Genomic DNA, 203,430 nt, shown 5'->3' on the forward strand with positions numbered 1-203,430 from the left:
CTGGTGTGACATTTTTAGATACAAGTTTACTTGTCATTCATTAGCCACACAAAATGAACAAAAGAAGCGTTCAGTGTATCCATAATTAATGCATTAAAGTACTTTCAGTCTAGGCAGTGAAGAGACTGGTGATTTTTTTGATGTTCAAATAGGAATAAGTGCAATAAAAACCTATTAATCCAAAAATTCTGCAAGAAAAAAAAATCAAAATACAGATGTACCACAGTTACAATCTCATGTACAGGTACTCAGCTGCACTAGTTTAGGATTAATTTTTCTTTAGCTAACTCAAGACATTTAGTTGGAACCTATTGCAAATAAGTAGATTACATTCGAACAATTTTGTGTAACATGCTTTAGACTAAAAACATCTTGAACAAATTAATCAAAAGAGTTTTGATGGTCACTTGTTAATGTGTTTTAACAGTCACATAACCAAGAAACGTAACTACCAATTGTTGATTTTGGGTAACCATACACAATTATGTTGTGTTAAATTGGCAAGACAGTAAAAGAGAAAGTTTACTGTGTCTCTGCAAGTCCTCTTATGGGCTTCTACATTATGTCATACAGGAACCTGGGCTCCATGAGCCAGATCCTTAAAGGTACTAAAACTGCAGATAGGTGCCTAATAGTATTTACAAAGCATCAGGGTGAGTCATGATTGCAGTAGCAGTTAAGCACATAAGCAGTTTTGAAAATCCCACTAGGCACCTATCTGCAACTTTAGGTGCCTAAATACCTTTAAAAATCTTGCCCCGAATGACTACTATGCTAGCTTAGTGACCAAATTCAGTACTTTTAAAAATCCAAATCACTATATTAATGCAACATTATGGGTAAGATTTTACATGCACAAAGCCAAGAATATTCAAAATGATGAGCCCAAAATCGCTGAGTTTGGCTGAGTTGTACTGAGGTTAGGACCTGAGATATGGCAAAAGTAGTAGTTCTAACTTATACTAGCTGGCAGTGGTCCCCAAGGGACTCAAGGATATGAACTGGGGGAATGGGTTATATGTTGCAAGATTGCTTTTGTGTATGGCAATTTCCTCTGCCCCACCCATGAGGAATTCCCACACAATTACAATTACACACACACAATTCAGTTCCTCCCATGCAAGATATTACTATGGCTGCTAGAGCAATGATGTACAATCATGAATTGGAGTGTGATTGGGAGGGGAGATGGTTCATGAGATGCTCTCTTTATTACCACTTAACTCATGCTATAGAAAGGTTTGAGAATCCCTGCTGTAGATCCTTCTCCAATTGAAGTCAGTGAAAACACTTTAACTTAAATGGACTCAGGATTGTATCCTCAGTCCAGAGTTGGTTCCTATCAATTGCAGTGGAAGTTTTGCCTGGCTAAGAATTGGGGCTATGCCCTATGAAGTTGAGAGTGACCTCAACTTCCATTAAAGTGAATATGAGTTAAGTATGCTCAGAACCTCAAAGGGTCTGGGTTCTTGTCTTTTAATATGATTATTACTGTTGATGAAGGAAACATAATGTAGAATTTCCTGACAGCAGAAAATTTGGCCCAGTGATTAGGGGCAGAGGAAATACCAAAAAGAATATCCCCTGCTCTTAAGATGGCATCCAGGGGGCACAATAGTCCCAGCAACCTTTCTGCAAGGCCAGGATGCTTGTGCTTTCAAATTTCCCATGCCTTGTAATATGCCATGCACTCTGAAGTATGAAATGTAAATCTACAGCCCAGGGTCCCAAGACAAAGGCTCCCAGACCTGCTGGATGCTTTGTAGTGTCATCTGAAAGGCGTGTGTGTTGTGGGAGGGGAGGTACTCAGGGAAGAGATGGCTTGCTAGCATGCTAGAAGCTTTATAAAGGTGTTTAAAAATGGGTTGAAAATGTTACATCCTTTAAAAATTAAACCTCTGTTAAACCACATCAAAGGTTTTTTCAAAATAGTTTTCCCTCCACATTCCGTTTGTACGTGCACTGCCATCATAGCGTATGTCAAATCTTGAAAAATATTCCACTGGTGTCTGACTGAGTCTAGCTTTTTCACATCCCAGTACTGGGTCAAGTGTTTGATGCAATATGAAAATGGATTTTTTAAACACCTCCACTGGTATCCTTGTGAACATGAAGCATCTTCCTATGGGAAACAGCGGGAGAAATCATAGAAATCAGAACTATTGGTGTGAGTAATTCAAGCAGATTTGGGTCCAGCATCAATCTATCACATTGTCCAACACAACACGGTATCAGCAGAACATTTCTCCTTCTCTCACAGCGTAGAAAAAGATCCATCTCACACAGTAGACCATATCTTCATAGATTAATATATTTTAAAGCCAGAAGAGCTGACCTCTTGCATAACACTAGCCACAAAATTCCCCCCTATAACTAGGCTTGGCAGAATTTAATGTTTTATATAATTTTGACAGATATCAATTTTTTAAGCTTTTTTTGTTTTTATCCATTTACATTTTCACAGTTGTGGGAAATTATGAGAGGGACAGACAGTAATTATTGAACAACAGTAGGCATTGAGGTTCAAAAATCTAAAGTTTTAGAACACTTAAATCAAATTGTCGACATCACAAGTAAAAATATACAAAGTAAATATCCTTAAATCAAACTCTAGTAAATTCTTCAACAGCATTTTTCTTACTTTGTCTATCTATACATTTTGATTATTTATCAGTGAAGATATTTTTTCATTGGGGGTGTGCGCATGCATGCCTTGTGGAATTGACTTTCCTGACATTTACCAATAAAAATCTAATCTTTCCAAGCCTTTATTCAACTATGCAGTTTTGAAGGGAAGTGTATATATTTTTTTCTGCTTCCCTAACTAAAACTTCCCTAACTAAAACTTCCCACAAGAGATTCCTCCCTGTTTCCAAATGCATAGAAAAGTCAGTTCAGAAGGAGGTCTTTTGGAGAAAGTTATGAGATTTTGAAAACAGGGGTTTAGTGCTGACATTGAGCTGTAACTTTAAGCACACCTTTGGCTACTTCGTAAGCCATAATACAATATTAACATATTTTTTTGGCCATTCAATTAAAAGTGACTTGGTCAATTTAAGCTATTTTTGGACCAACAAAATCTTATTTTTGGTCTGAAACTTGTCTACCATATTACAGCCAATGGGCCATTAAAATTGATGAGTTATAAATGACGAAAACCAAGATTTATAAGGAAATGGCAACTGACCCTTCATTAGCCTCATATAGTGCTACAAGCAGCAACAATAATGGCATAAATGGATGGCTAATCAGCTTTCTGTCTGGGAGTGACAAAATCATGTCAAATGAGGCATTAAACCCCCTAGTTTTGAAAACTCTGATAAATACTGGCTAATTTACTGACATAAAAAACATAAGGTCAAATATTTAGTTTTGCATTAAATCTATATCCAACATTAGAGCATTTCCTCTTGATTAAAAAGGCTAAAATGTAGACATTATTTTATGCTCCAGTTCCCACATCTACTGCTCAACATTCAGAGCCATTTCTGACATTACAAATGTATCAGCAAACATGCAAAAATAAGGGGGAGGGGACAGGAGCAAGATCTATATGCTTAATTCATATTTCTCCATTTGCAGTGGCTGCTAATATGTTATTGCAGAGACTATTTGCAGACACTTACACTGCCAGTGAACAGTTAACTTCCCTGATTGCTTAGATAAATAGTCTTCTAGAGCTACAGTTAGGCATTGTAAGAAAGCACATCAGCAATTTAATTTATCAGTAAGAGTTAAAAGGGGATATACTAATAGAATCACAGCCGATATTGGCAGGAGCATCATCTGACATGGTTGTTAAATAGCTTAATAATTGTAAGTAGTCATATGAAAAAGATTCATTTTTAAAGTTATCCATTACGGAATAAGATCTTTACCTAATAAGTGAGGAGGTTATGCTGAGATATTACAACGTATTTTTCTAGGTGTTCCCAGCACTATATATTGATTTTCATAGGTGTGAGGAAATTGCACTTTTAGCATTAACAGAATGGTGGAGTGGGTAGTTTCTGATTCTGATTACTCATTTAGAAACAGAGTGCGAGATAAATCCCTGGGAATATCACCAAAGAATCCTTTTCTTAAAGGATACAGAAAAATGCATATGTTTATTGTATGCTGGGAAAAGCAGAGATCCCAGGATTTTTGGTCCTTGAGTTCTCAGCCTTCTCTAGCTCTCACTCTCCATCCCCTCCCCTTCTTTTTTCACTGAGTTGGAGGAAAGGGGAGGATAATGGCTATTTCTATAGCTGCTGTTTTTTCACATTGCTAGCCCAGTATGAAAATCATTGTGACTAGTGTACGTGCATCAGTCTTAAAGGACACTGAGCCTTCTCACTAAAACTGGTGTGATGCTGACTTCAGTTGAGTTATTCCTGAATTACATCAGTGTAAGTGAGAAAAGAATCCGACCCACTGAACTGAGTTTTCCATGCTACCAATGCGGCATGATTGGCAAGCCTGGTCCCAAGTGCAATTTCCAATCATGTCACCACAATTTTGCATGCCTTTGGGCACCCCAAATTGCAGTACTGCAATGTGCTCCCTATGAGCTACTTCTGAAGCTCCATCAAGCCCAGAATGCAGCTGTCCAGTTACTTAGCAAAGCCAGACATACAGAGCATATCATAGCTGTCTCTGAAGTATATGGTATCTTTTTATTTAAGTACAATACAAGGTGCAGGTCATTTGGATTATGTCTATCTAAGGGCCCTATCCTTCAAGGTCCTATGTGCCCTTTCCTCCCTCTTTGGGAGCCAATGACTTCTGAATTGTGTTCAACATCTCACAGGATTGGGCCGAAAGTGACCATTTCCCCCCTGTGTGTTACCATGATGGCTGAGAAATTCTTCTAATAGTTCTAAAATCTGAACTCCTGGCCCCATGACTCTGGAATTCAACTTCCAAATGGCTATTAGCCAAGATGGTCAGGAACGCAACCCTATTGTCTGTGTATCCCTAAACCTCTGATTGCTACAAGGTGGGACTGGACCACAGGGGATGGATCACTGGATAAATTGTCCTGTTCTGTTCAATCCCTCTGAAGCATCTGGCACCAGCCACTGTAAGAAGACAGGATACTGGGCTAGACAGACCATTGGTCTGACCCAGTATGGCCATTCTTATGTTCTTAGTTAATCTAACAGAACCCATATTTGCTAACTCCCAGGCCATGGAATATTAAAACCACTCACCACTCACCAAACAAAGGATCAGCTTCATCGTTCAGAATCTCTACATACTAAGAGGAGGGAATTATTTAATACCCAAAGAAAGAAACTACGGATAAGGTCACAAATGACTAGCATTATGGTAATAAAATCATAAGGGAGGATTTAAAAACAATCTGAGTTTGGAAAATAATTTACCCTACGCAAGAAGCAGATAGGGAAAATCCAATTAGGTAGAGAGAGCATTTTCTAGTGGCTGAAGAACGCCATACTCTTGGAACAAGAAAGCCCTCACACCTGTTATGGAAGGGAAACCTGAATTTGCCTCATACTTTGGAGAGATTCTTCAAAAACGCTTCATCTTTATGTCAAGGGAAACTTTTGATACTGAGCTCTATGTCATCTTCATCCCATAAAATTGCAAGCTGACATCACTGCATGTCCCTATGCAAAATTAATTTACAGATCTGACATTTTTAGAAAGTTTTCTAAACTGGTGTGCCTTGTTATCGGTTAAAGACCAGCTGAACTCAAAAGGTGAGATGTTCAAAGGAGTTACCTGACCAATTCCAATTGAATTTCAAGTTGGATCTGGGGTCTCAGATTACTTTGAAAATCCCAACCAAAACACTTGGAGCCTGATTCTGCTCACACCAATTTTATGCTAGTGTAACTCCATGGAAGTGAGTGGAGCTACTCCTGATTTACATTCGTGATATCAGGTCCCTGATATCTTTGAGTTCTCAAAATACTCCTGGCTAATCTGGTAACCCAGCTTGCCGAGCTCTGAAAACATACCGTTTAGATGTTGGCTCCAACTACTTACCCAAAAATGGCTCTCTGAAGCTATCCAAGGTGTTGATTTTCTGTCAGCATTGAACATGACTGTAACCGCACGAAGCGGGGAGAAACATATAACATTGGTGGAAGAAAAGGTCCATTTTCTCCTGCTTTGAAGCAGCTGCCTCTGTCAGCACATATAATTACTTTGCATGTTTCCAAAAAATTATCTATTGCAGCCTTACGTTTCTTTAATGCTACTCGCCTTAACTACCTTGTTTGGCAGCCTGTTCTTCCCACGGCTAGCCCATGGTGAGAAAAAAACACTTCCTAATCTATCTATCCTTTCATTGAATTCATGATCTCGTGATGTGCCTTTACGCTAAGCAGCGAACAAGTCTTTAGGTAGATCCGTTCACGAGGACATCAAACCACGTTCAGATCACATGGCGATTGCTTCTCTAAGGATAAGCAAATTCAGCTAAAATACCATCACTGGAAGAGGGGGGAAACTCATTTCCACACATAGACCGAGTACCCAGCCCCTGTACTCTCTCTAATAACTGAATGCTTTTTACAGGAAACGTTAAAAGAAAACAGGCTGGGTGCTCAGTAGGTTTTGAATCAGGGTAGGAGCCAGGAACTCCTGAGTTCTAAACGAGGCTCCGATATTAACCTGTTAAGTAAATCAAAGTCTGAGGTAGGTGTTGTATATGGTCTTGCACCGGTTACTCCCTACTTAATGAAACCTCATGTTGTATTAGGCTTCCTTGCCATCCGAGATTTCTGTTACCCTGGGGATCACTACTGCCCTGCACCTTCATACTGTCACACGTTGTTATTATAGGTCTCGGGCTCTTTTTTGTCTCCTCCATTTTGGGTACCAAAGCTGCATGAATTGATTTTTATTCTTCCAAAGCAACAGATATATTCTGTACTGTATCGTTGGCAGTTGTTGTTTAGCTATGTATTTGAAACAACTCCACCATATTTTCTGCTTACATTTATTGCAAGGGAAAAAATGCAGAAAATAGTAACTTTCCCCCCACCCAGTTTTTAGTACTATATACAGGGTTTCAGAGTAGCAGCCTGTTAGTCTGTATTCGAAAAAGAACCGGAGTACTTGTGGCATCTTAGAGACTGACCAGTTTATTTGAGCATGAGCTTTCCTGAGCTACAGCATCCGATGAAGTGAGCTGTAGCTCAGAAAAGCTTATGCTCAAATAAATTGGTTAGTCACTAAGGTGCCACCAGTCCTCCTTTTCTTTCTACTTTATACACTAATTGTGCATATATAATCAAGTGCTAAAATTAAAAGATACATAAACTCAATAGTTGAAATTTCATAGCACTTTTGTCTTTAAATACCTGATATCTCTCACACAGAGAAAGCTAATTCGGATGCTAAAAATATCATTGTTTACACTTGTTAATCACCATTAGCAAGATGATTTTCCTAATGCCTTAGGCAATATAGTAACAAGGTGCAGTTGCTTCAGTCAGAATGGTATGTTAGTGATTTTTAAGGACTTAATGAGATCAAGTAATTGACTAGTGAAGCTAAAAATTTTACCTTCAATTAAACAATCAACAGCTCCGTACATCAACATAATCGTTTTACCCCCTCCACCTACCTACTATCAGATCAATATGTGGGCAGCTGTTGTCTAAGAAACCACTTCCACTGGGCTTCTAAACCAGCACTCAGGATCCATTTTTAAAGCATTTATTCAATTAGTCTGGTGTAATTTGCAAATAATGGAAAGTATGCAGTAATGCAGATGCCATAAGCAACTAAGGAAAAATAAAACCTTGCTTCGCTACGTTTAACATCACTATTTATCCTATAATTGCATTTGTCTTGGCGCAATTGACATACAATTTTAAAAAAACACTTTACATTTTAAAATATGTTTGGGTTTGCGGTGCTAGAAATATTGATTACATGTATAGGAAATAAGATCAGTCTAATGAATCATGCAATTTATAAAGGGTCTGTACAGCGGAAGACAAAATACTATTCAAATAAATTGCAGAAAAGCAGTGTAGTTAGTCAACAACCAATTTAAATTAGTCTACCTTATTATGTAGCAATCTCACTTTGGAGGGTGCAGTGGTGATGTAAAGCATCCATTTGTTGAAGCAATGGGAGCTATTACTATTTCTAAATAAACTTGTAGCTAAACATTTCTATATTGATATATACTAAATTCAAAAGAGTTCTAACCTCATCGCAGAAGGAGGTGTTAGGTGCATGAATCCCCTATGTATCAAGGGAAATTGTTTCCAAAGTCTGTAGGTGAAGAAAATTGGTGGCCTTTTTTTTTTTTTTTTTTTTAGTAAATTAGCCAGTTTGTGTTAAAAGAACATTGCAAATTTGCAAACACAGTAAAAGTAAGAATAGAAACCAGTTCCCTCACCCATAGATCTGTTGCCTGTGCAGGGGAAACAGGTGTAAAGAATAATAGAAATCTAAGTATCACCCAAGTAACCACACATGAGTGCTGAGAGCACTGCCTATCAGGCTGACCAGTATTTTGATTGTTTCCTTGTGGCTCCATGTTATACATCATTTGCAAAACTGGCTACAATCTAGGGTTCCCTTAGCTCTGCAGACAGGGTTTGAGAGAAAGCGATTTGACTTGTAAGATAAGATCCATTGAGAAGAGTTGCCAGAGCTACTGTGATTCCTGATATGAGAGCATAGGCCTTGCTGCTGGGGCGGTGTTACATTCCCGGGTTAGATTTCGCCACCACCTTTACTGACAGCAGGCAATCCCCTACCTCGCAGATAGTCCCATTGGTTTCAGGGGGGGCATTGGTAAAGGAAGGTACCAGTGTTGGTAAGAGTGGCAGAACCTGACACTGTGTCTTTCCTTCTGCTCTTGCGGTGTTTGGGTTGTGCCTGTGTGTTGTCTTTTATGGTATGGGAGGGAGGGAGCTGTGAACAATGTACTGGGAATTTGTAGGTTTCAGAGTAGCAGCCCTGTTAGTCTGTATCCGCAAAAAGAAAAGGAGGACTTGGGGCACCTTAGAGACTAACCCATTTATTTCCTTTTCTCTGTGTATATAATAAAATCCCCCTACTGTATTTTCCGCTGCATGCATCCCATGCAGTGAGCTGTAGCTCAGGAAAGCTTATGCTCAAATAAATGTGTTAGTCTCTAAGGTGCCACAAGACCTCCTTTTCTTTTTGGGTATTTGTAGGAATTGTGACCTTGATAACGCATTTGACCCAAGTGACTAGTGATCTGAGGTGCCTCAATTCTTTGATACCCAGCTAGATTAACCATCATGAGACTGACTTTCAGAAAGTGCTGTCCAACCACCCACCCCCATTAAACAGACTTCAGTAAGATGTCCGGACCTGCGCAGCCTAAAATGTAAGCACCAATCTAGGGGGAATGTAGGCTGAATCGTTCTTAAAGACTTCGATGAAGTCTGACGATCAGAACTTCTTAGCGCGGAAAACAGCTTCCTTCTCATTTCACAGCGCCGGAGTCTGCCACCCTTTCTCCCGGTGAGTAATCTTGTCTTCAGGGGGATGGCTCCCAGGCTAGCGAAAGGTGCTACTCAGTAAGGGTGGTCAGATCAGGCCCCAAGAGAGCAGCTGTCCCCTGGCTCCAAGGTGATATTATAAAGTGTCTTTCACTCCTGGTAGAACATTGATACGGTTTCTTTCTGTTGATGTTTGTCCGGACAGAGGAGTCCTTCCCATACCTATTATTTGCTGCGGTGCGCGACTTGGGCCAATGCCGACTAACCGAGCTGGGCTCAGAAGTGCTCTGCTGGGGGTAGCACCCTCCCCCCCAGCACAAGGAGCCCGCAAAGCGGCTGCTCACTGGTGCGGCTTCAGTTTCAGCTTCCTTGGGAACCGATGCAGTCTACCTGCTGGGTGTGGCTTCGGCCAGTAGAGTAACGCGTTCACTGTTCTTCCTCCAGATCGTCCTAACGGTGCTTTGGATGAAGCCCAGTTCACTTCCGCCCTACAGCCAGCAAGGCTTGTGGAGACCCCTACACAACCTCCCTGCATCATGCCTCAAGCCCTGTGCACAGGAGAGTAGCGCTTCTCCGTTGCCTGTCAGGCTTTCAATATCCAGGAGAAAGACGGGACTTGCCAGTGCTTTGTCTGACCTTATTAATTTTTCCCTCAGAGACCTGGTAATAAAGACGATTGCTAATCACACCTGTCTCAACTGCTTCTGGTCGGAGACCTGTGCTAAATTTGGAGCCCTGTTGGCTGGGCTAGAAGCCTTGCACCTCTTGCATAAAAAAGGAAGTGGCAGACTGGCCTAGGCAAAGGGGAAGAGGTGGGTCGTGAGGGAAGAGGACAACCTATTGTCCTCAGCCGAGTGACTACACAAAGTTTTTCTGATCGTTTGGAATACTGTCATGTGGTGTAGGGCAAAATCCTGATCTGTTCTGAAGCGCTTGTAATCAAGTGTGGATGTTCCTCAGGGGGAGAACTCGAACAGAATGTCTAGAATGGGATAAAGGGTGGGTTTTAGAAAGGTGTTAACTAACCAGGGTTCACTAGCACATTTTAAAATCCTGTGTCACTAGCACAAGTTGTATTCTAAAAAATCTTAGCTAACAGATATCAGCTAACTCCCTGAAAAATCCAGTTATCCTCGTCTAGACAAACCCTAACGCCTAACCTTTTAAATTGGCGCTCATGGAAGGTGCTGAAGTGACATCCCGAGACAATTATAAAATACAAACAGCGGTAGGAGCTTCTCCCCATTGGCTTAACAATGTTCTTAATGCCAGACCTGTAGGGAAAACCTCTACAGCCCTGTCTAGACTAGGGGGAAAGGTCCTTTTTCCAAAGGTGTTCAATAAGAGAAGGAGGAACCATGAAGGTCTCCTCAGCCATCTCTGGACTAAGAAGGGATGTAATGAATGTTTAAGAGAGACCTTAATTATGTGCATTTAGGGGGGAAATCTGCCCAGACAGCTGCAGGACAAAGGCATTTCTAATATAAAACATAACTTACTACATCAGCTGAAAAATAAAGATGCCCCACTTGCCATTATTTATACAGCTGGTGTTTATTCATTAAGGATTTGACTCTACACCAGTTTTTAAATCGGGAGTAACTCCATCCAAATTAGTGGATTACACCAGAGTAAAACTGGTGTGAGTAATACCAGAATCACTAGCTAATGTACATCCAGGAAACACATACCAGGGGGAATTCCTGACATCCTGCCCAAAGCTTGAAGACATCCATAGACTTCCAAAAAGCTGCTGCTATTGCCAGACACGAACTCTTCCTTAGATACTGTAGTAATTCAAAACCAGGTTCTGCATACCTGGACTAAAAAGAGGCTTAGGTGAAGTGGTACCTCGTTACTCCTGGTGAGGATGGGAGAACCGGACCTATGAGCTGTACTTTGCTTCCTTGTTCAGTTTTGTTATAAAACTGCTATTAGAAGTGATTAATTGTTCCTACGTTTGCTGTCTTGCCAACTCATAAAATCAATGCATACAGGCACAGAACAAACCGGTTGGTTGTTAGGGAATGTGCACGTTCCAAAAACAGAGTAAAACTGTGGTTCAAGAAAATAAAACCGAGTGTCCAGAATAACAGGCCTGGGGAGCAAGTAAAGCTGCCGGCCAGGAGGACCCCGTTAGAGTTCTGCACTCCCAGAGCTGTAGAGTGTTTTCCCTTCCATAGGTTAAGAGGGGGTGCGCGGTGTCTGAACAGAATCTGGTGTCCTTATGCTGAAAGCTGGACAGATTTGTCACTCCTTTGAAAGTGCATGATCGTATTTTCACCACGAGGGACGCCTGTTGCTGAGAGATCATGCAGTCTCCATAATACCACCTTCTCGCCAAGTGAAATAATGAAAAATCCCCAAAACTTCCTTATCAGGTACGGTAGTTGGGTTGGACTGGCTGGGAATACTCTACAGCGTTTGCAATCTTTAAAAATGAGTGTTGTTTAAGGAGTCAAAGTACACTATCCAGCAAGATCAATACTCTATTAGGCTAGAAAGTGTTCTGAATATCAAAGGACAACGAACCTAATGACTAAAAATATAAGTACCTGACCGAGAGGATTAATCACACACTGTCATGGTGAAATTGGTGCAATTCTTCCAATCATTAACGTTTTGCTTACAAAAATGTGCTTTTGTTTGTTTTCCTGCTAAATGATAACCGTTTTCAAGTTGAATCTCCTGATAAAAGAGTCGAAAACAAGACGAGAGTTGTGTTGTAAAGGTCATACGTGCTGATTCAACATGAAATAGCCAACATGCAAACAAATAAAAAAAAATAGTGTGGACAGTAAGGGACTCAGACAGTCACAAAAGATGTAAGGCGTTTTTACCCAAAGAGAAATGACTGAATATAGATCAGATTGCTCAAATAACGCAGTATGTTAACAAATGTAATTCCTGTTGCTAATCTGCAGTTTAGAAGGTTATGTTAGACAAATCTGCCGTGAAGTGTCTGGATATAAGCTTAGGAAACTGTCTTTTAAATGTAGGGAGGCAGGTGGGTGAAGAAATATCTTTTATTGGACCAACTTCTGTTGCTCTGAAAGCGACACGCTTTCGAGCTACACAGCTCTGCGTGTGGAAACTGTTGCCCTCGTGAGAAGCATTTTAACTCATTTTAATTGCCCTTGACATTTTAGCAGAATGTTCTTGTCTCCTGGCATTTGTAAACCATCTATTTGTAACGTTATTTTAACTCCCACCCTTCCAAAATATTGAATGGCACACGGGGGGTCTAAGCAGGGCATATTTAGATCTAAGGTCGGGTAATACCTATATTGCCCCTTGCTCAGAAATGTCTGACCTATCCGTACATGACTGACCACCTTCGGGTCATAACTAGCAGCTCTGCTTTGGCTCAATAGCTTGTGTGAAACAGCAGGTCTGTGTGGCATCCGATTTCACGATTATCGTTTAGAAAATGTCTTTAACGCAATGTATCTCCTCACCTGCCTCAGGGCTGATATTCACCGCGTCCGGTTTTCTGTTATAAAAACGTACCTGTCTGTTGAGAACAATGAGACACAGCCTTGTGCAAACCACTGTTACAGCCCGGGGACCCCCGGCCGTATGCATTCGCACACACGGGCGGGCTGCGTGACACCATCTAGCAGTGTCAATCTGCGCCGGGTTTTCCAGCACCAAGCCCGCTCCAGGTTGGTGTAACTCACTCAGGGCTTGCTGCTTTTTCGAGAGACAGGTCGTTTGAAAAGCCCACACCCCTGCAGCCTTTACTGGCATCGAGATTCTGTCTTTATGGGCTGCAAGATCGGGCCCCTTGGACACCGCGGCAAAACACACTAACGCAATTAATGTGCTTAATACATGAAGCCAGACTCCGTGCTTCGCTGTGATGTGTTCTCGACTGAGACAAGCCATCCAAAATAAGTCTTGCCCAGAGTCCTTATGTCCGAATAGCCTGGCCACTGCTTCAGCTGTAGCATTACAAATGGATCGGCCTCTCGTTTGTTTCCATGTCTCTAGTCAAAACGGGGGCTGTATTTACATCTGATGCAGAGGCAAGAAGGGGAACGTGAAGGCGCTATTTCCCCCTGCTTGGATGAATTCCGACTATATAACGGAAACCTGTATATTTTGTATTCGCTCGCTGCTAGAAGGATAAAGTGGAGCTTCTGCTTACAGTGCACTCTGAATATGTCTCCGAGACACGCGTTAGATGGCTAAAGGCAGAGTCAGGGACAGTTGTCACTAAAAGGCGATCACATATGCCACCGGAGGATTTCACATCTCAGTACCCTGTTTTCTTTGCTGCATTAAACTATCGGAAAAGTGCTTAACTTTTCCGTTGCAATGTGTATTCCGGGATTTTAATATTCACCTCCACTTGGCAGCACTGCAGCTACGTTGTATTTTGTCTTTTTATGTTCTTAAAAACCAGCAGAAACCAAGTGCAAATATAGGTGCATTTAGCTCATTGCTGGAAGGAAGGAAGGAAGGAAGGAAGGAAGGAAGGAAGGAAGGAAGGAAGGAGAAAACTATCTATCTTTTTGGATAAATAGAAAAATATTTATGTTTTAAAATTAATTCCCTGCTGTAGTTTCCGAGGATGTAGAAATAGCTGCTATAGGCACTTGCATATTTCTTTAACGATTGACACTAAAACCTCCTTATTCAGATTCCATTGGATGAACAACTTTAAAAAATCAGAAACAAGGGCAAGTAAATTTAAGCAGACAAATGAATCCGTTTTGCTGAAAGGATTAATCTGTTTAGACGTCATGTACAGATCGGTGTCTGATAAATCTGCTGCACGGGTTTATGCTCTCTCCAGTAAAACGACAACCTATCTCTGGAACAGTCTTTGCCTCGCATCAAGAGCCTCTATGCCAGAGAGCTCCTAACTGAGCAGGAAGGAGTGTGGCGCTAATAGGGTGGCTTATTGTAGAGAGAAAATGTGGGCTCCGCGCTAATCGCCCAAAGGCTGGAGCGTGCTCAAAATCTTGATGCGTTTGGGATAAGCCGCTGCATCGGCTGCTCTCCGTTCTGGCTTGTGTTTTGTAGCCTTTAGCAGCCTTGCTCCCTCGCTGCCAAGCTCCTGGGGTAAGTAGCTGATTTCTGGGTGTTAACGGATTTGGTTTCTGTACGGAGGAAATACACTGGATTCGGCTGTGCAATCTGGATACAGATCTCAACCACCAAAGGATCTTGTAGAAATGTAATCCCCCACGCGTGTCACATCACAGCTTAGCCGTGCGTGAAGGCTTACGGGAGGTATTACACAGACGAAATAAATGGAAACCTCTGTTTGTCTCCAGAGCCAACCACTATTGCCTTAGCAAAGCTCTGTTACTACACTTAGCGCTGTTTGGTGATGTATGCTGTGCACACGCACCGGGAATAAAAAGGGCGAAAGGTGTGTAATGTGCCTGTTTTAGACTCTTGGTATAATCAGGTTACAACGATGACATTCATTCAGGGGGGGCTTTCGAAAGGTGGCATAAATTACGCAGCATACGCTGGCATTCAGTAGGTGAGGAAAACAGGAGCACCCTACAAGCAGAGGCGAATGTAGCAAACCACTGAATTTCACCCAGATACGTCCATCGATTTCCACCCACTAACACCAGGCCTGAAGTTTGCCCACTAAAATTCTGCTCTCAGTTATGTGCAGCCCTAATGAATTCAGTGGGGACGGTGTGAAGGTTTTCTGGTGCAGAGCAGAATTTGGCCCACTGAGGACACCAAAAGAACGTAGTAACGGCTGTAAAGGAACTGTGCATTTCAATCGTAAAATAAATCAAAGTGCCGCGTTCAAGACCTACCTCTTGGATGAATTCCCCTGAACCCTAGCAAAGCAGAGCAGGCGCTTATAATAATCTAATCTGTCCCATTCTTTCTGTTTTACAATAATAGATTCTCTGGTTGTCCCGGTGCTACATGCAGCTGTACTGGAATCAAGCCGCTGTCTGTTGTCCGTTACCCTGGTGTAAATCAATATGGAGTTACACCGGATTTACACCAGCATAAGTGGCATCCCACACAGCAGCTGTTACTGAAGAGAGAAATATTTGGACACCTTTGCTTAGAAGCTACGGTGATGGTCAAGAGAGAAAAACCTAATATAAGGTAGGACTGCCTTGTCTTTATGTCTAGAGGCACAGTCTGCCCACGGTGAAGACTAACAGCATCTGGAATTAGCTCCTGGGCATTCTAGTCCCTCAGTACTTTACTTGGGGAAAGTCCCATTGACTTCTGTGGGCTTCTCGCCCGAGTAAGGCTAGAGCGATCCAGCCGCTGGAGTCTGCAGGGGACACACAGAGAGAAGTCCTTTCTCCCAGCCGCAGCCCCTGCCCTATCACTGCCTTGTGCTAACGGAAGAAAAGGACAAATCTGCAGCCTGCAACAACCCTGTATTCTCTTAATCCAAATTACTTCTGAGAAAGGCTTTTGTTTTCAGAGGTAATTTCCTTTCTGGTGTTGCACAGCTGTAAAGAAAACAATCCCTCCCACGTACACTCTCGCACGCATGCACCCCGCACGGAAAATGTCTGATTCCAACCCTCGCCCCTAATTGTACTGTGGGGCTGCCAAGGTAAAAGAATGTTTACTAGGCAGCCTCCACGTAATTGCAGAAGGGAGGAAAACTGCCCAGGACATGTCCCAACACACATATAAACAGGGCTGAAGTGTTAACCGAAGGTAACTGGGAGTTCCCAGGAGCGGAGATGTATATAGCAGGCTCTCTGAAAACAGGCGAGATGCCGCACCGGAGCGTGTTTATATTCACTGCAAAGTATTGCACCCGCATACCCGCGCACCCAGAACGGCCCACTGAAGTAAATAAAGCAGGAACGGGCCCCTTTCTGATGAGACTTTAGGGAACTAAGAAACCCAGGGCAGCCAGAAGGCACAGCCAGAGCTTCATCCTGTTCCCATCTTTCTCAGGCCACACGGCACTTTCCACTTTCTTATACCGGAGAAGGAGGTCTCTCCAATAGTGGCCCTTTCGGCAATTTCCCTTCTCACCACAAGAAGGTAACTAGTGCAAAGGGCCAGATTCTGCCGTCTGTAGTCCGACAACTGGGAGACTCCCTGGAGCACACAGTTGTTTGCATAGTAAGAGTCTTAACTGAGCCCGAAAAGGCCTTCGCAGCTGCCATTTCTTCCTCAGCTCTCTGCCTTTGCCTCTGGCAGTAGCCCTGTGTCTCTGCCGACGCATTCTGAATCCTGTCTGGAGAAACCACCTTCAGGCTGTGGTCCCTGCAACATTTCACCCCCCGACACCTCCCACCACAAACCCATGAACCCCTGCAGTGACCCGCATTCGCAGCCAATTTGGCTGTGTCCGCCAGCCACCCACGCCTGCTAACTAGGGCTCCGTGGGCTTGAGGAGCCAGCAAGATGCTCAGTCGTTAGTAACCCTTCTTCACAGACCTGTTTGAGGAGCTGTGTCTCAGGGCCCCGTTTCCACGAGTCCTTTTGGCTCCTCCTGCTCAGGGTTGCTAAGGAGAAACCCCCCAGGCCTGACTCAGGGGCTTACCGCAGACTTTGGTCTGGAGGGCAGGGGTAGAGATCGATCCTACTCCAGATCCTCGGAATAGAATGGAGATAATAATAGGAGCAATAACACATCCCTTAATATAGAGGAGGCACAAAGCTGCAGAGTCTGGTATAAGAGAGACAACGGCTGGGGAATGCGCGGCGCTCTCAAATGTGGCAGGCATTATCATATTATATTGACGTTTACCATTATTGTCCTTGAGCCCAACCCTCTCCCATCCCCGTTTCCTCCCAGCAGTTTACTCTCTTCGCTCTCCTTTATTCCCTGGGGCTCCTGTTCCCAGAAGACTCGCCTGATTTCGGAGAATGGCGGCTAAGATAAATAACCATTATTGACTCAGGTAGGTCAATGGCAGCCAGAGCTGGGCAGCGCCAGGGAAATCAATATCCCCCTCCCCAGGGAGCCACAAAGGTTTTCATTTTTAATCCACCCCACGTTCACTTTGATTTAAGTTTCCCTTTTTCTTCCTCTCTCCAAATACTTGGATCACTTAAGAGCTCCCTGTAAACCTTTACAACAGACTGACACACTTGAAACCCCCCCCCCCTTCTCTCGGTGGTTAATGTTCCACCTCGCTCTGTATTCCGGTGGGCAGGGGGCATGGTATTTTTTACTGTCTGTATAAAACACAAGGGCGGAGCTGCAGGCTGTAATAGAAAAGTAATCCCAAATTCAACGGAGAAGTTCTGAGCATGGAGCTGCTCAGAATCCTCTAAAGCCAGGAAGTCAATTTCCCGACCCATCCCACCAATAAACTCGGAAGGAAACTTGCTTTCCCCCCAACCCCCTCAGTTGTATGAGAGGCTGGAAATGGAGTTGGTTAAAGGCTTTTTGGAAAAGTAACATAAATTCTATTGCAAACATGCCTGTTTCAAAGAAGTGACTGTCCAATATCTGGGGTGGTCCAGAGTTCAGTTTTATTTCACAGACAAGTTCTTAAACAAAAATTTAAATACCAGTTTGTGGCTTTTTTAAAACAATAAACAAATATGTACAAAATATGAACAATGTGAGGTATAAAACCGCAAGACTTGTAAAGCAAAGGAATATATACAGAGATAGATATGTATACAGTAGGCATTAACTTCCCACTGCTAATGTATGCCTACCTTACTATCCAGCAGCTGACGTCAGTTTTTCTCCAGCAGTGGGGCCCTATCATTTGTCACATTTTCTTGTGAAACAGAGGAAGTAAACTATAAATCAGGCAAAACCAGCTTGATAGATTTTAATCAAAAATATTTCTCCTACAAATAGAATCAGCCAGATTTCAAGGCAACATCTCCAGGGATCCCAGATTCAAAAGGGCACTGTATATATGTATTGTGTGTAATATAAAAGTAAAAATCAGCTTTTACAAACGACCTGTAGCATAAATAGAATAATGTCTTGAAGAAAAGCACCATATGTGTCATGAGAGGGAAGGTATAAGGCACTTGATGAGAATTATCAAATCCCTCTCCATTTCATTAAATATATTCCTCTGATAGGAAAGGAGACTTTTAAAAGACCATCTATTCTTTTAAGCTACATTTTGTGTATACATACAAAGGTCCTTAGCCCTGCAGTTCACACTCACTTCCCAGTTAAAGTTGAAATAAATGGGAGTTCTGCCTGACTGCATAAAGAGAGCTGGATCAGACCCAAGTCAGTAAAGACAGGACATAGTATTATTATATTTCAGTTAGAACATTAATCAATGTACAAGTATATCTTACAAATTAAATACAAAACATGAATCTGTTCCTTTATCCAAAATAAAGATCTGCCCATGAATCAACTATCTGCACAAAATAGTTTGGTTTTAGATTTACAAAACTAAGTGGTTGTCTCTGAGAAATGGTGAAAGTTTTTCTTTTGTAGCAAAACATTCTTTACAAGCCAGCTCCTATTAAAGTGCAAGCTGAATTAGGGTCCATTCTTAAAAGTGGAGCCACTAGTGGGTAGAATTATAATAGCCTTTATCACCTTCAATGTCCACTTCTTGATCTGAATCATCTGAGATTTCTGACTCAAGGTCCTCCTGAGAGACTGGTGAAGGGGTGTACTGAGACCCATCAAGAGAGACTTCTTTATTCTTCTGCTCAGGGGTCAGACAGCTCTCTTGCCTTTTATCACAGTGGCTGTCCACACTTTCAGTTTCTTCTTTTTTGCTGCCTTGAGGGTTCTCCTAAAATTAATCAGTAAACAACCAGCTTGACACCGAAATATAGCCAACACAATCAGAACACCCGTGAGTCAAGACAATGTTGTGAGGCAAAGTGAATTGTTTGAGGGGGTTCCTTCTAAGCCTACAATTCTGAGGCATTTTCAGGCGGTCTGGGCTGTTTCGATTCAATGCGCTGGTCTGCTTGTTAAATGCTTATGGAAATGCATGTGTTCGGCTGTGAGCACTTCTTCCTTATAAAAGTGTCCCACTGAGCAGATGGGATTAAAGGATCATAAAAGAAAGAGGAACTGTGCTGGTACCAAAATGAGATGGGACAGCACAGCTAAGAGGCATCACAAACATAAGGGATCCATATGGCCTTGTTCCTGCTCCCACTGAAGTCACTGGCAGTTTTGTCATGGGCTCAGTAACACCAGGCTCCCAGGCAATATCATCATCATCATCATCATCATCTCAAATAGCTCCCAGCGAGAACCTTGATCCAAGAGCATTTTGAAAGTGATTTTGTTCTCAGAAAATGTTTCTTAAAATTGGCCAGCTGCTTCTTTCTGGACCAGATTATCCTTTCATTGAAACCAATGGCAAAACTGCCTTTGGCTTCAATGGGAGGTGGAACCAAGGCCCTTCATGTCATAGGAAAGAAATGAGAAAATTACCAACCATAATAATCCTAAACCTAAAACCAGACATTAAAAACGCTAATTTCAAAATGATTCAGGAGGCATGAAGCTTTCTAGAGCAAAGAGAAAGAATAGGTGGAAATGGACCTCGGATAGGGATCTGACTGACTAAAAAGGAGGCAGTGACTTAAAATGTCCCAGGTAACCAGATGTCTCCGGATATTTTAGAGCAGGAGTCAGCCCATTTTATGTTTCTCAGGGAAAATGACTTCCTTGAAAGTAATTATTTCTATAGCAATAAGTACAGCTCTACATAACCCTAGAGTGATTAATAAAAGTAGATTGAGGAACCGGTGAAACCCCAAAATATTCATATAGTAAACATAGCCAACAACTTCACACTGCAGTTAATCTTTGTTTTTCATTAACATATTAACCCCCCCACCCCAATTACTAGTGAAAAATAGTACGATTTAAAACAAATCCTCACTCTGTGTTTATTGGAGGATTAAACTGAACACGGATGTTGTAATTTTTCATCTTTTTCTTTTCTACATAATTTTTAAAGCCCTTTATCAGATACCTCGATGGAAGCTTAACCCTATAAAAAACTGCAGGATCAGATATATAATGATTTACTGATATGACTACACTTTATTTGATGGGAGGGAAAGTATTATAATTTCCAGTCTAATAGGCTGTAAGTGACCGACCTAAACTAAATGAACTCAAAAGCTAATTATTTTTTCCTAGGGCTCAAAACAATAAACAGGCTTTTGTATATTTATTTTCCAGCCTTTATATAATAAATCTGCCTGTACTTGCTATAAATGTGTAATTAAAAGGACTAGTAAATATTCTCCCAAAGACAACTGCCTAAGCAATTTACTTATCTTCTCTGCGTTAATTAGATAAACAACATATGGGTTTACAAAACAATTAGTGTGGAGTTTTAATAGCAGTGTGTGAAAACCCAGGCATAATTGATATAGGAACTACATTAGAGCTTTTAACATTAGTGCTGGCTGAACGAGCCATCCTGGATTCCAGCATGACTATTTGCCTTTTTAATCAAGGTGAAGAGGTTAAACAGCCTTTCAAATGACTTTTGCATACAAGCTGGAATAGGCGATCACGTTCTAAGATAAGATTATTAAAATACTTATTTCTATAGAAACAGAAACATCCCAGTACCTGCTTTAGGCGCCTCCATTTAGCTCTGCGATTCTGAAACCAAGTTTTGACCTAAAAACAACAGAAAAAGGCACAACGTTGTCCCACATTCGGTATATCCCAGGCTCAGCTTAAAACAAAGTCCATTTGCTCGGGTGAGGGCGAAAAAAGAGGAAAAAGAAAAACCAAGCAGCAAAAAGCGGGCTGCTCAGCGACCCCAGCCTAAATGCAGAAAACGTCTGAGTCACTCCTGATTTCAACCCATGCCACTGCGAGCCGAATTTAGCCCCAGGAGAAGTAACTCAAACCTGCGGAACACGCAGGGATTTACACGGCCCTGTCTGGTTGAAAGAGCGGTAAAGAGGAGCGCTCACTGAGGAGTTAGGGCCTTGGCTCCCAAAGGCGCAGGGCCCCCCATGTGTATCCTGTGGGGCCTACGGGAGGCAGCCCCGTACTGTGCTCCCACGTGCGGGGGGGATTTGCTTGGCCTCACCTGCCTCTCGCTGAGCTGGAGCATCTTGGCCAGTCGTTTTCTTTCCGGCGGCGAGAGATACTTTTGGGTCTCAAACTTCTTCTCCAGCTCGATGGTCTGGTCATTGGAGAAGCGAACTTGCCCCCCTTTCCTCTTGTGCAGCGGCCGCTGGATGAAGGGACTCCAGAGCAAGGGCTTCCCTTCAAAAGAGACACAATCCCTGCACGTTAGTGGCAGACAGTAGCTGGGGCTTGTCTCTCCCGCGGCTTGGGGCTGGGCTCCAGTCCCGGGGCTTATGCCCGCCCTGCAGAGAAACATGGCCCTCGGAGGGTCCCAGGGTAGCAGAGGGGGAGGCGTTCGCTGTGGGTGCCGCATACACACTGCTGCGTCTGTTTCTGATACCCCGGGGCCCTTTTCTGTAATAGAAACACTCGCTTCCCAAATGGGAAGCCGGTGCGTTTCCCCACTGGTCAGAGCTTACTGCACAGCAGACCGGCTTTGCCCGCTGTGTACCCCCCTCGCCAGGAGGGCTACAAGTGCTGGGCGCAGTGTGGCTCTGAGGCGCTTCGCTTTCAGTGCACGCGGACTCTTCAGCCTTAGTTTGATCTTTCGCCTCTGATTTTTACATCAGTCGAGCAGAGGAGACCAGTTAAAGCCACCCAAAGGGCCATGGCAACATTTCCGTCAATGTGTTTCCTGTTGGTCTATCTCGCAAAGAAAAGAGAGAGAGAAAAAACTTTGCTTCCTTCTGCTCTTTCACTGTAATAACCCAAAGAAACTACCTTGCCTTCTCTGTGCAAATGTTTGCCCGCATGCTGAGTGTCCTCACTATCTCGAGTCTGTCAATGGTTTGTGCTAGAAAGTACTGTCATTATCTGTCTACTTCACCTTCCACACGGGTTAGCAGCATTTCTGTGGAGATACCTAACGTGGACTCTATCATTTTATCTGTATTTTGTATATCCTTATTAATCACACAAACGATGCTGTAGCTAAACACCAAACGCTAGTTGTTGGAGACCCCCCAAGGGGCATAGGCAATTGGGGGTTAATTACTTTACATTAGCAATCGAAATGTAGCTCTTGGGTCTGATGGCAATGTATATGGAAGGAGGTGCAGCAATCCACACTTAATTACATCAACCCAAATAAAACAAGTTGCAGTGCCCCCTGGTCCCAGTAACTCTCCAGTTAGAGCCTTTGAGTCACTGTTTGCCTTTCTGTCTGTACCCTTTGAAATGCAGCATTGTTTTTCGAGATTTTGCTTGCGTCAGGCTTTAGTAATTCTGGTGCAAAACAGACTCAAAAAATAGGAAGCAACTGGTTATTTTAGCTGTCATAAAGTCACATCCCACACAGAGGAAATGAACAATATCAGAAAAACGGATCCCGGCTATCAGAAGTCGAGTGTTTCCTGAATTTGTCTGTATTGAGGATGTCGATAAAATAATCAGCAGTGTGCACGACTCCCGGGGAAGAGCCTGCTTCAGGCAGCCAGGAAAACACTTAACAGCTTCTGAAACCAGATTTACTCCTATCGAGAGCTCAAGATTTCCTGTATGAACGGAAAGGGTCAGCCTCTTTCACTGCACAAATTTGGTGAGTCAGGTCCAGTTTTGCAATCAGTAAGAATAAGTGCTGCAGCTATCAATACGCCGGCTGAGGCTGGGCTCAGCCCCCAAGGGATTGAAGATCTCAGCCTTGCTGAGCGGAGTAGAGAAGGGACCGTCCTGGGGGTTGCAATAGAAGAGTGACCGGAGGCCTGATTCTGATCTGACTTATTGAGGGGATGCACGGGTGCGCCTGAGTTACTCGGGTCCCAGTGAGATCAGAATCAGCAGCCAAACGTTTTAAGTCATGTGCAGGCAAAGTCTCAGATCTGAAATACGATTTTTCACTACAATTAAAACTCTCCACTAAAACCACACACGACATTACTAAGGACACTCAGAGTCACTTGGTTGAAGGAAAACAAATCTGAGTCACCAGCGGGCGGGCGCTGCGGTCTGGCTCCAAACGCGAGAGCTCAGCGCTTCTCAGTTTACTGTAAATCAGACTGAGGCCAGGGAGAGTTTCAATGACTTTCAATTGCAGCCCCCAGCAACAGAAATGCAGAAGCGCCGACGGCCCTGCTGGGACCCAACCGCGCGGGGACCCAGTGCAGGGCGCAGCGAGGGGACAGGAGGGGAGAGAAGCCCGAGGAGGAGGGAGAGAGCAGAGGCGCTGCTTACCCAGGGGGTCATGCCTGATCAGAGCGTGGGTGTAGTCGTTCACGGTCCGGGGGAAAGGATACAGGGGGCCGGCGTAGGTGCTGCCGCCGTAGGTAGCAGCCAGGGCAGGATGGTGGGAGAAGGCCGGGTGGATCGGGGTCGGCTCGTAGATGGGGGTCCTGTAGGTGGACACCAGGCTGGTGAAGGAGGAGTTGGGAGACGGCAGAGTCGGCGGCGCCGGCGAGGGCAGGGGGTGCGGCGCGGGGGGCGCGCCGGCCCCTCTGCCCAGGATGTCCTCGATGTAGAAGGGCGTGGGGTGCACGGGCTGCAGCAGCGGGGTGGGCGCGTAGAGCGGCACGCTCACCCCCATGGCCGCGGCGGCCGGGGACGAGGCCGGGTGCTGGTACTGCATGGCTCCGCCGCGCTCGGCGCTCCCCTCCCTTCCCCCTCAGGCCGCGCTGCCTGGCCGGGCACAGAGACACGCGCCCCCCAGCACCCCGCCCGACAGCAGCCCCAGCCTCGGGGTTGATGCCTGCACCGCAGCAGCGAATTTCTCCGGGCTCAGATTACCCTTCAATAGGTTTCTATTGGCGCTGGGCGGGGCCGCCCGGTCTCTGTCCCCTTCCTGCCAGTGCTGTGTCTAGCCAATGAGCCTGTCCAGGCAGGGGAAAGCCAGCCCCCCCCATCGGCAAACACTCCCCCTGAGCAAACTCCCCACGGCGCCAATCAACAAGCGCTGGAGCCCAATGTTCGCTGGAGCAAGTGGGAGCAGAAAGCGGAGCGGAATCCCTCCCAAAGTATAACCGGGTTTAAAAAAAGAATTAGCTGAGATCAGGGAGGGTAGGTCCTTCAGTGGCTATTAGCCAAGATGGGCTGGGAGGCAACCCCGGGCTCTGGGTGTCCCTAAACGTCTGGCTGCCAGAAGCTGGGACTGGGGCACCGGGCCGGATCACTCAATAATTGCCCTGTTCTGTCCGTTCCCTTGGAAGCATCTGCCATGGGCACTGTGGGCAGGATGCTGAGCTAAATGGGTCATTGGTCTGACCCAGGATTGCTGCTCTGGCCCTCCCCCATGGTACTATCGGGGGGCATTTATTGCCTCGCTGCACACAAGTTCCCCGGGTCCTAGTGACCGACAGGCTCCCGCTCCTTTCTTTGGATGTGGATGGCGTTTTTGTCTCTGACTGATGCAGTGACCATCCTGGCTGTGCAGGAGCAGCTGCGAGCTATACCAGGACAGGACATAGCCCTGGCCGAGCACAGCTCCAGCCACAGTTGCGGGGGGGAGGGGGGTCGGCTACTAGCTCTGCAGCCCGCTCGGGGTGATCAAAGGTAGGGTTTCCGCTGGGCAACCATCCCTGGTAGCAGAGCTGTACGGCAGGAGCCACCCCAACCCCTCCCTGTCGGATTTTCCAGGAGCCACGCCACTCCTGCCACTGTTGTGTCCTTCGCCCTGAAGGGGTCCGGACTCGCCACCTCCGTGTAGGTGTCACTGGCTGCTTGGCTAGGACAGGTGATTGGGGCCGCCTGTAGCAGGAGGTGAGCGCCGGAGGTGAGCACCCAGTCCTGACACGCCCTCGTGGCTTGCTGTAGGGCCGAGCCGCGCTGCGCCGGTCTGGCTCTCCCGGGAGTAGTGAGAACACAGCTCCAGCGTGGCTTGTTTGACACGTATTGATTGAATCGCCAACCCGCGAGCCCACAGTGTATCCGAAGGAGCTGCTGATGTATTTAAAGAGCGGCTACGGAGACTCCTTAATCTTCCATATCTCCAGCTGCTCAGTTTATCAGGACAGCTCCCCGGGCCCTAACTGAGCTGTTGACAGGCCCTGGGCACCCCCAGGACCGGGCTGGGTCCCGGACAGGGAATTAGGTATGCAGGCATTATTTCCTGCTGCACTTCTCGTCACCTCGTCAGACATGGAATCCTCAGGCACCAAGCTTCCAGCTAGCGGCGACCCGACAGTAAACAAAGGGGATGGCTGGTGTCCTGCAGCTGGACTGAGCCGCCGAAGGCCAGGCGCCAGACGCACCGGATCAGAAGGGGATTTCAGGCGCTGGGATCCAACTTCCTCCACACTATCAGCAGAGAACAAGCACAGCTGCCTGCCTAGCAGTACCGCAGCCTCCTTTTCCTCTTTAATAGCGCCACCTGGATCCCATCGATTTCATATTTAAAACTGTGTGTATAGTTTGCTGATCGGTCCCCAGTTTTGTGTATTCAGGACGTGGAGGAAAGCAAATGCTCGAGCCCAGGGACTACGCTCGCCTTCCTTGCTGAAGCAGGCCCGCTACTCCCTCTCTAGTTAGTAATTACGTGCTAGAAGGAATACTCCTCCAAGCCCGCTTCCCCTACAGAAAACTGTTCACAAAATGTTCTCCAATGAAATGCCTTTCTTTGAAAGTGAACTTATTCCTGACGAGACAGTGAGGAGTTTTTTTCCTATTTGAATAACACTTGGAAAATAGACTGATTAATGCATGTCTGTCTGGGAGAATTTTCGATTGATCGATTTTCCTGGCTCTACACACACACACAATTCGCAAATGGTGACACCGAACACAGATGACTAAAATGGTTAAGGAATAACAGGTGCTGTTAAAGAAAAAATGGTCTCTGGTTGAAACCCACAAAGATCTTAATAACTAAGGCTCAGAACAGGAGGAAGGGGTGTTGGTGAAATGGAAATATATTTTTTAATCATACAGGGTTTTTACATTGTTAGCAAATGCCAAAACTCACCTTTAACGTGTATGCCTGTGTCTTGTAAATTTCAGGTACCCGTAAAATAAACTGACAATTTTGATTATTTTTTCTCTGTATTACGTCTCCCAGGCATTGCTTTTTCCATGGGATTTAGCTAATATTTTCATGTGGAAGTGTTGGATTTGCAGCTTGATTTCTTTAATAAATGTACAATAAACTGATGACCTTTAGAATAATGATGTGCACGATATGAAGCAACAGTATATTGGGCCCCACAATATTTTACAAGCTGTCGATTCAAAACCCTGAGAACAAGTTTAAGCCGAGAAACCTCTATGTTTTGCTGTATTATTGGAAAACAAATAGAGGAAGAGATTACTCTTTTCTGACTTTTATACAAGCAATAGGCCTTGTTAAAAGGAAGTTTTAATGACACAGTTATTACATTCCACTACCACTGCATAATCCCTAACAAGAAAAATGAAGCAGTTAATGTTGCACTTCTACAACACCGCCCCTTTCAAATCCAATTGTTAGACCTTTGCCTTCTCTTTTCTGTCGGTTGAAAACTATTAAATCCACATTCATGAAATGTCACATTTATTGAACTACATAATTTTTTAATATCACTAGTGTAGGTTTTATAGCTGATTTTATTGTTTTTATAGCCATTCGGGGCTCTAAACCCCAGGTTTTTTCAATGTTGTCCTTATAATTTTTTTCACACAGTCAGAACTAATAAAATAGAACAGTTGTGACTTTTTAATGCAAGGGGTCTCGGAGTTTCAATATTTTCACTCTGCTGGATACTAAAACCAATAAAAATACATGAGATTTTAATTTATTTTCTGGATTAAATAAGACTTTTCCCCCTTTTCTTTTTTTCTTTTGGAGCATATATTTTGTTTGTCGTTTCTGTGAAAGAGGTACTTCTTAACCTACAAGTTTCTAATGCAGCATGAGATTTTTAAAAATTAAGGGTATAGAATGTTATTACTAATACTATTGCTATGAACGTACATTCTGGTTCGAATTTACAGACCAAAAAGCATTTAAAATAAGGGAATGTAACGGTATTCTAGACGCTACAAGATCAAGACAAGCAAAATAGCTCTTTGAAGCTTGTAGCATTGTTCTATATTCTTACTGCAATTCACCTTATTTCATCTGAAAGAGCACTGGGGGAAATAATGTTCTATGCGTCAGCCCAAGCAAAGTTAGTTCATAGTTAACCTTTCGTATTAGCTCATAACTGGTTTGACTAGCGAGCTTTGAAATATATACAATATATTTTAAACGCCACCAAGTTTACTTGCTGAGCTAAAGGTTCTTATTTGTCCTTAGTTATGTGTCTCTCACGTGCACCAGTATAAAGTCACCCCAAAGGGCACATGATCGACTGTGAAACTCATTATTTTGTTTAATAATTTTAAGGCCATATCCTCCCACCTAATTTTTCTAAAATTGCCCTTATCTTTGAGGAGTTCTGCATAAAAAAATGGGGATTATGTGCTCCTTACTTTAAGGATATCAGCAATTTAGGTACTGACTGGATGATAGAGCATAAGAGGACCCAGGTCTCATCCAACTCTACAGTCCCTGGGTGAAATCAGCTGTTACTCATAAGAACATAAGAATAGCCATACTGGGTCAGACCAAAGGTCCATCTAGCTCAGCATCCTGTCTTCTGACAGTGGCCAATGCCAGGTGCCCCAGAGGGAATGAACAGAACAGATAATCATCAAGTGATCCATCCCCTCACCCATTCCCAGCTTCTGGCAAACAGAGGCTAGGAACACCATCCCTGCCCATCCTGCCTAATAGCCATTGATGGACCTATCCTCCATGAACTTATCTAGTTCTTTTTTTAATCCTGTTATAGTCTTGGCCTTCACAACATCCTCTGGCAAGGAGTTCCACAGGTTGACTATGTGCTGTGTGAAAAAATACTTCCTTTTGTTTGTTTTAAGCCTGATGCCTATTAATTTCATTTGGGGACCCATAGTTCTTGTGTTATGAGAAGGAGTAAATAACACTTCTTTATTTACTTTCTCCACACCAGTTATGTTTCTATAGACCTCTATCATATCCCCCCTTAGTCATCTCTTTTCCAAGATGAAAAGTCCCAGTCTTATTAATCACTCCTCATATGGAAGCTGTTCCATACCCCTAATTATTTTTGTTGCCCTTTTCTGAACCTTTTCCAATTCCAAAATATATTTTTTTGAGATGGGGCGATGACCTCTGCACACAGTCTTCAAGATATGGGCGTACTATGGATTTATATAGAGGCAATATGATATTTTCTGTCTTTTTGTCAATCCCTTTCTTAATGATTCCCAACATTCTGTTCACTTTTTTGACAGCCACTGCACATTGAATGGATGTTTTCAGGGAACTATCCACAATGACTCCAAGATCGCTTTCTTGAATGGTAACAGCTAATTTAGACCCCATTATTTTATATGTATAGTTGGGATTATGTTTTCCAATGCATTAATCAACATTGAATTTCATCCGCCATTTTGTTGCCTTCACCCAGTTTTGTGAGATTCTTTTGTAGCTTTTCACAGTCTGCTTTGGATTTAATTATCTTGAGTAGTTTTGTATCATCTGCAAATTTTGCCACCTCACTGCCCCTTTTTCCAGATCATTTATGAATATGTTGAATAGAACTGGTCCCAGAACAGACCCCTGGGGGACACCACTATTTAAGTCTCTCCATTCTGAAAACTGACCATTTATTTCTACCCGTTGATTCCTGTCTTTTAGCCAGTTATGAATCCATGAGGGGACCTTCCCTCTTACCCCATGACAGCTTACAAGCCTTTGGTGAGGGACCTTGTCAAAAGCATTCTGAAAATCTAAGTACACTGGATCCACTGGATCCCCCTTGTCCACATGCTTGTTGACCCCCTCAAGAAATTCAAGTAGATTGGTGAGGCATGATTTCCCTTTACAAAAACCATGTTAACTGTTTCCCAACAAATTATCTTTATCTATGTGTCTGACAATTTTGTTCTTTACTATATTTTCAATCAGTTTGCCTGCTACTGAAGTCAGGCTTACCAACCTGTAATTGCCAGGATCACCTCTGGAGCCCTTTTTAAAAACTGGTATCACATTAGCTATCCTCCAGTAATTTGGTACAGAAGCTGATTTAAATGACAGGTTACACACAACAGTTAGTACTGCAATCTCACATTTGAGTTCCTTCAGAACTCTTGGGTGAATACCATCTGATCCTGGTCTATCAATTTGTTCCCAAACCTCCTCTAATGACACCTGCTTCCTCATATTGGCACCATTCAGAAGATAATTGGGGGTGGGCAAGAGGCATAGGCTGCAGAGAAGACAGGTATCCACGCAGTGCTTTGGGGGTGTAGGATACTGAGAGCTGGTTTTCGATGAAAGCTGCAACGCGGAGGTTGCATACCTGGGGTGCGTCTTGAAAAGCAGTTGTGGCTTTTCAGCTGAACTTGGTGTCGAAATGATGTAGATGTACCAGCAGGCAAATGGCACAAAGGAGGAGAAGGCCACTGATGCACCCAGAAGGGGATTGAACAGCTCTGGCGTTCACATGCTGCCCGTTAGAGGATCTCTCCATGTAACTGCTAAGTGTTTGTGGGTGTTAGCCTGGCACAAGGGAGGGCAGTTTATTCGATACACTGTAATAGCCTGTCTTCTACAGACACTCATTCTGGTCGATCTAGCAATGAGCATCATACACCTTAAAAAGAAAAGGAGTACTTGTGGCACCTAACCTTAAAGACACTTTTTCATGTTTTCGACGAAACTTCTGTCTTTATGCGGCTCTTTACTTGCATATTTGTAACGTGCCTCATTCTGGCTTTTAAAACCGAATGCACTTTCTGTGATTTTGGCAATAATCCTGGCCACAGTTTTATGATTACAGTAGCACCCAGAGGTCTCTACCGAGAATGGTCCTCACTGTGCTAGGCGCTGGACAAACCGTTTGTGGGTAGCATTATTTTAAGAGCGAACTAACCTATTTCCCCCAATACCTTACCTGTTAGGAGCCCAAACTAAACACACCGCACCTGCCCTATATTTATCGCGATAGTCTCTGTTGTCATTCTGACGTGTTCGCTCACCCAGCGGGCTCCATCCTGCATTTGTCTGAAACGTTGGCGCTTACTACCATGTGCAGGGAGGGGCAAAGATCCCAGTTGAAGACATGACCCTGCACCTGGGACTGGATAGATAAAATCCGATCTACAAGTAAGGACCTGGGGGTGGGAGGGGCAATATAGGGCAGTGGGGAGTCTTCAGAGAACAAAGAAGATGCATATTTCCCCTGCTCATAGCCCATTTTGCATTAGCCATGGACCCTACCAGTGGCTGGGAGAAGAGGCGAGCACATAAATAGGGAGAGGGCTATATTTTCCGGCTTTACCCAGGAGGAAAGGATCTTTGCCAGAAAGGAAAAAAGGGTCAGAAATTCATTTGTAATAAGATCGCATGACATTTTTCATTCCTCTATCTTTTCTCTCAGGTGAATCCCAGCAGCATGGATTTCTTGGCTAGGATATATTTACTTTTTTAATGGCGACTCTAATGCAGCTTACGCAGCAAGGTGACACAAATTTCACCTTTCAAACTAACAATGTGGAATTGTCAAGTTTCTTCCAAATCCAGATTTGATATCTTTAAAATTCAGCTTTCATGTTTGTGCTGTTTCTCTTATATCTGGGGCACTTATGAGTAAGTTATATAACTTTTACACCAATAGGAGTACTGAAACTCAAGCCGTGGTAGGTTAACATAACCATATAAAAACAGAATATCTAACCATACGTTCTAAATGAAAGCAAGATTGCTCTCTATCGCCACCTAGTGACGATGAGAGGTACACATTGTGACTATGCTTCCAGATCTTCAACAATAACTCCTACACTAGCCTTTGATAAACATCCAATTCATTACTGTAAAGTAGGTGCACAACTGGTTGAAAGACTTAATTCAAAGAGTAGTTATCAATGGTTGGCTGTCAAGCTGGGAGGGCGTATTGAGTAGGTTCCCACAGGGGTCTGTCCTGGGTCCACGACTATTCAATATTTTCATTAATTACACTGATAGTGGGGTGAAGAGCGTGCTTATACAATTTGAAGAGGACACCAAGATGGGAGGGGTTGTAAGCACTTTGGAGAACAGGATTAGAATTAAAAAAATACCTTGACAAATTGGAGAATTATTCTGAAATCAACTAGATGAAATTCAATTAAGACAAGTGCAAAGTATTTCAGGTAGGAAGGAAAAATCAAACCCACAAATACAAAATGGGGAATAACTGACGAGGTGGTAGTACTGCAGAAAGGGATCTGGGGTTTACAGTGGATTACAAATTACATATGAGCCTGTAATGTGATGCAGGTTGTGAAAAAGACCAATACCCTGGGGTGTACTAACAGGTGTGTCCTATCTAAGATATGGCAGGTAATTGTCCCACTCTACTAAGCTCTGGTGAGGCCTCAGCTAGAGTACTGTGTCCAGTTCTGGGCATCACACTTTAAGAAGAACAAATTGGAGAGTCCAGAGGAGAGAACCAAAAATGAGAAAAGGCTTAGAAAACCTGTACTATAAGGAAAGGTTAAAAAAATAAGTATGTTTAGTCTGGAGAAGAAAAGACTGAGAGGGGACCTGATGGCAGTCTTCAAATATGTCAAGGGCTATTACAAAAGGACGGTGATCAATTATTCTTCATGTCCATGGAAGGTAAGACAAGAAGTACTGGGCTTAATCTGCAGCAAGGGAGATTTAGATTTGATATTAGGAAAAGATGCCAAACTATAAGGATACATAGGAAGTTGTGGAAGTGGAATCCCCATCTTTGGAGGTTTTTAAGAACAGATTAGACAAACATCTGTCTGGGATGGTCCAGGTATACATGTCCTGCCTCAGTACAGTGGGGTGGAGTCTGTGACTTCTCAAGGTCTCTTCCAGCCCTACATTTCTATGATACTATTATAAGAGGACCTGAAAGAGAACTGTTCAACAGCATATCAGAGTCACCAGAGGAATGTAACAGTTATAGATTAAATTAAAATATCTTTGTTATAAAATGGTTGAAAACTTAAAGTTGTGTTAATGTTAACATTAAAAATCAGAAAGTTTGTAGTTAAACTTCCAATACAACCTTATCCCTGATCCAGTATTCCCACCACACATACCCTTATTAACTGTGTGATAAATGAGTCATATAAGAAGGGTGCTAACATGTGGGGTAGATATTTTGGAGTGTGGATGAGTTATATCAGGCTCTCCAATTTATTAGTGAATTTGTGGAAGAGGTGTGGGGCATACACATGAAACTCCCACTGATAAATCTATCGAAGGTATTTCTAAGGTGCCAGTCGTGCAAGTATCTATGCCCTCCCATTGGTGTAAATGGGAGTTATAGAAGCAGATCAAAGGCACTATATGACACAACCCAATGACAATATAGTTATGTTTCATCTTTGATTATTTTGACTATGACAGAGTGACTGATTTGTTGGACTGAAAAATAATGAATAAATAATACGGCAGTTTCACAAAATACTCATATTTATTATTGGCTGAAACTTCAAACATGTAACTCCCATGTCCAAACCAATTCTCTGAACACTATGATATGTAAAAAGAACAAGAGAGTCATGTTTGAACAGATACATACATATTTCAGTTTTAATTACACTTTTGAAAAGACTGTCCCATAAAACAATTTTTCAAACTATCTGCTACTAACCAACACTATGTACCCTGATGTGCTATCTCGTACATATGCATTGAAGTCAATGGGAGGCACAACGATCATAAGGCTGGACACAGTGAAGGCCTATATTTAAAAAGTTGAAACTGTCCATGTATTTCTTCTATCTGTGAGGTATTCCAGCCTCTGATCTTCCTGAACTAACAGTTGTGAACTAGCACATACAGGTATGGGAGTTTTGAGTACACATGGATCACAGTACCAATAGTTAATATTAATACCTAGTGTAACTCTATTAACTTCAAAAGAGCTACACCAGAGATGAGCGGCTCCTAGCTGAAATCAATGGAGTTACATCAGTGGTGAACTTGGCCCTAGGAGATTTATGGGAGGTGGAGTGAACTTCCATCTTGTAACACCAGGAATAGGTTAGCAGCAAAAATTACCTCTTAATTGATTCCTGAAGTATGTGTAGCTTTCCAAGATGCTCTATAATGTCTGCAGCCATTTCACTTCTTCCCACTGCCGGAAAGATCTCCAAACTCTTCCAAAAGAGGTGACCCTGCAAGCCCTGAAAATCCTCCAAGGAGGAAACAGTACAGGATGGAACATTTCATTTTCCTAACACCCCAGAAACCAAACTGTGCTGCAATCAGTGGCATTATGTATTACAGAAAATGAAGTCACACAACACTGTGGTGTTCCAGATATCTTGGCTGTTAGGCACTTTCCTCTAAAAATCATCCTCCCCACCACTTTGATGCAATTTAAATGAACTACAAACAGAATACATGGAAAACTCTCATTTCCATACAATTCTAAATTGGTACATGTAATATAACACAGAACATGATGAATCTTTGCTTAGAAAAAAACTGAAATTAATTAATTAATTAGTTGTTGTTCCAGGCAGAGCTGGCAGTGACCCATAAGGTTGCTTATCATTTTCCGACACAAGATTTTACATTCAACTGCTTTTAGTTTTACTCAACTTAAACCATTCAGGCTGAAATTTTGCATGCTAGAGGTCTGCCTCAGGCTAAATATTTCTGGAAAGTTTAAACAAAAATGGTTCAGTGGTTTCCAAGAAGGTTAGGGGAAATACATTGTTCTGCCAACCTTGTACTCATCTTTCAATCATTGTATTGAGAAGCTCTAGTGCTCCTTAAATGAGAAAACGTGTGGGAGGGAAACAGAGACCACTGCAAAATCTGTAAAGTTCTCTTCTTGCATGTTCCTTTGTATTCTCTCCTCCTGGGGGAGTGGTCTGTAGTCAGACAGAATAGAGGCCTAGCCTGTAAACTCCACAAATCCAAAGATCTGCAGGGAGAATAGAGCACAAATCCTGGGCCATCCTTGGGGTCGGCCTGACGCTCCATTATGAATAGAAAGCACCTTCTTCTATGGCACTAGGTTACCATGCTGTAGGAACCAGGCTGCTATTGGCTGAATGCCCATTAGCTGTGTACTGTCTCCAGCTCTGATAAAATAGAAGCTGCAGAGGGGAGTTAATGCTGCTTTTAGAACTGATTTTAGAATTATCATAGCAGATATTTATTAGCTTCCCAAAAGAAAACACTGCTGGGGTTTGGCTGCTTCCTGCCTCCACCTCTTCTAACTCCCAACATTCTCATCATTAACTCCCATTCTGGGACATCTTGACACTGTGGAGTACCTGCAAAGTTCGTCCCTGAAGTTCCAGGGAATGGGATGGGAGCATTTCTGTCCATTTTTGCTCTTCTTGATAAAGGAAAGGAAACATAGGTCCCAATATTAGAACTAAAGCTTGATCCAGCCTTTTATTCTAGATTGTCATGATGCTGAAAAGTGCACAGAGTCCAAATGGTTATTATGGTACTAGCTTCTCTCACTAAGATTCTGAAGTTGATTTATCTAAAGATTCACATAATTCATTGGAGTTTCTCTCTGAACCTCAAAGAGGGCATCTCCTAGATTATTTTGTGATTTAATGTGTTTCAGAATATTTATTCTTTTCTATTCCTCCCATGTCTTAAATTGTTTCTTATCTGACCTCTACATTTATGAGAATATGGTGAACAATGTTAAAAAAACAAAACTAATTTAGCTTTTCAGAAAAAACTATTTATGTTATTACTTCCTGTTTGATATTTCTTATATATCTCCTACCACATAAGGTGGGCTAACACAGATCCTTGGTATATGGGGAACTGACAATTTCTTGGCTAATTTTTATTTACTATGAAAGAGTGACTGCAACATGTTCAAACTTCTATCTTTATGTAAAGGCTACATTCATAAAAGTTACACCCCAAAAATGCTTATAAATCTCCACGACCAGATTCTTCTTTGCTCTATACCTTGCACAAAGCAATAGAGAATCTGTCCCCCAAACTACAGCAATGACAAAATACTTCTTTATATGTAGTGTAGTCAAAATTCAAAATACTATGAATTTCAAAGTGGACTTGCACAGCAAGAGTTTCATTGTTAACAGTTCAGTTGGTTCCAAAGTACACAGATCTAATTTGATGTCAATAGAAATTTCACATCAGGCATGAATTGAAAATGTAACTCAGTTATATTTTGTTAATGTTTTCCAGAGCCTTGAATGTTCCCCTTACATATTTTAACATGTTTGATCATTTTGGTATCAGAAAATCAATTCCTAGGTGTGCTCATTTTTATTTTGGGTCGATATGAACATACAGTAGCTGTTAATCGTCAAATACATAAGATTAAAATAACAATCAAGCCAAGTACCAAAGGTGTTCAACAATGGAGTCACAAGGGGAATTAGATATTAGTCATTGTGTGAGAAATATAGGGTTAGCTATAAGGCCCAGATACACAAAGGTATTTAGGCTCCTTACTTCCATTAATTTAGGAACCTAAATACCGTTGTAGACCTGGGCCAATAAGACTAATTAAGGCTTCAGGAATGGATGCTTAGAGACAAATTCAGAAACTGAGTAAAAGGCTGCAGTTCCAGTGATGTCAATGGTTTCCTAGGGGAAAGGGAGTTTTGCTTGTGTCAGAACTGCAGATTGGGCCTGGAGTGTATGTTTTGAAATATCTTGTAAGGTAAAATTTTAGGTGGCTGAAGTAAAGAAAGTATCAGTTTTCCCTAAGGCCAATAGTACCTCTATCTCTTTCTCCTGCCCACAATCACAATCCCCCTAATGAATGAGAACTGCATTTCAGGGCCTACCGTATGAATCACGTTACCATTAGTAATAGCACACAACAGGAAAATACCAAATAATAGAGAGAAGGGTCATTTTTGTATTTGATATTTTTGTATTTACATGTAATAAACAACAAAGAAATACCTTAGAAACAGTGCTTTTAAAGACCAATCACTGGAAGAGAATTTTCCTTTATGAAGACAACAGAATTCCTTTCAAATGGATGTGTTCAAGGAAAAGACAGTCTGACAGAGATGCTATCATTAAAGAGAAAATGGCATCTTGTCAAATGCTTCTGTTGCCGATGATTCAACATGGGCCTTTGACTCTGAACACTTTTTAATTTTTATTATGATTATTATTATTTTTTGCTATTGGGGAGTGGGAGGAGAGAGAGAAGAGAGGTCACATGAGGGCAATGGACAGTGGATTCACATAGAGACAGATTCCTCAGCTCAGTCCCTACATTCTCCAGCCCAATCTTAGCTGGGCAGGTTCACGCAGAAAGGCACTGCAGAACTGAGTTCTGTAGTACAAGGTGGGGTTTGTACTGGACTCCTAAATCCTGTTCCCACATCTCCACCCCCTTCAAAAGACCCACGTAGTTCAGTAGGATCTAGGGGTCTCCATGGCCCTGAGTTGGGGGGTAGGATTTGCGCCTTGGTGTTGTCATCCATATGATGCACAATGCATGAAAGGCAGATAGATACCTGTTCACTGGTGAGGGCTTAATTTGTTCATTATGTGTCAAGAATAACAAGTATGTAAACCAGCAGGGAACACTGTGAAGCTGTCATCATTGCTTTTTATTTTGCCCTTTTGTACGATGCTAAACAATTCCTCTTACTCTTTAGTGTTTACACACTTAAACAGAAAAGAAGTACTTGTGGCACCTTAGAGACTAACCAATTTATTTGAGCATAAGCTTTCGTGAGCTACAGCTCACTTCATCGGATGCACTTAAACAGTTGACAGTTATGGCCTGTTACTTCCTAAGCATTGTTTAGACAACCTATACACATTTATTTCTTTAAATCTTTCCCCAACAGTCAGTCCCTCCAACCTCTTTAGTCACATTTTTTGCTCCCCTCCAGTTTGTCTTTTTGGTAATGGGGCACCCAGCCCTGATTGTAATATTCAGAGCCCTGGTCTACACTAGGACTTTAGGTCAAATTTAGCAGCGTTAAATTGATGTAAACCTGCACCCGTCCACACAATGAAGACCTTTTCTTGGACTTAAAGGGCTCTTAAAATCGATTTCCTTACTCCACCCCTGACAAGTGGATTAGCGCTTAAATCGGCCTTGCCAGGTCGAATTTGGGGTACTGTGGACACAGTTCGACGGTATTGGCCTCCAGGAGCTATCCCAGAGTGCTCTATTGTGACTGCTCTGGACAGCACTCTCAGCTCAGATGCACTGGCCAGGTAGACAGGAAAAGAACCACGAACTTTTGAATCTCATTTCCGGAGACTGCGGGAACTGTGGGATAGCTACCCACAGTGCAACACTCCGGAAGTCGACACTTGCCTCGGTACCATGGAAGCACTCCGCCGAGTTAATGCTCTTAATGCACTTAGAGCATTTTCTGTGGGGACACACACACTCGAATATATAAAACCGATTTCTAAAAAAACGACTTCTATAAATTCAACCTAATTCCGTAGTGTAGACATACCCAGAAAGTCTCACTAGAGTTGTAAGAAGAGAGGCTGCTCCCTCCTCACTCAGTGATGTGATGTGGCTACACATGCAGCCCAAACTTGCATTGGCCTTTTCCACTACCACATCACCTAGCAGACTTCTTTGTAATTTTCTGTTACCTGTCTCCTCAAGGTCTCTTTCAGGGTTATTGTGCTTCGGGTTTTCCCCTCCCATCCAATGTATATTTCTGAACATTTCACTCCAAATTCCAGGGCTTATATTTTTCCAAGTTAAATCTATTTTTGTTGTTTCACATCCATATTTCTATCCTCTCTATGTCCCTTTTATTACTGTTCTGTCCTCTCGGGCATCTGTAATGCTTTCCAGTGTAGTACCATTACAGAATTTAATTAATGTGCTATTTACTCCTTGCTAGGTCATTAATGAAGATATTCAATAAGACCCAAATGTCTACTTGTAGCACCTGTTATACATCTCTCCTGCTGGAGAGGTATCTATGTATTGTTACCTAATTTTGCTTTTCCAGTCCATTTTATAGATAGGCAACAATGCTCATACCCAGGCCAATCTGAATTAATTATAATTAGGAGTTTGTCAGATTACTTGTTACTTTACATAAAATAATGATGGTGGCTGCACTATTGTGTGAGCCATCAAGCTGACGTGGAATGGACATCAGACCCCTTTCCCAGGAATGGTGCCAAATCTGTAATCAGTGGACGGGTTAATTCAGTGTGAGATAACCTGATAGCTAAGAAAGATCTCATCTATGATGGTTTTTTTGCACTGGTACAGCTACACCAGTGCAGACCCTTAGGGTAGACACATTGCACTGGTGTAAATTATGACTTTGAGCACCGTGAGCCACACCGGTGCAAGTCACAGTTTACACTGGTACAACAGGGCGTCTGGTCTGCTTCATGACTTACAGCTATAGTTCAGGTGCAGTTACACCAAAGCAAAAAACAAAAAAACCCCACCCAGTACAGACCAGACCCAAGATAGCTGAAAATGCTAGTTTCTGTCTGGGTTGGTGCAGTATTAGGCACGTCCTTTCCTCTTCCCCAGCAGTACTACACAATTCCTGAAGCTGCTTTTCTTGAAACATTACTGTTCTCCTAGCTAGTTTAGACCATATTCCAGATCTTCTCACTAAGAAGTTAAATTATGGCATGGAAGAGTACTGTAGGGAGTACTACTATACCCGTAGTCAGAATAAAAACAAACCAGATTTTTAGTTACCCACAGTGAGGCTGCTACATTATTGATCTATTTAGTTATTTTTTTGCAGCTTAAGATGGAGATACCAAAGTCAGTGGCTGTTGTGCAGTTCAAATTTTTAAAATGAACATTGACTCCAGTCTCTCTGAATTAGTCATTGGACACATTTATCATATCTGATCCAGCTGGTAGCCAGAAGATGGTTTACAGCAAAATCTATTCCTGTATGCAGTTATTTCAAGGCTGCAGGTTTGCCCACTTTATTGGTCAAGCTGTCAGTTTGCCCTCTCTAATAGAGTACGTTGGATCAGCTTGGGTGGGGGCTGATGTCAAAAGGACACCCTTATCTGTGCTGTGAATGGTATATCTGCTCTGGGGATCTCTTCCCCTCTCTGCTATTGAACAAACGCACCCACATGACTGGGTGATGCCATCTCATTTATCAGCCTCTCTCCTAAACATCTCAATCTGCCTTAAATAAAAAACAAAACAAAATGTGCATGTGCACAAACACACTCAGAAATAAAAAGATCACAGGATGATGAGATGAGGCGATAGAACCCGTTGCTTGATCTGAGCGCAGGTCCTATTTGTTCCACCTTTATTCAGGTTGATCACCTTATGCCATAAATTGTACTGCTCAGCCTGCATAGGGAAGGAAAATAGGGCCCTTAATCTTGGCGTCTTTCTTATTCCTTTTATCCACTTATTCTGTCAGTTTGTCTGTGATTATAAGAAAATGCATTGAATGATCTTATTTGCATTTCCAGTTATGTTTGAGTTTCTTTTTAAATCATCTAGAACAACAGAATCTTTCACTGTTTTGTTTGCTCTTATTATTCCAACATTATCATGGACCATGCGCTAAATGCTTTATTTAATGTAGGTGAATTCATTCAGAAAGTCGTAACAAATGAGAACAGCAGGTGCTGCATTTTTAGTGTGCAAAGAATATTGTGTGATTTTATCTACCCTGTATTGCAATACACAGGGTTAAATGCCAGTGAACAATCTGTATGTTGGCAAAGGGCCCACCTCACTGGAAAGTTAAGAAATGTGATAAGAGGCTGAAAACTCAACTTCTCAGAAGAAAGGAATGAAAAGAACTGACTAAAAAAAAAAAAAAAAAATACTGATTAAATGTTCCTGGGCAGCCAAAAAACCCAGAGAAAAGGGTATTTCCCAGAAATCCAATGACTGTTAAGATCATCTAGCTGCTGGAAAGACCAGGCCCACTGAGTCATCTATCTGCCGCCCTGACCGGGAAAACCGAGAAGTCTGCTGCTTGCCAGGGGCTAAGATTCGTGATGTGACGGAGAGACTGCCGAGACTCATCAAGCCCTCGGATCGCTACCCCTTCCTGCTTCTCCACGTGGGCACCAATGATACTGCCAAGAATGACCTTGAGCGGATCACTGCGGACTATGTGGCTCTAGGAAGAAGAATAAAGGAGTTGGAGGCGCAAGTGGTGTTCTCGTCCATCCTCCCCGTGGAAGGAAAAGGCCTAGGTAGGGAGCGTCGAATCGTGGAAGTCAACGAATGGCTACGCAGATGGTGTCGGAGAGAAGGCTTTGGTTTCTTTGACCATGGGATGGTGTTCCATGAAGGAGGAGTGCTGGGTAGAGACGGGCTCCATCTTACGAAGAGAGGGAAGAGCATCTTTGCCAGCAGGCTGGCTAACCTAGTGAGGAGGGCTTTAAACTAGGTTCACCGGGGGAAGGAGACCAAAGCCCTGAGGTAAGTGGGAAAGCGGGATACCGGGAGGAAGCACAGGCAGGAATGTCTGTGAGGGGAGGGCTCCTGCCTCATACTGGCAATGAGGGGCGATCAACAGGTTATCTCAAGTGCTTATATACAAATGCACAAAGCCTTGGAAACAAGCAGGGAGAACTGGAGGTCCTGGTGATGTCAAGGAACTATGACGTGATCGGAATAACAGAGACTTGGTGGGATAACTCATATGACTGGAGTACTGTCATGGATGGTTATAAACTGTTCAGGAAGGACAGGCAGGGCAGAAAAGGTGGGGGAGTAGCACTGTATGTAAGGGAGCAGTATGACTGCTCAGAGCTCCGGTACGAAACTGCAGAAAAACCTGAGTGTCTCTGGATTAAGTTTAGAAGTGTGTGCAACAAGAGTGATGTAGTGGTGGGAGTCTGCTATAGACCACCGGACCAGGGGGATGAGGTGGATGAGGCTTTCTTCCGGCAGCTCACGGAAGCTACTAGATCGCATGCCCTGATTCTCATGGGTGACTTTAATTTTCCTGATATCTGCTGGGAGAGCAATACAGCGGTGCATAGACAATCCAGGAAGTTTTTGGAAAGCGTAGGGGACAATTTCCTGGCGCAAGTGCTAGAGGAGCCAACTAGGGGGGGTGCTTTTCTTGACCTGCTGCTCACAAACCGGGTAGAATTAGTGGGGGAAGCAAAAGTGGATGGGAATCTGGGAGGCAGTGACCATGAGTTGGTTGAGTTCAGGATCCTGACGCAGGGAACAAAGGTAAGCAGCAGGATACGGACCCTGGACTTCAGGAAAGCAGACTTCGACTCCCTCAGGGAACGGATGGCCAGGATCCCCTGGGGGACTAACTTGAAGGGGAAAGGAGTCCAGGAGAGCTGGCTGTATTTCAAGGAATCCCTGTTGAGGTTACAGGGACAAACCATCCCGATGAGTCGAAAGAATAGTAAATATGGCAGGCGACCAACTTGGCTTAATGGTGAAATCCTAGCGGATCTTAAACATAAAAAAGAAGCTTACAAGAAGTGGAAGGTTGGACATATGACCAGGGAAGAGTATAAAAATATTGCTCGGGCATGTAGGAATGTTATCAGGAGGGCCAAATCGCACCTGGAGCTGCAGCTAGCCAGAGATGTCAAGAGTAACAAGAAGGGTTTCTTCAGGTATGTTGGCAACAAGAAGAAAGCCAAGGAATGTGTGGGCCCCTTACTGAATGAGGGAGGCAACCTAGTGACAGAGGATGTGGAAAAAGCTAATGTACTCAATGCTTTTTTTGCCTCTGTTTTCACTAACAAGGTCAGCTCCCAGACTGCTGCGCTGGGCATCACAAAATGCGGAAGAGATGGCCAGCCCTCTGTGGAGATAGAGGCGGTTAGGGACTATTTAGAAAAGCTGGACGTGCACAAGTCCATGGGGCCGGACGAGTTGCATCCGAGAGTGCTGAAGGAATTGGCGGCTGTGATTGCAGAGCCACTGGCCATTATCTTTGAAAACTCGTGGCGAACCGGGGAAGTCCCGGATGACTGGAAAAAGGCTAATGTAGTGCCAATCTTTAAAAAAGGGAAGAAGGAAGATCCTGGGAACTACAGGCCAGTCAGCCTCACCTCAGTCCCTGGAAAAATCATGGAGCAGGTCCTCAAAGAATCAATCCTGAAGCACTTGCATGAGAGGAAAGTGATCAGGAACAGCCAGCATGGATTCACCAAGGGAAGGTCATGCCTGACTAATCTAATCGCCTTTTATGATGAGATTACTGGTTCTGTGGATGAAGGGAAAGCAGTGGATGTATTGTTTCTTGACTTTAGCAAAGCTTTTGACACGGTCTCCCATAGTATTCTTGTCAGCAAGTTAAGGAAGTATGGGCTGGATGAATGCACCATAAGGTGGGTAGAAAGCTGGCTAAATTGTCGGGCTCAACGGGTAGTGATCAATGGCTCCATGTCTAGTTGGCAGCCGGTATCAAGTGGAGTGCCCCAGGGGTTGGTCCTGGGGCCGGTTTTATTCAATATCTTCATAAATGATCTGGAGGATGGTGTGGATTGCACTCTCAGCAAATTTGCGGATGATACTAAACTGGGAGGAGTGGTAGATACGCTGGAGGGGAGGGATAGGATACAGAAGGACCTAGACCAATTGGAAGATTGGGCCAAAAGGAATCTGATGAGGTTCAATAAGGATAAGTGCAGGGTCCTGCACTTAGGACGGAAGAACCCAATGCACAGCTACAGACTAGGGACCGAATGGCTAGGCAGCAGTTCTGCAGAAAAGGACCTAGGGGTGACAGTGGACGAGAAGCTGGATATGAGTCAGCAGTGTGCCCTTGTTGCCAAGAAGGCCAATGGCATTTTGGGATGTATAAGTAGGGGCATAGCGAGCAGATCGAGGGACGTGATCGTTCCCCTCTATTCGACATTGGTGAGGCCTCATCTGGAGTACTGTGTCCAGTTTTGGGCCCCACACTTCAAGAAGGATGTGGATAAATTGGAGAGAGTCCAGCGAAGGGCAACAAAAATGATTAGGGGACTGGAACACATGAGTTATGAGGAGAGGCTGAGGGAGCTGGGATTGTTTAGCCTGCAGAAGAGAAGAATGAGGGGGGATTTGATAGCTGCTTTCAACTACCTGAAAGGGGGTTCCAAAGAGGATGGCTCTAGACTGTTCTCAATGGTAGCAGATGACAGAACGAGGAGTAATGGTCTCAAGTTGCAGTGGGGGAGGTTTAGATTGGATATTAGGAAAAACTTTTTCACTAAGAGGGTGGTGAAACACTGGAATGCGTTACCTAGGGAGGTGGTAGAATCTCCTTCCTTAGAGGTTTTTAAGGTCAGGCTTGACAAAGCCCTGGCTGGGATGATTTAACTGGGAATTGGTCCTGCTTTGAGCAGGGGGTTGGACTAGATGACCTTCTGGGGTCCCTTCCAACCCTGATATTCTATGATTCTATGATTGCCTTTGCACAGGATGGCTGTATCAGCTAGCTGTCTCATACAATGTGATTAGCATACTAGCCCCATCATGCAGTACACTGGAAACTGGCTCTTAAAATTAATACTATAAACATATTTTTTCTATAGTCTTGTCTTCTATTATGGTAGCCTCTGTTAGAGGAGAACCTCCATAAAAACCAAAAACAACCAGTAGCTAGGGATGCAGGAGTACATGAGAGGGTCCTGTCTATTCCCTATTCTCCCATTTGCACACCTACATGGACACACCCTGCTAGAAGAGAGAATATCTATCCAAAGAGAAAAATCCAGACAGTTAACACAGCACGGTTTTATTGTCAGACAAAGGAAGGAGCGATGATGTCTTGGAGAGGCAGCATTGTCCAATGGCACTGAACTAGTTCTGTTCCAAGCTTTGCCACTGTTGTGTGAGGTAAGACAAGCCACGTCTTCGCTCCGTGCCTCAGTTTCCCCTTGCACCTTTGTCTGTCTTGCCTATTCAGATTATAAACTCTTCAAAGCAGGGACTATCTGTAAGTGACCTGCACAATGGTTGGTTGAGGCCTCTATGTGCTACCATAATATAAATAATAATGATGATGATGATGCAGAAGCTGTTACCCAAGCTTTCAAGTCATAGTTCCAAGTGGGGATATCTAAGGCTATGTTGATTATTTCCTTGAGCTAATTAGGACGGGAAGTGATTTTAGGAAGCCCCATTAATAGCTGATTAGTCTTTCTCTTGAAGCTCAGTTATCATCAGATTGGCTCGCAATTTTTCCAGTGCCACTAATGCCTTTGGGTCTTTAGAATACAGTTTACCGTGCAAAGCTTTCCCTAAAAATAATCAGCTGAAACAAAACATCCAGCTGAGACCCAGAGGCTGCAAGACTAGTCCTGGACACTGGGCAAGATAATGAGAGAATAACTAACATAGATAATCGGCAAATCATTGAAATGAATTGATTCAACTCTGGCTGGCGTCCTTATTTCTGCCTAAAAGCTTCTGTGAAATCTGAATAAGTGGCCAGTTATCTGACTGTCTCTTCCTGTTATCTGGCTCTAATGACAGAAGTGGGAGAGAGGGAAATGATGTCTTTGAACAGGATCATGGCCTTTCGTTTAAAGTAAATAGCAAATAAAAATGGAATAATAATATCTGGAGAAGGAGTCTGGCCTGGGTTGGTCCTGCACAGATTAAGTAAGCCATTAAAGCCATCAGACAATATAAGGTTGTTGCAGTAGGTGCGGCACTTCTAGTCCACATACACCCCAGGGAGAATCAGAAAGTGATTGTTTGTAATGGTCTAAACATTCTAAAAATGCAGCACAATGTTGCTGTTAAAAGAGACAAAACACAGCCAAGACATCTCACACCTCAGGGAATATTTGTTATATATGCTTTTTTACATGACTGAACTGCAAAGTCCAGGAGATTCAAAGTAAGGGCTTGTTCTCCATCATTAACTCACTGCTGTGAGTTGTACTAACAGGAGGGCGATACAAGCTCCACTCATAGACCAACACCTAGGCACAAGGAGATTTGTTAAGAATAGACTGATCCTCTTGGCTCCAGATTGCTTTACTCTTCTCGCTGTAACTCAGACTATGGGCTGTGTTATGATAGATTTTCATGTCTGTTACGTTACAAATCCTGAAAAAAATCCTTTGGCATGTATTTATTTACATCGCTGTAGTCTGTGAGACCCAGATCCTCAAAAGGTATTTAAGTGCCTGACTCTGATTGATTTCAATGGGAATGACCATGCCTAAATACCAAACACCAACATTAGACTCTTATTTGTGTCATAGTCTGACAACTGGTAATATGAACTCCATGATAAACTATCTTCTTTTTTCAAGACTAAATATGCCCAGTTTTTAAAACCTTTCCTCATAGGTCAGATTTTCTAAACCTTTGATAATTTTTATTGCTCTCCTCTGGACTGTTTTCAGTTGTCCATGTCTTTCTTAAAGTGTGATGCCCAGAACTGGACACACCGGTGCTGAGTGGAGTGGATCAGTTACCACCTGTGTCTTACACACAACAGTCCTTTAATACACTCCAGAATGATATCAGCCTCTCTTGCACCTGCATCACATTGTTCACTCAATTCATGATACATGATAATCCATAGATCATTTCAGCAGTACCAGTGTCTAGCTAGTTATTCCCCATTTTGTATTCGTGCATTTGATTTTTCCTTACTAGGTGTAATACTTTGCACTCATCTTCACTGAATTTTATCCTGTTTATTTCAGACCAATTCTCCAATTTGTCAAGGTTATTTGGAATTCTAATCCTCTCATTGCAACATCTCCCAGCTTGGTGGCATCTGCAAATTTTATATTTTATAATTTTATTTACTAACATTTATTAGCTGTAATTTTCCATTCTTTCCAAAGAGCCTCTACAGTTGTACTCACAGTATTAAAGCTTTACAGGTAGAGAGAGATGTAAAATAGGACCAGTACAACTTCCAAAAAATCTAAAACATGTTTCTCCCTCAAAGTAATCGGTCCCTCATTTTCACAAGCATTAAACTCACTTACTTTAAAACAAACCAACTGACACTCCAAGGCCTAGTCCATATTGTAGACGAAGTGTCTGCAAAAAATATAGTATTTTGAAAAACTAAGTTACAATACTGAGATCACAGAGAAATCTCTATTGGATAGTGCATTTTTTTAAATGTTTTTTTATTTTAGTCCTATAATTTAGAAAAATGCCCATCTGATTTTGTTTTATTAGAGAGAAAAAATCCAGAAACTAGGCTTCATCCTAAAATAAGTTTTAATAGCCTAGACATAAACTCTGCAAAACAGGGTTCAGCATAGAAATACTCAAAAACTATTAAATGTAATGGACAAGAAAGCAGCTACCAGTTACTGAATTTCCACAGTTAAAGCAGTTTTATGCCTGCTATTCACAGGTACTACTCACATTTATGATAGCAACCTTTACAAAGTCAATTTAATTATCTTTATCTTATTACAAATAATAAATTTAGTTGCCCTACAATGAAAATCAATTGTCAACATAAGCTATGGATAACATCTAATAAAATTGCCCTTTGTAAATCTATGATTAATAAGACTGGTTTCTGCATTAACTAACAGACATCATAAAATTTTGTTTCTGGCATTGAATCCACCTATGCAAGGAAATTCAATCTGACATGATGAACCTAAAACAAACTGCCAGAGCATATGAGCAAAAGTTTGGCGCCAATCGTTATTATATTGTGACCATTTGAATATGTATATCTATAAGACAGATTGGTTTTGAAATGAAGGTAGTGTGTATTGCTTTAATTAAGTCATACAATACACTGGATATAACAAGTGATAAATGATCCACTTTTCCTTTATTTCCAGAGCACACTGATAAAGCTTTAGCCATGCAGCTATGTAAGGTTCTGTCAGTAGTAGCAGAAGTTATATGAAAGTTGAGCAATCATTTTCCCAACATAATTTTTACACAGAACAGTGGTTATTTCAGTCATTACACAGAATGAGATTCCCCTTATGATAAAGATGTCAAGGGGTTTCCATTTATCACAACGAAAGCTATGATACTCGAGATACTTGAAGTTATGTTCCTGAAGTTAGTTTGTCTAGTGCATGAATTACTGTGTGATCTTATTGTAGACTTGGGAGTTTATTCTTTCTTTGATGCAAAAAGGATCCATGCTGATTACTCCCAAAGACACTTATTTAATTGTATTTTTGTTAAAGGCCCATTGAAGTCAATGAGAGTCTTTGAAATTATTTCAATGGGCCTTTAACAAAAGTACAATAAAATAAAGATATTTATCTTGAAGGATCCCAAAGGCACTTTACACACTTCAGGACAGGAATACCACTGAAAGCAGTCGCCTCTGGAGTGAAGGGTGGCAGCAAAAGAGTACATTACACAGCAGTGGGGGGAAAAAGAGGAAATATCAGCCAAGAACACTAAGACAAGTCCTCCTAAGTGCCATAGGATCTTTATTGTCCATATAGAACAGACAGGATCCTAGTTTCTTTAAGTTCCTTACAGTGGAATAAAACATAAGTGTGACATTTGTAAAACACTTTGAAGAAATGTGGCCTAATCTTCCAATCTATTACCTTGGTATGAGTCAATTGACTTCAGTAGAATCATCCCAGCATAAAACCAGAGTAATAACACAGTGGGGAAGTCAGCCCTATGAAGTGCTACTTATTATTATGATGAGTGGAAACTGAGGTGTCATAGTAATTTCTATAGCATAAGCTTTTATTTTTATTATTATTTGTGATAAACTCCTAGAAATCTGAACAGAATATTTCCTTTCCTAATTTTATTTTCCATTTTGCAAAATTGCAGATTTTTTCTTGTGTAGAATTGAGCTGAAAAACCAATTTTTTTGTTTTAAATTGAACTACTGTAACTAAAAGTACAATTCTGACCATATAAATACAATTTTTTTTAAATATACCAGTATCACCTATGCTACAGGGACATGGCCAGGTTAAAATTAAATAACTATTTGCATGTGTTACTGAAACATCTTAAACAATTAAATCTGTAAGGATTTTAAAAATCTAATTTATTTTTTTACCATGTATGATATTTAATTTACACATTTCTCTCGGTTTGGACAATGAATTAACCATTGGAATTATTTATCAAGGGTCTTGGTGGATTCTCCATAACTGACAATTTTAAAATCAAGATTGGATGTATTTCAAAGATATGTTCTAAGAATTATTTTGTGGAATTTCTATGGTCTGTGTTATACAGGTCAGACTAGATGATAACAATGGTCCCTTCTGGCCTCAGAATCTATGAATCAGTGAAAAGAGACTAGATAATTTCTATTTGTTTCTAGTCATTTTCTCTTTCAGGTTCTCATGAACTAACACAATTTTGCAATGTTTGGGTTGTAAACAGGATAGGAGAATTCTTAGCTGCTTAAAAAATGTTTTCATTGAAATTAAAGAAAACAAGGAAACAAAAACTTAATTTACAAATTACGCTGATGGTCTCCTGTTAAAGAGCTTCGGAAATCATGTTTCCTTGTTAGCATCTGGTGCAGAGCCAGCACAAAAAGCACAAGACATTTTTGTGGACCCCACCAAAAAAGGCAATTTATTTCTAACTTAATCTGCTATGGCAGGGTAGTTTGTGGATTAAAGATTTTCTCCATTGTAACCATCCTAAGTAGGGTTGCCAACTTTCTAATTCAAGAAAACCGAACACCCTTGCCCGCACACTGCTCTGAACCCTTCCCTGAGGCCCTGCCCCTGCTCACTCCATCCTCTCTAGCTGCAAGATACTTCTCATGCCTGCAGGCCCCTTGCCCAGGGGGCTGCAGTGCTGTCGTGCCCAACGTGAAGGTTGGGCCCCAGAGGAAAGGAGCAGGAGGCTGGCCACCTGGCACTGAGGGGGCTCTGCTCTGCCTGGGCTCTGGGCTGCTGGCTGAGTTTTATTGTCTGGTTTTATTGCCATTTTATTTTCTGTCTCTGATTATGATGGTGTCCAGGAGAACTCCACTCTTCCAGGGGCTGCCTAAATCACCCAGCTTGGAAGAGAGGAGGGTGGACTGGAGGGGAAAAGATGCAGAGGGGGTGGAGGAGAGAGGATGGGGAGGGAAAGAGGCCAAGGATGAGAGCAGGGTGGAGTTGAGAGGAGGCAGTGAAGGAGAGAGGAGGAGGTATGTTGGGGTGGATGGGGATGCAGGGGGAGGCAGAAGGCTACAGGTGCATGAGGATGTGGGGGGCACAGGGGTGTATAGGGACATAATGGGAGTGCAGCAGTGTATGGAAGTGACATGGGGTGTAGCGCTGTCGGGGGTGAGGGACATGGGGTGGTGGTTCTGTGAGGTGGAGAGGATGTATGAGAGAGTGCTTTAAGGGGTACAGGGCTGGGATGGGTAGGTGTGGGGGACAGGGTGAGAGGGGGGGTTGGGACAGTGAGATGCAGTGAGAGGGATGGGGAGGGGTTCAGTGATGGGGGTGCAGGGCTGGGGGAGGGGGAGAAGTTGCCCAGAGTGCCAGGCTCCTGGGGCCAGTGGTGGACTCAGGAGGACGATCCCAGGCTGGGGGGGGGATCGTGCTGCCGGGGCAGAGGTGGTGCTGGGGCGGTGCTGCCAGGCCCGCCCCTGCCTCCCTGAGGTGGCCGGGCAGTGCTGGGTGCTGGGTTCATCTCGTTCTCCTCCCCTCTCCTCCAGCAGCCCCATTCCCAGCACTCTGAGACGGGGATACATACCTCGAACTCCTGGGTGCTGGAGATAGGGCAACAGACCATGGGGTCACCGCAAGAGCACACACCACAGCTCAAGCCCAGCCACAGGAGGAGCCTGAGGAGGAGAAGAGGGCCAGTAGCAGCAGGAGAGGCGTGTGCCATGACCCCTCAACAGCTGCCTGCTGAGCGTTTGCGAGTTGTGCCAGTTTGTCCCCTGCCCTGACCCAGCCAATGGGAGCTGCAGCTGCCCTGGCCACCCCTAAGCCTAGGAACCGGCCATGCCAGCTGCTTCCCAGGAGCCGTGTGGTGCTGACCAGAGCCGCCAGGATCCCCTTTTGACAGGGTGTTCTGGTAGAAAACTAGACACCTGGTCACCTTAAAATGAAATTATGGACTTCCACTGCTTGACAGGGAATTTTTAAATTATATTGTGCCCTACTTTTTGTGGCCAACCTCTTTATCAAGACATACTGGAATGAGGTGCATTCCAGAATTGTTAGAGATTTAAACATTGACCTCAGCTGCATCTGGGTACATGCTGACCAGAGGCCTTTTGAACCTTGTAGGATTTAGTGTACGTGGAGTTTGAGCTTGAGTTTAACCAACAAGCACATCGTACTACTTTGCTGGCTGATCCACATCTCATTTATAATACTGTAACGTGTAATTGACTAATGCACAGCTATAAAATAACTATGGGGGTGGACAGTTTATACAACAGACCCTTTCACCATGAAAAACAGTTTCTAATAAGAGAAGAAAAAAAATAGTTGGAAAAAGGTTGTATGTACCTTTGTCCAACTGCTCCAAGTATATTTTTTGTTAATCTTTTCCTACCTTGTGTCTTTATTTTTAAGGTGCCCTGGACCATTTGTACTCCTTTTCCCATGTCTTTTTGAGGGAAAAGTCATTTTAATGTTTTAAATTGCCACTTTTCCTCCATCTTCTGCTCTTCACCTGCCCCCATCATTATAGGCTTCCTCTCATTTCCCCCTACCCATTTAAAATAAAAGCACTGGATGGCACCCAGCATAACTGGGAAAGCTGCGGTTGGCAGATAGTTGTCTTCCCCCACCCCCAGTCATAATTTCTGATCTGTCAGATAAAATCAAACACCAATTGAAGACTCTTTCTTTTCCCCCAATGAATAAACCTTGCTTCAATAGCTGCTCTGCTGCAACTCCCACCACTTCAAAACATAAGCAAGTAGCCTCTCCCACCTGGAAAAAAAAAACAGACTCCAGCTGCTCTGCTCCCTATCTCCTCCTGGGTTAGCCACCAATTTACACAAACAACTCACAAAACCTGCAGCTCCCATTTCACCACATCAGGTCCCAGACACCTATCTGTCGCCTCCTTGAAATCGTAAGCTGGCCAGTTCCTCCGACCTTCCAATTTGGATTCCTTCATGTTGCTCTTGTAGTAGGGTAGTGGAGCTCTCACTGGCAATGGGAATCTGAGGCTATTTTGATTCAGAGGACTGGAAAGAGTCTACAAACATGCTGACACCTCATTGCTCTATATTTTCAACAAAGAATGGAGTTAGAAGCTTCTAGCCCCACCATCCTAAGTGCACTTTATGATGCTGCTGCTGTACTAGATACAACCAGCCCCTTGCAGCATTCTCTAGTGCATTGCTGGAGAGAAGTGGGGAAGTCATCTACCACAAAGGGTTTTTGTTTAAAGAAAAAAACAGGAGAGCAGATTTAATTGGTGGAGCATGGCCCTCCTTATCCCCTCATTACCAGCCACCAGTGGGTGTAGGAATTCATTTTAATCATAGATAAGATCCCAGCTGTTGGTGTATGGATGTAACATCATTAGAGACCAAATTGGTCAACCAGAGCATGTCTTTTTAAAACATCCCCAGCTCCACTGATCTTCTCTATCATGCCCCATAGGACTCCTCCAGACAGGGCTACTAGCTTGCTGTTATTTTATTGGAAAAGACTATACTCCCCTTCTTGTTAGTCCCATCATGAACCCAACGGATGTTGCCTATATATCGCTTCCCATCTTGACATATTCCCCATTAGAGTAAGAGTACTCTTTCCTTTTATTGATATATTACCTTGCATCATGTACAGACAAATAGCACTGTTCATTTTTATTGTTGGGAATGTACATATAGTAGGGGAAAGAGGTCAGGATTTTTTTTATTTGTTTTTTTAAATAAAGTTTTCTAGTGCCACTTCAGCAGAGCCAAAGAAGATAATCAGTGTTGCTTTCTTGAGTGGTGGGCTCTTTTAAACCACCTCTGCCCCTTACACTAGTTTGAATATGGAAATAGCCTCACTAAAGTATCATTTTGATACTAAAGCTTTTTAAAATTTCAGCTATTGCTAGTGAAAAGCTATAATGCCTGTTTTTTAAGTATTGTTTTCTCTCTTCTACATTCAACCTCTGTAAAGTGTTTTTATGCCGATGTTAACACAAACAAGCATTACCATCATTTAAGTCAGGGGTGGGCAAACTTTTTGGCCCAAGGGCCACATCAGGGTTGCAAAACTATATGGAGGACCGGGTAGGGAAGGCTGTGACTCCCCAAACAGCCTGGCCCCTGCCCCTATCCACTCCCTCCCACTTCCCACCCCCCTCAGAACCTCTGCCCCACCCAACCCCCCCTGCTCCTTGTCCCCTGACTGCCCCCTCCCGGTACCCCCCACCACTAACCACCCCCTCCCAGGACCCCAACCCCTATCCAACTGCCCCTTTCTCCCTGTCCTGCCTATTCCGTTCCCTAGCTACACCCCCACCCCCTGACAGACCCCCTGGGACTCCCAAGCCTATCCAACCCCCCCCGCCCCATTCCCCATCCCGACTGCTGCCGCCCCCCCCCCCCCAGAACCTCTGCCCCATCCAACCTCTCCCTGCTCCCTGTCCCCTGACTGCCCCCCAGGACCCTCCGCTCCCCGCCCCCTTACCATGCCGGAGCCAGCCGCTGCGCTGCCAGACAGGAGAGGCAGGCCAGGGGAGGGGCCAGGAGCTAGCCTCCCCTGCTGGGAGCTCAGGGGCCGGGCAGGATGGTTCCACAGGCCAGATGTGGCCTGTGGGCTGTAGTTTGCCCACCTCTGATTTAAGTCCTTGTTTGTGTACCAGCAACAACCTCAGTAAAGGCAGAAGTAGCCATCACAAGCATGTGAATGAATACTTGTGCTGCAGCACAGGCATGAGAAAGCAGTGTATATGTAAACCCCCACAAAATTAAGTGTGGCTATTTAAGAGAATCTCTAGGGTCAAGTTCCACATGATTGGTGATCAAATTCAGTCCCCAAAACTGAGTTTCTCGTTATGCAATCACTGAAAGCACCTAGAATGGAGTCCAAATCCAGAAGTTATATTGACATACATGATCAACGCTAAGACTGGTGCTCCAGCCTAAAAGCTTTGGTGTAGTTAATGGAAACAGCAGCTCCATCCCTTCCTTTCCACTAGATAAGTAGTGGAAGACATCTAGTAGAAGGAAATACAATTACATAAAGACCAAAATAGCCAGGGCCCACTAGTCCATGGCCATGGAATTTGTTGTAAGATCCATTCTATGCTTCCAGCTCTCATAGCTGAGGAAACCTTGGAAATATGGCCCAAGTGTAAGTCAGGGCAGCGTCTTCCGAAGTCTGTGGATAGCTTAAAGCAATAGCTTTGAGGTGTGTACCGACTCATTCTTAATTCTGAGATTAAGATGGACTTGAAAATTATTCCTGGTTTTCAAAGCCGTGACATCCAGCTAGTGTGCTTATTGCAAACTACACCTCAGGCGTCTCCAGGTCCCAAGAACACCAGCTATCTCCTCCACTGCCACAGGCCCTTCAGTTTCCACTCCAACTTCTATGATACTGCTCTGCATTGTCAATACAAGAGACTGTGGCATAATGACAATTGCTAATTATGGAACAAGCTGAATATAGAAAGGGGGACTACAGTATTGGTTTTACATTTAAGTCATTAAAATCATGTTTACATGTAAATTAAGTTACTGCATAATTTTCACTCTGCTTTACCAGAGTTCTGCAGAATCCAGGGACCTTATCACAAGTTCCAGTTTGCCTCAGTACACAGCACCTTGTTTCTACACCTTTTAGCAGATATCTTCTGACAGTCACTGTGTAGCTTTGGCAGTTGGGCACAAATACCATCTCTACAGACAATTCTCTCTCCAAATCCCTCTCAGACAAGAAAAGGGTCAAGTAAAACTTTGGCAGAGAGGCAAATCTGTTTCAAACAGGAATCCTGGCCCTTAGAACATGTGTCAGCCTGTTACCCACTAGCGCCTAATCTAGCACACATGGATCATTTCCCTCATATGGATACCTGAGATTTGGGGGATGGGCCATGGTTTACATGGGTGAAAAGCCAAGAAGAGAGTACCCTGGAAATCACCCTCCATTTATAAGCACCCTTCAACCAATCAGAGCAACAGAGCAGCCCACTTTCACGATTCCATTCCTCACTCCCCATCCATTCCTATACATCCTTCACTTGTCTCATGCTTAGCAGCACATGAACGTCCTCCACTAACTGGAGAACACACCGAGCCCCCAAAACATCAATGGGTACTACTCCCAAGAGTCAAAAAATGGTGGTTGTAACATTAGGGGGCCAGGCTGCAGCAGGAAAAGCAGGTATAGCTCAGGAGAGTTTGGATATTTGACTTTGGCACAGTATTGTCTGAACATTCATTATACCTTTCAGTTAGTGTTGTTGACCATAAAAACTAATAAGCCATGCCCAGTCCACTGCACCATTTTGCTTCATATTAAAGGATGAACAATCCTGCATGAGCAGAAGATCTCTTATAGTGTGATTTCTAGTACTTTGGCTAGACTAGTGTATTTGTTTTGGCTTTTTGATTTGGTAATCTTTTAAATTTTACAAGTTTGTTAATATGGGGAATGCTTATTTGTAGCAGTGCTGCAGATTCTGATGGGCTTCTTTGAAGTATCCACTTATATAATAAAGACAGTACTTTGACACCAGTCTACTACATAGCAACAGGAGACAGACTGAGGCAGGTATAAAAGCAGAATGCCAATATTTACAGTCAATTAAAATAAAAATAAAAAAAATGTAGAAGTGACCTATTTGGAAAGCTTGTCCCCATCTGCCCATGTTGTTTTAAATCTGTTGGTTGTATTGGTTTGTAAGAAAGAGAAAATGGCTAGAGAAAGGCTCATTAGCATTATAAGCTTTAGATTTTAAAAGTCTTTATTTAACATACAGAGCCATAATTTGAAGTTTTAAAAGTCTGTAAATGCCATATAACTAAATTATAGCATATGCTATGTAACTAAGTTACAGTGTATAAAAACAATTCAGACAAAAAGGCAGGACAACTTCCTAGAAAATTTGATTTTGCAACAATATATCACTATATACAGCACCTGAAAATGGTTGAGAAAACAGACTGAACAGAAGATCAGAGGTAAGTTTTACAAATGCAATGGTCTGCATTAAATATCTTAGTTCAGTGCTTTTAAAGGAAGCTTAGACTTGGGAAGAGATTGTTCTGTTGTCTCCTCCATCTTGGACCTCTCCAAGATGCTTGTAGATTTGTTCTCTTTATCCTTTTTTACACTCTTTTTGTGCTGCAGGGTTTAAAAAAGTACCCAGTTAGTATTACACCTTTACACACAATGCTAAAGAATGCAACATTACCCTCCATTTTCTGGTTGCCACATAATTCTGCACACAATACTCAAAGCATAAAAAATTATACAGGACAATTTTCTGAAGACATCTGTTAAGATTTATTCTTGAGGACACAAGAGAGTCTTACGAGCCTAAGGCATTAAGATTTTCTCTTAAGATCAAAAAGAAGATACCTCAAGGAATTCCTGTATGTGCCTAAGAACTGATTTGTTGGAAGTCATTTCTTTAAAGATAGTTCTTACCGTAATTAATGAGAGGGCACCCTTAGCTATAGTGAGACAAGTTTATAAACAGCACACTTTTATTGCTAATGAAAGCAAACCAACAATTACTATTCCATCAAAAAGAAAAGTCTAAAAGGTTGTGCAGTTAGATTTAAATCTGATTCTTGTATGCAAGTTTAGATGTACCCTTTAGGCTTCTGATAAGTTACCAGTTATTCCCGAGGGAATTCTGTGTCACTGTGTACGCACAGAATTCATGTCCCCCGCAAAAAATATGTTCTGCCGCAGAGGCACTAAAGTTACGCTGTTTGTCCACCAGGGGCTGCTGTGGTGCCAGAACAGAGAGCAGCAGGCCATAGCATCTAGCAGCAGATAGGGAGGAGGAGAGGCTGCATTACTCACAGCGCCCTCCCTGTGGGGCCAGGTGAGGAGATATGGGGGGGGGGGGGGGGGGGGGAGTGAAGCAGCACAGACAGAGCAGGGCACACAGGGCTGCATGGGAGTGAGGGTGCAGTGCCACATGGGGATGGGGGGACTGAGTGGGGGTGCAAGGTCTCCTGGGGATGAGGAGGGGGGGTGCAGGGACACAAGGGGACAGAGACAGATATGCCCGACTGAATGGGAGAGGCTAGGAGTCAGTCTGGATCTGCATTGGAAAGGCTCCCCAACTCCCTGATCCCCCCCCACAGAACACACTTCTTCCACCCATACCCAACAACCCTCTAGGTTCACTCCCAGACTCCTTCCCACCAATTACTTCCCTCCCCCTCAGCTCCTCCATTACCCCAGACTCCCCTAAGCTTTTGCATGGCTTCTGAGGGATGCAGGAAATATGTTTCTGTATTGCAGTTTAAATGAATTATTCAAAGGTTCTGTATTAATATGCCCAGTAAGGATCTATTTGTCAAAAAACATTTACTGAATCTTTTTTGTTGTCTGGATTGTTACAGACATACTTGCTGAGAAGTATTTTGAAATAAATTACCAAAATAATTGAAAGTAGTGTGTTTAATTTGTGTTATTTTGACAAATAAAATACGCAGAATTTTAAAGTATCATGTGCAGAATTTTTACATTTTTGGTGCAGAATTCCTCAAGGAATAACCAGTTTAACCCTTTGTGTTTCATATAGGCCCAAACAAGGTGAAGCAAACATGTACTATCAGGTGTTTAAGGATACACTAAACAAATCCTCAGAACATTTGATCTCCCTCACTGAAACAAATATTGATATAGCAGTCCACATGGACAGCCTAGAAGATTGCCTGTTTAGTTTCCAAGTCATATTGGAGAGGTTATGTTCAGCAGGACAAGTATTTAATCCCTGGAGTGCTGCAGTAATTCATGACCAGATACTTCTTTTGCTAGAGTCAGTTAAGAGGTTTTTGCAACTCTCAAACCGCACCCTCCTCCAAGGACCTCAACATCTTAAAAGAGATCCTATAACTAGACAGTACAAAGCCTTTGAAAGCAGTCCGCCCTTTAACTATCCAAAACAGGGCTTTGGAGTGGAGCCCGGAGCTGGAGCAGCAGGTTTTTGCCTGGAGCTGGAGCAGAGCCGGAGCACAGCTCCAAAGCCCTGATCCAAAAGGGATTATGGGTGAAATTAGAGCAGCTCTGAATACTTTACCAAGAAGAGCCTACCAGGCTAACACTAGTCAATAAATAAAAAGAAACAAAACAAAGTTTACCAGTTCCCTCCCCAGTGGAGTTGGGAGTACTAATCTGTTGCAAAGCCATTATGGTAGATGTTCTATATCTAATCTAATGCTGCGCTGTCTCATGTTGTAAGTACATGAGTTGATGTTCCCCTGTGCCAGCTTCAGTTTTAAGAAAAACTTACTTTCAGCTGAGTTTGATGAAAAAACTCAATTTAAGGGGGGAATTTATTGGATGCTTCTTTAAATTAAGATATATTAAGTCTCAAGTTGATATTCTGAAGGACTAAGTCTAGTCACAAACCTACACTGACAATGTTACACAAGTGCTATTAAAAGGCATGTCATTTAACTACTTCTGACCCTATTATAGAAGGGGCACCATGCTTCCTGGTCAAATCCAAATCTGTCTGCAACATTTGTGGAAATTACCTGGAAAAAGGGAATACCACTATTTTTTTGACAGCACACACTTGTGTCCAGGGAAGATTTATCACTGAAGATACTTTCGTTAAATTCCTGCACCACCTCTTCTTCCTCCAATGAGTCCTAAAAATAGAAATGGCCAGTTTATATGAATGGCTAAATTCATAAGGGATTTACAATCATTTGATTACGTCCCTAAAATATATGGTACAATCTTTTGAGATATTTATAGATCTTTACATGCACAACTATCAAGCAAAAAAGACCGTTTAAACATAAGACTTGGTTTAATCTCATCCTGTGCATTTCCTGAGCTTTGCATGAACACTCACATTGTACCTGACGAGTGCAATGCAGAATGTAAAAGCTTCCAGAACTCTGTGTTAACAGAGTTGAAATGAAACACCTTTAAAGTGTTGCACTAACTGTTCAATCCCATATCTTCTGAATGAGTGGTTACAAAATGGAGCCTTATATTTATACCATCTCACGTTTACCTGATCCACATGCTCTACCACCTTTGCTGCACTATTTAATGTAGCCATGAGTTCTGGTTGCTGTCGTCTCAATTGCTCAAGCAGCAGGTCACGAGGTTCTGTTCTCACAAGAGTCACTGGATACAAGTAGTCTTTTCTCTGTGGAGTTGTCCCTTTAATGAAGTTGATGTAAAAATGAATGGAATTATTAAACACTTCCATCTTCCACTTCAGTTACATCTCAGATTTCATATTAAATGAAATATAAGAAGCATTCTTTGAAGACACTCTTGTCCATATTAAAAAAATCCAAGACTATCAATCACTTCATGTTCCCATTAGTTTTAGCTTATGAATTCTGTACTCAAGTAGCTTGCTGTGAGATCATTCCCCTTCCCATCCCCCACTGTGAATACCTGTTGGGATATCCACTTTAAGTTCCTCCTGCAGGAAGGCATTAACCTGAGTCAATCCATACTGTGCTTCCTCATGGAGTATCAGTTTCTGCTCCAGGAACATCTCCTTATCATTTTGAATCTGGTCAAGGAGGCTATTCAGTGACCTCTCTTCAGCAGTTTTCTGTCTGTTAATCTGGTCTGTGACTTCAGCAACCGATGCATTACAGCTTTCATTTGCATTCTGAAAGACAGAATACCAAATTAACAATAAAATTAAGGCTAAGGTTTCTTGCCTAACTGGTGGAGCAAAATCAGTTACATTTCAGGTTGTGTCACTAAACTTAAATGCGACCTCAAATTGAAGAGTTTGGCCATGCTAATTTATATTCATTTTGAGAGCAGTATTTAGAATAGTCCATTGCTTGGAACGTACATGCTATCCTTTGGGAACAGATGCCAATAGCTAGTCATAGGAACACAGACATTGCCATGCTGGATCAGACCACTGGTTTTTCAGATTCAGGATCAAGTCTTGAAAAGTAAATAGTACTAAATGCTTCAAAGAAAGATGCAAATAATTGCATATTGGACAATTGTAGGATAAAACACCTGCAAAGGGCTAGGAAGAAAGTTTACATTTTAGAAAGCATTTTTAGCCCTTAAGGTTGTAAAGAAAGTCTTCCAGACATGAAGACACCTGGTATGCATAGACAGTGTTTTCTTCCTGAGTCTTCAGACAGCCTGAAACATTTAGCTGTGAATTTACTCATTGGGGTGTTAATTCTGAAGTCTAGTGACACTTTAAAAGTCAGTATTAAACTAGCTCACTATTTATTTTACCAGAGGCATGGGAAAGGATTGGGAGTGAAATCCATGGATGGGAGAGTTGTTACAGGGAAGGAAAAAACAGATGGGGAAAAGAAGAATGGGGAAGGAAGAAAAATAAAGGACCAGAAATAGCAGTAACCCTGAAGGGGAACATTTTCCCCACTGACTGATGCCAAATCTAACAACGATAATTAAAAGGTTAGCTACCACTTGAAAGCCATATTCTATACTTGATCACTATGCAAACCCTCCCACTGGCAGGTCCAGGGTTTGGGGAGAAGCATCTCTCCCTGTCACTGCCCTGAGCACTGCTTAGTAAGCAGCTGCATGACTGCGCAGCTTAGAGGGAACTTAGGTGGTTAATATCACGTATCAAAAGATTGGGTACATGATGTTACAGGAAACGAGAGGCAAGCCAACCTCTATCCTGATCAGGAGGCCTGTAGTGTAACAATAGTACTGTAGAATGATATACAGATGACTTTGGATTTGTATCTACACATATTCTACTTTCTGGTCCTCTCCACTGAGAACTTTTCATTACACTATGAAGTTATCAGTTACCCTCTGCAAACATTGAAGTTGTTCCAGCTCACTGCTGAAGGAGGATATCTGTTGATCAGTAAGGCAGTCAATCTTAGTGTTTGCAGATTCAACCCATTCATCTGTCTCCTGACACACTGTGGTGAGAGTTCTGCGAAGTTGTTCACAGCATTCAGTGGACTCCTTCAGCAACTTTTTGTCTTCCCTGTTTAGCTTCCTGATCTCTCGTGAGAACTTATCCAAAGATGCAATGTATTTGTTGTGGTGGGAAGTTGTACAACTGACTAGGTCTGTAGTTTGCCTGCATGAACAACAGATTCATAATATAGATCAGAGGATTTGGAAATGCAGATTTAAAAACATTATGCATTTAATATGATTTGACGACAGCAGCAGTGACAGTCTAATTTCAAAGTAAACCAGATCCAATCTTATTATAATAAGATGACACTGGAATGCTTTCTATTTAACCTATTTATGCAGTAAAGTTTTCCCTAACCACAATCTAGTGCAGTGGTCACCAACCGGTCAGTCCTAGAGGATCTCCCAGTCAATTGTGATCTCTGGTGGTGCAGTGGGGCTGCCGCTAAGGCAGGCTCCCTGCCTGCCCTGGCCCCACGCCACTCCTGAAGTGGCCAGTGCAGCCCTATGGTCTCCCTCCATCCGCTGCTGCTGCCTGCAAGCACCGCCCCCGCAGCTCTCATTGGCCAGGAACGGGGAGTTGTGGCCAAAGGGAGCTGCGGGGTGGTGCTTGCAGAGAGGGGCAGTGCGCAGAACTACGTGCCCCCGCCCCCTCCCAGGAGCCACAGGGGCTCGTTGGCCCCTTCTGGGAGCAGCGTGGGGCCGGGGTAGGCAGGGAGCCTGCCTTAGTGGCAACCACATTGTGCTGCCGACCGGTAGCTGCTGGAGGTAAGAGCAGCCTGGCGGGAGGCTGCACCCCATATCCCCTCCTGCATGCCAAGCCCCAGCCCTGAGCCCCCTCCCAGAGCCAGCATTCCATACCTCCTTGTGCACCCCAAGCCCCAGCCCTGAACCCCCCTGCACCCAAACACTCTGCCCCAGCACTGAGCCCCCTCCCAGAGCTTGCACCCCTCACCCCCTCCTGCACCCCAACCCCCTGCCCCAGGCTCAGCCCAGAGCCCTCTCCCGCACTGCGCACCCCTCAGCCCCAGCCCAGAGCCCGCACCCAACCTGTGAAAGTGAGTGAGGGTGTAGGAGAGTGAGCGATGGGGCAGGGGGGAATGGAGTGAGTGGGACGGGCCCTTGGGGAAGGGGCGAGGTAGATCCTGGACGTGAAAAGGTTGGAGACCACTGATCTAGTATTACTGCGGGATTTAATAAGTTATTACATTCATTTTGGCCAAGATTTTCCAAAGTGACTAAGGACTGTGGGTGTCCACTTGACAAGTCTTATAAGGACCTCAGTTTTCAGAAGGTACCAAGCACTCTCCCTAGGAAAATCAGATCTTTTCCAAGGGTCTCAAGTTGGGCCCCTATAAGTCACTAGCCACTAGTTCATTCGGTGAGCTCATTTTTCAAGTGATAGATTAATTTACTACTCATATAAACTAATTTGCCTGCAGAACTGAGTGTAAGCATGCAGCAGTAATCAGGGAGCCATGCCCAGACATATCTGATGACCACTCACAAATGTATAGTTCCTGAAAAAAATGGAACCTCTTGATTGCAAGATGCATAAAAGTCTCAACTTTGAGCAGAAGTTAGGTCCAAATATCCTCATATGTTGGGGAAATCTGAATCAGGATCTGAATTTTGTGGCAGGACCCACCTCTAACAGGTGGGACTTGTCCAAAAGAATTTACTGCACGGTAATCTACATTTGTGGTAATCTATGTAAGACAATGTTGTAAGTATATGAAAAACAATATATTTCTTACAGATGGACATTTTCCTGGGCAACAGCAATAGTGGTCTTCAAGTTTCCACCCTTTTTAGATACACCACTTAAATTCTGCTGAGTTTCCTGAACCAACAAATTCAGCTGGCTTTGAAAAGAAGCCATGAGTTGGGTTGTGCCCTATTAAGAAAAATGCAGAGTTATACACCAGACGGGGTGTTACCTGCCTCAAAGCCATTAGCACTTTCAACATTAATAAATTAAATGTAATAGACTCCTTATGGAAGGTATTATATAGCACACCAAAAAGTAGAATATATTTTAAAGCCATAACCACCAGTTGTGCTCAGGAAAGATGTAAGCAATGGATTCACTTAGATTTTGGAGTGTGTTGTGAGCAACAGTTTAGCAACAGCTATAGGTCACTCCAGGAGCAGACGTGATATTTCCACTTCCCCCCACAAAGCTAGAGAAAGCATCACAACTGAGGCTGATTAACAGAAATAGGACAAGCAAATTAAATGAATGGGAAACAATGGTCCTAGTACTGACTGATGAACCAGGTATGAAGATCTACTACGGATGAGTTTAAGTCAAGCCAGGTGAAAAACACTAGGTACAAAATGCTTAATTCCATCTTCTTGTTCAAAGAAAAGGGTGATACCTCTGTAAGTGCCAGCTTTGCCAGCTCTGCTTCTTCCTTTAAACTCTCACAGTCATTCTGAAGTTGAGCCAGAACACTGGCTATATCTTCCTGTAATTTATTCAGAGCGAGACAGTGTTTTGTAAAGAAGGTGTTTGTTTCCTCTTTATGTCCTTCCATCTTTAGAGGGAAATAAATTACATGAAGGTTAGATAAGGAAGCCATGAATTATGGTAGTTAAAGTGGAAGTTTTCATAAACCCAGTGCCATGACCATACACTGGTTATACCTATACAGAATCTCTATACCCTGAAGAGCTTGCAGTTTAAAGGCACTACTGAATAAAGTATGGTGGACAACCGTATGACAGTTGTTGCAGGTAGGCTTTGCAGAAGTTTGAAATTAAAGAAGGGAGGTTGGTATATTAGGCAAGAGGCTGTTCTAAACATAAGGAATGGTGTGAAACAGAGCACAGTAGAATGAGGACAAAAGAGGAGATGCTTGGGCAGGACAACAGCAAAATGCACTAGAATTCTTCAAAAGTTAGAACATAAGCTACACACTGAGGAAGATAGCAAGCCAGTATAGATGCTCTAGACAGGGGAGATGCGGTCAGAACAAATGAAGAAGAGCATTTTGGATAAACTGCAGGCAAAATAAATGAGAGGGGGAGGTTTAAGCAGTGGTCCTTTCTTTTATCTAAAACCTTGAGGAGCCAAACTTTGACATTTGGACAATTGAGATTGTACTGATGAGGGGAATACATGAGCACACAAATGAAGAGGTCACTAATGGAAAAGAAGATCTGGAAGTCAGAGAGGTAACAGATGAACCCATGGGGCGGAGTATGCAGATGGGCAAGGCCAGATCAAAGATGGAGACTGAGATGAGAACCCTGGAGGAGTTATTGAGAAAGTGGTCAGTAAGCTAAGTGAACTAGAAGAGCACAGCAAGAAGTCTGTGTGAAAGTAAAATATCCATGCATTTACCTTTTCTGCCACAGCTGAGTACGTCTTGATGTTATTCTGAAACTGGCTGTTTACTCCCAATACAAATTCTACCATAGGTACCAGACTACTTAACGCTCTTTCCATTCCAGATTTATGCTCTTCCTAGAAAGGATGGTGGGGAAAAAAAAATTAAATACCAGACAGCTCCTCAGTTCAAGTCTGCAAGAGATTATTCAGACTCATTTGAATATATTCAGGGCCCTGTGTGTTCTGCAATTGCAAAATTTGCTCCAGAATCTCCCTTGCTGTAGAATTGTGCTCCAGAATCTCAACGATCATTAGAAAAAAAAAGTTTCCAGACCTTCTGTTTGGGAAGATAGCCTTGAACATGTGAACAGAATATAAGCCAATACCAACCTACTTCTAAAAAGCCTGCAACAATGACCCAGGTGTGACTGCCCCCCATCATCTTACTTCAAGCTTTATAGATTCAGTAACCATGCACCTGAGGGCTCAGACAGCTACTGAATTGAAAGTTATTTTTATTAAATTGACTAGACCAAGTTTATGGAGGCCCTTTAAGAGTAGGAAAGATCCATATCCCCAAAGTAACGCAAGAGCATCTAGATTAACTAACCATCAATCTCTTCAACTCAGCTTTATTTTTTACTGATTGAGTCTCCTGTTCTAGTATTTTTTCAGAAACCCAAGAAGTTTCAGCAGACAGCATTTCCACAACAGAGGCAAAAGATGAAGATACAGCTGATGCAATAACATTAGTGGTTGAAGAGCTGGCAGACAGAAGGTCACCTACAAAGGTAAACAGAACATTACAAACTTTGTAAAGTTTCCCCAAGAGTCCTACACCATCAGAGGATAAGGGTTCATGTTAGGATACGCTAATAATGTGGTACTAGGACGACCCATCACTCTCACAGATCTTGGGAGACAGGCCAGTCCTTGCTTACAGACAGCCCCCCAACCTGAAGCAAATACTCACCAGCAACCACACACCACACAACAAAACCAAAAAGAATAGGAGTACTTGTGGTACCTTAGAGACTAACAAATTTATTTGAGCATGCTCAGGGGTCGAATAATAAATTTGTTAGTCTCTAAGGTTCCACAAGTACTCTTTCTTTTTGTGGACACAGACTAACATGGCTGCTACTCTGAAACAACAAAAACACTAACCCAGGAACCTATCCTTGCAACAAAGCTCGTTGCCAACTGTGTCCACATATCTATTCAAGGGACACCATCATAGGGCCTAATCACATCAGCCACAATATCAGAGGCTCGTTCACCTGCACATTTACCAATGTGATCATGTGCCATCATGTGCCAGCAATGTCCCTCTGCCATGTACATTGGCCAAATCGGACAGTCTCTACGTAAAAGAATAAATGGACACAAATCAGACGTCAAGAATTATAACATTAAAAAACCAGTTGCAGAACACTTCATCTCTCTGGTCACTTGATTACAGACCTAAAAGTGGCAATTCTTCAAGAAAAAAACTTCAAAAACAGACTCCGACGAGAGACTGCTGAATTGGAATTAATTTGCAAACTGGACACCATTACATTCAGCTTGAATAAAGACTGGGAGTGGATGTGTCATTACACAAAGTAAAACTATTTCCCCATGTTTATTCCCCCCGCCACTGTTCCTCACACGTTCTTGTCAACTGCTGGAAATGGCCCACCTTGATCATCACTACAAAAGGTTTTTTTTTTCTCTCTCCTGCTGGTAAGAGCTCACCCTACCTGATCACTCTCATTACAGTGTGTATGGTAACACCCATTGTTTCATGTTCTCTGTGTATATACAATCTCCCCACCCTATTTTCCACTGCATGCATCCGATGAAGTGAGCTGTAGCTCACGAAAGCTTATGCTCAAATAAATTGGTTAGTCTCTAAGGTGCCACAAGTACTCCTTTTCTTTTTGCGAATACAGACTAACATGGCTGCTACTCTGAAACCTAGGATAAGAACAGTTTGCCCTGGCCAAAAACAGTACCTCTCATCAGTCACAAGTGTTGCCCACAACACAGCAAACTGAAGTGGACGTTTGGGCATAACCTTTACTATACGGGTATGACTGCTCAACTTGGACTACCATTGGTGTGACAAAATTCAGCTCTAGTATTTTAGGTAAAGCCTGGTCCTTATGTCATGCCATATCAATTTTAGGAAAATCTTTGGTATTTCTGCTGCACAGAGTTCATGTTAGCAGTCAGAAGATAGACTGATATAAATTTGTTACACTTACCAACTAAATTAGTGTAAGATTCTATCATTTGTTGCTGTTTCAAACTGTTCTCATTAACAGAATCTTGTATTTTGCTAAACAGAGCATTCATGTGTCCTGCAAATCTCTCCTGGACTTCTGCATTGTGTTGATCAACTACTTTTTTACGATCTAGTTTTGCATGGAGACCAGACACATCTTTTGTTGTTTCTTCAACCGTACTAAGCAACTAAAAAAAAAAGTTACAATGTCAATCTTCAGATGAACCACCTTCAGCTTCAAAACATAACCGAAGGGTGTACTATAGTCTTTGTTTAACTTAGATGACGAAAACTTAAACATATTGTTTAAAGTAGGAGTTGCATCCCTAGAGAAGGGAAGCCAAGAGTTTACATTAACATGCTTAGTATATCACTACAGTTAATTTCTTAATCCTTGTATAAATTATGATCAGGTGCTCAGGCATTCAGAAAATTGCACACAAGATATTGTTTACTCTTACCAACTTCGAGAAGAGACACACCAAGGCGTTAACATCCCAGCAACCAATGTCCCCAAAATAGGACAATAGGAAGTGAAGGAGCATGGTGGCATCCCCTCTCTGAAGTGTAAATACATGGATGACTAGGACTCTGACATTTAGGTGGTTTCCCACTACTTTTGCAGTGAATAATATAGAATTTGACAATGTATTTTGCCTGCCAATTACTCCTGAGGGCATTCTGCGCCAAAAACGTAAAAATTCTGCACCAAAAAACCCCCAAAATTCTGCGCACAATATTTTAAAATTCTGCAAATTTTATTTGTCAGATAAATGTGGAGGCTCCACCACGGCATCGGGGAGCACAGGCCACTGGCTGCACAGAGGTGGGAGATCACTGTGCAGCTTCCCCCTCCCGGACATGAACTCAGCGGTGAGGCTGCACCCAACCCTGACACAGAGCAAGGACCAGACCTGCCCCAGAAACACCCCAGGGCCCTGCCTCTCTGTGCCAGGTGCAGCAAGTGTGGGCAGGCAGGCTCAGCAAGGCAGGATCCAAGTGTAGAGGAGCATAGTGTGGGGGGATCCAGGTGTGGGTTGAGAGGGCTCTGTGTGTGGCAATCTGGATGCGAGCAACTCAATTGGGGATCTGGATGCACAGGGACTTGGGGGGTTCTGGGTGTAATGGTAATGAGACTCAGCAGGGGGGTCCAAGTGAAGGTGGTTGGGGATCAGGGTGGGGTCTAGATGCTGTGGGAGTGGGGCTCGGTGGGGATACAGGTGCAGCTGGTTGAGGCTCGGTGGGGGGGGATCCAAATGCGGGTGGCTCATCAGGGTGGTCCAGGTGCAGGGGGAGTGGGGCTCATCGGGACGGGGTGGGGGTGAGGCTCAGCAGGAGGGTCTGAGTATGTGGGCGTCTGGATGCATGGCGGTTGGGCTGATGGGGGAGCAGCTCCCTGTACAGGGATCCCTCCCTCTGAAGCGGAGGTGCGATGGGTGCAGGAAGTTGCCATGTAGAATAAGCATTTGCTGGTTCACTGCATCTGGGGTGATGCAGACTGGACGACACCGGAGCTCAGAGCTTTTAGGGCAGGATGACTTTGAGGAAGGCAGCATGCTGGTTAGTGAATAGTCAACCATCAAACGGTCACAAACAAACTTGTCATCTCAAGTGATGTCCCCTCCCCATCACTGTGGAGTGGGTCAGTTCATAAGTCTGTTCCAGTTTTCAGTTTTAAGATCAGCTTGCAAGATACTGTACCAGTACAGTTTTCACAAGTCATTCCCTTAAAAATTAGGCACATTATCGATAGAATTGCTTAGAGAGTATGGGAAGTTACACTTGCAATTAGTTATCAGAAATGCAATAACCTTGCTAGCTGTGCCATGAAGCTTTTCTTCAGTGTTCTCCAAAGCTGAAGCCACATATTCTTCCTCCTCAAGATGAACCTTGGTTTCTTGCAAGTTTTTCTGAGTGTCTTCCAGTTCTCTTGCCGTGATCTGCAGATCCGTTTTGCATTGTTCAAGTTCATTTTTATTAGCCATGAACAGCTCAGTGACCTAAAGTGCAATTGAAATAATGCAGTTAATGAGGAGATACTGCTTTTCAGAAATCTGAAGAGCAATTTAGTCATACTTCCAAATCATATATTCATTAGGAAGAATATCTTCTCCCCCAACAATGTGACTTATGCCAAATTATCAGATGACTGGTCAATTACAAATGCAGCCTCAGTTCTAAGCAGTATGTTTGATATTTGAGACCTTGTACACTAAACTTGAATATGTCTCAAAACAAGTACCAATGACTTTTCTCCAGAACAAGAAAACATGATTAATCACAAGGAAAAGTTCTGCAGAATAATTACATCCACTTAGGGTTCTCCCATTAAAATCAGCCTAACCAAATACCTGGAGGAAAAAGATTCAATTAATATTACTTAATTTAGCTAAAGGCAAGACTTGTAAAATCAACATTTGATAGCTTTGTAGTTCCAAATCTTGGAAAATAATGTTTCTTATTCTCAGATTTAGCCTATTGTACATGTGCAATGAAAAGTCACCTTTTCTCACACAAATGCTGAAAAGTAAATGCTAATCCATCCAGAAAAGAACATTTTAAGAGTCCAATTTTTTGTTGAAAGTCCATCAGAGCAATTTTAAGCTAAGGCAAGCTTAAGAACCAAGTGTAATATTGCATTATGCTGTTATAAGTTACCAAAGTGAAAAGCCACTCTTATTAAGGAGTTAGGCATTGGGTTTCCCTTTCAAACAATTATTTTTGATTAGGAGGTTTGAAGTTTAGCTTCAGCTTCACAAACTGACTAAGCACACTCTGACTAAGCTCCCTAAAGAACCATTGGTATACAAACAGCCTTTGTTTAGAGCTGGTCACAAAATGCCAGTTTGCTGGAACCAAAGTGTATTGCAAAATTGAGACTGGTTAGACGAACTTTTGTTGAATCTCAGACAGTGCTCCATCAGAACCCTGTTGGCCAGGCAGGTTTTCTTTAGGAAACTTGTCTGGTTCCCTTCCAACTCACCTGGGCTTCAAGGGACCACAGCTATAGGGCAACCCCACCTTGCCAGGGCTTCCAGAATCTAGGATCCCAGCTACACACCAGGGAGCCATAAGAAATCTGACTTGACTGGGGTTCTCAGAACTTCCAGGCTACAAAACATTCAGTCAGGAGCCTGGAGGTCCTGGGATAGGCTGCCAGGATATGTGCTCCAGAGCAGCCCTGGGAGCTCCTTGGCAGTGGCAAAACTGACAAGAATGTCAATTTCATTCAGCAGCTACTAGGCTATTCTGTTTCAGAAACACCATGCATTTGCTTTTGAAATAATTTTCCCTCCGGTTTGTCAAAATTATAGAAAAAAACTGGTTTAGGTCCAAATTGGAAACCAGGTTTTGAAATCTCAATTTCTTGCAAACAAGAAATCCTGAGCTTCAGACAACTCTACCTTTGTTCTTTTCTGATTGAACATATTCAATTATGCAAGAACTACAATCATCATCAGAAAAATTTAGATTTACAAGATGTAAACTCACAGTGATAGGTTTGGAGTTTCTAAAAATATCACAACATCAAGCTCCTCCCTTTGATCTAGTTGTCCCCCCGAACTTCTTGTTTGCAGACGAGTATTGTTAAAAGACTTCACTTACTCTTTTCACTTCTTCCTCCATGGCACTAATTTTATCAATATACTCTGCAATTTGTTCCTCTTGAACTGTCACTTTTCCATTAAGAGCTCTAAAACAATAAGTGTAACATGATTGATTTAATAGTTACCTAATGCTTCTCATGCTGCATGGTTATTTTAATGGTACTTTTATCCTAGTTTCCATATAAACTTTAGAATCATACCACTGGAAGGGACCTCGAGAGGGCATCTAGTCCAGTCCCCTGCACTCATGGCAGGGCTAAGTATTAAGACCATCCATGACAGCTGTTTGTCTAATCTGCTTTTAAAAATCTCCAATGATAGAGATTACACAAATGTTCCTAGGGGATTTATTCTAGTGCTTAACCACTCTGATAGTTAGGAAGTTTTTCCTAACGTCCCACCTAAACTGCCCTTGCTGCAGTTTAAGCCCATTGCTTCTTGTCCTCTCCTTAGATGTTAAGGAAAATAATTTTTCGCCCTCTTCCTCAACTTTTATGTACTTGAAAACTGTTATGTCCCCTCTCAGTCTTCTCTTCTCCAGACTAAATAAAACCAATTTTTTCAATCTTTCCTGATAGGTCGTATTTTCTAGACCTTTAATAATTTTTGTTGTTCTTCTCTGGACTTTCTCCAGTTTGTCCACATCTTTCCTCAAATGTGGCACCCAGAACTGGACACAATGCTCCAGCTGAGGCCTAATCAGTGTGGAGTAGAGTGGAAGAATTACTTCTCATGTCTTGCTTACAACAGTCCTGCTAATACATCCATAATAAGTATTATTCATTCAAATGCAACAAAGATTGATGCCAGTTTGATTTAGACAGTATAATGTACATGAAGAACCTTGTGTTTCTTCCTTCAGATGCATTATTTATTGACCAATGCACTCACAGGTATTCTGAGGCAGATAAGAGTTTAGAGCAGAAGTCCCCAAACTGTGAGGCATGCCCCCAGTAGGTGGGCGCAGAGAAACGTTTGAGGGTCTGGGCCAGCCTCTATGGGGGGTGAGGAGGAAGCACCACCCAGCCCCAGCCCTGGCTCCTGGCCCCACCACCCATCTCCACACCTGCCCCCAGCCACAGCTCCGCACCTGCCCCCAGCCACAGCTCCATTCCTGAAGCCGAGGCTGGGAGCAGAGCCACATCCGGCCATGGGCCCGGCTGCTAGCCTCCACTGTGGCCCAGCTGCGGCTCTGCTCTGCTCCTGGCCCCAGCCTTGGCTGCGCTCCCAACCCCACCCCCACCCTCGGGGCACAGACAGGGGTAAGCGGGGGTGGGGTTGCAACCCTGAAAAGTTTGGGAGACTACTGGTTTAGAGAGACTGACTTTGTACTAGCTGCAGTTCTTACAGGTACAAATGCTCCTATAAATTATGTTACATTTGAGGATGTGGTTGCTATGCTTGACACACCAGGTTTTGCAATAGTCAAGGACTCACTCATAGTTTTCAGCAGAAATGTAGATTCCATTTTTCTCTCGTGCAACAGCAAGATCTCGTTTCAGGCGTTCAATCTCCTCTGTATATTCCTGTAACAAAAATGATCTGTAAAAGACCGAAGATTCCAGTTTGATAAATTACATCTCTACTTTGATTTTGAGGTAGCAGGTGACTGTAACGCTGTAAGATGTTACACATGCCCTTAAGAAAAATTTTATAAGAAAGGTAAAATAATGTTTTAAGCGTTAGTACTTTTAGTTTCACATCTTGAAAGCAGTTACAGCATTGCAGAACTTCTCATTAAATACATTTGATTAGGTGTAAAGCGACAGTGCTCAACAGTAAAATTTAACTAGGCAGTGTCTAACATCTTAAAATAATCACCTATAAAGTTCCCTTACTAAGGGTCAGTTTTATCTGACATGCTGTTGTTTGTCAAACCTTACTGGCTTATCTACCATATGAGACACTGGGATGCTTGTGTCTGAGTTGAGGCACCTATTGTGTTAATATTTTGCCAGATTTTAGTTGCTACCACCTGATAGTTCAGCTGTCTAAGCCTCCTTGTGAACAGGTATCCACATCAAAAGCTGTAACCAGTACTCTGATTGGCAATTTCAGCAAAAGGGCCAAAAACTGAATCAGTAGGGAGATTCAATCCTTGAGACTGAACACCCCACTCATCATTAAAGAGGTGCCTACAGGACAGGATGAAATGGTAACCATGCGAATTCTCAGCAATTTGGCTGACCTGACAGAAATAAATTTAAATAGCCTTCAATTTGTGAAAGCATACTGGACAGTTACCTTAATGAGAGCTCTTTTTGTCAGCTTCTGGTTTACTTCAGGCTTATTCAGGATATTCTTTGCTCTATGTGCATATTCTAGAGTGCTCAAAGTTTCCTGTATAAAAGTACAAAGACAGACACATGACCTCTAGATGAAGGTTCAAGATTTTAGTACTTCATCTGAACTTTTGTATAATTTACAGACTGCTGGAATAAGTGTCCCACTAATGACAATGTAGGATGGATCAGCTTGCAAGTCTTTACCTCAAGATTTACAGATGCAGGAGAAACTGTGGCAATTATAGATGTTTTCGTACGTCCTCCAAGAGAATCTTGCAGGATTCTAGTGAGTTTAGATTCCCTGTATGGAATATGCGGAGCTCTTTCTACAAGAGCAGTAATAACTCTCCCCAGAGTAAGCAGAGACTGATTGATATTTCCAGCTTCACGAGCTCTTTTGTCAACTGCTCCAGAACGACCAATGTTTTCACTTCCTGCAAGATCAACCTGAAAGGAGAAAAAAAATGAAAACTGTAACTTACTGCCATGAGAGTGCAAAAGGCAGACAACTCCTATCTTATAAAGCTGAAGATAAAGAATGATTCCCAAAATATTAATATGCCACCATGCACACAAACCTAGCTTTCCTAAGACTTAGGAGTGTTTATTGTATATTCTGCTCAATGGCTTCATAAAAACATAACAGCTGCCATACTGGGTCAGACCAATGGTCCATCTTTCTCCACCAGTGGCCTGTACCAGGCCTTTAGGGTGGCAATTATGAATAGGGAATTTATGGAGTGATCCACCCCATTTCCCACTCCTGACTTCTGATAATCACAGATTTAGGATCACCCCAAGTATGGGTTTGTGTCCCGACCATCTTAGCTAATAGCCCTTGTTGGACCCATCCTCCAAAAAAGAACTGGATCATTCATGAACCCAGTTACACTTTTGGCAACCACAACATCCCACAGCAGTGAGTTTCACAGGTTAACTGTACATTGTATTAAAAACAAAAAACAAACAAACAAACCCCCCCAAAACAAAACAAAAACTTCCTCTTGTTTGTATTGTAAATTTGTATTATAAATTTTGCCTATAAATTTAATCACGTAACCTGTTTTTTTAATTCTATGAAATACACCTCAATCTGTTGCTTGGTTACAGGCCCATGCAATCCAATCTGGTAAACCTGGTTCCCCTAGGCTACAGACAGCAGAGCTGTCCTATAGTGCTTCCATTTGAATAGAAGACCATCCAGATTAATGACTCCAGATTGCTCTATTGTTAGTCCTCTGCTGGGTGCAAGTATTTCTCCTGACACGTCCTGGAATACCAGTCCAAGATGAAGGCACAGATATTTACAGTCAAAATAGCATTCACAAAACAAACTGAATTTGGTATTGCTACATACAGACATATACTAATCAGTCACACCCACCAATTATTTATGCAGGACACAAAAATGCATGGTCTAACTGCATAGGGCCAGATTTTTAAGAAGGTACAGACACACCTAGTAGGATGTTCAAAAGCATTTAAGGCTATGTCTAGACTGCATACCTTGCAGTGGAACAGCTGTGTTACTACAGCAGTGCTGCTATAAGGTACGCAGTGTAGCTTCTCTTTGCAGGCAGGAGAGAGCTATCCTGCCAGCAAAATAAAACCACCCTCAACAAGGGGCAGTAGACCATTTCCCACTGAAAGCACTATCCACATTGGCGCTTTTTGTCATTAAAACTTTTGTCGGTCAGGGGTTGTTTCGCGCCTCTCCTCACCTCTGACCGACAAAAGTATTAACAACAAAAGTGCAGCGTAGACATAGCCTAAGCGCCTCTCCTGTGAATTAATGTCAGCTGTTCAGTTGAGACAATGAGGCAAAACTTTTTCTTCTTCTAGTTTGTTATTCTAGGATTGTCACCTTCATAGAACTCTGGAGTTTAATGCAGATACTTACCAAGTTTAGTTTCCCAATTTTAACAAGCTCTTCTCCATCTATTGTAGTTTCTTTCATGTGTATGGTGACTGAAAACACAGAGTGTGAACGACTGCAAAATAAGTCAGTCAGTTTAAAACAGACATCCCAATAAAACCAACTGTTCTTTTTGCAAGACAATCACTGATAAAGTGCTACTGTCGTCAGTGGACTTGTACCAGGGATAAGTTTGGCCCACTGATTTTTTTTTTAAAATAGATGGGCACTTTTCTAATACATCATCTTATTTTACTAAGCACGCTTCTAAATAGGCACTTTACAAATAAGATCCTCTGAAAAGCACTCATATACTAAAACATAGAAGGGGCAGTGTCAGAAAATTCAGCCCAATGTTTAGGTTTCAGGAAAAAAATTTATGAAGACATTAGAGCAATAAACTCTACAAATATTTTTACACACTCAACTTATGGAAACTTTAAAAAAAGAAAATGAACTTGCCCTGTTGTGTTTGTAACCAATGCACTAGGTACACACAGGTACAGTACAGGAGAATCTGAAAAGTATTTTTATTGTCCAAGCTATGTAAATACAAGCAAGCAGTATTCAGGAATAAAAATTTAAAATTCAGTTTTTATCTAAGACATTAGTAGAGCTTAGGACTTATTTTTAGCTTGACAAAAAGAAAAGGAGTACTTGTGGCACCTTAGAGACTAACAAATTTATTTGAGCAGAAACTTTCATGAGTTACAGCTCACTTTAGCTTGACAGTATCCCATTTACAAGTCTCACCACCAGTGTGACATTGGTAAGGGATATGCAATAAACACTGGATGCACCACAAATATGCAGATGCTTCTGACTGAGAACATGTAGATTTCATAATGCATAGAAACACACAAGCAGAACAAAAGTTCTACTCCTACAAACCAATTGGAACTATGGGAAATTTAGATATAAAGTAATGATCCTGATGCCCTTCGATTTAGAGCAGATTGATATTCTTACAAAGTAGCAGCAGCCAAACAAGATCAGAATATCTTGCATCTCTGGACATCATGAGTGAGTGAGGAGGCCTCGTCTAGAAACAGCCCCTCAAAAAGAGCTGCTTCTAGGCATATGACCCCGCAGGCATTTTGTCTGCCTGTGTCTACCAAAAGCAGAATGCTTCCAGGTGTGCCTGTGTTGTGCTGTACTCTCCAAATTTTGCAGGATGATAGAGGCGTGACTTACAAAGCCACAGTAGAGCCCTAATCTTGAGAGCCTAAACTAATATGGGGACCACAAGCTCAAGCAGGGTTCAGTGTAATTTCAAAATCTTTGACTGTTTTGGTCACACCAGGTTTGTTACATCAAAAATATTAAATCTTATAAGAGGAAAGTTTTGTACCTAGAGTATGCATTCATGTAAGTAGCTGCAGTTGTTCTTTTCGCTGCTCCTCTTTCCAAAATCTGATACACTTCATCCTTGTTGTGCACAGTTATTTCTTCCAATCCTTTGATAATCACACCCCTCTGTCAAGACGGGATTTTATGTTACACATCTTTATTTAGTCATTCCAAGAGCCCCACTTAAGTTTTAGAATTCAGATTTGTACCTTGTTACGGGGATCATCAAACATTTGCAGTCTCTCCCCTACATCAGGGGACGGATTCAAAAGATCAAAAAGCTCCTCGTTGTAGATTTCCAACAGGGAGACTTTCACAGAAAATTCCGTACCATTGTCTGAAAGTTTTTCAAATATTTGATGCAGTGTACGGGGGATTATACCAGCAAGTGGATCCTATAATTAAAGCACAGATGAGTTTATTAAATACCAGTGCCAAGAAAAGACCAAAGGGACGGTGGGAATAAAGAGGAGAATTAAGTTTAGGGAAATCAACATAACTTGTTTTAAAGATTAGAGTCTGACACAAATAGACCATTTTTCATAGGATAATTTTCAGAGCTTGCAGATAGGTTTGAAACAAAATCAGGTTTATCGAAGAGAATATTTATAATTTAAAAAAAAGATGGTTAATGGTAAACTCTTAATGTTAGAGTAGGTGAGTGTGAAATGAGAGCTTTAGAGTACTTGCAAAAGACCAATTCCAACCAAATTTTCATTAGCTACAGCTAAGTCTTCTACAATATACTTGCATTGAATTACAATTCAGCTAACGAGGTTTTAATAGGAGGTCAGATTTACCTCTTCCCATGTATATTCTTCATTAGGTGATCTCTCCCCTTCCATTGTGAAGGTTTTTCCTGTACCAGTTTGGCCATAACTGTGTGGCAGAATTTGAAGATTAAAAGTATATACTTGAAACTGAAGTTACATGTTAAGAAAGTAGTTTGGGGCACTTACGCAAACACGGTACAGTTGTATCCCATAATAACTTCATCCAAAATAGGACAGACAACATTCCGGTACACCTCAATTTGTTTTGCTTGAGCTCCGAAGACCTGTTGAGGCAAAGTCAGTAGATCACATTTAGCTACACTCTGATGTGTTTCACCAGCTGAGGTTAGCACATATTTCAATTCCATGACTGATTATTTAGAAATCTAGAAATCAGTGACTCAAAGAACAGTTACCATATCAAACGTGTAAGTCTTCCTTGCTGTTTTATCAGTTACTCCTCCAGTACGGACGCTAACTTCCTTTCTTGCATGGTCACAATCTACAACAGCATGGGAGTTTGCTTTGCGCTCCGACACATTAAAGGGCCTAAAAGACAAGATTTAAGAATACATTTCTCTCATCGGCAAGGATATGAATCAGGTTTGGCTAAGTGGTGCTTGTATTTTGGTTTAAAAATCCAAAAGCAGCATAGTGCTTATGCAGTATAAACCACAAAATGTATTTGCTTAATCTAGGGGAAGTTTCCTCCATTTATCTTCAAACCACTAAAGAGTGCATTTGATGGATATTTGGCATGTTTGCAGCTATTCTGCTGTTTGTGCATGCATTTTCAACAAGTTTATTGCCTCTAGAACACAGGAGACACACATACAACAACGAATGTGAACTAAAAAGTGCAGTTTTATTTAGACTTGTCAGTTTATCTAACAATATGCCAAATTATGTTTCACTAAGGGTTAAATATACTGCATAATTCTTATTGTAAACACCTTTATAAGAAAATCCTGAATGTAGCGTGATCCACCATGGATCCCTAGCAATACATCTAGTCAGTCATTGTGACTTCTCAACAGTGGCCATCATCCAGAGTTTGAAGAAAAAGCCCAACCTCCTACAAAGCACGTGCCCAAATGTATAGTGTTCTGACATGGAGCTGTGAGGGAAAGGATTTCTTCTTTAACAGGTTATACCCTAAAGTACGCATTTTTATTAACCTTGTGAACAGCCCTTCACCGAGAGCAAAGACCAGGAAATAATTAGGTTAGCTAAAAAGGCAATGGAAGAAGCTGTCCAACATGGTTATACAGTAGCTAAACTTCTACTAAAGTTGGTTTGATATGGGGGATGGATTAAGTTTCTCATTGGACTGATTGCTTGCATACAATTGAGAAAAGAGGGACTCAACTTCATCCCACGTTGATGGCCTTTGAGGCAAAGAATATCTTACCCAATTTAAGGCACCATGTAAATTTACAATGCTTATAGAATAGAGCAGTAGATATCACCAGAACCATTTTAATGCTGATACATTATTTCCATTATGAAGACCTACTCACAAGCACTTAACTCTGTGTGTGTGTGTATGTTGTTTTTAAAGCAAAAGAGCTTTCCAGATATTAAAGGGCAGGGTGGAGAGAAGAAGTTTAAGGGATTTTGGGGAAGTTTGATAGAAATAGGATTTGTCATTTAATGAGTTGCTGTCTTCAAAGGACAGAAGCTACTAGAGAGTCCTGGAATGGAGTTCAGTCCAAGGGACTAGTTTGTTACAGGGATGTCCAGAACTGTGGGAATACCCTGATACTATACTTATGGAGTCCAGGTAACGCATATTTGCAACTAAAATATATACTGATGTTTAGCGAGAAGAAGGCAGAACAGAATTTTTGTCTGTTTGTTGTGTGAGTGCTTGCTGTGTGCCTGCTTATTTGAAGTTTACAGTGTGGTCTCTTTTGGGGGCTGAGTGCTGAGCCAAGCAGCCTGCTAGCTAGACTGAGAGTTTACTAATGAGGTTCTAGCCTCCTATCCTTGGATCCCTAGTCCCTTGACAAGGGGGCATGGCTAATTCAGGGAGAACAGTAGTTTAAAAACCAGCTCCTAAGCAACCAGAGAAGCTAACGAACAGCAGCAGCAAACATGGTAGTTTTGAGTGGGAGCATGAGAGACAGCATGAGAGCCATGTACACCTAACAGACAGACTCTGACTTTAGGCCAATAATGCCCCCCAAAAACAATTAACAAAACCAAACCCCTGCAAGAGTAAAAATAATGCAGGCAGAAGTCCAGCAGCAGAGTGGGGGCTATCCAGTTTTTGCACTGAATGCAGCATGTAAGATTAGCTGTCTTGTGGGCAGGTGGCATATGTATTCCTTTGGAGCAAGAAACTCATGCCCCTCAGAGACAGAGTACGGGCTCTTGAGACCAGAATAGCTGAACTGGAGGAGCTAAGGGAGCTAGAGGTACATAGATGAGACTTTCAGGGACACAGTAGAGCAGTCCCACCCCTGGTGTGAAAGCCTTGGTGCTGTTGGAGAATGAACATCTCAGGGAAGTCAAACATCAAGCTGGAGCAAAGGGAAACAATCCCATAGTTGGGACCTTCCTTCCAGATGTCATGGTATCCTCTTGCAGTGACGAGAGGGAACCCCATTTATTAGGAAGAGACCGGCAATAGTAATGGAGGATTAAATTATTAGAAACATAAATAGCTGGGTTTGTGAAGACCAAAAAAAACACATGGTGAATTGCTAGTCAGGTGCAAAGGTTGGAAACCTCTCAAGACATCTAGATAGATGTATGTGCAATGCTGGGGAGGAGCCAGTGGTCATGGTACATGTAGGTACCAGAGACATAGCAAATGGTGGGAGAGAGGTCTGAGTGGCCAAATTTAAGATGCTAGTTAAAAGGTTGAGGTCCACGGCCTCCATGGGAACATTCTCTGAAATGCTTCCACTTCTGTATGCAGGGCCAGTTAAGACAGGCAGAACTGCAGGGTCTCAACACATGGGAGAGATAATGGTTTGGGAGGAGGGATATAGGTGATTAGGAACTAGAGAACTTTTTGGGAAAGGAGGAGCTCCATCTAAACCAAAATGTTGGCAGACTGTTGGCATGTAAAAATAAAGAGGTCAGAGGAATTTTTAAACTGAGGGATGGGGAAAGCAGAGAGGTGCAGAGGAACACAGTTCAGACTGAGACATCCCTTAGTGGAGGATTTATTAAAAGGGATACTCTATTTCCCAAGAGAAGAGGATAGAAGGTGATAAAGTGCCACTGGGAACTGAAAAAGAAACAGTCAAACGAAAGAGTCCCATTCAGTCACCACAAAGACAAAACTAAATACTGAGAATTTTTACAATCATTTGTACACAAATTCGAGAAATCTAAATGTTAAGATGGGCAACCTGGAGTGCCTGGTCTTAAATGAGAATATAGATATAATAGGCATCACAGAAACTTGGTGGAATAACAATAATCAATGGGACACAGTAATACCAGGGTACGAAAGACATAGAAATAACAGAGTAGGCTGTACTAAGAACATAAGAATACACAAGAACAGGGGTTGGCAACCATTGAGAAGTGGCGTGCTAAGTCTTTATTAATTTAAGGTTTCATGTGCCAGTAATAAATTTTACATTTACAAGCCCACCCTCCACCCCCAACAGAACCCCAGATTAGCAGTAGGCTGAGCGGTCCTGGCCGCCACCCCGCTCATCCCACTGTGGGCTGGATGGATGGAACCCCGAGCCGGTGGCCAGGACCCTGACTGGTAGCAGAATGCCACTAAAAATCAGCTTGTGTGCTGCAGGTTACTGACCCCTACATAAGAATGGCCATACTGGGTCAGACCAAAGGTTCACCCAGCCCAGTATCCTGTCTGCCAACAGTGGCCAATGCCAGGTGCATTGAGGAGAAGGAAGGAGGAAATCTGCAGGGGAAATGAATTCTGTGCACGTGCAGAATTCCCCCAGGAGTAGTTACTAGACTATTGACAACAGAGCAATTATTAGACAAGATCTGAGTTATATACTGACCTGGCTATGTGGCTGATCTCTTGAGATCAGAAGGACCCTTTGTTCGATTAAATTGGTTTTCAATAACCACTCATCATAAAGCCTAGTGTCTGCATGAGGAAATAAGTGCTGGAATGCCTAAGGAAACTGCATCTTTGACATCATGTGAATCAGTGTAGTGAGACGTGCAGAATGAACTTTGTCTCACATTACCTCCATATTGCTGCACATAACAAAATTCATGTGGGGGGGTGGGGCTGAGGGGTTCGCAGTGTGGGAGGGGGCTAAGGTCTGGGGAGAGGGTTGGGGTGCAGGCTCCGGGGTGGAGCTGGGGAGCTCAGGGCTGAGGCAGAGAGTTAGGGTGCCAGGAGGGAGGGGGGACACTCCGGATGGGGATGCAGGCTCTGAGGTGGGGCCGGGGATAAGGGGTTTGGGCAGGCTGCCCTGGGGCTATGATGGGGAGAGAGGACACCCCCAAGCTCTCTCACAGCAGGACTGGGGCTAGGGGAGAGGAATCTCTCCCGCTGCAGCCCTGAGCGCCTGCATGGTGCTTAATAGGCTGCTGAGCGGTTGCACAGCTTAGAGAGAACTTAGGACAGAACTTAACTTTTGTTACTGGCTTGGTATAGCCAATGGTAGAATAACCACCAGTTTGGGGTGAGCCTGCGCTATTTTTCAGCACTTTGTCCTGCATCTGGTATTCTCAGCTGTGACCCACAGAGGCACGGGGACACTACTCAAGAAAGAGATCTTGGAGTTATCTTGGATAGTTCTGTGAAGACATCCACTCAATGTGCAGCGGCAGTCAAAAAAGCTAACAGAATGTTAGGAACCATTAGGAAAGGGATAGATGATGATAATCATAATAATAAAAAAATATCAATGCCACTACATAAATCCATGGTATGCCCAGACCTTGAATACTGCATGCATTTCTGGTGGCCCAATCTCAAAAAAGATATACTAGAATTGGAGAAGGGCAACAAAAATTAATAGGGGTATGGAACAGCTTCCGTATGAGGAGAGGTTAAAGAGACTGACTGTTCAGCTTGGAAAAGATATGACTGAGGGGGATGACAATAGAGACTATAAAATCATGAATGGTGTGGAGAAAGTGAAGTGTTTTTTACCTCTTCACATAACACAAGAACCAGGGTCACCCAATGAAATTAATAGGCAGCAGGTGTAAAACAAACCTAAGGAAATACTTCTTCACACAATGCACAACCTGTGGAACTTGTTGCCAGGTGACGTCATGAAGTCCAAAAGAGTAAATGGGTTAAAAAAAAAATTACACCCAGGGAGTGGGGTCCAGCTGTCCCCGCTTCTTGGGCACCCCCTACCTGCTCCTTGCTGGGAGCCAGGCAGCTGTGTCAATTTCCCAGCTCCAGAGCTGGGAAATTGACAAGACACCCACCATTCCCAGCCCAGAGCACTGGTGGAAGACAACCAGGCCTCTAGACCTGGTTCCCAGTGGAGTTGACAGCTAACCACCAATGTAACACAGGGTCTACAGACATTGCGTCAGCCTAACTATACTGACATAAACCCTACACCTCTTGTTGAGGTGGTTTTATTATGTCGGCATAGCAAGGTAGTTACACCATGTGGAGGAGCATTTCAGTGTGTACACCTCCACAGTTTTGTTGACAAAAGCGGACATTTGTTGACAAAACTGTGTAGTGTAGATAAGGCTTAAGACATATTCCAAATCTGGAGAGCAGTCACAAACTGGTTCTCCAGAGACAAAAGGCTAGCAAATGGGCCATCACCTGGTTAAGTGGCCATTCTTTGGCAGGAAAGAGGTTAAGGGCGGAAAAATCTACATCTTGACAATGAAACAGGGTGGGGTTCCCATCCACAAAGACTTTCTGTCTCCTGAACCCCTCCTGGAGAGGGCTCTCAAAGAAGAGAGGAAAACTACAAGAAAGGAGAGTTTAAAAAAAACTGTACTACAATGCTGTCATATAAGGGAACTAACTGTTAGGCTAATGTTAAGTTGTCCAATTAGTCTTACTTTAACATAGTTCAGGCATTTATTTTCTTTGAAGGGAGAAACATAATTTGGTAAGTTTCAGAGTAGCAGCCCTGTTAGTCTGTATTCCCAAAAGAAAAGGAGGACTCGTGGCACCTTAGAGACTAACAAATTTATTTGAGTATAAGCTTCCATGAAGTGAGCTGTAGCCCTGGAAAGCTTATGCTCAAATAAATTTATTAGCCTCTAAGTTGCCACAAGTCCTCCTTTTCTTTTTGATAATTTGGTAAGATATGCATTTGCAAGTCTGATGCTCACCATGCTTTGCAAACATATCACGCCTGGGCCAAGGAGATGTCCCAGATTTGAACTTCTGAGAAAGTACTTAAATATAGGGGCTTTAGTTAAAATGTCCCCATAGCTATAACTACCTCACCATTAAATCGTCCCTTCTAATGCTTTACACAGTTCTGACCACAGGAATCTTTGGCAGCCTCCTCACCAGGCCCGTCTGGATGCCGTCCAGCACTCGTCATTTGCCCGTGGCTGTAACAGAGAAGCACCCACCGCCCAGGAGGAGCGGTCACGGGGCCACCGGACCCGCTTACCTGCATCTCAGAACCACCTGGATATTCTTGCCTTTCTCCTCTTTCTTAGCGCCGCCCTGGGAGCTCACGGCCGCCGTCGCCATGGTCTCTGGGCGCGGGGAGCCTGCGGAGGAGAAGGAAGCGGTGAGTACAGACTGGCTGCTCCCCGGTGCGCGGACGGGACAACAGACAGCGCCCCAGCCCGCCCCTGCCAGGCCCCCGAGCGCTCTACAGCCCTGCCCCGACAGCCCGGGCGGGGGAGCATCATCCCCCCCCGCGGGCACCGAGCGGCGCCGTGTCCCGCTCACACAGGGGACCCGGCGCTGAGCACAGCGGCAGCCGGCCCCGGAGAGGGAGCATCGCTCAGCAAAGGAGCCCCGAGCTCAGGAGGGGTTTCTGGGAAAGGGGGAACCGGCCGGCCCGGAGCCCCCCCACCCGCGATTAGCGCGCAGGCACTCACCCTGGCCCACCGTCGCCACCCGCCGAGCTGCTCCGGCCGCTTCCCGTCACTACGCGCCTAGCCAAGGGCGCCCCTTCCCCTCGACAACTTTGAACCGCGCGCCAGCGCCTCCGCAGCCAATCAACGGACAGCCGCGCGGCTCGTGGTGCAGCATGGGACTTATTTTAAATTTCGGGAACTCGGGGGCAGGGTGATACTTTAATTGACGTCACATAGGCGCGCAGACGGCGCACGCGTCGGCCGTGAGCGTTCCGGAGTCGAACACCAGGTCGCTTACGTCCCACGAAGCAAGGGGTGCTGGGAATGGTGGTCCCCCTCCCCGAAGCACTGCATGCTGGGAGTGGTAGTGTCTGCCTGCAAGCGGTCACTTGGTTCCGAGAAGTGACGTGTTGCGCTGCGTGCTACGGCGAATCTAGCCCTCTGCAGTCGGATCGGACACTGCGCGCTCTGCACTGTCGCCTCGCGGCAATTGTATAAGTGTTGTCGGGGGAGGGCTTGTGGGCATTACTGCACCTGTATTCGGTGGTTGTAAAGGTACTTGAGTCACAGGAAGCCCATGCAATGTTCCTTTCCTTACGGCCAGACCACTGAACAGACGCTCCTGTCATTCAGTGTCTACTCCCTCCCTACTCCTTGTTGTACCGCAGGAAGCGGAACAAGGAGGCTTTTCTACCTTTTAACAAACCATGTTTTTAGATCTATTACAGTATAAGGGTCTACTTTCCACACAATATAGTGGGAGCAGCTGTCTCTCACTGACTTGCTTTCAGACAGCAGTTTCATTACTAAAAGGAATAGGTATAGCATAAGAGCCTGCATAAACTAGAACTACACAATGAGGAGCGTTGCTAGAATCCTGAAGAGCTGGAGCGAGGGGCAACGAGGTGCAGTCTCTGGATCAGAGGTCCTTCACGGAGGACACAGACAAGAGAGAATGGATTGGAATTTTGCAAGGGTGCATTTTTATTTGGCAAATGGTGACATGACAAAGTAAATAAGGAAGTGCTATTTACTCCTCATAAAACAAGAACAAGGGGCCACCAAATGAAATAAATAGGTAGCAGGTTTAAAACAAACACAAAGTATTTTTTCATGCAATGCACTGTCAACCTCTGGAACTCCTTGCTCGAGGGTGTTGTGAAGGCCAATACTATAATGGGGTTCAAAAGGGAGTTAGATAGATTCATGGAAGATAGGTCCATCAATAGCTATTAGTCAGGGTGGGCAGGAATGGTGTCCCTAGCCTATGTTTGCCAGAAGTTGGGCTTGGGTGACAGGGCATTGATCACTTGATGATAACCTATCTGTTCATTCCCTTTGGGGCACCTACCATTGGCCAGTGTCAGAGGACAGGATACTTGGCTTCATGGACCTTTGGTCTGACCCAGTATGGCCGTTCTTGTGAAACAGCTTCATCGCTACCTGCTCCCACTCCTCTTAAGAGTTAAAACAATGTCTGCAAAAACCAAAGATATTGCAGTCTCATGCAAAGGCACTAAGAACAAGGCATAGGAATCATGCATATATGATATCTTCATATATAAAAGGCCATTACTGTTGAGCTACTAGTCCAATCCTAAACAAAAGGTCCTGGCTCATTCTAAAAATAGGCTGAGGACCGCAAAGACCAATAGAGACTTTACACTAATTCATACAAGTTTAATTTGCAGCATTTCTGAGGCAGCATTACCTATTGGCTTCCACATAACACTTGAGTGTAAGGGTGTCACTAAAATGAGATACAATCTGTTTATACATTACATATAAAAATACTACATTAAAAGAAAATTTGCGTGCAAGTCAAAAGTTAGTAATGCCAGATTCACTTACCCTTGCAATCTTAATTCTTCCCCTTTGTCCATCAAACCTCTGTACTGAATGAGGCAGGGATCATGTAGAAAAAGCATGTAATCATGTCATTAAAAACTGTATCATAAAGGGTATATGCATAAGGTGTCAAATTAGGCTGTACAGGAGATGCTAGCGCTGGCATTTCCTAACTTCCTAGTTTTGCAAACCAAACTTTGCAACCAAAATAACTTTCTTTTAATGTAGGTTTTTGGTGTGTAATTTCCTAGGCATGGTGTATTTTCTTTAATTTTTTAAGGAAAACTAAAATCACAGAAACAAATTCTGGCTGGTTTATGGAAAGAGGCATCCAAATGGGAAAACTAATAGATACAAAAGCAACACTGATTGCAACTATATTCTGATTGAGTCCATCCTTATTCACAGCCACCTTATTCATTCTGTACCTGCTAAGCGTAAAAATAATTTGCATAGGGAAGTGTATCAGGGCTATGGCCTGATCGAGGTAGCAACAAGTATATGTACATAAACCTGTAGATTATATGCCATCACCTACACTTTATAACAATCCCTTTGCAATATTCACTGTGGAGGAAAATTAACTTCTACCTTCTGCTCCAACTTCTCGCTGCAGTTTCTTCTTTGGTATGTAAGTATGTACAGCTGCGATGGAATGTCAGAATTTGGCTTATAATATAAAATAAGACAATTACTAGAAAAATACATGTTCTGTAAACAGGTTAGAGACCATTCAAACTCCCAATTAAACCACAGGAATCTATTTTAATGGGAATTGGATCAGGCCTTTCTGTATTTAGTTCTTGTCTCTGCTAGGAAAAATGATACTTTAGTCAATCAAGCTAACTCAACATGATTGAAAAACCCAATTTAATACAAGTGTAGACCCAGGTTAACACCTTTACCTCTATTTAATAGGTCAGTTTATAACGTAAGCAGAACCTTTTTTCCTAGTCTAGGCAAGACAGAAGACACAAGCTGACCCTAAAAAATGTATGTCAATTATAGCAAACATGTTTCATTTATTAAAAAAATAGAAGTTACATAGAAAAATTAAAGATCAAAAATACAAAAATATCAAAATAAAGTTATTCAGACTAATTTAAATAATATATTGTTTTCTGTGGTGATGAACATAAACATTTGTTGAGCAAACAGATAAATACTGACTGAACATCAGAATGGCCATATTAGTCAGATCAATGGTCCATCTAGCCCATTACCCAGTCTACTGACAGTGGCCAGTGCCTGATGCCTCGGAATGAATGAACAGAACAGGGCAATTACTGAGTTTTCCATCCCCTGTTATCCAGCTTCAGCATTTGGCAGTCAGAGGTTTAGGGGCATCCAGAGCATGGGGTTGCATCCTTACCATTTTGGCTAATAGCCACTAATGGACCTATTCTCCATTAACTTATCTAATTCTTTTTTGAACCCAGTTATACTTTTGGCCTTCACAACATCCCATGGCAATGAGTGCCACAGGTTGACTGTGCATTGTGTGAAGAAGTACTTCCTTTTGTTGATTTAACTATTAATTTCATCGTGTGACCCCTGGTTCTTGTGTTATATGAAGAGGTAAATAACACTTCCTTATTCACTTTCTCTACATCATTCATGATTTTACAGACCTCTGTCATAATCCCCCTTTGTTTTTTCAAAGATGAACCGTCCCAGTCTTTTTAATCTCCTCTCATATGGAAGCTGTTCCATACCCCTAATTCATTTTCGTAGTCCTTCTGTATCTTTTCCTTTTCTAATATATCTTTTCTGAGGTGGGGCTACCAGTACTGCATGCAGTATTCAAGGTGTGGGCATACCACGGATTTATATAGTGGCATTATGATATTTATTGTTTTATTATCTATTTCTTTCCTAATGGTTCCTAACATTCTGTTGGCTTTTTTGACTGTTGCTACACACTGAGCGGATGTTTTCAGAGAACTATCCACAGTGACTCCGCAATCTCTTTCTTGAATGGTAACAGGTAATTTAGACCACATAATTTTGTATGTCTAATTGGGATTATGCTTTCCAATGTGCATTACTCTGCATTTATCAACACTGAATTTCATCTGCCATTTTGTTGCCCAGTCACCCAGTTTTGTGAGATCCCTGTGTAATTCTTTGCAGTCTGCTTTGGACTTAACTATCTTGAAGAGATGCCTTCATCAGTAGAACTTCACCTAAATGAGAAGCCAGATGGCGTAGGCAGCACTGCTACCAGGTTGATGTAATATACTTAGACTTCTGTCAGGTATTTGACTTGGTACTACACAACAATTTGATTAACAAACTAAAATGATATAAAATCAACATGATACACATTAAATTGATTAAAACTGCTTAACCAATAGGTCTCAAAATGTAATGGTAAATAGGGAACTGTCATCAAGTGGGTGTGTTTCTAGTGGAGTCCCAAACAAAGCAAATTCTGGCCATATGCTATTTAACATTGAGCTTGAAGAAAACACAAAATAATTACCGATAAAACTTGTAGATGACACAAAGACTGGAGGCATGACAAATAATGAAGTTCACTGATAGAGCAATCTGGGTCACTTGCCAAGCTGGGTGCAGGCTAAAAATATATGTTTCAATAAAGCCAAATGTAAAATTATATATCTAGGAAAAAAGAATGTAGGCCATACTTACAGAAAGGGGGACTCTCTCCTGGGAAATAGTGACTCGGAAGAAGATTTGTGAGTTATTATGGATAATCAGCTGAATATGATTACAATACTATTACGCTCCAGCCAAAAGGGCTAATGCAATACTTGGATGTATAAACAGGAAATATCAAGAGCAGGAGTAGAAAGATTATATTACATTACCTCTGTATTTGGCACTTGTGCAACCACTACTGCAATACCTTGTCCAGTCTGGAATCCAAAATTTAAGAAGGATGTTGAAAAATTCGAGATGGTTTGGAGAAGAGTTAAGAGAATGATTAAAGAATTGGAAAAAAAAGGAGCTCAATCTATTTAGCTCACCAAAACGGTTAAGGGGTGATTTGATCACAGTGTATAAGTACCTACCTAGAGCAAAATTTGATAATAGAGGGCTATTTAATCTACCAGACAAAGGCATAACACGATCCAATGGCTGGAAGTTGAAGCTAGACAAATTCAGATTAGAAAGAAGCATAACAGTGGTTAATTAACCACTGAAACAACTTACCAAGGCCTATGGTGAATTCTCCATCACTGGAAATTTTTGAATCAAGATTGGATGTTTTTCTAAGAAACCCACTCTAATTCAAACAGGAATTAATTCAGGGAAGTCCGAGGGCAGGGGCGGGCAAACTTTTTGGCCTGAGGGCCGCATTGGATTTCTGAAATTGTATTGAGGGTTGGTTAGGGAAGGCTGTGCCCCCGCCTCCTATCCACCCACCCCCCCCGGCTTCTTGCCCCCTGATGGCCCCCCGGCGACCCCTGCCCCATCTACCCCACCGCTCTCTGTCCCCTGACCAACCCCGGGCCCCCTGCCCCATCCAACCTCCCCTCTCCTTTCTGACTGCTCCCCAGGACCCCTGCCCCATCCTACCACCCCTTCTCCCTGACTGCCCCCCAACCCCCCCGCCCCTAACTACCTACTGCCGCCCCATCCAACCCCCTTCTCCTTCCTGACTGCCCCGGGACCCCTGCCCCATCCACACATCCCCGCTACCTGTCCCCTGACCGCCCCCGGAACCCCCTCCCCTGACTGCCCCCCACTGCCGCATCCAACCCTGCCTCTCCTTCCTGACTGCCCTCCTGGGACCCCTGCTCCCTGACCACCCTGAACCCTATCCACACCCCCGACCCCTGATCACGCCCCAAACTCCCCTGCCCTCTAGCCAACGCTCCCCCCCGCCCCTTTACCGTGCTGCCTGGAGCACCGGTGGCTGGTGGCGCAGCTGCCCCAGGACAGGCAGCCACACCACGCAGCACAGAGCACCGGGTCAGGCCTTGGCTCTGAAGCTGTGCTGCCCCAGGAGCTCGTAGCCCAGAGCATTGCACTGGCGGTGCAGTGAGCTGAGGCTGCGAGAGAGGGGCAACAGTAGGGGAGGGGCCGGGGGCGAGCCTCCCAGGCCAGGAACTCAGGGGCCGGGGAGGAAGGTCCCACGGGCTGTAGTTTGCCCACCTCTGTCCTAGGGCCTGTGTTATACAGTAGGTCACACCAGAGGATCACAGTGGGCGCTTCTGGCCCTATAAACTATGAATGGGAATAAAAGTAATTGTTTATTTTTCAATTAACACTGTAATGGGGTTGAATCTACAAATAAAAAAAAAAGTATTAATGATCTCAAACAAAACAATCGGTACACAAGATCTGACAATACAATGTAGCTGTCTGCAACTTGAGGTCACGGGAAACTATTTCTAGCTTCTGAGGAGAGAAATCCAAATGGGCAGCATTGTTCCAAACTACAAGTATTGTTGACCTAGCTGAAAAAGTAATACAGAGGGCAGTTCTACACTGGAAGTGCTACATTGGCAGAACTGCACTGAAGCAGCTGTGCCACTGTAGTGCGTCTGGTGAAGATGCTCTATGCCGACGGGCGATGAAAACTATTTTATCAAGAAAAGGTGCTCTTTAATGAAGTGTAAGTAAGCATATTATAGCAGGAAAAAAGAATTTGATTCAAATCTTCAAGGCTGAAACTGGTTAGGTTCTCTGTAAGCAGAATTAGCATCCCCCATGAAGTGTGTCAAGCACAATGTTATACCTACACACAGTTATATACTGGTATAGTTAGCTCAGGTGGGGGTGTGGTTTTTTACCAGTATTGCTGTAATCAATACAACTCCTAATGTGGATGCAGTTATGCTGGTGTAAAAGTGCCTTATATAGTTTATTCCCCTTCCTGTATGGGAACATCTATACCACCATATGAAATCTTTACACCTGTATGGCCACACTAGAGGAGATCATATCACTTTAACTACACCATAACAAATAACGTGGTACAACTTGTGTGTGTAGACCAGGCTTTAGAGAAAGAGAAAAGCAAAGATGTTTCTGTAGCAAGAACAGAAGTAAAATATTTTCCCTACATTTAGCCTACTTTCTGATAGTATACAACTGTTCAGCGAATCTAATTTGTACTAAGACTATTGTTTAACACCTTCTGTTTTCTATATGGCTGTATAGTCTAGAAGCTAGTCTACGCTTAAAATTTGGATTGACATAGCAACAGCACTCAGGGGTGAGTAGTAAGGTACTACTTGATCCCTAGCTGCAGTTAGAGAATCATATTATAGTAATTCATAGATTCATAGATATTTAGGTCAGAAGGGACCATTATGATCATCTAGTCTGACCTCCTGCACAACGTAGGACACAGAATTTCACCCACCACTAGGAATGCTTTTCTTCACCTGCTCCTGCCCAAGACATTGCTACCATTTCTCTTGGCTGTGAACCTGATAAGGATTTGATTCATGCCTTTGTCACCTTAACACTGAATTACTGTAATGTGCTTTATATTGCACCACACTTTAATCCTGAAACTTGAGTTGATGCAGAAGGTATTAGAAAGTGTCATGTTACTGGGATCATGTGACCACTGTGTTCTACACTGGTTGTCTATTGCTTTTTCAAGTGGAATTTAAGGTATTGGTTTTAGCCTGTAAAATCCTAAATGACTTGAAACCTGCCTCCTTAAGGGATCACTTCTCCAGTGCCATACTGCTGCAGTTATGGTCAGCAAAGGTGATACAGTGGGAGTCTCCGTCAGTTAACAGACAGCTGGTGGTACACCGTTCTCTATAAAGGGCACTAATTTTTGAATAAGGTTCCACAGTTGGTCTGAAATAATTCAGAATTCTTGATGTTTAGGGCATACTGCAAAGCCAGTCTTTTTACCCAGGGATTTGAAGAAGGTGGTAGGGCCATTTTTTGTGAGGGATGAGAGTTTTAGTAGGAAAAGTCCTGCCTGCTAAGCTATATTAGGAGAGGATTTTTGCTGGAATTTCCCCCTCAAACTTCGCTCCTGATTTTATATTGACTGCATTTTTTAATAGTGTCAAAGGTGCCTAGAATAGTAGATGAGAGCCGTTTTATATCATTATAAATTAAAATAAATAAGATCTACATTGTGAGATAATGATCTACCCTGAATAAGTGTCAATGCCTTGTTGCACTGCACCAGCAGAAGCCTGGAATGGAGATTGTGACTTAGTTCCAGGTTTCTTAACTGACCTTCTTTTTCTTTCTGACCTTCCCTGCCCCCAGTGCTATAAAAACTCCATGGCCCACCAGTGTCACAATTACTGGTTTTCTATGTATAAAAGCCAGCGTTGGCGTGAGGGGGTAGCAAGTAGGGCAGTTGTCTGGGGCCCCATGCCATAGGGGCTCCCGCAAAGCTACATTGCTCAGCTTTTGGCTTCAGCCCCAGGTGGCGGGGCTCAGGGCCCCTGGGCTTCAGCCCCATACAGTTGGGCTTCAGCTTTCTGCCCTGGGGCCCCAGTGAGTGTAATGCTGGCCCTGCTTGGGCACTGACTTAGTTCACATCAACACTCCAGAATTCTGCTGCACTGGTCACGGATGTGAAGAGGTGGGATCCTTGACTGACACAGCCGTGCTGGCCAAAGGCCCTAGCATATATGCAGTTATACTTTTGCCAGTATAGCTTATTTTGCTCAGTGTGTGTGTGTACAGAATAAACTACCAGCAAAAGGACAGGTTTGCTCGTATATGCATTGGCGCTGAGTTTCTAATCTGCTCCCCCTGGCCACGCCCTCACTCCACCCCTTCCCCCAATGCCCCAACCGTGCCCTGCTTCTTCCCACCCTGACTCCGCCTCCATCCTGCCTCTTCCCCACCCAGTTCCGCCCCCTCCCTTGAGCGCGCTTCACCCTCGCTTCTTCTCACCTCCCCCCAGCACCTCCTGATGCTGCGAAACAGCTGTTTGCAGCTTTAAGTAGGGCCATCGATTAATTGCAGTTAACTCATGCAGCAGGTGGTAGGCGCTGGGAGGGAGAGTGAGGCGCTGATTGGTGGGGCCCACCGGGGGGGCAGGAGGCGTTGTGGGGAGGGAGAGGCATTGATGGGGGGCCTATGAGTTGGCGCCTATGAGTATATGCTGTGCCTACAATAGGAGTGCTTTGACAGTATAATATAATATTGCCAGTATACCTATATCGTCAGAATGTTCCTAGTGTAGGCATGGCATAAGACAAGAGCGTGACTCTAGGGCCTGGTTTACATTAAAAATTCAGACTGATATAGCTACAGCACTCAGGGTTGTGAAAAATTCTTGCCCCTGAGCACCACAGCTATGCCAATCTAACCTCTGGTTAGAAACACAGCTAGGTTGATGGAAGAATGCTTCTGTTGACCTAGCTACCACTGCTCGGGGAGGTGGAGTTCATACAGAGCTAGAAAATCGCTCTCTCTCATAGGCGCCGACTCCGTAGGTGCTCCAGGGCTGGAGCACCCACAGGGAAAAATTAGAGGGTGCTCTGCACCCACTGGCAGCCAAGCTCCCTGCCCCGTATCCCTCCACACCTCCTCCTCTGCCTCCTCCCAGCCCATCCCGTCTCCGCTCCTCCCTCCCTCCCAGTGCTTGCTGCTGCCAAACAGCTGTAGCAAGCTCTGGGAGGGAGCGGGGAGGAGTGGGAATGTGGCGCACTTAGGGAAGAAGGCGGGGATCTGGGGAATGAGTCGAATAGGGGCAGGGAGGGGGTGGAGACTTTGGGGAAGGGGTTGGAATGGAGGCGGGAGGGGGCAGGGCAGGGGTGGAGTCGGGGTGGGGCCGGGAGCAGAGGGTGGTTGAATACTCACCGGTGCCAGAAGAAGTTGGCACCTATGCTTTCTGTCACCGTAGAATGCACCTATGCTATAGGGTTACAGTGGTATAACTGCAGCACTGCCGCTTTAGCCACTACAGTGTAGATAAACCCTGGGTCACAATCTCACTTCTTGTTCTCCTGCTGCTTCAAGGAGGGAGTAAACTGCACCAGATCTATATCCACCACTATGCTGCTTTGAGCACTGAGAACAGGGATTGAGCTGAGACTCTACATTCGACCTTCTGTCTTGATCCCTCCCAACCACCTGGGTCTTGTCTACACTAGGAAAAATAAGGTGTGTTCTTAACTCAAGGAAGTTAACTCAAAGTAAAGTCCCCAAGACAAGGCAGTTTGTAGGTTTTACATGAGTTAGCAGCAAGTCAGTCTGAAGTCTAAGCTTCCCCACAGGAGCAGCATAGCAGATTCACAGGGCTATGATGTAACCGTGGTGGCGCACAGAATGGACTTCCATTTTGAAAAGTCCCTCGCAAGTCGTCTTCTTTCAGCCAAAGTCAGCATGAGAGGATTTAGCTTTCCTAAATCCCTCAAAAATGCATCTTCTAGCCTACTTTGATGTTGGCCTTGTGCTCTACTTCCTTCAATCTCAGCTCTATAAACCTTTTGTATAGTGTACCTTCTTCTGCACATTGCACATGACCCCACCATTGCAGCCATCTTGCTTTCAACTAGTGCAAGACTGCAACTTGCCAGGATTGTCTAAGTATCTCTTTGTTTGTGAGAAAAATCATACAATGGATATTAAGAATATGCCTGAACTTTTAACACTAATAGGGTTTAGTTTCCTCTCTTCAACTTTTTAACAGCTATGTTTCTGTTCCATATAGCTGAGTTGTCATCACTACCACACTGAACATTCATATCTTCATTGGCCTTTGAAGATGCTGAATGCCACTGATACAAGACTGAACCAACACATGACTTCTTCAGTTACAGAACCTCCTGCTGTCAGTCAACTACCCAGATAGATAAAACTATTCATCCATTCAATATCATGCAGCATTAGCAGATCATTTGTTTCCATTTTGTAGGAGGCATGAATAGTTTTGGTTTTATCACTATTGATCTTAAGTCCCATAAATTCTGCAGTTTTTGCAGCTCTTCCAGCATTAGCTGCAGTAGAATCATAGAATCATAGAATATCAGGGTTGGAAGGGACCCCAGAAGGTCATCTAGTCCAACCCCCTGCTCAAAGCAGGACCAATTCCCAGTAGATCAGTAGTCTCTCCAAGTAAGGCAATATCATCCTCATATTCAAGATCTTCTAAAGACAAATCTTTAAATTTCGCACCTCCTACTTTGGTCTCTATCACTTTGTCTATTAAAACATTAAATAACATAGGTGAGAGAATGCATCCGTAGCATACTCCTCATTCTACTGAAAACCTGTCTATAATGCAACCTTTGACCTTCACACAGCTAAATGCATCACGATACAGTTCCCCAGCTAGGCACATAAAGTCCTCTGGCAACCCGTACTGGCATAGGAGTATTACCAGTGCTGATCGATGCAGTGAGTTAAAAGCTGCTGCAAAGTCTATAAACATGATATTAACTTCCTTTTGTCATTCTAGTCATTTTTCAGTAAGTCTGAAAAGCATATATAGCATGGATTATAGCTTGACCTGTATGGAAACTACACTGATTGTCTCTCATTTTGGGATTGAGACAATATTCCTGTTGGTTTACTAAGTAAATACCTTCCCTGGGAGTGACAGCAGTGTTATTCCCCTATAATTTGAGCAAACTGATCAGTTTCCTTGTTTGAAAAAAGAAATGATATAGCCCCCTTTCCAATCTTCTGGAACGTGACAGGTGTCACAAACTTTAAGTAGGGCCGTCGATTAATTGCAGTTAACTCATGTGATTAACTCAAAAAAATTAATTGTGATTAAAAAAATTAATTGAGATTAATCACAGTTTTCATTGCACTGTTAAACAGTAGAATATTGATTGAAATGAATTAAATATTTTTGGATGTTTTTCTATATATATGGATTTCAATTACAACACAATACAAAGTGTATACTGCTCACTTTATATTATTTTTATTACAAATATTTGCACTGTAAAATGATAAACAAAAACAGTATTTTTCAATTCACCTCATACATGTACTGTAGTGCAATCTCTTTATTGTGAAAGTGAAACTTACAAGTGTAGTTGTTTTTTTTTAACATAACTGCACTCAAAAACAAATCAATGCAAAACTTTAGAGCCTACAAGTCCACTCAGTCCTACTTCTCATTCAGGCAATCGCTAAGACAAACAAGTTTGTTTACATTTACGGGAGATCATGTTGCCCACTTCTTATTTACACTGTCACCAGGAAGTGAGAACAGGCATTCGCAAGGGACTTTTGTATCCTGCATTGCAAGGTATTTACGTGCCACATATGTTAAACATTTGTATGCCCTTTCATGCTTCCACCGCCATTCCAGAGGACATGCTTCCATACTGATGATGATGCTCGTTAAAAAAATAATGTGTAAATTAAATTTGTGACTAAACTCCTTGGGGGAGAATTGTATGTCTCTGGCCATATATTTCATGGTATAGTAGTCTCAGATGATGACTCAGCACATGTTAATTTTAAGAACATTTTCCTTTCAGATTTGACAAAACACAAAGAAGGTACCAATGGGAGATTTCTAAAAATAGCTACAGCACTCGACCCAAGGTTTAAGAATCTGAAGTGCCTTCCAAAATCTGAGAGGAATGAGGTGTGGAGCATGCGTTCAGAAGTCTTAAAAGAGCAACACTCTGGTGCGGAAACTACAGAACCCAAATCACCAAAAATCAACCTTCTGCTGGTGGCATCTGATTCAGAAGATGAAAATGCACATGCATTGTTCCGCACTGCTTTGGATTGTTATAGAACAGAACACATTGTTAGCATGGATGTCAGTCCTCTGAATGGCAGTTGAAGCATGAAGCGACATATAAATCTTTAGCGCATCTGGCATGTAAATATCTTGTGACACCAGCTACAACAGTGCCATGCAAACACCTGTTCTCACTTTCAGGTGACATTGTGAACAAGAAGCAGGCAGCATTATCTCCTGCAAATGTAAGCAAACTTGTTTGTCTGAGTGATTGGCTGAAGAAGAAATAGGACTGAGTGGACTTGTAGGCTCTGAAGTTTTATATTGTTTTATTTGTGAATGCAGTTTTTTTTGGTACACAATTCTACATTTGTAAGTTCAACTTTCATGATAAAGAGATTGCAGTACAATACTCGTATTAGGTGAATTCAAAAATAGTTTTTCTTTTGTTTTTTTACAGTGAAAATATTGGTAATAAAAATAAATATAAAGTGAGCACTGTACACTTTATATTCTGTGTTATAACTGAAATTAATATATTTGAAAATATAGATATTATCCAAAAATATTTAAATAAATGGTAATCTATTATTAACAGTGCGATTAATCGCATGAGTAATCACGATTAATTTTTTAATTGGTTGACAGCCCTACTTTTAAGACAACTCTATGAAACCATGAACTTTAGGAGTTCTGATGAAATATTGTCAAGACCAGTTGCTTTATCATTCCATAACTGTTTGACTGCAAGCATCAATTCCTTTAATGTCACCAGCCTGTTTTTTGCTGGGTTCATTTTTGGAGAAGTTGTAGTTCACATCTTGGTGGGGATCTGTTAATTAATTCACAAAAACACCCATGCCAATTGTTAAGTTGTTCATTAATTCCTGGCACTATTTTCCATGTTTGTCCTTAACTAGCAGATGCCACAAGAATGGACATCCAATTATGTCCTTCAAAATCTCAAATACCCTCTCTCTCCACTCCCCTCCTCTAGGACACTAGTGGGGTAGTTAATACCCCATGGATGTTAGATGGGGTGGGATCTGAGTTACTACAGAGAATTCTTTCCTGGGTATCTGGCTGGTGAATCTTGCTCACATACTCACGGTTCAGCTGATGGCCATATTTCGGGTCAGGAAGGAATTTTCCTCCAGGGCAGATTGGAAGAGGCCCTGGGGGTTTTTCGCCTTCCTCTGTAGCATGGGGCACGGGTCACTTGCTGGAGGATTCTCTGTACCTTGAAGTCTTTAAACCATGATTTGAGGACTTCAATAGCTCAGACATAGGTGAGAGGTTTATTGCAGGAGTGGGTGGGTGAGATTCTGTGGCCTGCATTGTGCAGGAGGTCAGACTAGATGATCATAATGGTCCCTTCTGACCTTAATATCTGAGTCTATGAGTTCAGGGGCAAGAAACGGTGCCCTGCAACCCCTCCCCCCCCAAAGAAGAGAGAGTGCGAGACCCATCATAGTAGTGCCAGCAATTTGCCACACTGCTTATTCATTTCTTTTCCTCTATTGCCCATTTCCTCCTCTCCTCAGTGACTCTGACTCAGTGCAACCATTCTGCACTGCACCTCTTTTCTGTCTCACAATTTGATGGTATCATCTGTATCCAATGTCACTTTTGCATTCGCCTTAGTCCAAGTTGTTCTCCAGCAATCTCTGTGGTAGAATCCAAAGTAAAGTCCACTCTTCCTTCATGGTAGACAGCTGGTTATCCAATATAGTGTATTTATTGGAAATTAATACCTTGTAATGCTTAGCAGCTGCTTCATCACAAAGCTTATCAACACTGAAGCATCTCGATGCAACAGATACCGACGTATGCAATATCACTGTTGCTATTAGAAGTTGACAATCAGACTCTAGAGCACTCCTAAATACACATACATCCTGGATAAGTTTAATCACAGGCTTCGGAACTAGACTGTGATCCAAGGTTGCACTGTTGCCCCAAGTATATCAAAATGTACACGTATGGCAATACTTGTGCTGAAACCAGGTAGCTATTAAGAAATAGTTCATGTGTGGCAGCAAATTCTAATAGACACACCATTACCTGATCTCTCCTCTGTTAAACTGTGTCATCCCAATACCAGTTCTATTATGGCCAGTTCTTGTGTTCATATCTCCTAAAATGACAATGTGAAGTTGGGGTGACTTACTAGATACAATGTCATCTAACATGCCATAAAAAGCCTCTTTGTCAACATCAGACCTTGCATCATGTGGCGCATATGTACTAATAACTACTGCACGTCCTATCTTCAGACAGAAAATGGCAGCAATCAAATATGGAGAACAAGCTTGTCAAGTCAGTAGTGTAGGTTGCACCCTTGTGTGGCCAGAATCAGAGCAACACTGGTATGCCTATCAGATGTATCCCAGACATGCAACAACTGAAAGATCCGACCACTATGAGTCAGAGCTGTGCTCTCAGTGTTCAAATTCCACAATGTTCCCTGTATAACATGTATATCAACATTAAACCTTCCAATTTTTAAGCCAGGAGAGTTGTTTTTCTGCCGACTCTTAATGATCAAACATTCCACGATCCTGTCCTCCGTGCAGAACAGGACATACCCTCTTTATATCCAATGCTTTCCCCAATTTCTGATTTATGGAAAACCCACCAACATATGGTCCAAACCCTCTGCATGTAGTAGAAGATTTAGATGAATCCTGATGCTTGGCTCTATTGTGAGTAGCAGATGAAACTGCCAAACTTTTATGTCCTTTTCTTGTGTGTCAAATGTGGGAAGGTTTTATGGGGATGGCTTGCCAGGCCATCACCCCACCCTCACACTTTATCTGGGCTTGGGACTAGCACTAGGAACAGGGAACTTAGTGTTGTGGTTCATCCTTCCCTACCCTAGCAGATGAAGTTAAAGACTAACGTGTGTGAAACCACAAACTGCCTTGTCTTCGCTAAAATTTCACCTGGTGTTAATTAACTTGAGTTAGGTAACTTTTTTCCTAGAGAAAACACAGTCCTGCACTGGGAAGGAGGAGTGGCTCTATGGAGTCCACTTCTACTCCTGTACTGCTACCTGTGAGGTAGGTAGAGCAGGGGCATAAGGGGGTGTTTTGCTAGACCACAATTTGGTACTACATAAATATATACAGAGATTTTTTACCTATGTAGTTTTTTTGCTTTAATATTTTCTTTGAGGTTTAGAGAAATAAAAGAGACAGGGACATACGATACTCGAAAGAAACCAAACTTATAGAATGCCATAAAGACACATTTTTGATTCAAAACATATTAACATTGAACATTAGAAGCCTTATGTACACTTAGGAATTATTTAGTAAAATTCTCTAACACTAACACTGGATCAGCTGCCTTTAACAGGAACTGAGGATGCTTAGCATCTTTCAAATTGGGTCTTGATCTTCTAACTTTCCCAACAAAGGAGAGCAAGCAGGTAAAGTTACATCTTAAGAGATTTTTTTCCTCCAGAAAGTTATGAGCCAGTGAAAAGGAGGGGTTATAATGAAATCCCTCTTATACTCCAAAAACTATACTAGAGCTTATAAAAAGACCATGAATCTGAAAACGCACAGACCTGCTGCTCCAAAACTCGTATATAAGAGGACTGGAAAAAACAGACTCCTTAATGAGAGCTCGTTGCGTTTAACGTCGCTCCCTGAGGTGGGGGCGGAGGACGAGGGGAGATGTTGCCATCTGTTTCATTAACATTTGAAATCAGTTATACAAAATGTCACGGCAGCTGATGAAATAAAATTATAAATAATCGCTTGCACTGACTTTTACCAGCAAGAAAACAAAGACATCGCCAGAAAACGTTGTGAAATCTGTGAACTGGCAGGCACAGAGAAGGAGGATCGCGCACTCAGTACCGGTGATACATGCAGTGAGTGTGGGACACAGCAGAAGTGAGCACACGAGTGTCACACATACAGTGAAGGCGCGATAGTTACCCACAAACAGTGAACGTGAGAATCCGTCGCCCTCATAGCGCGTTGCCGTTACACACACAGCGTCTGGTGCGCGCACACACACACACACACCGACAGTCACATGCCTGGCGCGTGCGAGAGCGGGACTGCGGCTCCGCCACACAGCGTGAGTGTTACACACCCGCAGCGTGAGTGGCCGTGCTCCGCGCTGCAGCAGCGCTTCCCGGACTCCGCGCAGCAATAAGTGCTTCCCCGGCTCGCCGCCCGGCTGCGCAGCCAGCTCCTCCTCCTCCTCTTCCCCTCGCCGCCCCGCTTCGCAGCAGCAGCGGTACCCCCAGCCGTGTCAGGTAGAGCCCCGGAGCGCGGCCTTGGTGGTAGGCCCGGCCGGAGCCAGGGCAGGAGCGGCGGCTCAGCGGCGAGGAGAGCAGCCAGCGGGCGCTGGGGAGGGATTGGCCAGCAGGCGGGAAGATGGCGCCTCCGCCGGCCGAGGGCTGAGGGGCAGCTTCCCCTGAAAGGGGCGGGCGGAGGGAAGGAAGCGAGCAGAGGCTGGTCTCTGGTAGTGGGGCCGGGATATGCGGCAGCGGCTGATCCCTCTTCTCAGTAGGACTCTGACCTCCTTGGTGAGCCTCGGTGCCTCCCGGCCGCCTCTTCTGCAGCAGTGGCTCCGCCTGGCCGGGTATGGTTGTCGTGTGTGGGGCTGTGGTGGGAAGCCCTCGTCCCGTTCGGGGGTGGGGTTGTGGGCCCTCTTCTGTTGTGTAAGAGGCTACCGGGTGGCAGGAGATGTGTTGTTGCCCCCCGTTGTTGTGTATGTGTAACAGGCTGCTTGTGATCTGGGAACTCATGAATCAGCATTAATGTGTCCGCCTGCTACTAAAAGGGATGGAGGCCCAGGGGGAATAGAGTCTCCTAGAGATGGGGATTAGGGTGGTAACATCCTCCCCGAAATGTGTCTGCAGACTGGGTGGGATTTATCAAGCTCCGAGGGAAGAGGAGAGTTGGAAGGTCCTGAGAGAAGAGTAGTTTGGGGAGTGCTGGGAAAGGGTAGCCAACTAGCTAAATGCGGGACCGGATCACCTTTCTGCTCTCCTCTTGTGTGTATTGTGCTGGGGTAGACTCTGTGTGCTTTAAGGAAGCTGGTAACATACCTTGTATTGTTGAACTGGTCATTAAGGCCTTAATACTGCACCACAGCATGTTGTAAAACATATGTAAATGCATTTATTGCTTCTTGATTATTTTATTCCAAATAGGTCAACATTTAGAAACAATGACATTCAGTAGAGTTGGGAGTCTTATTTCTTATACTGAGAACTGTGCTCTTATTTTAAAAATCAGGGTTCAGGGCACACTGGACTATTGTGGTATAATGTTATTTTCCCCATATGAATTGTGTTTTGCCAAATTGTAATATTTAATGTTGCATAACTTGTTACATTTATCTACAGAATAAACAGGATATATGTTTCAACAGAAACTAGTTGTTCTGTTGTCAATGTTAGTATTTATGGGACTGTTGATGGGAAGGGCTTCTTCACTACATAACAAGATAATTGCTGGCTAGCATGGCATGGAATTAATTTTAATACTTCTGTGTGAGTTCTGTAGTTTAGATAGCCCAGTTCCTGATCTTTTCTCTCAATAAAGATGTTTGAAGTTTGCTATCTGGAAAGTAGACTGTCTAAAGCAGCTGTTTTCTTTTAAACAATGTTGAGTGGCTGCTGTCAATGTGTCAAATTTTAGGTGTGATGTTATCATTCATAGTTATTTATAAAGCACCATAAGTGCGTAGAGTACTTTATAAAGCACAGAAAAGGATATTCTCTTTCCACAGAAGAACTTACATTTGTACACAAATGAGAAAACATGGAGCAACTGTTCAAGTGCAATGTAAAAAAGATTCATAGAGGAAGTGAGCCTTAAAGAGGGATTTAAAGGAAGGGGGAGAGGGCATTTGGCTAATGAGAAGTGGAAGATTGTTTCAAGAGAAGGTGGAGACCCAAGAGTGGGAGAAGTAGGGGGAAATGAGAACAGATGCAGTCTGGGGCAAGATTGTGCAAGTAAAGGCGAGGAGCTTGAAGTTGATATGGTAGAAAACAGGAAGCCAAAGAATATTTAGAGAGAGTTTAGCATGTGAAATGGTTGGCAGATCTTTAAAAATCCACTTGCCCACAGTGAGTAGGAAACACTTCTGGGCAAGTATCATCCACTTTTACAGAATGTAAGGTTTCACTTGTGGTGGAAAAAAATTCTATTCATCATAATTACAAAGATAACCTACCAAATATAAGCTAGTTCAGTGCTTTTCTGAGTGTGTTTTTTATTTTTTTAAGACCAATAACTCCAGTGTTTCTCCTGTTACTGATTCATCTGCTAACCTACCCTAGAGTTAAAACTTACCAGAACTTGTCACTTTTCACTCCTTGTGTTGGGAGCCAGTGGGCAGCAGTGAAAGGGACAAGAACCAGGTCAGTTTCTTCTTTTGAAAGCTGAAAACAGTCACCCAAGCCTTTCACTGGAGGAGAGGGATCCAAAACAGAATGGAGGGTAGATCAGCAGTGACTCTTCTCTATGCTACCAGCCTTACAGCAGGAGATGGTAGGATGGGGGAAAACAGAGAGAGTGCTCTCCAGCAGCCAAAAAGTGCTTCCAACTTCAGACACCTACTAGCTGGAGACTACAAAAGATGGAGCTCACAGATAGGACCCAGGGACAACACCCTAGAAAAAAATCCCAGCACCTTTCCCTTTCCCAGGGTCAAGGATGGGGATTAGGAAGGAGACTCGAATTCTCACTTTAAACCCCTTAGTCATCCTTACCTCTTTGTCATCTGTCTACTACTTGTTTTTCAAGATTTGTGTATGAACAGTTGGGTGGATAGGCTAAGGGAGTTTGGAATGGGGTGGATGAATGGGTGTGGGTTTGCTGATGGATGTGACGGAAAAGGAGAAGTTGATCAGAGATTTGAGAAATTGGAGAGAAAATATGGGGGAGGAGATAAAGAGAGGGTAGGACAGATGGAGGGAAAGAGAAAACATGACAGTGAAACAGAAGAAAAGGTATATTATGATCTATTACAGGAAGAGAAAGTATGTAAGTTCAAGAAACTAGCTGTAGCAAATTACTAATGATCTTTTAGGTCCCAGTCTTGCATGCATGCATGTGTTCAACTTTATGTATGCGAGAAATGCTGCTGACTTTAGAAGGGCTCCTGGCTGGACAGAGATCTGCCTGTGTAGTGTCAGTTATAGAATCAGGGCCTATATAGATAATAGACCAAAAATGAGAGCATGAATAACACTTTCACATTAAATCTTTTCTCCGCTCATCTTCCATTTAAAAAAACAAACCATCTTCTTCTTATGCATACCACATTCCCACCTCCAAGCCTTGTCCAGATTCTCACTAACTTTCCATCTTTCTCTCCCAATTGTCCTCTAATCCTAAACCTAACCCTTTTATATATAGTTATTCTCTATCCCATTAATCCCTCCATTAGACCTCCTAACCACCTCCTTCTTACCTTGTTCCCAGCACTGAAATCCTCTCTCTTAGGGCAAATAAAATCCTCTCTCACTTAGTGGTACTGATATCAAGGCATCTGCAGGAACAGGGCTACTTTTCTCTATTGGTCATGTCTCTCTGGCGTATAGGGGCTTCATCCTGGGTAGGACTCAACAGTACATGAGGTGGGGTGTCACTTTGGGCCTAGTGCCATAAGTAGCCCCCGGGTCTGTGCGGGGTCCAGGAGGGGAAAGTGCAAAAGAAAGGCTGTTCACTCTGTGTTACCAGCAGTGTAACTCCTGTTGCACTGAGCTGGAAATAAATCAGGGTCATTTCAGGTTATTGTCTAAGTCACCGACTATAAATACTTTCAGAGCACTTGGGCTATCACATTCTGGGATGATATTTGTTTCTAATTTCTTTTTGATAGCATTGCATTAGATATAATGAATGTGTGTATTTTTATTTTGAGGTGTTAATGTTTTAATAAAATAGAAAGTTTCATGAAAAATATTTTAAATTCAACTGGGGCTAGACAGAGATTGGTTTAATGGTTACTATATCTGGAAATGTATGGCATGCTGCTGCTAATGGACAGGTTTGTGCTCTCAGCCTCTATTCATCTAGAGCCTGCCATAGGCTGTGGGCTTTTGTATGCTAATATGACAACACTTTGTATTCGTAATACGATATATTTTGTGTTCAACTTGTTTAAAAGTTGATTCAGATGGTTTCAAATTTAAAATAAAATTAACACAATTTGTTTCTGAGTTATATTGAATCATAATTATAATTACCTACATTAGCAATGCCAAAAAACCTGTAGCTTTAATACTGAAAATGCTTTACTTAAAATGTTGGTTTTGCTAATAATAAAGTATGTTTGTAATTCTGCAAGATAGCACATAATAAGTAAATTATATTTTATGTAATTTTTGCTGGAGCTCATGAGCATTTTTTTTTTTTTTTTTAATGCATGGCTAACTTTTGTAAATTGCTGAGTCTTGTAGATATGTTGGGTTTGTCAAAGATCTAATGTTACAGGCAGTTGTTTTAGGAGGATTACGCTGAATAATAAGAGTTCTCCTTTAGAATCTAACTAAAGAAGAAAATTCAGGACAATTCTTTCCATTACCCCTCTCCCCCTTTCCCTTCTGAAGGCTCTCAAATTCTTCATCTTGGTATACTTGGGTCAGATTCTCTCACCAATTCTCAGCCTTTTTTGTACTTGAATTGCTTTTTACATTTTAACCAAAATGTTTGTTGATAGCAAATAGTTCATACTGAATATACTTTATCTGATTTGTGAAGTCCATCTATAGCAGTTTGCACATTTAAGAGCTTCTATTAATAACCATCTAATCAACGTAACTTAGGCCTGGTTAGAAGCCACACTGTTCCTCACCTACTGCTTCCTCTAAAACTGGCCATAATCTTTTGACAGTTATTTTCATTGTGATTTTTTTCCTGGGACTGATGATGAGTTTATACCTCTGTTCAAGATTGGTGCAACTATTACCTTTTAGCCAGTCATCTGGAACCTCCTCTTGCTCCCATACCTTTTTATATATATTTTCCTAGTGTTTTGATAACACTTGTCCAGTCAACGTTAGCATCTCAAATGTTTCGTTGTCTATTTCTGCCCACTTCCAACTGCTTTCCCATTTTCAACTGCTTCACTACTCTTTTTGTTTCTTCTTCTGTGAGTGGTTCAAGTGCTGACATCTGTTCTGCCTTGCAAGGTGTCCTGTTCATCTAGCATGTCTAGAATGTTTGCATTTGGATGAATTAAAGGGTTCAGCAGTTTGTCAAGATGCTAACAACATAAAAATGGCCATACTGGGTCAGACCAATGGTTTATCTAGCCCGGTGTCCTGTCTTCCAACAGTGGCCAATGCCAGATGCTTCAGAGGGAATGAACAGAATAGGGCATTTATCAAGTGATTCATCTCTTCGTACAGTCCCAGCTTCTAGCAGTCTAAGATTTGGGGACGCACACAGCATAGGATTGTGTCCATGATCATCTTGACTACTAGCCGTTGATGGACCAATCCTCCATGAGCTTATCTAATTCTTCTTTGAACCCAGTTATAGTTTTGGCCTTCACAACATCTCCTGGCAGTGAGTTGCACTGGTGGAATATGCATTGCATGAAGAAGTACTTCCTTATGTTTGTTTTAAACCTGCTGCTTATTAGTTTCATTGGGTGACCCCCTGGTTCTTGGGTTATGTGAAGGGGTAAATAAAACTCCCTTCACTTTCTCCACACAATACTTGATTTTATAAACTTTTTTTTTTTTTTTAACCAGTCACCCAGTTTTGTGAGATCCCTTTGTAACTTTTCGGAGTCAGCTTTGGACTTAACTATCTTGACTAATTTTGTATCATCTGCAAATTTTGCCACCTCACAGTTCACTCCCTTTTTTTCAGATAATTTATGAATATGTTGAACAGCACAGATCCTTGAGGGACCTTGCTATTTGTCTGACCACTTATTCCTACCCTTTGTTTCCTATCTTTTAACCAGTTACTGATCCATGAGAGGACCTTCCCTCTTATCTCGTGACAGCTTACTTTGCTAAAGAACCTTTGTGGGATCTTCTCAAAGGCTTTCTGAAAGTTCAAGTACACAATATCCATTTGATCACCCGTGTCCACATGCCTGTTGACTCCCTCAAAGAATTTTAATAGATTGGTGAAGCATGGTTTTACCTTTACATGTTTTACCTTTACCCTACGATTTCATGTTCATCTATGTGTCTGATTATTCTTTTCATTGGTATAATTTCAACCAATTTGCTTGGTACTGAAGTTAGGCTTACTGGCCTGTAATTGTCAGGATCTCTTCTGGAGCCTTTTAAAAATGTTGTTATATTGACTATCCTTCAGTCATCTGGTATAGAGGCTGATTTAAGCAGTAGGTTACATACCGCAGTTACTAGTAATTCTGCTATTTCATCTTTGAGTTCCTTTAGAATTCTTGAGTGAATACAATCTGGTCCTGGTGATTTATTACTGTTTACCATTTCCCCCAAAAATCTCCTCTATAGACACCTCAATCTGGGACAGTTCCTCAGGTTTGTCACCTAAGAAGAATGGCTCAGGTGTGGGAATCTCCTTCACATCATCTGTGGTGAAGACTGATGCAAAGAATTCATTTAGCTTCTCTGCAACAGCCTTGTCTTCCTTGAGTGATCCTTTAGCACCTTAATTGTCCAGTGGCCACACTGATTGTTTGGCAGACTTCATACTTCTGATGTACTTAAGTTTTTTGCGTCTTTTGCTAGTTGCTTTTCAAATTCTTTTTTGGCCTCCCTAATTATACTTTTACAATTGACTTGCCAGAGTTGATGCTCCTTTCTATTTTCCTCAGTAGGATTTGACTTCAATTTTTAAAGGATATCTTTTTACCTCTGTCTCTCTTTTAATCTGTTAAGCCATGGTGGCAGTTTTTGCTTCCCTTACTGTTTCGTTTTTTATTTTATTTTTTTAAATTTGGGGTCTGTATTTTGTTTGAGCCTCTATTTATGGTGTTTTTAAGTGGTTTCCCTGCAGCTATATTCATGTCTTGGACCAGATCCTGTGTGTCACTTAGAACTAAATCAAGAATTGCCTCTCCCCTTGTTGGTTCCAGGATTAGTTGCTCCAAGAAACAGTCATTAATGGTGTCTAGAAATTTTATCTCTGAATCCTGTCCTGAGGTGATGTGTCCAGTCAATATGGGGATAGTTGAAGTCCCTCATTATTACTATGTTTTTTATTTTTGTAGCTTCTCTTATCTCCCTGAGCATTTCACAATCACTGTGACCATCCTGGACAGGTGGTCAGTATTATGTTCCCACTGCTATAATGCTCCTTCTATACATTCAGCATGTCTTTGGCATTTATTGTCAGTTCACTGGTTGCCTTTCTTACTGTTACAATCAGGCCAACGATGCATTTCCATACAACTTAATCTTTTGTATATTGTTTTCATATCTTGTTTTCTTGCTGACTCCTGTAGTTGTTGAGCCTTTTACTTATCTAGTCTGTGATTTCTATACCACTTTGCACGATGCTTTTATTACTTCCATTATCCCAGCATTCTTGATTTGTTTACATTTTCCTGTAGTATTCTTGTTTTGTTGCTTGTCCAGCTTTTCCTTGTTTGCTTATGCCTTCCAATAACCTTCTGTGCTGTATTTTGTATTGCTGCATTGCATGAAACAGACATCAGAAGGCTGGAAGCAGTAGAGATGAGAGCTCTTCAGAAAATGGTAGGTGTAAAGTGGAATGATTTTAAGAGAAATGAAGTTAGAAGTGATGTGAAGTCCGGGTATGGGATTGGATGTAATAGAAAAGATTATGATGGTGGGGACACTGGAGAAGACACAGATGATAGAATGCTAAGGAAAATAATGCAAATATAATCAAGGTCAGTCAGACCTAGAAGCTGACCACAGACTAGATAGTGAATCGTTTATGTGGACGTGACCGGGATGGACTTAATGGAGGAATAACCCAGGGACAGGAATGAATGGTGAAACTGTACTACTCTCCATGACTGTAAAGATGCTTTGGGATGGTAAACAAGAAAATAAGCAACTGTTTGTTTTTAATTTTTAGACAACCTTGAAAATGGTCATTGGTGTCCCACTTTCAAGTGCCTCTTCATAATTTATTCCATTTAATTTCCAGCACTGTTGTAAAAGGTGCAATGAGATATATTTGGAGATTACATTAAAAATATTGGGAAAAGACTAGTTTCACGTTTGCCACTTTTGATTGCCTGTAGTTTTAAGGTGAACTTGGATAAAGTTTATTTACTTACATTTGAGTGTGTGCTTAAGATACTCAGTTTGGTGCAGTTTTAAAAACAGATGTGAAAACTAGATTAGGGTGGTAAGTAATTTGTTTAGTTGTTTTGTTGCCTCCTGTGTCTGTCAAATCTGAAATTAAATTGTGTAAATTCTTTAGGGACTGATGGTAAAAGTGATGAGAGTTTTTTGGTTAAATTCCCTGGTGTAGACATTGCCCTTTACTTCTCTGGAAAATTATGTGGCGTCAATGGGAGGTTTGCCTACTGCAGACTCTCTCACTGAGAAGTAAATTTTGAATTGTGGCAAGAGGGGAACTTCCTCAAAATGCACCAGATCAGCACTAATTTCAAGGTAATGATCATCCCCAAATTTAGCTTTTTGAAACAGTAGAGTACATTGACTTCTGGGTTAGATATATTCTCAAGAATAAAATTAGAATAAACATTCTGATTTTGTAAAACCAGAGTTTTCAGTTTATAATTTTTTTTTTTAGTGGAGTTGATGAATTATACTTACTAATTATTGCAGAACTTTTTGTGAGGGGTGTTTGCCAAATGATATCAAATTTTATGATGAATTCCTGCTAATTCCTGTGGGCAGAAGAGTCTAATATATGTTCAAAATTTTGAACAGTTTGCATAACAGACAATTGATAACAGACAATATTAGTTATTTAACTTGAGCTTAGCGTGATATTGGGGAGTTAGGTAAATTCTTTGACCTCTGAATTTAGGTAAGAGAGCTATTGAAGCTATGGAAGTGTAATATCTTAAAGAATCCTAATTCCCAAATTTGCAAGAAAGAAGTAGAAAATCATATGTTAACCAGGGAATAAGGGGAGCCTAATAGCTTTAGTGTACATTTGAACTAGTGATATAAGAAATAAGGGTAAAATATTCTGCAGCATCCTTTATAATAATGTTCTGTTATGTTAGTTTGCTTTTATGTGTGGAAAAGTACTCCAATTTTGTTCCAATTTGTTATTAGAATTTTATTTTTCTGTGATGTCAGAATTTTGATAAAACATTTGATTGTTAGTTTAAGAAAATACTTAATTATTAACTCATTTTAACCAATCCCATTATAGCATGCAAATGAATTGAGGGAAGGTGAAGAGAGGAGGCTGATTATTGGATGACATACCTCTAGTGTCACTATTGCATTGGTAAGGATGTCACAATCCTTCCATCTGGTGATGATCTGTTCCAAGAGCACTAGTGGATGTGTGAGGTAAAGGGGCAGGAGAAAAGACACACAAGAGAATGGGGATCTATTCTAATATCGCAGCCCCACCAGAATATAATGAGTTTTTCAACAAATTCTCCAGAGCATTCAATTCAGCACTATCTTCTCTGTAAAAGAGGTGAGAAACAAATTCACCATGATCCCCACTGGCTGGGAGACCTGCTGCTCAGAGCCTTCTACTGAAAACACCGAGCTCCTGAGAGTGTCACGCCAGGCACTGTTGGCAGAAAATGTAAACGTAGGTGGATTAATGAAAATGCAGCGAGTATAGACTAACGATGGAGATCTAGATAAATTAAGAACATGGGCAGGTATTGGCTCATCATAAACTTCAATCCATGGCAACTACTGGGTAATGAGATCTGGAATAAAAACATAATGTGCATATATAAGGACTACAAACACAGTTTGCAGAATTTGGAACAGATGAAAAATTTGGAATTGATAGTAGATCACAATCGTGATCTTTATATAATGCCAAGGACACTTTTGGAGCTCAAATAATAATTGTAGTGCATTCAGTGTAGTATAGTGGTGTACTCAAAAAGGGTTATGAAACATGAGCTGAAAAAGCAGTAACAAAAATTGTGCTGTTTGTTCATCAGTTGATATAGACATGGTTTGAGTATGGTTCAGCACACCGGAGAGATGCATTTATAGTAAAACTGATTGTCTGAAGGTCTCAGGGAAACCCAAAACCTGCAGATAACTGGAGGAGCTCACTGAGCACAGACTTCAAAATCTGAAGAGCTGGCATCCCAACTATAGCCATTCAGCTTGATTCTCTAGAGCTGATGATTGTTTATAGATGTTCATCTGCCTCAGCAAGACTTGTGGGCTAATGTGTAGGGCTCTACCAAATTCACGGTCCATTTTGGTCAATTTCACAGTCATAGGATTTTAAAAATCGTAAATTTCATGGTTTCATATATTTAAATCTGAAATTTCATGGTGTTGTAACTGTAGAGGTCCTGACCCAAAAGACAGTTGTGGGAGAGTCACAAGGTTATTATAGGAGGGTTGCAGTATTGCCACCCTTACTTCTGTGCTGCTGCCTTCAGACGTGGGTAGCCAGAGAGTGATGGTTTCTGGCCGTTGGCCCACCTCTGAACGCGAGTGTAGAAGTAAGTTTGGGAAACACTGGTCTCCCCAATGAACTCTGTATAGTATAGGATAAAAGTACACAAAAGACCAGATTTCACAGTCCATGACGTGTTTTTCACAGCTGTGAATTTTGATAGGTCCTTACTAATATGGCTTAAACATATACATCCTGTTGATCCAGCAGATCTTGAAGAAAATTTTGAAGCCAGTGCTCAGCAAGCCATTACTCTTGGCTATGCACCAAAATTTTTGCATTGTTGTCAAATGCTTCTGGTAACTGGGTTTCAAATACTGTAAATGAGGTTTGACTATACTGGCTAATGTGCCAACTGTATTTTCATTTAAAAATTGTTTTCTAAAATAACTATAGATTGACATAGGTATCACATGCAGTTTAAAAATTAAAACCCCGGTCCTGGAATAAGTTTTTCACAGGTGGACCTCAGCAGTCTCTCAGAGCCCCATTGAAATCAGTGAGGCTCTGTGGGGATGCAGAGGTCCACCTGCATGGATCTCATTGCAGAAAAAGCACCTTAAAGTATACCACTTGCTTTTACTTACTTGTAAAATAGAAATCAACAGGTATTTTTCCTCAGCACCTGATCTATTATACTGAAGAGGGCATTTTGGTGAGAGGGGGACATGAGTACTTTCTGTATCCCCATCATTGAATGTGAGCCTGCTTTCCGCTCAGCCCGTTCTTTGCATTCACCTGTTATACTGCCCTCTGTTTAGGTCTTCTCCTCACTTGCACTTTTTGAGCAAGCACCACAATTCCCAAAATGCTGTACAAAGGAAAATTTCTTGCTGCTGCCTGTATTTTGTTGGGCCACTTGATGCTGGTATGGTTTTGTGGCAATACTATGAAAGTATCTTAATTTAAAAAATATTATTTTAAATTATTTAGAATGAGTCTTCTCTAAATAGCTAAGACATTTTGTGGGTCATATCGTTGCTGCTCAACTTAGTGGTGGTCATACCAGCAACAGAGATATTAGCTTAATACTAGCATCTTAAGAGAGGAATCAGCACTTTGGAATTGGGCAACTTACCCAAAAGTACAAGTGAGGGGAAAGAGGCAAGCAAGTTTTAGAAGGGCAGACAGGAAACCTGTCTTCTAGAAGGAAGCGTAGGTTTGATCTGAAAGTTTAGCTTGTAAAATGCTTTGGGATCTTTGGGTGAAAAGCACTGGAGAAGTACCTGGTAGTATTATACCCAGAAACAATCTTAAGAGAACATTAAGGTTGCACAATAAACCATTCATAAGTAGGGAAATGCCATTTCACGCCTTGTAATTTTATTCAATCTTTTTTTATTTACACCGATTTCATTGTAAAAATGATCAGACATATTTCCATTGCCTTTGATTTGCCATATATGTTTTCTTCTCACCAAAAGTTATATTTTAATAATTTATTCAGCACCCAGGAGGCTTAGTATTCTTGGTGGACAGCACTTGCCTCATCATATATTTCATTTGTCTTTTTCATAAGCCCAAGTCTGTTGACCTTCCAGGCATTGTGGGGGAGGGAGAGGAAACTATCTATTCTGTTTTTTAACTCTGAGTTGGGTTTGGTGCAGCAGACTATGTTTTGGGTGTGTGCATGTGGCTTTTTTTTTTTTTTAAATGGTTTTATTTCCTATCCTGCTTAAGTGTTAGGGCCCAAATTCTGCAAACCCCAGCATAAGTACAACTTGCTCTTCCTAGTAGGCCTATTGATATGATGAGTAAGGGCATGCAAGATCAGTCCTTTGATTTTGATTTGAAACTAACTGTTTTGGAATGTGGGGGTGGGAGAAGTAAGCCTAACTGTACCCAATTTTGCTAAACTAGAGCTAGGTTGTGAAGGAGATAGAAACAGAGAATTGGAATTATGACAGTATACTCTGTGGTCCTTCACAAGGTATCAGTTGAAATGTATGGGATTTCACAGTGGGCATAGCATTTCATGAGTCATCGTTGTAGATGACATGTTTCAGAGTGGTAGCCGTGTTAGTCTGTATCAGCAAAAAGAGTCGAGGAGTACTTGTGGCACCTTAGAGACTAACAAATTTATTTGGACATGCATCTGATGAAGTGGGTTTAGCCCATGAAAACTTATGCCTAAATAAATTTGTTAGTCTCTAAGGTGCCACAAGTACTCATCGACTCAATGTAGATGAATCATTAAAGCTAATGATAAAACTTCATGACTTGAGGGTGTGGGTTCAAAATAATAAGGAAGTAGCAGGTGACAAAAAAGAAAATCAGGTGTATTATCAAACACAGGGTAGAAAGTGTGTGGAACACACTTCCAAGGTTAATGCACCAGTAAGCAACCAGCATGTTGAAGTCTGAAACCGAATTAGACATACATTTAACTAAAAAGGATAGAATGCAAAATGTTTATTAATTGAATAGTTAAGGTGAAATCCAGGGTTTCAGGAGCCTCCTTTGTTTTTCTATATTCCCTGTTGTCTGGCATAGCAGATTGAACTGATGTTAAGTACTGTTTGAATTTTCAAGTATTTAACAAATAGAGCAGTATTGCTTTTATTTAAGAGGAACCCAGTTGCTGTGGAGCATTTCTAATTAGTTCTGTAATTCTGTGAACGAGAAGTCAGGTTTTTTGTAGCAGTCTGTTTGCATTATAGCATAGCATTAATAATACTGAGGCATAACAATAGGAATTACTATACTGGATCAGACCAGTGGTCCATATAGTCCCATATCCAGTCGTTGACAAGTGGCCAATAGTAGCTGCTTCATTTCAGAGGATGACCTCGTGCAGTAGGCAATTATGGGATAACTTGTGAACCCTGAGCACAACCAGCTCAGCCATTGTACAGGATAAAATTTGGTAGATAGTTTAGTTTTAAACTAGAATTTAGACACTGGGATTGCGATTCTTGTGTGTGTCAATACTTGCATTTGATTGTAACATTGATATTAGAATGAAACTGTTTTATAATTTGTAATGTGATAGTGCCTGTTTTGCTAGTAGAAATGTCTACATTTTTAGAAAGCAATCTCCTCCTACACGCTTGCAAGAGTTCATGTTCCTCGCTGTTGTTTAGAGGTATACTGATTCTAATTATTCTCTTCTGATGCTTTCTGTATTCAGTATCTCTATTTAAAAATATAGAGTAGTAAAGTTTTGCCCTTATTTAAGGATACCTCATTACTTATTGTATAAAGCTTTCAAAGGGAGTGGAGTAAAGAAGGTTATGTTTTCATAAGTTTCAGGTATTTCAACATTTGCTGCTCACATTGTTGCCTTACTTGACTGAGCGTATGTCTACACAGCAAGGAAAAAACCCTTGGCTGGCCCATGCCGGCCAACTTAGGCTCGTGGGGCTCAGGCTGTGGGGCTGTTTCACTGCTTTGTAGACTCCTGGGCTTGGGCTGGAGCCTGAGCTCCGGGACCCTGTTGTGTGGGAGGTGTTGGGGTCACCCTGCAGTGTAACCCAGGCTGGTAAGAGCCAGGGTGTGGCTTGCTGGCTGCAGCATATCCACAGACATAGCTGGGAGTGACTTGTATGCTGGAGGTTGAGAGCAGTCCAGACTGGAAGCTACAGCAGCAAAGCAAAGCATCCCAGGTTAGAGAGCAGGGATGACACAGCCAGTCATTAGTCTGGATTGTACCCTTGAAATGTCACAGTAGTAAAATCAAATCTAATCATTAATAGCTCCAGTGAGGGAATCCTAATCTTTTTGTTCTCGTCAAAAACTATGCTGACCATCTATCAAATTTTACCTTGTGTAAGAATGGCTTGGTTCTGATCCTTTTTTTATTTTATTCAAAATAAACTTTTGATTTTTATTGTTCAAAATTTAATTATTTTTACAAAATATAGTAGACAGAAGGGAGAAATAACTGATTCTAAGTTTGCTAATGACAACAAGATCCTGTTTTTTAATTAAACACACACACAAAGGCAGTATTTCTAGGATAGGTCCCCTGAAATTTTTACAGTTCTTCTGGGGCAGTCTCTATGACCAATTACAGTGAATTCAGTGGTATTAAATGGTCTAAACTTGCAGAATTTTTGGCTCTTGAATTATTAATTTTTTCTGATCATAACATATACTTCGCCTGTAATACTTTTAGCTGTTTTACTACATTAGAATTCTACTTACTGAAATAAAAAATCCACCACAAGATGGTGACCTGGACACTGAATAATTTGAGGATTGTGGATTTTCCACTGATGTTTTGAAATGGTTTTAAAAACCCACCACTAAATTAACTATGAAAGCCTTAGGAGTTTCCAGGTGTTATCAAACTTTTTCATATTGCAAGCCATACTGTAGTAGAGAGTCTGATAGACAATCTCCCCTCTTGTTTTCAGTCATGTGGACCACCTTCCCTCCATATGTAATCATGTAACATTTATGTGACAGCAACAATTGCTTACAGTGAAAAGTAATATTAGAAAAAATTATATATTTTAGCTGTATTTTAATGCAATGTTTAGCATCTGGAAACAAGCAGGATAGAAGCACCATATGAAAAGCCAACTTTGTGGTCTACCAGCAAGTCCTCTATGAACCACAATTTGGGAACACTGGTTAGAGTCTGGAGTTTGGAAAAGAGGAGGCTATAAAGTATATCTTATTGTGCTGTCTGTTGCCCATTTAAAAACATTTTTCCTATTGAACTGATCAAGAGATGAGGAATGTAATTTACTACTTGTTAACCATCTAATAGTGTAATTAGTTTACTTTTTTCCTCCCAGAATATATTAAATATAATTTTGACTACTCTTGGCTCACTGAGTTTAGTAAATAAAGTAACTTAAAATCATACAAAATATAGACTGCATTATATGTTGTCTTAAAACCTCTCATGTAATGTCTTTGAAAGGCTCAGTTGTTCGGTTCTGTTTTCCTTTCTGCAGATGTGCTGTGTTGTTTTAAGTTATACGTCAACTTATAAGGGCTATTGAATTTAAAAATGCTCTCACAGTCTCAGCCAGGATATAAATTGGGTCTATATTTCCAGACTTTTGACCTGGAGACATAGTGTCTCATACAGAATTAAGTTTTCATTTTGAGGAACCTCTGAACCCTGAAGTACTAATGATGACCGTCTTTTTTTGTTCTTGTGTAACTAGAAACATACAGGTTTCAGAGGGGTAGCTGTGTTAGTCTGTATCAGTAAAAACGAGGAGTCCTTGTGGCACTTAAAGACTAACAAATGTATTTGGGCGTAAGCTTGCGTGGGATATAACCCACTTCATCAGATGCATGGAGTGTAAAATATAGTAAGCAGGTATAAATATACAGCACACAAAAAGATGGGAGTTGCCTTACCAAGTGGGGGTCAAAGTGGATGTGACCCATTTCCAGCAGTTGACAAGAAGGGGTGAGTATCAACAGAGAGATGGGCCCACATCCACTTTGATTGGATTGGCCTCGTTAGCACTACAAAAAGTAATTTTCCCTCTGTTGATATTCACCCCTTCTTGTCAACTTTTGGGAATGGACCACATCCACCCTAATTGAATTGGCCTCCCTAGCACTGACCCCCCACTTGGTAAGGCAACTCCTATCTTTTCATGTGCTGTATATTTATACCTGCTTACTGTATTTTCCACTCCATGCATCTGATGAAGTGAGTTATATCCCACGCAAACTTATGCCCAAATAAATTTGTTAGTCTCTAAGGTGCCACAAGGACTCCTCGTTGTTAGAAACATACAGTAAAGGCCTTGCTCTAGAAGGCCTAAGAGCATTTGAATCATTCCGATTCTGGAGGTGTTAACATTCACCTCATTGTGATGCTCATAGTATCACCTTCAGCTGCCCACAATATTTATTACACCTGTGGTGTAAATTACATACGTAGCTGGTCCCAAGGGTACTGTTCTGTCGAAGGGTGGTAATCTAGATGAATGATGACCTATACCACTTTTTCCTTTTCCATACCAATATGGCTGTAGAAAGGGGAACTTTTAAGTTGTTTTCCATGTAGCGGTATTTTATTTAAATAAGCACTGTAATTTTCACCTCCAGAACTTCACTTCTGAAGTCTTTTAATATTCTAAAAATATCAGTTGGTATGCACAGATCACAAGAGAGCTAGTTAAAATATTATATGCTTTTATAAGCCGAATGGTATTTCACCTAATAAATGTCATGATTGAAGATATGGCACAGTAAATGTGTGAGGAGCTACATAATAATATTAGTCATTTCAGTACCTTATAGTATACAGTCTTAAAGCTTCTGAAAATAAATGAATTTGGCTTTTGTTTTAGTGATGCCCAATGTGAATTGAAGACAGGAGCAGCAATATTGTCAAACCCTTGAAATTGCATATATTGTGCTTCTGATGGAACTGTACTTACAGCAGTTTTTACCATAAACAAATATTTATTACACAAGCTCATCATATCTGGAGGCTTAGGCTCAAATCTGGTTTAGCTCCCAAGCGAGTTTAGTTTGCTAGCTATTGACCAGGCTCTGGTCACTTAACAATATGTTGTGCCACGGACAAAAATGTTGTTTGTTTGACATTCTCTCTTACGAACAAGCCCTTCACTGAAACATTAATCTTGTAAAGCAGCATTAAGATTCATTGGCAGAGTTACATGTGGAAATTTACTACCTGACTGCGCTGTGCTGGCTTCAAACATTACTCTCTCATTTCCCATTTCTGTGATTGCTTTATTTAAAAAGCATGTAGTTTCAAATAAAATTGAACACTTTTTAAAAATCAAGATTCATGATTGGGATGTCTCGTGTTTTTACTTTTGCAGTTTACCTGGATTTGATAGCTGCTTTCAACTACCTGAGAGGTGGTTCCAAAGAGGATGGTTCTAGACTATTCTCAGTGGTCGAAGATGACAGGACAAGGAGTAATGGTCTCAAGTTGCAGTGGGGGAGGTTTAGGTTGGATATTAGGAAAAACTTTTTCACTAGGAGGGTATGAAACACTGGAATGCGTTACCTAGGGAGGTGGTAGAATCTCCTTCCTTAGAAGTTTTTAAGGTCAGGCTTGACAAAGCCCTGGCTGGGATGATTTAATTGGGGATTGGCTCTGCTTTGAGCAGGGGGTTGGACTAGATTGACCTCCTGAGGTCCCTTCCAACCTGATATTCTATGATCTAAAATTTAAAACAACGAGAGAATGTTATTCCAAAATCTCACTTGGTGTTGAACATTTCAAAATGTTGCTGCCACGCCAGGAGACTAGTTTAGTTTACTGTATCTCTAGAACTAGTAAACTCTAAAAGCAGTTTTTAAGAATTGAGGCAGTTGAATTAGAGCAGCAACCTGGGGAACAGGAAAGGTTGGATTTGTTCCTCAGTTTGCCAGCGATTTACTGTGAAACCTTGGGCAAATTATTTAACCCTTCCCTGGCTGCGTTTTCCCATCTGTAAAATTGAATTAACACACTGTTCTGGAAAAGTGCTTTTGAGATCCTAGGATCAAAGGCAGTCTATGACAGCATAATAATAGTCTTCATGATAGTAAACATACCTATTATTATTACTTCATGTTTTTCTTTTGATTTTAAGTATAGATTTTTGTAAAGTTTCAATATAAGTACAAAGATATTTAAAATAGGTTGAAGATGGATTTGGCAAGATTGCATTGTAGCCTTTCATTTTTTTTATTATAGTTGAATAGGGTGGCTGATGTATATCTTTGATAAGATATTAATTTTTTTAATTACTGTGAGAATGGAAGTTACAGTAGATTCTGTGATGTGATCCAGTCCCATACGAAGTCTCCTGATTTTAATGGGAGTTGCAGTTCCTTAACATCTCTCTGAATCTGGACCATAATTCGGCATACAGGACAGGTTTTAAAGGTTCTGCACAGGGAATTAGGTTTTCCTCACAATTTATCCTTTGAGATAGTTAGTTAAATATAAATTAGGAATTTTAATTTCTACTATTTTCTTTTAGGCTTCAGAAGAATATTCATAACAAAATGAGCAATCCAGCTATTAAGAGAATAGCAAAGGAAATTATCAAATCACCTGAGGATAAGCGAGAATATCGTGGATTACAACTGGAAAATGGCATCAAAGCAATGCTCATCTGTGACCCCACCACAGATAAGTCTTCAGCAGCACTTGATGTACACATAGGTATTTAATGAACTTATTTCGTATTCTGTTCCACTGGCTTTGCATTGCAAATAATTACTGCAGTACGTTTCTGTGAGGAAAAGGAATCCGACCTACTTTCAGTGTGCCACTAATTTCAGTGTTTTAGTTGCAAATAAACCAATGGTACATAGCACAAAATATGGTAGCATTTACAGAAGTTGTTTTCAGCAGGTTGCACAGCCTTCTATTATTGGGAGTTCCAGTTTTATTTCTCCATATATCCTGTTAGAAATTATTAGACCCAGTTAAATTTTCCTGATGTAATATATGCTCAGTCAGTGGTCAGACTTGTAATTTTAACCATATGATTACACGTTCTGAGGGAGCCATTTTTTTAAAAAAAAAAAAGGGGATGGAGAAATCATTCCGTCTTGCTTTATCTACCATTCTAGATTTTTGTTTCATGCATGTTTGTTGTAATGATTATGGGCAAGAAAAGCAGCATAATGTGCCAAGAGGAAAACCTTAATCTCTGATATGGCAGTGTTTGTCTACACTGGAACACTCAGGAGAATTAAGGTGAATTAACTAAAACTGTGAAGTTAATTTGCACAAATTAAAGTTCCTTTAACCATCATGTGGATGCTCCCATCCAGAAATAAAGTGGCTTTAGTTCACTCTCTTAATCTGGAGGATTACAGAGAATTAAATCCTTTTTCTTCTGAATGAGAGCATCCACACACAGTTTTAAATGGTCTTAAATTTATGCACATTAACTTTACACCTTTAGTTAATTCATCATAACTTTCCTGAGTGTGTTCCCATGTAGACAAGCCCTTAGAGTGTTGACATAAAGTGCCCGGGGTGAAAAACAAAGGCAGTTATTCTGCTTCCGACTCTGACAGTAACAGAAAAGCAATCTTTTCCTAGATCTGAAAAGTCTAAGATATTTCTCTGTTCATATATCATAGCTTTCAGGAAAGATGTGTGTTACAAATCAGTGTCTAGACTTTTTCATATCTACACACTTCAGAGAGTAGCTAGCTAGCCTCACCAATGTTGAAATCTTATACTGTGAATTTCAGTTTATAGCAGAGGTTATCAATATTTTTCATAGCGTGCATCACATCTTAATAGACATTTTTTTTTTTTCCCTCATGGACTACCTCCCCTCCCTTTTTGAAGTGACACCTCTCCCTTCTATTCACAATTGCATAGCAACTTTGTGGAAATCGCAGCAATGGCTTGCGTGGAAATGTAATATCAGCAAAGCATTTAGTGTAGGGGTGGCTAACCTGTGGCTCCAGAGCCACATATGGCTCCTTGTATAGGCACCAACTCCGGGGCAGGAGCTACAGGCACCAACTTTTCAATGTGCTGGGAGGTGCCCACTGCTCAACCCCTGGCTCTGCTGCAGGCCCTGCCCCCACTCCACCCCTTCCTGCCCCCTTCTCTCACCCTGCCATGCCCTTGCTTCTCCACCCTAGAGCCTCCTGCACGCCACGAAACAGCTGATAGGGCGGTGCGGGGAAGGAGAGGGAGATGCTGATTGGCGGGGCTGCCGGTGGGTGGGAGGCCCTGGGAGCAAAGTGCGGGAGCTGATGTGGGGCTGCTGACCTATTACTGCAGCTCTTTGGTAATGTACATTGGTAAATTCTGGCCCCTTCTCAGGCTCAGGTTGGCCACCCCTGATTTAGTATATCATTAGCTGCCTTTTAATGCAGTGTAGTTGCTGGAAACAAAGAGGAGAAACCAGAACCATATGATCATTCAGTTCTCTTCAGACTAAAAATGGTCCGTGGGCCTCAGTTTAGGAGTCACGAGTATATGGTGATCCTAGCTTGGCCCAGAAGAAAGAAACCGAGTTTGAGCCCTCTCAAGGTGACTAAGTTGCTCATTTTGAAATATCTGTTTTGAACATTCGGTTTGTTTTCCTGTGCGGATGGAGTTAAGTGGAGGTTCATAACTACAGAATTCACATAATTGGTTGCACACTAGTATAATCTAAATGCTTTTTAAAAAACTACTTTAATGTGTATTTTTCTCTGCAGGTTCATTATCAGACCCCCCAAACATTGCTGGGCTTAGCCATTTTTGTGAACATATGCTGTTCTTGGGAACCAAGAAGTACCCAAAAGAGAATGAGTATAGTCAGTTTCTTAGTGAGCATGCAGGAAGTTCAAATGCTTTCACCAGTGGAGAACACACCAATTATTACTTTGATGTGTCACATGAACATCTAGAAGGTGCACTGGACAGGTAAACAGATTTGTTACTTCTAGTTTTCTGAGGGGTTTTTTTTGGTTGACATTTTGTAATATCTGAAACAAAATCATAATTATATGTTGAACTTTTGCTGACAGGATTACATCTTGTATTATTATAGGTGGGGTTGGTAGCACTGGCTGTTAGAGTTGACTTGTGTTTAAGGCATGGATTTTCCATGTGATCTTGGGCAAGTCATTTTAAGATGTGATCCAAAGCTCTATTGAATTCAGTGGGAGTCTTTCCATTACGTTTAATAGGCTTTGAGATAGGCCTTCTTTGCCTCAATTTTCCTATCTGTAAAACTGAGACAATATTATTTCCTTTCTTCTACCTTTTTGTCTGTTTAGACTGTAAGCTTTTGGGGGCAGGGACTCTCTCTTATTCTTGAGGCTACATTTTAGTCATGGGTATTCTTAGTAAAAGTGATGGACCAGTTATGGGCAGTAAACAAAAATTCATGGCCCGTGAGCTGTCCATGCCTTTTACTAAATACCCCTGACTAAAACTTGTGGGGAGGGCTTGGGAGGGCAGCCCGGCTGCTGGGGTTGGGGAGGTTGGTTGGGCTGGGGCAGGTTCCCTACCCAGCTCCTGGAAAGCGGGGACTCTAGCTCCACGTGCTGCCTCCGCTCTACCCTAAGCCCCGGTTCTGCAGCTCCCATTGGCTGGGAACCGCAGCCAATAGCAGCTGCGGAAGCAGCATGTGGAGCTAGGAGTTGCGGGAGGGGGAGTTGTTGTCGCCCTTCTGGGGAGCTTCCCCCACCAGGTAAGCACTGTCCCACACCCCAACTCCCAGTCCTGAACTCTTCACCCCCCCACCCCCAAGAAAAAAACCCACAAAAAAAACTCTTGCTGCTGGAGGGTAGGGGGGACCTGAGACTGCCGCAGCAGCAGCCGGTACGACTGGCCCAGGGGCTGCCTGAGCTGCGCAGGCGGCCCCCAGGCCAGGCACGCCAGCTGCTGCAGAAGTCACGGAGGTCATGGAAAGTCACGGAAGGGTGACTTCCGTGACAAATACGGAGCCTTATTTATTATGTGTTTGAACAATGTCTAATACAATGGGGCTCTGATCCCTGTTGGGGCCTCTAGGGCTATAATAATAAAGATCACATGATGGTGAATAGTTAGAAATGACAAAAGTTGCATGGTATGAACATCTTGGTTATTAAATGAATGATAAAATGAAAGATTGAAATTATTTTATGGGCTGAGTTGCATCAGTTATAGGAAATGCATTTATAGTGAGTGATATGTGATAGTATTTATGGCATTTTGTACAGATCAAGGTTTATATGTTTGGTTTTACTTAGGTTTGTATAAGTCTGTGTACCATTTATATAACTTTCGATAAATATTAAAAAATAAACATTTGACATCCTCCATGGATGCACTGCACTATATTAACAAGAGTGTTGGATTTTCACAACACTCTTCTATGGTAAATAAGTCATTGTTGATATTTTACAGATGGAGAAATTAAGAAGAAGATGATTATGTGATTTAACTAGAACCACACAGCAAGTCTCTGGGAAAGCCAGGACTTGTTTCAGGAGTTCTGAGGTTCTAGTCTTAAACTGTTAATTAACAATAAATTAAAATATTACATGAGTTTTTAAACTTTGTGGCTTGAGGGTTGGTTTTTGTTATTGGGTGTTTTTTTTTTATGTGCAATAATCCTGACTTGGAAAATGTTTACATTTTAGTTGTGCAAATTTGTAAAATTTTCTTTTAGGTTTGCCCAGTTTTTCCTATGCCCTCTGTTTGATGAGAGCTGCAAGGAAAGGGAGGTGAATGCTGTTGATTCCGAGCATGAAAAGAATTTAATGAATGATGCCTGGCGATTGTTTCAGTTGGAGAAAGCTACTGGAAATCCCAATCATCCCTTCAGTAAATTTGGAACAGGTTTGTTAAAATAGACTTACCCATCTATTAGAGCTGACCTAAGATCAGGGCTGTAACCAGGATGGGGCAAGTGCGGCAGCCACAGGGCTGGAAGAATGGTGCGAAAAAGATGAAAAAAATGGTAGAGGGTGCAAATATGCTTGCTTGCCCCAGACACACAAATGCCCAGTTAAAGTTCTGCATAAAATGCATGCTGAGACTGTGTAAAATTGGTGAAGATAGGACTGAAAGCAATTTCCTTTTTTCCTCCATACATGTTTGTGGTGATTCATTACATTTTCCACACAATAGATTAAAAAAAGAGCTGGACAAAACAAATGGAACAAACTGATACAAGACTAGGAGTTTGGTGATGACACAGCCTTTATGATGATGATGATGATTTCAGCAGTATACAATTCTTTTGTAACGACTGGAAGTGAGTCTCACAAGTTGGGACTGTAAATCATTGTGAGAGAGAGAAAGTGGATGAAGAGCATTTAAATTACCAGCAGCCAAATAGCATTTTGCTAACAACTGTTGCATTGGGAGGACAAACTGAGCAGGTTAAGTAAATGAGGAAAGCTTAGCAAAGCACTGGTGCAATTAATGGATGTGTGCATCAAGACAAAATCTAGAGCATAAATCACAGTGGGCAACAGCGATAGATGGCTAAGAAAAGTGAGGCCTTGGTTAAATAGGTGGCTAAATGGCTTTTACAGGATTTGTTGCTCCTTAGGTGCCCTTTAACAGCTGAAGAAAAATTCAAATTAACCTTTATAAAAATATATTTGAGTTTAGATACCATTTATCTGTTTCCATGTATGTAAAACAGAAAAGCTTTAAAATGGACAGAGAGGCTTGATTAGGTTCACTTCGCAGAAGTTACTTTTCTACACTTTACTACAGAGCTTTTTTTTGATAATTTCAAATGAATAAGTATATTAGCTAGCAAATTGTGCTAGTACAATAGAGATTTAAGTTGTGTTTAATTCTTGGATATCAGGTGCTTTTTCAGGGCTTTATCAACCCCTTCATGGCCACAGAAATCCGATGCCTTGAGGACAGTGGGACTGCAAGTGTGGGGTTGCCAGAGATGACCCCTAGAGAGCAAATAAGAACATTATTACAATTGATGATGATGTCCTTGGATTCTCAATTAATATTTAACATTTGGATGTAAGGCTTTCAGAAGGGTTCTCTGGCTGTTTAATAGATGCAGTGTCTGACTAATCAGCTCTAGCATCCTAAAGTGGTAAGATTATTTGGATGAGGACATGTTGACTTTCTCCTAGTAAGGAAGAACTCTCTGAAGTGGGAAATCATTTTAAAAATGTACAGAGAAAAATCTAAGGAAAGTGTTGCAAGTTACCTATCTGATGATCCATGGGAGAAAATCCAGTGTCGGTGGATTAATTTCTAATCAGGAAAAAACAGTTTCTGTAATCTCAGCGAGCCAGGGTTTGGTGCTCATGAATCAGTACTGTGCTGATGGGGGTGAGGAGGGGCGGGGAATCATTTTAAATCCCTGTGCCAATCCCAGGCGGAATCCAGAAAGTTTCAGAAAACATTTTCTGCAGGTTAGAAGAGTTCCTGTTTAAATATTTCTTCTTTATGCAACTGTCATATCCATAGATAGCTGTGGGGATTTATGGCTGGTCAGGATTACAGATCTTTTCTAGATAGAGTGCCTGAAATATATTCAAATTCAGTAGTAGTAATAATACTAAGATGATAATTCTCAATATCTATAGTACTATTTTACGCCCCAATTCTGTAATCAAATATTTTAAAGTGGACAGTTTGCATATATGAGTTGAAGAACCAGAGCCTTCATTTGTGGGTTTTTTAATTACACAGAGGGTTGCCAAGTGTCTCACCTTTGCATGATGCACACACGTGGCAGCCCTGTCTGCAGCTGAGATGTTATGCATTCTGCTGGGCTGCAGGAATGGGTGTGATTCCTACTTCAGACCACCACGGGTCACTGTGGAACCTATTCTCCCATCAGCCAAGCAGACTCTCCTTGTGCTGCTTCTCATGTTGGATAGACAGTCAGCCCACCAGCTTTCTTCCTAGTATCACCACTCAGTCCCCGGTAACCCCCATACACTCATTGCCCACCTAATCCAGCAGCCCCAGACATCTGTCAGCGATTCAACTCCCTCCCCTGACTCTAGATACCTTCCAGCACTCTCCCACAACCACCTCTCCCAGACATCAAGCACTGTCTGGTGCGCTGCCTGCCCACCCACCCACATACCCAGTCGCTTTCTGGCACTCATATATATCCTAGCAGCACAATTTTTAACAAATAATCATCTGGTACCTTGCCCTGTTTTTGCCAATCCATTGCCTATTTCTGTGGGAATGGAAATGATAGACTTAAACATTTAGGTGAGTCTTTGGAACATGTACTTCTACATTCTGGCTTCAGGCTGAGCTCTATAATGTCCGATAAGTTCCTGACATCTGTGGTCTGCTTAGCAGAGGTAGAGGGAGACCAGGGAAAAAAACAACCAAACATTTTAAAAACAAATAACTTTAAAGAACTATTTTTATGTGTTTGTATGCTCTTTTTACTTCAATTTCAAATATAACTTTTTAAATAAAAGTAATAAATCCTTTCATGAAGAGTTTGTATACTGGATACCTGTGGTTTTTGGTTGGTTGAAGTCCTGAAACTAAATGTACCTGCAACCTCTGGTACAAGCTTATACTATGCCTGGTGTTTACTTATTGCCTTGGTGATGTATGTTAATTGCTACCTGTGTTGGAGATTTGTTTAACAGCATGTTTATACTTCTTGCTGTTGCATATCCTGTGTTATTATCTCCCTCCACCCTATTGTCTTGCTTCCATCCTCCTACCTTATCATTGAATGTTCCTTTTTTCTGGTTTCTTTGTTGTTTGGCTGTAATGTAAAACTAGTCTTAGAGTTGGTAGCCTATCAGAGTTCTAGTATGTTTCTTTTACATCCACGTGACTGCAACAAAAGATTTCCAAGTGAAAGGGAATGGACTAGAATTCAACTCTGATCATCTTGTTTTTCACAAATTCTGACTTTTTTTTCTAGTGTCACCTCATTACTCTTGCACCAGACAAGACTGTTGCTTTAACTACAAACCTAAATATTTTCTTACAGTAAAAGTTGCCATCAGTGCATTAATGTGACACCTTCAAAACTCAATAGCTGTGACTACTTAAATGGGAATTTTTGTTTATTTGAAAAAGTCTGACCTGTAAGCTTTACTGCAAAGTTATCTGTTTTCCCAGCCTTTTAAGAAAGGAATGGGTTGAGGATGGAAGAGTTGATTGGTCCTGATGAGATTAGTTGATATTTGTCCAATCTGATGTTTTTGGTATGTACTTTTATTTAAAAATAAATAAATAAATCTTTGTACGTACACCTTGAAGACAGGAGAATCAGACAGGGTTTTTTCAGTTTTTAAATTCATATAACTTGTATGTGTGTCCAGCAATAAATATCTTCATGATTTTTATTTTGTATTACAGGGAACAAATTCACTTTGGAAACTAGACCAACTAAAGAAGGAATAGATGTAAGACAGGAGCTGTTGAAGTTCCATTCCACTTATTATTCATCAAATTTAATGGCTATTTGTGTCCTAGGACGAGGTGAGTACCAAACTTTTAATGGTAGTTTCTTAGTTAGCTGAGTGTGATTTTTACATCTATTATTTGAATTCTTATAGAAGAAAATAAGACATACTTACATCAGCTAAGATTTTTCTCCAGGCTTTTAAACAAAGGAGGCTAGGGTCGCAATCCTGTAAAGATGTTCTTAATTTATACACTGTGAACAGTCTGAAGTCAGTGAGAATACTCATTGCCCGCACAGTTCAGTGTGTGTATATATTTGCAGAATTTTTTTTTTTTTCTCCCAATCCTAAAACTTGCTACGGAATGCTACATGATAAAGGAGTACTTGTGCCTCAGATAAGAGAAGTTTTTAAAATTTATATGAATATATTTTTAGAAATTTACCACAATCAGTTTAGCAGATCTAGTCTGAAAATACTTTGCATAATTTGTGATTTTTCTCTGATGCATGTTTGTGTAATTCCACAATGACCTACAGGACATATAATCAAAGATAGAAGGGCCAAAGTTTAATCTAGATATTTGTTTTATAGAAATTTCTAAATTAGATAAGAAGCCTTAATTTCAGAGATGCTGCACACTCAAGATTCTAAATTAAGTCAGTTAACGTTGCAGATGCTCAACACCTCCTAGAATCAGGACTATATTTTTTGTGAGGGTTTTAAGAAGCTTAATAACAATGTGTTGAAAAACTTTTAAATATGCTGGCAGACCAGTACTCATGAGCCAAACTACAATAATATAACGGGGGGTCAATACATGATCAGACAAAATATGTGAAATTAATTTTTAAAATCATGAAAAGTACTTTGACAGATTTTATTATTAATTAAATTGTCTGCCTCTAAAGTAACATCATGTGGAAATACTCATGCTTTAAATAAGAACACCTGACATCTTCGGTAATAATAGGATGAACTGTCTACTTTTAGAAAATACTGCTTTTGAGAAAAAATAAATTGCTGCGGCAATGACATTGAACATTGTTTGGAACATAAACATACCATATGTGGACTTGTACATGCCAGTTAATGCATGTGCTTGAGTACTTTCCTTATCTTAAACATATGAGTAGTCCCACTAACTTCATTGGGACTACTTGCCTGTTTAAGTACATTCCTAAATCAGGGCTACAAAGAGTAAGAACAAAAGAATGGCCATATTGGGTCAGACCAATGGGCCATCTAGCCCAGTATCCTGTCTTCTGACAGTGGCCAATGCCAGATGCTTCAGAGGGAATGAACAGAACAGGTAATCATCAAGTGATCCATTCCCAGCTTCTGGCAAACAGAGGCAAGGGACACTTCAGAACATGATTTCCATCCCTGTCCATCCTGGCTAATAGCCATTGATGAACCCATCCTCCTGAACTTACCTAGTTCTTTTTTGAACCCTGTTATAGTCTTGGTCTTCACAACATCCTCTGCAAAGAGTTCCACAGGTTGACTGTGAGTTGTGTGAAGAAGTACTTCCTTTTGTTTGATTTTAAACCTGCTGCCTATTAATTTCATTTGGTGACCTCTAGTTCTTGTGGTCTGAGAAGGAGTAAATAACACTTCCTTATTTACTTTCTCCACACCAGTCATGATTTTATACACCTCTATCATATTCCTCCCCCCTTAGTCGTCTCTTTTCCATCATCTGCTTTTTTATCATCAACTTCTGTGGTACCTTGCCTTTTTCTGTCTTTTAATATGAAATTAATTGACAAACTATGCTTGTGAAATTATAACCGTAGGCCCACTGAACTGCCTGTGTTCTATTACCCCCCTCCGCTGTTCTGCTGGATGACCTGGGGCAAGTCACCTCACCTTTCTGTGCCTCAGTTTCCCCATCTCTAAAATGGGGATAATGATACTGACCTCCATTTAAAGCACTTAAAATTTTTCTGATGAAAAGCGCTTATATAAGAGCTAGGTGGTATTATTATTATTATTTATTAATGGGAGTTTTGTATAAGTATGGACTGCTGGATCAGGCCTCACGTGTCTAACTCATGCTATCCTGCTTTAGTATGGCAGAACATGTGGTTTGTAAAATTACATGTTGATTAGAGAACTGTGAACATCTTTGTTTGTTTTTCCACAGCCTTAATTTGACCTGCAAACTGTTGGTGTGTGGGTGTAGGTGTGTTTGTTTTTAAGGTGCTCTTTCTTGTTTCCTTTAGGTTTATAAAGCACAAAACCTTATCTATAAGTAATAAAAATAAATCTCAGAATATATTCCGTCTCTCCAAATAATCGTAGTTCACTTGTTGGTGATGGGGGAGCCATTAAGTCCAACCTTATAATTTATTATTTTTCTAAAAAAATATGTAAGTCCCAGATTGCTGGAATCTTCTGACAATGATTGTGCTATTTCTAATGATTCTCTTTTTAGAATCCTTGGATGAGCTGACCAGTTTGGTAGTGAAGCTATTTTCAGGAGTAGAGAACAAAAATGTCCCATTACCAGAATTTCCTGAACATCCTTTCCAAGAAGAACATCTTCAGGTAAGTTGTGAGACTTTCTGGTATACATTCACTGAAGGGTACAGACCGTAACTCTGTTCTCCTACTTTTTCCATGTAGAAATAACACCATCATATACTTTACTACTACAACTACTGCAGGTGTCTATAGACCATTCAGCTTAATCTAGCTAAGTTCATAGTTAAAATTGTGCATTTGAATGTGATTGAGAAATGAGGATTCCAAGTGTGTGTTTGGGTGCTAAGGCTTGTGAGTTGAGATTACTGTGATTGTGAATGTTGGGTTAAAAATTCAGGAAACAACAAATTAACAATTGTGTTGATAAGGTTACTTATGTGCATTTCTTAACTCTAAGTAAATGGGGTGGGTTTTTTTGTTTGTTTTTTTGTTTTGGTATGGTATGGTATAGAGGTGTGTGTGTGTGTGTAGGAGGGTATAATGTATGCTCCTGAAAAGATGAAATACTAGAATCAATGGAATGTTTTATTTTTACTTCTAGCAACTTTACAAAGTGGTACCTATTAAGGACATTAGAAATCTTTATGTCACATTTCCAATACCGGACCTTCAGAAATATTATAAATCAAACCCTGGTCATTACCTTGGTCATCTCATTGGGCATGAAGGTCCAGGAAGTCTTTTATCAGAACTCAAAGCTAAAGGTAAGCCCACTGGAAGTGAACTGTTAAAAGTAGTGCATTAAATATGCCATGAAACCTTGAAGCAATATTTCACTTCAGGTTGACCTCTGAGAATTAAAAGCTTAAATATCAGAAATCTGAATAAATTAAATCTTAATTCTAAGTCATTTCTCAAGTATTCTTTTTTCTCTGTTTGGTTACAAAGAGAACCTCAAATATTGAAACTATTGTTTCTTGGATCCCATTGCTACAATTGGGTTGTCTCTCAAAACATAGGCATATTGACTTCCCTTTTGTATTGCGTCACTGATGTTGGGGCTAAGGGCAGCACCTCTCAATGACCAAAACGGTGTGTCTTTGGCCTCTGTTGTTCATTTTACTGTGATTGGTAACTTTCTGTACATATTCTTATTGAAGTTTAGCCAAATTATTAATTGCAAAATCATTTTACTGAATACCATCCATGCATACAATGTATACCACTGAGATATCCATTACTGCCAGAATGAGTTAGTTAATGCCCAAAACAACTGCAAAGAAATATAGACATTCATATTTCCCTTATGGTAATTATACGTGTTGCTTTCTCAGAAGGAGTTTGTTTTTTTTTCTCTGTACATTAATGGTTCCTCTTCTGGGGTACCCTTGATCTTCAAGGGTGGTGTGTAGTCTCTTATTCCTTCTCTTTAAGGGGCTCTGTGACCCATCTTAGGACCAATGGGGTCCGTGGTTCATTGTGTGCAATGTCTCCACCTAGTAGCCAGGTGCATTTACTAATAACCCCTATGGCCCCTATCTAGGATATTACAGTTTATAGTAGCTGGGACACACGGACAAACAAATAAACATAAATAATATTCTGTTCCTGGAAAGGATAGGGATAAATTAAAAGGAGGGGAAGGGAACAGGCAAAGGAGTCAAGAATGCCAAATGAATGGGTAATTAATCTATTTAAGAGCAACAAAGTAAATTGCAGGTTTGTGTGGCCAATGTCTTCCTTTCCTGAATCAGAAGGAGCAACAGCATAGGGTAACTGATGGTCTTCTGCTGACCTCTCAGGAAAAGGTGGAGGTTGCAAGGAGTGATAATATGAGGGCATTGTTGATCTATTATCTGTTGTGTGACAATAGATGAATGTGACGAGGTCCTGACTGGTATCTTCACCAAGTGTCCTATTGTCAGGATCTGACTTCTGTGCAGGATATTAGAGGGACCCATTCCTTTCTATAGCTTGAGTTGACAGACTGGCAGGCCAGGCATTTTCTCTTTGACTATGTGTGGCTCAGCCTTCCACCTTTCTGCAGTTTTGTGTGTCCCAGAAATGTGCAGATTCCTGGTGAGGACTCTGTTTTTTGTATGCAATTCTTGGTCTCTGGCCTGGGGGTCATAGAGTCCTTTGTTAGTATGATTGTTTTGTTGTGCAGCAGAAGTGGCCATGGTATGTCTTTTGAAGTTGTTCTTTTAGACAGGTAGTCTGTTGAAGGTAGTATACTGAACTGATGTGTCTCCATCTGAAGTGAGGGCCGTGGGCCAGATAGTAATCTTTAAGGGATACCCCACACCTGCCAACATAGGGCATAACATTGGCCAGTTGGGGATACAACCAGAAGCTATTCCTCTTGCATATGTTTACTTCACCAGCCTGTACATTGCTTCCTTACCACAGTTGACTAAATCCAACATTCAGGGGCTCAGAGGACAGATCTGTGATTGAAGGATGTTTTGTTAGCAGTGATAAAAGGACACTCTTTTTGGCCTCTACAGTGAAGTCCATGTATCCTGACATGACTTTACTACTCCGAGTAGGAGTCCACTAGCAGAAATGCCAAAACAAAGTTTTACAGGTAGATAGCTTCTAATGTTTGGTCAATAAGCTGAGTGTCCAGTGTCTTCATTATGCATATAATTGTAGGTATATACAAGATGAGACACGTTGACTCTGACTGTGTTTCTGTTGAGAGTCCTGTGTACCCAATGTGTTTTAACAGCATGCAGTTGAACCTCTTCTGAAGGTCTCCCTATGGGTAATAAGGGGTAGTGTTCCAGGTTTTGGGGGTTTTTTTACCCTTACGACATGTAGCAGCTCTTGCTGAGGCAACTTTCAAAAGTTCATCTTTGGTCTGTGTGTATTCTGGTAGGTAACCCATAATGCACAATACATTGGCAACAGTGGATGCAAGTTGATCCTTTGAGGGGTAAGCTTGCGCATCCTTGTAAAGTAGTCAGTGATGACCAAAGTATTCCCAATATTCCTAGTCTGTTTCCAAAGAGAGAGAGAGTCCATACAGACTAGCTCTATTCCTCCTACACTAGTAATAGTAATGAGAGGGGCTGTCCTCTTGGATATGTCTATACAACAACTAGACACTCAGTCATGCCTCAGTCCAGTCACCTTTCTCAGGCAGTTCTGTTACCAGTCTATGTTCTATTGTGGTCTACATGACAGAGTGTCCGCACCAATGTTTATACTCCCAAGAAGGTACTTCAGGCTTAAGTCATATATTGTTATATCAGACACTCCACTTTATCCTGTTGTACTCAGTTTTGTGGTAATGAGCGCATAGGTCAGCGGGTTATCTATTCTGACTTTTTGGAATTTCACCCCATAGAACTAGTCCTGAAACTTTTCTACCATTGCTCACTTGAGCACAAGGATCTCCAACTTGTGAGCAGGATACCATTGCTCAGAGTCCAACGGTCTTTGGCTAGCAAATGGCTATACAATGTTATCCGTCTGGATGCTCCTGGTAAAGCACAGCTTCATGCCCACTAAGACTGGCATTTGTATGTAGGATGTAAGGCTATCGGCATAGGCTAATACTGGTGCATTAGTCAGTAGATGCCCTCTTTTGAAGGCTTGTTTAGTATGCATCCCACTGATCACCAAAGGGTTCAGACGCACAGTAATACACCCTGACAGATGATTTCTTGATAGTCTTCCCTTTTCTTTGAGTGGGTGGGTAACACTACGTCATACAACTAAGTGGCTTTACCACAATGGAGTAACTCTTCAAAAATCTCCTGTAGTACCCACAGAACCCTGGGAATGTTTGCAGACCCTTCAGGTCCTTTTGCTGAGACACTATGGTAAGGGCTTCCATCTTTGCTGTATCTGTTGCAAATCCTTTGTCCAATACAATGTGGTCCCATGTACTTCACCATGAGTTGGTAAAATTGTCACTTATCTATTTATTAGGGCTGTCAAGTGATTAAAACAATTAATCGTGTGATTAATTGCACTGTTAATAATAGGATACCATTTTAAAATATTTTTGGATGTTTTCTACATTTTCAAATATATTGATTTCAGTTGCAAAACAGAATGCAAAGTGTACAGTGCTCACTTTATTTTTGATTACAAGTATTTGCACTGTAAAAACAACAAAAGAAAAAGTATATTCAATATAAGTACTGTAGTGCAACCTCTTTATCATGAAAGTTGAACTTACAAATGTGGAATTTATTTTAAAAAAACCCCTGCATTCAAAAATAAAACAATGTAAAATTTTAGAGCCTACAAGTCCACTCAGACCTACTTCTTGTTCATCCAATTGCTCAGACAAACAAGTTTGTTTACATTTGCAGGAGATAATGCTGCCCACTTCTTATTTACAATATCACCAGAAAGTAAGAACAGGCATTTGCAGGGCACTTTGTAGCTGGCATTGCAAGATATTTATGTGCCAGATATGCTAAACATTCATGAGCCCCTTCCTGCTTCAGCCACCATTCCAGAAGATATGCTTCCATGCAGTATTATCTCCTATAAATGTAAACAAACGTGTTTGTCTGAGTGGTTGGCTGAACAAGAAGTAGGACTGAGTGGACTTGTAGGCTCTGAAGTTTTACATTGTTTTGTTTTTGAGTGCAGTTATGTAACCAAAAAAAAATCTACATTTGTAAGTTTCACTTTCATGACACAGAGTTTGCACTACAGTACTTGTATGAGATGAACTGAAAAATACTATTTCTTTAGTTTATCATTTTTACAGTGCAAATATTTGTAATAAAAATAATATACACTTGGATTTCAATTACAACACAGAATACAATATATATGAAAATGTAGAAAAACATCCAAAATATTTAATACATTTCAATTGGTATTCTATTTTTTAACAGTGTGATTAAAACTGCCATTAATCGTGATTAATTTTTTTGAGTTAATCACATGAGTTAACTGCCATTAATCGACAGCCCTACTATTTATAGTTTCAACCCACTTGCTTTTAGCCGCTCATGGACTTTCATGAGCCAAATTTTCATGCTTCTCTGGGTGCTCTTAAATACAGCCAAGTCATCAAGCTATACCAAGACTGCTATCAGTCTTTCCCTGCCTTCTCCATCGGTCCCTGGAATGTGGCTGGGGCACCTGGGATGTCTTGGGGCATGTGCTTAAACTGGTAGAATCTAGTGGACAAATTAAGGCAATTTTCTCCTTGAACTCTTTCCCCCATTGGAATCTAGTAATAGACACAGTGCAAATACAGAACTGAGAACCATTTGTACCCAGTCAGACAATCCAAAATCATCCACTCATGACATCATGTATTGGACAGAATAGTCCTCTTGCTGAGTGTCCAGTAGTTGATTTGCATGCATACTGGTTTTTCTTCCTGGTGAATACAATGGGAGAAGCATACTGTCGTCTTGACTTGATGGTAACGCCAGCAGCCATCAACCGCTGCCAGTATCACCTGACATCTTCCACATCAGCTGGGGCAAACTGCCTGGATCTTTTCCCTGAATGGGATAGTGTCTGTGGTAGCTCCTGTGAGCTGCTTCTCTGAAGCCTCCAAACTGGCAAGGGGACTACAGTTTACATGCACACATCCTCTTCAGCGTCTCATAATATTGTGTCTATTTAATCCTTCTTTTAACTTGTCTATGTAATAGGTACTCCGCATATAAGTTGTTTGACGCAAATGTTTTTTCAGAGTGCGTACGGTGTGTAAATAAATTACTATCACCAAAAACATTTAGAGAAACAGCATAAATGAACACATTTTTTTAGCAATATGTTTTCTTCTTAATTTCATAGGCTGGGTAAATACTCTGGTTGGAGGACAGAAAGAAGGTGCTAGAGGTTTCATGTTCTTCATCATTAACGTGGACCTGACAGAGGAAGGGCTTTGTAAGTGAAGAACTGTTTTTCAATCTCCCCTATTAGAAAGGAAGATGCATTCTGGCTTTTATTCTCTTATCCAAAGAGTCTAATTTTATATTTAATAACTTGCAAGCTGAATACATTTCTGTTCTGATACATGACTGTGCCCTGTAAAAGTGTTTTGGACACTGATCCTCTTAATAAGTTGACAGGCATTTTGTTTATCAAGGAGTCAGAAATCAACTGTAAATGAGTGTATTGAATAAGACCATTTCATAAAAGAAATGTTTGATATTAATTTCTTATTAATTGTTAATAATTAATAATTAAATAATTTCCCCAAATATCATAAACTCTTACTGTACATGCTGGATGGTTCATACCATATAAATCTGTATTGAAATAATAATGCTTACACACAGAGAAAAATTAACAGGTTCAAAGCATTATATAGAAAATAAAGCTTTGGTTCAATAAGGTACTTAAACACGTGCCTCATTTCAAGCATGTAAATAGACAGGTTGACTTCTGCACTGGGACCATGCACATACTTAAATACCTTGTTGAATCAAGTCCTAATTAACCAAGGTTAAAGACTTTTCATAATTTTTTTTAGTCTATTTTTAGGTGAAGAATTTTTTTTCAAGATGCAGAATGCAAGGAATTCTTAAGTGTGTAATCTTTGTTTTTCAGTGCACGTGGAAGATATAATTTTGCACATGTTTCAGTATATTCAAAAACTACGTACGGAAGGACCTCAGGAATGGGTTTTCCAAGAGTGCAAGGTATAGTAGTTTTACATTATAGTAGCAATTCTCTCTTAATCTGTTTTTATAGATAGAATTTGGATGTTAGAGAACCAAATTCCATGAATTCCAAATTCCCTATTGGAATTTCTTTTACAGTTCTGCAGAAGCAGTTTGCATGACTCTATAACATTTATTAAAAAATTAAAGCTGAGCTTTATGCTTTGATACACCAATATTTTTAATATAAATACAAAATGCTATTTCTGAGCCAGATGAGTGGTCTAGATCGTGGTCCTACCTTCTATGGCTGCATAGAGGTGTCGGGAGAAGTTTCACACTCCCCCTAAATGCACTTGCCTGGCCTTCTTCCAGCTCTATTACAGGTGCGGGAGGAAAACAGGAACAGGACACCTGGTACAGTTGGGTAGTGGGTGGGGAATGGACAGGACCTTCTTCTTCCCCATATATCATCTGGCACAATTCTGTTGACACAGGCATGTAGGGGGTTAGTATTCTCTGTTACCTTGTTGAACAAGAGCTCAGGAGATTACTTCATTGGACTCCTCCTGGGCAGTACAGCTGTATCCTGTACCTTCTGCAGAACTAATTGTTAAAGTGCACTCCAGTTCTGTGTGATTGTGTGCACATACATAGCAAACTTTGAAAGTGCTTTATTAATACCCAGTAATAAAATTTCACTTCTCAGTGGTGATGTGAAATGTAATACAACCCTTTACTCATAAGAGTGGCTCCATTGGTTCACTGGAACTACTCATGTACGGGTTACACATGCAAGTAAATGTTGCAGGATCAGGGCCTTAGTTATATCCTGTTAAACTTAGTAACTAGTAATAGTTTCCACTTAGAATAATCAGAAAATCTTTATCTACTTGACAAGATGAAAAACAGAATTTTTGGTTAAAATGTCAAATGTTAACATTTTCAAGCACTTGTCTTATTTGGCGAAATCTCTGTCAGTATAGATTTTTATATGACTTGTAAATACAGAAAAGCAGTAATTGCTTCTTGGTATCTCCTTTCCAGTCTGTTATGTAAATTATGATATCAGATATAGAATGATTAATTAAGGGTCTTATCCAGTCATGTGCATCTCTAGATTTCAAAGTTTTACAAGCTGCAGAATGCCATAAACTATAACTCCATAACAGATAGATAGTTGTACACTGCAGAAAAGTTAATTTGCTTCACCAGATACTTACTAAATAAAAAAATTGATCTCTGTCTTCACCAAGGACTTGTGGGACTACATTTTGGGAAGGAAATGCAATGTAATCAGCTCTAGTCCTCCCATATTGTGCTACTCCCTAGCTGCAGTTTCTTCCTTTCATCAGTGCTGGATTCACAGAGTCTGCAGGAATTTAGAGACAGTATCAACTGAAAAAAATCAATTTTCTGTTTGAATACTTTTGCTACATGTACTGCCTAAAATTATTTAGGGAGTTCTGTTGTTTATGGCCATAAGGTCCCTTAAAAATCTTTCCTTGTTGACAGTCTCAAACAGCAGAAGAAATAAGTTACCTTGCCCCTGTTACAGTGTTGAGGAAGGCCTTTCTCTTTTTCTCTCTCGCTCTCTTTTCCTATTTAGGTGTGAAGTTTGTGTGTGTGTGTTTTTTTTTTTATGTAGATATATATCTTACTCTGTGAATTAGCCATTACAAGCAAAATATATGTTCTGTCAAACTAGCCACTTGACCATGATACTATTGACCATTTGTATTATGATTTGAAACACGGATTGCCTGTTGTACCAAAATACAAACTATAGAGTATAGGTATATCTTACATGGTGTTTTACACTAACTAGTACTCCCATTTCAGTGTATTCATTTTTTAAGTTCTTCCCTTTCAATTGCCACTTCACATCAGACCCCTGCTTTTCAACTGCATGGCTTTCAGCAGCCCCTGCTATTATGTCTCTTCATCTTGTTGTAGAGGGACCAGCAATGCAACAGTTGTCATCTTTATTCCTTCCATCTTCATGCCATGTGTTTGCAAAGAGATGACTCTTTACTCTCTTTGTAGTATGGTTCCCAAGGGAGATTTCTCCAGTTCATGTGGCTAAAGACAGCGCCAGGAAAACCTTTTCTCATCCTCCTAGTTCCTTGTTATGCCTTGTGTAGGGGCTCTGAAAGGCTTCTGCCTCTCTGTTTCTACCATTGGCTGACTGAACAGGAGAAAAAAGGGAAAAGTACAGGTATTAGTTTCTTTATTCTTGTTCAGTGTAACACTTTGAATATTTCATTCAAAAACTTTGGCAATGGAAGTTTTAAAGTGCTATTTTAGATAAAGAAAAGTCTGTAGTGCTCCTGTTGCATTCGAACCCTTTGCTCACATATGCTAATTGGGCAGCTTCCTTCTTCTTCTTCTCCCCATCAGCCTCTCCAGTTTATCCCCACTCAGCCTCTGGTCTTGATCCCTACTCTAGAATTTTTCTTCAGTTCCACGATGCTGCTCCTCCTTTCTGAAGATCCTGCTGTGTAAATTTTATTTTCTCCTGCATAGCCTTCCCACAGCTGCCAGAGCTCATGAAATATCAACAGCTTGGTTTTCCCCCCTTCGCTATGAAGTTTCCTTCAGTTTGGATATATGAAAAGAGGAGAAAAGAGCATGAATGTTTTTAAGACTTGTAAAGCTATATTAGGCTCAGTTTCCATAAACAATATAACACTTTGTGTAAGAATTAACTGGAAACAGCTGCAGGAGATGTACCATCTTACAAAAAAAGGATATCAAATCAGATTTTTATCATTTTTTGGGGGAGAGGATAATTCAGAAAATTGATAAGTTAAATCAAAATGGTTTTCTGGTAATGAAGGAGATCATATGTATGTATACCTTAGCTGTATAGGTACTAAAGCACTTGTGTAAGTGAGAGGAGAGTGTTTCAAACACAGACAAAAGTTTCAGACATAGACAAAAGTCAACAATACGTTGTACTCTAGGTCTTCTAAGATGAACGGAGGGAATATTTGTTATAGCCAGTTTTGAATGTTTAACATGTGCCCCTAGTAGTAAGAAATTGATGTAAATCCTGATCAGGCTTTGTCTGTAAGAGAAGTTGTGCAACAAGAATCTTCTTCTGGTGGTCATGGATTTATTAAACGTTATTGCTTAGGACCTAAGAGCTGCAAAACCCCCATCTGTAAATCGGGGAGGATTTAAGGAGAGAGGAGTCTCAGAGCTGGCTTGGGAGCATATCCTTCCTAGTCAGCTCTACGTGGCAGCTACAAGCCTTTGATCTTGCCAGCTTTCTGCCCTTTGTCCTTCTTAAGCTGAGCTACTTTTTGAAGCATTTGAATGTAATAGTTGATGTCCCTGGATTACTGTCTAAAGAAGTAATCACCTAGTGATATAAAATCACAGGGGATTTTCACTTATTGGATGATAGCTGTTTTTTTGTATATGATCGTGTACAAGAAAGGGTAATACAGTGATTCATTTGGTTATTTAAATTGGTAAGCAACTGACAGGCAGTTGATCAAATGTCCAGTCCTTTATTTATTTGACCAAATGCCTAATTTGATCTTGAGTGTAAAATGTATTAAGTAAACTTTTTTATTCTTACAAAGTAGAAAATGGCTTTCCCATGCATAATTTGATTTAATTTTTTCTTTTAGGATCTAAATGCTGTGGCTTTCAGATTTAAAGATAAAGAACGACCACGAGGTTATACATCAAAGCTTGGAGGGATTTTGCATGTAAGTAAAGCATTTGTATTTTGGGCAATATCTGAATGGAAATAAATATGATGTTCTTCTACAGGTGATGGTCTCTGTGTATTCCACACATGGGTATGCATATGTGCCATGCACCTGAGTCTGGAATCTTTTTACAAGCAGTGTCAGTTGCCCCTCACATGCACTGTAGTTCTCCTTGTGCTCCAAACCAAGGGCATAAAGGCTGGTGTGGGAAGATGCCTCTCCACTTTCTTCTTTCCGCCGCAGGGTCTGAGTTGGAATCTTTTTGGTGTCCTCACCTCCTGTCTGCTGCAGAAGTTTAGTAATTTTTATGGTATAGTGTAGCATAGTATACTTAGTATTTTTACCCCATTTCTTCCCCACCTGGGGAATTCAACCTCCCCACCCACATACAAAAAAAAGTCTGGGGTTATGCCCAGAGTCCAAAAAACATGTTTTTCTGCCCTCACTCTTTCCTGTTTGTTGCTCACAGGAAAAAAAAAAAAAAATCAACGTTGCCTCTGCTGCTTAGGCAAGGTTCACATCTCTGCCAGGTGCTGCATCTGCCACTCTTTTCCCTCCCCTTTCACTTCCTGCCCCCCCAGTTGAACTTGGGGGTTGGGAACAGAGACTTAGAAAATATCTGATGGAGAAGGCAATGTAGGTGGTATTCTTAGCATCCCTGAGCTGGGACCCAGAGTAGTGGGTGGGCCTGGGTCCTTCCTTCCGGAGGGGGCGAGGGCCCATTCCACCAGAGGGCAAGCAATTTCAGCTGCATCCCTGAAGGACACACCCCTACTAGATGTAGGATGTCATTATCCCTACTAGATGTTTGTAAAGTGGGTACTTAGAGCTCTTTATGTTCCTTCACAAGACATACTCTAGTTACTCTTGAGGGCATTCTGTGCCAAAAAAATAAAAATTATGCGCCTAAAAATTATGTGCATAATATTGTAAAATTCTGCAAGTTTTGTCAATAAATAAATGCGGAGGCTCCAGCATGGCAGTGCACAAAGGTGGGAGATCACCCTGCAGCCTCCCCGCCCCACATCCCAGGGACATGGGTGGGTGCAGCCTTACCACTGAGTCCCTGACATAGCACAAGGCCTGGGCCTGCCCCAGAAACACCCTGGGGCCTTGTACCCTGGGACCTCTGTGCCAGGCGCACTAGGTTTGAGGCAGGCAGGCTCAACCAGGCAGGGTCCATGTGTGGAGGGGCTCATTGTGGGGAGATCCAGGTGTGGGGTGAGAGGATTCTGTGTGGGACAATCTGTGTGCAGGCAGCTCAGTGAGGGGTCTAAGTGTGGGGGGGATCTGGATGCACAGAGGCTCATTTGGGGGGTGGGAGCTCCAGGTGCAGGGGCAATGGGACCCTGCAGGGGCTTCCAGGGGAAAGTGGTTGGGGATATGATAGGTCCAGATGGGGGAGCAGCTCCCTGTACAGTGACCCCTCCTTCCACAGCTGAGGAGTGATGAGGGCAGGAAGCAGGGGATGATGCTAAGCTTCGTGTAGCTGGAGGAGGTTTCTGGGGGTTGGTCTGACACAGCCCCTGCCATTCCTTGCAGGGGAAGAGGAAGAGGAAGTCCCATCCTCCTGCCTCCAGCCCAGTTGGGATTAGCAGCTGATCCCGGCTCGGAGTAGGAGCCCACTGTCTTGGGTGTCCCCAGCCCTGCGGTGATTTACCTCTCAGCTGGCTGCTCCGGGTGCCTGAAACCAATGTACCTGTGCAGCTAGGGAGTGGTATGTGACTGCTTTTGCTATGCTGAGCCAGATTCAATTTGCAGCATATCTCAAAAAATCAATATATGATTTTTCCAGATAAAAAAATCAATATATGATTTTTCCAGATAAGCAGTCTTTTGCTCTCACACACCAATATATATATAATCCCCCAAACATACAGTCAATCAAGCTAGTTGTCCTGCAGGATTCAGAAGGAGGACAGAGATTCAAATTATAATTTCAAATGTAGCACGCGGATATTATGGTAATTAGAACTATAAAAATACCTGTATAGATGGAAGAGCAATGTATACTGTGTATCTGAGACTGAAATCTGATGTGCTATTTTATACTTTCACTAGGAAGGTCCAGCTAGACAGACAGCACAGCCATAGCGAAGCTGTCTAGGAGATGCACTGATTTGAGTAGCTCCCCCAGGCAGTTTCCATCATTAGGCAATGATAGAGACCCCAGCAAGAAAGTACAGGTGCCATTGTCACTCCTTTGGCATACACACCAGGGACTGAATGGGGGATCTCAGACCTAAACACGTGTGCTACTACAGCTTAAGCTAAAGAGCTAAGTCTCTGTATGTGGGGAGAGTAGCAACTCCTATGCTCTGTGAATAGGCGCAGATGCAGACCAGTAACACATGCTTACGAGTGGGTCACGCTGTTACCTGGTGGAATCCTTGCAATAGCTTGCTTGCATTCCTCAGTTTGAATCCTAACTCCACCATCGCTGCCTGCAGAGGTTGCAATTTCTACGTCCCTTTGTGCCCATTGAACACCCAGTCCAAAAATATACTTTTCTATAAATCCAGCTTACATGGTAGTATCTTAAGGAAAATGATCATATAACTTGGAGTTCTAAAGAAATATTTGAAAACCCCAAATTACTGAAACAATATATATTGTGTTCTTAGATACTGGAAACGTTCTTTCCTTTGAAAAATTGGCTAAATTACGGTTATAAGGATCATTTTAGAGTTCTGAAACTTGAATTCTTGAGAGTCTGTGTACACTTACTATTTCCTGCTTTTAACGTTAAAAATATCCTCCAGGGGTCACTATTTTACATATTATTTTTACTTAATTTTATATTAATAACTACTGGAGTTAGGGTGGATGGCTTTTTAGATGACCATATAATAATGTATTCAGAACCTAATATAAAAGCTCTCTGTTTTTCATAATAATTACTATTAAATGCTATCTTTTTAGCTTAATGCAATAAGGCTTTGTTTTATTTAAAATGTTTTCTAGTCAAAAATGTTTTATTTTTATTTTATTATTATGTATTTTTAGTATTATCCTATAGAAGAAGTGCTTGCTGCTGAATATTTACTTGAAGAATTTAGGCCTGATTTAATAGAGATGGTGCTGGATAAATTGAGGCCAGAAAATGTCCGGTAAGCTCTTTGTAATAACTTTTATATTTTAAACCATATATTCTGTGATGAAAACAAATGAATGTAACTGGAATCAAAAACCTTGTGGTGCCTACTACTTTTAATACAGACAGATGGGGAAATAAAAGTGAACAATGAGACAAAGTATTTGGGTGACTTTATTTGACCCATTTGTGCTAAAAATGGTCACAGGGTGGTAAAGGCACAACACACAAGAATTCTGGTAAGACAAACTAGTCCTTATTTCTTTTCCCCACTTGGACATGTGCCATGTCACAGTTTATAAAAAAAAAAATAAAAAAAAATTAGACCGTTGTCTCATGCCAGGATCACTAATCATGTGGTTACTTTTCCGGCACATGTTAGGGGATTTTGCATTTTTATTTTTAGCATTTGATTAGGGTTACCCATGAGTTGTTTTTGTTTTGCCTCTTAAACTTGCTGGTGAGTCCCTGTCTACATTTCTGTAAATCTAGCATAAATCTGGGTTGATTTGGGTCTGTTGATAGCAGTTGGGCCAAAGGATCATGTCCCATATTAGGACTTGGCTCTTACCCTTGGTTTACAGTGAAGTGTAGAGCTTGCAGAAGTGAGGAGAGGACAGGATTACAAACTTCAGTTAAAATGGTAAAAGGTCCTTTCTTGACTTTGGGTGACTGGATGAAAGTTACAGATCTCATGACACCTTTTGTGAAAGAAAAGTAATGTAACATATCTTGCTAATTTTTAGGATGCACCTGGGACACACTTAAATAATTGCATAACCTTGTATATGTAACTCTTCTGCTGTACTGCTATTTGTTGCTCTCAGCTGTTGCATCTTGTCATTTATTAAAATCATAAGCTCCCTAGACAGGCAAATTTCCTTCTTATTTGTTTATGTAATGCCTAGCAAACATTTGAGTGCTCAAGAAACAATAAATAGTTAATTCTAGTGGTGGGCTTCCCTTTAGCAGATATTATCAACAGTTTTGCACTATTGCTTTTCCCAGTTCTGCTCTTGTGAATGTATGGACTGAATAGCATGAGTTTTTAGCGCTCTCTCTTACTTCCAGAATTTCCCTTTGGCTAGTTACCTTTTCAGGAGCATAAAATAGCTGTTAGGGTTAAGAGGAAAACATGTAGGGTATATGTCTACACTGCAATTTAAACACCTGCAGCAGAACCATGTCAGCTGACTTGGGTTGGCAGGGCATGGGCTGTGAGGCTTCAAAATTGCAGTGTAGATGTTTGGGACCATCCCACTCCTGGGGTCCCAGAGCTTGGGCTGCAGCCCAAGCCCGAACGTCTACACCACAATTTTACAGTCCCGTAGCCTGAGCCCTGTGAGCCTGAGTCTGCTAAAACCAGGACAGTTGTGGGTGTTTAATTGCAGTGTAGATATGTTTTCCTCTTGATCGTAACAGCCATTTTATGCTCCTGAAAAAGGTAACTAGCCAAACTGGACATACCCATAGATGCTCCACTTGTAGCAGGGCAGTGTAAACCAGCCTGACTAGGTCTCTAATGCTTCTTATGATAAATCTCCTAGCCATTGTTTTGCCTTGGAGAACAAAATGTGTTTAGGACCATTGCATTTGCTATGGCAGATCAGATCAGTATTCTGTCTCTGGTACTAGCCTCAAGCTACTGTTTCTGAATAACGTTTGTTTGTTTTTTAAATGCCAGTTGACCAACGGTCTTTGAGGTGGGAAGTAAAAATTTTCTTTCTGACCCCTGCAGTAATTATCGGCATCCCTGAAGCATGAGATTTGATCATTCCTCCTCAGCATGCCGGACTAGAAATATTGGTCTCAAAATTATCTAGCCTCCTGTACAAATCCTGCTTCAGAATTTGAAGCTCTGGTGATATTCTGTGGCAGTGACTATAGATGTTGGGGGTAGGAGAGTATTTCCTTTAATTTAAAATAAATAAATAAATAATGCCTACCATTTACACCCTCAACCCCGATGTGCCTTTATTACAAGGCACAGACTAATTTCACAAGCATTTTTGAATTTTTACTTCTAGAATTAGTGAAACATTGCATCTGAAGTTATGTATAATAGAATCCAAATTTCCCCAAACTGTTTGAGTGGCACCCCTCCATGCCCCACTAAAAATGTGGTCACATCAGTAGTTAGTGGAATAGTGAGATGTAGATAATGCACGTTAAGAACACTAACCTTCCATATATTTAAACTTTTCTTCTTCATTTTATAAAAAATTCCATAAATACTTTGCAAGAAACATACTCATTATTATTAAAGTTTGATACTGGTAATGTCCAAATGCCTCCTATGGGATCAGGACCCAATTGTGTGGTACAATCACATAAGAGACTCTCCCAGCTTCAAGAGCTCCTCATAATCTAATAGAACATCCACAGCACATGTGTTTAGTTTGTATTTTAACCATCTGCACAAAGTTTGACATTTTGTTAATTATTTTGCTATTAAACATCTCTATGAAATGTTGAATTTATGAAGAAGATAATGATATGACCTTTCTGGATATGCAGTAACTGTTATCAGAATTCTTATAAATTTTATGTGCCTTTTAATCTAGTTTGTAATTCCTGTTGTGTTTCTTTGTTGAATATACCATTTTGCAGTAAAAACTGTTATAGAATTCAAGGTTTTGTGTTTTTGTGAAGACTGCTGAAAACATCTTAGTTTGTAATTAGTTACTTGCACTGTTTCTCATCTTTTATTCTAGATTTCCCCTTCTTGGCCATGTCACTTGTAGGCTTCTGATTGACAATGTGTATTGATTAAAAAATATAAAATAAACTGCTACCACAGTAAAGAGGTCCATTGCTAATCAATAAACAGCAATTCATGTGGAAGTCTGCACACAGGGTTCAGCATGCAGGAATAGGACTTAAATCTGTTCTATATTAACTAGGTCATACATAAAATTTCTATATCAAAAGTCTTTGTGCAGTTACTACTTTAATTATTTGGTCTCTGATGTAGGTGTTGAGAAAAATTCAGTAGTCATATTGCAGATTTTGTATAGGATGCTTGCTCATCCAGCTTGGTCTACAACTCCTGCCTATGAAACTCGAACACCTTAATGGGACTAAATCGGGGGGCCCAGATAATCTTCATCCAAGAATATTAAAGGAATTGGCACATGAAATTGCAAGCTCATTAGCAAGAATTTTTAATGAATCTGTAAACTCAGGGGTTGTACCGGATGATTGGAGAATTGCTAACATAGTTCCTATTTTTAAGAAAAGAAAAAAAAAGTAATCCGGGTAACTACAGGCCTGTTAGTTTGACATCTGTAGTATGCAAGGTCTTGGAAAAAATTTTGAAGGAGAAAGTAGAGATTGAGGTCAATGGTAAATGGGACAAAATACAACATGGTTTTACAAAGGTACATCATGCCAAACCAACCTGATCTCCTTCTTTGAGAAAGTAACAGATTTTTTAGACAAAGGAAATGCAGTGGATCTAATTTACCTTGATTTCAGTAAGGCGTTTGATACCGTGCCACATGGGGAATTATTAGTTAAATTGGAAAAGATGGGGATCAATATGAAAATTGAAAGGTGGATAAGGAATTGGTTAACAGGGAGACTACAGCAGGTCCTACTGAAAGGTGAACTGTCAGGCTTGAGGGAGGTTACCAGTGGAGTTCCTCAAGGATCAGTTTTGGGACCAATCTTATTTAATCTTTTTATTACTGACTTCGGCACAGAAAATGGGAGTGTGCTAATAAAGTTTGCGGATGATACAAAGCTGGGAGGTATTGTCAATTTAGAGAGAGACCGGGATATCATACAGGAAGATTTGGATGACCTTGTAAACTGGATTAATAGTAATAGGATGAAATTTAATAGTGAGAAGTGTAAGGTTATGCATTTAGGGATTAATAACAAAAATTTTAGTTATAAGCTGGGGACACATCAATTAGAAGTAACGGAGGAGGAGAAGGACCTTGGAGTATTGGTTGATCATAGGATGACTATGAGCCGCCAATGGGATCTGGCCATGAAAAAAGCTAATGCGGTCTTGGGATGCATCAGGAGAGATATTTCCAGTAGAGATAAGGAGGTTTTAGTACCGTTATTCAAGGCACTGGTGAGACCTCATCTGGAATATTGGGTGCAGTTCTGGTCTCCCATGTTTAAGAAGGATGAATTCAAACGGGAACAGGTACAGAGAAGGGCTACTAGGATGATCCGAGGAATGGAAAACCTGTCTTATGAAAGGAGACTCAAGGAGCTTGGCTTTTTTAACCTAACCAAAAGAACGTTGAGGGGAGATATGATTGCTATCTATAAATATATCAGAGAGATAAATAGCGGAGAGGGAGAGGAATTATTTAAGCTCAGTACCAATGTGGACAAAAGAACAAATGGATATAAACTGGTCATTGGGAAGTTTAGACTTGAAATTAGATGAAGGTTTCTAACAATCAGAGGAGTGAAGTTTTGGAATAGCCTTCCAAGGGAAGCAGTGGGGGCAAAAGACCTATCTGGCTTTAAGATTAGACTCGATAAGTTTATGGAGGAGATGATATGATGGGATAATATGATTTTGGCAATTAATTGATCTTTAAATATTCATGGTAAATAGGCCCAATGGCCTGTGATGGGATGTTAGATGGGGTGGAATCTGAGTTACTACAGAAAATTCTTTCCTGGGTATCTGGCTGGTGAATCTTGCTCATATACTCAAGGTTCAGCTGATGGCCATATTTGGGGTCAGGAAGGAATTTTCCTCCAGGGCAGATTGGAAGAGGCCCTGGAGGTTTTTCACCTTCCTCTGTAGCATGGGGCACGGGTCACTTGCTGGAGGATTCTCTGCTCCTTGAAGTCTTTAAACCACAATTTGAGGACTTCAATAGCTCAGACATAGGTGAGAAGTTTTTCACAGGAGTGGGTGGGTGAGATTCTGTGGCCTGCATTGTGCAGGAGGTCGGACTAGATGATCATAATGGTCCCTTCTGACCTTAAAACAATGATTCATAGATATTAAAACTGCTCAATACAAATCGTAAATCAAGGATGGAGAATCCAAGAAATCAGAAATTGCATGCAAGTTTGCACACAACCCCAACCTGTAGAGCATCATTTACTGTGAAGAACAAAATTATTGTGGCTGAACAAGTACAAATCGAAAGTTATGATTAAGGGCTTATGATTGTGTGTTAAATTTGGATACTGCATACTGTTGGCCTAAATATTCCTGCAGTTACATTTGGAGATGGTATTCTTCAGTTACAGGCACTATGCATCTTAAACAGCTTCTAAATTCCATGCTGGAGATGGCTGCATTTTAGTGGTGAATGAAATGATCTCTCATGTTACTTTGTATATTTGTTGGTAAAGTACTTTGGTACCTAAGTGTGTTTGATTTTTGTCTGTGTGTTTTTAGGGTTGCAATAGTTTCTAAATCTTTTGAAGGAAAAACTGATCGAACGGAAGAATGGTATGGAACACATTACAAGCAAGAAGCAATTTCTGATGAAGTCATCAAGGCATGTTAAAAACAATTACTAGATTTCCATTTCTGAAATAAAATTTTTGCATGTAGATGTAATTTCCCTATTTGTGGAAAGGAGAATTTGCACTTACAACTGCCATTAGCAATGATATTTCAGTCTGTTCTGCAGCAGTGGAGATTAGACCCTCATTTAAAAGTGTTTCAAGACTTTTCATTGCATGCTACAAAATAGTACGGTGAGGTACTTTAAGATAGCTATACGTCAAATCAATGGGTCTTCGCAGATTTTCTTAGGAAGACCTCCATAATATGCAATACTTACGTAAAAAATAAGTTACAAAAAACTTGTGGCTTATTCATCTGATTCTGGATCCTTGAAGTCAATGGTAAAACTCCTACTGACTTTTGACTGGCTCTCTGTATGAATTTTTGTCTGAAATCCTAGCCCTATTGAAGACCATAGTAGTTTTGCAATTGACTTCAATAGGACCTGGATTTTTCACCCCTTATTTTTAACAACCTGGGTGATTTTAATTGTTTTCAATGCCAAAAACTATTGATCAACAACATTTTGTTTGCAAAGATAGTTTTAGTTAGACGAGAGAAGGATTTCTGAACTGGCTATAAACTCATTTTCTTTCTTCTGTAAAAACAGATGATCCAACATAAAATGACAATTTTGTTTTTCCACAAAGGAGTGAATTTTTAAAATTATATAATCACATTTAAGCCAAAAGTAACTTTTTTATGAACTATACTTGTCCTGAAAGAGGAGTTTATAATGGAAATACCAACACAGCTTTAACTATGGTTCTAAGGCTGATTCAAAATATGCTTGTTTTTTCAAGTTTATAGAATGAATATATCATGCAAAATTTAGTGGACTTCTGTAAACGAAAACCTCAGGAAAAAGGAGGGAAGTGGGAAACATCCCTCCTCAGATAAAATTATCTACTCACTTAAAAATGAGTTGGCCTTGCAGTATGCCTGAAAGGCATACTCAGGCTCTGTCAGACCACACATCCTAATCTGCTCTTAACAGAAATAGTAGAGAAACTCCTCACCATATTCAACATATTTAATTGAACAAGTAGAACCCAAACTGGAAGAATTTCTGTATATACATTTAATGTGGTACTTTTATTGAGCCAAAAACAAGAGGATGCACAGGGCTGAAATGGTGGAATGGAAAAAGATTCCTCACCCCCATATACCTTTTCTAATTATCTTTTACTTTCCCATTTCCCTCGGTCAGATATATCTTACCTATTTGCTGGCCTTCTCCCACCTCCTTCCCCAGTTCAGACATTTTTCTGCTGATCTGTCATCTCCCATCTCTCACTAGTGCATATGTATAGGATACTAGCAAAATTAAGTTTTCTGTTAGAGCTACAGGATTTAAGTATATATCCATCTGCTAGTGAGAAATTTAACTAATAACCATACTGTTATTTATCCAGAAATGGCAAAATGCTGACCTAAATGGGAAGTTCAAGCTTCCAATGAAGAATGAGTTTATTCCTACTAACTTTGAAATTTTGCCACTAGAAAAGGATGCACCACAGTACCCTGCTCTTATCAAGGTAAGGATATGTATTACTTACATCAAATGGAAGTTCTGTCAGCCAGCTAGCTTGCTGGAAGGTTAACCATTGTACCCTGATAAAAGCTTTAAAATAATATAGATTAACCTGTCATATATAGTTTATTCATAAGTACAAAAGTTTGTAAACTGCTTTCTTTAAAACCTCTTAACCGGCAACAAAAAAGCACTAAAATCAGTCAATTTGAGCTGAACTGTGGACTCTGTTTCTTCGGGTTCCCCTGAAAATGGGTCTGCCAATAGCTTGAACCCTTTCTTGGTCCTTTTGAAAGTGTGTGAACCACTGATAGAAATAATATTGAAACTTCTTGATCAGAAGAGTGACTGCCACACAGATTTGATTTTTTTTTTTTTTTTTTTTTTTTTTTGAGCATGTGTTGGTAAGTCAGAAAGTCGGAAAGGTCATTCTGTTGAAGCTGTGCATGAAAAGAGCCTGCGATTGCAAGCAAAGACACCTGTCTGCTCCCTAACTTTCTGGTAGTAGCAAGCAAGGACCCACCCCCCTCGCACTTTCAGCAAAGTTCAACATTTCTGAATACCAGAAAATAATTTCTCAGCTATTCGATCCAAGAAATAGTTTTAATCTTTCAAGAGTGATGAGCTTTGCTTAGTTGGATGTAGGATGAACCTTCTGCAACTCCGTCCTGTTGTTGCTGGATCACAGTATGAACGTAGCTTATCTAGCACACCTGGGAGTTCTCTATGGCAGTGGTTCTCACCAGGGATACATGTGCCTCTGGGGGTAAGTATAGGTCTTCCAGGGGGTACATCAACTCATCTAGATAGTTGCCTAGTTTTACAACAGGCTATATAAAAAGCACTAGTGAAGTCAGTAGAAACTAAAACTTCATACAGACAATGACTTGTTTATACTTCTCTATATACTATTATATGGTAAGTATCACAATGAAATATAAGTAAAATATTTATATTCCAATCAATTTATTTTATATGGTAAAAATGAGAAAGTGAGCAATTTTTCAGTAACTGTGTGCTGTGAGACTTCTGTATTTTTATATCTGATTTTTGTAAGCAAGTAATTTAAGTGAGCTGTAACTTGGGGGTACGCAAGACAAATCAGACTCCTGAAAGGGGTACAGTAGTCTGGAAAGGTTGAGAGCCACTGCTCCAAGGTCTTCTCACCCTTGCTTTTCCAGAGATATTGAAAGCATGTACACTGGCAGGACACCAAATCTAATAGATCTCTTCAGTCTCTAATTTCTCTGACATGCAACCACAGTGGATAATACAGGAAAATAATATTTGTGCATCAATGAGCAGCAGTAAAATATTGTAATCTACATTGATGTCTTTTGAATTTAAAGTTAACATAGGCTTCCAATCAGGAAAGCATATCTATTCAGAACAGCACTTAAACATGTGCTTAAGTTCCAGCTCATTGGGATGTAAGCACATGCGTACATGCTGTCATGAACAGGGATGACTTAAGTCTGAGCTTAAGTGTTTTCCTGAATTGGAGTCGGAGTTGAATAGGGACGTATATCAGGTTCAGTAAACAACACTATATTCTGTTTCAGAAGGCTGTCTTCACAAGAACAAAGGCTAGACACTTTTTTTTAATTAAAGCTTAAATTCTACAAAAACTTGAGAAGCCAGCAGCATATCAAAAGGAACTATTTGGTATGAGCTGTGGTTAGTGCATCACAGCTTTTGAAACTTGATGTGCTTTTTAAGTCTTTGCTTTATTTTTTAAAGCAAAGAAAATCTTGTAAAGCTTCTTGAACTGACACAATGGACACAGTGACTGCCATTTTACTATTCTGTTCCTGCCAGCAGAGAATTTGTGAATTTTGTATAGTAGCAGTAATATTACTAAAATGAGAATTTCTGTTACCATAGAAATAAGTTACACTGCAATGCTGAATTTTTTCATGTAAGTGGGGGGTTGTGTATGGGGAGATGGGGAGTGAAGAACAAGAGTTGCTTTTTACATATAAAAACTATGTGAAAAGTAAATGTACTTTATGTATTAAATTGTATGCACATATAGCATTTGTGGTAGCGGCAAAGATGATTTTCTATGTTTATAAATTAAAGAGCCATGCAATAAAATATATTTGTGTATCTTTGATGGCCCCACTTGCACTCTGCTCACTAGTCCATCTCGTTCTTGGACAACTGGCATTCCAAACCTATGAGCAGCGACAAACAGATGTTTAAAAAATGCCCTAAAAAAATCAGCTTGTCATAACGTTACCTCTTTCACCGTATATAGAAATTTAAAAAAAAAAAAGGTGGGGAGAGAAATGATAGCTAGGGTTAAAATATGAAGATTGTCTGTTTTGTGTCATTTTGTTTGCCGTTCTTTTGGATTTTTTTTTTCCTCCACTGAGAATTTTAAAATAAAACTTTAGAGGACTGTCTTTGTTTAATCACTGTATTTTCCTATTTATAAATGGATGGATATTTTTGTTTTCAGGATTGTTATAACACAGTGTAATATACATTCATAAATTTTATTTCAAGACTGTTGATTAAGAAATAATATACTGAGCCTGAAGTATGGGGGTGAGATTGTCTGCAGCCCCCGTGCTGAGGGTGGAGGGAACGGGACAGCTATGGTGACTTTGTCGTCTTTGTGTCCTCCTGATCCTCAGCTGCTCTCTGGAGTGAGTTACAGGAGCCTCCCTAGGCTGACCTATTAGCCACATACTACCCATAATCTCCACAGTTTTGCATGATTCAGCCCTGCCCTGGCACATCCCTATCCTAGAGCTTGCAGTTTCTCATATGGCAGCTTTCTGGCTGTCTTCCACAGTTCCTGCACCAGGGGAATTCTCCCCGAGCTGGGCATGGATTTTTTAGGGCTCCTTTACACCACTCTGGCCCTTTTATCTGGTGTAAACAAGCCACAGTGAGGTGAGAATCTCACTCCAAAGGTGGATGGTTGTGTACACCAGTCATGTATATGTGTATTTAAGGAAAAAATGTAAACTAAGTGTAGAAGTGATAAAATGCAGTTTGTAAAACAGCATAATATAAAATCTTATGTTAAAAACGTGTTTTTTTTTCTTGACACAGGACACTGCTATGAGCAAACTATGGTTCAAGCAAGATGATAAATTCTTCTTGCCAAAAGCTTGTCTCAACTTTGAGTTTTTCAGGTATGCAGTATATTAAGTATATCACACTAATTGAACTCCCAAAAGTTTCTTACCGTTTACAGGAAATCTGCATTTAAGTTGCAAAAACTCTTCAAAATGATCTAGGTTACTGGTTTATTCTGATTTGGTAATATTAGACAATAAAACACATCAGGAAACTTCATATTATGCAATAATTGAAGAAAGAAGCAGTTGGGTGTGTTCAGATAAATATTTATGAGAAGCTGGTAATAACATTAAATATTTAATCCAGTCTCAAAACAACATATCTTAATCCCTTATTTACTATATCTGAAACACATCTGACAACAGCTACTACTTATTCAATTTGCTGTTTCAAAGATGTTATATTTTAAATTATGAAGGTAATGCTTTACATATTAAATATGCTGATGTGGTTTTATACACTTTTTTATATAACCACAAATCAGAGGTGTTTTTTTTAGTTTCTGTAATGCATATATAGGTAAGATTTAAATATTATTCAAAGTTTTATTTTTATGACTGTTATCAAGTCACTTTTTGAGTTTGGGGGAAACATCTTTGATATCAACAGGTATGGGGATCTCAGATGAAGATACATGACATCACATTGGCAGTATAAACAGTAAAGTTAAATCAGGTCTTGTATTTTCTTCATGGGGAATTGTACCATTTAAAAAAATTGGCCAAGGCAAGATATTTACTTCCAGTTGGAATTCTCTGATAATAGTTCTGGGAATGAGGAAACCTGTCTATCTTCTTAGTGCTGTGGATCTTTCTTTTGGAACAGTCATTTTCAGCTCTTGGTTTTGAAGCGGTATTGACTGTTGAATGTCATGTGACGTTGATTCCCATGCTGGGGCCAGAGAGCGTCTAAATTATTTCACAAAAAGAAAAGGAGTACGTGTGGCACGTTCGAGACTAACAAATATATTTTGTTAGTCTCTAAGGTGCCACACGTACTCCTTTCCTTTTTCTGGATACAGACTGACACGGCTGCTACTCTGAAACCTAAATTATTTCAGAACCTTTCTTTGTTTTTCTTGGTGGATCAAAGATTAGAGTATGAGATGTTATGGTCGCTCATGGGTGCACTGAATGTTTGTCTTGAATCTCCATTAGGAGTGTGGTGTAGGCAGACCTTTTGGAGGTTCTTCAGTATCCTAACAAACATCCAGCATAAAAAAATTGCCATCCATATAATATAATGAAATCAATGGATCATCACATAGAGCAATTCTAAGGAAATAGTCTGTTGCACACACAACAGTGAAAGACAGTAAGAGGTCATGCTCCTGTCATCAGAAAATAGCAAATAATATGTATAGAGGGCCTTGTGATAGTTACCTTCCAAGTTCAGGCATATTGTATAAGCGCATGGGAGTGAAGGTTGAAAAAACTGTAGTACTTGCCTGTAACTCTTACCTTCTGAAGATACTTTGAATGTCAACAGTTATCAACCCACCCTGTCTGAGGAAACTTACTTCCTTTTCTAAATATTTAGGTGCAATAGATTACCAGTCTGTATCATACTTGGCTGTCTGACAAGGTCAGGTTTCACTTACTACAAAGTTCTAAGCCATTAGAATGCTTGCTAGTATGGGGGCCACTAGCCTGGCCAGACACTGCTTTTCTCTCCCCTTCCCTTTTGAAGCTACAGGATAAGCACTGAAAGTAAAAAACAGAGCAAACTAATTCATATGTATGTCTAAGAAAATGGTGGGAGGATAAAATGGTAATCTTCTTATAAAAACAAGAATTAAAGGTAAGTAACTTTCCTCCTCCTCTTTCCCCATTTCTACCTGCTGAAATAGATTCTCACTGCAATATGCACATCCAAAACGGGGCACTTTGGGATGCACAGAGGCAGTTTTTATCTTCTACAGGTTTATGAAAGGCCGCAAAATAGCTTCCAAATGAACTGTGAGAGATGCCATTTGCAACCCAGTGTATGACAAATGAAAAAAGTAATAAAACAGTTCTAATGTAGAGCAAGTGAAGGGATTCACTTGGACATATTCACAACAAACTGTGAACCTTTTGCCAGTTGAATTCATAGACTCTCCTGGTATGTTCTTTCTGAACAACTAGAAGTACTTGAAATACTCTATTTAAAATGCTAGAATGATCCACCATCCTCCTTGAGGAGCAGTGATCAGAGGCGAGGAGCCAGAGATGGGATCAAGAGGGTGTCCTGATTTTATATGATCAATTCTGAGGAGACGTGGCTTGGTGAGATTGACAACCATCATCTCCAACAGAAGTGGAAACCAGTTTTGTCTCTGTTAATATTTGACAGTGAACATTTGTGTCTCTTGAGCTTGGCCAGTACTGCTGTCACAAGAAGTAATATGGGACATAATCTTTCTCCATGGGAAGATGAAAGCATCCATGGGTTTTCCGGTCTTTGTTCTTTCTCTTGAGCAGAATACTGACATTTTTGTGATCAGAGGTGTGGTGAAGAGGCTTACCTCAGAAGTCTGCTTTCCTTGCAAAAGATTTGAGCCACCATGACCTGTTCCAGAATGAGTTTACTTTGAATCAGTGCAGTTCAGTGGAACCTATTGAAAAATACAATCTCTCTCATTACATCAGAGGGCTATACCCCAAAAAAGTTGTCTGGAGTATAGCCTTTGATCCTTTAGGATGATTTCTACTGCCTGCAGCTCTGAGCAGCCAGGATCCCTGGAGTCCTTTCTGGCTGAATGATGCTAACAGCACCTGTTGTGTTGATGAAATTAAAACTAAGAAAATGAGGATAGTCAATCATTGCTTCTCATCCCCAAAATTTTCGGCATGGATCAAGGATATGGAACTCTATGAAGCTTCTATGGATGGGAGATTCTGGAAACCCTGGGGCGCAGGCATCATGTGAAATTTGTATTAAAGGCTTCTGGATACAGGCCTTGTCAGATACTCTATAGGCTGTTAAATAGCCTTGGGTGTTGTCTAGACTATGATTCAGGAATTTTGACAATCTGTCATTTTTTAAAAAGAGAAGTAAAATAATGGTTTAATAAGGAAGTTTTCCAACCTTTTGTTTAAGGTGGTTGTAGAGTCCTCCACAGTGGCAGGGAAACCAGGAGGCCTACATTTTAGATTTCCCAAGGTTTAGGCAGATGGCTATTAAAATTCGGTGCTGCTCCCCCCCCCCCCCCCCCATGGGCATAGTCTGCATTCCTATTTTGGAATTTTGTTTATTTGGAAACTTATATTGGCACGCATCACTGAGCAACAGAGTGCTTTACATTTATAAAAATAATTAATTGTAAAATAGCCAAATGCATCACTGGCCTTGAAGCTAAAATGGTAGCAACTGTCTGCTTCATTTTACTGGAGGAAGGGGTTTGAGGAGGAAACTAGGCTGGGACTTTCAAAGAAGCTTAAGGGCATTAAGTGACTACTTCCTGTTGACTTTCAGCAGAAGTTGAGTGTCTGACTCAATTAGGCTTCTTTGAAAATCCCAGTGCTGATCCCCAGTCCTCTTATTAAACTCAGCCCAAAAGCTTTCAAAGGCCTGAACAGATAAGTCTTATACTGGTGGCCTAATGTGTGGTAAAGCTTAGCACTGGCAGACCACTGGAGAGAGCAGGTTCAAAAGGCCTGGGTCCTTCACTGAGAATTCAGTACCATCAATGGAAAGACAGAAGCAGGAAGGGGAGTTCTCTTTGATCTCACAACATTTACACTTTGTATATCATTGCCAGCACCTTGAATTTCATGTATAGAGTACTGGTGTTTGTGTTTAGTGGGCCTTGCCTCACTCTGTTGTGCACTGGCTGAAGTTTCTGGGTATTTTTGTAAGCATAGGCCTTAATAATGTGTTTTTAAAATAATCCAGTCTGCAGGTTATAAAAGTGTGAATCTCTGTGGCTAGGTCAGCATCACAAAGGAACTGTTAAGTTTTCCAGGCTAACCATACATGGAAATAAGGCACTGTTTGCAAAAGTTGTCACTTGAGGAGCAGCAGTGGCTTCAATAGGAACCCCTAGATTGTGAAATGTACTGGCAAAGATTGGACATATACCCCCAAAAGAAGGTGTATACCCCACTTTTGCCATTTCCCAAAGCCACTTCTTTCTGTCTACCAGCATCCTTTCTAATTTATCTGGATTGAGCATAAACCACTTTTCTCCCATCTACTTCCGTCTCTATCAAGTACTAGAAAAGAAACAGTTATACCTTGGTTTGATCCACCCCCACCCCAAATTAAAAAAAAAATGTAGTTCTCTGTGGCATAATGTATCTATGAAAGTACAGGTCAGAATGGCTCACTACTGCCCTTAGCAGTTAACCTGTCTGTTTAATATGTATTGTGACAAAGTTCCTCCTCTGCCTTGGTGGATCATGCGCTTAATGGCAGATTTGCTTGCCTCAGAGATTCCCGTCAGCCCTTAGTTTTGGCCACTTTTGCTAATGGCTCAAACCTACCGTCCATTCAGCTAACCTCATCACTGGCTAGCATGGGGGAAACGGAGAACAATCCCTGCAGTTTCTATGTCCCACCTAGTGGGTCGGGAACAGGCCAGATCCCTTTCCAATTTAGACCTTTCCTTCTGGTGTTTCTCACAGACCAGGTCAACCCCTCCTGTATCCGATCGGGAGTTGGGGCGATGTGGGGAACCCGGGCCCACCTTCTACACCGGGTTCCAGCCCAGGACCACGTGGATAGTAGCTGTCTACAATGTATCAGCTGCGTGACAGCCACAACTCCCTGGGCTACTTCCCCATGGCCTTCCTCCAGCACCTTCTTTATCCTCACTGCAGAATCTTCCTCCTGAAGCCTGATCACCCTTGAACTCTTCAGTCCTCCTGCAGCACGCCTCTCACTCCCTGCTCCTTGCGTACTCCCCTACTAACTGATGGGAGGTTCTTTTTAAACCAGGTGTCCTGATTAGCCTGCCTGCCATAATTGATTCTCAAAAGTTCTTAATTGGCTCCAGGTGTCTTGATTAGCTTACCTGTCTTAATTGGTTCTAGCAGGTTCCTGATTGCTCTAGGGCAGCCCCTGCTGTGGTCACTCAGGGAACAAAAAACTATTCATCCAGTTGGCCACTATATTTGCCTTCTACCAGACTCCTACACTCAACTGGTCTGGGACTGTCACAGTATTTTATAAGAGATTGGGGTCCTGCTTAATACACAAGAGAAGAACAACAAATATTCATTGCCACATTTTGGGATCTAAGAGGAGAAACAAACCTTATAAGAAGAGCCTTTCCATCTCTGCCAATAAGGCTCCATAGGCAAGTAAGAAGCCTTGTGGTTAATGCTATTGAATGACTGCTGATAGAGCTTAAAAATCAGCAAGGACACTATCTGTGTCACTGCTAGGAGGAAGTCAACAACCATGCACAAAAATATCGGATTGGTACTAAACTCATGTCTGAAACCAGTCTGGTAAGAGCAGGACGTCATCCGTGAGATCAAGATGTGACTGAGTTGCTCCAGCAACACTTTCTCAACAATCTTGTTTAAAAATGCTAGATTAGAAATTAGCACTAGCTGGTGAGGTTGGTAGCCTCTAAAAAAAGCCTCTTAAGCAATGCCCTTACTATCACCATTTTAAGGATGGCTTACATTCTGTTTTCACAAAGTGAATTAACAGTCCTAGTTCTAAAAGTCCCTGTTGGTCTTCACCAGCCAGATGAATAGCAAGAGTTATAGTTGCTATAGATACTGAAAAAAGCCCATAATAACAAGTCTTGGTTCTGGTGTCACACCTGAGAAGAATGCAGTCCTTTTGGGGGGTAACGTATGCTTCTAAATGGTTGGCTGGTATATTACCTTGATTTCAGTATTTTATCCTGGGAGATGCATAAGTGGACATATTCAAATTAATCAGTTGTTGGGATGTTCCTTATATAGATAGAGGGAAATGCAAATAACAGCCCCATCCTACCTTGACTCATTCTAGGCTCATGGTAAGTATTCAGAAAAGGGCCAGCCAAAACAGAGTCTGTAGCGTTGTAGTGGGTTGGCAACTTTCACTGAGTTGGAAATCAGACTCTGAAAGGCCACTCAATTTCTGTAACAGAAAATATCCTTTTAGTTCCTCTTATCATCCCATTCCCTAACTTTAGGGGGTTGGGAGAGAGACAGAGATCCAGGTTTTGCCAAAAAAATTTAGGAACTTTATTTTAAAAAACATTTGCAGTTCATCTTTAAGCTTTGCCACAAATGTTTGTTGGAAATGGGACTTTTCTTCATGTATATGGTGAACACTAATATGTATTTGGTAATCAATACTTTAACAAGGAATTACTGTATTTCATGTACTGCTTATTATGTCTGTGACATTTTTATTATAAATTTATGTACATACACATGCATATAATGCTAGTAAAATAAATACCTGACCAAAGTAGGAATACATTATTACCAGTATTGACTTAGCTTGTGGCACTCTAATAAATACCAATATTTAACAGATCTCAATATTGTTGAAACATGGCTTGAGTCTTTGAGTTGCCTTTCTCTTTTAAGAGATGTATGTAGCTACTGTATAAGGTTAGATAGTACTAACATAACACGAACTTGTACAGTTCTTTTCATTAAAAAGACACCGTTTATCTCATACAGTTACTATACCATGGAATGGGAGATGCTGCAGTTATTTCCTGCTCTGAGTATAGGAAATCCTGCAGTGCCTTGCATACAATGGTTTGATAACTGTTCATGTTTTATAAATAGCAATTATTGTATTTTCTGATAGCATGAAAGCATTAATCTGCTTAACATTTAGAAATTGGATTAATCTTAATTATTTATGTTTAATACTTAAGGTTCATTTAACTTAATTATGCACTTGATGAGCTCTGACTTCAGAAGCAGAGTTAATATTGCATGGCATGATTTACCAGTTTAAAAAGAACATGAATTTAAATTAAAGTCCTGATTTTATATTTATAGTGAGGCAACACTGAAACCATAAGAAAAATCAACTGTTATTTTTGCTTATCTGTGTGTTTTATTTTGAAATAGTAATGCTTCAGAAGGGGACCCAACAGCATAGTATTTAAATATTAAATTTTTTTTTAGCTCAAATTTAAATGGCCAAAAAGAACTGGGAAATAATTAAACTGGATATTTTACTTTCAACGTTTTCTTCCAGCCCATTTGCTTACGTGGATCCCTTGCATTGTAACATGGCCTATTTGTACCTTGAACTACTCAAAGACTCCCTCAACGAGTATGCATATGCAGCAGAACTAGCTGGCTTGAACTATGACCTCCAAAATACCATCTATGGGATGTATGTAAGTACCCAAATCAAGGAAAATCTGAGAGCCTTAAATCTACTTCCACTCATCAAGATTTTTATATTGATTTGATGGAAGCATTCTTATTTAAAAAGTGGCTTTTTTTCCATTGATGGTCTATGGTGTTTTTTTTAACTCCTTTTTAAATCTTGATAGCTAATCATACTTTCTCATAATTTGAATGTTAAGTTGAATCTTGTTCTAAGTCTTCAACAATATTTCCATTTATACTCAGCAAATTTACTCCTTTCTTTTACACCATTCATCAGATTAGCTAGCTGTAAGATTTGCTCCTCTTCCAAAAAAGAAAAAAAAAAGTCATTCTGTTCCTAATTCTGAGTTTCGATTTAGTTTCATTCTATGTCAGATGTCTATTGTAAGACTTTCTGACAAAGAAAAAAAATCTTCACATTGCTGCTAAATAAGTGGTTCACTTCAACTTTCATTTCTAAGAGATACTAATAATGAGGCTGCATATACATACTCTTCAGTCATGTTTCTTCATCCATTACTGTGTCATTGCTTGAGGTATCAAAGCATTTCTTTTGTTTTTCTTTTTGTTAGTCGCTACATTTATGCTGATCCTCTCCATTGCAACATGACATACCTGTTTATCAGGTTATTGAAGGATGATTTAAAAGAGTATACATATGCAGCACGCCTCTCAGGTTTGATCTATGGCATTGCATCAGGATTGAATGCAATTCTTGTAAGTAAGAAAAAAACACAGGAAGAAGTGAAGACAGCTTGAGAGTTAAGTTGAGCTTGGGGAAAACATTGACTTCTGCATTTCTAAACAAGATGGTTAATGATTTTTCCTTGCATCTATCTCATGACTGGGAAAAAAAGTTTAATCATCAGTGAATGATTTGGTTAATTAGTGAATGTGTGCACGCTGCAACTGTGTGCGTTCTAATTCACATTTTTTACCTGCTTACACAGTAACCCTGGAAGTGTAATGGTGTGTTTGTATATAAAATGGATTAATTCTGAACTTTCAAAATAAAAAGCATTTTGTGTTGTATGAATATTAACCCTGTAGATTTCCTATATACTTAGTTCCTCTAATTCTTCAGCAGTGAGTTATGAATCCATTTGTGCATGTTTGTATCAGACTAATACATCTTTGTGAATTTCCTTTGGAGTTGATTTTTGTCAACTATTTTAAAATCCAAAACTATGGCAATTTTTGTTTAATAAATATTGATCTTACGATGAATTGTTACTTATTTAGGCTTTCCTAAGATATTTCTAATAAGTTATCAAAACCTAGCTTGCAATTGTGTTAAAGGCCTTTTATTAACAATCTTTATGTAACACACCAACACCATCACATTCCTACAGAACACAGCGCTACTTCAAAGAAGAGCTAAGTGGAGAGAGTGTGCTATATATTGCCTTTGAATTTTCTGTGCTCAAAAGCTTGCAACATCTTTGTCGTAGGGACTTTTTTTAACTCCACAAAATCCTGTTTCCAGTGGTTCCGCATAATTGGCTGAAAACGTATACATATTTTTATTCTGAAAGCTTGCTGACATTTTCAAATTCAGTGGTCAGAGTTAATTCTAAACAAAATTATGCTCATTTACTGTCAGATTTTTAGTCTTTTATTAGCAGCTAAATTAGTTCATATTTTGGAAACTTAATTTTAAAATTATGTGAGGATTTCAGCTTCATGCTGTAAAGTGATATTACTCTGAATTGGTATCTGGAACCCTTAGTCTATATATCAATATATTTTTTTACAGTGTAGAAGAAGATCTGTGATAGGTATTCTGCAATTCTGTCGTACATGCTGTACATTAAGATGTCAACACTATAAAAGCATGCCTAAAGAAAGAAGAATGTTCTACTAAAACTCTAGTGTTACATATGATATATGTACATTTCTAAAACACACATTATTGTAGTATCTGAGTGTTCAAATTGTTTATGATCAACTCAAGCATATTATTTTATTATGACTATATATATATATATATATATATATATATATATATATATATCAACCTTTGTCATAAAATGCATTTTTGATATCTACTTCAAAATCATATGGTAGATTATTCAATGTTTTAATAGTAGTGGAGAAAAAATCCTTTCTACTATAGAGGATGAAATCTTCTATCTGGAGCTTCCAATCATAACTACAGTGTTTTATTCCTTCCTTGAAAAGATTGTCATTGCGTCCTGGAAGATTCATAGGAGGCACAAATGAGAGATAAGGGAATATAGAGGCAAAAACTAATGGACCTCTTAGATGTCTGTATATTAATGCAAGAAGTATGGAGAACAGGAAGAACTAGAAATATTAGTGAATAATCACAGTTATAACATAATTGGCATCACAGAAACTTGGTGGGATAATTCACATGACTGGAATATTGGTATAGAAGGATACAGCTTGTTCAGGAGGGACAGGCAGGGTGAAAAGAGAGAAGGTATTGTCTTGTATATCAACGATATATACACTTGCACTGAGATTGAGATAAAAGTGGGAGGCAGACCTGTTGAAAGTCTCTGAGTAAAGATAAAAGGGGTAAAAAACAAGAGTGATGTCATAGTAGGGGCCTACAATTGACCACTTAACCAGGAAAAAGAGGTAGATGAATTTTTTTTAAACTTTTTTATTACAGAAGTTAGAGAAAGCAACTAAGGGAGAGGCTATTTTAGATTTGATTTTGATAGGGAGGAACTGGTTGAGAATTTGAAGGTGAAAGGCAGTTGAGTGAAAGTGATCATGAAATGATGGAGTTCATGGTAGGAAAGAAGAAAGCGCAATACAGACGATGGACTTCAAGAAGGCAGACTTTTGCAACCCAGAGACTTGGTAGGTAAGATCCCATGGGAAGCAAATCTAAGAGGCAAAAAGAGTTAAGGAGAGTTGGCATTTTTTAAAGAGACACTGTTAAGGGCACAAGAGCAAATTATTCCAATGACTAGGAAAGATAGGAAGTATGATAAGAGAGCAACCTGGCGTAACCAGAAGATCTTCAATGACCTGAAACTCAAAAAGAGTCATACCAAAAGTGGAAAATAAGTCAAATTATGAAAGATGAATATTAAAAAATATATATATAAAAACCCATCAGAAGCTTGTAGGGACAAAATTAGAAACAAAACAAGATTTAACTAGCTATTCGACATAAGGGGTAACAAAAAGCATTTTACAAATACATTAGAAGCAAGACGAAGACCAAGGACAGGGTTGTCCCCTTACTTAATGAAGGTGGAAAGGCAATAAGAGAAAACACAGTGAAGGCTGAAGTGTTAAATGCCTTTTTTCCCCCCCCTCCCAATTTTCACAAAAAAGGTTAGCAGTGATTGGATGAATAACATCACAGTAGGCTCTGAGTCTAAAATAGGAAAGGAAAAAAATATTAAGAATCATTTAGACAATTTAGATGTCTTTAAGTTGGCAGGATCTGGCTAAATACATCCTAGAACACGTAAGGAAATGACCAAAGATCTCTGAGCCATTAGTGATTAACTTTCAGAATTTGTGGCGGATGGGAGAGATTCAGAGGACTGGAAAACGGCAAATATAGTACTTATCTATAAAAAGGGGAATAAGGATAACCCAGGGAATTATAGACCAGTCAGTTTAACTTCAGTACGCAGACGCATAATGGGGCAAATAAACAATCAGTTTGTAAGCACCTAGAAAATAATAAAGTGATCAGTAATAGTCAACGTGGATTTGTCAGCAAATCATGTTAAACCAACATAATATCCTTCTTTGACAGGGTAACAAGCCTTGTGGATGGGGGGGAAGCAGGAGATGTGATATATCTTGACTTTAGTAAGACTTTTGATACTGTCTCCCATGACCTTGCAGCAAGAGAGATTTAGGTTAGACATTTGGAAAAACTGTTTCACCATAAGGTGGTTAAGGACTGGAACAGATTACCTAGGGCAGTGTTTTTCAAAGTTCAGGTACTGGGTCGCGGCATGTAAGGCACTGGGTCGCCGAGCTTAGCACCCAGGGACCCTTGTCACTCTGGTCAGCACCGCCGACCTGGACGTTAAAAGTCCCGTCAGCGGTGCTGCCCAGCTAAGGCAGGCTAGTGCCTACCTGTTCAGACACTGCACTGCGCCCTGGAAGCGGCCAGCAGTGGGTCCCGCTTCTAGGCAGGGTGGGCCACAGGGCTCCATGCGCTGCCCCTGCCCCGAGCATTAGCTCTGCACTCTGCTGGGGAGGGTAGGGGGTGCCTGCGGGTGAGAGCAGCGTGGAGCCCCAGCCCAGAGCCCACTCCCCGAACCCTCACCCCCATCTCCACCCCACAGCCCTCACCCCTGTATCCCAACCCTCTGCTCCAGCCCTGAGCCCCTCCCACACCCTGAGTCCCTCATCCCGAGCTCCATTGGGTCATGGGTATCAACAATTTTCTTCAACTGGGTTCCCAGAAAAAAAAGTTTGAAAACCACTGACCTAGGGAGTTTGTGGAATCTTTATCCTTGGAGATGTTTAAGAATGGGTTAGACAAACACCAGTCAGGGATGGTCTAGAAAATACTTAGTCCTGCCTCAGTTCAGGGGACTAGACTAGATGACCCATCAAGGTCCCTTCCAGTTGTATATTTCTACGATTCTGTGATCATAATGTGTGTCCCCCACTTTGGTTCCTGCAAACAGGACTTAGATCTTGTATTTTTCTTTGTTTGGAACCTTTTCTCATCAGATTCTTCATAGCATGAAATAATTATGTAGCCTTTCTTTGTATTTTATAGATATTCATTTTGTAATTTAGGTGATTAATACCATGTGCATATTACCCCATATGCAGCCTTATCAAGACTTTGTGTAGAGGTACCCATATCTCATAACATTTGAGACTAACACCCTGGGTTTTGTAAGCTAGCATCATACTGAATTTTGTGACTGCAGGTGTCCACACTGACCCATGTCTCCTGATATTATTTACTACCATCCCAGTAAAATATATTTATGGGTCATGAGGGAAATTTAAATATAGAGTTGAAAATAGGTTTCTGGGCTAACATTTGAGGAGAGTAGGAAGCTAGTTTTTATTACTATAATGAGAAGTCCATAGTGGAAAAATATTTTTGAGTACTTCAAACACACTTTACTGACTAGAGCCCGTACTAATAAACAGTTAGTCTATACTCCTACACATTGCTGCTTTATTAAGCTACAGTGAATTTATATTTGTCCTTTGCATGTAAAACCACCAAGACATACAGTATTGTCGTCTTCAATATTACACCAGCTTGTGAGAAAAATTGATTTTAAATTAAAATTAATCAAATATCTGTGGGGGTTTTTTGGGGGTTTTTTTGGTTTTTTCTTTCTAATTGTGATGTCTGAGTTTTAGGCCATTATAAACATGTACAATTTTTTTTTTTTAGAAATTGCTCTTTGACTTTTCAAGTTTAAAGGAACTTATGCACTCTTTCCATAGCTTTCTGTAAAAGGTTATAATGACAAGCAGCATATCTTGTTAAAGAAGATCATTGAAAAAATGACCACCTTTGAGATTGATGAGAAAAGATTTGAAATTATCAAGGAAGCGGTAAGCTCTATGGAAATATAATGTGATTGGGATAATTTGAAACAGAATACATTGACTATGAGTGAAATGTGAACACTTTAATGGCAGTTGAGAGCTAAATCTGCCCAAAAGTATAGGGTGAAATCCTAGCCCACTGAAGTTGATGGGAGTTTTGCTGTTGGCTTCAGTTTGGTCAGAAGTTCACCCACAGTATTTAAATGACAGTTGTACATCTTCAAAAATATTGGCCGTACAGTCTTTATTCAGGCAAAATGTGTGGTAAACTTTTTCTAACTGTTGGATTATGCCTTTCATTTATAAAAGGAGTAGAACAGTGCCTCTCAAACTTTTCCATATTCTGATCCCATTTACAACAAGAAAAAGATTTAGGATTTCAATCTGATCTAGCCATAAAGAAACAGGATAGATAGGAGGGATGGTTGTGACCCCTCTGGACCCAGGGGATCATAACCCATTTCATGGTATAGGATATGCAGTACATGGATATGCAGAATTCCGGAAGTGAAAATTGGCACAAAATTCAGTGATCCATATTTATATACTGCATTTTACAAATTTTTTTTTGAACTTTTGAAATAGGTTACAACTTCTGTTACTTCTGTTAGTCCAATCTAGAAATGTAATTATTTACATTGGAGTTGCATACATGAGAAGAGAGCATTATATCATGTAACAGGAAACTTTTAATTTTAATATTCAAATAGGTGAATATCAAATATAAGGAAGATTTAGTCCAGTATCGGGGTCTATATATCTGTGGCACGTTGAATCTCATTACTGTGGTAAACTGACACACATGGCAGCATAAAACAGATAAAAATTAAGTTTAAAACTAAGGAAAACCCCAAAGAAATTTCTAAATATTTCTATGTATACATTATCTATAATGCATACTTCTTGGGGATTTTCCTTTATGTATTATGAGATATTTTCTCATTTATGTCTCTAGAACTCAGAACTCAGAATTTGCTTTTCATTATTTTGCATATTTTGTGAGTATGTACAATTTTTATTGTCTTTATATCCATGTGTGTAATAACATAAAGGAAAAACCAAAAAATATCAAAATCTAAAGAGGAAAAGTTGCATTTTCTTCTCCCACAAGCTCATCCATGTTAAGAAAGGGTCAGCTCCTTTTTTCTTATAAAGTAGGTGAAAGTGGGAATGCATTCTTCACCAGCTTTTTCCTCTTTGTCTCAGAAACACAGAAAGAAAGACAAAATGCAAGGGATGTGGTGCCATCAGCCCTCCAAAGCTGATTCCAGTCTACTGCTGGGAACCCCCACCCTTCCCTTATATGAAGGTTAAGGGGCTGGGGAAAGGGGGTTGTCTCTTTGCTGCAGCAGACACTTGGAGCCCTAAGCTTATTCCCCCTTTTCTTTAGGGGATGCCTTCCCCTAAATCCACTTCCAGTTTTACACAGAACTGGACCCCTATGGAATGAGTAGCAGCATACACTTGTTGGCACTTGCTAAATTGTGACATCTTGAACCTTACCTCCTGATCTACTCTATTAGGTCCCTGAGCTGCTATGGTGAAGGGAAAAAAAATCACACACACACATGCACACTCCCCCTTACTGCCAGATTAGCCATGGTGGGGTGTAAGTCATTCCTAATTATAAATGAGGCAATTTGTACAATGCCCATAACTGAGCGAAAAATCCAGTCCTAAACTAATCCTGGGTTAGGAGGGGGCTCAGGCTGGAGGGAGTAGGATTTATATACTCTCTCCAGATGTGCAGGGGGACAGTGGGTTACCTAAGTCCTACTCACCTGCCTGCAGGCTTAGGTGATGCCTGCCACCCCTTCCCAATTCCCAAGAGAGGGACTCTTAAAGGAGACACTTCCCCTTTTTTCCTGTCAGTCCAGACAAAGCCCTCTCACCTTATGGTCATAGAGGTTGCATTTCCCACCTACCCACTGGCCTCTGAAAAACAGCTGACTTTCTCTTGTGAAATGGAGGATATGCTTACCTGTGGCTGTATGGACCCAGTAGATCCCACGTTGCCAAGACTGTTAGCTTGTTCTTTCCATTCTTTCTGTTCGAGGAGATGGCTGTGTTTGTTTTGCCTGGATGCAAACTGAGCAAAATAACAGTTGTCACAGCCCTGCTCCTTGCTCACAAAAATAGATTCTTTTCTTGTTCTTTTTGTATGTAGCTGTCCCTGCCTCTGTCTGACAGTGTGAGACTAGGGCACTGGACAATTAGTTATAGTTTGCAGCTAGCAATGAATTTGGTAATAGTTGCCACAGAATATATAGGCCTTGACTAGAATGATTGAAAATATTGGTTTGGAGTTATCTGTCATAATGAATTAATGGAAAATTGCACTCTGAGAATAAATGTTTTTTGTCAAAATTGAAACTAGCTTAGTTCCTAGCTTCTTCATCATGTAAGCAAAGCTACATCATCATGAGCATAGTTCAATCCAATTATTACGCTACTCAAGAAAGCACAAGTGTAGAATAGTAAGAATGTTGCTGGCATCTGGAATGTGGGGTTTTGGGTTGTTTACAAAGCCAAGTAGCTCAGGGGTGATGTTGTCGTTATATTCAGAAGCTGAGTTTTGTAATTATTGAATGTTCTATTTCAACCTTCTTAGTACATGCGATCACTTAACAACTTTCGAGCTGAACAGCCTCACCAGCATGCTATGTATTACCTCCGACTGTTGATGACAGAAGTTGCTTGGACCAAAGATGAATTAAAAGAAGCTCTAGATGGTGAGTTCCCCCTAATTTGTAACTTTTTCTTTTACCGTATTCACTATTTTAGCCTATTTTGACTTTGATCATGTTCAGAATCCTGAGCTTTGTATTGTTTCAGTAAAGTTAGGAGTTTCCGGTTTTGAATGGGAACATAGTCTGTTGTCCTCACAAGTAATTACTTAATCAACATTAATGGAGCTACATATTTTGAACTCTGAACCATATTTTGCAATGTTTGTACAGCAGTTGCTTCATAGTGTTTTTAAAGTTTGAGAAACTTTAATTTTTTTAGTTATTAGTTAATGTAAGGAAAACCCAGTTTGGGAATTAAGATTTTTTTTTAAATTATGTATTTACTTTTTGATGACCACTGTCTCAAAAATATTTGGAAAAAAGCCTACAAACTTTTCATGCAAACAGTCCTTAATGAAGAACAGATCCCTTGCTATATTCACTGGGGAGCGTAATTTAAAATATAAAAGTTACCAACAACTTCAAAATAATCTGAGGATGTATCTATAATTTTAGCAGAGGCTAGTGAATTTTACATGTAGTACCCCACTCTGGCCTGACATGAGAATGGGGTGCTGTTGGAGCAATCTGCAGAAAGAAGATGGTGAATATCTCCTTAGACCACCCCTAGCAAATCTTCCAGAAGATGTAAATTAGGGCCAAATCTAGCTTGCCTTTCTCATGCAAGTTTTGACTTTTGTGGGACGGCTCATATTAGTGAAGTGGGCTGGATTTGCTCCTCTATTTTTATCTTTGTAGCTGCTTCCCATCTTCTAATTTTCAGACATCTTACCACCCTATTAAACCAGCCCTACCAAATACTGCTTTCAGCTGAATGCCATCATGAGCAAAGATGTGAATTTACCCTTCCCTCACCATGTTTCCCTCAGTGAGATATTTATAGAGGTGAGTGTGCACGTCTTGTACACTTGCTACTGAGGCAGGCTTAAAATATACTGGGCACTGTATACCTTTTAATTATTGCAAGAAAAAGCTTTTACCAGAAAAATATCAGCAACAAAATTTTTTTAAAAAATGTATAAATCTTTTCCAACAGGAACTCTTGGGAATACCTCTGTATTTGTACAGTGAGGCCCTGATTCTGATTGGCTTCTGCATAGTGCTGCAGGATAGTTATTTCATCATTCTTGGTTGATGTATTGAACTCTAAAAGATGCCAATGAAAAATAATGTTTTTAGAGGGAAAGAAAAAATCCAGTATGGTCAGAAACTGACTATACTTTATATTGTTGCATTCCACTATTAAGGTTCTGATCCTGAAGCTGCTCCATGCAAGCAGTCCTCTGTACACGCTATAGGGGGCTTTAGGGTTGCCGATTTTGGTTGGATTTATTCCTGGAGGTTTCACCACATGACATAATCTTTAATGTAAGATTAATCTTTAATTCCTGGAGACTCCAGGCCAATCTTGGAGGTTGGCAACCCTAGACTTTATACTAGTGCATGGGCCGACTGTACAGAGTAGCTTTGGGTCTGGGCCCTAAATGTTTTGTTCTGTTGTCTGTACAGTGTTAAGTAAGGTGACTATCAATGGGCCCTACCGAAGTCAGTGGCAAAACTAGCATTAATTTCAGCGAGAGCAGGGTCAGCCCGATAAAGGGTATTCCCTTCCTCTTCCTAGGAATTGCAGATCCTTTTTTATTTACTGACTTCTGTCCCTTAATGTAATCTACTTAAAGTTTAATACTGAGTGTATTTAACATGGCAATTTAACACTGAATTGCTATTCAAAGAGGTTAAAGTCTAATTGTCTTGCAACATTAAAGTTCTGCTTGAGGGACAATGATTTTTTGGTTTGATTTTTTTACTACCATCATCCTCACCACCACTACCAGATGACCCCAGCCCTATGTACTGCTGACAAATGTTTCTTAAGTCAGAATTAAGAGACTAATTACACAAACAATAAGAGACCCCTGGCCTTTTCCAGGAGACAGTTTAAATATAAGCTATGACTAAAGAAGTGAGAGCAACTAATAATTGATGTGGGGTGAGGAAAGAAGTGGAAATGGTGTGTGTTTTTTGGGAGGGCGTTCGTCGGGGTTGAAGTAAGAGGAAAAATTATTGGAAAAAGTATTGATATTTTTAGGATAAAAATATCTACCTATCTTAGCTACTTGTATACCCCCCCATTACAATAGTAACTCAGAGCCTCACAGTCTTTAATGTATTTATCCTCAGAACACACCTTTGAGATAGGAAAGTGTGATTATCCCCATTTTACAGATAAGAAAATGAGGCACAGAGAGAATAAGGGACTTTTCCTAGGTCACACAGGGAGGCTATGGCAGAGCCAGTGATTGGACCCCAGGTCTCCTGGCTCCAAAGTCTGTGCCGTTACCAAGGGACTGTCTTAGTCTGCTGATTCTGCCTATTGATTCTAATATGTAAATTGTATTTTGCTTTATGGACAAGAGTAATACTGATTGTAAAAGTGTTTAAAATATGAAAATCAGGTGTGTGTGTGTGTACGTACGTAAGTACAGGTATATATATTGTAAATTAATAATTTTTTGTGTATGATTTATTGCTAATTACCATCAGACGATGAAATTTGAGTTCAGAAATTATTTAGTCTAGATAGTAATGTACTGTAACTTCCAGAAGGATAAGCCACATGTTCTTTATGTAGTTAATAGCTACAGCTTTATCTCTCAGCCCGACCTAAATGATGGTAACTGTTTTCTCTGGAGAGTGAATGTGTGTTCAGCATGATTGGAGAGCAGGGATGTTGTTTTTCTTAATGGAATCTGGGTCAGATGCTATGTGAATTCTAAGCAAAGCAAACTATGCAATGAGTGCTGATATTTAAACCTGGAAATTTTCCAACAATGAATTTTTAAGGGAAAATCCAAAGCTTTTGATGATTGTGATTTTCCCTTTTCTCCAAGAAACACATCCTATCTGCTGATGAGGTCAATTCCCTCTAATGTAAAAAAATCATGTGATTGATTTAACTATCTGTTTATCTATTCTAGATGTCACTCTTCTCCGCCTCAAGGCCTTTATATCTCAACTGTTGTCACGGTTACACATCGAGGCTCTTCTCCATGGCAATATAACAAAACAGGTCTGATATTTTCTTTAATAGAAACAGTGTGTATTAAAAACAGGATTTAAAACCAATGGTTTATTTAATCTTCCCAAATTTTAAAACAATTTTTGCCAAATATGATTTCATAGTCTTCACTTAATTTTTAGCTGTTTTACAGCAAGTATATCATGATGACGTTTTTTCTGCTCTGTCAGGCTCAATGTCCCTTTGAACGCTGGTGTTTGAGATTTACTGTAATAGAAAACAGCTTATGATCTAAATATTTTAAAGTCTGCATTGCATGTCATTACAGTAAATAATTAGACTGCAAAAGTAACTGCTACAGATCCTGGTTTTCCATTTACAAGCTTCAGACATGGGACTGAGCTGACTAGCAAAGGTTAAAAAAATCAGAATCCTTCAAAGTGAAGCATCTAGTACAAGGCTAAGGTGTGTAGGTCCATAAATCAGACTTCTAGTTCCTTTTCCTTGTGCGAGTAAGAGGGTACTGCTAGTAAGAGGCACAAACTGTTTAATGTGTCCTTCATTAAACCTGTAATGAGTTGCATGTCTGTATCACCTTTATCCAAAGATCTGAGTTCATTTACAAATACTGGATGTGACAATACCTTTGTGAGAGAGTTAAAATATTAAAATGGCTGCATCTATTCCCTTGGGGCTGATATAGCAGCATTCCCAATAGTATCATGACAGAAGTGCTTCTGTACTAGTCTAGTGAAAGTGCACTAGTACCAGACTATCTTAAAACCCTTCAGGTCAGCAGTGAGTGCACGGAGAGGAAAGTGGCCAGCAGCAGTGAGCGAAAGAGGGAAAGAGCCAGAAGGATAGGATATAGAAAGTTGGAGCTTTAAATAAGAGCTCCAGGAAAGTTGTGTTTCAATTTTTTTACATTTTTTGTCTGGAAATGTAAACTAAAGACTAATCCCATCTTCCTCCTAACCCCCTCTATATCTGAACAAGGTGTGATTAAATTCCTCTATAAAGCACCACAGAATTACTCAGGACTGAGCCCTGTGTTGTGCTGGCATGTATTATGCGAACCAATCATGAGAAAAAGTTGTTTTCTGGAAGCAGTCATGTGGGTGGCTATTGGAGAGAGAAAAATATATATCACTGCATATATGTATGGTGCATCTATGAATTTGGAGACCATGGTGATCAGAAATGAACCGCAAGCTTCTTCTGAGCTCCTTGCAATCTACCTGTATGCTTAGACTTCTATTCTGATGTTTGTAGTTTGCCACAGTAGGGTGTTGATTTCTGCTAATAGTAGGCAAATAGTGCTCACAGTGACACCAACGTGTTATACATATTCTATGGTAATTTGTTGTTTTCTAGAGTAGAATATATATTATATTATTTTGGCTTTACCTTGAAATTTCCTATATTTCCCTAATCCCTTTCCCCCCCTTTTTTTTCCCTTCATAAATTTACAGATCTTTTGCAGGTTTTCTGCAAGAGACCATTTTTGTGTTATGAGTTTACATAACAGAAACAGAGTAAGAGGTTTGGGCTTCTGCGTAGAATTTTGAAGCAGATTTTGTAATAAGTTGCTATACTTTTCAACATGTAATCCATGGCACTTAACAATCAAGCTGTTTGAAGTTACACATCTGCGTGAGGCCAGACTTCTAAAAAATGTTGGCATACATATTGTTCACACACACCGCATACCCCACCCCCACCCCAGCATCACAGTCAGGTTTTAAAGACTTTTTTCATTGACGTGTAGTTTTTAATGTAATTTACTGAAATCCCTCCTTTTCTTTTCTTTTTTTAAAGACCAACTTTTCATAAAACCACCTTAACTTCAAATATCCTATGTATTTGATGCTGTTTAGGTTGAAACTGTAGATTTACTGAAAATGGCTATAACTTTAGAACGGCTTAGGAATAAACACTGTATTGTGTATTTATAAAAAGCTAATTATATTTAAGGCAGTAAAAGAAAATCTGAATTTTTATCATTTTAAAATAACTATTTTAAGATCTCCTATTCAATTAAAATATTATTTAACATCCACATTTAATAACTAAAGCACAGCATTGTAGTCTACATCTGTGGGTATATTCACATATTGGAGCCTCTGGGTAAAATTTTCAGCAGTACCCAAGTGACTTAAGATTCTAAGGTTCTTTTTCAGAACTGACTAAGGAACTTAGGAGTCTAAGTCTCATGGAAAGTTGATTAGGCACTTTTATAAATTTTACTCCCTGTCTTTAGAACTATGACCAACATTGCATCCAAACTATGTTACTTCAGCATTTCCTGCCATATTAATTGTCGTGTATTGATGTTTGTATGTTGTATATTGTAGTGTATTTAAAAAAAAATCTGATGAAGTTTCTGAAAGAACAAATGAAGTTTATAGTTAGCAATTAAAAATGGTAACAGAGCTGGTCTGCTACCCTGCCACATGCCTGTACATACAAGGTCTTCTCTTTTCTTTTTTCACTTAATTATGTGTGATGTGTTTGTGGGCACCAAGGCACTAACTCAGCAAGGACTTTAAGCATGTCAGTCATCCCATCCCTATACAGTACACTACCTGCTTTAAATTCCATTGACTTCCGTGAGACTGAAGCTTGTGCTTAAGTGCTTTGACAAATAGGGGCAGGATTACTCATGTTTAAATGCTTTGTTGAATTAGGGTCTAAAAACTGCTTTCTGTAGCATCTCTGTATGCCAGCATAGCCTGCCAGGCTAGGAGAAGAAAATTTTAGTTGACTTTTCCCAGGGAAACCTGGATCTCAGATTTGAAGAATAAGAAAATATGGTTGTCCTAATATTTTTTACTCAAGATGCTCTAGTTTACTTTTGAAACTTTGTGTTGTCCCTCCCTAAAGGAAATATTTAGGATTTTAGGAAGCGATTCACCTAAGGGAGTTAGGAACTCGGTTCCCATTTATTTTTACTAGGAGTTAGAGCCTGATTCCATTTGACTTTTTTGAAAATTCCAGCCCTAAAGTCAGGCCCGCACCTTGTTAATCAGACAGTAAGTACATTTCACTTGCGGAGACTGAGTTATCAGTTGTCAATGGCTGCTGGACAAAATTATTTTTCCTAGGCGCCTTACCAGCAGATGGAGACAGGAAAAAAAAATCTTGTGATTTTTATCCCCATATAAAAGGGACTACCTTGATCCCAACAGTCCTAACTCCACCAATGCAACAAAATGGGGTGAATAGCTGTGCTGGTATAGAAATACTTGGAGAAACCAAATTAACAGCTAGCAAAATGTCATTTGTATATATAAATTGGTTAGTTTGTATGCAGTTTTCAAGTTTGCATAGATAAATACTTCAAGGGTAAGAAAGTGAGAGCATATTAAGAATAGGTCCAAAATGTTTAGCTAAATGTGTAAAGATTAATGTAACTGAAGGTGTTCACCAGTAGTACCGGGTTATTATAAAATTAATAAATAATCTAATGTAGGGAAAATAATCTCACTTATTTCCACTTTATTTTTCACTTTCTTATACTTAGTTTTAAATTAACCATTCCAGTCCTGATTTTGCATCTCACCAAGAATAACTGTGGTCTTTCAGTGTGCTGCCAGATTTAGGATTGTCAAGGAATAAATAAAAAACCTGTAACTAATGTCTTCTTTTCCAGGCTGCATTAGGAATTATGCAAATGGTTGAGGACACTCTTATTGAGCATGCGCATACAAAGCCCCTCCTTCCCAGTCAGCTAGTAAGATACAGAGAAGTGCAGCTGCCTGACAGTAAGTTAAATCATTTTTTTAATATGTAATAAAGGAGGTAATTTAAAGCTGTTTCCTGGTGTCTTCTAATGACCTTTGAAGTGAATATTACCTGTAGTTTGTCTAAAAATCAACTTCAAATGATTTTGCGCTGTAAATCTTGCAGAATTAAATGGGAAATATCATTATATGAAAAGTCGTATATGTAGGTCTGTAACATTAATCTTTCTGTTATGCTCAGTAACTGTTTTGTAGAACTATAAAATAGTATTTAGCTGCTTAATATATTAGAGTGTTGATGTGAAGGATGAATACAGACATGTGGCTTGCACAGCAGTTTGAAGCAAAATAACATTAAAGTAAAAACTGTTCTTCAAGTGGACGCAGACCTGTATTCCATTAGGGGTGTGCATGCTTAGTGCGCTGGAGCCAGAGGTTTTGCCTAGCCATACCCGTAGAGGGGCAGCACTCATGGTGGTGGCCCCACCCTGACCCCTTCCCACCCCCCAGTTCCTTCTTACCGCCCATGGCTGGAGTGGGAGCTCTGTGTGGTATAACCTTACATCCTCGCAATCAGATTTAGTGTAGTTTTTTATTGTATATAGTTAGTGTTAACTTTTTAGTAGGTTTTTTTCCCTGTTGATACCCTCACCAGGATTTAAACACTGTCCTTCGTGTGGGGGAGTGATCTCTAACAACGATCCCCACACGCGGTGCCTGCTCTGTCTTGGCAAGGACCACCTTAAAGAGCATTGTTTGATCTGCAGATTGTTCAATAAAAGGACTCAGGTGGCCTGGGACTTTCACCTCGAGCAGGCCATGCAGCCTGATCCGGTACAGAGGCCTTCATCAGGCTCCGAGACTGTGACCGCTTCCCGTGCGGGAGTAGGTGCCTCTCTGAAGAGGTGGAGAAGCTGTTACCTGTCAACTGTGCCAAAGAAATGTCACATAAGACCAGCCATGACCACTCTAGTTCTCGGGGTAACTCTTCTGCCTCCTTCAGGAAGAGTGTAGACTGACATGGAGCCGGTGGCAGTGGGCAGGAAGGCAGGCATGGGTGCCTGTGACCCTTCCCCTGTACTGAGTGGGTAGGTCAGAAACCACCACCGGGCATCCGTTGAGTCTGTTACCGATGAGAGAAATACCAGTACAGACTGTGTTTATCCCGACCTCGCCATTGGTCTAGGATTTTTCCAGGGCTGTGCCATCTATAGCCTGTCCAATGGAGCGAGCCACTGAACCTCGTGCCTGTTGGCACCACATCTCAGCACTCCCCTTCCAGTAGTAGGGATAGAGCTGGTATCAGAATTGGTATGGGGGGACCCCAGTACCAGGAACCTCCTCTGCACTGCTGCAGTTGTGCCGCATATGCTTCCCTGGCAGCTTTCACCACCCTTGGCATCAGAACAGTGGGGCACTCTGGTGCCGTTATTCACATTGGGACCAACACTGCTGTGCAGTTTTTTCTTTCGCTTTTTGCTTTTTCTTTCTCTCAATAGCTCTAGCATCTTGGTGTGGAACTTTGAAATTTGGCAGGGACAAAGTACCCATGTCAAAGATGTGCCAACATTCTTCTGGCTTTGCCCATGCATGCATATGGTAGTCGACTCAAATTTTATGTTTTGTGTGTAGGTGCATGTGAAATATAATGTGAGCCCTCCCTCATTCTACACAGTCAAAGTGAGAACCCTGCCTCATTCTGTATGAGGTATTAGTGTACACATTGAATGACCAGAGCTCCTTGAGAGCGACTTTAGTTTTTTGCATTTGTATACTCAGTGATGTGCTGCCTTTGCTTCATTGAGTAAAGTGTAATTTCTATCCAAATAACTTCTTGCCATGTCTAACAGCTGATTATTTTTTAACCTAGGGTGATTTTACAGAATTTATTTATAGTACCCAAATTTTTTTGCACTGCCAAAGAGTCAAGATTTAAGCAATAATTACTACAGAGATTGAAGACAATTCCCGAGAATATGTACAAATAGATAGCTAATATACAGCCAAAGGCCATAATCTCTAGCTGATCATTAGCCTAGAGGAAATGCCATGTACCAAAGAAGCTATTGGTATTACTCATTGAATTAATTTTAATGCTTTATAAATCTGTTGGATTGACTGTTGTAGAAATTGAAGTCCTCTGTTTACAGAACAAATAAAGCATGGGAGAGGCAGTGCAACCTTCCCCTCCAACCACACAAATGCACCTCAACCCTGATCCATAGGGACCACCCCTAGGTAGGGATTAGATGGGTGCAGCAGTCTCCAAGTCTAATCAGTGGGAAATCAGCAGAGTCATTTGAGATCGTTATAAGAGAGGAGGCATCGGCATGGTGTTCTCTGTGACGACCCTTGGCTTTTGGAATTCACTTACCCATTTGACTCGCCAGGCTAGGATTTGTTAACCTTGTGAACATACTGTAAAAATCTTTCTCCCACAGGTTAGTAAACAGGTTGCCTGATTATTAATAGAAGATCTGCTTTGCGTCTTTTTCTTGTAATCAGAGTCTATCTGCAGGTAGACTGTTTGTTTTTTCTCCTTGGACTCTATTTGGGAAGGGGGGAGTGTGTGTGTGTGTGTGTGTGTGTGTGTGAGGTTCTCTCTCTCTCTCTCTCTCTCTCTCTAATTACTTTAACTTTATCTTTTAGGAGGTTGGTTTGTCTATCAACAGAGGAATGAAGTTCATAACAACTGTGGCATAGAAATATATTACCAAACAGATATGCAGAGTACCTCTGAGAATATGTTTTTGGAGCTCTTCTGTCAAATTATATCAGAGCCTTGCTTCAACACTCTGCGTACCAAGGAACAGTTAGGTGAGTTTTCCCAGAGTTATCCTCCATATCTCAGTAATAAATAAGGATAAGTATGACGATAGACTTTCTATAGCTCTGCTGCTACCCTTCTCCCTGAATGCCATTTAAAGGACATTTGGTAAATAAATGTTGTTTTAACTAATGGAGATCCCGAAGAATATACAGTTCACAAAGGTAAACTGAGATGAAGCAAGCATAGATTTTAAGATCAAGACTGAAATATTTGAAGACTGCCTCACTCCAGAAAAAAATGGTGTCTAATGGTTATATGGAAGTCACCTCATCTAAAGCTCTGAATGACAGGAGAGGATGGAATTATTAGATCAGCTTCCCAAAGCTAGATGACTGTCAGAAGAAAACTGAGCAGTACTGAGAATCGGTGACACTAAGGACTAAAAAGCCTTTATGAGAAGTGGTAAGCAATAATGCTTACAAAGCCATAGGTATGACTCATGGTTAGTAAGGATGTGACTGCACATGTATCAGAGCTAATTCAAATGAAATTTTTCACCAGTGCCTCTACAACTCTCGGATTCCTCTCCCACGTCAGAGACAGAGCCACTGTTTGCCCGTGATTTATCCAGTGGCTGCTATTAGATTAGGCAGAGAGACTACCAGACGAGAGAGTTTAAATTATCAAATTGCAACAAAATGAAAAAAATGAAGCCTCACGGTCTCCTAGCTGAGTTCCTTAAATTGCATTCATTAAACTTGCCTCTCTGGTAGGCCTGGTGTTTACAATAGTAAAACCACTCTTCCTTTCACAAAGCTGTCATTGCCCTTTCTTCCACAACACACAGTACACATAGAATGGTCTTTTTTAGATGAACAACATCTGATGAAGTGAGCTGTAGCTCACGAAAGCTCATGCTCAAATAAATTGGTTAGTCTCTAAGGTGCCACAAGTACTCCTTTTCTTTTTGCGAATACAGACTAACACGGCTGTTCCTCTGAAACCTTTTTTAGATGGCATGCCAGGCCACAAATCATACCTTAAAGAATCACTTTTAGCTTAAAGCCTACATATAATTCTTTGGAGCATGAACTATATCCATATCCTCCTTAGTACAGCACATAGTACATTTTGCGTGCTACTGTAATGACAACAATAAAAACTATTATGTGGATAGAACTTTTTCATTATGAAGGATCCTATTCTTAGGTAAACTAATGCTATGTTTGAAGTACAAGTGACCCACAATGTAAGCAGTATGGGGTGGGGGGGGGGGGCGGGGAGGGGGGTTGCATGAAAATGGAGAATACCGAGCACAAAATGCCCTGCTAGGCTGAGTAAAGACTTTGAGTAAATCCCACATCCATCCAATATTATATTATGATGTAAGTTATCAACTTGGAAAAGAGATCTTCCAAAATGAATATTAATTTGGAGAGAGAAAAAAGGTAATAAAAGACCAATAGGGTTCTAACTTAAACCTATGTAAACATGGACATGAACAGTTAAGGGATCACGTTTCTAGTATCTAGGCACAGCTCTGTACAGCTGCATAATGTTACAGATAGGGCCCATTGTGTGTAATAGAGGTATTAACCCAGTGTTGGAGATTTGATCATTTTACTAAGAATTTCCCTTTTCGTATGGATTTCAACAAGGATCACTGTCCTCCTTCTGTCCTGAGAATCTTAAAGTTTTAAACCATAGGATATTTTTCAGTATATAATACACTGAGAGAGTAGTACAGCTTTATAGAGGAAACAACTGCTGGAATGTTAACCATAACATGGCTATAGTAATGGACAATGAATAGGACCATTTAGTAAAATTCATTTTTATAGTCGGTAGAATGAATTCCAAAATCATTTCTGTGCATTGCTATGTGTAAATTGCCCACAGTTGTACCAAACCTCAGTGGTGAATGTTTAACATGGAAAAAATTACTTCAAAATGAGACTGTTCCACTGCTGTGTGTGTGCATGTGTGTGTAATGAAAGTTTATAAAACTGAGAAGTAGTAACTAGATATAAAATAGACAGAGAGTCCTGTGGCACCTTATAGACTAACAGATGTATTGGAGCATAAGCTTTCGTGGATGAATACCCACTTCATCGGATGCTGGGTATTCATCCATGAAAGCTTATGCTCCAATATGCCTGTTAGTCTATAAAGTGCCACAGGACTCTTAGTCTGGATCTGTAAAAGCGGCAAACATGGCTACCCCTCTGATACTCGATATAAATAGTAGATCTAAGTAATTATTCTGAATGCTCAACCTAATAACACTTATTATCTGGGTATCAGAAACTATTAATGACAAACAACCTTTCTTCATTCTTTTTTTTTTCTCCTCTCTAGGGCAACCACATCTATTTTGGGAAATAAAAGAAAACTTTGAAAAATACAAGATGTAGCTTATATTTTTTGAACACTGCAATGTTTTATTCATGGAATCACACACAATGTAAAATCATACATTCATTTCTAGTGTGTGACACTTCGAATAACATGCTAAAATATGGGGTAGGGTGTATTTCCTGTTGACAAATAAGGAACAGAAGGTCACTGTATCATACATTGTTAATAGCCAGAATTCACTGAAGAGAAGGCAAATTGAAACTTTTTTACTGGACATAGATATAGATGTAGTTAACCAGTTGCAATTTTTTCTTTTTTGTCAAGGTTACATTGTGTTCAGTGGTCCGCGACGGGCTAATGGCATACAAGGACTGCGATTTATTATTCAGTCAGAAAAACAACCGCACTACTTAGAAAGCAGGGTTGAAGCTTTCCTAAAAACTATGGAGAAGTGCATTGAAGACATGTCAGAGGAGGCCTTCCAGAAACATATCCAAGCTTTAGCAATTCGTCGTCTAGACAAACCAAAGAAGTTGTCTGCAGAGTGTGCTAAATACTGGGGAGAAATAATTTCCCAGCAGTATAACTTTGACAGAGGTAAGAAAAACAGAAAATTGTTTATCAGGTGAAAATGTGGAATTGAGGGCTGAAGTGCTGAAACATACTATTAGTTCCACTTGTATTTAAATATAAAACAATTTAATAACTGAAAATTCTTGCATTTCTCTTATCCACTTGTCACAGAAATTTACACAAATATTCTGCAGGAATCTCTCAGGGACACAATAGATAACTTGAAAGGCAAGAAAAAAAAGAGGAGTCAAATATACTTTGCATTTTCAGTAAAGATAATGGGTGAAATTCTGGCCTCACTGAAGTCAATGGGAAAACGCCTATTGACTTTAACAGGGGCACTATTTCACCCAATATATTATAAACCCCACAGGGGACTCCACTTAAAATGTTTAACAGTTTAATTAGGACAGTTCAGGCTATTAATGAATGCAACTATATAAAGGAGAGAGCTGAGAGCAGGTAACACTTCTCTTACAACTGGAAAACTTACAGGTTTTGCACTGATATTAACACTGTAGGCCCAGATAAGCAAGTATCTTTAAAAAGTTCTGCATCACTTGTTTCTAAAAGTAACATTTGATTGCAAATTGGCTACAACTACAGCTGCACTGAATAGGAGTGAATTTATTAGGGACCTAATCTTTTGCCTTCTGTGCACATAATTTTATGCATTTCTTTGTGGTGTGAGTGCTTTTAGTCCTTTCTTTCTACCCTGGGAGATATCCACTAGGATACCTGAGTTTGCAGTATTTGTCAGGGGACATTCACAGTGAAAGACCCTATGCTCTGAAATTTACTCTCCTCCTTGGTTGACCAGAGCCCACATTTACTGATCTTCAGCTCTTTTTTTGCAGAGTTCCATGAACCACTACAGTAGGCCAAGGGTGGTAAAGGGTGGGATATATGATAGGAGGCTTTATTTATTGACATTGTGTCAGCCTGAATTCTTTTGTATGTGTTTTTAAAGATTGTACTACATGTGCACCTAGTGCCTGTGTTAAGAGCAGTCATATTTACCTTGCACAGTCCTCACGACAATGCATACATTCTTAGTCTCTATAATAGGCTTTTTCCCTGCTAAAATTTCCCACTCTTTCTGCTACCAGTGCAGCTCCACTAGTGCTAGCAACAGTGGGAGCACTAGAGTAGGCCACAGCTTGTGTCTGAGCCATGATGTTGTCGGTCTCTGTTCTGAGCAGGTCGAGATGTCACTCTAAGATTTAATCTTATATTCTAAATATTACAAACATTAATGGAGAGGTGTTTAGGATGAGAATAATAGTATTCCCCCCGGGTTTCAGAGTAGCAGCCGTGTTAGTCTGTTAAGTTAGTCTGCAAAAAGAAAAGGAGGACTTGTGGCACCTTAGAGACTAACCAATTTATTTGAGCAGAAGCTTTCGTGAGCTGCAGCTCACTTCATCGGATGCATACTGTGGAAAATACAGTGGGGAGATTTATATACATAGAGATCATGAAACAATGGGTGTTACCATACACACTGTAACCAGAGTGATCACGTAAGGTGAGCTATTACCAGTAGAAGGGCGGGGAGGGGGACCTTTTGTAGTGATAATCAAGGTGGGCCATTTCCAGCAGTTGACAAGAACGTCCCAGGAACAGTGGGGGGGGGGGATAAACATGGGGAAATAGTTTTACTTTGTGTAATGACCCATCCACTCCCAGTCTCTATTCAAGCCTAAGTTAATTGTATCCAGTTTGCAAATTAATTCCAATTCAGCAGTCTCTCGTTGGAGTCTGTTTTGTTTTGAAGTTTTTTTTGTTGAAGTATTGCCACTTTTAGGTCTGTAATCAAGTGACCAGAGAGATTGAAGTGTTCTCCAACTGGTTTTTGAATGTTATAATTCTTGAAGTCTGATTTGTGTCCATTTATTCTTTTACATAGAGACTGTCCAGTTTGACCAACTCATTCTCACTGAAAATTAATTAAAAATAATTTATATCAATATTGAAACATTTTATCTTCTAGCTCATCCTTTTAAACCTTTTTTTCTTTTCACCAGCAAGTTCTTAATCTTTATCTGAAATATTCTGAGCTAGATAGGATTATCATTTTGTATTATTAGGTTTCAGAATAGCTGTGTTAGTCTGTATTCGCAAAAAGAAAAGGAGTACTTGTGGCACCTTAGAGACTGACAAATTTATTTGAGCATAAGCTTTCGTGAGCTACAGAGCTGTAGCTCACGAAAGCTTATGCTCAAATAAATTTGTTAGTCTCTAAGGTGCCACAAGTACTCCTTTTCTTTTTTTTTTGTATTATTAGTTAGTACATCTTGAAACAGAGAAAGCTAAATTGGTTTTTGCCATAAAAAAACATGTTTCTCTCCCACTCCTCCCAAAAGGTAACGAGCAAAAGAAAAGGAATGGAATATTCTAGTTTAGATTTTGGCTTTGTTCACTATTTACTTAGTAAACATTTTAAAATACAGTTTATCACAAGAAAGATAAATCAGTTTGACAGTTAAAACATGTATTTTCTTCTCAAATAAAAGAGTTGTCCCATTTTAGGTTTTAGGGTCAGATCTACTCTGCCTTATATTTGGTGTGTGTCTGAACGTTACTGCTCAGAAGTACAGTCTCCAACCTTCCTTTGTTTAATAAGGTTCTGGGAAACACGGTCTGTACATTTTGTGGCCACCTTTTCCACTGTAGCCTTCTCCACTGCTTTCCATTCAACATTCTGTCCTGTGCCAGTACCAAGTTCAGCTTTGTTGGGGTAGTCAGTGTCCTATTGGAAACTACTTTAACTGTGTATCCTCCTGTAGTGCCCTATACATTGGCCTCAGTACAGCTTTCAGAAAACATTTTTGAAAGGAGTGAGGTCCCTTGGTATACTGGCAATGAGATGTCATTCCAGGTATAGGGAGCAGCGTGAAAATTCCTACTCTCTGCTGCTTTTTCATCTCCTCTGTCCTGCTTTCTAGTGCCCCAGATGTCTCCATCCTTTGCCTTCTTGTTCATATATCTTCTCTCTCCAGGATGACTCATTGCTATCTGTAACCTGATCTGTGATCATCTCTTCTATTCAGATGATACCCAATTCTTTATTTCTCTTGACTTGTTCCCTGATCCTTTTAGTTCCCATCTACCTACATTGATTGAGAAGAATTTAGTAGAAGGTTTTTGTGTAACTAGAATTGACAAAAACAGAAGTTAGTCAACTCATGCAAAGGGGAAAAAAGTCCTCTCTGTCCATGTTTCTTACTCTTTCACTACACGTGATTCAAACTTAACTTTCCTCTATAGGCTAGAAGTCTGAATAATCTTTGTTATCAAACTTTTTTCCCCACCCATGTTTACTTATGACCATCCCTACCAGGGCAACATCTGTTCAGTCAATTTCACTGACTTCCCATCATCTCTGAATTCAATTAAAAATTTCATTCTGATTTTCAAAACTCACCATGCCAATCCACCTCTGACTTCCTAGTCACATATTTATCACCCTGCATGTTTTAATTCTTAAACTGGATCCTCCTGCCCCACAAGTCTCCTTATTTGAAGGTTGCTCTTTCTTTTACGCTGGCCCTTATGGTAGGCTCTGTTTCTGTAATAATTACTTTTATAATGGCATTATATAATGGACTTACATACATTTAAATGTATCTATATTTAGTAAAATACGATAGCTACTGAGTCACTTTGTCTGCAAACTAATTTTAAGGCCTTCCTTTTCACTTTAGACCACACTGCACACTAAAGACCATGCACATTTTCTTTCGCTATTGTATATTTTAAAACTCATGCCATCTTGCTGTTTCCTAAATAAAAGGTTCCCTAAGTATAATAAATGTGAATAAAAAGCCATCAATAAATTCAGTATCTGTTATGAATCTGTTTCACTCTTTTTTTTTTTTTTTTAATTTTAAAGTGTGTGCTGTTTTCTAGTCCTGTATAGCGCATTTAATCAAATGGGCTCATTTTGTGTAATATTTTAAGCTTCCACTGCTATTTATTTTTCATAGACTCAAATAGTAGCTTGTAAGTTAAGAATGAAAAGCATATAATTTGCAGTCAATTGCACTGTCTAAATTTGAAATAAAAGTACTTTGAAAAAATACTATGATAATAACTAGCTATTATTTGCCGACTTGTTTTAATTAAAATTTTGTTGTTCAGATAACATTGAAGTGGCGTTTCTAAAGACCCTGACTAAGGATGATATCATACAATTCTATAAGGTAAGTTAGTCATATATTTAGAATTTTATCACTAAGAAACATAGGCACTAAAAGAAAATATGCTTGTGTGAATTGCAAGTTAGTACATTTATACCTGTCTTATAAAGGTAACATGATTGATCCAGATGTCTTAATATTACAGTTCAGAGTCAATGGGGAACTATTTATCTATAAACTCCTGATGATTTTTGTGGGACTTTGCATACCTAATGGAAGTATGGCTCCTCACCCCAACTCACATTAGCATGACATCTGTAATAACACTATATATATATCCACTATTGGAAATTGTAAACCTGTTTCTTCGAGTGCTTGTTCACGTCAATTCCAATCAGGTGTGCACACGCCATATGTACAGTTGCCGAAAATTTCCCCCCAGCAAGCCAAAAATAATGCCAACAGTTGCCAACTATTTTTCTCCCGTGGCAAGCTGACAATTATGCGCACGCCCGCGTCGCCATGTCACTGATCCCCGGCCCCAGAAAGGGGGCACTGTCCTGATTCCCAGCGCCGCTCGGAGTCCCAGTGCCGCTCTCACTCGCAGCACCGGTTGTCTCGGCCCTGGGTCGTCGGAGGGCCAGCTCCCGGTGCTGATCATCATCACGTCACTAATCACCTCAGTAGAGATCGAGGCCTCAGCACCACTCCCCTTCCTCGTGGCACCGCTCACCTGGCCAGCTCTGATCGGCACTGCCATGGCTATCTAGATCCTGGTCCCCATCCTCAGAATCAGACGTGGGGTCTAGATACTCACATCAGAACTGGCACCGGTCAACGCATCAACAGCCTGATGTGGGTACAATACCATGGCTGTCCCAATGGCAAGGACCAGCTCAATGGCTTTTTTGGACCCCCTGGGCATATCACCAGTCCCAGGGCACCTTGTCCAAGGGTTTCTGGTCAGTGGCATCGGAGCCCAGGCTGCCGACGGCCTCGGCCAGCCGCCCTGTGCCCAGAGGTGCTGAAGGGATTCAGTCTACAGCACTTTCACCAGCAAAGACTCCCACCCTTACGGTGGAACAGGTGGTCACCAACCTGGAACAGCAGGTCGAGCAGGAGGTCCCCATGGACCAACAGGCCCAGGATGACCTAGTTCCTCACCTGCATCCTCATCTTCTTCCCCAGACGTGATGGTAGCAGGAACTTTCGTCTCAGGACCACCACCCATAAATAGTCACGCCCACCAGAACCTATTCTGCGGGGTGGCGTGCAACATGAGCTTACAAGCCGAGGAGGTGGTGGAATAGGAGGATCCAGTGGTGGACATTTTGGCCCTAAAAGGTCCATCCTGATTGGCGCTGCCACTCATTAGGACCATTCAAAACAACACCAAAACTGTGTGGCAGACCCCAGCCTCTATCCCCCCCGACGGCCAGGGGAGTAGAATGCAAATACTTCATTCCCTCCAAGGGTTAAGAGTATCTATACTCCTACCCGCAGCCCTGCTTCTTGGCGGTGTCTGCAGTTAATGAACATGAAAGGCAGGGGCAGCAGGGACCCCCGCCTAAGTCCAAGGACTCTTTTTTTAAAAAAAAAAAAAAAAACAAAAAAAAACAAAAAACCTTGACCTTTTTGGTAGAAAAGTCTACTCCACGGGAGGCTTACAGCTCAGGATTGCTAATCAGCAGGCAGTCCTGAGCAGATAAAATTTTAACTCATGGAACTCCATGCTCAAATTTAAGGAGCTAATACCATTGGAGTTCAGGGATAAGTCTGGGGCCATTGTGGAGGAGGGCAAGACAGTGGCACAGACCTCTTTGCAGACACTGGATGCTGGTGACTTGGCGGAGGAGGACCTCATGGCTTCAAGTTTCGAGTCTACCCCCAGAGGTCCAACAGACTCTGCAGGACCTGTCCTTTGATGAGACAGGATTATTCGCAGAGCAAACAGACTCCAGGCTACACAGCCTAAAGGATTCAAGGGTGACGATGAAATCGCTGGGGTTGCATACCCCAGCTGCTCAGCGAAAACACTTTTTAAGCCTGAATCCCCTCAATGTCCCTACCAACCTCACCCTAGGCAAGACTTTTCTAGAATGCGAGGTAGGAACAGCAGGCATAAGCCGTCCCAGCCCTCGTCATCACAGGGCCAAGCGCGCACTTCCTCAGCCTCCAAGCAGGCCTTTTGAAGGTGCGCCTGGGGATGACGTGCCAGACTGTATACCAGATCCTCAGCCCTGCTTTCGGAATTGTCTGTCCCACTTCTACCGTGCATGGTCCCAAATAACATCGGACCACTGGGTTCTCCGCATGGTAGAAGTGGGATATTGTCTCCAATTCTGCTCCTCCCCACCCTCCCTTCCCCATCCCTCTTCAGGGACCCTTCTCACGAGCAACTCCTTATCCAGGAGGTGCAGTCACTCCTCGCCATAGGGGCAATGGTGGACGTTCCTCAGGAGCTAAGGAGCAAGGGGTTCTACTCTGAGTATTTCCTAATCCCCAAGGCAAAGCAGGTCTTATACCCACTCTGGGCCAGGTTCATGGTGAAGTTGAAGTTCCGCATGTTCTCTCTGAGTACTATTATTCCTTCCCTGGATCCAGGAGACTGGTATGCCACCCTCGACATGAAAGACACATACTTTCACATAGCTATTCGGCCCACGCACAGATGATTTCTGAGGTTTGTAGCCAGCCACAAATACTGTCAGTTCACAGTCCTCCCCTTCGGTCTGTCGACAGGCCCCTGAGTGTTCACCAAGTGTATGTTGGTCATAGCAGCCTTCCTCCGCAGGAGGAAGGTGCAGGTATATCCCTACCTCGACTACTAGCTACTCAGGAGGCACACCAGGGAGCAGGTGAAGTCTCAAGTCTGACTAGTCAGAACTACTTTTGAGAGGCTGGGACTCCTGCTCAACGTGAACAAGTCAACCTACTCACCGACTCAAAGAATAGAATTCATCAGTGTGGTTCTGGACTTGGTGCAGGCAAGGGCGCTCCTGCCAGACACCTGATTTCAGACCATGACAGACATTATCCAAAGCCTCAGTTGGTACCTGACCACTACCGCAAGGGGATACCTGAGTCTCCTCAGCCATATGGCAGCCTGCACTTAGGTGGTCCGGCATGCCAGACTGAGGCTCAGACCACTTCAAGCATGGCTCGCGTCTGTGTACCACCCAGGGAGTGACAGACCAAGTACTCAAGTGCCTCCAATGGTGGCTCAACCCTCACACAATCTGCAAGGGTGTTCCCATCAACAGCCCCCAGCCCTCCTTGTCCCTCGTAACAGACGCGTCAGTTCTGGGTTGGGAGGCACATCTGGGAGAGCTCCAGACACAAGGATTATGGTCGTAGGACAAGCTGTCCCTGCGTATCAATGTCAGAGAGCTCAGAGCAGTACAGCTAGCATGCCAAACCTTCCTATCCCGGCTCCAAGACCAGTGTGTGCGGGTAATGACCACCAACACTACGGCCATGTTTTACATCAACAAGCAAGGTGGAGTCCACTCTTCCCCTCTTCGCCCCCATGTTGGGAGACCCTTCAGCTATGGGAGTTCTGCATAGCCCACTCGATTCACCTGGAAGCGTTCTATCTCCCAAGTGTGCAGAACGAACTAGCGGACCACCAGCAGATCGTTTCGCAATCACGAGTGGGCCATCTGTCTGGATATCATATATTCCATCTTCCAAAAGTGCGGGTTTCCCCAGGTCGATCAGTTTGCCACCCAGAGCAACAGGAGGTGCCCAGTGTTCTGCTCCTTTCAGAAACACAGCCCGAGTTCAATCTCGGATGCGTTCCTGCTTCCCTGGGGAGACCGTCTCATATATGCCTTTCTGCCATTCCCATTCATGTACAGAGTACTGCTGAAAATCCATAGAGACAGAGCAAAAGTAATTTTTTTGGCCCCGGCATGGCCCCGCCAACACTGGTACCTACGCTTCTGGAGCAGTCAATGGACACTCCTATCGTGTTACCACTCTACCCCGATCTGATCACATAGGATCACGGTCGCCTGTACCACCTGGACTTCTAGTCCCTCCATCTCATGGCTTGGAAGCTTCATGGCTAAACCCAATGGCACTCCTGTGCTCGGAGCCACTAAGAAAGGTCCTGCTCAGCAGCAGAAAACCATCTACCAAAACCACTTATCTGGCCAAGTGGAAGAGGTTCATTTGCTGGTGTGCCCAACATTACACTCCTCCACTCAGGCGTCTATATCACTCATCCTGGAGTACCTTCTGTATCTCAACCAACAAGGCCTGGCAGCATCATCCATCAAAGTACACCTTGCTGCTATCTTGGCTTTCCATCCGGGCACATCTGGACGCTAACCCTATGGTAGGACATTTCCTTAAGAGCCTGGAACAGCTATATCCTTGGGTTAGACAGCCTCTTCCGTCATGGGACCTTAACCTGGTCCTCTCCAGATTATGGGACCCCAATTCGAACCGCTGGCTATTTGCTGACTTCGCTACCTTTCGTGGAAGCTAGCCTTCCTGGTCGCCATCACATCAGCCAGGAGGGTGTCGGAGTTAAAGGCCCTTACCTCCGATCCACCCTACATGGTCTTCCACAAGGACAAGATGCAACTCAGATCTCACCCGGCCTTTCTCCCCTAAGGTAATGTCACAATTCCATACTAGCCAAGACATTTTTCTACCTGTCTTCTCTCCCAAGCCACGCAACAGTATCCAAGAGCAAAGGCTGCACTCACTGGATGTTTGGCGGACATTTAGCATTCTACATTGAGCCCACAAAGCTGTTCAGGAGGTCGAACCAGCTGTTTGTGGCAGTCCGCATGAAAGGACTTCCAGTTTCATCTCAAAGATTATCTTCCTGGATCATGGCCTGTGTTTGCACATGTTATTTGTTGACCAATGTCCCAGCCCCGCCTCTTAAGGCTCATTCCACAAGAGCACAGGCCTCGTCAGCTGCGTTTCTGGCCCAGGTCCCGATACTGGAAATCTGCAGGCCAGGTACTTGGTGAATACATTCACCTCTCACTATACCATCTCACAGCATGCTAGAGATGATGCAGCTTTCGGCTGAGCGGTGCTCCAATCGGCGATTCCTTAATGCCGACCCCAGCTCCAGGGTAGAGCTTGGGAGTCACCTGACTGGAATCGATATGAACGAGCACTCAAAGAAGAAAAAACGGTTACTCACCTTCTTGTAACTGTTGTTCTTCGAGATGTGGTGTTCACATCCATTCCTATACCCACCCTCCAACCCCTCTGTCAGAGAAGCCGGCAAGAAGGAACTGAGGAGGGGCCACGTTGGCAGGGTCCCTGAGCGCCATGAAGGCACCGCTCCACGGGGCTCCATAGCTGACCCAATGGGAGCTGCTGGGGAAAAATTTCTGGCAACTGTGCACACGGTGCATGCACACCTGATTGGAATGGACATGAACAATACATCTCCAAGAAAAACAGTTACAAGAGGGTGAGTAACCGTTTTTCTATGCTGCAAAAGATAGGTTGCACATCTTTTTCACAATATTTCAAAATATTCATGTAGTTTTATTACTTGCAGAGCAGCTGACAGCGAAAGGAGCACTTTGAAAAATATTATAGATACCAACAAATCTGTTCATGTATCTGAGATTCTCTTACCTTCATTATCACTAATGATAGTCTTAGGGAGTTCATTTGTTCCTGTTTTTTTTTTTTTTTTTTTTTTTTACCTGGAAATTCATGCTGTAGAAAATCTTCAATATCCTATAAATGTTGCTGTTCTCCACTGGAAAATGCGGTTTGCCATTTTTTCTTCAGAAGCAGTTGAGATATTCTTGAAAGGATACAGAAATCATGTAAGAATTCTGACCAGACTTCCCTGACCCATGGCACAAATAGAAGATTTCTAAGCAACAGAGCATGGGCCTATTCCTCTGCCAGGGTCAGTGGATCTGAAGGAAATGGTATAAAGTCCAATTCACCCCATCCCCAAACTACTTGATGTCCTAGAGAATTAGCTGCAGCAGGATTCACTCTGCAGTTTCCCAGATATTCTGTGGAACTGGTAGCAGCATGGCCAGTTTACTAACCAGCACTGTGCAAGCATATCTTCCCTCACTGTGGACCATTTACCCCAAGTTCCAGAAAGACTATATATAAAAATATAGTAAACTTTCCAGAGAGATTGAGGTCAAGTTTCAGCAGAATATGCTAATATCTCTGTGGTTTTCCAGTGGCCCTGGTCACACAGAAAAACTTTTGTTAGCTACAGTTGCCTTCTATGGAAATAAGCAGTAATTGCTATGCCCATTTAATTCTTGGGCTTTGGTGAGACTGCCAGCCAGGTTGTCATTTGTGAGGTGGACACCTCTTTGCTAGCAGGCAACTTAATTTCATAAATACTACTGACCAACTGTCAGATAGTAGTGACTTTCAATCAATATTGACCTACCCCAGATTCAATCAGGAATAGTTATAGTTCCCAGTAAAATAACTTTATTCCCAAATAAATAATTAATTCAGTGCATGGACTCGGGAAACTGTTATGGATCTTAAATGACTGCTGAGATGCGCACACAAAACCAACTAAAAATCTAACACATCCAGCACAGATGGAAAAATAATTATTTTCCTTTAACCAGGCAGAGGTATGCTTCTTCAGTAGATATGTAGAGGTCGATTATTGAGAATGCATGGAAGTAAAAAATAGTGAAGAGACTTATTCGGATCTTTTAAGAATGATATGAGACTGCAATGATGTATGTTAGTGTGTTTGAAGTATGTATCCTTTCATCCCCATATGCAGCTTAAATGTGATCTGTTCATGTAGAAGATACATTTTTTTTTTTTAAATGAGCTGAATTTGTTTTCTTATAGAGTAGTAAATTGTTGGGTGGTTCTCGGTGTGCTTGCAAAGATTTGCCCTTTTTGTGCTTTTTATTTTAATTTTGCTATGGACTCTCTTATGAGAGCTAGACAAATTGTAAGACCCATCTATTGGCAGAATTTCCCATCATAATTTGACTAATGGTGTTAGTCTTTTGCTGATAGGCTGATTCAAACAACAAATTATTTATCAAGTTATTTTTCTTTAATGATTTATCTCGCCTATATAGTCATTACATAAATTAGTTAGAGAAGGTGGGTGAGGGGGTATCTTTTATTGGACCAACTTCTGTTGGTGAGAGAGACAAGCTTTCAAGCCACACAGAGCTCTTGGTCAGATCTGGGAAAGGAACTCCCAGCCTTGCAGCAAAATGAAAAGCGGAACAGATTGTTTAGTGTAAGTAGTTAACACATACTGTAAGTGACCCATCAATACCTCTGCAGTCATAGGACAAAAAGAGGAGTTAGTGGGTTACAGATTGTTGTAATAAGCCTAAACCCAGTGTCTCAGTCCATGATTTTTGGTGTCTAGCACAGTGATGAATTTAAGCTCCCAAGCTTGTCTTTTGTAAGTGTTAGTACAGGTTTCCTTTGAGGTTGAGGACTGATAGGTCAGATACAGAGTGATAACTTCGTGAAAAAGGTTTCACGCACAGGTGATACGGTGTTTTTGTCTTTTATCATTTTCCTGTGTGAGTTTATTCGAGAGAATAGTAATTGTCTGGTTACACCTACACAATTGTTATTGGAGCATTTAATGAACTGGTTGAGATACACTACATGTTGTGATAGGCATATGTAGGATTCATGGATCTTGAAAGGTGTATTGTGGGAGGTGTTGGTTATTGTAAGCAGTGGAGATGTGTTCAAGTTTTGCATCTGTTCTGGCAGGGTCTGGTGCTGCTTTGAGTTGCTGTGTCCTGGTCTGCGGGGAGCTTGCTTCTGATGCTGAGCTTGGAGAGGTTGGGAGGGTTGTTTGAAGGCCAGAAGAGGGGCTTCAAGAAAGATTTTTTTTTTTTTTAAGATGGTCCCCATCAAGTATATGGTGTAGTTGTTTGTTTGTTTGATCCCTCATATGGGTTCCAGTGGTGGGTGGGGGGTAGGTGACAACTAGAGTAGTGCGGTCAGAGAGGGTTTTGTTTCTTTATTGAAGCAGGTGCTCTCTGGGTATTTGGGTGCCCATTCCAGGATGTGATATATTTCTCTGGATGAGTGTCCTTGTTTGGGGAAGATGGTTTTAAGTCTGTTAAGGTGCATATTCTGTGCTATGAGTGCCTGGCTGTAGATAACACATTTCTTAGGCCATGTCTACAGTATGGTCCTTACAGCAGCACAGCTGTACCGCTGCAGCTGTGCAATTACAAGGTCTCCTATGTAGCTACTTTATGCTGACAGGAGAGAGCTCTCCTGCTGGCATAAGTAACTACCCCCAACAAGTAGTGGTAGCTATGTCAGCGAAAGTCTGTCTCCCGCCAACATAGCACTGTCCACATCGGTGCCTTTGTTGGTGAAACTTATGTTAGTCAGGGGTGTGGTTTTTTCACACCCCTGACTGACAAAAGTTTTGCCGACAAAAGTGCTGGTGTAGACAAAGCCTTAGTGTGTTTGGGATGGTTAGTGGATCTGTGAAGGTAGATGTGGTGATCCATGAGTTTCTGGTATATGGTTGTCTGTAGGGTTCCATTGTTCAAGCCGATTGTGATGTCCAGGAAGTTGATGCTAGTGTGGGAGTGTTCCAGAGAGAGTTTAGTGGGAAGGTGGTGGTAGAATGGTCCCTGAGAATGTGTGTTAACTAGTTATGCTAAACAATCTCTTCGCCTCACATTTTGCTGTGAGACTGGAAGTTTCTTTTCCAGACCTGGCAAAGAGCTCTGTGTGGCTCGAAAGCTTGTCTCTCTCATCAACAGAAGTTTGTCCAATAAAAGAGATTCCCTCACCCACCTCGTCTCGGTAATATACTGGGACCAACACAGCTACAACTACACTACATATATCAATTAGTTAAACACAAAGAGACCTATTAAAAATCAAAGGCCGCAAATTGAAAATTACTAGAAGAGATTTCCTTAACAGATGGTTAATAAGTGATAACCTATATGGTTGTTCAAGGTACCAGTACTCCATCCAGTTGGAGTATATTTCTTTCTATCCATTTTAATGTTTGTACTAATACACAGTGCATCAATATTCAGTTGTCCCAGGATGCGGGAAGGGACACTAGAAACATATACATAGTTAGGTGAGATGGCCCAACTGACTTTGACATCTGTGCTCAGGGTTGATGTGCTTCCCCAAGGCTGCTGGGCTCTGCCGTTACAGCTCTGTAGAAACTCTGTAGGACCAAATATCTAGTGTGTAATCCTGATTCCATAGAAATCAATGGCAAAATTCTCGTTGATTTCCATGGAGCCAGCATTTCACCCCTAGTTCCTTGGGGCTTCTGAACTTCACAAGACTGGATCTCTCATGCAGCTCAGTTCTGAAATCATTAAGAGCTGTGAAGGACTGGAACTTTGGTTAAATTTCCAGGGACGTGCCCAACAAGGGTTTAGAGAATCAAAATTTGACTCTAACATTAATTACCACTAAAGTTGCACGTTAAATGGTTGTCATCCCTTGTAATACGTAGACAACATATGGCTCCCCTTCCTGATAGAAGCTAGCTGTCACTTAGATTCTGTTGTTGAATAACTGACCTTGCTGCTTTCTGTAGGAGATGTTGGCAGTAGATGCTCCCAGGAGACACAAGGTATCCGTACACGTCCTTTCAAGGGAAATGGATTCCTGTAAGTATTGTATTGCATAGATTTTTAAATTTATTCCTGTTCAAGTCAGACAAAGTGCAATACAGCAGTGTGTTGTGCAGTACAAGTACAATGCACTATGAAACCAAATTCTGGAAAGGTGGTTTATGGCTTCTTGGAGGAAGGTATTTTCACCCAGGTATTTTCCACAAGGATATTTAAAAATAGTTCATTTGAGGGAAGTTCGATAGTTGTGGGTTTCCAGACACAATAAAGATGATGAGCCTGGCATTCCTTCACCCATTCTGAAGTATCTAACTATGTTAAAATGGTATGTCCTAAAATGTACAACTTCTATTTTTAATAACAAGACACTAAAAAAACCCTGGAAACACCTTGTTCTGGAAAATAAAATATACATATTTAGTATGTCTGTGTATAAATGGAATAGACTGTTCTGATCATCAGTGAAATGTCAGTCTGTTGTTGGGGCATTTCTGAGGAAAGAAATAAATATATAAACCTCCAATTGGTAATATGAAACATTATTCTCTACTTGAAATACACATGCTAATAATTTTATTTAGATTTCATTTCCAATTAATTAACTAATCAGTTGGAAAATAGACTCAGCTGTCATTTATTATTAACTATCCTGCTCCTCTCTAGAGTTAAAATGTAAAAAATAAAACATGGTTTCACTAATTATCTACAAGATTGGTGAAAAATTTTCCATGACATTTTGTGCAAAATCATTTGTCAACGTGCATCAGGTTGTGTGTGTTTTGTGACACTGAGGGTCTAAGATAACTTTCCCATCTCTAACTTCCACGACTGACTGATCTTTATTAGGTTCTTTTAGCTGTTAATAAAATGCATGAGTAGGAAGAACATAAATATGCTTTTAAAATGTAAAAATGAAATTAGAGTGGTCTGTCTGCCACAAGGGAGCAATAGTTGTAGGATGTTGGGTAGCCCCTGGAAAATATATAGGGAACACAGATGTACAACACAGATGTTGTAACTGGCCATAAGATGTTATCCTTGCTTCACACAAATTCAGTCAATAGTATATGTATCTATCAGTTAAACTATTTATTGATCGGGGATATTTAGGAGTATAAATTAGGTGCTTGGTTCTGCTAAGGAAAAACTACAGGCAGGGTTCTTAAAATTCATAAACTGTACTTTTAGCTATTTGTCTAACTTAAGAAGTAGCTTCTTTGAGAAGATATTTTAGAAGCTGCAGTCTTTCTAAGTTAATTTTCTTTAATAGGTCCTGTTGTTGGAGAATTTCCAAGCCAAAATGACATAAATCTGGCACCAGCACCCCCCTTGCCACAGGTAAAAAAAAAATAAAAAAAATTAGTTGATAGTATAGAAAAATGGGCATTGAGTGAGGGTACAGACTTTTTGAAATCCTGACTGTGACATTATCATTACAAATTGAGATTCTGGCTCACAACTGTCTCAGAGCTTCTACTTTTTTACAAACACATTGCCTGCTTCTGTACGTGTGGATTTTATCCTGTGTTTCGAAACAGAAGAGGAAACTTCTGCTTTATCCTGGGCTTTCCAGTTGCCTTTGTCCCTATGACTCCGTTGTAGAAACAGTAGATGGAAGTAGGTAATTGTATGCTGAGCACCTACACTATAGAATAAATGTATTCTAAATATAGTCTGAAATAATATAGAATAAATCTAAAAGTTCTGATTGGGTTCAAAGCTTAAAAGCCATTTTATAATGTTGTGAGTGTAAGAGTAATGCTGATATATTTTTTTTTGAGGAACTGATGATCTGATATTTCAGGGTAAAGGAGAGCAGACAGGATTTGTATGTATGTGGATAGAACAATTAAGTGATAACATCTGAAAGTGAGCAATTTCTCATGTTTTATTTGATATTGAGCAAAGGTTCTTTGTTTTTGTTTTTTCAAATAAACTTCTCTGCAGCCTGATGTGATTCAAAATATGACAGAGTTCAAACGCAGTCTACCACTCTTTCCACTGGTGAAACCACATATCAATGTCATGGCTTCAAAACTGTGAAGAATCCCAATGGATGAAGAAATGCAAAGGAATTAATTTCAAGGGGTTTCATCATGAACAAACATCTTAAAGATTATTAAGATAAACAATCCTGTCCATTCTGAGAGTCCCTGATTCACTCTTGGTTCATTCAGCGTTATTGGTGTCTTAGGGATACAGAGAATTAGAAAATTAGTTGTTGTCATGTGTCATTTATATTACAAAACAACTGTTGAAAACCAAAATCAACCAGAATATTAAAGGCTCTTGTAGATGCAGTATATTTTTAAAATAATATATCCCTTAAAATTTTCATTTTGATAATGGAATTTGAAGAAGCCTCCAGACCAAACTGATCTTGCTTAAAATATCCATGTTATTCTTGCAAAAGGCCATTGAAAATAGCTCTGTAATTTTTTCAGGAAAAAAAGTATTAAGCCTTTTTTGGGGGGAGGGCAGAGCAAAACTTTTCATAAAAAGGAGGCTTTGACATTTTTTGAAGGGTAAAGTGTTGAATGATACCTTTTTTTAATTGATCCTCAGTGCAACCAACTTGTTTTCTTTTTAAGATTTAAGTAGATCAGTGGAAAAGAGGAAATTTTGCAACAAAATAATAAACAAGGGAGTTGTCTTTAACAGAAGAAGAGTAATTAAATATATTGGCATGGTTTTAATCTTTATATACAAATTTGGGGACATTTTATATTCAAACTAGTAAAATGCTGGAAACACTTGGGTAGTCCATCTTATTTTTGTGAGTGTTATGCTTGTCTCTTGATTGTTAATACCTCATTCAATTTCTCAGGGTTGCTCTGAGTTGTTTCCTTCTGGTTGAATAATAAAAATTGGTTTTTTTTTTAATTGACATCATTTTTGTTTCCAGTTGTTCATAAACTGGATGAGGTCGCCAATGTTTTTTTTGCTCAGTATATTGTTATATTAGGCCTTGATCTAGCAAAACACTTGAAAATGCACATAACTATAAGCATGTGCATAAGTGCTTTACTATATCAGAGCCTTAGTTTTTGACATAAGCACAGCTAAAGTCAAGTTTGGCCCCATGAATGCATCAATTGAGTTTCCTGTATAGGGCTACATGGCTTAGATGCTCAGTCTTCACACTCCTTTTTCTGTCATTCAGACATTCAAAACAAAACAGCAGCACAACACACTAGTTAAATCAGCACAAAAACACAGTTGGCACATGTGTAATTCATAATTTTAATTCATAAAGAAAATAGCAGAATAATATATAATGAATCCAATTCTTCACCCTTTACTGAGCTTAGTGACTTCAGTGGTGGTTCTGCCTCAATAAAGAAGGCAGGATTAGGCCATAAAGTACAAAAAGGATTTTAAAAAGAGTTATTTTTAGTCTTAAAATATTTTGTTACATTACTAAACTATCTTGCCTTTTGATGTGTATAATTTACTGTGCACGTTTAGGCAGGGCAGGATGTGCTGAACACTGAAAACTTAAGGGCCTAATCATGTGAACACTTATCAGGCAGAGCACTTAATACCATAAATACCATTAACATCTTTGAGACTTTGCCCACTATTAACAGAACCTGAACCTTTGGCCCTGATCTTGCCTATAGTTAAATACATGTGTAGCTTTACTAACCTGAGTAGTCCCATTAGCCCATTGAGGCTAATGGGACTACTCACATGAATAAAGCAAAACATTTACTTCAGTGGGATTACTCACATGAGTAACATTACATGCTTGCTTAAGTGTTTACAGAATCAGGGCCCGAGTTTATATTTATCCAAGAAATGCTGCTTTAATTGAATAAATATTATCAACTTAAATGCTGTTAAAAGGTTTACAGCATAAACTGTTCACAAAGAATAATTTTGAAAAGTGCTGTTTCCATGTGATGTTTGCCGGTTGTCAGTGGAGGCCAATAGCATTTCTCGCTAGCGTGAAGGGAAAAACACGAACACACTATAGGGGAAAAATGAAATGCTGCTACTTTTTATGCTTTACCATATTCTTCATGAATGTTTCACGCGTTGTGGCTTGCTTTGCCCCGAATGCATTTTTTTTGTTTATGATTTCCTTTTGGTTAAGATTATTTGTATTATAGGTATTAAAAATAAATGTTGACTGCACACGATACAAATTATATATTTTTGGGATTTAGTATTTAAACGTAGCACTCTTATGGTGAAAAAAATGAAATGGCCTCTATTTTGTATAAAAAAAATTATAATTAAAGTGATGTGAACTCAAATTTTAACCATTTGTGTGTGTGTGTGTCCGCACACACACACATATCTATACATAAAAACTGGAGCGATGTTATATTTAACACAGTACCACAAATCCATTTTTTCCAGAAAAGAACATTTAGTATTTTTTAAGTTCTGGAGTGAAAGTGGGAACTCATGTAGCCTGACAGCAACTTTTAATTGCTTTTAAGTGTTCTCCAGCATTTTACAGTTTCTGAGTTTGATACAGCAGTACAGTTTGTTAACTCAGGCATATTAATGGATTCATTTGAATGGATCCAAAGCTGCAGTGTCTACAAGCAATAACAGACTACCTAGAATACACTGTAATTCTGTTTCAGTGCTTGTTAAATTACGTTTATGTAACAAACCTAAATGATGAGATTGCAGTCATTTTTGCAAGTGCTATTTTGAGCGGTTGATGTGTAATTGGGTGCATGTGACACAGCCAGTATGACAGAGTGCTAGAGTTACCCTGTTTACAATAAACACTCTGATTTAATCTTTGGAGTTCTTCATTTGTTTTATTTGTATTCTGTTCTGTTCTGGTAATGTTACATCTATCAGCTGAAGCGTTGGTTTTTCTCTAGCCTTGATCATCAAGTGCTGCTGACTGAACTGCCTCGACTGGCTGGGATCGCTTTATTGTGCTTCCAATTCATTTCTGCTAGGGAAGTGCCAGAGGGCAGTGGTGCATGTTGCATAAATATCCTGATGGCTTCCCTACATGAAGATGAGAAGATTATTTTAATATATAGATTTTGTATATAGGTAGATGTCTCTCTATTTAAAAAAAAAAAGAAAAAGTAATTATAAACGAGGTTTTTTAAAATTACTAAATCTTGAACTGGCAATTTCGGAGCAGCCTATTAGACCATCACTGCAGCTTGATAGTGTTATACTTCGGTAGCTTAACTTTGGTAGCTATTGCGTTCATTTTATTTTATTTTATTTTAATTTTATTTCATTAAATATATGTATAAAGTAAAATACCTGTTACTAGGGTTAGAGATTAGTGAGGTTATTGCTGGGAACTATAAATGGTGCGAATTCTGAGTCCAAAAACCTCCTCTTTTGCTGCCCCTGCTGGTGGGGGGCTCCTAGAGAAAAACTTCTTTTAGGTTGCAAGGAGAAAGAGTCCTGAAGGGTGACAGTTGGTATTGGGAAGAGGGATTGGAAGGACTTGACAGCTTAAAGTGGGGTTACAGTCTTGTCATTAGTGTGGAGGAGGATGCCAAAAGGATTTGACTTCTGAGAAATGAACTCTGAAGACCACTCATTCACCCAAGATTCACCTAGTCTAGTATCCTGTCTCTGACAATGGCCATCACCAGATGTCTGAGGGAGGTGGAAAACTCTGCCAGAAGGCAGAGGTGAAATAATCTGCCCCCCCAACATTAAGTCTTATCCTGTGTCTTAATTCCTGAAACATGAAAAATTTTTCTTCGCAAAATGTATTGTTAATTGTAAGTCTGGATCTTCTTGATATCCACATAAGAGTCCAGTCCTTTTCTGAATCTTGTTAAATTCTTGGCCTGAAAGACTTCCTGTGGCAACAACTTCCACAGTTTAAACACGTGTGAAAAAGTATTTCCCACCTCTCAATTTCATTGACTGTCCCGCCGTTCTTGTGTTATGGGAAACTTCTGTTCTCTCTGTCTCAATCTACCCTCTCAAAACCATTTTTTAAATTATGGCCCCTCTTATTCATCTCCTTTCTTGAATCTCTTCATATGAGAATTTTCCATGCACTTCTTTGACTGCAGTGCAGTGAGCAGAGGCCTTCATTGAGCTGTCTCCAAAAATGAGCAGGTCCCTTTTTTGAGTCAACCCCGTTCATTTATTATTCAAATCCGTTTCAGATTTATTATTCAGATTTAAATCAAGTTTTGCACATTCTGTGGCTGCATGCCCCAGAATACACAGTGCTTCTATACATATGAGATATTTTAAATGTATGATTCAGGGAAGCTCAACAGAGAGGACTTCAGATCTACTGGCCTTTTCCTACGTTATTTTAAAGGTAGAAGAAATATGAATCTTAACTACCTCTCCTACCTTTGATATGATTTCAGAAGAGGCCAAGCATATGAGTCCATCTGCAGTGCTCCAGAATACACACAGTTTGAAATTGATAGGTGACAGGTGTGCACTCGGGGGCATAAAGCACAAAGTGTGTAACATTTGAATTAAAATTTAAAGAGAAACAGCCTGAGTAGGAAGTCAACGGTTCCAGGAGAGTCCAGAAATGTCAGTGTTAAGCATGGTAAAATCATATTGGACCATCTTAAACGGTGAAATTATGTCCGGATCCAATTTATCTAAACTCAGGCATCTAAATAAGATTAGCATTTAAAGTATTTATGAATTTTTAAATTCAAAAAAATTATTTTCAAACCTGTTCAAAGCCCAGATCCTTAGTGAGGACTAACTGCACAGCAAGGTTCATGTTTAAAGCTATTAAAAGAATTCATTTGACAAGGAAATGTTGGAGGCAGTTTAAAACACCAGGAACTTGTAAACATTTTGCAGCTGCATAACTCAAAAATGGCTCATTGGATGCTGCTGAGTTGTCCAGATTGCCTTGGATATGAATGAAATTTAGTATGAGAAATTTCAACCCAAAGGGATATCTTTTGGTGAAGCTAGAAAGGGCCATAATGGATTAGTTCCTCCAGCTTTGGAGTCACTGAGATGTCAACCAGTTCTGCAGTTCCTTTTGTCTTTAAGAAAATATCTGGCCTGCTAACACCACCATTCAGAGCCTTCAGCATCGTTGAAGGAAATTGTTCCTCACAATGAACATGGAGTTCTGGGAGGACTCAATTGTGAGGTACTTAAATGTGGTCACTGTGACCTTCACATCACGCTCTTTCCATTATTATTCACTGATGTATATCTGTTGAAGCTCAAGGTTCAGAAATCTGAAAATTCTATGCAAATGACAAGGCCATATCTTGCATATTTGATTAATGTGAATTTCCTTACATAAATTGGAGAAAAACTTAACTCTGACAGGACTGCAGAATCGAATGAGCTTTAGGCACATAGGAATTGTATTTGTAGCTGGCTTCAGCATCTCCCCAAAATTGGGTGCTTAGCTCTGGCTGCTTCTTCCCCCTTGCTCATTAGCTTAGGGGGCTCTGGCCTGTCATTCTAGCTATACCTACTAGTTTATGGCCATGCTGGATTGGGTGCCTATGTTTTAGATATGTTTCTGTGGTTAGCGTTCGCCTGGCTGGGTCCTGGTGAACGCTAACCATAAATATCACTCCTAGAGTAAGTGATCCTAACCAAGAATATCCAGCCTAGAGTGTTTCCTCAGCTCTCCAAGTCAGGAATCGTAAGCAGGAACAGTTCAGAAAGCAGCTGAAAACAGGAACTCCCCAACCAGAACAGGAGTCTGAACAGATCAGCTGTATATAGCCCACGACTTGTAATGTGAAACCTAATAAGAATGTACATTAAGCATCCTTTATGGGGGTCCAGACTATAATGTACTTAAGGGTGGAGTGGTATGTGTAGGATAAGGCTTTGTATTTTGGAATTTCTGCTTTGGAATTAAACCTAATTACTAGCTTAGGCCTGTTATGAAATTTAAAATATAGATAATCATATCTAACTAAATGTATACAAAATGTACACTGTATTATGGTGTTTGCCCACACCCTGCACCAACCTAATACAAATAAAAAACAGTTAAAAAATTAAGTTGAATTACTGTAACATCATAATGTGCATATACTGTTCATATAAGTTGAAAGTAGATAATTGCATGATATATTGGACCCCTTTCTCTGATAACATTCTATCATGTAATATCTAGTTTAACCTATATTATAAACTTTTGGGGGAAGGGACCGTGTGTGATGTTTATAAATTGTCATGCACTTCTATGGCACTGCATAAAGAAGAATCTTTACTCGACGGTTTAAATGTTGGATCCAGTAATTAAGAGTGAATAGAAGACCTGTCTTTATTGCAATTCTTAGAAACGAACGCTAATAGGATACTTCGAGCTTTGAAAGTATCTGAGTGATATATAGTAGGATCTCTTACCACTTTTTAACTTTGTAATTTCCTCTGGAATAAGCCAGGAGAATAAAGAGGAATCAAGAAAATCATTCAGTTTGGGAACTAAATCCTCCCTATATTGTGTAATTAAGCTGCCTAATATATGGAGTAGATTACTTTGTTGCATAGTATCTAAAGATCATTCAAAATAATGGCATTCCTCTTCTGCTCCCGTAGTTTCCAAAACATGTAGATTGTAAACTTAATTTTGTCCTAAAAACCTTTTAAAGAGCAGTTTAAAATTGCAGAGTTACTAATATTTGAATAGTGTCATAGCTCTGGCATTATAATATATGCAACAATTTTTTTCATATGACCAGATTAGGACCCAAGCCATTGGAAAGCACTCTGTGCAGACAGACCCTTATGCCTACAAAGAGTCCCACTGGTTTCCCACTTTGCAGGATTGGGCCCTAACTTTGTAATGGCTCTGCAGACCTGTGTGATATAGTATGTTGCAAGATGTCAACCAAGCTGACTCACTGCTCCACAGGAGTCATTCTATGTTGTTAGGGCAAAAGAAAGACCTAAAAATCAAGAAAAAAATTGGTCTACGTTTGTAAAATATACTTTTTTTAAAAAAACCCTTCTAAATTATATAAATAGTGTATCTTTTCAAAATTGTGTAGCGAGCTATTTAAGTGTCTGACCCCCTAGCAATTCAGGATGATGTAACTTGTTTAGAAAGTGACGGCAAAGCAAAAATTAAAATTGAATTGGGTCTTGGTTTATGTGATGAGTACCCCACTAAACAAGAATGTAGGAGATACTCAGTAGAGAAATGCATTTTAAATAAACTGAAAATAATTTCCCCCACACCATTGGAAATTTCTGGTTCGTTGAAGATCCTAGGATGAATCATTGAGTGATATTAGAGATACCAAATGTCAAATACCAATGTTAGCAGAAACATGCACCGTTCTCAGAAGAGTATTATTTAATTGTTGCTGCAGAACCTAAAGGGGCTAGCCCCAATGGGTAGCTCCAGAGGATCTGCTGGCCAGTGGCACCCCTCCTGTTTTCGAAGAGCTGCCACTGATGAATTCCCAGTGCTTCTTCCTAGTTCTGGGATTGTTTAATGAGTGAGAGGGAGGAGGAGCAGAAGAGACCTTCCGCCAGTCTCATTGGCTCCCTGCCATTCTCAATGTTTCTAATGTACTCTAAAGAATTATGGCTTTTGATGGCTCGGGAGAGTTAATGTTTGTGTAATAAAATTTTGCATCTTAGGTTTTTTTTAATGCCCAGTAAGTGAAGTTTTGAGGTCATTCCTTAACACAGTATAATTAAAGTGTAATCCTACTCTGAAAAATAACTGTATTAAACCAGATCCTCTTAGTCAACTATTCTGTTCCCTATGCAAATTTAGAGTAATATCAGTTTATTTTAGTACAAGTTTTTACTACATTTTAATCCTGTTAGCCCTGCAACTAAAAGAGAGGGATTTTGATTCTATTCCTTCTTTTGCCCCGTTAATAGGAGTGCTTGTTAAATTTTCCAGTTGCACAGATGATCAGGTTACAAAATCACTGGATACAAACCTAGCAATTTCTGAGTTTACTTAATCCTGTGCCAAATGTAGGCCTTGATCCTGCAGGCACTTCTGTTTCACAGGTCTAAAAGAGCAGAATTTGACCTGCAGAATCTTGTACTGGTGACAATGAAGGACAATAAGGCCACAGTTTGATTTTCAAAACCGATGCTGAGTTTC

General features: G+C 41.0%; 3 protein-coding genes and 1 long non-coding RNA gene across 15 annotated transcripts; 1 reads left to right on the plus strand and 3 right to left on the minus strand.

Annotated features, from left to right (window-relative positions):
• Positions 1 to 14,900: 14,900 nt before the first annotated feature.
• Positions 14,901 to 198,150, plus strand: IDE (insulin degrading enzyme). 9 transcript variants are annotated; one of them, XM_073353894.1, is made up of 25 exons: positions 99,320 to 99,410; positions 117,793 to 117,977; positions 119,990 to 120,197; positions 121,936 to 122,105; positions 125,601 to 125,723; positions 128,088 to 128,200; positions 128,679 to 128,841; positions 133,862 to 133,954; positions 134,621 to 134,712; positions 138,315 to 138,395; positions 141,405 to 141,508; positions 146,879 to 146,981; positions 148,408 to 148,530; positions 151,593 to 151,675; positions 158,772 to 158,916; positions 164,339 to 164,449; positions 167,055 to 167,175; positions 170,172 to 170,263; positions 173,865 to 173,976; positions 176,605 to 176,772; positions 179,408 to 179,680; positions 183,797 to 183,858; positions 193,352 to 193,424; positions 194,659 to 194,726; positions 195,336 to 198,150. In XM_073353894.1, the coding sequence occupies exons 2-25, from the start codon at positions 117,818 to 117,820 to the stop codon at positions 195,429 to 195,431; spliced, it is 2,937 nt and encodes a 978-aa protein (XP_073209995.1). In that variant the 5' UTR covers positions 99,320 to 99,410; positions 117,793 to 117,817; the 3' UTR covers positions 195,432 to 198,150. The 9 variants fall into 9 exon arrangements, with proteins under 9 accessions (XP_073210001.1, XP_073209995.1, XP_073209999.1 ...); XM_073353898.1 differs by lacking the exon at positions 99,320 to 99,410 and adding an exon at positions 99,438 to 99,591; XM_073353892.1 differs by lacking the exons at positions 99,320 to 99,410; positions 158,772 to 158,916 and adding exons at positions 99,607 to 99,920; positions 159,484 to 159,628.
• Positions 17,883 to 24,156, minus strand: HHEX (hematopoietically expressed homeobox). The gene is made up of 4 exons (XM_073353886.1): positions 23,647 to 24,156; positions 21,437 to 21,615; positions 20,965 to 21,015; positions 17,883 to 19,150 (listed from the first exon to the last, which is right to left on the minus strand). The coding sequence occupies exons 1-4, from the start codon at positions 24,035 to 24,037 to the stop codon at positions 18,917 to 18,919; spliced, it is 855 nt and encodes a 284-aa protein (XP_073209987.1). The 5' UTR covers positions 24,038 to 24,156; the 3' UTR covers positions 17,883 to 18,916.
• On the minus strand, positions 55,306 to 85,713 carry KIF11 (kinesin family member 11). Of its 4 annotated transcripts, none has more exons than XM_073353889.1 (24): positions 85,233 to 85,713; positions 84,198 to 84,323; positions 82,429 to 82,531; positions 76,285 to 76,417; positions 76,055 to 76,152; positions 75,896 to 75,974; positions 75,305 to 75,490; positions 75,097 to 75,221; positions 73,731 to 73,821; positions 72,035 to 72,277; positions 71,790 to 71,885; positions 70,983 to 71,071; positions 69,544 to 69,631; positions 67,749 to 67,937; positions 65,918 to 66,125; positions 64,279 to 64,451; positions 63,681 to 63,803; positions 62,713 to 62,871; positions 62,089 to 62,228; positions 60,212 to 60,491; positions 58,838 to 59,060; positions 58,443 to 58,594; positions 57,952 to 58,068; positions 55,306 to 55,573 (listed from the first exon to the last, which is right to left on the minus strand). In XM_073353889.1, the coding sequence occupies exons 3-24, from the start codon at positions 82,509 to 82,511 to the stop codon at positions 55,448 to 55,450; spliced, it is 3,201 nt and encodes a 1,066-aa protein (XP_073209990.1). In that variant the 5' UTR covers positions 82,512 to 82,531; positions 84,198 to 84,323; positions 85,233 to 85,713; the 3' UTR covers positions 55,306 to 55,447. The 4 variants fall into 4 exon arrangements, with proteins under 4 accessions (XP_073209990.1, XP_073209989.1, XP_073209988.1 ...); XM_073353888.1 differs by having other exon boundaries at positions 84,698 to 85,713; XM_073353887.1 differs by lacking the exons at positions 84,198 to 84,323; positions 85,233 to 85,713 and adding an exon at positions 82,868 to 83,916.
• LOC140914910 (uncharacterized) lies at positions 165,801 to 193,417 on the minus strand. The gene is made up of 3 exons (XR_012160031.1): positions 193,335 to 193,417; positions 189,483 to 189,586; positions 165,801 to 166,532 (listed from the first exon to the last, which is right to left on the minus strand). It is a non-coding gene; the product is annotated as an uncharacterized lncRNA (long non-coding RNA).
• Positions 198,151 to 203,430: the final 5,280 nt, after the last annotated feature.

Source organism: Lepidochelys kempii, chromosome 7 (genome assembly GCF_965140265.1).
Source record: "Lepidochelys kempii isolate rLepKem1 chromosome 7, rLepKem1.hap2, whole genome shotgun sequence".
Taxonomy (NCBI): domain Eukaryota; kingdom Metazoa; phylum Chordata; order Testudines; family Cheloniidae; genus Lepidochelys; species Lepidochelys kempii.

Coding starts and splice junctions, on each gene's coding strand:
- HHEX (XM_073353886.1), bottom strand. CDS start 24,037: ATGCAGTACCAGCACCCGGCCTCGTCCCCGGCCGCCGCGGCCATGGGG. Junction 21,616..23,646: donor GATCAGGCATGACCCCCTGG/GTAAGCAGCGCC, acceptor TCTCTTTTGAAG/GGAAGCCCTTGCTCTGGAGT. Junction 19,151..20,964: donor AATGGAGGCGCCTAAAGCAG/GTACTGGGATGT, acceptor GATTAATTTTAG/GAGAACCCTCAAGGCAGCAA.
- KIF11 (XM_073353889.1), bottom strand. CDS start 82,511: ATGGCGACGGCGGCCGTGAGCTCCCAGGGCGGCGCTAAGAAAGAGGAG. Junction 71,886..72,034: donor CTGCATCTGTAAATCTTGAG/GTAAAGACTTGC, acceptor ACTTTTATACAG/GAAACTTTGAGCACTCTAGA. Junction 71,072..71,789: donor CAAAAAGAGCTCTCATTAAG/GTAACTGTCCAG, acceptor TTTTTGTTACAG/GAATATACAGAGGAGATTGA.
- IDE (XM_073353892.1), top strand. CDS start 99,817: ATGCGGCAGCGGCTGATCCCTCTTCTCAGTAGGACTCTGACCTCCTTG. Junction 148,531..151,592: donor AGTACCCTGCTCTTATCAAG/GTAAGGATATGT, acceptor TTCTTGACACAG/GACACTGCTATGAGCAAACT. Junction 170,264..173,864: donor ATGGCAATATAACAAAACAG/GTCTGATATTTT, acceptor CTTCTTTTCCAG/GCTGCATTAGGAATTATGCA.